We start from the raw sequence: 288,358 nt of genomic DNA, 5'->3' as shown, positions 1-288,358 counted from the left end.
AGGATGGGACTAGGAGGCATACCTCTCCTGTGTGGTAGGGACCAGAGCCATGGAGCGGTTGAGAGCAATCGTCATGCCCCTGGTTCTGCCTTAGAGACAGCAAGAAATTAAGGATTCTTGAAACCAGGCACTCTGTATCTGCTTTCTAATTTCTGGAGACACAGCTCTATTCTGTCACAAAAAAAATGGACCCCAAGTCTCTTAGCTTACATTTAACGAACCAGAGATCCTGAGAAGAAAAGGCCCATCCAATGGTCATCCAGCTATCTGTGGGGCAAACGGCCTTGGGAATTTTAGAAAGCACTGTGAGCACTGAGCCCAGCTGCTCACTGAGCTCTCTGAGAGGCACACGCCCTGCAGCCCGATGTTTGATGTTCCAGAAACTCAGTGGGTAAAGGGACAGCCAGCCAGAGGAGAAAGAAGCCCAGGACTGAGCTGCAAGCAGATTGTCCCCCCAGGACATTCCACTGGGCCTGCTGTTTGCTGCACAGGCTCCAGCTTAGCGATAAGCTCTGACAAGCTTGTTGTGAGACCATGTCCACCCAGGGAGGTGGCCTATGCGGGATGGGGCAAGGCCTATTCAGCTGGGAAGATCTAGTGTAGAGCCCAACAACCCCCTGTAATAACTGTGCGACCTTGAGCAAAGCACCCATTCTGAATTTCAGTTTTCTCATCTATAAAATAGAAATAAGTATATATATTTCATGGGGTTATTAAAGTAATTAAATGCTCTAATGTAAAAATGCTCAGTTTGTAGTAGATGGTCAATATGGTATTCCGTCCCACATTGAAAGGAGGAAAGAGAAGGAGAAGGAGAGAGGGAGGGAAGAAGGAAGGAAGGAAGGAAGGAAGGAAGGAAGGAAGGAAGGAAGGAAGGAAGAGAGGGAGGGAGAGAGGGAGGGAGGAAGGACGGAAGGGAGGGAGGAAACGCCTTCCGTAGTAACCTTGTAAGGTCTGATATTCTATCCCAGTGGCCATAGCCACCCCTGGGCCCCCGAGAGCCCAGACCATGGAGCACCTTTCCAAGTCAGGGCGCAGGGGATTGCGTCTCCCTGCCCCAGCCCCTTGACCTTCAGAATGAGGTGCGAGCTGTTGCTGTGGCAGTGAATGCCCGAGCCCTGGGGCTCCTCCAACCGCCCTTTCTTCTCCTAAGGCAATCTTCTCGGATAAACGAGGTTTTCTCTGACAAAGGCCCAGCTGACCCGCGGAGTGTGACACCCGTCCAGGCACAGCCGCCACCCTCAGGCTCTTGGGCCGACGCCTCCCACCCTCAGGCGCCTCCCTTTGGAACGCGGAGCTGTTTGAACGTTTTCCCCGATTTTTCAGAAAAGCGGTAGGTAGCCACCGGGCGGCAAGTTGCGGAGGTCAGCTTGTGGGAGAGCCACCCCCCACCTCCCGCCCTCGGTATTTGTGGAGAAACGAGAAATCTGAGGGGCAAACGCAGGAAGCGGGTTGGGCCGAGCTGCGGCGGGCAGGGGCGCCGCAGGCGGGAGGGGAGCTTGGACGGTGTGGGGCCAGTAGCTCCGAAGACCCGGGCCTGTGCCGCCGGAGCCTCCGGTTTGCAGGCCCGGTGGCGGCGCTGCAATCGCGGAGCTGCGAGCGCGGAGCGGTCGCTTCCTGGCAGCTCTAAACAAAATTCGGGGTAAACGACTGGGCCGCTGTGAGCCCCGGGTGCTCCCGCCGGCAGGGAGGGCAGAGGAAGCGCGGGAGACCCCCAACGTCCCCAGCGACGCCGAGCGCAGAGGACAGAGGCCGCCCGAGCCCCCGCCACACCGGCAGGCCAACTCCGGTTCTCCAAGTTGGGAGTCCAGCCTGACTGTGTTGGTAATAATACTAACGAGCCGAATCAAACAAAACCTTTCCCCGGATTTTCCTCTACGTACAAAGGAAAATTACTCCTCTAGGCAGGCAAAGAAAAGGAAAGGGCAGGATCCCAGGAAACTTCCATCTCTATGGACGAGGAGGGAAGGCGAATATGCTTTTTGCTTTTTTTGTTTGTTTCTAGGGGGGGGGGGGAAAGGAAATTCGACACATATTTTTAAAAAATCTCCCCCCAACAAACGCTAAAGTCTGTGTGAGCAGAGTCAGGAAACCGAGCCCCAGCCTGCAGTGACACCGGGCCTTTGTCTTCTTTCCTGAAGCCCCCAAGACTGCTGACCGCGCCGAGATAAAGGCCGGGTCAGAGCACTGCGGAATCCCGAGGGAGGGGGCCGCCGAGCCTTCCCACTGGCCACTTCCAACAGGCCGGCCTTGCCGGAACCGGGGCTACCAGGCCGGGCGCTGCTCCCCCGACCCCAGGCCCAGCTCCGGCACCGAGCCGCGCCTCCCGACTTTCCCCGAAAGCCTTCTGCCACTAAATTCCTTCTGCCACTACGTTCCCACCAGCATTACGTTCTGCTCCCTAAAGGCTCTCAGAGGGTGAGCGGCCGTGGCTCCCCGCCGGACCTCGCCCGACTTGGTCTTCGGAGTGGAACCGTGCGCAACTCTTGCGGAGACGCGCGTTCGCGGCGGCTGGGCTCGGTTGGCCAACAGGATCCGAACCCGTTTGGTGTCCGTCGCAGCTAAGCCTCTGTGCCTTCTCGCGGCCCGGGAAGCTCCTCCAGCGCTTGGCCTCAACTTTTCTGCCTCACGCTCTCTCGTCCGCCGAAGGGTCTGCGGGAGATGGCGGGAGAGCGTTTGTGGCCCCATCCTATTGGTGTGTGTGGTTTAGAAACGCGGGTCGCCGAAGGACTCGAGCCTCTGCGGCGTTGCCTCTGCGTGGCGGCGGCCTGGGTTTCCCAGAGTAGAGTACGCATGGACTCCTTTTCTCCGCAGACACATCCAGGTGATGCGAGGGCTGGGCGGCTCGGAATCCTACCCGAGAGAGGGAAAACGAGCCCCGCGACCCGCGGGTGAGGAGGTGGACTGACCTCCCGTAGGCACGCTGCGCGCCTCCCACGCACACCATTTGCGGGCCCGGAGGGCCCCAGTCCGCTGCAGCCGCACATCTTCCTCAACGGGGAGAGAACCCTCGGTTCGCCTGTCTTCCTGATGGTTTGTGAAGGTAGGGGCCCCAGACCGTCTTTCCTGAGCTGAATGGAGGAATCTGGGTCCCTCTTTTGTCTTCCTCGGGACGCAACGTAGGGAGGTAAAGAAAACCCGACAGAGGAGTGAGGACCTGCAGCCTCGCGTGCTTGGAGTGCCCTCCACCTCTTCCTGTTTTTGCCCCTTGCCCCCACCAGCCGATTCGCGGATCTTGGTCCCCAGCGAAACTGGAGCTGCCCACCGGCCTGCAGATGAGAGATGAAGGAGCCGGGCGGCGCCGAGTCGCTGACCGGATCCGGGCTTTCCCGCACCGTGGAGCGGCACGTTTCCCCCGGTGGCACCGACCCAGTTGGAGAGAAACGGGTCAGCTGAGCCGCGCGCACAATCTGCCTCTAGGCACGAACAGTAGTGTTCGAGTGCGGAGTGTGCATGCACACGTCAGCACGAGGGTGTCCCGTATCTATGTGCATGTACAGTAGACGCATACATGTGTGCCTTTGCCATGCATCTAGGGAGACAAGCAAACACATTGTCACACGAGTGACGTGCATGTGCCCACGTTTGTGTGCTGTTCTTGCATGTGTCCTGTTCACACGCTATGAACACAGATGAAGTTGGCTGCTCATGAGTGAATTATGCCTCACATTTACACAAGCCTATTCAATTTTCAATCACGATTTTCACAACTACCCTGGGACATGCTCTCCTGTGGAATTTTAGACAGGGAGACAACAAGCCAAGAGAAGTTCATGGGTGCCCGTTTGCACACCGTCTATAAGAGACCAAGGCCAGGCAAAGACTGCCCGCTGTGGAATGTAGATGTGATGGCCCAGTGTGCTCTTAGGTTGGCCTGTTTAGCGCCCAAGCAACTCAGGCCCCTGGGCCTTTGGCCCTTCGCCAAGCTTGCCGAGACACTCAACGATCCGGTGCTGGGCTTCATTCCATTGGCGGATAAGTGGGCTCTGCCAGAGCTAGTGAACCCGATGCCCAAGACAGGGGAGCTCAGGTTGCCCCGGAGCACGGAGACGGAGCACCCGAAGATTCCAGGGACAAGGCAGTCACGAGCAGCTTGATCCCAAAGCCTGACGGAACTGTGTCTCCAATATAGCCACGTCCTGCAAATGCGGGGTGCCGGGATCTTTTCACTGGAGCAGGAAACGCAGCAGCCCTGTGTTGTGCCAGAGCCGAAGCAGTGATGAAACTTGAATTCATTGAGTTTCTGCTGTCTTGAATCTCTCAAAACCATACAAGACCTGGAGCCCACCATGCCCATTTTACAGAAGTGTTTAGTCTGGGTTGGAATCCCCAATTATCTCTGTCCGGATCCCTCTGTCCCCAGTGCAGATCTCCAGGCTGCGGCTTGAGCCACATCTCCTGCACGCCTCTGGGAGCCTCCCAGCTCCTAGCCTCTGACTTTCCTCCCCAAGGACGTGAATATCCTAGCTCTCACAGCATCATTAAAAAGGTTCCTACACTCTTGGAATCTGTTGTAGGTAGGTAGGTAGGTAGGTAGGTAGGTAGGTAGGTAAGTAGGTATTCCCTGTGTGTGTAGGGTTTTGCTTCTTGCTTCCTCTTCTGGGGCATTTGGTTATTATGGGCCCCAAGCCCTTGGTCTCCCAAACTGAGGTTGCGGGAGGGGTGTAACTGACCACAATTTGCCAGGTGCCCTTGGGCCTCGGCGCCTGACTCCTGAAGAATGAGGTCGCTGGTCGCCACGCTACAAGGCCACCCTCACCCAGCAAAGCCTGGGCGCTGGAAGGGAGCCCACTGTATGGCGAGGTCGCCAGGCGGCCGCGTAGCCTCGAGGCTGCCCTCTGCTGGCACCAAGCGACGTCATCGCCACCTCCCTTAGCGGCCCCGGGAGCTGTACCGACGAGGGGGTCGCGCAGGGCAAGGCGACCCCACAGCGCAGAGCGAGTGGCCCCACTCTCGCTGGATCCTGGGAGTGGCCGCCCCACTTGCAACCACTGCCTGGACGCTCCCGTATTTCTCGATCCCTGGCCCCTGCACCACCCCTCGGGCCCCCCTCCCCCATCCCCCACGCCGGCGCCAGAGATTCCAAGTGCTGGGACTAGGGGGCTGCTTGGAGAGCCAGAGCTCTACATTGGCAATCCAGCTGCTCTGCGGCTTCCGCCGGGATCCCCAGCCGACTGGCCCTCGGGAAGGAGCGGAACAGGGCGTGGGAAGCCGCAAACCCGCAGGCGTCCATCGGGCGTTTCCCTGAAGGCCGCTGGTGGACTCTGGGGACCTCAGGGAGAGCCCCGGGCTGTGCTCAAGCCTCTTTACTCCAGCACCATAGCATTGATCGGTATCCCGTGCGTTACTGCCCACACCAAAAAAACCCTGCCCTTCCGCTCCGATTGACTTCCAATCCCGTTTTAACAGTAGCCTCGGCGCCTGGATGCCTCTAGTTATAGTGCACTTGTCTCCCGAACCAAAAATTAAGAGCCTTCAAGGACTTGCAGGGGCCGATTGCAACCTGCCCCGCACCGAGTCTGTCTCAGGTTCTGCCTAGTGGTGAGGGAACCGATTTAAAACGCCTCTATCCACGCTCTTGAAATAAATGCTAGACGGTGAGTCGGGAAGACATTCTGTGGACTGAAATCCAAGCTGACATACAAATCAACCAATAATCATACCTGTTTACTTCCAGTGCTATATATAGGACTTTTCACATTTTCACTTTTTCCCTCCTTTACAAAGATAATTCAGATTGAAGAAAGGTGGGGAAATAAAACATTAAAATTCAAAAAGAAAACAAAATTACAGGTAATCCCATCCCTCCCCCATGAGGTAACCACAGTTAACATTTTGGTGACTTCCCTCTATTTTGATTTTCCTATTTTATATAATTGTACATGATTAAAGCGATATTTTATATAGAATTTGCAATTTTGTATCCTGCATCTTTTAATCTTTCACCATATCTTGAGACATGATTTTCTTCTTTTCTTTTTTCTTTTTTTTTCTTTTTTTTAGATTTTACTTAAGTAATCTCTACACCCAACGTGGGGCTCAAACTTACAACCCTGAGGTCAAGAGTCATATGCTCTACCAACTGAGCCAGTCAGGTGCCCCTGAAACATGATTTTCAATGAACGTTTAATAATCCATCATATGAGTGAATCATAATTTTTTATATAACAGAACAAATCTCTTTGTTTCAGGCCCAGGAAAGTCTCCTTAGCCTCATTCTCTGGGTCCCTAAATATGTAATCAGTCATTAATCAATACATCTAGAGTCCTTTGTTAGCCCAAAAAAGAGAGTTCATGGTCCCACCCGCAGGGCACAAAGGATCCACCCAAAATTTGTGATTGCCTGGAGCCAGGAAAGGACCTTCCAGTCCCTGCTGACAGCTGTCTCCCTTTGCAGACCAGTGAAGCTGGAGTGCTGGGAGAAAGTTCTTGAAAGAAAGCAAGCAGGGACCAGCAATGTATCAGGAGAGCTGCCCTGGAGTGCTTCTAGGACCAAACCTCCACACCCCCAGCTGGCACACAAGACAGTGTCTGTGCCCTGGGTTTCTGTGTATCTTGTAATAGTTAGGAGACAAACACGCCTGCATTTGAATCCTGAATCATCCCCCTTAGAAGCTGTGTGACCTCAGAAATGCTGCTCAACCTCTCAGAACCCCATTCTTTAAATTGGAATAATAATGCTACCACATTGAGCTTTTAAAGTATTCAAATAAATAATTACATCACTTAGCCCGGTGCCTGTGCAAAGAACTCCTCAATACATGGTAGTTACGGCTCCTACTGCCTCTGCTGTTGCTTCTGGCATTAGCTTTGGTCTTGGGGATCACTGCAATTGCCCTCTCCCTCAACTCCTGACCCCATTGCTACTGTTAAACACAAACCCAAATCCTGGCACCAAGCCGGGTCCAGGTTCTCAGGGCTGAAGGAGTCATTTCCAGCACTCTGGTTGGGCTGCTCAGGACCTTCTGACAATCAGGCCTGGGCTTGGACTGTTTATACTAGAACCGTTAAAACAGGAAAATATGCAAACCCTTCATTCACAGGGATCCGGCTATTGTTGGGTCAGAAATGATATTTTTGTTTCTAAAATAAAAGGTACATTTGTTCCTTTGCACACACACACTTTTTTTTCTTTTTCTTTTTTTTTTTTTTTTTGGTTGTGTCTACAGAGCTAAGAGGGCAAAGCGAATGACCTGGTTCATTTGACGGGCTCAGGCAGTCAATCTGGAAAGGTCCCTTTGGCCTGATTGCTTGTATATATGGGCTCCAACAAGCCTGAACTTTGCTGAGTTCTACTCTGTATGCGCACAGACTAGGCTCTTATCCATCTCCCAAACAAAATGCCATCTCCCAGACTTGACAGGGACACCAGCTCCATCTAGAAATGAGGAATCTCAGAAATCACATTAATTTAGCCAGTCTGATCCCAGGAGACTCAACAGCACAGCAAAATCTCATGGAGAGGGGAGCCTAGGTAGCTCAGTTGGTTAAGTGACTGACTCTTGATTTGGGCTCAGGTCATGATCTTGTGTTTCCTAAGATCAAGCCCATTGTTGGGCTCTGTGCTGGCAGCGGGGAGCCTGCTTGGGATTCTCTATCTCCTCTCTGCCTCTCCCCACCTCCCAAAATAAATAAAGTTAAAAAAAATTTTTTTTAATCTCATGGGGAAAGTTTTTAAGGAGTGGATTTCCAGATCCTCTTCAAACTGTCCAGCTTCTGCCTCTCTGGGGCTGGTGCTTGGCGATCCACGTCGGTGTGTATAAGTCAGTTCCTCCAGATGATTCTGATAAAGACTATGAACCCACATTAGGGAACCACTGCTGTGCCCAATTGAATGGAAACTGAAGTTTCTCCAAGTGGACTCCACAAAAATACAGATTCCAAAGAATCCTCTTTTGGGACCACATGGACTCACAAAGAGCCTGGTTCAAACAGCGGATGTTTGTGTGAGTGTGTGTGTGTGTATGGGGGTGGGGGAATACATGTTTGTTTTCGTGTGCTTTTGTTGTGCTGTTGTCTGTGCACGTGTCAGTCCTCTTTGGCCACAAGTAACATAAATCCACCAGAGCTGGCTTAAACCAAACAGTGGGGGTGAGGAGTTTTTATAAGGACTTGTAAGGGAGCCCTGCAGCCCTGGGAGGGGTGGCAGCCAGACTTTCTGAAGGGCTAGAACAGGGGCTGGGGTGATGGCGGCAGCCCAGGTAGCTTCCTGCCGCAGACTAACTTTTCTTGCTGCCTCTTCAAGCCTCTCCTCTGCTCTGTCCAAGGGAGGACCTCAGGGGGCACCTGGGTGGCTCAGTCAGTTAAGCGTGTGACTTCGGCTCAGGTCATGATCTTGCGGTTTGTGAGTTCAAGCACCATCTGTGCTGACAGCCCAGAGCCTGGAACCTCCTTCAGATTCTGTGTCTCCCCCTCTCTCTGCTCCCCTCCCCAGCTCACACTATCTCTCAAAAATAAAGAAACGTTTAAAAAAATTTTTAAGGGAGGACCTCAATTATAGCTATTATCTCTGAGTCCCAATTCCACTTTCCTGTGAGAGAGAAACTGGCTCACCTGGGTCAGATCTTATCCTGGAGGTCCACCGGTGGTCCTGTCAACTGGAGCCACTGGCAAGGTGGCAGGTCCTGTAGGTATTTCTGAGGGTCTCTTCCTAGCGGGAGAGGGCAGCCACGGCACTCATTGGAGGGTAAGAAGACAACCCCCAAACTCTGCTTTGCTTCAGTCTGGCCCCTCCAACCATGCAATAAGTAGTGAGCTGCGCTCCAAAAGCCACCTGGGAAGTCAGAAAAATATTGCACCCAGGCTCTACATCTGGGGTGAAAACTCCATCAAGAGTTTCAAAGCAACCCAGGTGAATCTAATATACAGCAAGGGTTGAGAATCATAGAAATAACCAAATAGGAAACCTATAGCCAATTTAGCCATTTCTTAAATACACAGCCTCAAAATACAACTAATTAAGAGGATAATTATTAAAACCTAATGGGTTGCATATGGCTGATTTTCATCTAAATTGGAAAGTGACATCTTAATCCAAATTTCAAATGCCATGATTACTAACATTTAACATTTTCTAAACCTCTTGATATAAATGTTCGGTTACATTCCTAAAGAAACGTGCCTTTTCTAGAGATCCTAAACCACTAGAACAAAGGATGCCTCCCCATGGCTTTGGTTGACTGACCCCAGCCCCCCCCCCCCACCATAGACCACCTGCCCCTTCTTTTCCAAGGTCTCCAGCTTGTTGGGGCAATCTGAAAGCTCCCAACGATGAATCGCACTGACCTTGTTTGCTCATGCCCACAGGCCTGTGCTTCAGGATTCCCACCCAGGAGCGTCTGACACAGGAGACCAAAGAGGAGAGGTTGTGCCTCCTTCATCAAGCTAGCTAACAATGATCAAAACTTTGTCCTAGTTCATGGCAAGCTTGAGGAGTGTCTTCATTTTGTTTTGCCTTGTTTTCCCTCCTGGTGAATTCCCAAACAATTTATCAGCCAAACAGCAAATATTTCATAAACAGCTATGATGTGCAAGGCACAGAGTAAAAAGAGAAGTATCATCTCCGAGAGATCCAGTCACTGGCAGAAGTGCAACAGCGACCCCTCTAGGCCTGGCCTTGCGTGGATCCCAACAGCATATGAAAGGGATCCCTTTCTCAGCTTCCTGTTCTTTCCAGCCTGGCCCAGGGCTGGGACTCAAGCAAATGGGAGAGGGAAAGGATGACAGGATGGAAAAGGGAGCTGTCATGCTTGGTTGAATGCAGGAATGGGGGTGGGAGTTGGGGGATGCTGCTCTTCCCAAACTTGAACCACCCTGAGAACTGTTTCCTGGCCCCAGCACCAGGTAGCACAGACGGCAAGACCAAATTGCCTTCAGAAAACTGGGAAAGGCAGTCACACAAAGGCCAGTGGCTGATGCAGGCTGTACAGGCTGGGCATACATACCATGACCACTTTGAGGTACAGAAAGGGCTTGGAGATGCCAAAAACAGCCTAGGGTAGCACTTTTCAAAGTGTGGAGCCCAGACCATCAGTATCACCTGGGATCTTGTTTGAAATACAAACTCTCAGCACCACCTCAGACACACTGAATCAGCAACTCTAGGGGGTGGGGACAGCAACCCAAGGCCTCCAGGTTATTCTGATCCACACTGAAGTTTGAGAGCCATTGGTCCACTCTAGGGAATGCAAGGAGGGAAGGCACTTACTTGTCCCAGATAGCCCACTCCTGAAACACAGAGTAAGTCTAACCTCTTCCAGGCTCTTGGATCTCTAAGCAGGTACCATGACCTCAGATGTCACCCCAGCAAGAATTACTGCCACTGTCCTCCCCACCACCCACCCCCTATAACCCGTCCCCCACCCCACCCCACCCCACCCCCACAGACTCTCCCTGTCAGAGATGACTCACAGCCCAGGCACAATGATACAGAGCCAGGGGCCTCTCTGGAGGCTGGGGATATGGAGAGAAACATCACCCTGCCTGGAGTCCTAGGGCAGTTAGTTACCAGTGTTTTTCTTTTCTTTTTTTTTTTTTTTTTAGTTTTTTTTAATGTTTATTTATTTCTGAGAGAGAGAGGGAGGGAGAGAGAGAGAGCAAGAGCCAGTATGAGCCGGGGGAAGGGCAAAGAGCGAGGGAGACAGAGGATCTGAAGCCCGCTCCATGCTGATGGCAGCAGGGCTTGAACCCACAAACCGTGAGATCATGACCTGAGCTGAAGTTGGTTACTTAAGGGACTGAGCCACCCAGGTGCCCCACCAGTGTTTTTCAAAGGCCTTCAGCACTCGCCCACTTACCTACACATGCTGCTGGGAAATTCCAGCCCCTGAGCTTTGGAGTGGGACTTGCTTGGTACATTGCTGGACAAAGGTGGTCAATCAAAAACAGGCTCCAAAGGAAAGTGAAGCTAGGCATATTCATATCTACCAAGTGATTCTCAAAGTGGTGTCTGTGGACCAGCAGCGTCAGCATTACCTGGAAAACGTAAACTATGAGACCCCACTCCACCTACAGAATCAGAAATTCTGGGGGTGGGGCTCAGCAATCTGGGCTCGTTCTTTTTTTTTTTTTTTTTTTTTTTAATTTTTAACGTTTATTTTCAAGAAAGAGAGAGAGAGTTGAGCCAGGGGACAGGCAGAGAGAGGGAAACACAGAATCCGAAGCAGACTCCAGGCTCTGAGCTGAGAGCACGGGAACCCTACGCGGGGTTCGAACTCAGGAACTGTGAGATCATGGCCTCAGCCGAAGTCGGACACCCAACCGACTGAGCCACCCAGGGGCCCCAGCAATCCGTGCTTTAACCAGCCCTCCAGGAGACTCTGAGGCTCCCTTACCCAAATGTGAGGACCACTGGCGGGGAGCTGATTTCAGCTCATCCAGGAGCCAGCCCAGCAGCGGGGTGCCTAGCTGACTTAAAGGATTAGGACCCCCCCCCCCCCGCGGGCTGTCGGCCCGGAGGCCGGGGACTGCAACGTTCCCACCGTGTAGCCGAGCTGCCCCCCAGTCCGCGGTCCCTGCCAAGTGTCGCGGGGTCTGCAGGCCCGGGGCCGCAGGCAGTGGCCTCGCGGGGAGGAATGACGGCCGTGAGACTCCACTCTGACTTATTTTGTTCCATTCCGGGAGGAATAATTTGTTTCGTATTGGAATCAAAGCGCCTCTCGCGGCGCTTCCGTTTTATCCCGGCCGCCCTGGGGCGGGGCGGGAGGAAGAGGCTCGGCCCCGCGCCGCGGCTGCTTCCCATTAGCGCGGGCATGGTCCCCATTACGCTGCGGAGCCTGTCCCAGCTAACCGGACGCAGCTGACCCGCCCCTGCGCCGCGACACCCAGAGACTCATCCCTCCCCACCCTGATGGCAGATGGCCCCGGTGGCGGGATCCGACCCAGGCCGTCCAAAGAGCTCACCTCCGCGGCTTGGCAGGCACGGTTCCTGCCATCACCCCGTTGGAGGTGCTCCTTGGGGTCAGGCACTGCCCTTCGGAGGGCACTTCCAGGCCTCATCTCTTCAGTGGAAGTTGGTTCAGGGGGCTCCTCCACGCCAAGCGCGGAGCCCAACGTGGGGCTTGAACTCACAACCCCAAGATCAAGATCTGAGCTGAGATCAAGAGGCGGACGGACACTTGGGGGCGCCCAGGTGGCTCCGTCCGTTGAGCCTTAGACTCGATTTCCGCTCAGGTCATGATCTCATGGGTTCGTGAGTTCCAGCCCGGTATCCGCGGCATTTGCTCTGACAACACAGAGCCTGCTTGGAATTTTCTTTCACACTCTTTCTCTGTTCCTCCCCTGCCCGCTCTCTCTCTCTCTCTCTTTCTCTCTCTCAAAAAATAAATAAGCTTAAAAAAAAAAAAGTCAGACACTTAACCAACGAGCCACCCAGGCACCCCCCCCCCCAAAAAAATTTTCACTATTAAGAAAGAACAGGGGCACCTGGGTGGCTCAGTCGGTTGAGCAACCGACTTGATTTTGGCTCAGGTCATGTTCTCATGGTTCCTGGGGGAGTCAAGCTCTGCACTGACAACAAGGAGCCTGCTTGGGATTCTGTCTCCCTCTCTCTCTTCCCTCCCTCTCCCTCTTTCTCTCTCAAAATAAGTAAACATTAAAAAAGAAAGAAAGAAAGAAAGAAAGAAAGAAAGAAAGAAAGAAAGAAAGAAAGAAAGAAAGAAAGAAAGAAAGAAAGAAAGAAAGAAAGAAAGAAAGAAAGAAAGAAAGAACACATTGCAGTGGGGATCTTTTTTTTTTAATTTTTTTTAACATTTATTTATTTTTGAGACAGAGAGAGACACAGCATGAATGGGGGAGGGGCAGAGAGAGAGAGAGGGAGACACAGAATCGGAAGCAGGCTCCAGGCTCCGAGCCATCAGCCCAGAGCCCGAAGCGGGGCTCGAACTCGCGGACCGCGAGATCGTGACCTGGCTGAAGTCGGACGCTTAACCGACTGAGCCACCCAGGCACCCTGGGGATCTTTGATATTTGTCTCTTTCCTTTAAATTGCTGAGGGGTGCCTGGGTGGCTCAGTTGGTCAAGTGTGGGACTCTAGCTCAGGTCATGATCTCACTGTGGGTTCGAGCCCCGTGTCGGGCTCTGTGCTGACAGCTCAGAGCCTGGAGCCTGCTTCCCATTCTGTGTCTCCCTCTCTCTCTGCCCTTCCCCTGCTCATGCTCTGTCTCTTTCTCTCTCAAAAATAAACATTAAAAAATGTTAATTGTTGAGTGTATACTATATTTTAATAACTTTTGTGTGATTATATAGGCAATAGATATTTTTTGCAGGGAATGTGAAAAATCCAGGACATTATAAAAATAAATAAAAATCAACTATCATCCATCCCAACTCCCCTTTTGTTCATCAAGCTTTTCTTACTTCTGAACTCTTAATATCATGCATCCCTAGATTCCTACAACTTCACTCACTTTCATCTTGCTTTGTATTTAATAGCTGCTTGTCTTTTACATACTTCTTCATTATGATATTATTGAAGCAAAGGCCAAACCTTTTTCATCTGGATAATAACCATAACAGCTACTTTTTACTGGGTACCTAGTCTGTAACAGACCTAATACAATGTTATCTCACTGAATTCCCATAAACTATATTATATTTCCTATTATTATATGAGAAAAGTTAGGCTGAACAAACTTAAATAACTTGTGCAAGGTCATGCACGCATCTTGTAAATACCAGCCTTGGAACAGAAGTGACATCACATTCATGCCCTCTCCCTGTGTGAGCTTAGAGTAGAATTGCATTGATAGATGACTGCTAAAATCTCTTCTGATTCAGGACTATATTAATCTAGTTGTGATTAATAACCTGCTGTATCTCTGCATCAATTACAATACTTCCAAATCACTTTAAGAATTTAAACAGTGAGGGCTTTATTATCTCACAAAAGAGAAGACTTTGAGGTTAGTGGCTCCAGGCTCTGGATACAGTCACTCAAAGACTTGAGCAGGAGCCCTGCTACTTGTTAGCTTTTACCTCTGTGGACTATAGCAGGTCCAAGCATCACATTTAGATTTTAAAATGTCCAATGGGAGGGGCTCCCGGATGGCTCAGTCACTTGAATGTCTGACTCTTGATTTCAGCTCAGGTCATGATCCAAGTCATGGGATGGAACCGTATGTCGGTTCAGCATGGAGCCTGCTTCAGATTCATTCTCTCTCTCTCTCTCTCTCTCTCTCTCTCTCTCTCTCTCTCCTTCTGCCCCTCTCCCCCACTCATGCTCTGTCTCCCTCTAAAATAAAATTTTAAAAAATAGGGGTACCTGGGTAGCTCAGTCGGTTAAGCATTAAGTGTCCAACTTCGGCTCAGGTGATGATCTCATGGTTTGTGGGTTTGAGCCCTGCATCTGACTTTCTGCTGTCAGCACAGAGCCTGCTTTGGATCTTCTGTCCCCCTGTCTCTCTGCCCCTCATCCCATGTGCTCTCTCTCTCTCTCTCTCTCCTCAAAAATACATAAACATTTTTTTAATGTTTATTTATTCTTGAGGGGAGAGAGACAGAGTGGGAGTGGGGGAGGGTCAGAGAGAGAGGGAGACATAGAATCTGAAGCAGGCTCCAGGCTCTGAGCTGTCGGCACAGAGCCTGACGCAGGGCTTGAACCCACGGACCATGAGATCATGACCTAAGCCAAAGTCGGACGCTTAACCGACTGAGCCACCCAGGTGCCCCAGTACATAAACATTTTTAAAAAATAAAATAAATAAAAAATAAAATGTCCAATGGGAAAAGGACCCATTTCTTTGAGGCTCTCTCTTAGGAGTCTGGACCACTTTCCCAGAAGCCCTCAGCAGACCTCCCTGCTCATCTCATGGGCCAAGGCTGAGCCACACGTTTGTTCCTATTTGCTGGCAAAAAAATGAGACCACTGTGGCTGGCTCAGACAAATTGGGGTCTGGCCCAGAGTGGAGCCAGGGTCTCTGCAGTATTTGAGTTGCATCCCTAAACCTGCATCCCTGAGCAAAATTAGGGTTCTCTGAAGAAGGAGAGGGGGGAATTGGCTGGGGAGCAGCTAGCACCATAATCTTAAAGGGAAATATACCAATAAAGTAATGAATGTGAGCTAAAGTGAAAGCAATTTGAAATTTTCCTCCCCGCCGCCATGCACACTTGGAATATTATTACTCTTCTTTAAATATGTCTATAGTTTTTTAAGATTTTATTTTTAAGTAATCTCTACATCCAATGTGGGACTCGAACTTACACCCAGAGATCAAGCATCACATGCTCCACTGACTGAGCCAGCCAGGCGCCCCTATGTCTATAGACTTAAGTAAATTAGTTAAATGACAATTGTCAAATGATAGTGTTTTAGTTAGACTCTGAAATTTCTTTGGGGAAAGAAAAAGGGACTCAATTCCGTGGCCTGGAGACCAGACTACCCTCAAGATCAGAGGTTTCTCTGTGGTCTGGCCTTGTCTCTCCTGGACTGCCTGGTCTCCCCCAGGGGCTCCCTGCTTCTCAGCATGTCCCCCTAGTCTCTACTTTCTCAACTGGGTCCCTCCTGGGTTTAGTGGCCACTGAGGCCCCTCCAATTCCCACTTCCTCTGCAAATTGACAACCTCTTTTGAAAATTCCTAATTCCAACCGCCAAGACTAGTGACTCTGTTTGGGGCTGATCATCCTGCCAAGACAAGCCACCTGAGAGGCTGCTGGCCTGGCCAGCATCTGGAGTGGCTGCCCTGGGGAAATGAGCTACCCCAGCTCCAATCGGCTCTGACCAAGAAAGGGAACAGAGTCACTCGCCACAAAACCCGACTGTTGAAATGTGCCCCTTTGGGAAGTCCCAGTGGGGATGGGGCAGGGCACTTCCCATTAGGTCTGACACCTGAAATTCATTTTGCTTTTCTATAACCAAACGTGCACTCCAGGTAAGTCAACCCTATCTAATTCAATTCTGAGCATATAGTCGGTGCTCAGTAAGTACCAACTAGTTAGTCAACTCATCCCAAGGAGTTGCTATAGGCCAGTGTTTATCCAACTTTAACATGCATGCAAACCACCTAGAGCTTATGAAAATGTAGGTGTTAATTCAGAAGATCTAGGGTGGGGCCTGCAGTCCTAAAACACTCACAGGCAATACCCTTGCAGATCCTCTGGAGCACACTTTCAGCAGCAAAGTTGTGGGCAACCTTTGGGCTTCCTTCCAACCCAGGATATATATAGTGTTAAGACTCCATCAGCGTGCACCTTCCCCTGCCGCCAGGCTGCCTGTGACTTGCCCCCATCAACCAGACACTTTCCTCCTTCAGTTCCTTTGCTTGGACATTTCCTCTGCTTCAAAGTCCTCCCTTAGTTCCATGTTCTCCAGATCACCACAGCACTACCGATATTTGGGACCAAATCATTCTTTGTTGTAAAGGGCTGTCCTGTATGCTGGAAGATGTTTAGCAACATTCCTGGTGTTAAAAAGAAAACCATATGACCAAAATGGCATCACTTGGGCCAGGCCAAGTCACCAAACCCGGGGCTTACCTGACCTAACTGCAGTTTCAATCTCCCCCTGAAATGTAAGTCTCCAGGCACCTGGGTGGCTCAGTCAGGTAAGCATCTGACTCTTGCTTTCTGCCGAGGTCATGATCTCACGGTTCCTGAGATCAAGACCCTCCTCCGGTTCTGGCTGACAGCACAGAACCTGCTTGAGACTCTCTCTCTCTCACTCTCTCTCTCTGCTCCTCCCCCTCTCAAAATAAAGAAATAAACTTAAAAAAAAAAAAAAAAACAAGAGGGGAGCCTGGGTGCCTCAGGCAGTTAAGCGTCTGACTTTGGCTCAGGTCATGATGTCATGGTTTGGGAGTTCAAGCTCCGTGTTGGGTTCTGCATTGGCAGCACAGAGCCTGCTTGGGATTCTCTCTCTCTCTCTCTCTCTCTCTCTCTCTCTCTCTCTCTGCCCCTCCCCTGTGCTTTCTGTCATTGTCAAAACAAACAAACAAACAAAAACAACAGCTAAACTTAAAACAGAAAAGAAAGAAATGTCTCAACCAATCAGTCAGGAATTTTCTGAGAAGTACCGATGAGGTAACATGTCACATAGGCCCTCTCCATCCCCCAAAGGAAGATGAAGTAATCCACCTAATAAGACTCCCTCTCTTTCCCTGTAAGGGAAGCTACCCTTGTTGTGAACAATCCTCTTTTCCTTCACTAATAACTTTCTTACCCCACCCTCCTTCCCATAAAAACTCACAATTTTGTGTAACTCCCCCCAGAGCTCCCTTCTTCTTGCTAAATGAAATGCTGCCTGGTTCATGAATCACTTAATAAAGCCAATTAGATCTTCATACTTACTGAGTTGAATTTTTGTTCTTCAACAGTAGTCTCTACCTGTTAGATGCCGGTAGCTCCCTTCCTCAGCTGTGACAACCAAAAATGTCTCCAGCCACTGCCATGTGTCTCCTGGGGGACAAAATCACCCCTGGTTGAGAACCACTGCCCTAAGACTTTGAATCAGAATCTACATTTTAACAAGATCCAAGGCGATTCACACGCATGTTAAAATTTGAGAAGCATCGCTCTACGATACAGCTGTAGTCCCTTCACCCTCTCCTCTGAACTCTCACCCCCTTTGCTACCTGTGCCTCTTACTGGACAAGTCCTCACACCTCTCCTGTACTGGCATTTAGCTGTAGCTGGGAGGACCAGCTTAAGCCCCACGTGTTCTCAATGCAGGAATGCAGGTATGCCTAGAGGAGGTGCACACTGAAATTGTTTCTATCTGGCATCTATTCTCCTTTCTTCTTCTAAGAGAACCTTGACGTCCTTCCTTTTTTTCTTTTAAAGATTTTATTTTTAAGTAATCTCTACACCCAACATGGGGCTCAAACTCACAACCCTGAGATCAAGAGTCGCACTTTCCACCAACTGAGCTAGCCAGGCGCCCTGAGAACCTTGATGTTCTATGGGAGAATGACCTCCCCTCACTCTCATTTCAGTGGTCCAGATGGGGCCACCTCTATTCTCATGGGAGAGGATGTTGATTTCAACCCATCTTCCACACAGATTGCTTTGGTAGCAGGCAAGTGAATTATATGCCAAGGAGACCTAATTCCAGAACTTTTGTGGGGACTAAAGACAAAGGGAAGATCCCTTTCCACCAAGACTGGTGGCTATGAGGAAGATAAAAACCTGGAAGTTTTGGGGTCAGCCAAGTGGAAAAAGTCGGCCTGATTGAAGCCAACACAAAAGAAAGGACTGAGTTCTGACCACATTGTTTGAGCTCATGGCTTCAGCCATACCTGAAGACTTGCCATGAGTTTTCAGCGATATAAAGTAATACATTTCCTTTAAAATTTTTCAATGTTTTTTTTTTTTTTTTTTTTTTTTTTTTTTTTGAGAGAGAGAGAAAGAGAAAGGGAATATGAGCTGGGGAGAGGCAGGGAGAGACAGAGACACAGAATCTGAAGCAGGCTCCAGGCTCCGAGCCATCAGCACAGAGCCTGATGGGGGGCTCGAACTCACAAACTTTGAGATCATGACCTGAGCTGAAGCTGGATGTTTAACCGACTGAGCCACCCAGATGCCCCAATAAATTTCCTTTAAAACAATTTTTTTGAGCAGCTTGAGTTTCCATCACTGCAAACAGCAGACTCCTGGCTAATGTGTGGGGGCTGTCTGAGGAGTCAGGTCATCACGGATATGTGTCGGGATCTTATGCAGCCACAGGCTGAGTTAGAAATCTTCATCAGGAGGGTCCTAAGAGCCCCCAACTACCAGCAGTACCGCATCCGTGCCCAGGTCACCAGATGCAACCCCGATGCGAGAGAGGGAGCATCCTCCTACCCCTGCCAAGGTCACAGCCCGGCTGCAGAGAGACCACAACTGTGCGGTCCCTGTGGATTCTTGAGGACTGCCACTTTGACGGCTTGGCGGATGCCCCCTGGATTGAAAATAGCCTCATAGCCAGGATAGGGAAGAGCCACCACCCTCAAGTGACTTCATAGGCAGCAAAGTTCCACAAGGGGGCGGGGCAGCCCAGAGTAGACCAAGGTGGGAGAAATGTGTTTATGAGTTCTCTGAAAATTCCCCTGGTGAGTCGGGCAGCACTGTCGGGGACTCTGGTCCCCTGGTGAGTCCCCTGGTGAGTCGGGGACAGGACAGCTCTGCAGCAAACTGAGGTCTTGCATGCTGCAGATAGAGACTGAAGTCACTGAAGTCAGGGTTAGAGCTGGGTACCCTTAACACCCACCGGTGGGAAAGGCTCAGCGGACTTTAGTTTAGTAATGTTCCTGAGGATGCCCTGGGGAGGAGGCAGAGACTCAGAGGGAACAGCCACAGGCTACACTGGGGTCCCCACCTTCACCAGCATGGCAGTGAGACAGCAGCGATGCCAGGCCCAAAGGGACAGCAAACAACTCGGCTGTAATGTGTGGGGACCAACGTCACAAGGGCCCTGACATCAAGCAGAATGGGGATTAGTCAGAATCGGTATCATTTGAAGGGGACCACAGCTGCGCTGTTTCTCTCAGCGTATTTGTGGAACGGCATTAGGTCCTCTGTGTGTGGTCTCAGACCTCTCCAGGGCACGCTGGCAGGGAAGGGAAAGTCCGGTGTGCGTGAATAAACTTGGAAGGGAATCCCAGCAGCAGGGACCTATAGGAGCCAGGCTCTTCCACGTCCTGGAGCCTCCTAGCCGCTAGGAGCCTGGGGACAGCTGGGGGTGAGGTCTGAGGCATCCTCTCAAGCCAAGATAGGACATCCACAGTTCAGTCATGTGGCCTCTCCCCTGAGCATAAATATAAGTGCCCCAACCTGCAACAACTTAGGAAGCAGAAACCAAACTCCAGCAGGTAAACAAACTGGTGGGAAATGTGCTTTGCAAGTCGAAGCACCAGAGGAAACTCTAGACTCAGAGGCTCTGCGACCAAAAGCCCCTTACACATCACACAGCCCAAGTCCCTCAGGAAGCCAAAAACCAGAGAAGGCAGGGGATTTGCCCAAGGTCACACAATAAGTTGGTGACAGAGCCAGGAGCCAAAGGCAAGCCTCTCGATCCCCAAGTCTGGGGCTCTGTGCCATATGCTATAGGACTCCCCTCCTGAGGGAAACCTCTATATTTCAGATGAGAAAGACACAAGGATTTTTGTGCCATGTGTTTATCTTTGCATCTGGACTTCACACACTGGAATCTCAGAGTGGAAGCTCATTGCTATCACTTCCTCACAATAATGCCTATCGCCCTGACCTATAAAGCTGCAGCCTTTTTAACCCAAACCAGCCGGAGCCACTGCTGAGTTAGATGATAACAGCAGGAGCCATTATTTATGGAACACCGGTCAAAGTTCTCCAGTGCAAAAGGTGAGAGATTTTAAGGAATTGGCTCATGAGATTTTGGGGGCTGGCCAGTCTGAAATCCTGAATCCTGTAAGGCATACATACCACCAGGCTGGAAATTGCAGCAGGAGTCCATGTTGCAATCTCAAGTCCAAAGGCAGTCTGAAGCAGACTTTCTTCCTCCTGAGGGGACTGCAGTCTTTTCCTCCAATACCTTCATCTGTTTCGAGGCTCTCTCACATTACTGAAAGGTAATCTGCTTTATTCAATGTCAATCACATCTAAAAAATAACCACAGAGCAGCATCTAGACTGGTGTTTGACCAAAGAGCTGGGTATCGTAACCTAGACAAGTGACACCTTAAAAAAAAAAAAGAAAGAAAAGAAAAGAAATCACAGGGGCACCTGGCTGGTTCAGTGGTACAGCATGGGACTCGTTCTCGGGGTTGTGAGTTCAAGCCCCATGCTGGGTGCAGAGCCCACTCAAAAATAAATTAGTTGAGTAAGTAATTAAAATAACCATCACAACCTGTTACTCAGTGCCAGGCACTCAGATAATCCCCAAAACAACCCTATAGGCAGTCATCATCATCCCCACTTTACAAAAGACAAAACCAAGGGCTTAAACCGCAGAAACCACAACAAGTGGGGGACCAGGTCTGAAACCCCAGTCTCCTATCCTTGTCCATAACTTCCTCCTACCTCATCCCTTCCTCTTACTCAGTTGCTAGAGCACCAAAAGATGCATCTAGGCTATGGGTTCTCAGTTACGGATGCACATTAGAATCGCTGGTAAAACTGATTTAAAAAACAAACAAAAACCAACATTCAGACCTCCAGCCCCCACCTTCCTCCCCCCACCCCAAGACCCTGATTCTGTTCATCAGAGGAAGGGCCCTGAGTGTCAATATTTTAACCTCCCACTCTCCTAATGGGCAGTGAGGCCGAGAATCCCTATTCTAAAAAATAAAAAAATAAAATTATGTTTATTTATTTTTGAGGGGTAGGGGGAGAGGCAGAGAGAGAGGGAGACACAGAATCACACAGGCGCTGACAGCACAGAGCCTGACACAGGGCTCAAACCCAGGAACCTCAAGATCATGACTTGAGTCAAAGACACTTAACTAACTGAGCCACCCAGGCACCCCAAGAATCCCTATTCTATAAGGTGGGACAGTGAAAGGCATGAGTACCTCTCTTTTGAGGAGTGTAGATTGCGCAACAGAAAATACACAACTTAAAGGAAATCAAGTGGTTATAAAGTAGCCTGTGGGAAAACTAACAAATTTTTTTCCTCTCTCAGCATGAAATTAGCCATTTCCTCTCTCATTTTAAAGTAGCTTACAGTGAGTACTTCCTTAATTATTTAATTGGAAATACAAAAGGGGGAAAGTGAGTATACTTTATTCCAGCAATAAACATGTTGTAAGCACCTGCTGAGTATCGGCCACTATGCCGGACTGCCAGCAGTCACGTCTATCAAGGTGCCTATCCTTAGCCAGCTAGTCATTGAGTGGGCAGTCAGAACCACAAAACAATGTGGGAAGTAGACAGAGACCTGTCCCGAAGGTCCCAAAGTCCAGAGATGGTGCCCAGCCACAGAGCAGGGACGTGAAACACGGAACTTGATACTGTGAAGCCTGCGTTTTCAGAGACTTCCACTCTGAGTGGATGTCCCTCCCTGATCACCAAGGCCTCAGGGTGCTCACGGCAGCCAGCCCCTGGTGAAGGGAATCATCCAGGGCTCCTAGATGCCCAATAGGACCCATTCTGTCCTTGCCTGTTCCACCAGTCCTTAGTGAAATACGAAAAACTTCCACTTAGAGATTCTTGGTGTTAAAACGCCCCCTTCTTTTCTGAAGTGATCATAGCATTTGTTTTGGCCAATGTCCTGATGTGCCAAAGCAAGTCTGTGTTGTTCCCCAATAACTATAGGGGATACTTCACAGGCTCATGAACTCCAAAAACCTGGGAACCACCACATGAGACAATGGCTCTAAGCCTCATATGAGTGGGAATCTCTGGGAACCTCAGCCTCTGCACCCAGACTTGTCCCCACTCTGTCTACCCACAGGCTTTCTCAATAAACTGCATGACACACCCAGATCGTCAGCTCTTTGAAAGAGAACACTGAAGTTTTGGAGCATGATATTTGCAGAATTGTTGAACTGGCTATTTTTGTGGGCTTATGAGGAACAAACAAATACAGTCACATACTATGTAAGGTAGAAAACAAGGATAGCATAACTAAACCAGGAGAGCGGCCCACAACCTTTGGTTTCTCCCGCCCCAGACCTGGGATCTGGCCCATCAACTGAAAAAGGGAATCACCCACGGTAAGAGTGGCTACCAATAATACATTAAGGTAAATCTACTACAATAAAATAAAATGGTCTTTGAGTAGGCAACAACCTTATAAGGACAAAAAGGACAAAAAATTTAATCAAATTTAATCAAAAAGAGACAGTGAGAAACCTTGGGGGAAGCCCCTTGCCACCCTCTGGCGGGAGGGCTCCACCAGCTATAAAGCTGCCTCTAGCAGGGTTCCAACCTTGGGGTGGATGGGCCAGTCCTGCCAACATCAGGAAGGGTGTGGACTTGACCCTTAACGGAAGGCTCCTGCCAGGATGAGGGAAAGAGAGCTAGCACACCTGCATTCCCAGGGATCACAGGCCTATGTTCAAGGGAAGGGGAGGACTTCCAACGGAAACAATATTTTCTTTTTCCTTTTTTTTTTTTTTTTCACAATGACTATGCATCATTTTTATAATGACAAAGGCCCTTTCAAGATTAGAATAAAAAGAACAATATAGGGAACACCTGGGTAGTTCAGTGGGTTGATTGCGGCCTCTTGATGTCAGCTCAGGTCAGGATCCCAGGGTCGTGGGATGGAGTCCCACAGTAGGCTCAGGGCTGGGCATGGAGCCTGATTGAGATTCTCTCTCAATTTTTCCCCCGCTCCTTTCCCCGGCTCGTCCTCTAACTCGCTCTAAAATAAAAAATTACAAATTAGAAAAATAAAAAAAAATATATAGATGGGGTGAGGAGGGAGACTACAGAGGGCCACTACACCAACCACGAAGGCAAGAAACTTGAGTTCCAACACCAAGAACTATCCTGTTTTGTCATTCCTCAGCTCTTCAAAACCGATCCCCACCTAATCGTGCAAATTTCCAAAGATCCAGGCTCCCAGCCACTAAGTGAAGTAGACGGAGGATCTGCTTTAGGGGCTGGCCTAGAAAGAGACGCCCAAAACCAGGATCCCTCGGGCAAGTGACCCCTAAGGTATGTCTGGTTCGAAGCCTGCGGCCGCCAGGTGTCACCCTAACCTCTGCTCCCACTGCTGCCGGCTTTGCCTTCCCCTAAGGTCTGGGGGCAGGGCGTCCACCCACGCGGCGCACGCCGGGACGCGCCTAGTGCCCGTGAACCCGTAGAACTCGACCCAAATGCATAGGCACCGCTTGCTTTCACCCCCCAAACTCTAGTACCGGGCAGGGACATCAGGTCCCCGGGAGGACACTGGCACAGCCCTCGGCCCCGCCTTCTGACCTCCTTCCGCGCGGAGAAGGGGGGTCAGATGAGACCCGAGGTGGGCCCGGGGAAGAAGCCAGGCCGTCCAAAAATGAGGAGACCTCACGCTTGAAAAGTCACGTTTGCGGATGACAAGGTGGGAGAAGAGGCCAGAACCCCGACCTTCCTCCCTTTTCCCCGCCAGCCTCGCCCTGCCCTCCGCCCTCCCTCTGCCCTCCTTCCTCTTCCCGCCTGGGGCAGAAGCAGAAGTGTCTGAATGCCGGCAGGAAACGGGCCGGGAGCTCCCGGGGTTCCCAGCGCGCCAGGCCAGTGGGGAGGTCCTGCGCGCAGCCGAGCGAGGCGCCGACTCGCGCGGCAGGGACGCCGGGCCAACGAGGCCCGCCAGGGGGAGCTGCGGCGCGGGCCCGCTGCCGGGGGCGTGGCCGGCAGACGCGGAGGGCGTCGCCGCTGGTCACACTTCCTCAGAAAGAAGCAGAGGGACCTTGAGCCCAGAGCAGGGAGAAGCTCTTTGGCTGCTACCCCCAGCAGGATTCGCGTTGGGCCCTGAGGGCAGGTCCTCTGTCTTGCTGGCTGCTGCACCGTCACTTCCTGGAACAGTGCATAATAAATGCCGTATTCACCAAATATTGATTGAAAGCCTGCTAATGCCAGGAAATGTCCTTGGCACTGGGGATAAATGAGTGAACAAAACAAAGCCCCTGCTCTTGTGAGGTTTATATTCCGTTGCGGGTGCAGGGAGGGGAGGCAGGGAAGACGAGCAATAAGATAGAAGTAGTAAAAAGCAGCACATAGATGTCAGAGGGAATAAATGCTATGTAAAGCAGAGTAAGGGGATAAGGAGTTGTAGAGTGGAGTGGGGATTGTTATTTTCTGCAGTGTTGTCAGGGAAGGCCTCTCAGAGGGAGACGCTTTAGCAGATACCTAAAAGAAGGGGCGACAGCACCCAAGCAGCTAGCTGAGGTAAGAGCAGAAAAATAACAAACACTTCACACTTGTGTGAATGAGTTTTCCAAGTAGGGCACCAAACTGGGCAATGGTTCCTCTGAGACACCTAGGCGCCCTCTCTCCAGACTTGTCTGCCCCTCTTCAACCATCCATCCATGCATCCATCCATCCATCTATCCATTCTTTTAGTCAGCAGTCAGGGGAGCACCTGCCTACTTTATGCTGGACTGTATGCTGGGTGTATTTCATTTTCATATCCTCTACAGCCAGGATATGGAAGTAAAAAAGACATACTGCTTGAAAGAAAAAAGGGCCTCCACCTTCACTCTGGTGGGACAGAGACTGTCACAGCCTTCCTGGAGAGTAATTTGATAACTTTTTTTTTTTTTTTTTTAAGATTTTCAAGCAATCTATACTCCCAACGTGGAGCCCAATCTCACAACCCCGAGATCCGGAGTTGCCAGTTCTTCCAACTGAGCCAGTCAGGCGCCCCAACAGCATCTTACTTGTAAATGTACTTACCCTTTGTAGATGGAACTAGAGTGTGTTATGCTAAGCAAAATAAGTCAGTCAGAGAAAGACAAATATCATATGACTTCACTCATATGTGGAATTTAAGAAACAAAACAGATGAACATAGGGGAAGGGAAGCAAAAATAAGATAAAAACAGAGAGGGAGACAAACCATAAGAGACTTTTAAATACAGACAACAAACTGAGGGTTGTTGGCAGGGTGTCGGGTGGGGGGATGGGCTAAATGGGTGATGGGCATTAAGGAGGGCACTTTTTGCGATGAGCACTGGGTATTACATGTGAGTGATGAATCACTAAATTCTATTCCTGAAATCATTATTACACTATATGCTGACTAACTTGGATTTAAATAAAAATAAGTAAATAAACTTACCCATTGAACCAAATGCCTCAATATGGGACTACTGACTGGAGCTAGATTGACTGGGTTTTTGTTTTTGTTTTTTAAAGTTTATTTATTTATTCTGAGAGAAAGAGAGAGCAAGTTGGGTGAGGGGCAGAGGATGGGGGTGGGGGTGGGGGAAAAGTGAGAATCCCAAGCAGCTCCACACCATCAGTACATAGCCCCATGCAGGGATGGAACTCACAAACTGTTAAGATCATGACCTGAGCCAAAGTTGGAGGCTTAACCAACTGAGCCACCCAGGTGCCCCATTGTTTTTGTTTTTTAAGTAAACTCTACACACCCAATGTGGGGCTTGAACTCACAGCCTCAAGAACAAGAGTCATATGTTCTGTTGACTGAGCCAGCCAGGTGCCCCTAGAATGTCTGGAATGACTGGGTTTTAACTCCAGCCCCATCTCTTATCAGGTCTAGGACCCAGGAAATATTGTCTACCTGTATGCCTAAGCCTTCACATGTATAAAATTAAGCTAATAATAATGATACCTAACTCAGGATTTTTGAGAAAATACATCACAATGGTTTAGAGCAGTGCCTGGCTCATAGCAAGTGTTAGCTATCATTATTTGCTTAGGCAAATAATAACTAGTTGACCTGTTCACCAAAATGCTCTCTATAAGGTCATCTGCTTAGCTCCATTTTGTCACAACCTCAATAGGGACATGACTAAGCAGATTGTGATGTATCCCTTCTATAGAATAAAACATAACTTTAGGAAGATCTTGCCAATAGAGACATCTTGAGACCCGTATCAGCAAGTCAGACCAAATGTCAAAAAATGGTGAGTCCTGTGCAATGCTGGAATGTGTGTCATGGGAGGACTGAGGAGGAATTGGCTCTAGGGGCCTCACTTCCTCCCATGAGAGCTAGTTTGACCTGTTATCTGAATAGTCAGTCAACATCAATCAAAATTTTAAAATGCACGTAGTTTTTGACCCAGCAATTCTACCTTTAGGAGCTTATTGTAAACATGTACTAGCACATTTGCACAAAGACTCATGAACGAGATTTGTGGCAGTCTTGTCAAAGATGGAACCAACTTTGGGGCACCAGCGGGCTCAGTCAGTTAACCACCTGGCTCTTGATTTTGGCTCAGGTCATGATCTTATGGTGTGAGGGATCAAGCCCCACATCGAATTCACTCTCTCTCAAAATAAATATAAACAAACGTAAAAAAAAAAAAAAAAAAAAGATGAAAACAACCTAAATGTCTGTCAACAGAGGAATAGTTAAATAAATTATGATGCATTTATCCAATGATTGTGTAGACATTAAAGTTAATGAAGCCAATATGGAAAAATCTCCAAGATGAATGAAGTTAAAAACACAAATTAACTGGGGTACCTGGGTAGCTCAGTTGGTTAAGTGGCTGACTTCGGTTCAGGTCATGATCTCATGGCCTGTGAGTTTGAGCCCTGCATCAGCCTGGAGCCTGCTTCAGATTCTGTATCTCCCTTTCTCTCCTCCCCTCCCCCCCTCAAAAAAATAAATAAACATTGGAAAAAGGGGGGGGGGGAATTGGGTGGCTGGAAAATAGAGGTAGGAGGGAAACATTTCATTGAATATTGTTTTGTGCCTTTTGAACTTTGAACACTGTGAATAATTATTCATTCAAAACAAACAACAATAACAACAACAACAACAAAACAACCAGTCCTAGCAGGCCTCTTGGTATATCCTATAAAATATCCCATTCTAACCAAAGCATTAATATAACAAGAATTAGACAGATAAATAAACTCAGCAATACAGGTTCCTCCTCCAAAAATCTTCCCTATTCTTGTTAAGTTATTGTCTCAGGACATTTTATCTGGGCAAAGATCTGGGGAGGCATTCAGTAACACTAGACGGAAAGTCTGAGGTGCTGGTCTGAGCTTCCTGAGGAATCAGTGAAGCTTCCCAGAGGGGGAAGTCAGGGACCCAGTGGCAGGAGCTTAATGGCACCCTGAGGAGGCAAAACTAATCCAAGTAGGAGACAGAGGAGACAGAACTGAAGAGCTACAAAGAGAGACTGGAGTGCAGATGGCCAAGAGGCAATCGGTCAGCTAAGCTGGGGATGAGGATAAGCTGCAGTGGAACAGAACATCCTCCAGGGTCTGGAAACTAAAGAGGAGAAGAAGGAGTGGCCCATTTACCATCTCTCCCATGACCAAATTTGTGCTTCCCATGCCTGCAACTCTGGACTCTGCAAGGTAGAAGGTTCTGGTCCCCAAACGGGCTACACTCTTGCCAAAGAATACAAGTTCCCACTGAACTACCAGCTACGGCTCCTCACTAGCATCCTGCCGATGACAGAAACAGTCGCCATTGTGGAAAAGGCAACTGACCCTGATCAGCAGAAGGAGGTAGAACTGCTTTTACACAGTGAACAAAGGGGAACACATGTGGAACCACTGACAGTTTGGATTAGATCATTCTTTGCTGGGGAAGACAGTAGTATGCATTGTAGGATATTCAGCAGCATCACCAGCCCCTACCTGCTAATACCAGTAACACTCTCACAGCTATGACAATGAAAAATGTCTCCAGGCATTGCCAGATGTCACCTAGGGAGCAAAATCATTGTCAGCTGAGAACCACTAATATAACTAATAACAGCAAAACTTTTCTTCAAAAAGAGATCAAGTTAAAATGGAATCATACAAAAATCCTCAGTTAAAACCAGAGGAGGCAGAAAAAAGGGGACAGACAAATAAAGAACAAGAATAAAAATAGGAAAAAGTTACAAGTATGGTGAATATTAATCCAGTGATATTAGTAATCACTTTAAATATGAATTGTCTCAAGAGAATCAGAAGACAAGCTACAAATAGGGAGAAAATACCTGAGAACTCTCCTACTTTCTGCTCAATTTTGCTGTAAGCTTAAAACTGCTCTAAAAACGAGAATATTTCGCAAACAGTTTTCAAATGTGAATCATCTAAATACACAGATTAAAAAACAGAGATTGTGGGGCGCCTGGGTGGCTCAGTCGGCATCTGTATTCGGCTCAGGTCATGATCTCATGGCCTGTGAGTTCAAGCCCCATGTCAGGCTCTGTGCTGACAGCTCAGAACCTGCAGCCTTCTTTGAATTCTATGTCTCCCTCTCTCTCTGCCTCTCCCCCACTCATGCTCTGCCTCTCTCTGTCTCTCTCTCTCTCAAAAATAAGTAAACATTAAAAAAAAAACCACAGAGATTGTGAGGACACAAAAAAATGGAAAGATATTCCACACTCATGGATAGGAAGAACAAATATTGTTAAAATGTAGATTCTATCCAAAGCAATCTACACATTCAATGCAATCCCTGTCAAAATACCAAAAGCATTTTTCACAGTACTAGAACAGACAATCTTGAAAATTTTTTGAAGATTTTTTTTTTTAATTTTTTTTTCAACGTTTATTTATTTTTGGGACAGAGAGAGACAGAGCATGAACGGGGGAGGGGCAGAGAGAGAGGGAGACACAGAATCGGAAACAGGCTCCAGGCTCTGAGCCATCAGCCCAGAGCCTGACACAGGGCTCGAACCCACGGGCCGCGAGATCGTGACCTGGCTGAAGTCGGACGCTTAACCGACTGCGCCACCCAGGCGCCCCAGAAGATTTTATTTTTAAGTAATCTCTACACCCAACATGGGGCTCAAACTCACAACCCTGAGATCAAAAGTTGCATGTTCCTCCAGCTGAGCCAGCCAAGCACCCCAACAATCCTAAAATTTGTATGGAGTCACAAAAGACCTTGAATCGCCAAAGTAAACTTGCAAAAGAAAAGCAAAACTGGAGGCATCACAATTCTGGACTTCAAGTTATATTACAAAGCTGTAGTAATGAAAACAGTATAGTACTGGCACAAAAATGGACACATGGATCAAAGAACCGAATAGAAAACCCAGAAATAAACTTACAATTATATAGTCAATTAATCTTTGACAAAACAGGAAAGAATATCCAGTGGGAAAAAGTCTCCTCAACAAATAGTGTCAGGGAAAAAACTGGACAGCAACACGCACAAGAATGAAACTGGACCACTTTCTTACATCATGCATGAAGATAAACTCAAAATGAATTAAACATCTAAATGTGAGACAGGAAACCATTAAAATCCTAGAAGAGAAGAGAACACAGGCAGTAACTTGTCTGACATTGGTCACAGCAACTTTTTTCTAGATAGGTCCCCTGAGGCAAGGGAAATAAAAGCAAAAATAAACTATTGGGACTACATCAAAATAAAAATGTTCTGTACAGCAAAGCAAACAATCAACAAAACTAAAAGGCAACCTATGGAATGGGAGACAATATTTGCAAATGACATATCCAATGAAGGGTTGGTATCCAAAATATATAAAGAACTATGCAACTCAACACCAAAAAAACAAATAATCCAATTTAAAAATGGGCATAAGACATGAACAGACATTTCTTCAAAGAAAGCATACACAGATAGCCAACAAACACATGAAAAGATGCTCAATATCACTTATCATCAGAGAAATGTGAATCAAAACCACAATCAGATATCACCTCACATCTGCCAGAATGGCTAAAATCAACAATATAAGAAACAATAAGTGTTGGGAAGGATGTGGAGAAAAGGAACCCTCATGCACTATTGGTGGGAATGCAAACTGGTGCAGCCACTCTGGAAAACTATATGGAGGGTCCCCCAAAAAGTTAAAAATAGAACTACCCTATGATCTAGCAATAGCACTACTGGCTATTTACCCAAAGAATACAAAAACAGTAATTCAAAAGGATATATGCACCCCTGTGTTTATAGCAGCATTATTTATAATAGCCAAGATATGGCTGCAGACCAAGTGTCCATAGATTGATGAATTGATAAAGAAGATGTGGTATACGTATACAATGGAATATTATTCAGCCATAAAAAGAATGACATCTTGACATTTGCAACAACACAGATGGAGCTAGAGAGTAAAATGCTAAGCAAATAAGTCAGAGAAAGAGAAATACCATATGATTTCATTTATTTGTGGATTTTAAGAAACAAAACAAACTAGCAATAGGAAAAAAAGAGAGGGAGAGAGAGAGAGAGAGAGAAGAAACAGATGCTTAACTGTAGAGAACAGTTACCAGTTACCATACCCCTGATGGTTACCAGCAGGGAGGTGGTGGGGGGGGGATGGGTGAAATAGGTGATGGTGCTTAAGGAGTGCCCTTGCTGTGATGAGCACTGGGTGACCTATGGAATTTTTGAATCACTATATTGTACACTTGAAACTAATATTACACTGTACGTTAACTATACTGAAATTAAAATAAAAACTTAAAAAACAAAAAAAGAGAGATTGTCCAAATGGGCAAAAATCCTTAGAACTAATATCGTACCTAACAGTGAGAAACTGGATGCTTTTCCCCTAAAATTGGGAACAAGTCAAGGATGCCTTCTGTCACCATTCTTTTTTTTTTTTTTTTTTTCCCATTTCATCTGCCTGGGTGGCTCAGTCAGTTAAGTGTCCAACTCCAGTTCAGGTCATGAAATCACGGTTCGTGAGTTCAAGCCCCACATAGGGCTCTCTGCTGTCAGCCCAAAGTCTGCTTCGGATCTTCTGTCCACCTTTCTCACTGACTCCCTCTCTCACTCTCTCTCAAAAATAAATAAATAAGTCATATATATATATAAATATATATATATATATGTTATATACGTATATAAAGTAGTAGGAGAAATATATATAATTTATATAAATAAATAAATAAGCCATATATATATATATATATATATACACATATATATATATAAAGTAGTAGGAGAAATATATATAAATTTATTTATTTATTTATTTGTTTATGATAGTATTAAAGTATTAAAGTCCAAGAGGTATTGGACTGGACTGGACTGGCCCTTATGTGGTCTCTAGTGCTTGGGAGGAGGCAGAACTGAGTCTCCGGGAATGTGAAAACATTATCTCAAAAAGACAGCAGCAGCTACCGTGTCAAGTTTGACAGCCCAAGCCACACCCAGGGCATACACACAGCTGTGTGTGGTCGGGCTTGGGTTCCAGCTCTTGGGGAAGAACAGGGGGTGAAAACAGCTTTGTGACAACTGAGCAAAGAGGAGCCAGCGTAGAAGGGTCTGGTGGGAGGAAAGGGGAAGGTGAAGGAAGGAATCTTGCTCTCCTTTCTCCTCCTACTTAGTGGCTGAGGCGTGTGACCCCAGCAAGGGGCCAAAGTAGGAGGTACCTACTTGGATCCCATTAGGGAGAGGCCACTCCAGGACTGGTTAACTGGCATTGCCAGGCAGTGGAGTACCAGCCATAAGAATAGAGACAAGCTGTTCCAATTTCTGCACAGCTTGTTTCCCGGCCTCTAGTACTTTCCTCGTGATTGTCTCCTGGCTTTCATAATCCAGGATGACTTCCTTAGTGTTGAGGGAGAAGCCAAAGGCTCAAAGTCCATGGCGCTTTGCAACTAGAACTTCTGGTACTGTGCTCATGCCGACAGCATCTGCCCCCACCCTGCTTCTGCAGCAGGTGAGGCCACAGTCTCATAGGTGGGGCCCGCCACCATCACATACGTGCCTTGTTGAAGCTTTCTCTGCCCCCCCATTTGTTTCCAGGCACCGTGAGCCTTCTGCCTCACATCCCGGTCATAGGCCTCAGACATGACAGGGAAACAAGTTCCAAACCTGTCATCATTGGGCCTTCTGAGAGGGCTCGAACCACAGAAACCAGGTAGGTTGATGTGATGACAGATCAGCATGATGTCTCCAACCTCAAACTTGGAGCTGCATCAGTGATCACCAGGGTATCCACACCCGGAAGGCAGAAAACCCTCACTGGGATTGTCACCTTTGAGAGCAGGTCGACTTCATCCCTGTGGAACCCGCCTGCATCATCACTCAGGATCTGCCATTCAGGAATGCAGACACATGGGTGTTTGGCTGGCACTGTGCTTTGGGGAAAGTTTGGAATCTCACTCTAGTGAAGATCTAGGCCCGAGTCAACTGATTGACCAGACCTCCTAACCCAGGACCACAGATCGCTGCCACTTGAGGCCAGTGCTTGGTGTGGCACAGGGGCCATTTTGCAGTGTTCTGATATTCTTCATATGTAAATCCATTCTCCCTGGTCCCACAGACTCCCTCTCCGGGAGCCTGCCCTTCTATAACTCCGATACACTCTGCTGAGCTGTTGTCGCTGGGTAGGGTGAGGCGCATGGTCGTTCTCTCACCCCTCTTTTTTTTTTTTTCCAAATGTTTATTTATTTACTTTTGAGAGACAGCATGAGTGGGGGAGGGGCAGAGAGAGAGGGAGAAAGAGAAACTCAAGCAGGCTCCCCACTGTCAGCGCAGAGGCGGATGTGGGGCTCAAACTCACGAACCATGAGATCACAACCTGAGCCCAAATCAAGAGTCAGTCCCTTAACTGACTGAGCTACCCAGGTGCCCCGTTATCTCACCCCTCTTAATCAACCTTGTGCTAGGAGTCCTAGTTACTACAATAAGACAAGAAAAGGAAATAAAAGATATGCAGACGGGGGCACCTGGTGGCTTAGTCAGTAGTAGGGCATGCCACTCCTGATCCCAGGGTTGTGAGTTCATGTCCCGTAATGGGCTTAGAGCTTACTTAAAAGAAAAAGAATAAAAAAAGATACGCAGATTGGGAAGGAGTTACAGGGGACACGATTATCTATGTAAAAAATCCCAAAATGACTTCTGGAGTTAATAAACAAATATAGCAAAGTGTTAACTCATATTGATGTAAACAAATGATTAAATAAATAAATGAATAGGGGAGAAGTGATAAATCTCCTATGCAGAAGAATTCCAAATAATTTATGTTAAAGCCGTAAACCGCAGTACTTGTGACTGTGACTTTACTTGGAAAGTCTTCGCAGATGGGATCAAGTTGAGATCACTAGGGTGGGCCCCCATCCAATATAATTGGTATTCTTATAACAGAGGGACACAGACAAAGACAACAGGGGAAGAACACCTGGTGCCAGTGGAAGCAGGCACACTGGAGTGTTACATAACAAACCAAGGAAACCCAAGATTTGCCAGCAGCACCAGAAGCTAGGAGGGGGCACAGATGAACTTCTCTAGAAACTTCAGAGAGATGGGGCGCCTAGGTAGCTCAGTTGGTTGGGCATCCGACTTCAGATCAGGTCATGATCTCACAGTTGGTGGGTTTGAGCCCCATGTTGGGCTCTGTACTGACAGCTCAGAGCCTGGAGCCTGCTTCAGATTCTGTGTCTCCCTCTCTCTCTGCCCCTCCCCCACTCACCCAGGCGCGTGTGCTCTCTCTCTCTCTCTCTCAAAAATAAATAAATAAACATTTAGAAACTTCAGAGAGAACATGGCCTTGCTGACACCTTGATTTCAGACTTCCAGCCCCCAGAACTGTGAGAGAATAAATTTCTGTCATTTTAAGCCACCTAGTTTGTGTTAGTTTGTTACTCAACCCTAGAAATTAATACACCCCCTGAAGGAACCTGAACATAACTCCCTACTCCTCCTTTATGTGTATGTTGGACATAGTGACTTCTTTCTAATGAGAACAGTATGGAAAGAGGGAAAAAGAGTACTTTGACCGTGGAGAAACCTGACCACCTCAGCCAGGGGATTAATGTCAGTATCAACAATGATAACTCATACTGATGGTGTGTACCTTGATATGATATAATGAACATGGGTCTTTTTCTCTGTGGTTGTCTTCCCCGAAACCTATAATGTCAAGCTAACCATGAGAGAAACATTGGAGAAATTCCAATAGAAGAGCATGGTACAAAAGGGACTAGTGCTCCTCAAAATTGTCAAGACCATCAAAACCAAGGAAAGTCTGAGAAACTCTCATAGCCAAGAAGAGCCCAAGGAGATAACACACGGCAATATGGTATCTTGAATGGGATCCTGAATCAGAAAAAGGACATTAGGTAAAAATCAAAATCCATTTAAAGTTTCTGAAAAGACAATAAAACACAAATACTGCCAAAATGTCAATATTCTAAAAAAAAAAATTTGTAAAAGTTAACAGCATTTTTTAAAAGGGGATCAAGTTTATTGTGGTATTTGCTCCAGAAAAATTTATCAATGGATCCTTATACCAGCTCTAGTGGTCACTATAATAGGTCAATTGTTTTCCACTGAAGTTTTGTGTTCTTTGTAGCAAGATTGTTCCAAGTGACTCCTTTACTTGGTGATTGTGGATGAAAAATGAGATCCAGAAAGCCAATCTGGCCAGGTGATCCCTTAGAAATATACAGAAAGAATGAAATCCTGACTAACACAGAGCAGTTGTATATAATCATTTTAGTTAAAAAAATCGTCCTTATAGGGGAAATACTATTTTTTCACTACACATTACATTATGGAAACTAAGGCACGGAGAAATTTAATAATCTTCCCAGATCATATAGCAAGTAAGTGGTCTAGCTGAAATTTGAGTCTAAGTTCCAGACTCTGGATCTAGACACTCTAGCATAGCGTGGGAAGCCAAACTGTAATAGAGAATTTCATGATACTTTATGAAATCAGAAGAAGAGGAAGTCTGAAGGGATGTTTTATGCAAGTCATAATAAACTATCCCAACCCCACAACTTAGTACATTTTTAGAGAAAGCATAGCATAGGGATTCAAAATGTGGGCTCTGGAACCAGGCTGCCAGAGCCCAAATCCCAGCTCTGCCACTATCTTGCTGTATGATCAAGGCAAGTTACTTAGCTTCTGTGGTCAGCACAATAATGTTGTCTCTAAAGATGTCCATGTCCTAATCCCCAGAACCTGGGAATATGTTAGGTTACATAGCAAAGGAGAATTAAAGTTGCAGATGGAATTAAAGGGACTAAAGAACTGACCTTAAGATAAGGAGATTGTCCTGGGTTTCCTGGGGTAGGCCCAATGGGATCACAAAGGTCCTTAAAAGTGGATGAAGTCCCCAGAGAAAAAGAGAAGTGACAATAGAAGCAAGATCGAAGTGATAATGTATGAGAACTCAGTCCACCAATGCTGGCTTTAAAGTCGGAAGGGAGAGGGTGCCTGGGTGGCTCAGTCCATTGAACCTCCGGCTCTTGAGTTCAAGCCCTGTATTGGGCTTTACACTGACAATGCACAGCCTGTTTGGAATTCTTTGTCTACCCTCCCCCCATCTCAAAATGGATAAACTTAAAATAATAATAATAATAAGTAAATAAATAAATAACCAAAGCAAAAAAAAGTTGGAAGGGAACCATGAGCCAAGGGATGCAGGCAGCCTCTAAAAACTGCAAGGAAAGGGCGCCTGGGTGGCTCAGTCTGTTAAGTGTCCTACTTTGGCTCAGATCATGATCTCATGGTTCAAGAGTTCAAGCCCTGCATCCGGCTTTGTGCTGACAGTGCACAGAGCCTGCTTGGGATTCTCTCTCTCTCCCTCTCTCTCTGCCCCTCCCTCACTTGCACTTTATTCTCTCTCTCTCTCTCTCTCTCTCTCTCTGATAAATTAACTTTAAAAAATAATAATAAAATAGAAAAATAAAAGCTGCAAGGAAACAGATTTTTCCTTAAAGACTTCCAGAGGAAAGCAGCCTCACTTACACCTTAATTTCAGTCCAGTGAGACCTGTTTCAAACCTCTGACCTCAAGTATTCTAAGATAAATTTCTATTGTTTTAAGTCACATAGCTTGTGGTGTTTTATTATAGTAGCAGTGGAAAGCTAACGCACCTTCTCCATTTCAGTTTCCTCACTTATAAAATAAATTTTTCTCATTATCTCTATTGTGAAATTAGAAAAGAAAATATAGGGGCACCTTACTGGCTCAGTTGGCAGGGCATGCAACTCTTAATCTCAGAGTGGTGAGTTCAAGTCCCACATTGGGTGTAGAGATAGGAAGGAAGGAAGGAAGGAAGGAAGGAAGGAAGGAAGGAAGGAAGGAAGGAGAGGAAGGAAGGAAGGAGAGGAAGGAAGGAAGGAGAGGAAGGAAGGAAAGGAAGGAAGATAGGAAGGAAGGAAGGAGAGGAAGGAAGGAAGGAAGGAAAAAAGAAAGGAAGGAAGGAGAGGAAGGAAGATGGGAAGGAATGCAGGAAGGAGAAAAGGAAGGAAGGAAGGAAGGAAGGAAGGAAGGAAGGAAGGAGAGGAAGGAAGGAAGGAGAGGAAGGAAGGAAAGGAAGGAAGATAGGAAGGAAGGAAGGAGAGGAAGGAAGGAAGGAAAAAAGAAAGGAAGGAAGGAGAGGAAGGAAGATGGGAAGGAATGCAGGAAGGAGAAAAGGAAGGAAGGAAGGAAGGAAGGAAGGAAGGAAGGAAGGAAGGAAGGAAAAAAAGGAAGGAATGAAGGAAGGAGAAAAGAAAGGAAGGAAAAAAAGGAAGGAAGGAAGGAAGGAGAGGAAGGAAGGAAAAAAGAAAGGAAGGAAGGAAGGAGGAAAAAGAAAGAGTGAGAAAGAGATAAAGAAAATACAGATAGAACCATAAAAGAATGCCCAGCACATAGTAAATTGCTGAAAAATGCTAGAAAAATAGTAAATATAAACAACTGAGGGAAGAAACCACAACAGATGCTAAAAAGATTAAATGAAATGTTGTTCAGTAACAGGATGTTAGAATGGTGACCAAGCGTTACCTCATAGTTTACATACTAAATGCAAAAAGGGGAAGTGTCTTTACAATGGAGAAATATAGCAACCACCATCTAAACTCAGTCTTCAAACATAACATCGCCAGAGGTAAAACAACCTAACACTGATGTCCCTCCTGATAGGAGGCAATGTTAAAGTACATTATCTTTGAAATATTTCTTACCAGAAAAGTTAACCTGAATCTAATCAAGCTGTAGAGCTGACTTTCAGTTGGCAGGAAATACAAAGAATAGAGGAAGAAGTTAAATAACAACACGAAGAAACATCGAGATAAATCCGGAATGTGGGGACACCGTAGAACTGCCCTTGTCTCTTCAAAAATGTTGCATCATAAAATAAAAAAAGGCTGTGAGGGAGTGTTTCTCTCCTCCACAAAGTCGTTCAGGAGACCAGGCCTACCCCATCTGTGATGCTGCCATCACTAACACACCTCCTATAAGGAAGAGAAAGGGGACGTGCAGAATCTTGCGTGGTGGCTTTTAATAGGTCACCTGAAAAAGTGGTACCCATCAGCTTCCACTGGCATTTCTTTGACCATAATTTCACTTGACCCCCACCTAACTGCAGGAGGGTTGGGAAAGTGGCTGGAAGCTTGGAGAAAAGAGGAAATGGGTTCAGGGTGCATCTAGCCAGCCTCCCCACACATATAACACCCTTTTACCCTTCCAGAAGTTCAGGTCTCAGCATGGCCTCTGCCAGGGAATCCTGAGCTGTGCACTCCCTCAGTGCTGAGCGCTTTCTCCATCTGACACGGACCGGTAACCCAGTGTCCTCCTTTCTCTCCTCATCCCCCATAGTCAGTCAGTCTCCAAAGACCAACATCTCCAACCTTACATATCTCTAAACAGCCATCACCTCTCTGACCACAACTGCCAGGGCTCAGTGCATCAGCCCCCCATCTGGCCTCCCTTCATGCAAGGCTCTTGCTCTCAAAGGATTTATATTCTTGTGTAAGGCTGAAAGTGAGCAAATAAATAAAAAGACAAAATAATTTAAGATGATGGTAGGTGGTAGGTACGAAGGAAGCACAGGCTGAAGTGATAAAGAATGACTATCTAGGGGTGGGGGAGAAGAGCTAAATTACACAGGGTGGTCAGTGAAAGCCACCCTGAGGACGTAGCTGTGGCAGATAGCGATACCCAGAATCATCCAGAAGAACACTATTTCCATTCTGTGTAAACCCTGACACTCCCTCTTCAACTCCCTCTTCCATGTTCCCTCCACTTGAAGTTGGACAGGTCTTTTGACTTGCTCAACTAATAAAGTACAGCAGAAGTGATGCTATGTGACTTCTGTCATAAAAGACAATACAGCTGGGGCGCCTGGGTGGCTCAGTTGGTTAAGCGTCCAACTCTTCATTTTGCTCAGGTCATGATCTGAGGGTTTGTGAAATCGAGCCCCATGTCAGGCTCTGCACTGACAGTGTGGAGCCTGCTTGGGATTCTCTCTCCCTCCCCCTCTCTCTGCCCCTCCCCCACTCGTGCATGCTGGAGCTCCGTCTCTCTCCCTCTCTCAAAATAAATAAATAAACTTAGAAAAAAAAAAGTGAAAGACAGCACAGCTTCCATCTAAATCTTTTGGGACACTTCTCTAGAAACCAAGCCACAAGAACAACCAAGGCCCCCCGGGCTTCCATGCTACCCACCATGTGGGTAAGCCATCTTAGAAGCAGATCCCCAGTTCTCTGGTGATTTGCCCCAGCTGATGCTGCTTGGAACAAAAATGCATCTTTCCCATCAAGCCAAGCCCAAATTACAGATATATAAGCAAAATAAATGACTTCTGTTTTGAAGCCACTGAGTTTTGGAAGGTTTCATTATACAGCAATAGTACTGGACTGAGGCCTAAATACTAAGGAGCCAGCCATGAGGAAATCCTCACGGAGCATTTTAAGCATTGCCAACAACAAATCCTGTGGTGCTGAGACAGGAACAAGCTTAGTACGCTGAAGGAACAGACACAGCCGTGGGGCTGAGAGAGAGAGCAGCGCACGTGTGACTGGAGAGAACGGCTGAGCCCACATTGCACAGAGCCTCGCTCACCATGGGAAGAAGTTAGAAACGAATCAAAAGTGCAGTGGGAGTCTTTGGAGCGAAGTGAGAGGGGATTTGTCTCCTCCTTGAAAAGACGGCTCTGGCCGCTGTGAGGAGGGCGGTCTGTAGGCAGACAAGCGTGGAAGCAGGGAGACCAGTTAGCAGACCACTGCACTTGTCCACGATGTCCATAGAGGCAGCAGGCCCTACTGATGGAAATGATAAGAAGTGAGGGAGAAGGAAAAATAAACACAAACTTCTAGGTTTTTCTCTCAAGCAGCCGGGTAAATAACAATGCTACTGGCTGGATGGGAAAGGCTTGGGGAAGAGCAGAGAGGGTAGTGGTGGGGGGAGACTTCCCGTTCCCTCAGGATGTTGGATTTCGATGTGGTTAGAGAAAGAATTCAAGCTGGTTAAATAATTCTCACTAAGCAGTTATGGGCAGGCTAGTACAGAGCTTCTGGGTCTGATGGGAGTGGAAATTCTGATAAGTACTTGGCTTTTCTTAAGAATTCCTTTCTGGTTTTCGTTTGCCTATATAGCTTTAAGAACCTCCATGCAGAGTGTGGTTGTTACAATTGCTGTGGCAAACATCCCAGTTGGAAGCTGAAACACACCCAAAGGAGGAAATTGAACTCAACATGGAGGGGACCCAGCCAGGCACTTTCCCAAACCATACTCCATTAGCCAGTCTGGAGAAGAGCTCCTGAGTGTCCAAGAGGAGGGAACTGGGCTTTAGGTGTTCACTGAAAGAATGACTAAAAAAAGAGGGCAAAGAACAATGAGCTTCTGGAAGGACTCTCAAAGCAGGAAAAGACCTAAGCTGCTAGAAGCAGCTGCTGGATCTCCTATGGGGAGAGGGAGAAGGAGGGGTATGGGTGGCCCCAGAGGAGAAGAAGGGATCCTAGGCCAGGCCACAACTATATGTCTTCCTCACCTTTCCTTCCTTGCCTTTTTCCTTACTTCCTCCCCTTTCTTCTCCAGCCACAGTTGGAGGAGCTTGCCCATTCCATTCAACTCTCTCCTTCCACAGGATGCACCACTCCCAGAGCTGAGAAGGAAGGTTACTCTCTTCACCTGGTCTTCAGCAAAGATCATTCATCCATCTTGGGCTTCTTGGAGATCACATCACAGGATCCCATGTTGGACCGGTCAGCAGAGGGAAGCAGGGTGTTCAGCCAGTCTCTATACAGGCAAAGAATGGGCAATCACGACAGCAGGGACGGGTCACTCAGTGACCTGAGTCCCTTTGCCGATTCCCACTCAGAGTCCCAATTCCACTAACTCCTCTTGTCTGTATTTTTCATGTTTGTTTCAATTTTTTCCCAACTGTCTCCTCCGAGGGCTCACAGTACCTGCTGCCCAAATATTACTTCTTCACTCTCTCTCCAAAATATGGCAAGGGGTCTCAAGAGCCAATGATAACACATACCTGGACATTGCTTCATTTATTCATTCAATAAGTCTAGGGATGCCTGGGTGGTTCAGTCAGTTAAGTGACCGGCTTTGGCTAAGGTCATGGTCTCTCAGTTTGTGAGTTCGAGCCCCACATCAGGCTCAGTGCTGACAGCTCAGAGCCTGGAGCCTGCTTTGGATTCTGTGTCTCCCTCTCTCTTTGCCCCTCTCCTGCCCACACTCTGTCTCTCAAAATAATAAATAAACATTAAAAAAATAAGTCTTTATTGAGCTCCTACCACATAGGATTATTAAAAAGGCTTGACAGTGATCCAAGTGAAAGATAATGGAAACTTGGACCAGTATGGAGGTAATGAAAAGTGGTTGGATGGTAGATATATTTTGAATGGTGGAGCAAACAGGATTCCCTAATGGACTGGACATGAGGTGTGAAGGAAGAAGGGAAGGATGCATGGGGTGCCAGGCTGGCTCAGTCTGTGGAGCATACGACTCTTGAGCTCAGGGTCATGAGTTTGAGCCCCACATTGGCCATAGAATTTACTTAAATAAAAAAAAATTTTTTTTAAAGAAGAAGAGGGGCACCTGGGTGGTTCAGTCTGTCAAGTGTCCGACTCTTGATTTCGGCTCAGGTCATGATCTCACAGTTTGTGAGATGGAGCCCCGTGTTGGGCTCTGCACTGTCAGTGCTTGGGATTCTCTCTCTCTGCCCCTCCCCCCCCCCACTAAATAATCATTTTTTTTAAAAAAGAGGAGAAGGATGCCTCCAAGTTTTTGGCTTACACATCTTTAAGAGGCTATGCCTCTGTATTGCCATTTTCTGCCATAGGAGACTGCAAGACAAGTAAATTGAAAGAAATAAATCAATGGGGACATGTTAAGTTTGAGATGCTTATTTAGACATTCCAGTGGTAATATTCTGATAGCAGTCCAAAGTTCCTGAGAAAGGTCCAGACTATGTAAGTAAAAATTTTCAAAACCTTAGCCTGCCTTTCTCTGTTCATAAGTAAAAAGAAATATTGGAATTAGAGGAGCCTACAGAATCTCAACCAGTAAACATCAGGAAGTATAAGATTAAGCAAGATATCTAGAAATGCTGTGACTAGCATTGCCTGACAGAGTTGGAGAGTCACCTCTCCCAGAGACTAAGTGAGATAATGTATTTAAATAGACTTTAGAGCTTCTAAGCTCCTATACACGTGGGCACCATTACTAAATCTGTCTACAGCAGTCTCCTAACCCATAGAGACTAATGTAGGAATAGTCTTACCCCTGCTAAAATGGAAATCCACCAATGGTCTTTCCAGGTCCCTTCCCTCACAAGGGTAATATGACTATTAAAAACCAAACACCCTTTCCTCTCTCAGTAAACTTTTTTCATCCCTTTACCTGGGCCTATCCCTTTTCCTATTTACAAAATAAAAGCTTCATGCATATTAATGAAAACAAACAGAGGGTAGGGGAAAGGGAGTAGGGAAAAGAGCAAGACCTTATATAGCAATAACCAACCTTAAATTTCTTGTTATGTGTTTTTGGGTTTTTTTTTAATTTGTTGTACAGTGCCTGGATGGCTGTCGGAAAAGCAAGCTTTTTTTTTTTTTTTTTAAATATTTATTTATTTTTGAGAGAGAGAAAGACAGAGCATGGGTGGGAGAGGAGCAGAGAGAGACGGACACAGAATCTGAAACAGGCTCCAGGCTCCCAGCTGTCAGCACAGAGTCTGATGCAGGGCTCAAACCCACGAACCGTGAGACCATGACCTGAGCCAAAGTCTCACGCTTAACCAACTGAGCCACCCAGACGCCCCAGAAAGGCATGCGACTCTTAACCTCAGGGTCATGAGTTCAAGCCACATGTTAGGTATAGAGATTACTAAAGAAAATTCAAAGGGGATGCCTGGGTAGCTCAGTCGGATAACGGTCCAACTTCCGCTCAGGTCATGATCTCACAGTTCATGAGTTCGAGCCCCACATCGGGCTCTCTGCTGTCAGTGCAGAGCCCACTTCAGATCCTCTGTCCCCCTCTCTCTCTGCCTTTCCCTTGCTTGTGTATGCACTCTCATAAAAAATTAATAAATAAATAAATAAATAAATAAATTTGTTGCTTTATTTTGAAATGTTTGCTGTCAGTGTAATTATTGTTCTTTTGTTGATTATTTGTTTTCTCTCTCTAGATGTTTGGGTGGGTTTTTTTTTTTTTTCCATTTGGGTTTTTTTTTTTAAATAGACATTTTTTTAAGAGTAGTTTTAGATTCACAGCAAAATTGAGTGGAAAATACAGAAAGCTCCTATTTACCTCGTATGATATAATGATTTATAAGCAATATGTATTTGGCCATATAGTTCTCAGATATATTTGGTCTTCATAATATATATTTCCCAGATGTATGTATTCTTCCACCATAGTTTCTGAAAACGCTTCAGAGACATAAAAGTGAAATGAGTGTCTTATTATTGAAGGTGACTTTTGGACCCCACCCAAGGGTGGGATCTGATTGCCAGATGGACGCACCAGGTGATTAAACGGTTGTAACTTTCAGTCCCACCCTTTCACAGAGGTGAGAGGAGTTAGCGGTTGATTCAGCCAATGACCAATGACTTAGACAATCATGATTATGTAACGAAACCTTCATAAAAACCCAAGAGGAGAGCTTTTTGGTCTTTTTATTCCAGAGAGCTTTCACACTTAGGGAACCGTATGTTTCCACATACCACCAGGTCAGGCCCCAAGCTCCACAGGGACAGAAGCTCCTTTGTTGGGGAACTTGCTGTATGTATCTCTTCATCTGGTCATTGATTCATATCCTTTATCATATCTTTTTCTGTATCATTTCCTTTAATAGAAAACATAAGTGTTTCCCTGAGTTCTGTGAGCCACTTTAGTAAATTAATCCAGCCTAAGGAGGAGGTTGTTGGAATTTCCAGTGTGTAGCTAGTAGGTCAGAAACACAGGTAATAGTGTGGGGCTTGTGACTGGTGTCTGAAGTGGGAGGTGGGGGCAATCTTGTAGAACTAAACCCTTAACCTATGGAACCTGATGCTATCTCTGGGTCGGTAGTGTCAGAGTTGAGTTAAATTTTTGGACACCCTGCTGGTATCCAAGAATTGCCTGGTGTTTTGTGAGGTGAACCCCTACACATTGGGTCTGAGAATTCTAAAAGACCCCCTGACACCTAAACACAGACTGTCAACATCCTATACCAGAGTGCTACATTTGTGGGGTGCCTAGGCGACCCAGTCAGTTGAGCATCTGACTCTTGATTTTGGCTAAGGTCATAAACCCAGGGTCATGTGATGGAGCCCGGTGTTAGTCTCTGGGCTGACCATGCAGCCTGTTTATGATTCTTTCTCTCTAACAAACTGAGCGTTGCTTGGTGGGGCGGCGGGAAGAGGAAGAGGGAAGGAGAAATTTCAAGATGAGCATTGAGGAGGGCACTTGTTGGGATGAGCACTGGGTGTTATATATAAGTGATGAATCATGGGAACCTACTCCCAAAGCCAAGAGCACACTGTATATATAACACTGTATGTTAGCTAACTTGACAATAAATTATGTTAAAAAAAATTATCTCTCTCTAAAAAAAAAGTATTCTTGACCATTGATACCTTTGTTACAACCAATGAACCTATATTAACATTATCACTCAGAGTAGATTCACTCTTGGTGTTGTACATTCTATGAGTTTGGACAAATGTATAATGCTATGCATCCACCATTATAGGATCATACAGAATAGTTTCACTCTCCTAAAAATCCTGTGCTCCACCTGTTCATCTATCTTCCTCAATAACACCTGCCAGCCACTGATCTTTCCACCATCTCCATGGTTTTCAGAATTTTTTTTGCATTTTTACAGACTCTCATATACTTGGAATCAAACAATATGTGTGTAGCCTTTTCAAGATTGGCTTCTTTCGCATAGTAATACACATTTAAGTTTCCTCCATATCTTTTTATGAGTTAATAGCTTATTTCTTTTTAGCTCTGGATAGTCCACGTATTGATGTAAAATGTTTGTTTACCTGTTAACCTACTCAGTCACTGGTTGTTCTCTGGATGCTTTTAACATCATCTCCCTATCTTTGATCTTCTGCAGTTTCCCTAAAAGAGTGTAAGGTGAATTTATTTAAATTTTTTATTTATATTTATTCCTGGGATTCATTCTAATTTCTGAATCAGAGGATTCATATTTTTCATCAGTTCTGGGAAATTTCTCAGGCACTTTATCTTTGAATAGTGTCTGTTCTCTATTTTCTCCATGCTTTTATTCTAGAAGCCAGTTGTCTACATGTTAGACCTTCTCATTGCATCATTCCTTTTTCCTAACATTTCTTTGTTTCTCTGTATTATGTTCTGAATAATTCCTACAGATCTATCTTCTAGTTTATTAACTTCCTCTTTAATTATATCTAATTTGCTTTTTGACCTGTTCACTTAGTGTTTTAAATACTTCACTCTTTTTTTAAATTTATTTATTTATTTTAAGAAATAGAACGCAAGAGAGGCAGAGAGAGAAGGAGAGAGACAGAATCCCAAGCAGGCTCTGCACTGTCAGCGTGGAGCCCGATGCAGGACTTGAACACATGAACTGTGAGATCATAACCTCAGCTGAAATCAAGAGTTGGACGCTTAACCAACTGAGCCATGCAAGCACCTCAATATTTTACTTATTTTTTATTGAAGTATAGTTGAGATACAATGTTATATTAATTTCGGTGTTTTATATATATTTTTTAACGGTAAAAAACACAGAACATAAAAGCTACCATCCTATCCATTTTTAAGTGTACATTTCAGGAGTATTAAGTATATTTACATTATTGTGCAGCCAGAATCCAGAACTTTTTCATCTTACAAAACTGAAACTCTGTACCCACGAAACAGCAAATCCTCATTTTCCCTTCCCCCTGGTAACCACCATTCAACTTTCTGTTTCTATGAATTTGACTACTTTGTGATTTTTTAAAGATTTTATTTCATTTCATTTCATCCCGTTTCATTTCATTTCATGTCATGTCATTTTATATAATCTCTACACCCAACGTGGAGCTCGAACTTACAACTCCAAGGTCAAAAGTCATACACTCCACTGACTGAGCAGCCCTATGCCCCAAATTTGACTATTCTGGATACCTCATATAAGTGGGATTATACAGTGCACTTGGCTGGCTCACTCAGAGGAGCATGTGACTCTTGATCTCAGGGTTCTGAGTTTGAGCTCCATGTTGGGTATAGAGATTACTAAAAAAATAAAATAAACTTTAGAAAAAAGGGAGATCATACAGTATTTATCTTTTTGCAACTATCTTATTTCAGATAGTATAATGTTCCCAAAGTTCATCCATGTTGTAACATGTAACAGAATTTCTTTTTAAGGTTAATAATATTCCATTGTATGTACATACCAGCTTGTTTATCATTCATTCATCAATGGACACTTGGGTTGCTTCTACATTTTATTTATTGGAAATAATGCTGCTATAAACATGAATGTGAAAATATCTCTTTGGGGTATATCCATGGAAGTCAGATTTCTGGATCATATGGTAACTGCCATACTGTTTTCCACAGCACCTGTAATATTTTACATTCCTACCAACAATACACAAAGCTTCCGGTTTCTCCACTTCCTCATCAACACTTGTTATTTTCTGCATGTAGGGTTGCATAATGTTTGTTTGGGGCAGAATAAAGCACAACTGTCTTGGAACAACAAACATAGACTCCTCAATTTTGAAGTTCCTCATTTTTGAGGGAAGTTTCCAACCACCCTACTGTAGTTGATTGTTCTTTGGCCAACCTGAGATACAGACTGAAAGGGGAGTTTCATGGATGTGTGAAAATAAGGTGCAATAGTGTTTCCCCACAGCTTCTGTAGGTCAGTCCTCAGAGAAATTTGAAAATAGACTTCTGGGACACCTGGGTGGCTCAGTCAGTTAAGCATCTGACTCTTGATTTCAGCTCAGGTCGTGATCTCACAGTTTTGAGATTGAGCCCTGAGTCTGGCTCTATGCCCAGGGTGGAGCCTTCTTAAGATTCTCTCTCTCCCTCTCCGTCTGCTCCTCCCACTAATGTGCATGGGCTCTCTCTCTCTCTCCCTCAAAAGAAGAAAGAAAGAAAGAAAGAAAGAAAGAAAGAAAGAAAGAAGAAAGGAAGGAAGGAAGGAAGGAAGGAAGGAAGGAAAAATAAATGACAATTTTATTTTATTTTATTTTTTGGAGCTCAGAACCCTGGGTTTCACTTCTGGTACTTTGGCTCAGAGGATTTGTGATGTTAGGCAAACTTCCTCCAGGAATTTTCTTTTTCAGGGAATACAGCTAACTCATCTCTGGCTCCAAGGCTGGCACAATGGCTGTCACAGTTCTCTGAATGTTTGTTCTTGCTTATCTGTGCATTGTTTTGTTTTATTTTTTAATTGTCTTTATAGAACAGTGAAAAATCCACCTTTATGGGAAGTCTTTGCATTTCTATGTGGTTCTTTGCACTACGGCAAGCTAGACAGAAACATGACTCTGTGATTCCCACTCAGGGAAATATGTGGAAATGAAATGACTCTTGCCATGGCAGCGAGACCACTGGGTGGGAAGAAAGGTGTACATGGCACCAGTGATGAGGTTTTGGGGTGATGGTGGGGTGGTCCGGAGCTGATGCCCAATAAAGAATTCTTGAAGACATCTTTGGTACAAAGAGGTGATTTTAGGGGCGCCTGGGTGGCGCAGTCGGTTAAGCGTCCGACTTCAGCCAGGTCACGATCTCGCGGTCCGTGAGTTCGAGCCCCGCATCGGGCTCTGGGCTGATGGCTCAGAGCCTGGAGCCTGTTTCCGATGCTGTGTCTCCCTCTCTCTCTGCCCCTCCCCCGTTCATGCTCTGTCTCTCTCTGTCCCAAAAATAAATAAACGTTGAAAAAAAAAAATTTAAAAAAAAAAAAACAAAGAGGTGATTTTAGAGTTCCCCAGCTCTGGCTGCTCCCTGGTCCCTGTCGCAACCACAGCTGAAGAACAACCACAGTTCGAATTGTTCACGAAGGCTGGCAGTGATGGGGCCAAGACTGGGAACTGCGCCTTCGCCAGAGACTGTTCAAGGGAGTCCCCTTCAACGTCACCACTGTTGACACGAAAAGGCTGACTGAAACAATACAGAAGATGTCCCAGGAGGGTAGCTCCCAGTCCTGCCATATGGCACCGAAGTGCACACAGACACCAACAAGACTGAGGAGTTTTTGGAGGTGGTGCTGTGCCCTCCCAGGTACCCCAAGCTGGCAGCTCTGAACCCTGGATCCAACACGGCTGGACTGGACATATTTGCCAGATTTTCTGCTTACATCGAGAATTCCAACCCAGCACTCAATGAAAATTTGGAGAAGGGGCTCCTGAAAGCCCTGAAAGAGATATTAGGCAATACCTTGGGGACCTCTAAAGCTAGGACGGTCCTTCAGAACTGTCCCAAATTAAGGCAAAGGGGCATGTGTTTGTACTGCATATTTACTAGTCATTGGATGCCACCTGTCGCCAGGGAGGGGCTTAAAATTGGCAAAGCAGCTACATGCAACTGAAAGCAGCTCTCTGTATAAGCTGTCAGCAGACAACATTCCTGGCAACTGTCTGAAGTGCCTTGTCCTAAAGAAAAGCACGTGGATAACATCCCACAGTATCCAATACACCCTTATACTCCTATTCCCTTCTCCAGAAACAAAAACCATGACCTGTGTGTCTCTCTCCAGATCTATGTTTTTAAAGTCATTTGCATATATATTTTCATATACACGTGTATATGTACAGAGCTTTTCTTTTTTTACTTCAAATGATTCATAAGAGGGGTGCCTGGGTGGCTCAGTCGGTTGAGTGTCCGACTTCGGCTCAGGTCATGATCTCACGGTCCGTGAGTTCAAGCCCCGCGTCGGGCTCTGTGCTGACAGCTCAGAGCCTTGAGATTGTTTCGGATTCTGTGTCTCCCTGTCTCTGACCCTCCCCTGTTCATGCTCTGTCTCTCTCTGTCTCAAAAATAAATAAACGTTACCAAAAAAAATTTTTTTTTAATGATTCATAAGACATGCATCGTTCTATTGCTTTGTTCACTTGTGTTGGAGATCTTTCCATTCAGGTACAAATAACTCTCTCTTTTGTTAACAACTGCATAATATCCCATATTGCGGATGTCCAATTTCATCAAATGCTTTTTTGACATCTATTGGAGTGATCGTATAGTCATCCTCAAGTTTATCTGACTCTCAAGATTGTTTGAATTGAAAATGCATGAGCACAGCAAAGAACATTTCATTTTATTTTATTATTTTTTTCAGTAAACTCTACGCCCAGTGTGAGGCTCAAGCTTACAACACTGAGATCAAGAGTCACATGTTCTACGGACTCAGCCATTCAGGCATTTATTATTTATAAATATTTATTTATTATTTATAAATAAATAACGTTTATTTATTTGTGTGCATGTGTATGTGTGTGTGTATGTGTGTGTGTGTGTGAGAGAGAGAGAGAGAGAGAGAGAATGAGCAAGCAGAGGAGGGGCAGAGAAAGACAGAGAGAGAATCCCAAGCAGGCTATGTGCTGTCAGTGCACAGCCAGAGGCAGGGCTTGAACTCCTGAACAGGGACATCATGACTTGAGCTAAAATCAATAGTCTGAATGCTTAACCAACTGAGCCACCCAGGGGCTCCCAGATTTAAAATTGTGAAATAAAAAAAAAAACCATAAAACTGTTAGAGGAAAATATGAAAATAATACCATAACCTCAGTTTATAATGGCAACATTTCCCAAGCATAAAATGAAACCCAGAAACCATGAAAGAAAAATTTCACTTTTTTTTTTTTTTTTTTTTACGTAGGCTCCACACCCAGCATAGAGCCCAACAAGGGGCTTGAACTCACCACTCTGAGATCAAGACCTGAGCTGAGATCAAGAGTCCGATGCCTAACCTGACTGAGTCACCCAGGCTCATAAAATTTAAAACCTTGTAGGCAACTAAACACTCACACAAAACAAAAAAAGAAGATTGTAAGACAAGTGATAAGTTAGGAAAATATATTTGAAATGCATATAAGCATCTAAATCACTAATACACAAGATATATAATGAATAAAGAAGAGGGGTGGCTAGGTGGCTCATTTGGTTAAGCGTCTGGCTCTTTAGCTCAGGTCCTGACCTCATGGTTAGTGGGTTTGAGCCCCACATCAGGCTCTACACTGGCAGTGAGGAGCCTGCTTGGGATTCTCTCTCTCCCTCTCTCTCTGCCCCTCCCCTGCTCTCCCATGCTCTCTCTCTCTCTCTCTCTCTCAAAATAAATAAATAAACTGAAAAAAAGAAAAAAGGATTTAAACATCAGGGGCACCTGGCTGGTTCAGTCAGTAGAGGATGCAGTGCTTGATCTACGGGTCTTGAGTTCCAGTCCCACATTGGATGTAGAGCTTACTTATAAATAAATAAATAAATAAATAAATAAATAAATAAATATTTTTAAAAAGAATATAAACATCAGTAATATCCATTACTGGCCAAGCTATGGAAGAATGGATGCTCTATTTTATTGGTGAACAGAAAAGAAATTGGTAAAGGCAGCTTAGCAAGTTCTTTCCAGAATTTAAGTAGTCATATCTTTTTTTTTTTCTTTTTTTTTTTTAGGGAGAAAGAGAGAGTGCCTGTGTGTAAGTAGAGGAGAGGGACAGAGGGAGAGAAAGAGAGAGAGACAGAATCTCCACACTCAGCGTGGAGTCCTACGCAGAGCTCAGTCCCACCACTGTGGGATCATGACCTGAGCCAAAATCAAGAGCTGGACATTCAACCAGCTGAGTCACCAAGTCACCCTAAGGGGGCACATTTTGGCCCATAAATTTTACCTCTCTAAATTGATCCTAAAGAAATACACATGTGTACAGGGAAGTAAATGCAATATCTTGAATGCGGTACAGTCTGTTGTTGCAAAAGGTTTGAAGTAACGTAAATATCCATTAATGAGGACATTTAGTTGAATTACAATAGTCATGCTGTAAAATACTAAACAGTAATTTAAAAGAATGAGACAGAGTTGATGTTGAAGTCTTCAATAAACACATAGTATGAAGAAAAAAACCTGATCATATATTTAAATATATATACATACATATATACACATATATATCCTTATTTAAACATATATATGCATACATGTGCACACATACAACAACCTTCATCAGTGGCTATAAACTTGGGAGGGTACAGAATTGATCCTTGGGTAAAGTAACACTTCCACTTCTTATACATATTTTTCAGTGTGATTTGAAAATATTACAAGGAGTCTACATTATTTTTGTGATTTAAAAAACAAATTCAAAAAGGAAAAGTTAATACTGATTGATTAGGTAGTACCAAAGAATATAAAAAACAGCTGTAATCCCATAACTTAAAACAAATTTCTTTCTCAGGGTGACTGGATGCCTCAGTTGGTTGAGTGTCTGGCTTTGTCTCAGGTCATGATCTCACGGTTTGCGGGTTCAAACCCCACGTCGGGATCTGTGCTGACAGCTCATAGCCTGGAGCCTGCTTCGGATTCTGTGTCTCCCTCTCTCTCTGCCCTTTCCCCACTCGTGTTCTGTCTCTGTGTCTATTAAAAATAAATAAACACTAAAAAAATTTTTTTTTAATTTTTTTCTTTTTTAGTTTTTAAAGTAAACTCTACCCCCAATGTGGGGCTCAAACTCAGACTCCGAGATCAAGAATCCAATGCTCTATGGACTGGGCCAGCCAGACGTCCCTGTAATCCCACCATTAAGAGAAAATCTGTCAACATTTTTTCAAAGATTTTATTTATTTAAAAAAATTTTTTTCAGTTTATTTATTTTGAAGGAGAGAGAGCACAAGCAGGGGAGGGGCAGAGAGAGAGGTAGAGAGAGTCTGCACTAGGCTCTGCACTCTCAGCACAAAGCCAGATGTGGGGCTTGAACCCATGAGATCATGAGCTGAGCAGATATCAAGAGTCAGGCACTTAACTGACTGAGCCACCCAGGCGCCCCAAGATTTTTTTTAAGTAATCTGTGCACCCTAAGGAGGGGCTCAAACTCACAACCTGGAGATCAAAAGTCACATGCTCCACAGACTGAGCCAGTCAGGCACCCAAAACTGCCAACGTTTTAATATAAATCTTTTCAGCTCCTTTTCTTTGTATAACTAATTTTTTAACCTAGATACAGACTGAACAGTATTCAAATTCTGTTTTTCTTTCTTCACTTTTTCTCTACAAGCTGTCTACGGTGGAATTCTCCTTCTTTCATTAAAGTTATTATTTTCATTCAGTTTCTCCCTCTGGGTGAAAGTCAAAGCCCTGAGCTCAGGAAGGACACTCCTCTGCTGATCACTAAACCAGAAACTCCAGATCCTAGCCCCAGGGCACAGGAACGGTTTAGGGGGAGCCACTACCACCCGGTACTATGAGCATCAGATTACTTTGGGTCTCATGGTAAGCTGAGGGTACACCAAGATGCTGGGCTGAGGACCAGGGGATCAAACTAGGGGGCCAAGGAGCCCTGAGTATGGCTGACTGGGTTGTTGAAAAGAACTGCTAGAACACAATCAGTAAAGGAAGTATAGCCAAGGTGAGGCTCCGCACTGCTGGGGAATCCCGACTCCACAGAGACTGAACTTTGCCCCCTTCATGTGAGTTGCAGGCTAGCATGAGTTGAAAGCGGGACTTTCCGCGCAACGTGCTTTCTGCAGTAGGAAAACCTTACACTTTAGCCTAGTTCACAAAGGTGAGTGTTTACTTAGACATGAAGGGTAAATCCACACTTGTGGTTTACAAAAGATTCTTGAACAACGCTCCTTTAGACTTAGACAAGGACAAGCAGGAGCAGGTCCAACTTTCGCTTGGTCTTAGCTAGACTGCCCGAAGCATCCTTCAGGCCCCAGCAGCGCCTGCGCAGAACGGCCTAGAGCAGAACCAGCACGTAGGTGAGCAGGTGGAGGCATTATGGAGGATGGAAGGGGAACCACCAGTTGCATTAGCCTCTGAATATAATTTAACTGTAATTCTGCACCGTATGGGATAAGAATCTATGGACAAGTTTATAATAAGAGGAAATAAACATTTAGTTTATAAGAGTCAGGAAGGAGGCAGGAGAACTGATTACAGAACAGAAAAGGAAAGTTACCAAGACTATGAAATGTTTTAAAATCTCTTTCCAGTAACCATTTCGCAATAGATACATATCAAATAGTTATGTTATACACTTTGTTTTTTATGTTGTACACTTTAAACTAATACAATGTTACCTATCAATTACACCTCGATAAAACTTGGAAATTTTTTAAATGCAAACCCGTTCCTTAAAGTAAAATGGTCCTCTGGTCCCTCCCCTCCACCCACCCCCAACCCCCCCACCCAGTCTAGACCCTAAAGATTTTAACTTTTTGTTTCTTTGTAGATTTTAGGACCAGCACGGAGCCCAGCACGGAGCCCAGCATGGGGCTTGAACTCAGGACTCTGAGATCAAGATCTAAGCTGAGATCAAGAGTCAGATGCTTAACTGCCTGAGTCACATAGACTCTAAATGCCCTAGACCCTAAAAGATTTTAGCAGTACCATTAGTAAACATACCTGCTGATTTGTAAATGAACACTATTGCAGTAAGATGGTCTTTGGCATGGCCAAGGTCTTCGTGATTCCCACCACCTCTATATTTTTCCAGCTCTTCTACCAAAGTAAAGAGCTTCATAAATGTTTGTGGTTGATGGCAAAGTTGTTGAGTTTCTGTTGTCAATTCTGATAATTCTCCCCCAAGGAGTAGGGAAAAGTCAGAAATGATGCAAATAATCGACTCCATGAATATATCTATTTTTTATTTTTATTTTTGTAAGTAAGCTGCATGCCCAGCATTCAAGAGTGCCATGCTCTACTGACTGAACCAGCCAGGCACCCCTCCATGAATATATTTGGTTTTGAAGCATATATATATTGTGATAATTTTTTTGGTAAATTAGCCTTTATTGGTAGTCACCCAGCATGTTTAATAGTTAATCCAGGAATGTCCTTCTCACTAAAGACGTTGTAAGTGTGTCTAAAAGATCCTTCTGGTAGAAACTTCCTCTCACTGACCCCGTGATGTATGTGACATAGAGTCCACCAATCAAATCCTTTCTTTTAAGGCTTTGACATTTAAACAAACTGAGAGGAGGGGTATGACCTTTGATCTCAGTGGGCTAAGAAATTGGGTAGAACTCTAAAGCCCAAAGGGAATTTACTTATGGCCCATATGGTAGATTCAAAAAGGGATACTGTGATTCAATTCCTTCATACATTATTCACTTAACAAACATTTCCTGAGCATGCAATATACACCAGACACTGTACGAGACGCTTGCACACACTCATTTCATTTAACAGATGAGGACAAATTCAAAACCTTTCAAGAAATTTGCTCAAGTTCACACAGTCAGTCTAAAAGATCTAGGTTTCGGGAAGCCTGGCTGGCTCATTTGGAAGAGCATGCAACTCTTGATCTCAGTGTCATGAGTTCAATCACCACGTTGGGTGTAAAAATTACTAAATAAGTAAATCAATTAACCTTTAAAAAATAAAAATCAAAAATAAAATAAAAGGGCAATTTTCAAGCCCCTGTGTCCTGACTAGCACTGTCCCCAGTCCTAGTGCTTTATTTACTATTCCACAGTTGATTCTCCAAAACTTGCCCACATCCAGTATTAGGGGTGAATTGGGGAAAAGAAAAAAAGACTCTTGTTAAACAGATGAGGTTGACTTAAAAAGTAGAACTAATTTTATTTCAATAAAGTGAGTACTAAAATTTATTTACAGTCCCTGAGAACACATCGCTGGTAAAAGCAGAGCCTGGAAAGGAAGATTTCTTAGGAGAAAATGGATAAAGACATACACACACCAACACACAGAATTCTCCCTAGATCAGAGGAGATGACGTTCAAATAGCCACTAGAAAGCTGATGGTTGGGGCGCCTGGGTGGCTCGGTCGGTTAAGCGTCTGACTTCGGCTCAGGTCATGATCTCGCGGTCCGTGAGTTCAAGCCCCGCGTCGGGCTCTGTGCTGACAGCTCAGAGCCTGGAGCCTGTTTCAGATTCCGTGTCTCCCTCTCTCTCTGCCCCTCCCCTGTTCATGCTCTGTCTCTGTCTCAAAAATAAATAAACGTTAAAAAAAAAAAAAACAGATTTGAAAGCTGATGGTTGAGGTGTTTGGAATGAATGAAGTAAACAGTGAGACTCCTGGCTGCAGGTGAAAGAAACCCAGCTCAACTAGCTTAGACAACCACAGAAAGAGCCTCAAGGGCAAGTGCATCTAACTAGCTCTCTCTCTTCCTCCTCTTTTTCTTGTCTGTACATCTCTCTGCATGTCAACTCCACTCTCGCTCCGACAAGTTCCTACAAGTGAATTCAAGGATAGCTGTTGGCAGTTTTCAGACCACATCTCCCAACTACCCCACCCGAGAGCTTCACTCCTTCTCTTAGTGCCAATTCAAACATCCTGGTGTAGCATTTGGGGCTTAGAGAGGGGGAAGGGGAAGGCAGCCAGTGGCTTTAATTATCCAGAAGAAATGGGAAGACGTGAGCCTGCAATTAAACAACTAAATATCCTCCACATGGAAGTCTAATTTTCATTGGCCTCTGTTCTTTCTTGTTACAATTACATCACTGTTTCCACAAATTTGGGGAAAATATGGATAAAACAGGAGGTTAATGAGCTCAACTGTATCTTTCATCTATTTTAACAGCATCATTATTTTCATCTATGGGTATATTCTATTGATTAGCTTTTATGCCTATTAGGCCTTGAGGGACTGTGACACATGGAAGTTTGAGAAGGCTGATCATCTCTGCCAGAGATCATCTCTGCTGATCATCTCTGCTGATAACTAACTGCCAGAGATATTTTGGTAGATATTTTTCTTTTTACAATGACTCATCTTCTTTTTTTATTTTTTATTTTTTTTATTATTATTTTTTTTAATGCATTTGCTTACATGAAGCTCACAATTGTACTACTAGAGCTGGTGTTATTTTTAAATTTTTTTTTTAAACGTTTATTTATTTTTGAGACAGAGACAGAGCATGAACGGGGGAGGGGCAGAGAGGGAGACACAGAATCGGAAACAGGCTCCAGGCTCTGAGCCATCAGCCCAGAGCCCGACGCGGGGCTCGAACTCACGGACCGTGAGATCATGACCTGAGCTGAAGTCGGACGCTTAACTGACTGAGCCACCCAGGGGCCCCTCATCTTCTTTTTTTAAAAGACTTTTTTTATGTTTATTTAATTTTGAGAGAAAGAGGGAGAGTGCATGCATGTGCGAGAGCAGGGGCTGGGAAGAGAGAGAGCGGGAGAGAGAGAATCCCAAGCAGGATCCACACTGTCAGCACAAAGCCCAACTGGGTCTTAATCCCATGAACTGTTAGATCATGACCTGAGCTGAAATCAAGACTGGGCCCCTTAACCGACTGAGCAATCCAGGCGCCCCTTGACTAATCTTATATTTCTGTTATGTGGTCTATTAACAAGAATAATTCCAAGGACTTAAATATAACATTTCAAAATTAATAAAGCATTGTATACCCCACCAGATAGATTCAGTGTTTGCTTGCAAAAGAATTCACTAGAGCCTTAGGTTTGCGTTGTTTTTCTCACTTAGCATAGAAAAAAGGAAGAAGGGGGGCCCAAACAGGGGTGGAGGGCCTGATTGACTCCCTGCCTTATCAGACACCCTGTGACCTTCGGTAGGTCCTTTACTCATTTAAGTTTCTGTATCATTCTCTCTGAAATGGATGATATTTCCCATTTGACAGGGGTATTAGGAGGAGTAGAGATAACAGATGTCTAGCACAGGGTATAAGAGGCTTAACAAATGGTGCTTTTTATTGATTTTGGCCAAAACCACATCCTATAGATGCCCTGAAAGATCCTTATCCCAGGTCAGGAGGACTCAGCAATGCTCCAGAACACATTCACCTGCCCCAGTTACACAGAAAGGAATCAATCACCAGTGTATAGGGATCTTTCCTCTCTGAGCCCAAACTGCCCAACACAGCTCATGGTCTGTTTCATCTTCCTATTACTCTGCCATAGGACGTGTCTTACATTGTTAACTCAAACTGTGAACTCCCACATTGTTCACATGTTTCACCATCAGTTGCCAAACTGACCTCATTTCCCACCAAGCTAACTTCATTTCCGTTTTTGATAGGGTTACTAAACTGAATGGGTTCCGAGAATACTGCTGACACAGTATATCTGGATTCTGCAAAGGGGATGATAAGGTCCCGTGGTCTCTCTGTGGCCAGGACAGCCAGAAAAAGTAGTAGAAAGGTTAGATAGCAGAAGTCATAACTGCTACGAAGTCTATCCACTCATCCACATAACAAATATTTATTGAGAGCCTGTGTGGGGCACTGGTAAGGCTCTATGGATAGAAGAGAACGAAACAGACAAAACTTTTGGAGCTTTCATTCTGGTGGTGGGAAATGAGACAATGAACACGCAAATCATCTGGAAATTTCTAAAGCTGATTGATACGTGTTACCAAGAGAATAGCATGACTTGGGGCAAAAGAGGGGTGCTCCTTTAAGTATAGTAGTCTAATGCTCTAAAGAATGAGGATGGGGCACCTGGCTGGTTCAGTTGGGAGAGCATGCGACCCTTGATCTTGGGGTTGTAAGGTCGAGCCCCATGCTGGGTGTAGAGATTATTTAAAAACTAAAATCTTGGGGGGTGCCTGGGTTGAGCATCCGGCATCAAGTTAGTTGAACATCCGACTTCAGCTCAGGTCATGATCCCAAGGTTTGTGGGTTCAAGCCACGCATCGGGCTCTGTGTTGACAGCTCAGAGCTGGAGCCTGCTTTGGGTTCTGTGTCTCCCTGTCTCTCTGCATCTCTCTCCCTCTCTCTCAAAAATAAATAAACATTAAAAAATTTTTTAATAATAAAATAAAATCTTGGGGCACTTGGGTGGCTCAGATGGTTAAGTGTCCAACTCTTGATTTCAGCTCAAATCATGATCTCACAGTTCATGGGACAGAGCCCCACGTGGGGCTTTGTGCTGGCAGCAAGGAGCCTGTTTGGGATTCTCTCTCCCTCTCTCTCCGCCCCTCCTCCTCTTCTCTCTCTCAAAATAAATAAACTTAAAAAAATAAAGAGATAAATAAAAATAAAATCTTAAAAAAAAATGAGGAGCAGGGGAGCCTGGTTGGCTCAGTCAGTGGAGCATGTGACTTCTGATCTCGGAGAAGTGAGTTCAAGCCCCATGTTGTGCATAGAGCTTACCTTAAAAAAAAAAAAAAAAAAAAAGAGAAGCCAACTGTGTGAAATTGTGGAGCTATAGCACTCCAGGCATTGGGAACAGCAAATGCAAAGTCCCTAAAATGAGAATGTGTTTGGTATATTTAAGGTATTGAAAGGAAAAGCAGGTTCTAAAGAAGTGAGAAAGACACAGATGGGCAAGGAATGAAACGGCTTGTGAAGAGCCTCCCAGATGATGTTCCCCAGGGGGGTTTCACATGACCCCAACTATTGATCACCTCAGCCCTGCCCCCTGCAGCAGTAGGACCTAGGAAAACTTGATTCCCTCCCTAGCACCATCACCTTGGACAGAAAAAAGTTCTACTTACCTGTGTTCTGTGTACATATTATAATTTCCTTTGTGTTTCATGACGTGGAAGGTTAGGAAATGCTAATGTAGGTTTTTGTAGATCATGTTAAACACTTTACATTTTAACACCTGTAGAGTTTCAAGGGACAAAAGTAGAACCACTGACTAAAAAATACACAGAAAGATGTGTACTTCAAAACAAGGAGGAACTTTAAAAATTAGCAGAAGTATCTAATGATGGAATAAGTTGCCTCAAAAAACAGTGTGGTAGGAGGTAGAAAATATACATACTAGTTAGGAAGACTCAATATTATAAAGATATCAAGTCACAATAAACTAATCTATACATTTAACATAACCAGGATTAAAATATCAAGTTTTCTTGGTGCCTAGGTGGTTCAGTCGGTTGAGTGTCCGACTCCAGCTCAGATCATGATCTTACGGTTCCTGAGTTCTAGCCCCACATTGGGCTCACTGCTGTCTATGGATAGCACACTTCGGATCCTCTGTCTCCCTCTCTCTCTGCCCCTCTCTCACTCATGCTCTCTCTTTCTCAAAAATAAATAAGATATTTAAAAAGTGCACTTTTAAAAGAATCGAGTTTTCTTAACTAAACAATTATTGTTTTAAGTTTTTATTTATTTATTTATTTATTTATTTATTTATTTATTTTTAGTAGTCTCCACACCCAATGTGGGGCTTGAACTCAGGATGCTGAGATCAACAGTCGCGTGCTCTTCTGACCGAGCCAGCCAGGTGCCCCCCCTAATTAGACAACTTTTTAAAATTAATACTCCAAGAATATCTGAGAAAATTCTGAAAAATAATTCTGAAAAAAAGCAGACTACTTATTTCTAGATATTAAGCATATTAAACATAGAATAATTAGAAGAGTACAGTATAGGAATGTGACTAGTCAGATAGAACCATGAACCAAAATTAAAAGCCCAGAGGTGTGGGGCACCTGGGTTGCTCAGTTAAGCATCTAACTTCACCTCAGGTCATGATCTCTCGGGTTTGTGAGTTCTAGCCCCACGTGGGGCTCTCTGCTGTCATCCTGGCACTTGCTTCAGGTCCTCTGTCCCCCTCTCTCTTGACCCTCCCCTGCTCACTCTCTCTCTCTCAAAAAAATAAGTAATCTTAAAAAAAATAAAATAAACAACCCAGAGGTGCCTGGGTGGATCAGTTGGTTGAGCATCTGACTCTTGATTTTGGCTCAGGTCATGATCCCAGGTCATGATATCAAGCCCCAAGTCAGGCTCCACCATGAGCATGGAGCCTGCTTGGGATTCTTTCTCTCTGCCCCTCTCCCCTGCTCACGCTCTCTCTTTCTCTAAAATAAAAAATAAATAATAAATAAAATTAAGGGTGCCTGGATGGCTCAGGCAGTTAAGTGTCTGATCTTACTTTCTGCTCAGGTCATGATCTCTCAGTTTGTGAGAGAGAGCCCCACATCAGGCTCAGTGCTGACACTGCAGAACCTGCTTGGGATTCTCTCTCTCTCTCTCTCTCTCTCTGCCCCTCCCCTGCTTCCTCTCTCTTTCAATTTTTTTTTTACATTTATTTATTTTTGAGAGACAGAGTACAAGTGGGGGAGGGGCAGAGTGAGAGGGAAACACAGAATCTGAAGCAGGCTCCAGGCTCTGAGCTGTCAGCACAGAGCCGGATGCGGGGCTCAAACTCACGAGCCATGAGATCATGACCTGAGCCGAAGTCGGACGCTTAACCGACTGAGCCACCCAGGCGCCCCCGATGTTTATTTATTTTTGAAAGAGAGAGGCAGAGCGCAAATGAGGGAGGGGCAGAGGGCAAGGGAGACACAGAATCTGAAGCAGGCTCTAGGCTCTGAACTGTCAGCACAGAGTCCAATGTGGGGCTCGAACCCACAAACCTCAAGATCCTGACCTGAGGGGAAGTCGGACACTCAACCGACTGAGCCACCCAGGTGCCCCTCTCTCTTTTTCTTTTTTTTTTTTTTAAATGTTTTTATTTATTTTTGAGACAGAGAGAGACAGAGCATGGGCAGGGGAGGGGCAGAGAGAGAGGGAGACACTGAATCCGAAGCAGGCTCCAGGCTCTGAGCCCGCCGCACAGAGCCCAACAAGGGGCTCGAACTCACAGACTGCGAGATCATGACCTGAGCTGAAGTCGGACACTTAACCAACTGAGCCACCCAGGAGCTACTCCCCTCTCTTTTTCAAATAAATAAACATTTAAATTTGTATGTGTAAAATTATATCTATAATTTTTATATACTGAGTTTATCATAAAAACAGTATTCTTAGACACCTGGCTGCCTCAATCCGTAGAGCATGCCTCTCTTAATCTCAGGGTCATAAATTCAAGCCCCATGTTGGGTGTGGAATCTGCTTTAAAAAACATAGTCTTCTAAATCAATTGGGAAAAGACAGATTATTCAAAAAAAGGTCTTGGAGAAACTGAAGAGCAAAAATAAAATTGGATCATTGCCTCATACTTTATAGCAAAATAAATTCTGGATGGAGCAAAGGCTGAAATGTGAAAACTAAAAGAACAAAGGTACCAGAAGAAAACACCAGAGAATTTATATATGTATATATACGTATATATATATATATATATATATACACACACATATATATAACATCTTGCTGTGGACAAGCCTTCTTCAGTATTGTAAAACAGACACACAAATAAATACATAAAACAAAAAGCTCTAAAAGAAAATACTGGGGGCGCCTGGGTGGCTCAGTCGGTTAAGCATCCAACTTCAGCTCAGGTCATGATCTCACGGTCCGTGAGTTTGAGCCCCATGTCAGGCCTGGGCTGACAGCTCAGAGCCTGAAGCCTGCTTCCAATTCTGTGTCTCCCTCTCTCTCTGCCCCTCCCCCATTCATGCTCTGTCTCCCTCTCTCTGTCTCAAAAATAAATAAACGTTAAAAAAAATTTTTTTTAAAGAAAATACTAATAACCTCCAGCTTTTTTACCCCATCTTTATAAGACTATGATCGAAAATTGAAATTGTGTATATTTAAGATATACATGTTTTGATATACATATACATCGTGATTAGCACAATCAAGCCAATTAACATATTCATCCCCTCATCTAGTTACTCTTTTTTTGGTGCTGGTGAGAACCCTTGAGATCTACTCTCAGCAAATGTCAAGTATACATTATTTTCTTAATGTTTATTTACTTTTGAGAGAGAGAGGGTGGCAGCAAGGGCAGAGAGAGGATGGAAAGAGAATCCCAAGCAGGCTCTGTGATGTCAGTGCATGAACCATGGGATCATGATCTGAGCTGAAATCAAGAGTTGGCCACTGACTGTGCCACCCAGGTGCCCCTCAAGTACATAATATATTATTATGAACTCTAGTCACCATGCTATACATTAAGTTTCCAGAATTTATCTTAGAGCCGAAAATTTGCACCTTTGACCAATATCTTCCCATTTCTCCCACTCTCAATCTCTAGTAATCACCATTCTTTTTTTTCTTTAAGATTTTATTTGTTTAAAATAATCTCTACACCCAACATAAGGCTCAGACACAAAACCCCAAGATCAAGGGTAGCATGCTCTACTCACTGGGCCAGCCAGACGCCCCTCACCACTCTTATCTCTGTTACTATGTGTTATACTTTTACAGATTCCACATATAAGTGAGATCATGTAGTATTTGTCTGTCTCTTATTAAATCAGGCTAATCAAAAATATATACATTATAATATACATTTCAAGTGTAGATATTGACAAGAAAAGCTGCAAAAAGAAAAACAAATAGGTAAAGGATATAAACAGCCCATACATAGAAAAATAAATACAAAAGGCCCTCATATATATGAGAGGATGCTCAACTTCATTCATAATAAAAGGACTACAAATGAAAACAGCTAGGGGTAACTATTTTTGATCTACCAAATTGGCAAAGTTTTTTTTTTAATGTTTATTCATTTATTTTGAGAGAGAGAGTAAACACAGAGACAGAGAGAGAGCAGTGGAAAGGGGGAGAGAAAGAGAGAATCCTAAGCAGGCTCCATGCTGCCATCGAGGAGCCTCACCCAGGGTTCGATCTCACAAACTGTGAAATCATGACCTGAGCCGGAATCAAGAGACAGACACTTAACTAATGGAACCACCCAGGTTTCCTGGCAAAAGTTTTTGGTTTTTTGTTGTTTTGTTGGTTTTTTTTAAGTCATTAATATCCTGGTAACTGCATGGGGAAAAATTACTCTCATAATTGAAGAAAGGAACGCAAATTCATAAAGTCTCTACTGAGAGCAACTGGCTAATGTTTATCAAAATTACAAATGCAGGGCATCTAGGTGGCTCAGTCAGTTGAGTGCCCAACTTGGGCTCAGGTCATGATCTCGTGAGTTGGAGCCCTGCGTCGGGTTCTGTGCTGACAAGCAGAGCCTGGAGCCTGCTTTGGATTCTGTGTCTCTCTCTCTGCCCCTCCCCAATTCATGTTCCGTCCTCTCTCTCAAAAATAAATAAACATTACCAAAAAAATTAAAATTTATATATATATATATATATATATATATATATGCATAAAAGGACACCTGGTTGCCTCAGTTGGTTATACATGAGACTCTTAATCTTGGGGTTATGAGTTCAAGTCCCACATTAAGCATAGAGCTAACTTAAAAAAATTAGCATATGTGCTTGTAAAAAGCATAGACTATCTCTAGAAGGCTACACATGAAAGTGACAGTGGTTGCCCCTGGGGAGGTGAACTGAGGGACTTGAAGGAGACAGATGGGGATGGAAGAGAGACTTTCTCCTCATTATATATATTCTTTAATGCCATTTAATTTTTTAAAAAATTCTATATTGCTCAAATATTATCTAATTTTAAAAATAGATTACAATCAAAAGTATGGGGTAAAATGTTTATATATGTGCCTGTACAAGTATAGAAAATGGCATCCTCACCATCCTGTAACAGTCCTTATCAATGGTAGGAAGGTGGGAGATTCCAGGTGAAGTTTAGCTTTTTACTTTTATACTCTGCCATATTGTTTCAATGTGTTACTTTAAGCATACATTACTTTTCTATTTAAAAACAGGGCACCTGGGTGGCTCAGGCGGGTTAAGCATCCTCTGACTCTTGATTTCATGGTTTCAAGTCCTGAGTCAGGCTCCACACTGACAGCCCAGAGCCTGCTTGGGATTCTCCCTCTCTCTGTGTCCATCCTCTGATCACACATGCAAAATAAGCTCTCTGTCTCACTCTCTCTCAAAATAAATAAATAAACTTAAAAAATTTTTAATGAAAAAAATAAAAACACATAGTAGGTTCTTCACCAGAAAAGTGTTGGTACAAAGCCAAAAAGGCTGGGGCACCTGAGTGGTTCAGTCAGTTAAGCATCCGACTTCAGCTCAGGTTATGATCTCACGGTTCATGGGTTCGAGCCCCACATCTCCCATCGGGCTCTATGCTGACAGCTCCAAGCCTAGAACCTGCTTTGGATTCTATGTCTTCCTCTCTCTGTACCTCCCCCACTCCTGCTCTCTCTCTCTCTCTGTCTCTCAAATAAATATTAAAAAAATTTTTTTAATAAAAAAAAAAAACAAAGCTGAAAAGACTACTTACAACGTACTTTGAAGGAAGAGTTCCATGTTGGTAGGGAATTTCAGACCAGATGGCAGCCTTCAATAAAAAGAAAACACTCTTTAGTTCTATACTCTGTAACCCTGGGTGGACTGGCCTTATTACTCCAACTGGATTATAAACTCCTTAAGGACAGGGAGTCTGAATTTTGCTTTTTAAAAAAATTCCTCACAGTGCCTGGGTAGCTCAGTCACTTAAGTATCCAACTCTTGGTTTCGGCTCAGGTCATGATCTCACAGTTCATGAATCGAGCCCTGCATGGGGCTCCTTGATGTCAGTGCAGAACCTGCTTGGGATTTGCCCTCTCCCTCCCTGTCTTCCCCTCCCCTGCTCATGCTCTCTTTCTCTCAAAATAAGTAAATAAACTTTTAAAAATAAATAAGTAAATAAACAAAAATTCTTAAAAATAGTCCTCAGCTTGCAAAAAGAAAGCATAAAGGTACATCCACTTGCCAAATAAAGGGTGTCACTTGAATGCGGGGACGTGTTTTTTCACAGCTGACATAGTGCAGAATCAGTGCCCAGAGCTGTAAGGTCACATACTGTTGTTCTAACCTTTCCTATCACAAAGAGAAATGTAACACCATTTTCCTGGTAAAGAAAGCTCAGTCAGCACATTTTGGCTTTGGTGTGGTAAAACATGAGTTTATTTGTTCACAGTTAATGGACCAAGAAGGGTTGATCAGTACATTGCCAGGATCTCAGTCTACAGGACACCAACTACTATAGGTCTGGAAGCTACGACCTTTTCCTGGGTGCCCACTTAGTTATCTAATTAATTATCTAATTAGTTATCATTGATCCCTGTGGCATAAACCTTGACCTTAATAAATGTGTACTGACTGAATGAATGCAATCATGTATAAATACATGCCCAAATGAATAGACAAATTATGGGATAAACAGATGCATAAATGCATGCATTAATTAATGAATGAAACATTTTTTCATGGGGCAGACAGACATACATAGGCCAGGGATACTGATCCTGCCCTTACTGACTGACTTAGAGAGTAGAAATAGATACAAATTGCCTGAGACTGGGGACCAAAAGCAGCCCCGCCTCCTGGTCAGTGCCCAAGAGTGTGCCTAGCCAAGCAGAACACATAGCACAGGGTCAGAACCGCACAGACCCAGATGGGCTCCTGCCAAGGAACATTTTATCCCTCTTAAGGGCCAAAATACAACCACTATTCAAAGAAATACCTACCTAAGTCCCCTGATTAAAAATATTTGGTTTCCTCTGTATTTGGCCCTTTATGAGTCCAGATATTCTATCCCCATTTTTTATTCACACCAGGAAACGTGAATATGTCCGGATGTGATCATGCCCACGTTTTTGCATGTGTGTGCACATGTGGGTGTGCCTCTTAGTCTCCTCGACCTCCCCACCCCAGCCAAACCCACCACAGAGCAACAGAAAATAGCAATTATAGCTCAAAAACTAAAAAGTGCAAAAGTTTAAAGTGGTCAAGGGGCATCCAGATGGCTCAGTCGGTTAAGCCTCTGACCCGATTTTGGCTCAGGTTATGATCTCATGGTTCTGAGCTGGAGTCCTGAGTCCTGTTCAGAGCAGACCCAGGAGCCTGCTTGAGATTCTTTCTCTTCCTGCCCCCCTCTCTGCCCCTCCCCCTCTTATTCTCTCTCTCCCTATCTCAAAGTAAATAAATAAGCTTAAAAAAAAAAAGACTGAAGTGGTCAAGATAAAAGACTATTGGGATAGTCAGCAGAGCATGTGACTCTTGATCTCAGGTTGTGAGTTCAATCCCTGCATTGGCTCTAGAGATAACTTCAAAAAAGAAAAGGTAAAGGACTATATAAAATACTGTCTTAAAAGAAGGAAATCCCGGCTTACCTATTAAACTAACAAAGTTTTCTTTTTTAATTAGAATGTTCCATGTTAACTGTGGTCAAAGCAGGGAAACTGGCAAATTCCTGTTGGTGGTGGTATAAATTGGTAAAGCCCTTGGGAGAGCAATTGAGCAATGCATTGTGAAAGTTTTAATATTCCTACCCTATGTCCCACTGATTTCACTTCTTCTTACAACGATATGATGCAAGAGAAGTAATTTCTTATTCTTAGAACATAATTCAAAAACATTTTTTAAAGTTTATTTATTTTGAGAGAAAGGGAGAGCCCATGTGTGCATGGGTGGGGGGGGGGGGGGGAGGTGGTGAGGAGGGGCAGAAAGAAAGAGAATCCCAAATCCCAAGCAGGTTCCTCACTTCTCCATGAGCTGGACTCAGGGCTTGATCCCACAACTGTGAGATCATGACCTGAGCCAAAATCAAGAGTTGGCACTCAACCAACTGAGCCACTCAAGTGCCCCTCAAAAAATGTTTTTAAGGATGGGAGTTACACAGGTATCTTATTTATTTAGTTGTTTGTGGGTTTATTTTATGTATGTATGTATGTATGTATGTGTGTATGTATTTAAATTTTAAGTAGGTTCCAGACCCAGTGTGGTGCTTGAACTCACAACCCTAAAATCAAGTTACAAGCTCTACTGACTAAGCCAGATAGGCACCCCTATTTATTTTTTAAGGCTCCGTTTATTGTTTAAGCCATTTTTTAAAAGTTTACTTATTTTCAGAGAGAGAGAGAGCATAGGAGAGCAGGGAAGGGGCAGAGAGAGAGAGAGAGAGAGAGAGGAAGAGAGAGAATCCCAAGCAGGCTCCAAGCTATCAACTTGGATCTGGATACAGGGCTTGAACTCACAAACTGTGAGATCATGACCCAAGCCAAAACCAAGAATCAAACATTCAACCCACTGAGCCACCCACGTGCCCAATTTAAGCCATTTTTTAAAAGCAATCTCTATCCCTTCATGGAACTCAAACTCATGACCCTGAGATCAAGAGTTAGATGTTCTCCTGACTGAACCAGCCACGTGCCCCCAAAAGCATTTTTTTTAAGGCTCATTTATTTTTGAGAGAGAGAGAAAGAGAGAGTGTGAGCAGGAGAGGGGGAGAGAGAGAGGGAGACACAGAATCCTAAGCAGGCACCAGGCTCTGAGCTGTCAGCACAGAGCCCAACACAAGGCTTGAACTCATGAACTGTGAGAACATGACCTGAGCTAAAGTCAGACCCTTAACCGACTGAGCCACCCAGGTTCCCCTAAATAAACTTTAAATAGCAAGCCTTACCCAACCCAACTTCTCTCCAGGATGTAATCTGCCTTCTCTGCTTTCTCTCCATAGTGCTTTTTATATATTCATGTTTGTCTGAATTTCCCCTGAAAAAAATTTAAGCAAATAGGTATCCTTAGTGTTCTTGAATAAGTCCTTACACATGGTAGACATTCAACAAATATCTATTTAATTACTTTTTTTAAAACAAGAAATTGGGGCGCCTGGGTGGCGCAGTCGGTTAAGCGTCCGACTTCAGCCAGGTCACGATCTCGCGGTCCGTGAGTTCGAGCCCCGCGTCGGGCTCTGGGCTGATGGCTCAGAGCCTGGAGCCTGTTTCCGATTCTGTGTCTCCCTCTCTCTCTGCCCCTCCCCCGTTCATGCTCTGTCTCTCTCTGTCCCAAAAATAAATAAACGTTGAAAAAAAAACAAAAAAACAAAAAAACAAGAAATTTGTTTCAACAACAAGATGCTGACTTGAAGGGAAAAGTATCTAGGATTCATTTCTCTTAGAGTAATTTATCCCTACTTAAAGACAGAGTGCCCTATATCTAACAGCTATGTACAAAAATGTTATAAAATTGCCCTTGGTTTTACAATGATAAATGAAAAACATTAAAATTCTCCAATCACACAAGGTATGCAAGGATTTTTATGTTGCTCATTTTTTGTTAAACAGTGAGAGCAAAATAACTTACTGGAATGTAAAAATAAGAGCTGAATGAGCATGCCACTAATGGAGAAAGGGGCTATTATCACAGAACCAGTATTTTTCCCCATCCCATCTCCATGTGACATGCACCAAACATAACATTGGCCATTTAATTTAAAAAAAAAAAAACAAAAAAAAACCCTGCAATATGCTTGTGCACATCTACAGTACCTTAATGTACGATAAAGGAATGGGGAAGGGGAAAATGAAAGAATAGAGAAAACTATAGTACTCAGGATGTGGTGGAACCAAATTGTGGCTTTCTAATCGAGAATGCCTTCTTGGTCTGGAGGAACAGAGTTCTGGAGTGAAGTGGCAGGTTCCCTTTTCAGGATATGCCTCCCGTCAGCTGCTGGAACACATCAACTGTATCTTCAGCCTCCGTTTCCAACTGTGCAGGCGTGTCTGTTTCATTAATTGGCTGCCCATCAAATCAGAATCTGATGTGCTTCATGGACAAATCCTGCCATTCACAAAAGGCTTTCGTTAGTTTACTAAGCAGTGTGTGCCTCTTAATCTTACGCTGCACCACAGAATCATCCTGCCCTGTCACCGTCAAATTCATACGATCATTGTTCTCAGTCTTGACTCCTTCCTTGGGCTTTTTGCGGGCCTCGCTGAGTGCTGGGGTCTCTTCAGCTGCTGCTTCACAAGAGGTACCAGATCTGCACTTAACTAGCATACTAGCAGCACCAGGAGCGGCAGAAGGAGGTGGCAACAGTGGAGGAGGGAGACCTTAATGACTTCTTTATAACAGTGAAAATGAAAACAAACCACAAAAGAAAAAAAAAAAGCAATAACGATTAGGTACATTTTGGCATAGTCCTTTGATTAACTCTTTTGTCGTCATTACAAATGTAATTATGATAGGGGCACCTGAGTGGCCCTGTCAGTGAAGCCTCCAACTTTGGCTCAGGTCATGATTTCATGGTTCTTGGGTTCAAACCCCGCATCAGGCTCTGTGCTGACAGCTCAGAGCCTGGAGCCTGCTTTGGATTCTGTGTCTCCCTCTCTCTCTGCTCCTCCCCCACTGGCGCTCTGTCTCTCTCTCTCAAATATAAATAAACATTTTAAAAAATGTAATTATTATAATTATATCAACTTGGAAAACAGACACCCTGTTAAGGGGGAACGCAAACTGCAAAATAGTACATAGGTGTGGTAGATTGTTACAGTGATGGCCCCAATGAACCATGCTGTGTGTATCCGTATTTCATGAAGTCCCCTCTCACATAGACTTTGGGTTTGGCCAAGTGACTTGCTTTGGACAATGGGACATTAGCAACGAGCCAGACTGCAGCTTGAAAACTGTTTGCACAGTGGGTCTTTTAACCTTTCTCTCTTCCTGCATCTGGAACCCTACTCCACAGGTAACATGCTGGAGGAAATGTACCACCCATGCCCATAGACAGCACTGGACATACAAATGAGGCCATATCGTACCATCCAGCCCCAGCTGAACCGCCCGAAGATTGCAGTGGCATAAATGACACTAGTTAATGATAACAGAAGAAATGCCCCCAGTTGATTCCTACCCAACTTGATGACTCACAGAATTGTAAGCAAGTAAAAGGGTTGTAGTGTTCAGCACTAAATTTGGGGTCATTTGATATAATTTCCATTTTGTTAAAGTAAGTGTGCATATGGAGAAGGAAAGTAGCAAAACTGTTTACATAAAAAAGAACTCACAGCAACCCTGTGATGAAAGAAACTCAGGTGAAGAAATCTCTTGACTAGGCATAACTTGACCCCACCTACCAGCAGAGACCAACATATTCTAGAGAAGAAGTTATTTAAACAATAACAACAAAAATAAGCACACAAATGAGTACGGAGGTTCTGTTTAGAGTGATGAAAAAGCTTTGTAAATAGTGGTGATGGTTTACAACATTGTGGTTTTAATTAATGTCATTAAATTTATATATTTTTTTAATCTTTATTTACATTTTTTTTTAATTTTTTTTTTCAACGTTTATTTATTTTTGGGACAGAGAGAGACAGAGCATGAATGGGGGAGGGGCAGAGAGAGAGGGAGACACAGAATCGGAAACAGGCTCCAGGCTCTGAGCCATCAGCCCAGAGCCCGACGCGGGGCTCGAACTCACGGACCGCGAGATCGTGACCTGGCTGAAGTCGGACGCTTAACCGACTGCGCCACCCAAGCGTCCAATCTTTATTTACTTTTGAGAGAGAGACAGAGTGTGAGCAGGGGAGGAGCTGAGGGGAGGGAGACACAGATCAGAGGCAGGCTCCAGGCCCTGAGCTGCCAGCACAGAGCCTGACGCGGGGGCCCAAACTCACGGACCTGAGCTGAAGTTGGATGTTTAACCGACTGAGCCACCCAGGCACCCCATAAATTTATATATATTTTTAAATGGATAAGGGGCACCTGGCTGCCTCATTCGGTGGAGCATATGACTCTATCTTGGGGTTGTGAGTTCGAGCCCCACGTTGGGTGTAGAGATCACTTAGAAATAAAAAATCTTTGGGGTGCCTGGGTGGCTCAGTCGGTTGAGTGTCTGACTCTTGATCTCAGAGTTGTGAGTTTGAGCCCCATGTTAGGCACAGAGATTACTTAAAATAAAATCTTAGGAGCACCTCGGTGGCTCAGTTGGTTAAGCATCTGACTTTGGCTCAGGTCATGATCTCAGGGTTCATGGGTTCATGGGTTCGAGCCCCGTGTCAGGCTCTGTGCTGTCAGTTCTGAGCCAGCAGCCTGCTTCAGATTCTGGGTCTCCCTCTCTGTCTGCCCCTCCCCTGCTTGCTCTGTGTCTCTCAAAAATGAATAAACATAGGGGCACCTAGGTGGCTCAGTAGGTTAAGCATCTGACTTCGGCTCAGGTCATCATATCGTGGTTCGTGGGTTCAAGCCCCGCATCTGGCTCTGTGCTGACAGCTCAGAGCCTGTTTCAGATTCTGTGTCTCCCTCTCTCTCTGCCCCTCCCCCACTTGTGCTCTGTCTCCGTCTCAAAAATAAATAAACATTTAAAAATTTTTTTAAATGAATAAACATTAAAAAAAATTTTTTTTAATCATTAAAAGATGGCAAGTTTCATGATGTATATATCGTACCACAAAACCATATAACCAAAGTCGCCTGTCACAAACTTCCTCCCCAAAACAGGAATTTTTCTCTAACATACTGTTTAAGGGACTGCTCACCATGAACTAACAGTGGGCCAGTATGTGCTCCAGGTCATTTTCTTTTTCCACACAGATTTAGGCTGAGTGATGCAATCTGACCCCACCATCCTTTCAACTGCCATGAAGGTCAAGATGGGGGTGCTGGAGCTTACCTTCTGGCCAGATCCCCATACAACTCAAAGCTCTCTCCCATGAGGCATCAGGGTGCAGGATGCATTTACAGCCACACCCATAACCAAGAATTCTTGTTTCAAAACACCCTTCCTTGACTCCTACAGCAAGATGTGGCATTCACAACCATAATCTGGCACTTACCCTTTTGCCTTCTTCTCTAACACAACCCTGGTTTTAGACAACTCTATGAAATCAAACAACGGGTGGCAAATCTGGCAGAACTTTCTGGGTAGAGGAAGGGACATAGTTTAAAACAGCTCTTCACTCTCAGTCCCTATGCGAACGAGCTCTTCCAGGGCCTCCCTGGTGTCCTGTATGGGGCTGGGGATCCCACTTCTAAATGGTCAGTAGCCCTCTCACAGGGAAGGTGTTTGCCGAGTGCTTTCCTGGTTGGCTCTTTTATCCTAAACTTGGATCTGCTGGGACTGACTCATCCCTCCCTCGAGGCACCGATACTCAGTATCAGGGCACAGCAGCTGCTGCAAAATCCCGGCCTGGCTTGGAGCTTTCTCTCCTCCTCCCTGGAATGTACTGTAGCCCAGTCCTTGCTGCCTACCTCAGGTTCTCCAATGCCTGGCCAATTCAGCAAGGAGATTTAGTTTTATTTTTTTATTTTTATTTTTGGTTCCCTGCACAAGCATACATTTGTTACTAATTCCCTTACTCCTCATCCTTGTAGGCTGTCTTTAGCCCTTCTTTCTGGGAGGTACTTTCCCTGTGCTCCACGGTCCTGGTAATTACCCCTTCTAACCGTATTACAGGACCTTATTTTTTCCCCACTGCCTCTTTCCTTCCATTGTTGTGCAGAGGGAGGGGAGGCTGCTGAGTGTGCAAGGAGAATTGGATTAGGTAGTTGAATATCTCAGCAGCTCTCTTCCTGATTCTGCCTCTGCCCTTAAGGTCTCACTTCCAGCCCCACACCCGCTCCACACTGTCATCCACCTGCAAAACAGCGGATGAGCCCCAAGTGTAAGAGAAATCAATTAAGGATGCCTTGGCTGAGGTGATGAAAGGGAGGTTTTGGGACATTGCAAAGGTCATAGCATTGCAGGAGAGAAAAAAGTTTCCCTCAACCCTCGTAGGGAGGGTTGATCAGAAAATTAAATTGACAGATTAACAGGAGAAATAAAAATTTTACATGTACATGGAAGCCTTCCCAAGAAAAGACCCAAAGAAGTGACCAGAGCAAGAAGGTTTTATACCTTTTAGAGCTATAGAAATTTGTGAAGAATTGACAAGGGGTTTGGGCTAGGGGTAGTAAATGGTGAAGAAGTAACTTGGAAGATAAGAGCTAGTTTAACAAGGCTTGTTTACACAGCCTTCTCGGCCCTTAATTCTCTGTCCCGGGTAATTAGAATGTCCTCCTTTCTAATGGTATAGGGAGGGTACCTTTCACAGAGGAGTTTTATAACCTGCTTCGGGGAAGAAGGTGGGAGAGGTCAGAGTGACCCTCTTGTTTTTGTGGCTTCCTTCAGCTAGGGGCACCTGGCTGGCTCAGTCCTTAGAGCCTGCGACTCTTGATCTCAGGATGGTAGGTTTGAGCCCCACATTGGGTGTACAGGTTACTTAAAAATAAAACCTCGGGATGCCTGAGTGGCTCAGTCGGTTAAGCGTCCGACTTTGGCTCAGGTCATGATCTCACGGTTTGTGAGTTCCAGAAGGCTTCAGGCTTTCTGCTGTCAGCAGAGCCCACTTGGGACTTTCTGTCCCCCTCTCCCTCTGCCCCTCCCCCACTCACGTTCTCTCTCTCTCTCTCTCTCTCTCTCTAATAAACATTTTTAAAAATCTTTTTAAAAATGAATTAAATAAAACCTTAAAAAATTCCTTCAGCTTAAAATATTTTTAATAAGTCAAAATGCCGTGTTTTTGGGTAGCGCGTCCTGGCCCCTATCAGCATGTTACTATTTACTAAGGTGAATGTGGATGATTCTGACATTACAAAATGAACTAAAGAGATTATAGACTGGGCGGGGGGCGGCTGGGTGGGCTGGGTGGCTCAGTCGGTTAAGCATCCCGCTTTGGCTGAGGTCATGATCTCACAGTTTGTGGGTTCCAGCTCCCAGTCAGGCTGTGTACTGACAGTTTGGAGCCTGGAACCTGCGTGGGATTCTGTGTCTCCCTCTCGCTATGCTCCTTCCCCATTTGTGTTCTATCTCTCTCTGTCTCTCAAAAATAAATAAACATTAAAAAGAGAGAGAGAGAGATCATACACAGGAAAAAAAACAGTAATGTTGGTAAGAAAAGTAATTTGGTTCAGAGAAATCAATACTGAGAAAACGTACATAAAATTTCCATTCTGGGACTATTTTCTCAATGATTACTTTAATTCTTTTTGGACAATCGCCTCTGAAAATCTGAGAAGTTATGAGAATCTTATCCCCAGGAAAATGCGCATACACTTAGAAACCAAACCTTAGGTATTCACTGCCTCCCCGAGTTCCAGAGCCACACGAATGCCTGGTGAAGTGATGTCAGGAATCCGGAGCAGTGATCAGGCCTTTCCTTCTTTGTAAATCCCATCAAAAGTTCAGAGCAGTTCGGAGAAAGCATTCATTTGTTCATTCATTCAACAAGTAACTCTTTGAGAAACTTCCAAGTGTCAGGCCCCACGCTGGGCCACATTGTGAGGCAGAAAGAGGTGAATCGGACACAGTGCCTGCTCCCGGGAAGCTCACGTCTGGCGGGGGAGACCCACAGAGAACAGACAATACGTGTACAGTGATGGGGGAGGGGCGGTGGGAGCCCCGAGGGGAGGGGCAGAACTATTTCCCACAGCCCCCCCCCCCCCGCCCGCCCGCCTACGGCAGTCAGTTCCTATACCTCTGACTACAATACAAAGCAAAGCGATTTTAAAAGCCCAAGTATTCCCTGAGGGGCTAGCAGAGTAGTCCCGGGCAGAGCTCTCACCTCACCCCTACCCCCACCCTGGCCCCATCCAGCTTCCACACCTCCTCTGGGATGGAGTCGGCTTGCCTATCTCTCCCCACAGGCTACCAGGCTGTCGCCCACCCCCAGGCCCCTGCCCCAACACACACATACCTTCCCCATGGGGGGCTGCTCCCCAGTCCACTGACCAGCTTTTAAATAAGTAACCAAAATGGGGCACCTGGGTGGCTCAGTCGATTGGGCGGCCGATTTTGGCTCAGGTCATGATCTCGCGGTCCGTGGGTTGGAGCCCCGCGTCGGGGTCTGTGCTGACAGCTCAGAGCCTGGAGTCTGCCTTGGATTCTGTGTACCCCCCTCTCTTTGCCCATCCCCCACTCGTGCTCTGTCTCTCAAAAATAAATGTTTAAAAAAAAATTAAGCAAGTAAACAATCCTCTTTGCACCTCCTCCTTTCTTTGTTTAAACCCTGTTCACATTACTAATTGAACTGCCTGGAAACAAGGAGTAACAAAAATAGCTAACTTTAAGGAAGTTACAGATTTGTAAGAAATGGCGAGAGTCCTGGTGTGAGCTGGTCTTTGTTCACAGGACCTAGAGCTGGGCTGGACTGGGCTGGGCTGGACCTGGGCCTGGCCAAGCTTCCTCTCACCTCTTTTCTGAATTCTCCCTTCCTTCAGGGCCTCAGGGAAAAGTCTTCCTGGAAGTTTGGGTGTCAGCAATTCTGCCTGTCTGGGTTGGATTCTGCACCTGCTTATCCAAGGTGCTTGCCTATCACACCTCGGTCCACCTGCCCCTGAACACTCCTTTGCAGGCTCTGGCTGACCCTCTTCCCTTCCTGGGTTCAGCTCCTGACTCCTGAGGGAGAACGTCCCTCTCCTCCTAGGTCTTGGAAGAGTCCTCCCCAGGGCTCTGGGCCCTTTTGTCCTGACAAGCTTTCACCACTCCTAGTTTCTCTGACTTGGATACCTGGAAGTCCTACTGTAATGTGCATTTGCTTTGTAGACCACTCTACTCCAGTTTAGAAGATGAATACATTTATGGTTTGTAAGATAAAAGCAAAACCTTTTATAAATTTGTTCAGGAAAGGGGCGCCTGGGTAGCTCAGTCGGTTAAGCAGCCGACTTCGGCTCATGTCATGATCTCGCGGTCAGTGAGTTCAAGCCCCGCGTCGGGCTCTGTGCTGACAGCTCAGAGCCTGGAGCCTGTTTCAGATTCTGTGTCTCCCTCTCTCTGACCCTCCCCCATTCATGCTCTGTCTCTCTCTGTCTCAAAAATAAATAAACGTTAAAAAAAATTAAAAAAAAAATTTGTTCAGGAAAGATAATGAGTACAACATGTGTGTGTTAAACATGGAAAGGATGGAAGGACTAAGAGACACCTAATATCTTTGAGGTACTAAGTAGTATATGAGACACTGGACCTCTAAATATTCATGATATCCGGGGCGCCTGAATGCTCAGTCAGTTAAGCATCCGACTTCGGCTCAGGTCATGATCTCACAGTCCATGAGTTCGAGCCCCGCATCAGGCTCTGTGCTGACAGCTCGGAGCCTGGAGCCTGCTTCAGATTCTGTGTCTCTCTCTCTCTGACCTTCCCCCGTTCATGCTCTGTCTCAAAAATAAATAAACATTAAATAAATAAATAAATAAATAAATAAATATTCATGATATCCTAAATATGCATAAGACACTGAATATTCATGTGTGAAGTCTTAAAGCAGAAGATGATAACCTGGGATGCCCAGGTGGCTCAGTTGGTTAAACATCCGACTCTTGATTTTCTCACCGTTTGTGAGATAAATCCTCAAGTAGGGCTCTGCGCTGACAGTGTGGAGCCTGCTCAGATTCTCTCTCTCTGCCCCTCCCCTGCTTGCAAGCATGCTCTCTCTGTCTCTCAAAATAAATAAGTAAACAGAAAGAAAGAAAGAAAGAAAGAAAGAAAGAAAGAAAGAAAAGAATATGACAACCAGTCTGGCCCCATCCTCTGACCAGAATAGATGAATAAAACCCATAGCTGCTTGGGGTGCTTGGCTGGCTCAGTTGGTAGAGCATGAGACTCCTGATTTGGGGGTTGTAAGTTTGAACTCCATGTTGGGTGTGGAGTTTACTTTACAGAAAATCAAATCAAATAAAATAATAAAATAAAATGAAATGAAATAATAAAATAAAGTCTTTAAAACCCATAACTGCTCACCTGGCTAATTGATGAGCAACATTGGTGGCCAGGTGTACTGGCCTGTGCATTTCTTTGGTGTCAGTGTGTGTCACTGATCCAGGGAAACTCCCATCTGTTGAGCATACGTTTACTCAAACCTCAACTCTGGTCCTCGTAACTGTACCATTAGCAAGGAAGGCTGATGCGGCCAAGAGACAGAACATACAAACATTGTAATCCATGCCAGGATTCAGGTGGTGTCATGCTTCCACCCCATCGCATCTTATCCTAAATACACCATCCAACCCCTTCCCCTTGCTTCTCCCTATATATTTTTCCTTAATTTAATAACGCACATGATTTGAACATTACCCTGGTTTTAAGACCTTTTCTGTTCCATGCCCTCTGACATAGCTGGCTTGAGTGCACTTGGAAGCTACTATTCCATCACTATGTGACACCTACTCTCACAGCCCTTGTTTCTCCAAATCCTACCTAGCTGGCTATGACATTGAAGCTCAGCATGGGCTCCCATCTTGGATATAGTTTGCCGCCATCATTTCTCCCTTCCTCTCACCCACTGTCCTCTCAATAGCAGTCCTTCCCCTAATCCCCACCACGGTCTGGGGGGCCTAGAGGCTAATTTACAACAGATAACACAAGTCCTGTGTTAGGACAAGGCAAGGCTCAGGCCTCCCACATCTACAAGGAATACAAAGCCCATTCTCTCAACTGTAGGTGAGCCCTTTGCTATTCCTGTATGGTGGTTGTTGTGGTTGTTGTTGTTGTTGTTTTTCTTTTCTCAATGTTAGGACCTCCTCTGCTATCAACTCCTTGAAGTCAGAGACTATTCCTATCTTCATTGTCCCAGCTTTTACCACAGGGTTTAAGACATACCACCTGCTCTGTAACTGCTAAACTCACTGTGTATTAATTATGCATTTTATTCATTCATCTGGAAAGTTCATTTATCTAGTCCATAACCAAGTCACATTTATCTAGCCTATAACCAAGTCCTAGCAGCTCCACCAAAATTGTTCTTAAATCTGGGTGCCTGGGTGGCTCAGTTGGTTAAGTGTCTGCCTTCAGCTCTGGTCATGATCTCACAGTTTGTGAGTTTAAGTCCCGCATCAGGCTCTATGCTGACAGCTCAGATCTTGGAGCCCGTTCAGCTTCTGTGTCTCCATCTCTCTCTGCCCCTCCCTTGCTCATGTCTGTGTGTGTGTGTGTGTGTGTGTGTGTGTGTGTATGCGCTCTCTCTCTCTCTCTCTCTCTCTCTCTGTCAAAAATAAATAAACATTAAAAAATTTTTGTTAATTGTTCTTAAATTTGCTTCTCTTCCTGTCTTTTGCCACCCCATCACATTCTGGTCTAAACTTCTTGAGCTAGGTATTTTTCTACCTAGGAATATATCATAGCTTTCCTGTTTTCTCTATAAACTCCCTTAACCTTTCTCCACACAGCTGATACAGTGATCTTAGAGAGATGAAAGGAAGAGGGAAAGAAGGAAGTAAAGAAGGAAAGTAAACAGCCAGCTTCATACCTCTGGAACCCTTGAAATGTGGCATATTCCAGGCAAATTTCCCAATCATGGAAGAAGTGTGTCTGTGGCCCCACAAATATATTTCTGTTATTTTTGTTTGTTTGTTTGTTTGTTTGTTTGTTTTCAAAGTAAGCTGTACACCCATTGTGGGGCTTGAACTCAAGCGACTCCTGAGATCACAAGTCCCATGCTCTACCAACTGAGCCAGCCAGGCACCCCCCTTTCTGTTCTTTTTCAAAGAAAGAAATTAGGGGGAGAGCCTGACTGGCTCATGGATGGAGCATGTGACTCTTGATCTTGGGGTTGTGAGTTTGAGCCCCACAATGGGTATAGAGATTAGTTAAATAAATAAAACTTAAAAAAATAATAAACTGAAACACTTTCGGGGTGCCTAGGCGGCTCAGTCAGTTGAGCATCTGATTGGGGCTCTGGTCATTATCTCACAATTTGTGAGTTCGAGCCCTGCATGGGGCTCACTGTTGTCAGCTCAGAGCCCTCTTTGGATCCTCTGTCTCCCTCTCTCTCTGCCCGCCCCCACCCCCCACTCATGCTCTTTCTCTGTCTCAAAAATAAATAAACATTAAAAAATAATAATAATAAAATAAAGTGAAGTGCTTTCAAAAAAATAAGAATCTTAAAATAAATAAATCAAGGAAATTAATTGGCTTTCTACCCTTCCTTTCACAGTTACTGTTAGTTGCAAATAACAGAGATCCAACTAAAACCTGCGCTAGGGAAACGTGGAGTCATTAGCTCAAACAGTTGTGAAGTGTTGCCCATCTTCTGGCTTTAGGCCCGTCTAGACCCAGATTTCAAATGATGTTCTTTCTCCTTCTCTTAGCTCTCTTTTACTCTGTATTTCAGTTTCATTTTCTAACCTCTTCTCTTCACATAATGGAAGACAGCTCTAGCTTCCCTTGATCTTCTTCTGTCTGTAGTCCCAGGAGAAAAGAGACCCCTGCCGTTTACGGATGATGATAAAGATGACTTCAGTTGGCTGAGTTGAAGTCACCTGTTCCTCCCTGAACCAATCATATTTATTATATGGTTAGGTCCCCTACTTATGCCTGGGGGTAGGGACAGAGCTCTCCCATAAGGAGTTTACCAAGCCCCTGTGGCATCAGGGATTGGGGCTTCCAAAGGAAAAATGGGGCCAGAAACAACAGAGGTCAAGGCACTTTTTTATAGAGTAGGAGTGGGAAGAGATTTCACATGTGTCCAACTTCTGGTCTCTCTTTATTGATAGTGGGTTGGTGGGTGCTTTTTCCCTTCCTCAAAAGCTGTAAGCTCCACCAGGGCAAGGATCTCTACAGCTTCCGCTCTCAGTTTTGGTCATCCTTGCTCTTCTAGCACATGGTAGACATTCACTTCTTCATTTATTCAGGGGGAAAAAAAGGTGCTAAAGACACAGGTAAAAAAGATATGTGTCCTTGTACTCAAGGAGTAACAACTTATACATCTGCATTGGGCCAGTGTTTTTCAAATCAGAAGACTCATCGGGTGGTAAAATGAACTTGGTGGATTGCAACTGCAATTAAAAAAATTTTTTTTGTTTCATTTTATTTATTTGAGAGGGAGAGAGAGAGAGAGAGAGAGAACAAGTCGGAGGAAGGGCAGGGGGAAAGAGAGAGAATCCCAAGCAGGCTCCATGCTCAGCACAGAGCCTGACACAGGGCTTGATCCCACGATATTGGGATCATGACCTGAGCTGAAACCAAGAGTCAGACGCTTAACCGACTGAGCCACCCAGGTACCCCACAACGACAATTTTTAAAACGTGAAATACAGGGGCAGCTGGGTGGCTCAGTTGGTTGAGCAACTGACCTCAGCACAGGTCATGATCTCACGGTTTGTGAGTTAGAGCCCTGCATTGGTCTCTCTACTGTCAATGCAGAGCCTGCTTCAGATCCTCTGTAACCACGACCCTTGCTGCCCCTCCCCTGTTCATGCTGTCTCTCTCAAAAATAAATAGTAATACAGTTTAAAAAATCAGCTTGTTCTGTTAAAAAAAAAACACCCCATGAAATAGAATAAAATAGAAAATACAAATGGACTAGACAACATCAGAGTGCATCACACACAATAGGGATATTTTTCTATTACATTTTTATTTCATTATAAACATCATAAATACACACACACACACACACACACACACACACACTTACACAATGTACTGACTTGCAGTGTGAAATGCATTTCTTACTGGGAGCTGGTCAAAAGTTTCAAAAGTCTCCCTTAAGGGCTGCCTGTACTGAAGTGTGATAAGATAGTATCCCTCCAGTTGAGAGCAACCCAGAGCTCCAGATATTAAGTCATGTCACTGGAAAATAACACCTGGGAAGCTCATTCAAAGAACCAGAGTGGAAGTGGAGACACAATTTCAGGATGCTGTTGCAGGGTGAACTCTGGATTTCTGTGCTTTGTTTGGCTTGTGCTACATCCTCAAGGCCATTTTATCATATGTACATTCAGGTGTGTGCTTTGTCTTTCTCTCTCTCTTTTTCCCCCGCATAACAAATGACTTAACAGTTTTCAACGTTGAATACAAAATTAAAGACATTTTTTCTGTTAGGTACGGTGGGTACCATTATGTACCATATGTAGGTACCCTAAATTGTATATTCCTAGAAAAAAAACACTGAATTAACTCTTTTTCCTGGAGGACCAGAACTCAGGGAGGCTGGAAGACGGCAGTTAGTATGGCATGGAAGGACCAGGGGCTATTGCCCTGAACAAAATCTCTACTTCAGCAATTGCTGGCTCTGTGGATTCAGAAGAAACCTAATCTCCATTTGCTGAACATGGTCTCAGCAAGGTCCTGTCCTTGGTGAACATGGTCCTCAGCAAGGTCATCTACGGGAGGTATAAAAATAAACACTGTATCTTTGGAGAAAACCACAAGCCCAAAATGGTGTCACTTGGGCCACCCAAGTTACCAAACCCAAGCTAACATGATTGCAGTTGCAACCTTCCCGCAAAATGCATATCTTCACCTGTCAGTTAGCAATTTCCTCATAAGCACCAATGAGATAATCTGTCACCTGGGCCCTCTCCATTCCCCAAAGGAAGATGAGGTAATCTGTATAATAAGACCCTTACCCTTCCACATATGGGAAGGTGATTTTGCCTGAAACAATCCTTTTTTTTTTTTTTTAGGTTTATTTATTTATTTTGAGATTGAGCACAAGCAGGGGAGAAGCAGAGAGGAGGAGACGGAGAATCCCAAGCACATTCCGTACTGTCAGTGCAGAGCCTCACGTGGGGCTCAAACTCATGACCTGAGACGAAATCAAGAGCCACCCAGATGGCCCAACAATCCTATCTTTTTAAAACTTTCTTTCCCTATTCTGCTTTTGATAAAAACCTTCCATTTTGTACAAATCCTCAGAGTTCCCCTCCACTTGCTAGATAGGATACTACCCAATTCACGATTTTTTTTTTTTTAACGTTTATTTATTATTGAGAAACAGAGAGAGCACGAGCATGGGAGGGGCAGAGAGAGGAGGAAACAGAATCTGAAGCAGGCCCCAGGCTCCGAGCTGTCAGCACAGACCACGACACGGGGCTTGAACTCACAAATGCAAGATCATGACCTGAGCTGAAATGAAATCAGACACTTAACAGACTGAGTCACCCAGGTGCCCCATGAACTATTTTTAAAAGCCTGGCTGGCTCAGACGGTAGAGCATGCAACTTTCAATCTCAGGGTTGTAAGTTCAAGCCCCATGTTGGGTGTGGAAATTACATAAAAGCAAAATCTTTAAAAATAAATAAATAAAAATTAGAAAGCCAATTCGTTCATTAAAATTTACTCAGTTGGCTTTTTGGTATTTAACAATAGCCTGTCTCTAAGAGTTTAGCATCCAGTGGAGTTATAAGTACATAAATAAATAGTCAAAATATAACCCCTAGATGTTAATGTAGTTTATCTGTAATAATTTTATTTATTCATTCATTCATTCATTCATGTATTCATTTATTTTACAGTTTCTTTTTTTTAAGTTTATTCATTTAGAGACAGAGAGATAGCATAAGCAGGGGAGGGGCAGAGAGAGAAGGAAAGAGAGGATCCAAGCAGGCTCTGAGCTGTCAGCACAAGGCCTGATGCAGGGCTTGATCCCATGATCCATAACATCACGACCTGAGCTGGGAACAAGAGTTGACACTTAACCAACTGAGGCACTCAGGTGCCCCGATAAATTCATTTATGTTTTTCAGTCATTCAATACTTCCAAAAATATGCTTTGAAGTTATCTAGGTGGCAGACTCTGCTGGGGATGAAAAGACCAAGAAGACATTATCCTCGCCTTGAAGGAGTTCAATCCCACAGTGTTCAGTGCCAAGGTGTACACAATATTCCATAAGAGTTAGGCCCAGTTATTAAGGAGTCAGGCATATCTGAATCCAATATTAGGTACATTGCTTCCCAGGTCTTGTTAAAGCTTTCTGAGCCTCAGTTATCTGAAATAACATATGCATCTGGAAAATGCATACAGTCATAGATCTACATCATTGGCTATTAGGAAGATTAAATGAACAAATTCAGAACTTTAGTCGGCACTAATAGTAGAGAAGCACTTGATAAATGTATTCTATTCAACTTTATAAAACAAAACAAACAAAAAAAACACTCTTCTTCAGTGTTACAACTTTGTATAGAAAATCAGATGCTGAAAATCAGATGTAGTTTTGAAAAACTAAACACTGAAATTCATAAATGAGTGAATAAATGTAAATGCAGATGAGATGTAGATAATAGTTGTAGATACAAAAGATTCTTTGTGTTTAAATTCTGAATTATTGGGGCTTCCCGGTGGCTCAGTTGGTTAAGCACCAACTTCAGCTCAGTCATGATGTTGTGGTTCTTGGGTTCGAGCCCCACATTAGGCTATGTGTTGACAGCTCAGAGCCTGGAGCCTGCTTCGATTCTGTCTCCCTCTCTCTGCCCCTCCCCCTTTGCTCTCTGTCTCTGTCTCTGTCTCTCTGTCTCCCTCTCTCTGCCCCTCCCCCTTTGCTCTCTGTCTCTGTCTCTGTCTGTCTCCCTCTCTCTGCCCCTCCCCCTTTGCTCTCTGTCTCTGTCTCTGTCTCTCTGTCTCTGTCTCTCTCAAAAATAAATAAAAATTTTTTTTAAATTTAAAAATAAATTCTGAACTATTTAGTGGGTTTTTTCCCCCTTTAGGTTATGTGTTTCTCAATGTGAGTCTACATCAGTAGGCTAGGCTGGGTTTGCTGCAATTATAAAGAACTCCTAGGGGCGCCTGGGTGGCTCAGTTGGTTAAGTGGCCAACTTCGGCTCAGGCCATGATTTCACGGTCCGTGAGTTCGAGCCCCGCGTTGGGCTCTGTGCTGACAGCTCAGAGCCTGGAGCCTGTTTCAGATTCTGTGTCTCCCTCTCTCTGACCCTCCCCCGTTCATGCTCTGTCTCTCTCTGTCTCAAAAATAAATAAACGTTAAAAAAAAAAAAAAGAGCTCCTAAACCTCATTGGTTTAACATGGCAAAGGTTTATTTCTAGTTCACACACAGCCTGCATCAGCTCCTGTTGGCTCTCAGGGTAGCTGTCCTTCATGTGTTGGCTCCGAGATCCTGCTCCTTTCTTGTGGTACCTTCATATTAGCTAGTGAGAAAGAGAGAAAAACTCCCACCATTTCTTGAATGCTTCCACAGGGAGGGTGAGGTAACAGATAACATTTCTTCTCACATTTCACTGGCCAAAGGAAGGCTCATGGCTTTACTCAACTTCAAGAGTTCCACATGACTTCAGAGGACCAGGGAAGTACAATCCTCCCAAGTGCTCTGGAGGGTAAGAGAACCAGAAATATTACCTAATGTGGTAATGTCCACCTAGGGCATCCCATGCTTTCTACACCCCACCTGGTCTTTTTTTGGTTTTTAAATGACCATGTTCCCTCCTGCCATAGGACCCCTGACTTGGCTATTTTCTGGACCACTTTTTGCTCCGATTCTTTGCCTGGTCTACCCTTCCTTTAGACCGAGGCAAGTTTTCCCTTCTTTAGGGAAACTTTTGCTTCCTCTCCATTATTATTTACTTTCACAGCATCAGGCACCCCCACGTTATGGCACTTAGTTGTAATTTGCAGTTAATCATGTGATGACTTCATTAATGACTGTTTCTTCCTCTGCAGCATATGCTGTAGGAATCATGTTGTTTTGCTCAGCCCTGTATCTCCACGACTTATTCCAGTGTCTGGGACTGTTGCTGAGTGAATGAAGAAGTGAATATTCTCAAGGGTCTGGGAACATTTTTTACCCTCCAAAATGTCTGTGTATCACAGATTTGAAAAACACAGCCTTGTATGAAATTCTCTTGGCAGCTGTTAAGGAGATACTTGACAAATACTTGCTGATTTCATCCTGAAAGTTGAGTCTGGATGGAACATCCCTAAACCCTCTGAGTGTGTAAGTCTTGATCTTGTAAGAGAAACAGTATTTATCTGCCCTTTGACCAATGTGAGGGTGAGAACTAGGGAAGTCATTTCACATTTCACTCTGGTCCCCACCCTTTCAGATTGAGCAATCCAGATTTTTGTTTTCAAGACCCATCCTACACCTGCAAGCTTCCCCATTCATTTGCATAGGTATTTCAAGACTGCTCTAGACCTGTGAGCTCGGCCTGACTTCAGTATCAAAAGCTGGTGTAAAAAACCAAACTACCTACGTTTGGAAAGAAAGACTTGTTTAAGAAGCAGCAGAAATTAAAGTAATCAACTCTTCATTTTATTGTTGCTTAAGGAAAACAGTTGTGATGGAGCCCATTTTTTTAGCCAAAATAATGCCCTTTGAAGTTAGGGCTTTGTTTTGTAAATACCCTTGTGAGCTGCCTGAGGAGCTGAAAATAAGCTCCTCAATAAAAATTCAGTGATGAATGAATCAGGGTGAAACGCAAATAGGCCACTGGCATTGGAGCTTGAGAAATTTCTGCCTCTGATGCCTTCCTAAGAGGCCAGAAAGTTCTTGATTCGATGTGTTCAGGTAGCAGATTATTTTTGATGTTAATTTAATTACATTACATTATCTTCATTATTTACAAACACAGGTTAAATTGGGGTGCCTGGGGGGGCTCAGTCAGTTAAGCGCCCGACTTCGGCTAGGTCATGATCTCACGGTTCGTGGGTTCGAGCCCCGCATCTGTGCTAACAGCTCAGAGCCTGGAGCCTATTTCAGATTCTGTGTCTCCCTCTCTCTCTGCCCCTTCCCCACTCGCGCTCGGTCTCAAAAATAAATAAACATTAAAAAAAAAAAAAAAAAAAAAAAAAACAGGTTTAAATTGGAGTCCCGGGTAGCTTGTCTGAAACAACAAACAGGGCAGCGCCTTTGTTGATAAATAGTTTTCATTCCAGAAGGCGAGTCCACCCAACCCCCCTGGGAAACCGGGGCGACAATCTTTGATCTGGCTAACTCTGCATACCAGCCCTAACTCGTTTTAAAAGTGCCTGATTTATTGTTTTTCAACATTCAACTTCTATTTCTTCAGTGTATGACACCATTCAAGAGTTGCAAGTTAATAGGATTGAAGACTAATTGCACTTAAAATGCTGTGTGACCAGACTCCCTCATTTTGCAAAGGTGGTCTCTGAACTCACTTCCTGTCCTTCTAGAGCCCTCAATGCCAAGCTGACTCCCTCACTAGGCTCCACCCCTTCCTCTCTTGCTTTTTTCCTCTCCTTTCTCAGGGATAGTTGTATCTCTCACTAAATTACCCCCCTTTTATACATTTTCTTTATATATATATCTTATGTATTAAATATATATTGTATATATAACTGTTCCTTATGATATTTCCTTATGAACTATATATATATGTATATATATACATACATATATATATATGTGATCATGACACCTGAACATGCTAAGAATTTCAACTAGCATAAAGGAGAATAACCATCAAAATTAAGCCTCTAGCTATCTTTCCTCCAGGCTACCCCTGTTAGTTTATGTCCTTCTGATGATAATCTAAGCATAACCAAACACTACCATATTTTACTGTTCTGTTTCTTACATATCTCATTGAATACTGTTTTGGAGACTGGCTCAGATCAGTTCATATAGAAATGCCTCATTCTTTTAAGAGTTGTATAATATCACATAATTCAGCTATAATCTCTGCATGTGTGCATGTCTAAGTGTTTTATTACATTTTCCTTTAAAGCCTTATGTATCTCTTACTTTGCGTTCCAGGAAAATGTAGTGTCTGGTGCCCCTTGAGTAACCTCTGCACCTCATCTGCCTCTCCCTCTCTATCCTCTTCCTCCCATGGTTGGTAGTCCTGGTCTGTGTACGGTTTCAACCTTTTTGTGCTGGTCTTGGAAGGCAGTTGAAGAAGACAAGAGGAGAGAGAGAGGCAGCATTCCCACAGCTGAAGGCAGGGCAGGATGTTTGAAGCTTTGTTGGTTCTCTGATAAGTGAGACCAGCATCCAGGCCTCCTCCTTTAGAATTTAGGAATGATAACCACTTGCTCTATGACTTTGTACAAGTTTTATTGCCTGTAAGGGCTTTAATTTATCTCTGGGTAAGATGAGTAGGCTGTATAATGTGATTTCTAAGTCTCCAGGCTCCAAGTCTAAAATTTTAAGAAATACTTTCTAATAATCCGCTGGTGTGAGTGTTAAGAGTATATTCCCTTTTGAGGCAGCTAGGTGTTCAGTTGGTTAAGCATCCAGCTTCAGGTCATGACCTCACAGTTCATGAGTTGGAGCCCCACATGGGCTCTCTGCTGTCAGCATGGAGCCTGCTTCAAATCGTCTCCCCCTCTTTCTCTGCCCCTCCCCTGCTAATTCTCTCTCTCAAAATCAATAAATAAACTTAAGAAAAAAGAGTATATCCCCTTTTCATTTATTTGGGAGAGAGAGGGGGCAGAAAGAGAGAGAGAGAGAAAGAGAGAGAGAATCCAAGCAGGCTCTGCAGTCAGCACAGAGCTCAATGCAGGGCTCAAATTCATCAACAGTGACATCATGATCTGAGCAGAAATAAACAGTTGGATGCTCAACTGACTGAGTCACCCAGGCACCCCTAGATATTTATAATTTTGAAGGATATTGACCAATTACCATCTTAAGGGATATACTCTTTTTAAAAAAAATTTTTTTTAAGGGATATACTCTTGGGCCGTTTGGGTGGCTTAGTTAAGCAACTGACTCTTGGTTTCATCTCAGATCATGATCTCACAGTTCGTGGGATTGAGCCCACATCGGGCTCTGCACTGACAGCATGGAGACTGCCTGGGATTCTCTGCCTCTCTCTCTCTCTCTCTCTCTCTGAAATAAATAAACAAACATTAAAAAATTTACAGATATCTATGCCTGTTGATCTAGTGATTTATTTTTAGGCACTTATTCTTCAGGTACACTTGCATATGCACAAAATAATATAAATTCAAAGTTGTTCATTGTAGCATTGTTTGTATAGGAAAAGATTGGAAACAGTCTATCCATTAACAAGTGACTAGATGATTATAGTATATCCTTACAATGGAACACTATATAGTAAAAAAAAAAAAGAATGCAGATACAATGAAATACTATTTAGCAATGAGAATGAAACAAAGTACTGTTACATTCAGTAGAGTATAAATATCAAACAATGTAGGGGAAAGGTAGAGCAAAAGGAAGCTAAACATAAAAAAAACACCAGGGGGTGTCTGTCCTGGCTGGCTCAGTGGTGAAGCATGACACTCTTGATCTTGGGTTTGCAAGTTAGAGCCCCATATCAGGTACAGAGAATACTTAAAAAATAAAAAAGTCCTGAGGTGCCTGGGTGGCTCAGTCAGTTAAGCATCCAAATCTCGATTTTGGCTCAGGTCATGATCTCATGGTTTATGAGTTTGAGCCCACATTGAGCTCTCTGCTGTCAGCACAGAGCCCCCTTTGGATCTTCTGTCCCCGTCTCTCTTTGCCTCTCCCCAGCTTGCGTGCACATGCTCTCTCTCAAAAATAAATTTTTTTTTTTTAAATTTTTTTTTTTTTTTTAACGTTTATTTTTGAGACAGAGAGAGACAAGACAGATGAACGGGGGAGGGGCAGAGAGAGAGGGAGACACAGAATCAAAGCAGGCTCCAGGCTCTGAGCCATCACCCAGAGCCCGACGCGGGGCTCGAACCCACAGACCGTGGAGATCGTGACCTGAGCTGAAGTCGGACGCTTAACCGACTGAGCCACCCAGGCGCCCCAAAAATAAATTTTAAAAATTACAAGAAATAAATAAATAACATTAAAAAAAACTTTAAGAAAGCAGATTAAATACACTCCATGAGCAAAAGGAGAAGAAAGAAAGAAGAAATAAAGAAAGAAAGAAAGAAAGAAAGAAAAAGAAAGAAGAAGAAAGAAAGAAAGAAAGAACAGAAAGAAGAAAGAAAGGGGCGTCTGGGGTGGCTCAGTCGGTTGAGCGGCCGACTTCTGCTCGGGTCATGATCTCGCAGTCTGTGAGTTCGAGCCCCGCGTTGGGCTTTGTGCTGACAGCTCAGAGCCTGGAGCCTGTTTGGATTCTGTGTCTCCCTCTCTCTGACCCTCCCCCATTCATGCTCTGTCTCTCTCTGTCTCAAAAATAAATAAACGTTAAAAAAATTTTTTAAAGAAAGAAAAGAAAGAAAGAAAGAAAGAAAGAAAGAAAGAAAGAAAGAAGCAGGCTCTGCACTGTGATTGCAGAGTCCAATTTGGGGCTCGAACTCAGGAGCCATGACATGGTGACCTGAGCTGAAGTCTGACATTTAACTGACTCAGCCACCCAGGCACCCCTAATGAATCTATTTAATTAAACGTTCAAAACCAATAACACCACCAACAGTGAAAGTTCAAAAACAGAAAAAGGAAATGTCCAGCGTTAGAAGCTGGGATAATAGTTGTCTCTGGGGACAGGGCAGTGAGTAGAAGGGGTTCAGAGAAGGGGGTTTTAAGATATTCTTCACGGGGTGCCTGGATGACTCTGTGGATAGAGCATATAACTCTTGATCTTGGGGTTATAAGTTTGAGCCCCTTCCAAACTGGGTGTAGAGATTACTTCAAAAAATTAAAAAAAAAAAAAAAAAAGATGTTCCTCATGTTCTCTTTATTGATTTGGGAACTAGTTACACAGGTGTGTTCAGTTTGTGAAAATTTATGATGTATGTGTAGTACAATTCTACACATCCATAAAAGTTTAAAAAGAATACAGTTATTGTATATGCTCTGATATAAGACACCCTGATATATATTACATGAAAAAAGCAAGTATGAATCAAATACTTCCATTTGTGTAAAAAAAATAAATAAAAGGAGGGAAATAGGGGTGCCTGGGTGGCTCAGTCAGTTAAGTGTCTGACTTTTTTTTAATATTATTTATTTCTTTCTTTTTTATTAATAATTTATCTTTTAATTTACATCCAAGTTAGTTAGCATATGGTGCAACAATGATTTCTGGAGTAGATTCCTTAATGCCCTTTGCCCATTTAGCCCATCCCCCCTCCCACAACCCCTCCAGTAACCCTCTGTTCTCCATATTTAAGAGTCTCTTATGTTTTGTCCCCCTGCTTGTGTTTATATTATTTTTGCTTCCCTTATCTTATGTTCATCTGTTTTGTATCTTTTTTTTTTAACATGTATTTATTATTGAGAGACAGACACAGAGTGTGAGCAGGGGAGGGGTAGAGAGAGGAGGAGACACAGAATCTGAAGCAGGCTCCAGGCTCTGAGATGTCAGCACAGAGCCCAACGCAGGACTTGAGCTCACAAACTGCGAGATCATAACCTGAGCCGAAGTCGGTCGCCCAACCAACTAAACCACCCAGGTGCCCCTGTTTTGTCTCTTAAAGTCTTCATATGAGTGAAGTCATATGATATTTGTCTTTCTCTGACTGACTAATTTCGCTTAGCATAATCCCCTCCAGTTCCATCCACGTACTTGCAAATGGCAAGATTGCATTCTTTTTGATTGCCGAGTAGTATTCCATCTTGTATATATACCACATCTTCTTTATCCATTCATCCATCGATGGACATTTGGGCTCTTTCCATACTTTGGCTATTGTTGATAGTGCTGCTATAAACATTGGGGTGCATGTGCCCTTTCGAAACAGCATACCTGTACCCCTTGGATAAATACCTAGTAGTGCAATTGCTGGGTCTTAGGGTAGTTCTATTTTTAATTTTTTGAGAAACCTCCATGCTGTTTTCCAGAGTGGCTGCACCAGTTTGGATTCCCACCAGCAGTGCAAAAGAGAACCTCTTTCTCTGCATCCTCACCAACATCTGTTGTTGCCTGAGTTGTTAATGTTAGCCATTCTGAGTGTCTAACTGTTGGTTTTGGTCCAGGTCATAATTGCGGTTCATGGGTTCTAGCCCCAAGTCCGGGCTCCATGCTGACAGTGTGGAGCTTGTTTGGGATTCTCTCTCTCCTTCTCTCTCTGCCCCTCCCCTGCTCTTTCTCTCTCAATAAATAAACTTAAAAAAAGTAGGGAACTATATCTGTACTTGCTTATATGTGCATACAATACCTCTGAAGGATGCTCAAGAAACTGACAACATTGGCTTTGTGAAGAGAGTTTCATAGCTGAGAGAATTTTACTGCCGTTAGGTTGTACATTTTGAATTTCAAATCATGTGAATATATTACTTATACAATGAAAAGAAAACACTCAAATTCTAAAACACTCATAAAAAAGTTCTGTGATCTTAGGAAATACTCAGAAGTACTTGGAAAGAAAGAAAATAGGGGGAATAAAACCACCAAAAGACTATATGTTGAAGGTATAACACAGAAATCAGATGGGAAAGTGGGGGACATGGAGAACACTTGAGTCTTCTAAAATTGGATAGGGGTGCTAGGGTGGCTCAGTTGGTTAAGCACCTAATCTTGGCTCAGGTCATGATCTTGCGGTTTGTGGGTTCCAGCCCCAAGTCCCGCTCTGTGCTGACAGCTCAGAGCCTGGAGCCTGCTTCAGATTCTGTGTCTCCCTCTCTCTCTGCTCCTCCTCCACTCCTGCTCTGTGTTTGTCTCTCAAAAACGAATAAAAATGTTTAAAAAATTAAAAAAATAAAATTGGACAGATAGAACCTTCTCTTTGTGTTCACAACTTTACTTATTTATTTTTAGAGTTTATTTACCTGTTTTGGGCCGTCTGGGTGGCTCAGTTGGTTAAGCATCCCACTTCAGCTCAGGTCATGATCTCACAGTTCGTGGGTTCAAGCCCTGCATGGGGCTCTGTGCTGACAGCTCAGAGCCTGGAGCCTGCTTCACATTCTGTGTCTCCCTCTCTCTCTGCCCCTCCCCTTCTTGTTCTCTGTCTCTCTTAAAAAAGTAAACAAACATTAAAAAAATTTACGAAAATGTAAAAAAAAATTAAAAAAAAAAAAGGGGGGCCGTCTGGGTGGCTCAGTCGGTTGAACATCTGACTTCAACTCAGGTCATGATCTCACAGTCTGTGGGTTCAAGCCCCGCATCAGGCTCTGTGCTGACAGCCCAGAGCCTGGAACCTGCTGATCCTGTGTCTCCTCTCTCTCTGCCTCTCCCCCATTCTCACTTTGTCTCACTCTGTGTCTCAAAAATAAAAAATGTAAAAAAAAAAATTAAAAAAAATTTATGAAAAGTTTATTTATCTTTTTAGTAATTCTACACCCAGTATGGGGCTTGAACTCACACCCAAGATCAAGAGTCGCATGCTCTTCTGACTGAAACAGCCAGGCACGCCTGTGTTTACAACTTTAACTACGATTTAAGAACTAGTCACAAATTGTTTTTTCTTTTAAAACTGTGTTTACTAGAGGTGCCTGGCTGGTTCAATTAGTAGAGCATGTGACTCTTGACCTTGGGGTCATGAGTTCATGTCCCATGTTTGGCATAGAGCTTATTTAAAAAAATAAAGTAAAACTATTTATTGGATTAAAAGAATAAGTTAATGCATACACTGGTTATAACAAGTAAGACAATTTGGGACACCTGGGTGGCTCAGTTGGTTGAGCAACTGATTCTTGGTTTTGGCTCAGGTCATGATCTTGAAGTTCATGAATTCCAGCCCTGCGTGGGGCTCTGTATTGACAGTGCAGAGCCTGCTTGGGATAGTCTCTTTCTCCCTGTTTCTCTGCCCTCCCCTGCTTGTGCATGCACTCTCTCTCTCTCTCTCAAAATAACTAAATCAAGTTAAAAAAAATGAGTAAGATAATTCAAAGATCTACACATATTAAAAAAGATAACTCCCTCCCACCCAAGTCTTCCTCTTTCAGCCCTCTGAGTCATCCAATGTGATCAGCCTACCGTAATTCCTTCCACCCCTTTCTCTATATTCATATAAACATATATAAATGGTCAACAATAAACTAAAAAGATCATACCACTCTTATCACTCTATAATTTGCATTTTTGACTTTAATAATATATCTGGACATCCCTCTGGGTCAATACAAATAGTTCTAACTCATTTTCATCATCGAATAATATTCCATAGTATGGAGGCAGGGCAACTGATTCATGGATCCCATTATCTATGGACGATCAGCTTGTTCCCAGTTTGTTTGTGTTTGTTTCACACCACAAACAATAGGATAAGCATCTGTCTTAGGTTCCTGTGGTTACTTTAACAAATTATCACAAACTGGGGGACTTAAAACAGAAAGTTATTCTCTCATAATTCCTAAGTCTACAAGGCTGAAATAAAGGAATTGGCAGGGCTGTTTCCTTCTAGACACTCTGAAGGAGAATTTGTTCTATGCCCCTCTTCCATCTTCTGGTAGCTGCCAGTGATCCTTGGCGTTCTTTGGCTTGTAGATGCATCATTCCCATCTCTGCCTCGTTGTTTTTTGTTTTTTTTTTTTTTGTCCCTGCCTCATCGTTCACATCACCTTTGTCTCTGTGTCTCTGTATCTCAAATCTCCTTCGGCCTTTCCCTTACAAGGACACTTGTCACTGGATACAGGGCCCGTCCTAATTCTAACATGATCTCATTTCAAGATCCTTAACTTAATTACATGTATAAGATCCTTTTCCAAATAAGGCTATGTTCACAGGTTTTGGGTGGACATATTTGTAGAAGGGTCAACATTCAACCCACTGCAGCATTCTTGTGTATATCCTTATGGATATTTTCTTTAGCTTTTCCATAGGGCAGAGTTAATGTATTTTTTGGTCAATTGGCAAGTGTGTGTATTTTAAAGGCTAATAAATATTCCCAGGTTACTTCTAGAAAGTTTGCAGCTATTATACTTCTATCAGAGGTGTACCAGGGCTCCTTTCCCCAGGTATCATTGATTGCTTTTGTTAATGTTTGCCAGTCTAATGAGGGAAAATGGATTATTGTTTTAATGTTTTTCCATAACTATTAGTGAAATAAGCGTCTTTTTAATGGACCACTCGGATTTTCTCTTCCATTAATTGCCTGCTTGTATACCTTGCCTATATTTTATAACATTGATCCAGCTGGCTTTAAAAAAAAATCCATTTATAGGGGCATGTGGCTGGCTCATTTGGTAGAGTATGTGACTGCTGCTTTCTGGGTTGTGAGTTCAAGCCCCATCTTGGGCAGGAGAGCTTACTTAAAAAAAATCCATTTTTAGAAACTCTTACGCTTCTGGTACATAGAGATATGTATGTTAGAGATACAATGTGTTTCCCATTTTTTTAAAAGTTATTGTTTTAAGTTTATTTATTTTGAAAGCAAGGGCGGGGGGTGGGGTGCAGAGTGAGAGAGAAGGAGAGAGAGAATCCCAAACAGGCTCTGTACTGTCAGCAAAGAGCTGGATATAGGGCTCAACATAACAAACTGTGAGATCATGACCTGAGCTGAAACCAAGAGATAGACATTTAACCAACTGAGCCATCAAGGTGCCCCTGTCTGCCATACATTTTGTTGTTTTATTCCATTTTTCTTTAATTTGTCTTGTCATTGTGATGTCATGCAAAACTTTCACAATACTTATGTAGACAATTTTTTTAATGATTCTGGGCTTCCTGTCTGGCTTAAAATTTCCCCCTCACGAAATAAATGTCATATCACTATTCTTTAAAAATTCCCTCTAAGTGTTTGTTTCACATATATATACATATATATGTAAAATATTTATTTAAGTAATCTCTACCCCCAAAGTGGGGCTCTAACTCATGACCCCCAGATCAAGAGTTGCATGCTCTTCCAGCTGAACCAGCCAGGCGCCCGTTTCGTATATTTTTATATCTTTAATTCTTCTGGAATTTTTGAATGTGGTATGGTTCTAACTTTGATGTATAAATATTCAATTAAACTAGGATAATTTATCAAACTACTGTTTTACCACTGGCCTGTTTGCCATCTTTGCTTTATAGTAGGTTCTACTTCTAGATTCCATCGTCGGTTACTCAAATATTTGCTTGAGCTATTATAGCAGCGAAAGTTAAAATAACTCTGCAATATAGTAGCTTTACAATAAGTTAAGATTTTAGCTTTTCAGTAAGTGAAATTGAAGTGTGCCTCTAAGAAAGTCTATAAAATTTCCTGGTAGAGGTCCAAAGATAACAGGAGATAAGGTATGCAAAGGGGGCTGTGTAAACTATAAGGCACTACATACAAATGTTAGCTGTTACTGTCGCAAAAATGAACACACAGAAAAATAATCTTGGGCTTGGAAGGCTGTACTTCTGCTTTTATGACCATTAATACAGCAGGACTTGAAGAACCAGCTGTGAAGCAGCCAATCTAGCAACTCCATCTCCAGAAGTGGAGTGACAGAAGAAGGGGGAAAAGCGATGGGCTGCGCCCAGTCAAGGAGGAGTCAGTTCAAAGTTCCAGAACGGAATTCGGGAGAGGGACTGGGAAGCGAAGGCCAACAAGGAAATCTAGAACAGAGGGGTGTCTCGGGAGGGGGCTACGAAAGCCGGGGCAGGTGGCGGTTCTCTGCTGAAGGCGGCCTGTTGGAGATCCCCAATCCCACTGTCTTCCAGAAGCCACAAAGAGGAGCCGAAACGGCGAGCAGTAGCGTCCCGGGAGGGCAGGGAGCCCGAGAGAACTAGGCGGCAGCACGGCCTCTGTCTCTGCCCTGCCGGGCCAGTCCCGCAGGTCTGGCGGCGGCCGCTGCGGGGCCGGGGATTGGTCCGAGCAGCGCGCGGGGCGGGGCGAAGCCTGCTGGAAGGCCTGCCGGGGAGGTGGGCGCGCGCGCGGGCACGGCGGCGGCGCGCGCGTGCTCCGTCGGTCGGTGCGGCGGCGGCGGCGGCGGCGGCGGCGGCAGAGCGGGCCATGGCTGTGGGTGGCGGGCCAGTGTAACGCCGCGCGGGGCAGGCGGGAGGCGACGGGAGAGGCAGGGATGGGGGTGCCTCAGCGGGACGGTCGCGGTGGCCTGGGCTGCTGACCGCGTAACCGGAGCTAGGAGTCTGCGGCGGCGGAACACCGGGCAGGTGAGAGCAGCGGCGCGGGACCCGGATGCGGCGCAGCCGAGTGGCAGCGCGGTCGCGGCGGCGGGTGAGGTGCCCCCGCGCGGGCGGGCGGCGCGCTCTAGCCCGCCACAGCCTGCGGCGCCGGCGAGTTGTGTACCCTCGGCGCGCTTCCTGCCGTCGCGGAGGACACCCGCCCGCCGGCCTGCGGGGGCGCTTCGCTCGACTGCGGCCCTCCCGGGGCTCTCTTAGGTGAGCGGCGCTTCCTGGCCACCGGGCGGCCGAGACGCGACCGGTAGCCCCCGGCTGCTGGCGCTTTTGGTGGCGTTCCTGAAGGGCCCTCTCTGGAGAGGCGGCGCCTTCGCCCTGTCTCTCTCCGCCTTTGCGGACGTCCCCGCGGCTTCTCCACCTCAGGTGCCTTTTTGTGTAGAAGTGCATTTTAGGGGCGGGGATCCTGGGCTGTTGGGGTACGGTCGTGTTTTCAAATTCCACCGCCTCCACTGACCAGCCCTGGGACCTTGGGCCCAAGTGTCCCGATTTGTTAATGGGAATAATAATACGTACTTCACAGGGTTGTTTTGAGGATAGGACCGGATGATGTGCATGACCGATCAGCCAGAGCTCGGTAAGTGGTAAGCTATTAGGAGCAACCCTGGTGCAGCATCTTTTCTCGTTAGCCATTGCTGGTTCCAGGCTGCGGGTGTACGTTTGGGGGCACATTTATTTACAGACTGCTCTGGTGTTGCAGTAACCTTCACTGAAATTGCCTAATATTGGAGACTGTTCTCTTACAGTGGCCAAAATAGAATCGTCTATTTCCCATACTAGAATCTTGTAGTCTCTTTCTTGCTAAGGCTTACTTGGGCTACCTGTCTCAGGTGCTGAGTGGCAATTGTTGAAATAAGACCGAAAGAATTTTAGGATTCGCTTAGGATGGAAAATGGTGGGACACACAAACTGGAAGTGCTTTGCAGTTTAAATAATCTTAAATCACACTTAACTGTCACTTGTTACAGAGTATAAACACACGAGGAATATGGAAACAGACTCATTTTTCTGCGTTGCTACATCCGAAGGGAGTGACAAGTGCTTTTGTAAACATCATTGTGGGTAGTGTTAGTGTCTGGTGAAGTCATCATAATTAAATTAGATGAGTACTTACTTTGAAGCACTGAGTGAATGTTTGGAAATGTGATTCCTAATAAAATCATCTCCGAGTCAGTATTCTCAGCAGTTCATTAATCATTTGGGGATTTTTATGCAACGCTGTAAGGTTTTTATGGTAAAAGCAGAACTGTTTAAGTCATGATAATGTAGCATAAGACAGTGGTCAGGATAAAGATCTTAGTTTCAGAAGGCAAGTGTAGAAACAAGTAATAATCATAAGCTTTAAAAATGAAAATTGTATTCACTAAAGCAAAAATGACTAACAAAAAAAAACTTGTTTTACACCCCCTGATTCATACTCTGATGAGGATCTTTGACCTTCAGGGTGTTTTTAGAAGTGTAGAAAATTGAGTTGTTTTAATTTATTGCCATTTTGCACCTCTTGACTGGGTTTTCTACTTTGAAAGAGACTCATCCACAGAGACTTTGATTCAACTTATTTTGAATGTGAACAAAATACACAAAAAAAAAATTAAAATTAGACCTTGTAATCTAAGATACGTTCTTCCTAAATTGTGATTTTTCCTCTTGTCTCACTTCAGATTGGTGAACCTGACAGTAGAAGCACTACTGTGCTAGCTGCTGAAAAGGCTAGAGGTCAGAAGTCCCATCTTGCTTCGTTCTAGGTCTGGACTTGGGTCCCTAATAGCTGGGGCTTTGGGGATGTCACTCAGTCTTTTTGGTTTTGCCTTAGTCTTTTATTTTTTTTATAGAGTTTGAGGGGTGGTGTCACAAGGTTTGGGAGGGTGGTGATGGACTAGTGAATCACATTATATAGAAGAACCTTCCAGGATACTGCACTTTTATGGTTTCCTTCTCTTCACTCCCTTTCTCTCCTTTTGTTGATTTTTCCTTCTCCCTGAATTCAAAACATCCTAATGCCTTAGCGCTTCCAAGCCATTCCCTCAACTTAAAAAAAAAAACTTTTTTTAAAGTAAGATCTGTGCCCAATGTAGGGTTTGAACTCACAACCCCAACATCAGGAGTCACACGCTGTGCTGCCTAAGCCAGCCCAGTGCCCCTATCCCCTCTACTTTTTTCTTTTCTTAAAAAAATTTTTTGAGTGTAGTTAACACACGGTGTTACATTAATTTCAGGTATACCACACAGTGATTCAACAAGTGTATACATTACATAATGCTGTGCTCACCACAGTGTGGCTACCATCTGTTGCCATACAATACTATTACAATTATCACTATGCCCTCTACTGTTTTTCTACCTGTGCTCTCTCCAGGTGATCTCATCATGTCCACTGTCCATGTGCTGTTGACGTTCAGATTTTTTAAAAGGTTTATTTATTTTGAGACAGCGAGCAAGAGTGTGGTGAGGGGAGTGGGAGAGACAGAATCCCAAGCAGGCTCCGTGCTATCAGAGCAGAGCCTGATGTGGGGTTCGATCTCACAAACTGTGAGATCGTGATCTGAGCTGAAATCAAGAGTTGGACTCTCAACTGACTAGCCACCCAGGTGCCTGACGCTCAGATTTTTATCTCCAGTCCTGAACTTTAGATTTCTTTTACTGCCTTTGTGGTATCTTCACTCCATTTGCCTTTAGGCATCCAAAACTGAACATGTTCAGAGTGGAGCTCTTGATTTGTTTCTCAGCCTTTTCCTTCCTCAGCACCCCTCTGCCCTCCTCCTCCACCCCCGTTAAGTGAAAAATCTGGTGGTCATTCTTAATTCATCCCTTTGCCTCACTGCGCCTCCATTCCCACATAATCAGTCCTTCAGCAAACCCTGTCAATTTTACCTCCAAAATACATTTCAGGTATATTTACTTCTTTGTTTTTACTGCCACCAACCCATTTCTTCTTGGGCAGTAGCTTCTTACCTGGTCTCTTGCCTCTGGTCTTGCTTTCCTGTTTCAAATAGTGATCAGAGTGATCTTTACTCACTTTCCTGCTTCAGTGGCTTATTACACTAAGAAGTAAATCCATACTCTTTACTTGCATTTTCTGCTATTATCTTGCTTATTTACTTATTTATTTGTTATGGCTTTTTTCCCCTTCGGCATACTCTAAACTCTCTGAGGGCCAGGATCTTGTCTGTCTTCTATATTGGTATTCTTGGTAACCAGAACAGTGCCTAAAACATTTTTAATGTTGAATGAATGAATGTGTGAATGAAATAAGTCAGTCTTTTGATTATAAGTTCAACATGTGTTGAACAAACTTATTCTTTTTGGTCCCAGATTTGTGCAAATAAGGAAGTAATCAGAGGGCCTAGAGGTATTCTGTTAGTCATCCTTATTCCTCAGTCTTGGTTAAGGGGTGCTGTACCTCCTGAAGAGGCTAGACATTAAGCCACTAATAACAACAAATGTGATTTTTATTCATTGTGTACTGGTTCATTAGTATTTTTGTAAATAAGGAACTAAACAGGTTTTCCAGGCTTGTGTTGTTCTTTTGAGACATTGAATTTTGGTCTTGACTGGAGGGGATTGGTTCTAGAATGTGGTACTTTCATTTAGTATTGCATACCAAATCCGATAGGGTAGCAGTTGGAATGTTTGCAGAGAGCAGGTGTGTTTATTTCAGTTACACTATTTAAAAAACAAAAACAAAACCGGAGACCCCTGCTCCTCTGTGTGTGTGTGTGTGTGTGTGTGTGTGTGTGTGTGTGTATGTATGTGTATGTGTGTATCCATCCTCTCAACCATTTGATTTGGAATTATCATGTCTTGGGGATAAATTCTTACCATTTGGTTTCTTTCTTTCTTTTTTTTAGGATTTTATTTTTGAAGCATGGGATTCTGTCTCTCCCTCTCTCTCTGCCTTTCCCCCACTTGAACTCTCTTATTCAAAAGAAATAAAATATTAAAAAAGAGTGTATAATTCCATTGTCAAAGTAGAAATAGAGAAAAAAATATGTTGGAGGAGAAAAGCTTAGATTAGAAGAATAATGCTGACTTAACATTTAGTGAAAGAGAAGAAGAAAAGGAAGATAGGTGAGAATATCATCAGTTTTTTTGGCTGGCGTGAGACAACTTCCCTTATCACTCCTCTTACCTCTCACTGCCCTCCCCAGATTTTGTCACCTGGATTTTTTTCCCTCTCCTTACTCTCCATTCCCTGATTGGTATGGCCTCTTTTTCTAAGGAGTACTTGTGAGCCTTCAGTAGTTTAGTGTCTGCTTGTAATGCTTTGTGAGAGGAAACTATCCTTTTCTTGAAGAGGCCTTTCTTCTCCTAGTCAAGGTCTATCTGCCTACATTTTCTAGCCATTGGGTCCAGCTTTCTCTTTAGACTGGCTCCAAACTGGTGCACTTCCTTTTTAAGTTGTTGTTCTACCATAGATTCCATAGTAGCCTTTATGTTATCTCCAGGTTAAATAGTTCTGAGTCACAAGCTTCTAGTTGAGAGAGAGAAAAATGAAAGGGATTAGATGTGTGGTTGTGTGTGTATAGTGTGTTTGTTCTAGTTGCTCTGATAATGCAGATTGTGTCTCTAATTTAGACCTTTCTTTTTCAATAGGCTTGTTTGTTATTATTAAATAAAAACTTTTTATATAAATTTCATATAAATATATAATTTTTGTATAATATATGATGTACAGTAAATATAATACACTTTTAGATAAATATTTTTAAATATTAAAATTAATTATTATTATATTATCCACAATCAGCATGGAGGCAGACATGGGGCTGGATCCCAGGACCCTAGGATCATGACCTGAGCCAAAATCAAGAGTCGGACACTCAACTGACTGAGCCACTCAGGTGCCCCTTTTTTTAGATGACCAAAGAGATTTTGATAAAAAGACATTTCTAAAAGAGGATGACATTGAATTTAAAAAATTTTATATCAGTAAAACTCTAATTTTTAAAATTAATTGAAAATGTTTTCAGTACAGTTAATGTACAGTGTATTAGTTTTAGGTGTACGGTGTAAATGATTCAACAATTGTATTCATTACTCAGTGCTCATTGTGATAAGTATAATCTTCATTGCCTATCACCTAATTTCACCCATCTCCCACCCACCGCTCCTCTGGCGACCATCACTTTGTTCTCTGTAGTTAAGTCTGTTTCTTTGGTTTGTCAAAACTTAATTTTTTTCATATACAGTCCTGAGGGTTTTTTTTTTTTATTATTAAATGTTTATTTATTTATTTTGAGGGAGAGAGAGTATGAGCCAGGGAGGAGCAGGGAGAGAGGGAGAGAGAGAATCCCAAGCAGGCTCCATGTTGTCAGCCCAGAGCTTAACATGGGGTTCAAATCTCACAAACCCTGAAATCGTGACCTGAGCCAAAATCAAGAGTCAGATGCTTAACCGACTGAGCCACTCAGGCGCTCCCCTCCTGAGTTTTAACACATGCATAGATTTTTGTAATTATAGCCACCACTAACAGTATACAGAACAATTCTAACACCTCAAAGAATTCCCTTGTGTTACTCCTTTGTAGTCCTCTCTCTTCTCATTCTGAGCACTTGGATTCATTTTATTTATTTATAAAAATATTTATTCATTTTTGAGAGAGAGCGAGACAGAGGGTGAGTTGGGGAGAGGCAGAAAGAGAGGGAAACACAGAATTCGAAGTAGGCTCTGAAGCAGGCTCCAGGCTCTGAGCTGTCAGCATGAAGCCTGACCCAGGTCTCAAACCCATGAACCATGAGATCATGACCTGAGCCGAAGTCAGATGCTTAACTGAGCCACCCAGGGCCCTTATTTGTGTTTTAAAGAGAAAATTTTTCATGGCTAGAATATGTTAGAACTAGAATGAGTGGATAACTGATCACCCTAATTGTTGGTTTTCTTTTGGAAATATAAATGAGATAATTCCAGTCTTCAACATGCAATAAACTAATTATCCTTGTAGATGAAGGAATGTTTATAAAGGCTTTAAATTAAAAAATACTGTATAACTTCTGAAAACTGTCAAGTGAGGTGAATCCCATAATGTCAGCTTATATAAAGGACCATCTAAGAGAATTTGGAGGCTAAGTCTGTGATAATAATGGATTCATCTCTCTGGTAAATCTAGACTTCCCATTTACTGCTCTTGGCAGGGTTAGCTAGAGATTAATTTTGCCAAGGATTATGTTATGAAGTCTCAGTTTTTCTTCCTAACTTCTCTCTAGCATTGTCACTTTCTGCTAGCCTATTTTTTCCTAGCACTTAAAGTTGTTTTTAGCCATTCAACTTTCCTAGGGATTGAAGGGAGGGTGTGCTATCTGTATAACTATGGTGTGTTGCAAATGTAGCTTTCATTTATCTTATATATATTAGTTTCAACCTAAAGCAGTTAATAATGTAGAAACTTCATCATTTCCTTACAAAATTCACAAATCCTTACCCTGAATCCTGGCTTCAGGATCTGTTTTCCCCCACCTCTTCGCCAAGAATGCATACCTCCTTATTTCCTGCAGTATTTAAAGCAGTTCGCTTGAGGTTATTATCATTGCCCTTTTAACTGGGTGTATTTACTGCTGGACCATCCCCTCTGTTGTGGTATTGCTAGAGCCAGGTCTGCAACTCACAGTCCTCTGGTGCAAGCTAGGAAGAACTGACATGCTTGTTCCTGACTCTAGCCTGTCCTCCCCTGGTGCTGGAATCACTTGGGAGACCACCAGGCAAATGCTTACTTGTCTTCAGGGGAAATGCGATCCTGATTATCCATGCCTTCAGGAGAAGGATTATGTGGATTAAAAGAAATCCATGAGTAATCCAGAAGCTTTATTTAAACTGCAGTTTAACCACATTCCTGATGATAGTTTTTCCTTGCATTTCTAATAACTGTAATATTTACTAATTTCGTATCTATCTCCTACCATATAGAAGTATTGGCAATTGTGAAGTAGGGAAAGGATGGGAGGGGTCAAAGGAATTAGATAATGAACAGGCTTTGCCCTACATAATTTGGTGTTGACTGGGTGGTTTAACCACAGTGCTTACTAGACCTCAAAGACCTGAATTCCATGAATTCCTTACCTGCTGAGCCACTGGAAGAAATTTGAGGTGACTGTCAACAAAAGGGCAAACTCCATTTTGAGACATTTGCTCCTTACTAGTTTAAATGATTGCGCTTTCATGATTTAAATAATGAGTACTTCAGACCATCAGAATTATAAGTTTAATGCAATTTGAAGTTTTCTTTAATGTTTATTTAAAAATTCAACTTTTCAACAATTTTCAGAGGAATTAAACTGAAAAACTGCAGTTTGAAATAGAGATTGTCTCTCTCTCTCTTTTTTTTTTTTTTTTTTTGGAGTTTATTTTGAGGAGAGAGAGGAGAGAGCTCGGGCAAGAGCAGGGGAGGGGCAGAGAGAGAGAGAAAGAGAATTCCAAGCAGGCTCCCCACAGTCAGTGCGGAGCCTGATACAGGGCTTAGAGTCAACAACCATGAGATCATGACTTGAGCCGAAACTAAGAGTGGGATGCTTAACGGACTGAGCCATCCAGGCACCCGAGATGCTCAGGTTTTGTAGCCAGACCACTTACTACTACCTCTGACAAGTTACTTACACAGTAATTAATTTCTATTAAAAAAAAATTTTTTTTAACATTTATTTATTTTTGAGACAGAGAGACAGAGCATGAACGGGGGAGGGTCAGAGAGAGGGAGACACAGAATCTGAAACAGGCTCCAGGCTCTGAGCTGTCAGCACAGAGCCCGACGCGGGGCTCGAACTCACGGAGTGCGAGATCATGACCTGAGGTTGAAGTCGGCCGCTTAACCAACTGAGCCACCCAGGCGCCCCTAATTTCTATTAAACCGTTGAAATATGGTCAGTTAAAATTGTGTATTTTTTTTTTTTGGTGCAAAAATGTGTTATTAAAGCATGAGGACAGGGCCCATGGGCAGATAATAGCTGCCTAAAATTTTGTACTCTTGAACTACCAATTTAGTGTAGGTCTTGTATTTATATACTAATAAAAGCAGTGTTTATAAATCATTACAAATTGCTGCTGTTATGTTATCTGAACAAAAATGATAATTTGTTAGCTAAAACTTACCTCTCCAGTTGTATATTTTAAAAAAGTTAGGTTTCTGACCCTCTTGTAGTTCATAAGCGTGATGATTGGGTGTTCATGTTGTTGTGTGATATGTGCCTCCCTTAAACCTTGTTACGACCTTGGCACATTGCCTGTCTGACATAGGGAAAAAAAAAAGGTTCCATATTTATCAGCTAGATACATATATATGTGTGTGTGTATATATAGTGTGGTGTGTGTGTATATATATATATATATATAATATATATATATATTATTCCCCTTAATTGAGATTCATTATGGGGAGTTTTTGGGGGGAGGGGTGTCCTGGGGGACAACCATCTGGGATTCTCTTAATATGTTTATTTTTTGCTAGAGAGCCTAAGGAAACATCCATAGGAGTAGATAGATGATAGTTAGTTTTGACAAGGTGGTGATCAATTGAAATTATTTTGGGGTTTTTTTTTTTTTTTGGTGGTTAGGAAACTTTCACATTTTCATTGAAAATCATTGGTTGTCTTAAGTCTTAGTATACTTTACCCACCATTTCATTATTAATATTTTCCTAAGTAGTTGGTATTGTTCTGGGTTTTAGGTCCTGATTCTACCTACAAGAAATGTCTACTGTGTGGTGTGTATGGTAGCTATGTATGCCATATCAACCAGCAGCAATGATTTCATCCTTAACTTGTGAAGAATTTATGATTTCTTTAATTCTGTATATTGTCACCTATTTCCTTTCTTTTTCTCTTTCTTTCTTTTTTTCTCCTCTTTTCTTTCTTTCTTTCTTTTTTTTAAAGTAATCTCAAGCTCAACGTGAGGCTCGATTTACAACCTGGAAATCATGTGTCACATGCTTCACCAATTGCTCCAGCCAGGTGCCCCTCCTTTTATTTTATATCATTTTTGTCATTTAAAGTTGTGGCTGTCAATATAGCCCATTAGAAAAACCGCTCTTTTGCCTCTGAAGGAAGGTTGGCCCAAAGAATGGAAAGAACCTTCTATTTGAATATGTTCAAGTATGTAATACCTTTTGTACCATATGAAATTCAGAAAATAAGGGGAGAAGAAAAAAAAAAGAACTTGCTCTTTGTGCTTACTATATGGGATTAGACTATATAGTAGTTAACATTTATTGGATGCTTACTTACATGCCATGTTATGCTTAGTGGCCTTCCTAGATTTTATCTTCATAAACTTGTAATGAAGGTAGTGATGATATCCTTGCTTAAGAGATAAGGAAACTGAAGCTTTGGGGGATGTTAACATGCCAAGCATCACATAGTTGAGGAAAAGTCAGGTTTCAAACTCAGATCTGACTCTAGAATTTACGTGTATTTTTCTTTCTTTTTTCTTTCTTCTTTCTTTCTTTCTTCCTTTCTTCTTTCTTCCTTCTTCCTTTCTTCCTTTCTTCCTTTTCCTTTCTTTCTTTCTTCCTTCTTCTTTCTTCCTTTCTTCCTTTCCTCCTTTCCTCCTTTCCTCCTTTCTTTCTTTCTTTTTAAAATTTATTTTTAAGTACTCTCTACACCCAACATGAAGCTTGAACTTACAACCCTGAGCAGAGTGTTTTGCTCCACCGGCTGAGCCAGCCAGGTGCCCCTAGAATTTATATTTTTAACTGATTGCATCATAACAGTTTCTTTATTTTTAGGTCCTTCAGAGGAAGGTTAAAAGATACTATATAAGTTTAAAGTGTTGTGGTTTTTTAGTATAATAATCACCACCTTCATCTTACACTACCTGTGTAGTATTTGGAAAACAGGATGCAATTTTCTGTTCATTGAACCTTTAACCTTTTTTTTTTACTTGAAGTATTAGTTTCAGGTGTGTGTGTGTGTGTATATATATATATATATTCAACAATTTAATACATTACTCATTGCTCACCATGATAAGTATAGTCTCCATCTGTCACCAAGCAATGTTATTACAGTATTATTGATTGTATTCCATATGCCGTTTTTTCACCCTTGATTTATAACTAGAAGTTTGTGTCTTTTAATCCATTTATTTTACTTATCCCCCCACTCACCTCTCAACCATTAACTTTCTTTTTCTAACTACTCTTAAATAACTTGATATAGATATAGCCTAGTTTTATTGTACGAGTTATGAGTTAAAAAATTGGGGCTCCTGGATAGCTCAGTTGGTTAAGCGTCAGACTCTTGATTTCAGCTCAGGTCATGATTGAGCCCTGTGTTGGACTCCCCAGCTGGCAGTGCAGAATCTGCCTAGGATTCTCTCCCTGTTTCTCTGCTCCTCTCCTATTCTTGCTCTCTTGTTTATCTCTCTGAAAATAAATAAATAAACGTTAAAAAAATAAAGTTTGATGTAGTATGCCTTTGTTTGAATGTGTAAAAAGCTTTGCTTTTGCCTTGGCTTTATAGTTAGAAAGTATGTGGTTTTAGGGGTGCTTAGATGGCTCATTCGGTTGAGCATTGACTCTTGGTTTTGGCTCAGGTCTTGATCCCAAGGTTGTGGGATCCAGCCCTGCATTGTGCTCCGTGCTGAGCATAGAGCCTGTGTAAGATTCTCTCTCTCTCTTTGCCCTCTCCCCGACTTTTCCCCCTCCTCATGATATCTTTCTTTCTCTTAAAAAAAAAGAAGAGAAAAAAAAAGAAACCTGTGGTTTTATGCTTTGTATATATGTAGCTAACAAAAATGCTTAATGTATGATCTGGTATTATTAGATGTTCTAGTAAGCGGGTGTAGATCATCTTTACAGAATTTTCAAATACGAAAACTCTGAAGTTTTTTCCTCTCCTGCCTAGGTAATTTGTTGGGTGCTATATTGAAACATCTTGCTAAACTTGATCCTAAAGTGTTGGGAATAGAGGAAGGTAGACATAAATTTACTTTTGTTTCATGAATTTACTTTTGAATAAATGAACCGATAGATTACAGTTATTAATCCTTTAATTAAAAAAATGAATAGATAAGCATTACATTTGTGCTGTTTGTCCTCCCCCCTCCCCCACATTCACATGAGAAAAGAATGTGAGCATGAACATTATATCTATCATTAATAGTATTCAGACACATAGAAGGGGATGCTCAGTTTGTGAGTTGGAGTCCCTCTTGTTGGCATGGAGCCCACTTTGGATGCTCTGTCCCTCACCTCTCCCTCCCCCACTCAGTTGCGTGTTCTGTCTCAAAAAGGAGTAAACATTTATTAAAAAAAGTTTAAAATTCTGTCACATGGTTGTAATGCAATTTAATAACAAAAGTATTCAACAAAAGCTTAATTAGATAAGATTAAACTTACTTTGCTGTTATGAATAACCTTATAGTGAACATCTTTGAATCTTTGGATACAATCATTATTTCTTAGGTATGACACATGAAGACTTGGAATTGCGTTTGAATATCACATTTCCTCTTTTTTTTATTATTTTTTAATTTCCTTTTTTTAAATTATATAAATTGCAGAGGTTGGAATTATATAGGGAAAGGGAAACTAATGTACATTGCATCGTGAATGGTAGATAGTCCTAATCTACACAGTGTGCATAGCTCTTTAGCGATCTGCACAGAAGTATTCTAAAACCAATCATTTTCCTTCCATCTATTTCTGTACTCAGTGGACTTGTTCGGTTTTTATTCGGTGTCTCAGCCATTAGGTGTATATGAAAAAGTTCTTTACTTTTTTCTATATAAGCATTTTATCTGTTCTCATTTAATTTTGCTATTTATTTTTTAAAGATGTCATTTTTTAATGTAATCTCTACACTCAGTGTGGGGCTTGAACTCATGACCCCTAGATCAAGTGTTGCATGCTCTTCCAACTGAGTCAGCCAGGTCCCCCTCTAAATTTATTTAATTTTAATTGAAGTACAGTTGGACATAGTAGTTTCGTGTGTACAACATAGTAATTCAACAATTATATACATTATGAAATGCTCACCAAGATAAGTGTAGTTACCATATAACACTGTACAGAGTTATTACAACATTAATTTTAACTCCAGTGTGGTTATCATACAGTATCGTACTAGCTCCAGGTATAGAGCTATTACAGTATTAATGACTGTATTCCCTATGCTGTGCTTTTCATCCTGTGACTTTTTTTTTTTTTTATAACTGGAGGTTTGTATCAACTTCCTTAACCTATTTTGCCAATCCCCTTACCTATCTCACTATCCCCAACCTCTACCCTCTGGCAATCCTAGTTCTGTGTATTATGAGGAGTCTGGTGCTTTTCTTTTGTTGTTGTTTTGTTTTTTAGACTTCACATATAAATGAAACCATACGGTATTTGTCTTCCTCTGACTTATTTCACTTAACATAACAACCTCTAGGTCAATCCACATTGTCATGAATGGCAAAATTTCATTCTTTTTAATGGTTGAGTAATCTTCCATTTTGTATAATACTATATCTTTATCCATTCATCTATATCAGTGGGCATTTAGGTTGCTTCCATACCTTTGCTATTATAAATAATGCTGTAGTAAACATGGGGTGCATATAGCAGTTTTGTTTTCTTTGGGTAAATACTCAGAAGTGGATTGTATGGTATTTCTAGTTTTAGTCTTTGGAGGACCCTCCATGGTGTTTTCTGCAGTGGCTGTACTAATTTACATTCCCACTGACAGTGCACGAGGGTTCCCTTTTCTTCACATCCTTACCAACACTTACTATTTTTTATGTTTTTGATACTAGCCATTCTGATTAGTGAGATTGTGGTTTTGATTTGCATTTCCAGATGATTAGTGATGTTGAGCATCTTTTCATAATGTTTGTTGGCTGTCTGTATGTCTTTGGAAGCATGTCTATTCAGGTTCTCTGCCCAATTTTTAGAAAATTTTATTTATTAACTGAACATTTAAGATTTTATTTATTTTTATTTTTTTAAGACATTTTTTATTTTTGACAGAGAGATAGAGTGTGCGTGGGGGAGGGGCAGAGAGACAGGGAGACACAGAATCTGAAGCAGGCTTCAGGCTCTGAGCTGTCAGCAAAGAGTGATGTGGGGCTCGAACTCATTAGCCTCAAGATCATGACCTGAGCTGAAGTTGGACACTTAACCAACTGAGCTACCCAGGCGCCCCAAGATTTAAGTAATCTCTACACCTAAAAAGTGGAACTTGAACTCACAACCCCAAGACTAAGAGTCACATGCTCTACCAACTGAGTCAGCCAACTACCTCTCTCTGCTCATTCTTTAATCAGATTGTTTTTTGGTGTTGAGTTGTAAAAGTTCTTTATATATACATATTTTTAAATTTTTAGTTTTCAAAAAAAATTTTTTTTTTTTAATGTTTATTTATTTTGAGAGAGAGAATGAGACAGAGCAAGAGCAGGGGAGGGTCAGAGAGAGGGGAGACACAGAACCCAAAGCAGGCTCCAGGCTCTGGGCTGTCAGCACAGAGCCTGACGTGGGGCTCGAACTCACGAACTGTGAGATCATGACCTGAGCTGAAGTCGGATGTTCAACCGACTGAGCCATCCAGGTGCCCCTCAAAAATTTTTTTAAGTAAGCTCTACACCCAACGTGGGGTTTGAACTCATGACCCAAGATCAAGAGTCACATGCTTCACTGACTGAGCCAGTCAGGAGCCCCATGTTCTTTATATATTTTGGCTATTAACCCCTTATCAGATATATCATTTGCAGGTATCTTCTCCCATTCTTTAGGTTGCCCTTTTTGTTTTGTTGATGGTTTCTTTTGCTGTGCAAAAGCTTTTTAGTTTGATGTAGTCCTAATGGTTTATTTTTGCTTTTGTTTTCCTTGCCTGGGGAGACAGATCCAGAAAAATATTGCCAAGGTTGATGTCCAAGAGATTACTACTTAAGTTTAGTTTTATGGTTTCAGGTCACACATTTAGCTCCTTAATCCATTTTGAGTTTATTTTTTGTGTATGGTGTAAGAAAGTGGTTTGGTTTCATTCTTTTGCATGTAGCTGTCCAGTTTTCCCAGCACCATTCATTGAAGAGACTGTCTTTTCCCCATTGTATATTTTGCCTTCTTTGATGTAGATTAATTAATTGAGCAGGTAAGTATGGGTTCATTTCTGGCTTTCTGTTTTATTCCATTGATGTATATATGTCTGTTTTTGTGCCAGTACCATTCTGTTTTGATTACTGTAACTTTGTAGTATAGTTTGAAAACTGGGATTGTGATACCTCCAGCTTTGTTCTTTGTCAAGATTGTCTTTGCTATTTGGGTTTTTGTTTTACTTTATAAATGTTAGGATTATTCGTTAGAGTTCTTCAAAAAATACTATTGGTATTTTGATAGGGATTGTGTTGAATCTGTAGAGTGCTGTGGGTAGTATGGACATTTTAACAATATTTTTTCCAGTCTTTGAGCAGGTGTATCTTTCCATTTATTTGTGTCAACTTTGAATTTTTTTCTCAGTGTCTTATAGTTTTTAGAATATAGTTCTTTCACCTCTTTGGTTAAATTTATTCCTATTTATTTATTTAAATTCCAGTTGGTTAACTTAATAGTGTAGTATTGGTTTCAGGAGAGAATTTAGTGATTCTTATTCCTAGTTATTTTATTCTTTTTGATGCACTTGTAAATGGGATTGTTTCCTGAGTTTTCCTTCTTCTATTTCGTTGGTAGTGTATAAAATGCAGCAGATTTTTATATCTTGATTTGTATCTTGCAACTTCACTGAATTTATCAGTTCTAATAGTTTTTTTTGGTGAAGTCTTTAGGGTTTTCTAAATATCCTATCATGTAATCTGCAAATAATGACAGTTTTACTTCTTCCTTCCCAATTTGGATACCTTTTATTTCTTTTTTCTTGTCTGATTGCGGTTACTAGAACTTCATTCAGTACAATGTTGATTAAAAGTGGCGAGGGGTGCCTAGGTGGCTCAGTCAGTTAGGTGTCTGACTCGGTTTTGGCTCAGATCATGATCTCATGGTTCATGGGGTTGAGCCCCATGTTGGGTTCTACATTGACAGCATGGAGTCAGCTTGGGATTCTCTCCCTCTGTCTCCCTCCCTCTTTCCCTCTCCCTCCGTCTCCCTCCCTCTTTCTCTCCTTCCCTCTCTCTCTTACTTTCTCCCACTTGAGTACATGCCTGTGTGTGTGCATACACCCTGGCTGAAAATAAACATTTTTTTGTAAAGTGGTGAGAGTTTTTCTCAATTTTTTTTTGACAATAGGTTTATTGATTATACATATATATGTGTGTGTGTGTATGTGTGTATAGTAATTGCATACCATACAATTCATCCATTGAAAGTGTATAATTCAGTAGTTTTTAGTATATTCCAATACATACAAAAATCAATTTTAGAACATTTTTTATCAGTGTAAGAAGAAATCTTTTAGCTATCATTGTTCAATCCCATCCATGCCCCATCTCTAAGCAATGGCTAATCTACTTTATCTCTGTAGATTTGCCTATTACACAGTCTTCTGTGATTGGCTTCTTGTACTTGGCATAATATTTTTAAGGTTCATCCATACTGTAACATATATCAGTACTTTCTTTTTGCTGAATAATTCTATTTTCTTTTTAAATTTCATTAATAAATGTGATTTGCTAAGTATTATGGTTGTTAATCAGGAGATTATTCATGCCCTAGGTTTTCTTTCTGTATATCATCTGCTTGTTAACATTTTGCTACATATTCATTAAACTGTAAAAGTATTGTTAGAGAGAGGGAAATGATGTAAATTTTAAAGTGAGTTTAGTGGTACCTGGGTGGCTCAGTTAGTTAACGTCCGACTCTTGATTTTGGCTCAGGTCATGATCTCACAGTTTGTGAGACAGAGTTCTGTGTCAGACTCTGCTCTGACAGTGTGGCGCCTGCTTGGGATTCTCTCTCCCTCTCTCTCTTTGCCCCTCCCTCACTGACGTGTGTACGTGCACGTGCTCTTTCTCTCTCTCTCTCAAAATAAATAAACAAACATACATAAAAAAAAAAGTTACCTATTAATGTCCTTGGCAAGAATTTTAAAAGGGGCTTGAAACTATGGGGTAAATGAAGCAAAATTTGGAAATTACACCTAGATTTTACTTTTCATGTTTTTTCTCAGTCCCCTATTGTGTCTTACATTCCTTTGAGCTAATACTGTGTATACTATCTACACTTGAATCTAAATTAAGGACAAAGGTAATTAGCTGTAGAATTGGAGTGTTGGAGAAGACATAGTGTCATATTCAGAGCACTTCTATCCTGAAACCCAGTCCAGACTAGTTTCCTGCAGAGTTTCACAGAACACCTTGAGTTGCTTTACTGTAATCTCAGGTATTTTGCCGTGTGTGTATTTTGAAGAATGGTTTCTCAGTTAACCTATGAGGCTTAAACAGACATTTAACTCTCATGTGTTGTCTTTTAGAAAGAGGTTCGTTCCTGAAGTGTTTTGTTTTTTGTCTCCAATTGGCTTCTTTTTTTGGATTGTTTAGATTGGATTTGGATTGTTTTCAGTTTTGGGCTGTTATAAATAAAGCAAGTATGAACATTTATTTTTTGTGTGAACAAAATATTTCCCTTTTCTGTGATAAATGCCAAAGAGTGCAATTACTGAGTTGTCGGGTAATTACATGTTTAGTTTTATAAGAAACTGCCATAGTACCTTTTATCATACGAGGAGTAACACAGAATCCTTATATAAACAGATGCCAGTTGCAGTATATAAACAAATCCTAGCTGAGCTGCTGTTCTGTTTGAAGTAAGCTTGGAGTTGCACCTGCTTGATCACCACCCAGTGACTGTGCCAGCCGTGTGTGCACTCTTCTTCCAGCCTGGAACTTTATCCAAGGCTGTATAGTTGAAGTGACATTAAAAAATTAAAAAAAAAAAAAAAGGTGGGGGTGGGGAGTGCCTGGCCGGATCAGTCAGAAGAACACGTGACTCTTGATCTCGAGGTCCTGAGTTCCAGCCCCACACTGGGTATAGAGATCACTTAAATAAAAATTTGGGGGGGGGGAAGACTTAGGAGTGATTTTAGGCTTATTACTGGCAGAGCTGTTATTGGCACTCAGGTTTCTTGATTTTGAGTTTTTTGTTGTTTTTATAAATCAGGATTATACTTTCATATGTACATTTTGAATGGTCAAATAGTCCCCACAAAGTTTGTGATGAAAAACATAGTATTATGCTGCTCTGTTCTCTTCTAATAAAATTATACCAGGGTATTTGGTATTTGTGTGCCCACATATATGTAAATGTATTTTTTAAAGTTTATTTACTTTTGCGCATGAGGGCATGTGAGCGAGCAGGGGAGGGGCAGAGAGAGAGGGAGAAAGAGAATACCAAGTAGGCTCCACGTGCAGACAGTGTGGATCCCATTGCCGGGCTCGAACTCACAAGAACCATGAGCTCAAGACCTGAGCCAAAATCAAGAGCCTGATGCTTAACGAACTGAGCCATTCAGGTGCCCCTAGCATATGTGTTATTTTGTACTAAATTATATTCTTTTTATTTCTCCTTTATTTTTTATTAAAAAATTTTTTTAACGTTTTATTTATTTTTGAGACAGGGAGAGACAGAGCATGAACAGGGGAGGGTCAGAGAGGGAGACACAGAATCTAAAACAGGCTCCAGGCTCTGAGCTGTCAGCACAGAGCCTGATACGGGGCTTGAACTCAAGGACCGCGAGATCATGACCTGAGCTGAAGTCGGTCGCTTAACTGACTGAGCCTCTCAGGCGCCCCTATTTCTCCTTTATAAGACAGTATGCTATGTTAAAAGATATATATGTAATTACTTAAAATTATGTTTCCTTTGTATTATCTATAAATTTTATTGCAGTGTGGTAAGAGGATGTTATGAAATATTTGTTATTTTACAAAAGGGAGCATTGGGTCTGACATGACTGAGCACCCCTAGAATAGATGGGATATGGTGGTGCAGTGCATGGGAAGACTCCAGTGGGAGGGAGGCTGGCATCTTGGAGTAATTGAAAGGAGACTGTATATAACTTTAGAAGAGAGAGTGAGGGGGACAGATGTGTAGGATGAGTCCAACAGGGAGGCAAGGGCCATGTGGGACCTTGTAGGAGGAAGCTTGGAGAGTTTTGTTTGAGAGACAAAAGCTGAGGAGTTTCGAGGTATGAGTGACTCAGTCAAGTGCAATTTATAGCTGAAATGGACTTAAAGATCATATAGCTTAATCATCCTGCTTTACAAATAAAAATGGAAATTGAGGGAATTTTCCCAAGGTGAGACAAATCATGAATGAGCTGGAGCTAGAACTTGACCTTGGTAATTCATTGTTTACACTTGACTGCCAGGCAGAGGGATTACTTTTTTTTTTTTTTAATTAATTTAAAATTTTATTTTTAAGTAATCTCTGCACCCAGTTTGGGACTTGAACTCATAACCACAAGATTACGAGTCGCATGTTCCCCTGACTGAGCCAGCCAGGTGCTCCCATAGGGATTACATTTTAGACCGTTGGGAGCATTTCAGATTTCACCAAGAGAATTCCAGGATAGAGATGGCTGTGTGCAGGCTGGAGGCAATGGGTAATAGGAAGCCACAAAGTCAGGGCCCCTAAGATTTTACCCTCTGATCAAAGTGAATCACTAAATATGAGTTCAGATCTTGACTTATGATGTTATTTAATAGTTTTTTGTGTTAGTGTGCTTGGTTTGTCTTCTAGTAAGTATGCCCGTGACTTTTTACTTCCTATATATTTTGGCTCAAATACTTTGTAAGTTATGAGTTGTACTTGTAAGTTGCCCCAGCATGAGATTTGAATTAAGCTGCCAGCTTACTAGAATCTATTACATTTATTTAATATACCCCCAAACCGTCCACCCTCACAAAAAGTAGTATAGCATACTCATTGTTCTTTGTGTCTTTTGTTTGTCAGTTACCAATATATTTGATAGTTTTTAGGTATTGAACTGTTTTATTCCTTTTCATGGCTTCTAATTATTTTGTTGTCAATATTTTTCTCTATTTGTGTATGAATGGACATTTAAATTTTATCTATAATCTTTCTGCTACAGTTTTGTCTAGTTTTATAGTGGCCAGGTATGATACAGTTTGTGCAGGATATGTGTGGAGACAGAGAAAGAGAAAGGCTATGATGCTGACAGAGCAGGGAAGGAAGATGAACAGGAGAAAATCTGGGAAAAGCTAGAAGAATGATTGGAGGAAAAAAAGGGAGAGAGGAGTAAGGATAGGAGTGAAATAGCCCTGGTCTTCCCAAGGCAGTACTGAAACCCAAGACTCAACCTTTCTGTTACTGTCTTGGGACCAGACTGAGTTCATAGTTGTTTTTTTTTGTTGTTTGTTTGTTTTTTAAAAAAATTTTAATGTTTATTTATTTTTGAAAGAGAGAGAGATAGAGCACCAGCAGGGGAGGGGCAGAGAGAGAGAGAGCTGTCAGCACAGAGCCTGACGCGGGGCTTGAACCCCCCCAACGGTGAGATTGTGACCTGAGCCCAAGTCAGAGGCTCAACTGACTGAGCCACCTAGGCGCCCCGTTTTTGTTTTGTTTTTGTTTTCTTTTTTAAAGAAAGCTTGACTTTTTTTTTTTGAGAGCACAAGTTGGGAGAGGAGAAGGGGCGGTGGAAGAAAGAATCTCAAGCAGGCTCCATGCTCAACCTGGAGCCTGATATGGGGCTCAGTCCCACGCCCCTGGGATCATGACCTGAGCCAGATCAAGAGTTGAACATTCCACCAACTGAGCCACCTAGGTGCCCCCTGAAATCATCTTTATTAGCATGTTATCTTGGGCAAGTTATCTGTCCTCTGTATGCCTCCGTTTCCTCATCTGTAAAATGGGATAAATGGGATAATACCTCATCATGTGTTAATTCATACAGAGCTGTTAGTGTAGCATCCATCCACATTGAGAAAGCTTTCTGCTCCCTTTTACCTCCAAACTTTGCTCTTATTCATTTTCATCTCAGGTGTACTTTTCCCCAAAACTGTCTAGGTTGCACTAAGAGCCCCACTTTTATATCCTGTACCTTTGTCTTAGCTTTCACCCCAGTCTTTTGAAATTCCCATAGCTAATTATTTACCCCTTAGGGTGGAGAACCATCTCTTGTAATGTCTTTTACAATTTAGTTTCACCCTGCATCCACCACTAAAATACTTAGCACAGTGCCTGGCGTACAGTGGGCACTTGATAATGTTTGAATTAAACTGAAGAAAGCCTTGGGCCTTAGGAACATTGAACCTAGAGAAATACTTACCTTTCCACCCATTCCCCAGCCATCCACTTTCATTCCCTGAGGCAAGCAAGCAGTTGGTAGACTTTTAGGTTTACAGTTTTTAGACATTACAAGCAATCCTGTAATGAATAAATAACATTTAGATTTTATTCTGAAAAATCTTTATTCGTATCCTAGGGCTGCCTGGGTAGCTCATTCGGTTAAGTGTCTTGACTCTTGATTTTAACTCCGGTCATGATCTCACATTTTGTGAGATCGAGCCCTATTGGGCTCTGCACTGATAGCATGGAGCCTGATTGGGATTCTCTGTTTCCCTGTCTTTCTGTCTTTCCCCCATTCATGCTCTCCCTCTCTTTCAAAAAAAAAAATATTAAAAAGTGTGTACTCTAAATATTGTACATTGTTCTGTACATTGTAGTCACCCCACGAAGAGGATGAATAAAGAGTTCTAATAAAGTCAATTGAAATACCATGTCATGGTATTTGGTATTTATAAATCCATTTTTTCCCAGCCCTTAATTTGATTTAGGGTACAAGACATAATAAAATAACCAGCACTGTAAGACAACCTACAGTATAATGCTAAATTGTGTTTTAAAAATCCTTAAGATTCTGAGGAGACCAAGGTCAATGTGAGCTGGACTGGTAAAAGAAGACATCCTGGAAACCAGACTTGAATTTGGTCTTGAAGGACTTGATGGTGAAACTTTCTCAGTGGAGGGATGGGACAAAATCTAGACTACAGGCATTAAGGGAGCTAGTAGGGAGAGACTAATGGAGATGATGTTGGCTGTTAAGGAAGGAAAAGGAAAAGGATGGGAAGAAGGGAAAGAGGACAAGTGAGGTATGTATGTTTCTGGAGTCAGAGGGAAAGATCTGATTGGTAGGAGGGGATTGAAAATGCTAGCAAGTGAGGTAAGTACAGGAATTAGATACCTCAAGATGCTGGGTTTAGTTTTAATTTTTTAATTATTGATTATTGAACAGGTAATACACTTCTATGATTCAAAATTCAAAAGGAAACAAAGCATACAGTGGAAAGTCTTTTTTTAAGTTTATTAATTTTGAGAGAAAGTGAGAAGAGAGAGAGAGAGAGCTAGAAGGCACATGCATGTGTGAGGGAGGGACAGAGAGAGAGGAGAAGTGTCAAGCAGGCTTCCATGCTGTCAGTGCAGAGCTGGATGTGGGGTCAAACCCATGAACCATGAGGTCATGACCCAGCTGGAAATAAGAGTCAGAAGCTCAACCGACTGAGCTACCCTGAAAAGTCTCCCTTCTATCTGTTGTCCAGCCACCCAATTTTCATTACTTGAGGCAGCCAGTGGTTACAAACGCATTTTTCCTGAGTGCTTATATAAGCAAATACATATGTTTTTATATCTCCTAACTTTTTTAAAAAAGAAAAATGATAGTGTACTCCAAACATTGTTCTGAGTGTTGCTGTTTTTTTTTTTTTTTTTCATTTAGAGACTTTGTTTTTTTAATAGTTGCATGCATAGCATTCTCTTACGTGGATATACCATTATGTACCTAACCAGCTCCCTATTGGTAGACTTTTAGGTTTACAGTTTTTAGACATTACAAGCAATCCTGTAATGAATAAATAACATTTAGATTTTATTCTGAAACATTTCGTTCAGATTCTCTATGATCTAAGATCTGGATTATGACCATTGAAAGAAAGAAGGCAAATTGACATACTGTAATAAATGGCTCAAATTCAGAGTGGTGATTAACAAATCTATGTGTATGGATATAATTTATGTGTTTGTGGGCATTTCCACAAAGAGCTATAGGAGCCATGGAATGATTGCGTATAGTATAAAGCTTAAAAGTACAAAAATTTATTGTAAAAAGTAAGCCTCTTTTCCCCTGCATAGGGATCCCTGTAATGTCCCAGTTTCTTGTATTTTGATGATCGTGTTTTTCAACATCCAGCCATGGGCAGCATCACCACTGGCCAGTCTACTTGTTTTCCTGTGTAACTCCAGAAATTGCCCATCCTCTCACTACATAAATGTTAGCTTTTTTTTCTGTTGGTCTTTCTAGCTCTTTTTTTTTTTTTTTTTTTTTTTAATTTTTTTTTTTCAACATTTATTTATTTTTGGGACAGAGAGAGACAGAGCATGAACGGGGGAGGGGCAGAGAGAGAGGGACACAGAATCGGAAACAGGCTCCAGGCTCTGAGCAGTCAGGACAGAGCCCGACGCGGGGCTCGAACTCACGGACCGCGAGATCGTGACCTGGCTGAAGTCGGACGCTTAACCGACTGCGCCACCCAGGCGCCCCGGTCTTTCTAGCTCTTTATCTCCTATTGGTCTCTTTTCAAGTCTAACTTACTCCAGAATAATTTTGAATAAATAGGTGCCAGATACCCTGAGATTCAGAGCCTTCTGTCTTCAGTCCCAGCCTTGACCAAATAGGATGATGCCAATTTAGTCATTCCTGGGGTTCCTCTGTCTGCTGAGCATGTTTAGTTATCATGTGGCTGGATGAATACACTGGTGGTACTCCGTAATGTTTCTTTTCAAGTCTGAAAAACCACTTAAGATTTTATAAACAAAGCACCGATGTGTTTATGATAGTATGTTAACCCATCTTTCTCTTAGTCTATATAAAACCTGTTGCTCTTCTGATGTAAGTAAGGAAATTCTGATACTTTTCGTAAGGGGAAGGACAAATCCTTTTAAAATGGGAAGTGGATTTTCTAATGCTGATTTTTTTATTCCTTTTTTTTTAAGTTTTTGTTTGTTTATTTATTTATTTATTTATTATTTATTTATTTTATTTAGAGTGAGCAGCAGGAGCAGGGGAGGAGCAGAGAGGGGGGTGGGGAAGAGAAAGTCCCAAGCAGGTTCTGTACTGTCAGAGCAGAATCTGACACAGGTCTCAAACTCACAAACTGTGGGATCATGACCTGAGCTGAAACTAAGAGTTGGATGCTTAACCAGCTGAGACACCCAGGTGCCCCTGATTTTTTATTCTTAATGAGTTTGTTAAAGGCTACTCTCAGTATACCTAGGAAAGAAAAAGAATTCCTAAGGAATTGTGTATCTTGCATTTAATGACCAGATTACAGCTTATTTTGTAGAGCTGGGTTTTTTTTTTTTTAATGTTTATTTTGAGAGACAGAGAGCTGGTGCACACATGCACAAGTGGCGGAGAGGCAGATAGAGAGGGAGAGAGAATCCCAAACAGGCTTCATGCTCAGTGCCAAGCCAGACGAGGGGCTTGATCTCATGACCGTGACGGCATGACCTGAACTAATATCAAGAGTCAGATGCTTAACTGAGCCACCCGGGCACCTCTTGTAGAGCTATTCTTAATTGTTGATGAGATTATCAAATGAGAATAATGTTATATCCACTTAAAGGCCATAGAAGGCTTTTTGATTAGGTAATATAAAAATAAATAAAATTTAGAATATAGTGAAATTTTAGTGAACATAATGGATATTAGTTTCCTGTGACAAGAAAACTAGAAGAAACACTTATTTTCTAAACCATGATATTATGGTTCTATAAACAGTGTTCTAAGGTTATGCCAAAGTGAATGTCTTTGTACTGGTTCTGTATTTACGGTGTGTTGCTAATGCAAAAACATTCTGTGATTTTAACTACTAAAAGTTTAATAAGAGTTCTGCTTTTATTAAATTTTATAATAGGAGCTAGGAAATTATTTTGATGACTGTTATTTTCTAAAATACTCACATGGCTTTTTCTCCAGAAGAGGTCAAATAATTTGTCAGGTTACTTGTGTTCCTATTTCCTTATCTAGAAAAAGTAGTAACATTTCTAATCTGTTTGTTGTAAGTGATTTAACAGTAAATGAGTGCTTTGCCAATATATGGAATACTAGTGAGCTGACTCCAGTCAAAATTCAGACCTTTGGAATGTCAGATTTGTTCTGCCAAGGGTTGGGGCTTTCTTGGGCATGCAAGCTACCAAGACTTCCTGAAAAGGGTGGCCAAGAGCCTCTGCATTTTAGAGCTTATTTTACAGTGTAGAGTACAGACCTAGGGAAGGAGGCCAGCTGCATTTTAGAACTTCATTTTACAGTTTAGAGTACAGACCTAGGGAAGGAGGCCATTTCTCTAGGGTGTGCAGGCTGCTCCCCTAGAGCCCCAGGCTCTTTTAGCTCTGCATTGAATTTCCCCATCACTCCTGATAATTGTTCAAAGAGCTTTTCTCTTCATCTTGGTTAGTGTGACATCCCATCCCAACCCATCCTAAGTCTTACTGGAAAGGGATCTCTTTTTCCTTGGTGCAAGTACTTCATATATCCAATTAATGGACAAACCTAAACTATTGGTTGAGCATCAAGGTACTGGGCTAGGTGTAAGTGAGAGATGCACGTATGTGTCCTATCTTCAATAATGTTATGATGTTGGTATTTAATTTGATTGGGAGGATGATATTTATTATTATTATTATTTTAGAGAGTGAGAGAGAGTTCAAGCCAGGGAGAGGGGCAGAAGGAGTGGAGAGGGAGAGAGAGAGAGAGAGAGAGAGAGAGAGAGAGAGAGAGAGAGAGAAAGAACCTTAAGCAGACTCCACGTTCAGCATGGAGCTCAACACAGGGCTTGATCCAGTGATCCTGGGATCATGACCTGAGCCAAAATCAAGAGTCACTTGGCCGATCAACTGACTGAGCCACCCAGTCGCTCTGGGAGGATGATGTTCATTTATAAAAATGCAAGGTGGCATTGATTTGAAAATCAATGCAAATAAAGACAGGAAAATACATTTTTTCACATTCTAATTTGATTGACAAAATTTCAGGAAATTCATGAGCTGGGAATACCTGTTTGAGTCTTAGTCATCAGTCACTGGCACTCTCCCTACCTTAACACCAACACTCCTCCCCACCCATTTTTTTTAAACAGTGGGTAAATTGTCTTGTTACAGAGGTGGATACTTTTATTTAGTCAGAAGACTGGAGCAGTGGGTGTTTGTTTACAGTCTAAGATACTTTTTAGGATCTGCTTTCCTTGTTCCCTCAGGGCTGAACTTTGAAAAGGTCTAATCTAGTGTGGTCAGACCAAGTCTGAATGGTATCCTTTATTCTAACTTCTGGAATTGTTATAAATGCAAGATTTTCTTTTGTGCATTTCTGTTAGCTAAAGAACTGGCCATGGAAAAATCTGCTTTGTTCACATATACCTTTTGATATTAAGGTGTATGACTATTTTCTTGTTTACTATATATTTCCTATATAGTAATACTTATTTGTGGAGTGTTTATTGAGAGGATATAGGGTATATGCTGTATGAGGCACTTGGGGATGCAAAGTTGAAGGCTTTGGCATTCATGGCTTTAAGGAATTTTAAGAAAGACAAATGATGAACAGATAATTCTGATGTTGTGTGGTGAGTGCAAGTGATAGAGCCAATCCAGAGTATTGTGGGAGCCCAGAATGGAGCGGTGGTTCTCACAGTATGGGGGCCCTAGTGATCCCTGAGCTCATAAGGATCTGTAAGATCAAATCTGTTTTCATAACTTAAGACATTATTTGCTTTTTTGATGTCATTTGCTTACAAATATATGATGGAGTTTTCCAGAGGCAATATAATTTGTGATATGCCAATACATTGGATACAGAAGCAGAGAAGAGAATCTAGCTGTCTTCTATTAAGCCAGACATTTAAGTAGATTTGCAGAAATATAAAGCAGTATTACTCTTTTCACTAAAAGTTTTGTTTTGAAAATTATGGTTTTTAAAGTTAAAATATGTTTAAAATGTTTTAAATAAACACTTAATAGATCTATTAATTTTTACATGGTAAATATTTTATTTTATTTTTTAATTTTTTTTAATGTTTTTATTCATTTTTGAGACAGAGACAGAGCATGAATTGTTTTTAATATGCTAGTTATGGTTTAGCTAATAGTGATAGAGATCTTCTGAACCAGGTGGTTAAGTTGATAGGAAAACTCAGATCCTCATTCAAATAGATGGCCAGTGAGAAAATAGTAGCAAAGGATATATCTGATAAGGAATATATATAAAGAACACTTTTACAATTCAGTAATACAAACTTAAATAATCTAATTTAAAAGTTGGCAAAAAGTTTGAGTAAACATTTTTCCAAGGAGGTTATACAAATGGCTAATAAGCACATGAGCAATTGCTCAATGTCATTAGTCATTAAGGAAATGCAAATCAAAACATAAGAGATACCACTTTTTACACCACTAGGGTGGCTATAATGAAAACACGGACAATAACAAGTATTACATGTAGAGTTGGAACCCTCATACGTTGCTGGTTGGATTGTGAAATAGTGCAGCCACTTTGGAAAAATAGTTGTCAATTCCTCAAAAAGTTAAATATAGAATTACCGTGTGACCCAGCAATTCTACTTGTGGGTATATACTCAAAAGAATTGAAACACATGCCCGTACAAAGACTTGTACATGAATGTTCAAAACAGCATTATTCACGATAGCCAAAAAGTAGAAACAACCCAGATGTCCTTCAGCTGATGAATGCATAATGACACGTAGTTCATCCATACAGTGGAGTAGTATTCAGCCTTAAAGAGGAGTGCAGTTACGTTTATACGTGCTCCAACATGGATGAACCTTGAAAAAATGCTAAGCATTGGGGCGCCTGGGTGGCGCAGTCGGTTAAGCGTCCGACATCAGCCAGGTCACGATCTCGCGGTCCGTGAGTTCGAGCCCCGCGTCAGGCTGGGCTGATGGCTCAGAGCCTGGAGCCTGTTTCCGATTCTGTGTCTCCCTCTCTCTCTGCCCCTCCCCCGTTCATGCTCTGTCTCTCTCTGTCCCAAAAATAAATAAACGTTGAAAAAAAAAATTAAAAAAAAAAAAAAAAAAACAATGCTAAGCAAAAGAGACCATTCACAAAAGTATTTAATGATTCCATTTATATAAAATGTCCAGAATAGGCAATTCCATGGAGAATTATTTGAAATAATTTCAGACTTAGAGAAAGTTTAAAAAACAACAAAGTTAAAGTTGTATGGATTAAAAGTTATCTTTCCTGGGTGTCTGCCTGGCTCAGTCGGTAGAACGTGGCAACTCTTGATCTCTGGGTCGTGAGTTTGAGCCCCACCTTGGGTGTGAGATTACTTAAAATCTTAGGGGTACACTGGGTTAAGTGTATGACTCTTGATTTTGGCTCAGGTCATGATCTCAGGGTTTTGTGAGTTTGGGCCTCATGTTGGCCTCTTCACTGACCCTGTGGAGCCTGCTTGGGACTCCCCTCCGACCCCCCTCCCTGTCATTTCTCTCTGTCTCTCTCAAAATAGATAAATAAACCTTAAAAAAATCTTAAAGAAAATCTATCTTTCCTCCTTTTCCAGTGGAAGAAACAAACATGTAAATAATAAATGAGAATTATAAGCACTAACAAGAATTATGAAGGTAATAAAGTGGTATAAAATGACCCAGGTTATAGCTTAACTGTGGCAGTCCACAGAAAGCCTCTTAGAAGAGGTAACTTTTGGTTAAGACATGAATGTTAGAAGGTCGCCGATAACCAGGGGCAGAACATTTGAAGCTGAAAGCACAGCAAGTATAAAAGCACAAAGTAATGAACAAATTATGGGAGGAACAGAAAGCAAACCAGTGTGATTAAAGAGTAGTGAATGAGGAAGAGAGTGGAAGCTGAGGTCAGAGATTGGCAGATATCAGATCATATAGGGTCTCTGCAGGTTATAGGTGCAACTCAGGTAGGGTTACAATGGGATGTTTTTGAAAGGTTTTAAACAAGGAATTGGAGTTACCTGATTCATGGTCTATGAAGTACATTTTGGGTTGCTTTGGCACAGATGAACTGTAGAGAGGCTAGAGTAGAGGCAGAGAGACTGATTAGGAGGGTGTTGGAGCAAAACAGCCAAGAAGTATTGATGAGGACTTAGACAGGGACTGTGTCGGGAACAATGGAAGTGTTGAATTTGGTGTTTTTAGAGGTAGAGCCAGTTTTTTTGATTGTTTCTGTTTGTGTCTGAGATGGTGGATGCAGAACAGGAGGATGTCATTAGTTTACATTTTTGCATTGTGAAAATATTGAAAACAATATAAATACCCATAAACAGTGGTATATCCACACAGTGGAGTGCAGTGCACTTGTAAGAAAAGAGTGAGGAAGAGCCCTGTGAACTGATACAAAGTTATTTCCAGGGCCTACTGTTAATGGAAAAAAAGTGCAAAAGCATAACTACAATGTGTTAGCCTTTTATGTAAGAAAAGAAGGAAACAGGAATATAAATATGTATTTGCACATAGGCGCCAAAATAAATGCAAGAAGGATAAGCCAGAAACTACTGAGATTGGTTTCTTACAGGATTTGGGTGGAAACGGTGTAGAAGGGATGAAGGGGAAGAGAATGGAAGTAGTAGGGATAGAGGGAGGGATGCTTTTGTGAGAGTATCTTTTTGTGTTAAGTCTGAGTTTTAGAACTATATGAATGTTTAACATAATGAAAAACAAATACATAAAATCTATCTGGGTGGAAAGAAAACAGCCCAAGTGAAATAAAGACACAAACAAATGAACCTAACTGGATTTCTAGTAAATAACAACCACATTGAAAGGGAAAAAGAATAAAAACTAAACCAGTTAACTACACAGAATTTTGACTATACACCGCAAGCTCAAAACAAAAAAATTTCTAAACAACAAATACTGAACTGTTGTCAGAATTGTTTTTCACAGTGGTTTGAATTAAGAATTCTGTAACTACTTTACATATTTTAGGATTGAATGTGTTTACCAATACGTTGAAGATAAAGAGATTTATCACTGTGGTAAAGGGAATTGTAGGGGCACCTGGATGGCTCAGTCGGTTAAGTGCCTGACTTTGGCCCAGGTCATGATCTCACATTTTGTGGGTTCAAGACCCTCATCAGGCTCTGTACTGACCTGGACCCTGCATCCGATTCTGTGTCTCCCTCTCTCTCCCCCCCCTCTCTCTCTCTCTGTCTCAAGAATAAATATTAAAAAAAATTAAAGGGGTGCCTGGATGGCTCAGCTGGTTAAGCATCCAACGGCTTAGGTCACGATCTCATGGTTTGTGGGTTCGAGCCCCGCATCAGGCTCTGGGCTGTCAGTTCAGAGCCTGGAGGTTGGTTTGGATTCTGTGTTTTCCTCTCTGCCCTTCCCCCATTCACGCTCTCTCAAAAAAATGAATAAACATTAAAAAAATAAAAAAATTAAAAAGGGAATTGTAAATATGGATTGAATGATGTTGTGTTAGATTGGAATTTGAGATATCAGTATAAAATTACTAGTCTTTTTAGATAGAGACAGAGACAAATAGAAATGTGTGTATCCATGGTTCAGTATACATCCATGTATTTCCTAGTTATGTTTACTGTTCCTTAACATTCTCTGACAGAAAATAGAAAGCTTTACTGAATTCCTGGATTTGGAAGACAGTTTCATGGTTAACTAGGAAGTTTTTAACAGGCATCCTTAAAATTTGTTTTTCTCTGGTTCCTAGTTTTTACCATTATTTGATAAAATTTGGAAACCCATTTTGAATTATAGGCACCTGCCATACAGTTCTTGGTTATATATGAATAGTTGATTATTTTGTTCTCTGCTTTCTTTTCATCAGGCCACTTGGGACAGCCCATATGGGAAAGCTCATACAAGTCATTGTTTAAGACACAATGTGGTGCTTGCTTCAGCAGCACATATACTAAGATTAGCATGGCCCCTGCACAAGGATGACACGCAAATTCGTGAAGGGTTCCATATTAAAAACAAAAAACAAAAAAGACAATGTGGAGGAATACTTGATCCCTATAATCCTATCTACCTTCTTAGAAGATACTATATATCCTTGTTTTTTGTCATTATATCATTTCTTAAAAACAAAACATGAACAAAAGGTCTTAAAAATTTAGCACTTCATCAACTATTTATTATCCTTTAATAGACACACATTTTTAACATAGTTTAATGCAACATTCTTGAAGTGATTGAGATAATGTTTTCAGTTGTTTTATATTAACCTAGAATATTAATAGATATCAGTAAGGGAAAGTGTTATTGGAGTTGCTGTTTCTTTCATAGCAGGGACTGAATTAAGTAAAATGCCTTTGGGGCTAAGAGAACATTAAGTGGAATTTCCTCCATGCTCACAATTTGTCTACATGTGTAGTTTCTTTAATTCAGTCACTGAACATTTTTGATTACCTGCCGTTTGTAAAGGCACTTTGCTGAGTACTTGGGTTATAATATGAGTATGACTGTCTCCTTTTCCTGAGGGATCCATAGTCCAGAAGGGAAGATAAGCAAACTCATATTTGCAGTGCACTATGATAAATGAGATACACACAGGTCACAGCAGGATCCCATGGATGGAAGTGAGTCTTGGGGGATTAGGAAAGGCTCTAGAGAAGAAGTCACCTCAACTGACGTAGGTACATAGGAGTTGGCCTAATGGACAGGGTGCTGGAATGAGCAGCATTTGCATAGATACCATACTATTTGCATTTTAGGTAAATGAGAGGTGGATGATAAACTCATTAGGGAGGATAATCCAGGATATGGGTTATCTCATTGTTTTAGTTTGAGGAGGAGATATTATTGGTTGGCAAACTCTGGATGCCTTCATTTTGTAGGTTCCCTTATTTATTAGACCATGACTTGGTTGTTAGGGTGAATTGCTGGTGAATAGAAAAGTCTAACCTGTGGACTCATAGACAAGAAGGAGAATCCTTAGGTGAGGCTTTTGTTATGAAGTGACTGGAGAAATAATACACACACACACACACACACACACACACACACATCAAAACTACTAAGGGAGAAGAGGTTGACCCTGAACCCGAGAGAAGGAAAACAGAATTACAGAGAAAATATCTTTTCTCTAGAAGACTAGTGTTAGAGATCTTGGGCTGATGGCTTAAGCCAAATGGACGTGGTCACACTACAGACTTCAGTGAGATAGATGGGCATTGCTGGGATCTTGGTTATAGAGATGGTAAAAAAAAAAACAAGCATAGTTCCTGTCACCATGTGTGTATATTGATAGTATTTGGACCCTTTTTGGCTTATTAATTTACTGATCTATTTAGTAGTAATGGATTCCCATGGGATTGAAAACTTTTTAAACATAAAAAAGTTAAACAATGTAAACCTTCCCACCCCTAGCCCTCAGCCACCCTGTTCCTGTTCACCCATTCCTCCAGCATGCTTATCCCACCCAGGGAACTATTTATTAGTTTACGTATCCTTCTAGAGTTTCTTTATATTAATAAAAACACAGATTCTTATTTCTTTCCCCTTCAAAACCCTTATTTCTTTACCCTCCAAAACCCACCAATTCCAAAGCCAGCATATTATACCTATTGTTTTACAAATTGGTCTTCCCACCCTTCCCTTTACACTAAACAATGGAAATCTTCATAGAAGATCTTTCCAAAGAGTATGTACAGTTTTGTTTTTTAATTTGTATGGTTTCCTTTTGGATCATTTATTTAGCCAGTTCTCTCTTGGTAGACATTTTAGTTCTAGTTTTTTTTATTGTAACAGTGTTGCAGTGAATTACCTTGTACATGTCATTTTGCCCATGAGCAAGTATATAATTATGAAATAAAATTCAGATGTGATATTACTAATCAAGGGCCATATATCTTTGTAATTTTGATAGATATTGCCAAAATGCCCTTATGTTTGGACCCAGACTCTCCCACTGATTATAAGGGATTATGAGAAATGTGTATTTCTCTCCACCAAGCTTTCTTGACATTTGTTTGACATATAACTTTATATAAGTTTAAGGTGTACAGTGTGATGATTTGACATGTGTATATATTGCAGAATATTCACTATAATGCTAGTTATACACCTTTCACATAATTCACATAATTACCATTTGGTTGTTGTTATGGCGGATAATGTACATTTCTTCACAGCCTTGCCAGGAAAGTACCTTAAAACAGGGAGTTTTGCTAAACTGATAGATGGAAAATGGTGTCTCAGGGTAGTTTTGTTTTATTTCTCTCTTTCTCTACTTATTTGTAAGTAAGCTCTGTGCCCAACGTGGGACGCAAAGTTAGGATCCTGAAATCAAGAGTCATGGGCTCTACAGACTTAGCCAGCCAGATGCCCTTCAGTGTAGTTTTAATTTGCATTTTTAAAATGTTTATTTGTGTGTGTGTGTTTGAGAGAGAGAGAGAGAGAGAGAGAGAGAGGAGAGAGAGAGAGACCCAAGCAGGTTCCATGCTTAGCGCAGAGCCGGATGTGGGGCTCGAACTCATGAACCCATGAGATCATGACTTGAGCCAAAACCAAGAGTCAGACACTTAACCAACTGAGCCAGTCAGGCGCCCCTGCTATTAAGACTTAAAAAAAAATTTTTTTTTTCTGTGAGCTTTCCTTAACTATTTCATGATTTTTTTTATTTTTTTGTATTTATTTTTTTTGTTTTTTATTTATTTATTATTTTTTTATATATTTAATAATATATGAAATTTATTGTCAAATTGGTTTCCATACAACACCCAGTGCTCATCCCAAAATATGCCCTCTTCAATACCCATTACCCACCCTCCCATCCGTCCCACCCCCCATCAGCCCTCAGTTTGTTCTCAGTTTTTAAGAGTCTCTTATGCTTTGGCTCTCTCCCACTCTAACCTCTTCTTTTTTTCCCCCCCTTCCCCTCCCCCATGGGTTTCTGTTAAGTTTCTCAGGATCCACATAAGAGTGAAAACATGGTATCTCTCTTTCTCTGTATGGCTTATTTCACTTAGCATAACACTCTCCAGTTCCATTCATGTTGCTACAAAGGGCCATATTTCATTCTTTCTCATTGCCATGTACTACTCCATTGTGTATATAAACCACAATTTCTTTATCCATTCATCAGTTGATGGACATTTAGGCTCTTTCCATAATTTGGCTATTGTTGAGAGTGCTGCTATAAACATTGGGGTACAAGTGCCCCTATGCATCAGTACTCCTGAATCTCTTGGGTAAATTCCTAGCAGTGCTACTGCTGGGTCATAGGGTAGGTCTATTTTTAATTTTTTGAGGAACCTCCACACTGTTTCCCAGAGTGGCTACACCCAGTTTGCATTCCCACCAACAGTACAAGAGGGTTCCCGTTTCTCTACATCCTCTTCAGCATCTATAGTCTCCTGATTTGTTCATTTTGGCCACTCTGACTGGCGTGAGGTGATGTCTGAGTGTGGTTTTGATTTGTATTTCCCTGATGAGGAGCGACGTTGGGCATCTTTTCATGTGCCTGTTGGCCATCCGGATGTCTTCTTTAGAGAAGTGTCTATTCGTGTTTTCTGCCCATTTCTTCACTGGATTATTTGTTTTTCGGGTGTGGAGTTTGGTGAGCTCTTTATAGATTTTGGATACTAGCCCTTTGTCCGATATGTCATTTGCAAATATCTTTTCCCATTCCGTTGGTTGCCTTTTAGTTTTGTTGATTGTTTCCTTTGCTGTGCAGAAGCTTTATCTTCATGAGGTCCCAATAATTCATTTTTGCTTTTACTTCCCTTGCCTTTGGGATGTGTCAAGTAAGAAATTGCTGTGGCTGAGGTCAGAGAGGTCTTTTCCTGCTTTCTCCTCTAGGGTTTTGATGGTTTCCTGTCTCACATTCAGGTCCTTTATCCATTTTGAGTTTATTTTTGTGAATGGTGTGAGAAAGTGGTCTAGTTCCATTCTTCTGCATGTTGCTGTCCGGTTCTCCCAGCACCATTTATTAAAGAGACTGTCTTTTTTCCATTGGATATTCTTTTCTGCTTTGTCAAAGATTAGTTGGCCATACTTTTGTGGGTCTAGTTCTGGGGTTTCTGTTCTATTCCATTGGTCTATGTGTCTGTTTTTGTGCCAATACCGTGCTGTCTTGATGATGACAGCTTTGTAGTAAAGGCTAAAGTCTGGGATTGTGATGCCTCCTGCTTTGGTCTTTTTCTTCAAAATTACTTTGGCTATTCAGGGCCTATTGTGGTTCCATACAAATTTTAGGATTGCTTGCTCTAGCTTTGAGAAGAATGCTGGTGCAATTTTGATTGGGATTGCATTGAATGTGTAGATAGCTTTGGGTAGCGTTGACATTTTAACAATATTTATTCTTCCAACCAATGAGCACGGAATGTTTTTCCATTTCTTTATATCTTCTTCAGTTTCCTTCATAAGCTTTCTATAGTTTTCAGCATACAGGTCTTTTACATCTTTGGTTAGATTTATTCCTAGGTATTTCATGCTTCTTGGTGCAATTGTGAATGGGATCAGTTTCTTTATTTGTCTTTCTGTTGCTTCATTATTAGTGTATAAGAATGCAACTGATTTCTGTACATTGATTTTATATCCTGCGACTTTGCTGAATTCATGTATCAGTTCTAGCAGACTTTTGGTGGAGTCTATCCGATTTTCCGTGTATAATATCATGTCATCTGCAAAAAGTGAAAGCTTAACTTCATCTTTGCCAATTTTGATGCCTTTGATTTCCTTTTGTTGTCTGATTGCTGATGCTAGAACTTCCAACACTATGTTAAACAACAGTGGTGAGAGTGGACATCCCTGTCGTGTTCCTGATCTCAGGGGGAAAGCTCTCAGTTTTTCCCCACTGGGGATGATATTAGCTGTGGGCTTTTCATAAATGGCTTTTATGATGTTTAAGTATGTTTGTATTTTTTTTTTAAACATTTATTTAGTTTTGAGAGACAGAGAGAGAATGTGTGGTGGGACAGTGTGTGTGTGCCCACAGTGTGTGGGGCAGAGAAAAGGAAACGCAAAATCTGAAGCAGGTTCCAGGCTCTGAGCAAGCTGTCAGCACAGAGCCAGAAGCGGGGCTTGAACCCATGAACCATGAGATCATGACCTGAGCCACCCAGGTGCCCCTCATGAATTTTTTTTTTTTTTTTTTTTTTAAAGTAGGCTTCACAGCCAGCATGGAGTCCAAGGCAGCGTTTGAACTCATGACCCTTGAAATCAAGACGGGAGCTGAGATCAAGAGTCAGATGTTAACTGCCTGAGCCACTTAAGCACCCCTTTCATGGAGTTTTGAAGCAGAAATGACATTATCTTCATTTATACTTTTTTTTCTTTCCTAGTTCAAGTATAACATGTACAACAATCCTAAGGGTATAGTGAGACAGATTTTTATAAGCTTCTGACACTCATTCTGAGGGTTTTGGTTATTATTATTATTTTTTTTAAGTTTTCTTTATTTAAGTAATCTCTGCATCTACCGTGGGGCTTGAACTCATGACCCCGAGCTTAAGAGTGGCATGCTTTTTCGACTGAGGCAGCAAGGCACCCTGGTTTTGGTGATCTTTTACCAGAAGGTATCAACAGAGATTTCAGACCACAGCCAGGATTATTTATTTTTCTTCAGATGGTCCTTACATGGTTTGTATACTAATATATTAAAGTTGTAATTGTCTCATTAGGCTGTCAGGAAAAAGACTCAAGTTCACATGAACTGACAATGACCTATAGATGAAACCTGCTGCCTGATAGTGCCTGTAATGTGTATTTTGATATCAGAGGAGTTACAAAGTGGAAAAAAAACTTTACTTCATCTGAAAATGATGAAATGTGTTAGATGGTGGCAGATTGTTTTCCTAAGAGGTTATATTAATTTATACTGTCACTAGGAAAGTAAAATATTTTGGCTGTTCTGTATTTTCATAAGCAGTTGATACTGTCAGACCTTTTTGTCAGTCTGGCACATGTGAAATAGTGGTACACTGTGCTTTTTTTTCTCCTTTTAACTTTTTCCAATGAAGTATAACACATAAAAGGCAAAAAAATCATTATGACTTTCACAAAGTAAAAACAGATCCTTGTGACCATCACCGAGAAGTATAGCATTGCCAGCAATCCAGAAACTCTCCTTATGCACACCGATCCTGTCACCATCCCCCACCAACCATAACTAGTGCTTACTTCTTTCCCAGAGGTAATTGCTGTTCTGACAGCTAACACCATAGATTAGTTCTGCTTGTTTTTGAACGTTGTATACCTGGAATCATGCAGTGGAGTGCCTTTGTGTCTGGTCTTCTTTTCAGCAATATGCTTATTACATTTATCCATGTTATCTGTAGCTAAGTGTAGCTTAATAATAAGATGGACAAAGCTATATATTTCTCATTCTTAGTATGTGTAAAACAGTGGTTCCTATTATTTGTGTGTGTTAGAGGCACACTTCTGTTTTTTATTGAGGGATTTGCAAATTATATTTGTTGCTGAAATATCTTTTTGTAATTCAGATATTCACATCTAAATTAATTAAAAAATATATGTAGGTCTGGTATTTGAATCTTTTTTCTGAATTATTTATTTTTATGGTATGTGATAGATTTCTGTGGTTCAGAAATAAAAAGTATGAAAAGGTAAAGTCTCCCACCTCTATTCCCAACTGTATGTGAGTAGTTCATATCCACCCCTAACATCTCACTCTGCCTAGGAAACTGGTATTACTACTTTCTTGTGTGATCTTTCGGCGTGTCTTAATGAATATAGATTTTTTTTAAGTTTATTTATTTATTTTGAGAGACAGAGCAAGCAGGGGAGGGGCAAAGAGACCAGGAGAGAGAGAATCCCAAGCAGCTTTGTGCTGCCAGCATGGAGCTAAATGTGGGGTTCAAACTCATGAACCATGGTATCATGACCTGAACTGAAACCAAGAGTTGGATGCTTAACCGACTGAGCCACCCAGGTGCCCCTGAATATAGATTTTTATTTCTTTCTGTTTTTATTCCTCTACCAAAAGCACATTATAGTAACTGCCCTGTACTTTATTGTTAATTTTTTGCTTAACATCTTGCATATTTGTATTTAAAAAAATTTTTAAGTTTATTTATTTTGAGAGAGAGAGTGAGTGGGAAAGGGGCAGAGAGAGAGGGAGAGAGAGACAATCCTAAGCAGGTTCTGCACTGTCAGCACAGAGCCTGACATGGGACTCAAACCCACGAACTATGAGATTATGACCTGAGCCAAAACCAAGAGTCAGATGCTTAACTTACTGAGCCACTCAGAAGCCCGGAACATCTTGTATATTTTTATATCAGTCCTTTTTTATAAAGCTCTCGAGTGTTTGTTTTCCTTGCAATATAGTGTTCCATTGTGAAAATATATTATAGTTTATTCATTCTCTTTTGGGTTTATAGTTTTTGGCTATTTTTAGAGGTTTTTTTTTTTAATGTTTATTTTTGAGACAGACACACACACACACACACACACACACACACACACAGTGCAAGTGGGGAGGGGCAGAGAGAGGGAGACACAGAATCCAAAGCAGGCTCTGAGCTGTCAGCACAGACAGCTGATGTGGGGCTCAAACCCATGAACCCAGGCACCCCAGTTTTTGGCTATTTTGAATAATAATCCTGTGAACATTCTAGTAAATATCTTTTGGTGAAATGTGTGCACATTTCTTTTTGATGTATGTCTAGGGTGGAACCCCCTGTCATAGGTATGTGAATTTCCTTTGCTCCACATCCTCAGCCTCCAGTTTAGGTAGGCTTAGTTTCTTTAAATTTTACCTATTTTGGTGGGTTCACAGTGTTATTTTATTGTGGTTTTAATTTTTATTCTCTAATGAGAATGTCCATTTTTTCCCTATGCTTATTGGCTATATTGTTTTTTTGAAAAACTTTATTTAAAAAATACCCAGAAAAAAAATATATATAATCTCCATTTGTTAAACAGAAAGAAAGAAAAACAGACAAACTCCTGTACTAGCAGTCTTAATCTGGTCCTTTCTTGGGTAGTAGGTATCAAAGAATTGACCGTTCTAATTGTGTTTTGTAAAACAAAAACAAAAATAGAGGAAATTCACGTTCCTTTGATGTAGGGCTAGGACTTTGTGGTAGTATATGAGGAATACTCTGAATTCAGTAGGAAGAGGAGGAAGAGGAGAGAGATGAATGTATATCATGAAGTGATTTTGAATTTACATGGCTTTGCTTGCTTATTTGTGGGTGGAGACTGGAAGGTTGAAATCATTGTTAAGTAGTTTAGCTGGCTCCTAAATTATAATATAACTAGCATGATTGAAGCATAGTGTTGATTTTGTTTTTGTAGAAAAGTACTTACTAACATTTTTTAAGGGGCGCCTGGGTGGCTCAGTTGGTTGGGCATCCGGCTTCGGCTCTTGTGATCTTGAGGTTCATGAGTTCAAGCCCCATGCCAGGCTCTGTGCTGACAGCTTGGGCCTAGAGCTTACTTTGGATTCTGTGTCTCCCTCTGTCTGCCCCTCCCCTGCTTGCCCTCTGTCTCTCGCTCTGTCTCAAAAATAAATAAACATTAAAATTTTTCTTTTATTTGTTATGAGAGAGTGCGCACACATGACCATGAATGGGGAGGGGCAGAGAGAGAAAGAGAGAATTCCAGGCACACTCTGCATGGACAGTGCAGAGCCCCACTTGGGGCTTGGACCCATGAACCATGAGATCATGACCTGAGCTGGAGTCATGAGTCAGCCACTTAACTGCCTGAGCCACCCAGGCACCCCAAAAAGTATTTTTACTTGAACAAGACTAGAGATAGAATGTGTATAGGGGTTTTGGTTTGGCCAAAACCAAAGAATGGCCACATAGGCCATTCTTAGTGCTTAGTAAGCTTTTGAAATCCACCCCTCCCACCTATGGGACATAATGGCTGAGAGTAGAGGGTTGTGAGCTCACTGATCATTGGAAAGCACCCATGGTTTTGGACTCATGGGAAGGCAAAGCCATAAAACTTTGTGAAGAGTATAGGATTTTCTCAATGAGACAGAAGCATCAACTTAAAAAAGATTGATAGTTGTAAACACATTAAAATTAATGTTCACCTAAAGACACCATAAAGAAAAGGAAAAGATAAACTAAGAAAACAATTATTGCAAACTTGGGAGAAAATAGTTGTCATGTATATAATAGAAAATTAGTGTCCTAAACAGGGCTACCTTCATGGGTATACAACCTGTTCAGTCACACAGGGCCTCACACTTATTTTAATACTAAACTATCACTGTTTTATAATTCATAATTTTTTAATAATGGCCCTGCTTTTTAATTTTGGAATGGGCCCTGCAAATTATGTAACTAATCCTGGTCCTGAATATGAAGCCTACTAACTAATAAGAAAAAGACAACCCAATAAAAATGGCCAAAAACTGTGAACAAAGGAATGCAGAAAGGAACATACTTAATAACATTTTGAAGGGTGCCTGGATGACTCAGTCAAACATCTGACTCTTGATTTCGGCTTAGGTCATGCATGATCTCATGTCTTCATGTGTTCGAGCCCCACTTCGGGCACTGTGCTGACAGCACAGAGCCTGCTTGGGAATCTCTCTCCTCTCTCTGCCTCTCCCCTCCTCATGCTGTTTGTCTCTCTCTCTCAAAGATAAAACAAAAAACAAAAAAACATTGAAACTTGTGAAAAGGTCTTACATCTCATCAAGTAATAACAAAAAAAGAAACTCACCGTGAAAAACATTACTCTTCGCATCAAGTCATCGTCAGTAAGGTTGTGTATGTTCTGTACTGCCACCAATTAAGAAATCTCACTTTACCAGGTATTGGCAAGGATTGTGTCATCAATTTACATGCTGCTGGTGAGTTGGTAGAGTGAGTTGGAAGACAACTTGGTGTTTTGGTAAAGTTGGGAATTTGCATATCCTTTAACCCATCAATTCTACTTCTAGGTTTGAAGCATACCCTAAAGAAATTCTTGTTCATTTGCCCCTGGAGACCTGTGTAATAATGTTAATAAGAGCAAAAAAACTGTAAACCATTTAAATGCCTGAAAACAGAATGGATAAATATACTATAGCTATTTATGTAGTGGAATACTATAGAGCAATTAAAAAGTAACATGGATAAAGCTTAGAAAAATTTGAGTGACAAAATTCAAGTCCCTGAAAATTCCATACAGTATAGAATTTATCAAGCTGAAAAAGGGAGCCAGGGACACAAACCTAAACAAAACATTGTTTAGGGATATATGCATATGGGACAAAGTTATTTTTTAAAGCGTAATGGAATAATTATTCAAGATAAAGGTGGGGATGAGAGGAGTATGTACATAGATGTGATGTTATTGCTCTTCTGTGGGATGGTGATTTACGGTGTTCATCTTATGTTTGCTTGCATGCATCTTTCCATTATTTTGTGTATGTCAGATATTAAAGGAGAAGGGGAGAAATGAAATAAGCTATCTATAGTTGGCAGCTTATGGTGTAGACAGAGGGATAGGTTGAGAAGTAGAAAGAAAATTAGCATGTTACAGAAATAAGGTTTCAAGAAAGAGGTGATCTAAATGAGAAAACTTAGTTGTATAGGATGTCCACTTAAGTCCCTTCTGTCTCTAATAGGATTTCATGTGTTTTTATATTTTTTCTTATAAAAATACAGAGTTATAAGCAATCAAATGTCATATAAGATTTATTTTATTGTTTTTCTAAGTTTATCCATTTTATTTTGAGAGAGAGAGAGAGCATGCATGCAGGCATGTGTAAGTGGGGGAGGAACAGAGAGAGAGAGAGAGAGAGAGAGGCGGGGAGAGAGAATCCCAAGCAGTCTTTGCACTGTCAGCACAAAGCCCATCTCAGGGCTCGAGCTCATGAACCTGGGGATCATAACCAGAGCTGAGCCACCCTGGCTCCCCTATTTTATCAATTCATTTTATTTTTTCATTTAAAAAATGAATGAATTAATTTTTTTTAATGTTTCTTTATTTTTGAGAGAGAGAAAGTGCGAGCAGGGCAGGGGCAGAGAGAGGGGACAGAGGATCTGAAGCAGGCTATGTGCTGACAGCAGAAAGCCCGACTTGGGGCCCGAACCCATAAGCCATGAGATCATAACCTGAGCTGAAGTTGGACGCTTAACCAACTGAGCCACCCAGGTGCCCCATCTTCACTTTTTTTTTTTTAAGTGGGCGGATTTCTTTTTGTTTGTTTTTTTTATGTTTATTTATTTATTAATTATTTTTTTAATGTTTGTTTTTGAGAGAGAGAGACAGCATGTGCAGGGAAAGGGCAGAAAGACAGAGAGAATCCCGAGCAGGCTCTGCATTAACAGCGCAGTTCGGGGTTACATCTCACAAACCGTGGAGTTAAGACCTGAGCCTAAGTCAGGAGTCAGACACTTAACTGACTGAGCCACCCAGGTGCCCCCAGATTTATTTTATTTTTAATTTAGCTAATTTAGGTGTTAATACCTTTTTTCTTCCCCCTTTTTTTGTAGCGTATCGTCTAATTTGAAAGTCTTCCATGAAAACTTCACTTTAAAAAAATAAGTAATGCCATCATCTGTTATCCTAAAAGACTGAAATGGGGGCTGTCAATTTGAGGTAAGTGTCTAAATTTGTATCTTTACTTACATTAGTTTTCCGAAAGTTAAATATAGAAGGAAAATATAAATATTGTTTAGATTCTAAATCTTTTTTTTTTTTAATTTTTTTTTTCAACGTTTTTATTTTATTTTTGGGACAGAGAGAGACAGAGCATGAACGGGGGAGGGGCAGAGAGAGAGGGAGACACAGAATCGGAAACAGGCTCCAGGCTCTGAGCCATCAGCCCAGAGCCCGACGCGGGGCTCGAACTCACGGACCGCGAGATCATGACCTGGCTGAAGTCGGACGCTTATCCGACTGCGCCACCCAGGCGCCCCAGATTCTAAATCTTTTAGTTAATCTCTGTATTGGGGGTGTGGGTAGAAATCCTAGACTTTGTGCTTTTTTTTCCCCTTAGTCTTTCTTTTAAAATGATATTTAGGATTATGTTTACCCCATAGTTAATGGAGCTTCATGAAGGAGACAGGTGGGATCAGTGTTGTTGAAAGCTTTTCTAGAGAGGCTCATTGAAAACTGAAGTTTTTTTGGAGTTGGCATTTAGGTAACACTGCTGGACAGTAGGGACCATTTCAGGACAGTGTTTGTGGCTGAAAATAAGCTTGCAGTAGAATAAAGAGTGAGGAGGCGATGAAGTGAATATTTCAGCTCTAACTCATTTATTAAGTCAACATGTAGTGTGTATTTAGGATGTGGTGGTCATTTTCCTAAGTACTGGAATTATAGTTAGTGTGACCATATATTCTGATGTAAGCCTCTTGTAGATCAATTAATACCTGTATTTTTTATCTCCATGACTTATTTATTTGAGAGAGAAAGAGAACATGCGAGTGGGGGAGGGGGCAGAAGGAGAGAGGAAGAATCTTAAGCAGGCTCTACACCCAGTATGGAGGCTGAAGCAGGGCTTAGTCCCACGACCCTGGGATCATGACCTGAGCTGAAATCAAGTTGGATGCTCTGGGAGCCTGTGTGGCTCAGTCAGTTAAGCATCCAACTTTGGCTCAGGTCATGATCTCGCAGTTCATGAGTTCAAGCCCCACGTTGGGCTCTCTGCTGTCAGTGTGGAGCCTGCTTTGGATCATCTGTCTCCCTCTCTTTCTGCCCCTCCCCTGCTCTCTCTGTCTCTCAAAAATAAAATAAACATTAAAAAAAAAGGGGCGCCTGGGTGGCTCAGTCAGTTAATCATTCGACTCTTGGTTTTGGCTCAGGTCATGGTCTCACGGTTTGTGGGTTCGGACTCTGCATTGGGCTCTGCTCTGGCATTTTGGAGCCTGCTGGGGATTCTCTCTCCCTTTCTCTCTACCTCTCCCCCTTGCATGAGCACGTGCACTTGGAATGTGTCCGCGTTCTCTCTCCCTCTCTCAAAATGAATAAACATTAAAAGAAAGAGAAGGTTTAATGTTTATTTATTTATTTTGAGAGAGAGAGAGAAAATCCCAACCAGGCTCCGCACTGTCAGTGCAGTCATGTCCTGAACTGAAATCAAGAGTTAGATGCTTAACAGACTGAGCTAGACAGGTGCCCCAAGAGATTTGTATTCTAGTTAAATTTTAGTGAGAGAGCCTCACAGGAATTAAAATTTTGGAGGCTTAAAAAGAATGTGTTAGGGGCACCTGGGTGGCTCAGTCAGTTAAGCGACCGACTTCAGCTCAGGTCCTGATCTCGCGGTTTGTGAATTCAAGACCCGCGTCGGGCTCTGTGCTGACAGCTCAGAGCCTGGAGCCTGTTTCAGATTCTGTGTCTCCCTCTCTCTGCGCCTCCCTCTCTCTCTCCTCTCTGGCTCTCTCTCTCTCTCTGTCTCTCTCAAAAATAAACAAAGAAACAAACAACAAAAAAGAATGTGTTGCCAGAAACTTATGGTTACTGTGTCTGTATAACTTGCTTACGATAACAAATGTACTAAGTACTTTTGCTTGGCTCAGGAGAAAGCTATGTGCTTTGATTAGTAGGCAGGAATAACTATGATTTCCCAGGATAGGACAAGATGATTAAATGAGCTAGAATGATTTTTTTATTTAATGTTTATTTTTTTTGAGAGAGAGAGAGAGGGAGAGACAGCACAAACAGAGATAGGGACACAGAGAGAGGGGGACAGAGGATTTGAAGCAGGCTCTGTGCTGAGAGCAGAGAACCTGATGCAGGGCTCCAACTCACAAACTGTGAGGCCATGACCTGAGCCAAAGTCAGACGCTTAACTCACTGATCCACCCAGGCGCCCCTAGAATGATTTTTACCCCCCAAAGAGTATACTTGTTAACCTTTGAGATTGGAAATTTTGTAAGGATGTAGAGAAGTTTTCATCTTGCTGTTGACTAACACATTGTCTGTGTAACAGTTCAGAAAAGATATTCTGTGTTCAGATGCATAAATAGACCAATAAGAATTATTAAGGGCAAAAAATATCGATGGGATTATAGCTCCTGCAGAGGTTTTTGAAACTTTGCACCTTGATTGTAATTGTCATTAAGATTTGAATTTTTTTTTAATATTTAATTTATTGTCAAATTGGTTTCCATACAACACCCAGTGCTCATCCCAACAGGTGCCCTCCTCGGTGCCCATCACCCACTTTCCCCCCCCTCCCACCTTGCCCCCCCCATCAGCTCTCAGTTTATTCTCAGTCTTTAAGAGTCTCTTATGGTTTGGCTCTCTCCCTCTCTAACTTTTTTTTTTCCTTCCCCTCCCCCATGGTCTTTGTTTAGTTTCTCAGGATCCACATAAGAGTGAAAACATATGGTATCTTTCTCTGTATGACTTATTTCACTTAGCGTAACACACTCCAGTTCCATCCATGTTGCTAAGATTTGAAAATTTTGAAATAGATCATATCCGTCGTCTTCACTATTATAATTATGCCTTTTGTTGGTAAATGATATGTTTTAATTTCAAAAAGCTTACTTTAGAAGGTTCTTACCATGTTACATGAACACTGAATAAACTGAGTGGTTTAAACTTGTGTTCTGGTCTTTACTAGGTCCCCTTCTCCAGTTCTTGTCTTTGCCTCAGGGTTCTTTTTCTTCTATGTGTATTGAGTGTTTACGCAGTTAGAAAAAATGTTCATAAAGATCATATTGTTGAGTGCCTACTGTTTCTGGTCCTTTGATAACATGGTTTTTGCTTTTACTCAGAGAATAACTGTGGTCAGATTGTCATATAGTCTACCATAGACAGTAAGGATATTGTGAAGGAAATTCTGGCTATCTGTGTAGCATGACCTTTCAAAACTGTTTTCTTTGCTGCAAGCATCTCACTTAGCCTTTTGACTGCCACATGACAGAGGAAGTAGTATATAAGGGCAGAATAAATGGCTGCCTTGTTGATCTGAATACAGTTTTCCAATATAAGAGCATGCTAAATAGTCACATATGTTATTAAATAACATTGTTTCATTTATGTGGAAGATTAACAAGTCTTATGCATAATACATAGGGTACATTTTAAGTATAATTTTGTAAAAATTTGTAAGTTAAAGTTGAAATAGAAAATAAATTTATGTTACTTTATTTATTTATTTTTTTTTTTAAATTTTTTTTTTTTCAACGTTTATTTATTTTTGGGACAGAGAGAGACAGAGCATGAACGGGGGAGGGGCAGAGAGAGAGGGAGACACAGAATCGGAAACAGGCTCCAGGCTCTGAGCCATCAGCCCAGAGCCCGACGCAGGGCTCGAACTCACGGACTGCGAGATCGCGACCTGGCTGAAGTCGGACGCCCAACCGACTGCGCCACCCAGGCGCCCCTTATGTTACTTTTAAAAAGAATGTTACTTTGGGGTACATAGGTGGTGGCTCAGTTGGTTAAGCATCCAACTTCGGCTCAGGTCATGATCTCATGATTTGTGAGTTTGAGCCCCACATCGGGCTCTGTGCTGACAGCTCAGAGCCCAAGAACCTGCTTCCGATTCTGTGCCTCCCTCTCTTTTCTCTGTCTCTCCCTGCTTACATGCTTGCGCTCTCTCTCAAAAATAAACATAAAAACATTAAAAAAAAGGGTGTTAATTTTTTATTCAAAGTTTTAAGAATTATTAATGATTTGAAATCATTATATATAGCCCATGATGAAAAATTCACTATTTTAGTGGGCAGATATTTATTTTTAAACTTAAAAAAAATTTTTTTTAGTGTTTATTTTGGGAGAGAGAGTACAAGCAGGGGAGGGGCAGAGAGAGACACACAGAATCCAAAGCAGGCTCCAGGCTCTGAACCAGTAGCATAGAGCCCAATGTGGGGCTTGAACTCAGGAACTGTGAGATCATGATCTGAGCCGAAGTCAGTTGCTTAACTGACTGAGCCACTCTAGCGCTCCAGTGGGCAGATATTTTTAAAGCAACTTTGGAGGTACTTTTCTGCTGTTCTTGAGTAGTCAGGAGAGTCTTCTTTAAAACTGTGAAGTGGCTGGGGCACCTGGGTGGTTCAGTTGGTTAAGCGTGCAACTTTGGCTCAGGTCATGATCTCATGATTCATGGGTTTGAGCCCTGCATCAGGTGCTCTGCTGTCAGCACAGAGCCCGCTTCAGATGCTGTCTCTCTCTCTGCCTCTCATTCATTCCCTCTCAAAAATAAACATTAAAAAAGAAAAAAACTGTAATGGGGCTATAAAATTGTTGAATTACTGTATTGAATATCTGAAACTAATATAACATTGTATGCAACTATGTTCTTTTTTATTTCAATTTTTTTTTTTTTTTTTTTAGTGTTTGTTTATTTTTGAGAGAACGAGAGAGAGAGAAAGCATGAGCGGGAAGGGGCAGAGAGAGAGGGAGACACAGAATCTGAAGCAGGCTTTAGGCTCTGAGGTGTCAGCATAGGGCCTGATGCGGGGCTCGAACTCACAAACCACAAGATCATGACCTTAGCCGAAGCCAGACGCTTAACCGACTGAGCCACCCAGTGCTCCAGTGTCAACTTATTTCAATTTAAAACAAAGAAGGGCTCCTGGGTGGCTCAGTCAGTTAAGCTTCCGACTTCAGTTCAGGTCATGACCTCATGGTTTGTGGGTTCAAGTCCAGCATCAGGCTCTGTGCTGATAGCTCAGTCTGGAACCTGCTCTGGTTTCTGTGTCTCCCTCTCTCTCTGCGTCTCCCCTGCTCAGGCTCTGTCTCTGTCTCTCTCAAAAATAAATAAACATTAAAACAAAACAGAATGCTGTGAAAGGGCCTAGGGGACGTGAATAAGCACCAGCCTGATTTTAAACTTTAATTTTATTTTCAGCTAGTAGCTGAGCTTTGTAATGTTTGTATTTATTTATTCATCATTGAGCAGATAGTTACTGATGTCTTGTATCAGTCACTGTACAGAACCTGAAAGATAAAAGATCCTGTCCCTTTTGTACAGGAACTCACTATCTAGATATTAACAAGGGTAATAGGAATAAACTTTAGCAGGATCAAAACTCCTTGCCCTAGCTGCTAATTTCAGTTCCCTCCCAGAATCTAGACAAAGGTTATAAGGGGAAGCAGTAAGGACATGAGGATGGTCAGGATTCTTTGGTTGGAGCAGTGCTGGCGGACAGGCAACTGCAGGTGAGAGGAAAAATGTGGAACTTGACATGAAGGTCACAGAGCAGAATGGGAAATGGGTTCCCATCAAATGGACTCTTCATGCCTGGTGCTGCCTAGGAGGTTACTTATGTTATTGCTCTTAATCCATTAAAAAAAAAAAGTGTGGGGCGCCTGGGTGGCGCAGTCGGTTAAGCGTCCGACTTCAACCAGGTCACGATCTCGCGGTCCGTGAGTTCGAGCCCCGCGTCAGGCTCAGGGCTGACGGCTCGGAGCCTGGAGCTGTTTCCGATTCTGTGTCTCCCTCTCTCTCTGCCCCTCCCCCGTTCATGCTCTGTCTCTCTCTGTCCCAAAAATAAATAAACGTTGAAAAAAAAAAATTAAAAAAAAAAAAAGTGTGAAATTTAGCATATATACAGAAGAGCACATAAAACCTTAAGTTTAGAATTTAAAGAACAATAGAAAAATAAAACCTCTGCATGATAGGCAGGCCAGTTCTATGTGTGTTAGTTACTCTATTGTTTTTTTTCTTCCTCTCCCTAAACTACTCTTAGCTGAATTTTTTGTTGCTTCCTTGTTTTTCTCTGTGGCTGTACCATCTACATTTATATCTCTGACCAATGCTTTGGTATTTATACTTGAGTAAATGAAATCATATTGTGCATATCTTTTTTTTCCTAACATTGTTTACAGGGTCCATTCATAGTTATGGTGTATAGCTATATTTTCTTATTTTCCATTTTGTTAAAATATTCAGTACAACTTACTGATCCATTCTATTAATGTACATTTAGGTTGTGTCTAGTTTTCAGATAGTATGAAAATTCGACATTTAACATTCAGGTACATGTGACATCATAGATTAAGAGTTTTTTCAAGGCTGTATACCTAGTAATGGAATTTTGGTGCCAGACTCTTTGGAAGAGGTTGATTCAATTTATTCTCCCACCAGCAGTGATCTGTGAAATGGTATCTCCTTGTGGTTTTGTTTTTTTTAAATTGAAATGACTTTTGTTTAAGTTTATTTATTTTTGAGAGAGAGAGAGAGAGAGATACACAATGCACAAGCAGAGGAAGTGGCAGAGAGAGAGGAGGAAAGAATCCCAAGCAGGCTCTGTGCTCTCAGCAAGAGCCCACATGGGGCTTGATCTCACAAACTGTGAGATCATGACCTGAGCCAAAATCCGGAGTCAGAGGGCTAACTAACTGAGCCACCCAGGCGCCCCCCTTGTGATTTTAATTTATGTTGCCTGGTGACTAATGGGGTTGAATATTTTTTCCACCATGTGTTTATGGATTTTTTCTGGCTGCTGTGAAATTTGTATTTAATTATTTTTGCCCATTTTTCTATGATTTTTGATTTATATAATTTTTGTATATTTATTTTCACACTAAATTTTATAAAAATTGTTTATTTGATCTTTTTTTTTTTTTAATTTTTTTTCCAACGTTTATTTATTTTTGGGACAGAGAGAGACAGAGCATGAACGGGGGAGGGGCAGAGAGAGAGGGAGACATAGAATCGGAAACAGGCCCCAGGGTCTGAGCCGTCAGCACAGAGCCCAACGCGGGGCTCGAACTCACGGACCGCGAGATCGTGACCTGGCTGAAGTCGGACGCTTAACCGACTGCGCCACCCAGGCGCCCCTATTTTGATCATTTTAAAATTTTAATTCCAGTATAATTTTTATATAATGTTATACTAGTTTCAAGTGTACAATATAGTGATTGAACAGTTCTGTACAATATCTAGTGATCATTATAGTAAATATACTATTAATGCCCTTCACCTATTTTATCCACATCCCACCCACCTATTTTTTTACAGTTTATTTTGAGAAAGAGCGAGAGACAGCTCAAGAATGGGAGGGTCAGAGAAAGAGGGGGAGAGAGAGAATCCTAAGCAGGCTCTGCACTGCTAGCCTGAGCCTGAGGCGGGGCTTGAACTCATGAACTGTGAGATCATGACCTGAGCCAAAATCAAGAGTTGGATGCTTAACTGACTGAGCTACCCAGGTGCCCTCACCCCACCTATTTTATTCACTTGTTCAACATTCTTCATTGAATCTTTTTCTGTTTTTTTTTTTTATTAATGTTTATTTTTATTTTTGAGAGAGAGAGAGACACAGAATCTGAACAGGCTCCAGGCCCTGAGCTGTCAGCACAGACCCCGGCATGGGGCTCGAACCCACGAACTGCAAGATCATGACCTGACCTGAAGTTGGACACTTAACTGATTGAGCCACCTAGGCACCCCTGTTATTTTATTTTTATTATTTATTTATTTATATATCAAGAACACCTTAACATGGCCTACCTCTCTAGTATCATCCTGCTTCTGTTTTCTGCTTCTCTGTGTCCCTCATAGCTGTCTTTGAACTCCTCAGATGATTAAGGCTTCTTAGGTCTTTGCATATGTTCTTTCTCAACTTTGCTTAGCTAACTTCCTCTCTTTCTTCTAGCATGTGTTAAAAAATCCTCTTCCCTTTGCACTCTTTTGTATATATGCCTCAAATTCACATACTTTGTGTGTCTAAACTTATTAAAAATATAGTAATTCTAGTCAGATGACTAGTCAGGAGGAGAAAGAAGGCTGTCAATATGTTCATTTCTATCAGGGAATAAAAATGCATTGTGCAGGGGCACCTGGGTGGCTCAGTCGGTTAAGCGTCCCACTTCAGCTCGGGTCATGATCTTACATTCCATGAGTTCGAGCCCTGTGTTGAGAGCTTGGAGCCTGGAGCCTGCTTCGGATTCTTTAAAAAAAAAAAAATTTTTTTTTAAAGTTTATTTATTTTTGACAGAGACAGTGCGAGCATGACCTGGGGAGGGGCAGAGAGAGGGAGACACAGAATCTGAAGCAGGCTCCAGGCTCCAGGCTGTCAGCACAGACCCTGCCGCGGGGCTTGAACTCACGAACTGTGAGATCACGACCTGGACGCTTAACCCACTGAGCCACCCAGCCGCCCCTGCTTTGGATTCTTAAAGCTTTCTTTAATTTCAGTGTTTTAGCCCATGTATTTTAAATTCTTTGAGAGTATCTCCTCAGTTTCCAGATGGTGTCATTTTGGAAGCTGGGAAACAAATGAACCTCTAATAGTAGCTTTTACTTGAAAAAATGATCAAGAGGAAAAGTATAGGTTGGTTTTAAGAGCTGCATTCAGTGAGGAAACATTTTTGTTTAGCTTTTGTGTTAGTGGTATGAAATTGATAATAATGACATTTTTCTAGTTTATTTCTTCTCTTAGTAAGTCATTTGTGACAGTAAATGATGTGGGTGGTATGAATGAATAAAATTGAAAATCACATTCCACAACAAAGCAGTATTTTAAATGGTGTATTAAGAAGATGAGAGACAAAAATAATGCTGTTTTAACACCAACAAATTGGACAACCCAGAAGAAATGGATCAGTTCTTAGAAACATATTTGATCAAATCTGAATCATGAAGTAGAAAATCTGGACAGATTACTGATAAGGAAATTGAATCAGTAACTGAAAATTTTGCAACAAACAACAGTCCAGGACCAGATGGCTTCAGTGGTGAATTCTACCAGACATTTAAAGAAGAATTAATACCAACCTTCTCAAACTTCTTTCAAAAAACAGAGGAAGAGCAAATTCTTCTAAACTCATTTTATGAGGCCAGCATTACACTGATAGCAAAACCAGACAAGGACCCACAAGAAAAGAAAATTATAGACCAATATTCCTGATGAATAATAGATGCAAAAATCCTCAACAAAATATTAGTAAACTGAATTCAGCAATACATTAAAAGAATCATATACTGTGATCAATTAGAATTTATTCTGGGAATGCAAAGATGGTTCAAGATCCATAAATCAGTGATATATGTCACATTAACAAAATAAAGGTTTAGAAACCATGTTATCATCTCAATAGATACAGAAAAAGCATTTGACAAAATTTGACATCCATTTATGATAAAAATTCTCAACAGAGTACAGAGAAAAACATAAGTCAACTAATAAAGGCCATGTATGACAAGCCACAGCTAACATCATACTCAGTAGTGAAAATGTGAAGAATTTTCCTGTAAGATCAAAGAACAAGAAAAGGATGCCTGCTCTCACCCCTTTTATTGAACATATTATTGGAAGACCTAGCCAGAGCAGTTAGGCAAGGACAAGAAATAAAAGACCTGCAAATCGGAAAGGAATTAAAATTGTCACTCTTAGCAGATGAAGAAATGAAGATAAGATGTAGAAAACCCTAAAGACTTCATCAAAAAGCTGTTAGAAGTAATACATTTAGTAAAGTTGGCAAATACAAAAATCAATCTACAAAAATCTGCAAAATTCTATATTCTACTGACAAACTATTAGAGAAATTAAAACAGTCCCATTTACAATTGCAACGAAAAGAATAAGATATCTAGGAATAAATATGACAAAGGAGATGAAAGACCTACACACATAAAACTACAGGACATTGATGAAATAAAGAAGACATAGTGAACAGAATAATAGCTTGTGTTCCTGGATTGGAAAAAATAATATTGTAAAAATGTCCATACAACTCAAAGCAACCTACAGATTCAGTGCAATCCCTATTATAATTCTAGTGGCTTTTGTTTTTGTTTTTTACAGAAATAGAATAAACAATCCTAAATATGGAACCACAGAAGATCCTGAGTAGTCAAAGTAATCATGAGAAAGAACAAGGCTAGAGACATCCCACTTACTCATTTCAAAATATATTACAAAGTTATAGTAATCAAAACAGTGTGATACTGTTATAAAACAGACATGTAGATCAATGGAACAGAATAGAGACCCCAGGAATAAAGCCATGCATACATGTTTAATTAATTTATGACAAAGGAGCCAAGAAAATGCAGTGGAGGTAAGGACGATCCCTTCAATAAAAGGTTCTGGAAAAGCTGGACACCCACGTACAAAGGAATGGCACTGAATCCATCTTGCACCACACACAAAAATTAATACAGATTAAAGATGTGAACTTAAGATCTGAACCCATAAGTTCCTAGATGAAAACATATGCAGTTAGTTTTCCTGTTTTGATTCTGGCAATGATATTTTGGATTTGATACCAAAAGCGAAGGCGATAGAAGCAAAAATAAATGGGACTACATCAAACTAAAAAACGTCTGCACAGCAAAGGAAACCATCAATAAAATGAAAAGGCAACCTATCGAATGGGAGAAAATACTTGCAAATCATATACCTGATGAAGGGTTAGTATCCAAAAGGTATAAGGAACCCATACAAGTTAGATGTGCCCTGCCCTCACCCAAATTAGATATCTGAATAGACATTTTTCCAAAGAAGACTTGCAAATGTCCAACAGGTACATGAAAAGGTGTTCAACATCACTAGTCATCAGGGAAATTACCATAAAAAAAACCTCAACAAGATCATTACCTTGCCCTATTAGAATGGCTAATATCAAAAAGAGAGGCAATATAAGTATTGGTGAGAATGTATAGAAAAGGGATCCCTTGTGCACTGCTGGTGGAAATGTAAATTGGTGGAGCCAAAATGGAAAGTAGTATGGAGATTCCTCACAAAACTACCGTATGATCCAGCAGTCCCACTTCTGGGTATTTATCTGAAAGAAATGAAAACACTAACTGAAAAAGATGTCTCTATGTTCATTGCAGCATTATGTGCAGTAATCAAGATGAGGAAGCAACCTAAGTGTCCATTGATGAATGAATGGATAAAGAAGTTGTGGTACACACACACACACACACACACACACACACACACAAATACTATTTAGGTATAAAAAGAAGGAAATCTTTTGTGACAACACGGGTGGATCTTGAGGGCGTTATTCTAAGAAATAATTCAGAGAAAGACAAGTATATGATGTCACTTATGTGTGGAATTTAAAAAAAGAAATAAAACCCAAAACAACTAATTAATACAGAGAACAAACTGGTGATTGCCAGAGGCAGGGGTGGGGTGTGGGCAAAATGAGTAAAGGGGGTCAAAAAGGTACAAATTTCCAGTTATAAATAAGTCATGGGGGTGTAATGTAGAGCATGGTGACTATAGTTAATACTGCATTATGTATTTGAAAGTTGCTAAGAGAGTAGATCTTTAAAGTTCTCGTGGCAAGTAGAAAAGTAATTGTCTTAAAAATAATGCTGTATTTGAATCTACTCCTGAAATCATTGTTTCACTATATGCTAAGTAATTTGGATGTAAATTTAAAAAAATAAAATTATAAAAAGTGAAAGTCTAGGTTGGTAAAAACTAAAAAAAAAAATGAGCATCTGTAAGGTCTGGTTATGAAATAAAGTGATTCAAAGAAAAAAAATAATGCTGTATTTGAGGTTTTTGAAATAAAATGTGATTTATTAGATTAACTGTAGAGCCTTGTTATAAATTAAATACAGAACAATAGCCAAAAGCAGAGTTTGAAGCATAAATAGATGAAGATTTCAGATTTTTTGAGAACCTAGACCTAGTGACCTATGATGAATTACTATACTCCATACCGTGGAACTCCCAGCACTTGTTCTGTGGTGCACATGTCATAGGCAGAGTAGTGTGTGGCAGTGGTGGTGGGGTTTCATGACAGTGATACTGTGGTACTGCCTCAGCTTTTCAGGTGAGGTCTGATCCCCAGACACTACCTTCCAACTTCCTTTGTGAAGTTCAGGCAGGTATTTTATACTTCCCTTTTCCAATCAATAGTCCATCATCATCTCTTGTGATTGAGGTTCTGTAAGGGTTGAGGTGGAAAATATTACAGTCAGTAATATGAGCCTTTACTATCTCTCTCTGTTTTATTACTTCCAGCAGTCTAAGAAGGTGCATCATCTGAATGAAACAAAACAGACAAATCTCCCATTCATGTCTCTCAGCTGACCTAGGTGCTCTGGTACAGGCTGGGTTGCAGACTGCTTCATGTTTTATTTTTGTAAGCCCTTCTTCCCCCAGTCACGTGTGTGTTACAGTATCTTGAAAACTATAAGTAGCTAATAAATATTTATTAACTTGAATTCCTTTTTTTTTTTTTTCTTTTTCTCTTGGTCAAGCCTAGCACTGAAATGACACTCAGCCTGCCTCTACTGACTTACCGTGTCCTCCAGATAGAATAGACAGTGAAAGAGAGTGTTGGTACCAAGGGAAATATCTCTTTGATTTTTCTAGCTTTTTTTATTTTTTCGAATTCTCTGTTTACTGTCAGTAGTGAAGGAGAAATGAAAGCTACACACAGAAGCATTTTGTCATTCATGGCTGGATGGCTTAGGAGGATAATTGGTCTCCGAAGAAAAGCATTTAAATAGACAAAGAAATACTTGCATACACCAAAGTTAAACTAGTGTCTAAAGTAGTAATCCTGAAGTGGTTTGGGAGAAATGCCAGCTTTTTAGGATGCTGCTTTAATTTTTATGTATTACAACTTATTTTCAAAATGACAGCAGACAGAGCTAAAAGGTTCAGAGCCTGGAATAGTTCTTTTTTCTACAGCTGTAAAGCTATTTAAAATTCTTCTCATGTTACTGTTTGCCATCCAGATGGCTTTCTGGCACTGATTCAGTTCCTAGATGTGAGGGCTGTTGGTTAGTTACTCACCAGCATCACCACACACTTGTACAATTTGGCTCATGACTCACCCTCACAGCACTTACATGTGGGTATCCTTTACTAGATAGTCATTTCTTATTGTCATGATGTCACTTGTTATAAATAGGTACTAGAATTGATTGGATAATGTTTCTGGGATGAAGATGCGTGACATACTCACCCCCCACCCCCCAAAACCCCAAAGGACAGAAACACCCAGTAAGTCTGTTGGACCCATTGCCACTGTAATGAGAAACAGAAACAATTGTCTGGATGATGAAACTTTTGCCTAAAATATATGTATCTGTATAGTAGATGTCAGAGTATATCCAATAAACGCGAATTATTTGCTTCACTCCTCTACTATTAGCCACAGTGATTAAAAAACAGAAAAGAACTTGTTTCAGAAGTCAGAGTTGTGGTGAGAGGTTAGGGAGAAGAAGGGGTTTGCTATCTTAAAGGGACACCCAAGGAGGCTCTGAGTGCTTGCAGTGTTCTGTTTCTGGGTTTGGACTGTGGTTTGCTTTACAGTACGTGTTTGCTTTATAGTAACTCATTGCATACTTTTGGTGTACTTTTTTATTACTTTAAACAATAAAAATGTTTAAAAATAGGGAATACTTGCCAATCATGTAGGAGAATTCCCTCAGCTGTGTCTTCAAAGGCTAAAGAATAAAGTCACCATGTTTTGAACTAGATATTGGTAGTAAGTTTTTGTCTTACTAATTTTATCTATTTAGTAAAATAATCCTTTTACCTGGGGCGTCTGGGTGGCTCAGTTGGTTAAGCGTCCGACTTCGGCTTAGGTCATGGTCTCGCAGTCTGTGGGTTTGAGCCCCATGTCAGGCTCTGCGCTGACAGCTCATAGCCTGGAGCCTGCTTCGGATTCTGTGTCTCCCTCTCTCTTTGCCCCTCCCCTGCTCACCTTCTGTCTCTCTCTCTCTCTCTCTCTCTCTCTCTCTCTCTCTCTTTTTTTTTTTTAATTGTTTTTTTTTAACGTTTATTTATTTTTGAGACAGAGGCAGAGCATGAACGGGGGAGGGTCAGAGAGAGAGGGAGACACAGAATCGGAAGCAGGCTCCAGGCTCTGGGCCATCATCAGCCCAGAGCCTGACGCGGGGCTCGAACTCACGGACCGTGAGATCGTGACCTGAGCTGAAGTCGGACGCTTAACCGACTGAGCCACCCAGGCGCCCCCCTCTCTCTCTTAAAAAAATAAGTAAACATTAAAAAAAAAAATGTTTTTAACTTAAAACATGATTATGGTCAACAGTGATTTAAATAGGCTTAACAATTAGTTCCCGTGCCCAGAAGTACCATCCATTTAGTAGTGGAACAGAAGGGATAGGGTGAGGGGAGAATATTGTGGGGATGAAATAAAACTACTTGGAAATATGTATCCAATTTGAATTATTTATTATCTTGTTGATAAGCATGATCGAATATTTAGGTTAGAAGAAGGGAGGGCAGACTAAAAAATAGAACAATGAAGAACTTAATTAGCATTACTTAATAAAAAATTAATATTTGAAGGGCGCCTGGGTGGCTCAGTCAGTTAAGTGTCTGACTTTGGCACAGGTCATGATCTCACTGTTCGTCAGTTTGAGCCCTGCATCAGGGTCTGTGCTCACAGCTTAGCGCCTGGAGCCTGCTTCAGATTCTATGTCTCTATCTCTTTCTGTCCCTAACCCTTTCTCTCCTGCACCCTCTCTCTCTCTCAAATATAAATAAACATCAAAAATATATTTAAAAATCAATGTTTGAATCAAGACCATTTATTACAAAAAATTTTTATTAACATTTATTCATTTTTGAGAGTGAGAGAGACAGAGTGTGAGCAGGGGAGGGGCACAGAGAGAGGGAGGCACAGAATCGGTAGCAGGCTCCAGAATCAAACTCACAGACTGCGAGATCATGACCTGAGCTGAAATCGGATGCTCAACCGACCAAGCCACCCAGGTGCCCCAAGACATTATTTTGTTTTGTTTTGTTTTATTTTAATTTTTTATTTAAAATTTTTTTTGTATTTTATTTTATTAAAAATTTTTTTTAATGTCTGTTTTTGAGAGAGAGAGAGAGAGAGAGCGCGAGAGCGAGCATGAGTGGGGGAGGGGCAGACAGAGAGGGAGACACAGAATCTGAAGCAGGCTCTGAGCTGTCAGCACAGAGCCTGATGCGGGGCTCAAACTCACAAACCATTAGATCATGACCTGAGCCAAAGTCAGTTGCTTACCCGACTGAGTCACCCAGGCACCCCAAGACCATTTATTTTTTTTTTTATAAATTTTTTTTTTTCAACGTTTATTTTTATTTTTGGGACAGAGAGAGACAGAGCATGAACGGGGGAGGGTCAGTGAGAGAGGGAGACACAGAATCGGAAACAGGCTCCAGGCTCTGAGACATCAGCCCAGAGCCCGACGCGGGGCTCGAACTCACGGACCGCGAGATCGTGACCTGGCTGAAGTCGGACGCTTAACCGACTGCGCCACCCAGGCGCCCCAAGACCATTTATTTTAAATGGAACATCTTAAACAGGTTAGCAGTATATATTTTTTTAATTTTTAAATTTTTTTAAATTTTGAAAAAAAACTTTATTTTTTATTTTTATTTTTTTATATATTAAATATAATTATTGTCAAATTGGTTTCCATACAATACCCAGTGCTCATCCCAACAGGTGCCCTCCTCAGTGCCCATCACTCACTTTCCCCTCTCCCCCAACCCCCATCAACCCTCAGTTTGTTCTCAGTGTTTAAGAGTCTCTTATGGTTTGCCTCCCTCCCTCTCTGTAATTTTTTTCCCCCTTCCTCTCCCCCATGGTCTTCTGTTAAGTTTCTCAGGATCCAAATATGAGTGAAAACATATGTATCTGTCTTTCTCTGCCTGAATTATTTCACTTAGCCTAATACCCTCCAGTTCCATCCACATTGCTTCAAATGGCCAGATTTCGTTCTTTCTCATTGCCGAGTAGTATTCCATTGTATATATAAACCACATCTTTATTCATTCATCAGTGGATGGACATTTAGGCTCTTTCCATAATTTGGCTATTGTTGAAAGTGCTGCTATAAACATTGGGGTACAAGTGCCCCTATGCATCAGCACTCCTGTATCCCTTGGGTAAATTCCTAGCAGTGCTATTGCTAGGCCATAGAGTAGATCTATTTTTTTTTTTTTTTCCAACGTTTTTATTTATTTTTGGGACAGACAGAGACAGAGCACGAACGGGGGAGGGGCAGAGAGAGAGGGAGACACAGAATCGGAAACAGGCTCCAGGCTCTGAGCCATCAGCCCAGAGCCTGACGCGGGGCTCGAACTCACAGACCGTGAGATCGTGACCTGGCTGAAGTCGGACGCTTAACCAACTGCGCCACCCAGGCGCCCCGAGTAGATCTATTTTTAATTTTCTGAGGAACCTCCACACTGTTTTCCAGAGCAGCTGCATCAGTTTGCCTTCCCACCAACAGTGCAAGAGGGTTCCCGTTTTTCCACATCCTTTCCAGCATCTATAGTCTCCTGATTTGTTCATTTTAGCCGCTCTGACTGGTGTGAGGTGGTATCTCAGTGTGGTTTTGATTTGTATTTCCCTGAGGAGTGCCGTTGAGCATCTTTTCATGTGCCAGTTGGCTATCTGGATGTCTTTAGAAAAGTCTCTATGTTTGTCTTCTGCCCATTTCTTCACTGGATTATTTGTTTTGTGTGTGTGAAGTTGGGTTCTTTATAGATTTTGAATACTAATCCTTTATCCAATATGTCATTTGCAAATATCTTTTCCCATTCCTTGGGTTGCCTTTTCGTTTTGTTGATTGTTTCCTTTGCAGTGCAGAAGCTTTTTATCTTGATGAGGTCCCAGTAGTTCATTTTTGCTTTTAATTTCTTTTCCTTTGGAGATGTGTGAAGTAAGAAATTGCTGTGGCTGAGGTCAAAGAGGTATTTTCCTGCTTTCTCCTCTAGGGTTTTGATGGTTTCCTGTCTCACATTCAGGTCTTTTATCCATTTTGAGTGTATTTTTGTGAATGGTGTAAGAAAGTGGTTTAGTTTCATTCTACCCAGGTGCCCCAAGACCATTTATTTTAAATGGAACATCTTAAACAGGTTCGCAGTATATATATTTTTTAATTTTTAATTTTTTTTAAATTTTGAAAAAAAAATTTTAACATTTACTTTTGAGAGACAGAGAGACACAGAGCATGAGCGGGAGAGGGTCAGAGAGACAGGGAGACACAGAATCTGATGCAGGCTCCAGGCCCTGAGCTGTCAGCATAGAGCCCAACGATGGGCTCGAATCCATGAACCATGAGATCATGACTGGAGCCAAAGTCAGATGTTTAACTGACTGAGCCACCCAGGTGCCCCTATTTTAAAACATTTTTTAAATGTTCTAAATGTTTCAAATTTTTTTAATTAAATAACTATTTATTTTGAGAAAGAGCTAGATAGAGAGTGAGCAGGGAGGGGCAGAGAGAGAGGGAGACAGAGAATCCCAAGCAGGCTCTGCACTGTCAGCTCAGAGCCTGATGTGGGGCTTGAACCTACAAACTGTGAGATCATGACCTCAGCCGAAGTCGGACGCATAACCAACTGAGCCACCCAGGCACCCCAGCAGTGTATTTTTGAATAATGGGGTGATACAACTTTAAGAAAAATAATCTTTATAGGAAATTACCAACATTCTTTAGATTTAGGAATCTGGTGAATTAAAAATTTTTCATCAGCCCATTTGGTCTGAAGAAATAATGCCAACAATGTTTCATCTCCCCATTGGAATACCATTGTTGTATCTAAATTTGTTTATACTTTTACCTGATAATTATGACTTTTAAAAAGTTGTTTGGAATGTGTATGTTATTTAAAATTTTCTAATGCCTTTTAAATAAACATAGCTAATTTATGTAGCTTATTTCAAACATTTGTTCAGTGATTATCAGTGGGAGGTGTAAAAAACAAAGTAGGGTAAATGTTTTGAATTGTAGAATACCCTATAATTTGATGTTCCCTACGCATTTTGAGATTCACTGCATTAAAAAAATTAATTTAGTTTTAATTCCATGTAGTTAACATACAGTGTTATATTAGTTTCACATGTACAAAATAGTGATTGAACAATTCCATACATCACCCAGTGCACATCTTGACAAGTGCACTCATTAATTCCCATTGCCTATTTCACCCATAGCCCCACCCACTTCCCCTTTGGTAACCATCAGTTCTGTATAATTGAGTGTCTGTTTCTTGGTGTTTCTCTCTCTCTCTCTCTCTCTCTCTCTCTCTCTATTTCCTGTGCTCATTTGTTTTGTTTCTTAAATTTCACATATGAGGGAAATCATGTGCTTTTTGTCTTTCTCTGCCTTATTTTGCTTAGCATTATACTCTCTAGCTGTATCCATGTTGTTGCAAATGGCAAGATATCATTCTTTTTAATTTTTTTTTTTCAACGTTTATTTATTTTTGGGACAGAGAGAGAGACAGAGCATGAACGGGGGAGGGGCAGAGAGAGAGGGAGACACAGAATCGGAAACAGGCTCCAGGCTCTGAGCCATCAGCCCAGAGCCCGACGCGGGGCTCGAACTCACGGACCGCGAGATCGTGACCTGGCTGAAGTCGGATGCTTAACCGACTGCGCCACCCAGGCGCCCCAAGATATCATTCTTTTTATTGCTAATAACGTTCCATTGCATATGTATACCACATCTTTTTTATCCATTCATCTATCACTGGACACTTGGGCTGCTGCTGTATCTTGGCTATTGTAAATTATGCTGCTATAAACATTGGGGTGCATGTATTCCTTTGATTTAGTGTTTTTGTATTATTTGGGTGAATACCCAGTAATGCAGTTATTGGATCATAGGGTAGTTCTATTTTTAATTTTTGAGGAACCTCCATACTGTTCCAGAGTGGCTGCACCAGTTTACATTCCCATCAGCAGTGCAAGAGGGTTCCTTTTTCTCTACATCTTTGCCAACACTTGTTTCTTATGTTGATTTTAGCCATTCTGACAAATGTGAGGTGATATTTCATTGTAGTTTTGATTTGCATTTCCCTGATGATGAGTGATGCCTAGCATCTTCTCATATGCCTGTTGGCCATCTGTATGTCTTCTTTGAGAAATGTTCATGTTTTTTGTTCATTTTATAATTGGATTATTTGTTTTTTGGATGTTGAGCTGGGTAAGTTCTTTGTATATTTTGGATATTAACCCTTTATCTGATATGTCATTTGTAAATATCTTCTCCCATTTTGTAGGGTGCTTTTTAGTTTTGTTGATTGTTGTCTTTGCTTTGCATATTTTGATGTAGCCCCAATAGTTTATTTTTGCTTTTATTTCCCTTGCCCTCACAAGACATATCTAGAAAAATGTTGCTATAGCCAATGTCAGAGAAATTACTGCCTGTGTTCTCTTCAAGAATTTTTAGGGTTTTAGGCCTCACATTTAGGTCCTTTATCTATTTTGAGTTTGTTTTTGTGTGTGGTATAAGAAAGTGGTCCAGTTTCATTCTTTGGCATGTAGCTGTCCAGCTTTAGCAACACCATTTATTGAAGAGACTCTTTCCCATTGTGTATTCTTGCTTTCTTTGTTGGAGATTAATTGACCATATAATTGTGGGTTTATTTCTGAGTTTTCTATTCTATTCCATTGATCTATGTGTAATATTTCCCAACAAAACCCCGAATATCTTTCGAATGCTGAATTCTGTTAGTACCCAGAGTGTGCTGAGGATGGAATTTTTTTTAAGGAAAAAATAATGGCAGTGGTACAATTAAAATTGAAAAAATACAGTTTCTAACATAACGTGTCAAATACATACGTTAGCATTCTGTGAAGTCTACTTAGGGCATTCCATTAACTGATAAACTGTAGTTAATTTAAACTTATTTCAGAGGAGTATTTGAAATTTGCATGTATTTGAAACTTTTTTTTCTTAGTAGGATTATATTATGAGGTGTCTTAGAAATTTAAGTGCTCTATTTTTTTAAGATTTTATTTATTCTGAAACTAATATTACACTAAATGCTAACTAACTGGAATTTATCTATTTATTTATTCATTTATTTAGAGATTGTGCTTTGTACACATGCAGGTGAGGGACGGAGAGAGAATCCCAAGTAGGCTCCATGCTTAGAGCAGAACAGTGCAGAGCACAATGTGGGGCCCGATTTCACAACCTTGAGATCATGACCTGAGCCAAAATCAAGAGTCAGACGCTTAACCGACTGAACCACCCAGGCACCCCTTGAACCATTTATCTTATAAAGAGTGATACAACGTGATAGTAAGAAGTATTTAACAAAAATAAATGCTGTAACAAGGAAGTAAAAATACATTTGCTAAGACTCGAAGCATCATGTCAACTGTTACCCAAGAGGAATTAGTACAGCTCAGCTAACCCAGAACTGTTTTGTGGGATTTCTGTATAAATTGTAATTTTGGGAAATGCACAAGAGCAAACCACCTGGTAGGTCACTAGAGACCACCTTTTGAGGAGCTCTAATTCCTTTCATACCAGGCAGTCAAGGCTGATGGTTGTATGCTGTGAATAGGAGTCATGGCTGTTCCTTTTATTGGAAAGAAACAAGTATTATTATAAATTAATATTAGTCATTGGTTATTGGAGTGCTTTTTGTCATGTGCTATGCAAGGTGCTTTTGTGTATGCACCATTTTATTTAATTCTTACACTAACGCTGCAAGGTGGAAATTGCTTATTCTTATTGATAAATTAGGAAACTGAAAGTCAGAGAAGTTAGGTAAGTTACCATGGTTGTACCAGCCAAATTGTACAACAAAGCATGTAGATGAAACTAGATTATGAAAAGGACTTCTTAGTGTTTAAATAATAAAATCTCTGTGGGTCTAGTTCATTATTGATGAGCTATATGCTAGACTAAAGAGAATGATAAAATTCAAAGTTAAATACTTGATGACTCTTTCTTAACTATGAACAGTTACTCTGAACTCTGTTCAGAGTTAAGAAAAGTAACATTTATATACTGGATAATTTTATCTGAGATGATTCCTTTATTGAGTTTGAATGTATTTTGGAGTTTGTCTTTTTTTTTTTTTTTCCATGTTTATTTATTTTTGGGACAGAGAGAGACAGAGCATGAACGGGGGAGGGGCAGAGAGAGAGGGAGACACAGAATCGGAAACAGGCTCCAGGCTCTGAGCCATCAGCCCAGAGCCTGACGCGGGGCTCGAACTCACGGACCGTGAGATCGTGACCTGGCTGAAGTTGGACGCTTAACCGACTGCGCCACCCAGGCGCCCCTGGAGTTTGTCTTTTAAGACATAAAGACAGTAATCTATTTTTTTGAGGGTGGGAAAACTTTAGTAACAATATTTTATTTAAATTTGTACTGTTTTAGCTATGTTTTCCTTTTCAGGATAGGTAGTGTGATGGGAACTATTTGTGCATTGTAGATTATTTGTTGGGAAGTTTTAAAAGAGAAGAATTCCTTAAGACTGAAGTTTTGTCTGTGCCTGGGTTATCCACAGAAGTCATTTCTGTATGTAAAGTATGTGTTGTCATTTTATTTTATTTAAAAAAATTTTTTTTTTTAACGTTTTATTTATTTTTGAGACAGGGAGAGACAGAGCATGAACAGGGGAGGGTCAGAGAGAGGGAGACACAGAATCTGAAACAGGCTCCAGGCTCCGAGCTGTCAGCACAGAGCCCGACGCGGGGCTCGAACTCACGGACTGCGAGATCATGACCTGAGCCGAAGTCGGCCGCTTAACCGACTGAGCCACCCAGGCGCCCCTGTGTTGTCATTTTAAATATTTGTTCTGCTTTCATGGACGTTGAAATAAATCTGGCTTATAAAATAAACTTGTTTTACAGAGGCACACTATTTATAAATGTATTCTGTCTATATTAAGGTTAAGTAGTAAGAATATAAATCTGTGGTTTATTATATTCAGTTATTACTCTTATTATTTTTTAAATGTTTATTTTTGTGTGAGAGAGAGAGTGAGGGAGAGGGAGAGCATGAGCGGAGAAGGGGCAGAGAGAGAGGGGGACAGAGGATCCCAAGCGGGCTCTGTGCTGACAGCAGAGACCTTGGTGTGGGGCTCGAACTCAAAATCTGTGAGATCATGAACTGAGCCTGAGTCAGACGCTTAAGTGACTGAGCTACCTAGGCGTCCCCAACTTAATTTAGTTTTTATTTAAGTAGGTTCCATGCCCAACATGGGAATCATACTCACCACCCTGAGCTTAAGAGTAGAATGCTCTACTGACTGAGCCAGCTTGGAGCTCCATCTTTGGAGATATCTTTTATGTAGTCTTGTGATGATTCAGATAAAATAACCATCTTTAAAAAATGAAGTGCTACTCTCTTCAGATTTTTAGTGCTTAGTATAATGCATACTTTACTGTAAACAAATCAGTTGAGGCTGATTTGTTGTTTTTGAACAATATGGATGTGAGGACTCAAGCCCACATGAATCAAGATCCCATCACTTAATGGTCTGTGATTGAAACCTGAAGGTTTGAGATCTTAAATGTGATACTCTTTAAAAGTGTTCTGCCCTTTTCAGTGTTAATGTACTTGTATGAACATTCACTTTTCTTCTAGCTCTATCATATAATAGGAAAGAAGTAAATACTAGGTAAATGCTATTGTATTTAGTTTTTAAAAATTCTTTTTCAGGGGCGCCTGGGTGGCGCAGTCGGTTAAGCGTCCGACTTCAGCCAGGTCACGATCTCGCGGTCCGTGAGTTCGAGCCCCGCGTCAGGCTCCGGGCTGATGGCTCGGAGCCTGGAGCCTGTTTCCGATTCTGTGTCTCCCTCTCACTCTGCCCCTCCCCCGTTCATGCTCTGTCTCTCTCTGTCCCAAAAATAAATAAACATTGAAAAAAAAAATTAAAAAAAAAAATTCTTTTTCAAAGGGTATCTGGGTGGCTCCGTTGATTGAGTAACTCTTGGTTATGGGTCAGGTCATGATCCCAGGGTCATGATCCATGTTGAGCATGGAGCCTGCTTAAGATATTCATTCTCTCTCTCTCTTTCTCTCTCTCGCTCTCGCTCTCTCTCCCACCCCCCTCCCCGCTTGAACTCTCTTTCTCTAAAATTAAAAAAAAAAAAAAATTCTCTTTCAATTTCAGAGTTTCTTCCATGATTTTCCAGAGTAGGTTTTGGTTAAATCTGTTCAACTGTATAACAAGTTTATGTTTGTTTCTGCTATCATTTGATTTAAAAAAGTAAAATCTGATGGCTCTGATGGCATATTGCTAGGGAAGCTGAGAACATTTAAACCCTTTCCTCTCTTTCTGCCAGTGAACAATTGACAGGATATAGGTTTGTAATTATAGTCTAAGGGTTTAGTTGAGCTCATTGTCACTGCTAAAGTTCCTCTGTCCTCTGATAGCTTCCTGGAAGAGTTGTTTTCATAGTTGTTTCATACTTGTCCTCAGGGTTCAAACAGAAGAAGGATGGGAGACTGAGGATTCTGCTGGGCTAGGTAACCCTGTGAAGAACATTTTTTTTAAAGAGAAATAAGGGGGGGAAATTTTAAATAATGCTAACTGCTTGGGAAAAAAAAATCTGACTTTGGTCCTGGCTCTGTTTCTGTGTCATCCTTGATAATGAATTTCTCTGGGACTTAGTATTTATTTATTTATTTATTTATTTATTTATTTAGTTAGTTAGTTAGTTAGTTAGTTAGTTAGTTAGCTTGTTTTCTTTAAAATGAGAAGGGTATGTAATTTTTTTTTTTTATTTATTTTGAGAGAGAGAGTGTGTGTGTGCACACACGAGTGGGTGGGGTGGAGGTGGGAGGGGAGAGAGAGAGAGAGAGAGAGAGAGAGAGAGAGAAAGGGAGAGAATCCCAAGTAGGTTCCCTGCACTGTCACCCTGAGCCTGACTCGGGGCCCAGACTTACGAACCGTGAAATCCTGACCTAAGCTCAAATCAAGAGAGGGACGGACGCCTAACCAACTGACCCCCCCAGGTGCCCCGGGTCTGTAACTTTTAAGACCTCTGCCAACCTGAAACTCCTGGGTGAATTCTCAGGCTGAACTCTCGAGTGTGGCGCTCTCTGTGAAATCAGGTTGACTAAGGGAAATAGGAACCAGAATATATTTTGTGTTTAAATGTGTAGCAGTAATTTTTCTTCAGAATATCTCTACAAAAGATCACCTATCGGTTAGCACTTGATTTGTTACCTTGTTTGTTTAGCAACCATGCCACAGTTTTAGTCTGACAAAGGACATGCTGTTTCAGCAACAGCACAGTATATTTTGTGAGTATGCCCCCTCTCTCAGTAGTACTGAAGAGCTGCAAGTTACTTAGGCCACTGCACCTGTAAGTTTGTTTACTAAGGGTCTAGAAAATTAAGAGCCAGTCGTACTGGCCTTACATTCTTCTGACTGGTTAAGGGGCTGGTTTTCTTTACTTGACCTTCTTTTACCCTTCAAGAATTAACCAAAGACAACATAGCCAAATACAAGAAACACCATTGTTTGCCAGTAGAAATGTATGATAAATTGGGTTCATTACTATTTTAAATACAAGAGTACAATTAGGTCTAGATAAAAACATTTCTAGGTAATTACTACTTTGATAAATAGTAGGAATTGTCCTAGAGCAGTGGTTCTCAAAAAGTGGACAGTGTGAACTCGCTCCTCTACAATGTTTTTGAAATTCATAAAGGAGTGATTTTGTTGATATAATGATTTGGGGGAAGTGCTCCTTACTGTTAGATAATAGATAATTAGGTGTCCCGCAATGCATAGGACAGTCTTTTACAACAAAAGTCTCAGATACAACACAGTTTTTTAATTTTTCTTCCAGATATTCATGCAGGTGAAAAGTGTATTTATTATTTTCTGAGCCGAGATCTTAACTTTTTATTACACAAAAGCATAATACAAAATATTTTTTACATGACTTCAAAATATTGATTTTAAAAGATATAAATTTGGGAAATCTGTGCCCCCGTTGAGTGGCATTTGTAGTATTTAATCATCAGTACAACACATTTGGACTAGTCTGCATTTGTGTTTGTCATATCCGTGGTGATTCTGTGCTTAGAGGCAAACCTGACTGCTTCATTAGGCAGTAAGTTTGGTCATGTGTAAGTATTCACATACTGAGAGAAACTTTATTAATTTATTATCTTATTTCTCCTTTATGTTACGGTTAGGACATTATATGGGTTTATTTTGAAATTAGGTATATATATGTTATATTGTTGCTGATTTATAAAGTTTGTAAAATGTTTGTTTAAAACGAGTATGGAAAATGAGAGGATTGAAAACCATTCTTCTGGGGTGCCTGGGTGGTTCTGTGGGTTAAGCTTCTGACTCCTGATTTTGGCTCAAGTCATGATCTCATGGTTTCTGAGACTGAACCCCACACATTAGGCTCTGTGCTGACAGTGCAGAGACTGCTTGGGATTCTCTCTCTCTTTCTGCCCTGTTCCTTCTCTCCTCTCTCTCCTGTTCCTTCTCTCCTCTCTCTCTCAAAGTAAGTAAAAAGCATTAAAAAGAAAAAATTCTTCTAAGTAGTATTTAGCTTAAAATACTTGAAAACCTTGAGAATTGTTCTAATAAAGAGTGCTTTTATTAAAATTTTTTTTGTTTATTTTTGAGAGGGAGAGAGAGACAGTGTGAATGGGGGAGGAGCAGAGAGAGAGAGACCTAGAATCTGAAGCAGGCTCCAGGCTCCGAGCTGCCAGCACAGAGCCTGATGTGGGGCTCGAGCTCACAGACTATGAGCTCATGACCCGAGCCAAAGTTAGACACTTAACCGACCGAGCCACCCAGGCGCCCCAGTGCTTTTATTAAAATGACACACAAGTACAACCTATATGTTATATACTGTATATCTGTAATTATATACTATATGTCTACCTGAGTGGTCTAAGGTTTGTTTTGTTTTTTAATAGGCTCTACGCCCATCGTGGTGCAGCTTGAACTCACAACCTTGAGATCTAGTAAGTCACTTGTTCAGTGACTTGGCTGGCTCGGTTGGTAGACTGACTATGCAACTATTGTTTTTGGGATTGTGAGTTCAAGTCCCACATTGGGCACAGAGCCTACTTTTAAAAAAAGAAAAAAGTGGGGTGCCTGGGAGGCTCAGTCGGTTGAGCCTCCGACTTCAGCTCAGGTCATAATCTCATAGTTCGTGAGTTTGAGCTCCACGTTGGGCTCTATGCTGACAGCGTAGAGCCCAGAGCCTGCTTTGAGTTGTCTCCCTCTCTTTCTGCCCTTCCCCTGCTCATGCTCTTTCTCTCTCTCTCTCTCTCTCAAAAATAAATAAACTTTAAAAAAAAAGAGGGACACCTGGGTGGCTCAGTCAGTTAAGCATCTGCCTTTGGCTTGGGTATGATCTCAGGGTTCGGTTCGTGAGTTCAAGTCCCACATGGGGCTCTCTGCTGTCGCCTCCAAGGCCACTTCCAATCTTCTGTTTCCCTCTCTCTCTCTGCCCCTCCCCAGCTCATGCTCCCTCTATCTCTCAAAATAAATAAACTGAAAAAAAGAGTCAGGCTCCCTTCTACCTGAGTGTTTATAAAGTTTGACAACAGTCTCAGTTATTAGTAAAATATTATTAATATGACACTGTTGTGGTAGAAAGTAGTATAACCTTGCAATATTATTTCCTTTGATAATTTACTCCTGGTTGAGAGTAACATTTCCAAGTCTCTATTTAAAAACAGTACTGCTTAACAAGCATCTTTATTATCTTGCTGAATCATTGGATTTTTTGAATTAGTTGACATTTTGAAAGTAAGGATTTTTCCCCTGAAATTGAAGATCAAGTAATTGATTTTGGAAACTGGTACGATGTTCCTTTAGTAAGCAAAGAGCTTGATTAACTTTAAAGCTAAATGATTAAACTTCCCTTTTGGTTGCATTTTGAGATGACATGAGAAAAATACTTTGCAGCTTATTTTGCTAGTTTAAAATTTTTAATTTATTTAAATGTTTCTAAAGATTTCTATTGTGAAATACATCATAGATACAGAAAAATACAAAAACATAAATGTGGAGCTTAGTGAATTTTTCTGAAGTGAAATTCTGTATTCTTTTTCCTTATATTGAAATTCATGGTTATCCTTTGAAATTATGGGAGTTCTCCAGTCTGTGTAAATTTAATAGATGCCAATTTTATGGGAGTAGCAGTTACGTAAACAGTACAGTTCTGTAGTTTAAAATACATCATTTATGGAAGAAAATGCCTATACTGTTACTGTTACACAGTGAGGGTGAAGTGCTTAGGTAATAGGTGAGATTTTCATGTTCCTTTTCATACGACAGGAATTTATGGATTGGAGACAAAGTGGTATTAGGCAAAGCTTGATTCATTGCATGTGATGATGCAGTAAGAATTCTGTATGTTTCTTAATATTTTTCTGCTTTAGTCTTATAGAAAGATACATCTGCTATAAAATATAGACTGAAATTTTGTAAAGCCATAGGCAAATAGGCTTAACTGAGTTAAGTAGACTTATATGAGTTCAATCCTTTCAGTTTTTTAATTTTAATGAGTTCTAAGAGACCTATATGTGTATGGCATTTTATCTGTATATTGGTAAATATTACCCTGACTTCATGTAAAGATGTCACCTTTGTGTGCTTTTTATGGATTTAGACTGTTCACTGAAAGACCACATTGAAGGCCGTGTAAATTTTTCCTGTTAAGCATGATTTAAATCACATTTTCAATTTTCCAGTATATTTGTTCTACTAAGTGACTTCCATAGAATTTGTTTCTCTCATTCATTAATTCATTTACTCATATGTAAATATTTACTGAGACATAATGTGTTTCAAAACTGCACATAAAGAGCTGGAAATAATAGGACGTTGGGAGCTATTTGTAAGTAGTGAGCTTCAATGTAGTATGCTCCTGATTTGACATAGATCTGCCCTATGCTTGGGTGCACAGAGGAGTATTAGGGAAGGATTCCAAGAGTCTAGAAGAGTAAGAGTTGATCAGGAGGTTATGTAGATGAGGACATTTTAGGGAGAGGGAATGATACATTTAAGGTAGGAGGCAGAAGAGAGTATGGGATATGCTGGCAAGTATCAGTGGTTCATCATGGCGAGGTTAAGGACAGAATGTGTGAGAACAACAACGAGAAAGGAAGGAAGGTAGGAGTCTATGAATTCATTCCTGTAGTTCATATTAGTTATAACTACTTCATCAAGAAATTCTTAAATCTACCATAGTGCATTTTCCTCCAGTGCCCCAGAAATTCAGAATTTTATATCTGGAGAGTTAATGCTGTAGGGTGGTAAGGTGCAGTCTCTTTGAAAAGAATGCTATTCTGGGTTTCAGGCCTTAGGAAACCTCAGCGTTTCCAGCTGTCTGGTAAGGGTGAGATCTTAGAGGTTCTGTTTTTATAGTTTCATGCTCCTTTATTCCTATTGTTATACATTAGGTGATTTGGTTTCAGTTATGAGAGTCTTGGCCAAAAATCCATGCTGAAGAGTAGGGGTGTGTAAGGTTTATTATTATTGTAATTGTGTGACAGATGGCTGATGTCTCATAAACGTTTCTCAATTTTAAATGCTAACTTTTGTTTTTCCTCACCTTTTTTTTTTTTTTAACTCCTGATTCGTTTGTCATAAATGCTGTGACTTGGTGTTCAGGAGTTGGCTTTTCCCCATGTTTGCATCATGGTAGATGAATATAGGCAAAGCATGGTCTTTATAATTTGGGGTAGCATGTTTTCTTGAACACCTGATATTTGCAAGGTTGAAAAGCTCCTCAACTAAAGACAGTCTCCACAGGCTGTTTTGCAGTGATATACCTAAAGCAATTCCAGGACCAGTAACTGTTAATGACACCTGTAGTAACTTCGTGTAGTTTTGTTCATGTTTATAAAAATATCAGTTCAGGGTGCCTAAGTATGATGACTTCTCCTTACACTGTGGTCAGAGATGTACTTTCAAAAGCACTGGGGCAAGCCCTCAAGGAGCTTATAGTTAACATAATGTGGTTTATTATGGTTAAATGTCTCAGACTTTTTTTCTGGTTTTTAATAGTTATTATGTAGAGGGTGGTGTGAGGCTCACCCTGCAGTTAGACTCAAGTTCAGATCCCAGGACTGCCACTTGGTAGCCATGGGATCTCAACCTCTTTAAGTTCCTCAAGGAGGAACCACCACCATAGGGTGGTAGTAAGAGTAAAATATAGAAATGCACATAAAGAACTTGCTGGAATGCTGGCACAGAGTAAGTACTCACCTTCAGCTATTTTATTTTATGGTTTATTTATTTATTTTGAGAGATAGAGAGCATGCGATCAGGGACAGAAAGAGAGAGGACGGAAAGAATCGCAAGCAGGCTCCACGTTGTCAGCATGAGCCTGATGCAGGGCTTGATATAGTGAAATTGTGAGATCATGACCTGAGCCGGAGTCAAGAGTCAGACACTTTACTGAGCTACTCAGGCGTCCCTAAACATTTTTTTTAGATTTTATTATCCTGTGAGCTTTTTTTTTCTTTTTAATTGTAGGAGTAGATATAATAATGTTTTGTCTTAAAGAATTACTAAATGGCTACTATGTGCTAATCACTTTTAGGGAAACAAAAGTTGAAAATATATAATTGACAGTTCAAAAGAACTTAGGGCTTTTGAATAAAAATAAAAAATAGTAATTAGCAGCAAACATTTATATTGGACTTACTAGGTTCCAGGTGTTCTTTCTTCAGTTTTTATAACTATGCTATAAGGTAGTTACTGTTGATGTCACCATTTCACAGGTGAGGGAGCTTAAGCAGGGGGAAGATAGGGGTGCCTGGGTGGATCAGCCTGTTGAGCTTCCTACTCTTAATTTTGGTTCAGGTCACAATCTCACGGTTCATGAGTTTGAGCCCCTCTTCAGGTACCACGCTGTCAGCGCTTATTGGGGTTCTCTGTCTCCCTTTGTCTCTGCCCCCTCTCCTGCTTGCATTCTCTCTCTCTCTCTCTCTCTCTCTCCCTCTGAAAATAAATAAATAAAAAGTTAAATAGTAGGGAGAAGGTGTGTATTTGCCCAAGATCTTTCAGCCAGTGAGGGATGGAACCAGCTCTCACAATGAAGCTGTTGGACTGCTCTGCCCACAGAAACAAGACTGGCACATCAGAAAGGCTCAGGGCCTGCACGAGTGTCAGTGTGATGGGTTCAGTCTATGAGCTGTAACAGTTAGCAGGGAGAAATTAGTAAAGGCTAGATGTTCAGGGAGGGAAGAGAGCTGTCATTGACTAGAATCTACTGTGTCTGGCTATAACACATTAGCTGCTTCAGTCTTCATGGTGATCCCAGGAGGCACATTTTATTATTTTCCCTTTTTTTAGTTATTGGACGCTCAGAAGTTTAAGTGACTTACTAAAATTCACATAGCTGGTAAGTGGTATAGATGGGATTTAATAAGACCTTTTTTCTTTTTAAAATAAGCTCTGTACCCAGTGTGGGGCTTGAACTCATGACCTTGAGATTAAAAGTCACATACTCTGCTTACTGACTGAGCCAGCTAGATGCCCTAACAAAATCTTTTTGTTATTAAAAATTGCAAGTATACACAAAAAGAGAGGAGTAATGTAATGTACTTATCACCCAGCTTCAATAAGTATCAACATTTTGCTTTCTTGTTTAATCTGTTCTCAATTAAAAAAAAAAAAGCTTTATTGAAGTATAATTGCCATAAACTGCAGGTATTTAAAGTGTACAGTTGGATACATTTTGACATATGTACATACCCTTGAATCATCACCAAAGTCAAGGCAATGAACAACACATCCATCACTCCCAAGAGTTTCCTTATGTCCCTTTATAATCTCTCTTCCTATTTCTCCCACCCACCCTTCCTCCTCGTCACTATAGACTGGTTTACATTTTCTAGAGTTTTATGTAAGTGGAATTATATAGCATGTACTCTTATTGTCAGGCTTTTTGCACTCAGCATAATTATGTTGAGATTCATTTGTATTGTTGAATGTTTCAGTAATGCTCCCCCCTTTCCGCTGTATAGTATTCCACTGCATGAGTATCACAGTTTTTTATATCCATTTACCTGTTGATGGACATTTGAATCATTTCTAGTTTTTTGCCAATATAAATAAGGCTGCTATGAATAATTGTGTACAAGTTTTCGTGTGTTTATATGCCTTCATTTCTTTTTGCATAGCTTTAGAAGTAGGATGACTGGGTCATATGGTAGGTATATGTTGAGAAACTGCCAAACTGTTTTCCAAAGTAGTCATACTATCTAACATTCCCACCAGCAGTTTATGAGAGTTAGAACTCTCCTTTGTATCCTTGCCAACACTTGGTGTGATTGGGGTTTTTATTTTTACCTATTTATTTATTTGTTTGTTTGTTTGTTGTTTATTTTAGCCCTTGCATTAGGTATGTGGTAGTGTCACATTCTGGTTTTAATTTGTATTGACAAATAATATTGAACCCTTTGCCCTCCATACATATTTTTCTCTTTTAAAGTAAGCTTCTATGCCCAAAGTAGGGCTTGGACTCATAACCCTGAGATCAAGAGTTGCATGCTCTTCTGGCTGAGCCAGCCAGGCAGCCCTACCATCCATACATATTTGATGAAGTGTCTGTTCAGATCTTTTGCCAATTAAAAAATCCGAGTTTTATTTTCTTATTATTGTATGTTGAGAGTTCTTTATGTTTTCAGGATATAATCCTTCATTGACATGAAAACATTTTTTCCTACTCTGGGGCTTGCCTTTTTGTGTTGTAGACAGTATCTGGGTAAAGGCAGAAGTTTTGAGTTTTGATGATGCTTGATAGCTTTTTATTTCATGAATTGTGCTTATAGTATTATATCTAAGAAGTATGCAAAATCCAAGGTAAAGATTTTCTCCTATTTCTTTTTTTTTTTTTAATTTAATGTTTATTTTTGAGAGACCAGAGACAGAGTGCAAGTGGGGGAGGGGCAGGGGGAGAGGGAGACACAGAATCCAAAGCAGGCTCCAGGCTCCTAGCTGTCAGCACAGAGCCCGGTGAGGGGCTTGTACTCACAAACTGCAAGATGGTGACCTGAGCTGAAGTTAGATGCTTAACTGAGCTACCCAGGCGCCCCTCTCCTATATTTTCTTCTAGAAGTTTTAAAGTTTTGAGTTTACATTTAGGCCTATGATCCATTTTGAGCTAATTTTTACTTTTGGTAAGAGATAAGAATTAAGATTCACTTTCTTAGTATATGGATATCTGGATTTCAGCACTATTTGTTGAACAGACTGTCCTTTTTCTCATTGACTTACCTTCACACCTCTGTTGAAATCAGCTGTCCGTTCACTTATTTAAAAAATGAAATTTAAAGCAGATGCCGAACATAATGTCATTTTACTCTTGCATATACTTTGTTATGCATCTCTATCTGGCTCATTATCAGACTGATTATTAGAAACATGATCACCGTGCCATTATTACTATTTTTTGAGGTGAGGGATTTTTTTTTTTTTAAGATTCCATTTTTAAGTAATCTCTGTGTCCAGTGTGGGGCTTGAACTCACAACCCCAAGATCAGGAGTCACATGCTCCACTGACTCAGCCAGCCAGGTGCCTTACCAACATGTCACTATTACACCTCGCAAAAGTAACAGTATTTCTTTAAAATATAATCTAATATTTAATTCATATTTAAATTTCCCAGTTTGTTTCAGAGATAGGTTTTTATAGATGATTTGGTGAAATTAGTGTTCGATTTGGCTGTCTCATAAATGTTTTTTTATTCTTTAGCAGTCCTTGCACCATTCTCTTTCCTTTTTTTTTTGTTATTGATTAGCTTGTTTTGTTATTTTTTATTGCTTATATTATTGGTGATTCATTCTGTACTTGACTGATGCTTCCTTGAAGTCTTTAACTCCTTTCTCTATTTCCCCTATTTCTTGTAAACTGGTAAATAGATCAGATCTAGAGACTTGATTAAATTCAGGTTCAGTTTTTTTGTTACAATTTTTTTTAATGTTTATCCATTTTTGAGAGAGAGAGAGAGAGAGAGAGCACGTGCAGGGAGTGGCAGAGAGAGAGGGAGACACAGAATCCGAAGCAGGCTCTAGGCTCCAAGCTGTCAGCACAGAGCCTGACGAGGGGCCTGAACTCACAAACCGTGAGATCATGACCTGAGCCGAAGTCAGAAGCTCATCTAACTGAGCCACTGGGGCACTTCTGTTTTTTGTTTTTTTAAATCAAGTATATCCTATGGGTAGTGGTTAATCCTGTTCCATTCAAGAGGAGACCTATGTCTGGATTATTCTTAGGATTTAGATGGTGTCAACCTGATATGTTCATTGTAAATTTCCTCATCATCCTTTCACTTTAGTTTGTAAATTTGTTTTAGCATCCATTAATTATGCATTATTGCCTCAGTTTGTTGTTTGATTAGAAGTTGGAAGGTGGTGTTTTTCTAATTCTATCATTCTTTTTGTGTTTATGAGCTAAAGTTGTAATAATTAAGAAAAAAAATTACCCTCATCAATTATTTGGTTACCCTGACATAATTTAGCACAAGCTGGTTAAATGTTTGATTTATTTCCCCACTATTTTATTTTATTAATTTCTTTTTTAACTTTTATTTATTTTTGAGAGAGACAGAGTGCGAGCAAGCGCGCTAGCTGGGGAGGGGCAGAGAGAGAGTAGACACAGAATCTGAAGCAGGCTTCAGGCTCTGAGCTGTCAGCACAGAACCTGACCCGGGACTTGAACTCCAAAACTGTGAGATCTTGACCTGAGCTGAAGTCGGCCACTTAAACAACTGAGCCACCCAGGTGCACTCAGGTTCTTTATCAGTTTTCAGAATAGTGTGAGTTGGTCTTAGCAGTCTCTGGTGGTGATCAGTGAAGCATTTGTTTCTTCTTATTAAGTCACCCATTTATATATATTTGATGTGTTTCAACTCATGGATGTCATGATTGCTTTTGATGCTGAAAAATGGCTTTGAGTTAGCAATTGTCTCTTTTGGTATAACAATTTCATTCTTTGAATAAATGGGATTTGAATCTTGGTTTAATTAACTTCAGTGCCATGTTCTTCCCACTGTTATTGTTGTGCTTCCTTGCAGGAAGCCCTCAAGGAAGTCCTCAGGGTGCAGTTGAGGGGTGCATTTATTGGAATAGGGGCTTGATGCCAGGAGTGTCAACATTTGTATGAACATAGTTCTAACAGCAGGAGGGCAGAAGATACTTGTGGTACAAAGGCCTGGGCTGTTCATTAGTAGGACAAGTATGACAAGTAAAGAAAAATAGGCTAGAGACATAGCACAAAGGACCTTGCCAGCTGGGTTAAGGGAATTGGTCTTTTTAATACTTAGGTGGTGGGTCATGACAAGTTCATGACATTTTCTTACATGAGGTTGATAGAAAATTATTTTTGAAAGAAGGCCCTCTTGATTACTATTTTCATTGAAGTTTGCAGAGAAGAACTCAGCCAAAGAAGCCAATATTATCTAAGTAAAACCTGGCAAGAATCACTTGTTGAATGGTTCTTAACTTAATTTCTTAGAAACCTGTAATCTTTAAACCTTTCATTTTTCACATGTGATATGTTGAATTTATGTTGAGTCAGTATGGTGTGTGTATATAATGTATGTAGTGATAACTGAAAGTGTTTTTAAATAATTTATTTCTGGTGGCTTACTCTTTAATTGACCTCCTGTTATGTAATTGGCTATATTGAAATCCAAAGAGTAATTATGGATTAGTGGGCTTTATCATATTTTAATATAAGATTTGGCTAATTTTCTGTTTCACCACATTTTACTTAATAATTTCTAGGGCCTCATGGTTATGAATGTGCTTCAATTTCATAATGCCTCCTGCTATGGCAGACATCCTTGACATCTGGGCAGTGGATTCACAGTTAGCATCTGATGGCTCCATACCTGTGGATTTCCTTTTGCCCACTGGGATTTATATTCAGTTGGAGGTTCCTCGGGAAGCTACCATTTCCTATATTAAACAGGTATGTTAATAGGTAAAATTTTTATCAGTGTAGCTTACTTACTATATTATAGGAAATGTTACTTGTGTAAATCATATGGTCAGTTTGAGAGAAGATTAAGCTTTGGGTCACTACATATTAAAGATTTTGATATTTGCCTTGTATTTTGTGGACATATAAAACAGTCATTCTTACCGTCACTTTTAATCCATATGTGATACCTGATTTAAGAAAAATCAACTTACGTTGATTTTAAGTGTTAGTTTAAAACGTTTAAACATTAGTTTGAAACGTTCGTTTTAAATGCTCATTCAGGTTATTAAAAGGAATTTGACATTGTTGAAGAAAGTTTTGTGTTAAAATCTTTTTAACTGTCTCTTCCTTCCTCTTCCCTCCGTACCCCACTACTTTTCATGGTGACTATGGGGAGGAAAAAGTTTTCCCTCACTAGTGACTGGCGTGTCCTCCTTTGGAAGCAAAGTCTTTTTTTTTTTTTTTTTTTTTTTTAACGTTTATTTGTTTTTGAGAGAGAGACAGAGTGCGAGCAGGGGAGGAACAGAGAGAGAGGGAGACACAGAATCTGAAACAAGCTCCAGCACAAAGCCCTAATGCGGGCCTCAAACTCACCAACTGCAGAGATCGCGACCTGAGCCGAAGTCGGATGTTTAACTGACTGAGCCACCCAGGCGCCACCCCCACCTTTTTAAGTTTTTATTTAAATTGCAGGTGGTTAACATACAGTGTATGTTAGGTAGTTTCAGGTGTGCAATATGGTGATTCAACACATATACAACACCCTGTGCTCCTCACAATAAGTGCACTCCTTAAGCCCCATCACCTGTTTCACCCATCCCCCCACCCACCTCCCTTCTGGTGAGCCTCAGTTTGGAAGCAAATTCTTTTACATAACAAGGGTTGCTTGTTTTGTTGGATTATTTTTTGAAGTGAATTGATGAATGCTATTGATTTGTGAAGACTACGAAATGTAAATGAAATTATTTTCTAAACTTTCTCTTTAATGTTTTCCAAATAGCTGAACCCAATATGAAAATCAGGGGTTATATTTTTAAGAAAAAGTTTTTATGACATATGTTTATGTTTTTATTTTTTTTTTAAGTTTATTTATTTTGAGAGAGAGGAAGAGTATATGAATCCCAAGTAGGCTCTGAAATGCCAGCACAGAGCCTGACGTGGGACTCAATCTCATGAAGTGAGATCTTGACCTGAGCTGAAATGAAAAATCAGATGCTTAACTGAGCCACCCGGGACCCCTACCTAGCATAATATTTTCAAGTTCATCCATATATAATAATGAATCGAAATTTCATTCCTTTCTAAGACTTAGTAATGTTCCATTGTATGGATATACCACTTTTTTATCTGTTCATCTTTTGATGGGCATTTTGGTTGTTTATCTTTTAGCTATTGTGAATAATGCTACTATGTACATTGGTATACATATCTTTTTGAGTCCCTGCTTTCATTTTTTTGGGGTATATGTCTGGAAGTGGAATTTTTATATCATATGGTAATTCTTTTTTAACTTGAAAAAGTTTTTTTAATGTTTATTTATATTTGAGAGAGAGAGAGAGAGAGACAGAGCGCAAGCAGGGGAGGGGCAGAGAGAGATGGACACAGAATCTGAAGCAGAATCCAGGCTCTGAGCTGTTAGCACTGAGCCTGACGTGGGGCTCAAACCCATGAGCCATGAGATCATGACCTGAGTTGAAGTTGGACACTTAACGAACCAAGCCACCCAGGCGCCCCTGTTTTAACTTTGTAAAGAACTGCCAAAGAGCTTTCTACATCAGTGATACCATTTTTCATCCCCACTAGCAGTACACAAATGTTCTGGTTTCTCCACATTCTGGCCAACAGTTGTAATTTTTGTTTTTGTTTTTGTTTTTTTAATTTTTAATTTTTTATGTTTAGTCTTGAGAGAGAGAGAGAGAGAGAGAATACGAGCAGGGGAGGGTCAGAGAGAGAGAAGGAGACATAAAATCTGAAGCAGGCTCAAGGCTCTGAGCTGTTAGCATAGAGTCCAACATGGGGCTTGAACTCATGAATTGTGAGATCATGACCTGAGCCAAAGTGGGACGCTTAAACCAACTGAGCCAGCCTGGTGCCCCTATTTTTTTTTTTTAATGTTTATTTGTTTTTGAGTGAGAGAGACAGAATGCGAGCAGGGGAGGGGCAGAGAGCCAGGGAGACACAGAATCTGAAGCAGGCTCCAGGCTCTGAGCTGTCAGCACAGAGCCTCACGTGGGGCTCTAACTCATGAATCACATGATCATGACCTGAGCCGAAGTTGGATGCTTAACTGACTGAGCCATCCTGGTGCCCCTGTTTGTTTTTGATAATAACCATTTTTATGCCTGTGAAGTGGTATCTTTCTGCAGCTTTTCTTTGCATTTACCTCATGACTAACGATGTCAAGCATCTTTTCTTCTTCTTAATGGCCATTTGTAGAATTGTCTATTCAAGACTATTGCACATTTTTTCACTTGTCTTTTTTTTTGTTACTGAGCCATAAGTGTTCTTCAATTATCCTGAATATTAATCGCTTATCAAATATATAATTTGCAAACATCTTCTCCCATTCTTTGGTTTGCCTTTTCACTATCACATTAGTGTCTATTCATATATGAATTTTGTAAAATTTTGATGAAAATCCAGTTTCCCTATTTTTTCTTTTGTTGTCCATCACTCCTTTTTCATATATAAAACTGAATCTGAGAATTAGCTGTGAGTTTTATCCCCAGTTTGTTATTTTCAGCTTTTGGCTTTTGTACTGGCTGCAGTTAAAATTTATCATCCACCTTGTCATTTATATAGTGATCTTTTACATGATCTCATCCAGGAGACTTGGGGGAAGTGATATGAGATTCTGCTTATTTATACTGATAGAGCAATGCTAATTAATGAAGATAACCCTGATGAATAGAAAATAATGCAGGAAAAATAATACAAATTTTGTATGGGAGTGATGATACATACGTTAAAATTTTTTCTATTTTCTGATTAGATGTTATTTATATTCATAAGAATGTTAAATATGGATGTCTTCATTGATTCTTAGCCTTCAGAGATATTCACTTAAAAAAATTTGAAGTATAGTGGTACCTGGGTGGCTCAGTCAGTTAAGCATCCGATTTCAGCTCAGGTCATGATCTCATGGTTTGTGAGTGTGAGCCCCACATCAGGCTCTGTGCCGACAGCTCAGAGCCTGAAGCCTGCTTCAGATTCTGTGTCTCCTTCTCTCTCTGCCCCTCCCTTGCTCACACTCTGTCTCTCTCTCTCAAAAATAAACAAACATTAAAAAAATAAAAAAAAAAATTGAAGTCTAGTTGACATATTATATTACTTTTAAGTGTACAACCTAGTGATTCAATAGTTAAGTACATTTTGAAATGCTCACCATGATAAGTGTAGTTACCTTCTGTCACCATACAAAGTTATTGCAATTTTATTGACTATGTTTTTTCTTCTGTGCTTTTCATCTCGTTGGGTTACTTATTTTATAAATGGTATTTTTGTACCTTGTATTCCCCTTCACCTATTTCACCTGTCCCTTCTGCTCCTCCCCTTTGACAGCCACCAGTTTGCTCTATGTATTTATGAGCCTCCTGTTTTTGTTTTTTAGATTCTATGTATATATGAAATCATACGGTATTTATCTTTCTCTGACTTATTTCACTTAGCATAAGACTAGGTTTTTTTTTTTTGATGTACTTATAAATGGCATTGTTTTTAAATTTCTCTGCAAGTGTACAGAAACGACAGGTTTCTGTATATTAATTTTGTATTCTGCAACTTTATGGAATTCATTTATTATTTCTAATCATTTTTTGTGGAATCTTTAGAGTTTTCTATATGTAGTATCATGTCTTCTATAAATAGTGACAACTTCACTTCTTCCTTAACAATTTGAATGTTTTTTCTTTATGTCTGATTGCTGTGACTGGGACTTGTAGTATGGTGTGTTGAGTTAAGGTGGTGAGAGTAGATATTTTTATGTTGTTTCTGATCTTAGAGGAAAAGCTGTCAGCTTTTCACAATTAAGTATGATGTTAGCCATGGGTTTGTCATATATGACTTTATTATGTTGAAGTATATTTTCTCTCTTCCCACTTGTTTTTATCATGCAGGATCATGAAATTTTGTCAAATGCTTTTTCTGCATCTACTGAGATGATTAGATGGTTTTTATCTTCCATTTTGTAAATGTGGTATGTCATATTGATTGATTTGTGGATAATGAACCATCTTTGCATCCTTGGAATGCAGGGATTGTGGTGAATAAACCTTTAAATGTCTTGCTGAATTTGCACTGCTAATATTTTGTTGAGGATTTTTGCAGCTATGGTCATTGGGGATATTGGTATGTGGTTTTCTTTTTTTGTAGTGTCTTTGTCTGGTTTTGGTATCAGGGTAATACTGGCCTTGTAGAATGAATTTGGAAGCATTCCTTCTTTTTTAGATGAGTTTGAGAAGGATTGATAGTAAATCTTTTATGAATGGTGGAATTCACTGGTGAAGCCGTCTGGTTCTGGATTTTGTTTGTTGGGAGTTTTTTTTCTTTTGATTTTTTTTTTAAAGGGTTTTTTTTTTTTTTTTTAAGTTTATGTATTTATTTTGAGAGAGAGCAAGCATGAGCAGAGTAGGGGCAGAGAGAGAATAGAAGCAGGTGCTGCGCTGCCAGCACAGAGCCTAACATGGGGCTCTCACGAACTGTGAGATCATGAGCTGAGCAGAAATCCAGAGTTAGACACTTAACTGATTGAGCCATGTAGGTGCCCCTTTTGGGAGGTTTTTTTTTTTTTTTAATTACTGATTCCATTTTGTTACTGGCAATCAGTCTGTTTAGAGTATCTGCTTCTTTCTGATTCAATGTTGGAAGATTGTTTCTAGGAATTTATCCATTTCTAGGTTTTCAAATTTGTTGGCACATGATTTTTTGTAGTGGTCTCTTATAATCCTTTATATTTCTGTGGTGTCAGTTGTAACTTCTCTTTCATTTCTGATTTTGAGTTCTCACTCTCTTTCTTGATGAGTCTGGCAGATACTCACTTAATGATTTTGCTTATGTATGTGCATTTTATGTGCATTATACTATTACATTAACTACAAAAATGGGTTAATAGTATACATATTCTACAAGTTGGTATTTCAAAAAAAACAACCTTAATATATCTTGGACAGTTTCCTATGTTACCTTTTATTTTTATTTTCACAAATGTATAGTACTTTATTATTGATTTAGTCAATCCTTTATTGCTAAACACTTGGCTTGTTCTGTGTTTTTGAGTTTTACAAAGAGTGCTGTAGTATCTTTGTAGATGTATTTTTATACACTTGAGCAAGTTTTTCTGTTCCAGAAAGTGTCTAATTTTTTCCTGCAGATGTTATGGAAGCAAGTTCACAATTACCCAATGTTTAACCTCCTTATGGAAATTGACTCCTATATGTTTGCATGTGTGAATCAAACTGCTGTATATGAGGAGCTTGAAGATGAAACAAGAAGGCTCTGTGATGTCAGACCTTTTCTTCCAGTTCTCAAATTAGTGACAAGAAGTTGTGACCCAGGGGAAAAATTAGACTCAAAAATTGGAGTCCTTATAGGAAAAGGTAATTTAAGTACTTCCTAGTATGAATTCTTACCATGTTTGTTGCTATATGTATAAACATGTAGTAAGTATAATCTAAGACATTGTAGAGTATGGCCCAAGGACCAATGCTTGTCTGTAAATTGTTAACCAGTCTGAGATCAGGTAAGTATAAAAATTGAGAGTAAATGTTTATAAATTCCTGTAGCCATGTGATATTGCCACAGTATCCCAGGGGTTATATTTTTTGAATCCTTTTCTAGTGACTTATTTTTATTTGCAAAATAATGTTTCTTGGCATATTGGAAAGGAAAAAGTTGTTCCTTTGTCTCATGTAGTTTGAGAAGAGATACCTTTTCTGAGAGATACATTCTCTGTTTCTTTTAAATGCCTCTACGGTATAAACACAATTTATATACAACTCTCTATACCAACCAAGATTTTAAGCTGATTGATAAATTCCAATATTATTGACAAATTTTACTCCTTAATTTTTCTTTAAGTAGAGTTATTTTTGTAGTGAGTGAAGATAAATTATGTCCATGTTCTTCTTTGCAAATTAATTCCAGGGAGAATTGTGAATAACAAAGAAAATATGGTACAGTCTTGCTGTAATAATCATAGCTGTCTCAGGGGCAATGGGATATCAGTATCCTGCTTTAGACAAGATACTAACTTGAGTTAAGTACTATAAGAGGTTAACTCTGGAAGAGACTTGAAGTTTGTTTGTTTGTTTATTTTTGAGTAGCAGTTTTTGGTTGTTTTCATTATTTTATTTTATTTTATTTTATTTTACTTTATTTTATTTTATTTCATTATTTTATGTTATGGTATTTTATGTTATTTTATGTTATGTTAATTTATTTTATTTTATTTTATTTTATTTTATTTTATTTATTTATTTTTTTAAACATTTTTTTTTAACGTTTTATTTATTTTTGAGACAGGGAGAGACAGAGCATGAACGGGGGAGGGTCAGAGAGAGAGGGAGACACAGAATCCGAAACAGGCTCCAGGCTCTGAGCTGTCAGCACAGAGCCCGACGTGGGGCTCGAACTCACGGACAGTGAGATCGTGACCTGAGCCGAAGTCGGACGCTTAACCGACGGAGCCACCCAGGCGCCCCTGTTTTATTTTAATTTAGAGACTTGAAGTTTAAATACAAAACCAAAATATCGACTGGTGGTTGTTGGATTTGGATTGGCCTCTGTATTGATTAAATTCACTATTACAGGATAATATAGTACCATCCCATTTAGGATTATACGTATTTTCAAGATAATCTAGTGCCATCTCCTCTAAGAACCATGCCCTGTGAGATTGCATTCTTTGATGGTGACCTATAGCAATTCAGGCTAACTAATGATTACAAATGTGGGACTACACTCTTCCCTCTGAGTACATAGAACAGAACCTTGTTGATTTACTGAATGACAGCCTGGTATTCAAAAGTGGTTTGTTTGTTTTTTTTGTAATATTTTTTTTAAGTTTATTTATTTATTTTGAGAGAGAGAGCACAAACACATGTGAGCAGGGGGAAGGGCAGAGAGGAAGGGAAAGAGAATTCCAAGAGGCTGCATGCTCTTAGGGTAGAGCCCGACTTGGGGCATGAACCCACGAACCTTGAGATCACGACCTGAGCTAAAATCAAAAGTCAGATGCTTAATAGACTCAGCCACTCAGGCACCCCTTAAAAAGGTTAATTACTTCAGAGGATAACTAGTTTGCTTTAGGCAATATTTTTTCCCCCTTAAATAGGTTTGTAATTATTTACCATACAAAATTTTATTTTTTCCCTAAGATTTTATTTATTTATTGTTAAATAATTTTCATACTCAACATGGGTCTTGAACGCACAGCCCCAAGATCAAGAGTCATACACTCCACCAAGTGAGCCAACCAGGTACCACCCAAATTTTCTTATATATTAATGACCTCAGTAGAGAGCATTCCTTTCTATTTGCCAGAGCTCCAAACATCTTTTTGATAAATTTTAAATTCTCCATTACAAAAAATCTCCCCTTTGAATTGAAGAATATATGGAAAAGTAAAAAGAATAAACACAGTCTTATCCAAGACAAGAATATTCACTGGCAATATTGAGATATATAGTTTTTTCCAAATGGCTGTGTGTGTGTGTATGAAGATATATAACTTTTGTATATTTCTATACTGATGAAAGGAAGTAGATCATAACCACACTGATTGTTAAGGAAGCTAAAATATTTGATAACCCAAAAGGTTAGCACCAGAGAGAGAGTTAATTTTTGTCAGGATATAGTTATCTTTTGAGATGTAACATGTTTTCAAAACTGAAATCTCTGCACTCTCTTCTAGTCATGATCTCCAAAATATATGAGCTCATTAGCCACTATTAACCTCTACATAAGCTTGCCAGACTTAGCAAATAAAAATATAGTAGATTGAGATATTAAATGGGATATACTTCCTGATAAGAATCATTCATTGTTTATCTAAAATTCAAATAGAATTGAGCATGCTGGTTTTTTATTTGGCAACACTGACTTTGCCCTGCCACAATGCAGGGATTATATAGATGTAGGTATAGGTGTAGGTATAGGTACAGGTATGGGTAGATGTATGTCTTGAATTTCTCTTTCTATAAGTAATGTGACCATATTTCCTTCTGTATCATAAAGCTTATTATATAAAAAATTTCAATGCAGTGTGCCCTGCAATTTGATTGATCAAGATGCAAAGAGTGTTTTATATTAACTTGAACAGTTTTTAAATTCTTAACTATTTATAAATTGTATTTTAGATTTTCAGTGCATGTAGGAAACCTGATGTTAATGATCATATACACAAATTCAAGTGTTAACATTAATTTAGGAGTTTGAGTAATTCTGTTTATTATTTTACAATGAATTTTTACTTTCATTACCTAACAAGTCAGTTTTTGCCATTGCTAATTTGTATGTGGTGACTACAACCGGGACTTGGTGAGGTCATGCCTCCTGGGAAAACAATAAACAATTATTTCAATTTAACTTCAGGAACAAGTTTGCTGCCTCCTCCTCCCCAAAGAAAACAATAGATATAATTGCCGTGATGGGTCTAAAAATACCTTTTCCTGAGTGATAATATATTTGATCATTTTATTTTTTATGTTTATTCTAAGTAATTATTTACAGAGCTGCTCTTTGGATTCTGATTATCCTCTGTAGTGAAGGTACCTGTCACCCCTGCATTCATTTCTCCAAATACGCATTAGGAAATCTTGATTGGAGGATTTTGTCAGCATCCTGAAAAACATGTTTGAATACTCCCTTATTTTCCCCGACCTGTAAAGTTGTGGTATAGTTTAAAGTGAAGGGTATCTAGAGTCTGGAGGACTTTAACAATGTCGTTAATGTGAAGAAATTATTCACTCAATACTTCTTTTATATTAAAAAATTATATTTGATTCTAAGCTAAATAATATTCTTATCTTAAAATTTAAGGTTTGTTGGGGTGCCTGGGTGGCTCATTTGGGCTTTCAGCTCAGGTCATGATCTCGTGGTTTGTGGGTTTGAGCCCCATGTCTCTCTCTCTCTCTCTCTCTGCCCCTCCCCCACTTGCTCTGTCTCAAAAAAATAAATAAATACATAAACCTAAAAAGAATAAAAATTTGAGATGTATTCCTAGGAGCAGTTGGGAAACTATTGAAGGGATTTAAATAGGGGAGTAACATCAGATTTGCATTTTTGTTTTTTTGAGAGAGCAAGAGAGTGAGTGCATGAGTAGGGGAGGGGGAGAGAGGGGCAGGAGGAGAGAGTGATAATCCCAAGCAGGCTCTACACTCAGCATGGAGCCCAATGAGGAGCTCCATCCCATGACCTTGGGATCATGACCTGAGCCAAAATCAAGAGCTGGACATTCAACCACTTAACCAACTGAGCCACCTAGGTGTCCCCATTATATTTGCATTTTATAAAGAATTATTCATACTGGAAAATGGAGCATGGGTTGGAGAGATTAAGACTGGGAGTAGAGAAATTAGTGAAAAACTGATGTAGTAATCCATGGGAGGGACAATGATGGACTGGGAATAAATTAATGGCTGCAGGAACTAGGAGAAGTAGACAGGGTTGAGAGACATTTAGGAAGTGGTTTAGACGTGATTTTTAGTAGATAAAGGGAGATAAAGAGTTTGATTTTTGTTAAATGTAGTAGGTACACATTTCCCTTTCCTCACCTGTAATACCTGTGTCTGTGAGTAGAAAGAGCTTCAGCTGTGCTGGCAAACAAGCTCCAAAATCCCTCAGCTAGTCTGCATAAATTACACTTCTTTCATGGCTGAATAAGAGTGTATATTTCCATTCCAGATCCAAAACTATCCAGGAAATTATAATGTACTCTCAAGATTTTACCTTTGCTGCATTCATTATGCAGCTTAACCATTTTTATGTTTTTATATTTAATACCACAGATTGATTCTAATATTTATTTTTGAAATAATAATTGTTTTAATACGTAAAAGAAAATAGACAATGGAGATAAGTCCACTGTCTAACCCTGATTGACATGCATATATTCAGATAGTATAGATTTAAATGATAGGATATTAAATGGCCTTATGGAACAAATACTAGCAGACTGCTTCCCTGTACTTCTGTCCTCAGCACTGTGAAATACTGTCATCATCTCAGGTATCTTTTCAGAACAAAAATGTATACATATTCTATACTCTTTCTTTTGAATTTGCATAAAAGGAATCTTGTGAGACTCATTTTGTCCCTGCTTTTTACATTTAACTTACCTGGAGCTTTTAATGTAACAATACCAATCTAATCTATCCATTGATCACTTCTACTACCATATAATGGTATATGGATGTATCTCAATTTTAAAACTAGGTCTTAATGATTAACTTTATTTCCAGTTTTTAAATTATTATAAACAAAACTACAGTGAACATTCTTGTACTGTTAACAGTACGTTGTACAAATAATGTACTTCTCTAGGTTTGTGGAAATAAAGACCACCCAATGAGAACAGACTATTTACTCAGAGCTTGCGATTATAGTAAAGGAGCTTTTTGTTTGTCAGTGACCCAAAGGCAGGCAGGGGAGTGAAAAAGTGTTATGCTAAAGAAGGGGGAATGCCTCTTGTATGGCTGATTGGAAGTTTTTGGCCAGAAGCTGGAGGTGGGGGGTCACTAGAAGTTGGGCATCTTATGTGCATGATTTGGGGGTGCATATTTGGCACTTACTGGCTAGTACTGGGTCTCTCAGGCTAAAATTCCTGTTGGCAGAATTTTGAGGTCAAAGTGTATGTGTATGTTTATAATTTCTAATATTAAATAAATACGCCTTCCAGTACAGGGTGTTGTTAAACTTTAAAATGTTTGCCATCTTACAAGTAAAAGTTTATGTATACAAATTTCTGCATGTTTATTTGTTGTAAATTTCTAGCATTGTTTATTAGGATAATGATAAGTTTATGAAAAGGTTGCTGTATTTAGTTGTCTGCATGGTAGAAGTGGTTCATAATTAAGTACAGTGAAGAATAATTTTATATTCATGAGATTTTTGACTGATATAACCATTGTTGAAAAATCACAGTGAAACCTAAGTTTAATCTATAAAATTTAAATTTACTGAGTCTTAAGTAAAAATGTGAGTTTTAAACTGATTAATTTAAAAGTTTTCAGATTCTTAGGCTTTCTCAGATATGATAAACGTGATTTTTACTTGGTTTGTAAAGAAAAACTGGATAGTTTATAGGTGGTTTTATCTAATTATTGAGTTTATTTCTTATTTTGAGAGGGAGAGAGAAAGCATACGAGCATGTGTGTATAAGTGGGGAGGGACAGAAAGGAGAGAGAGAGAATCCCAAGTAGGCTGCATGCTGTCAGCAGGGAGCCCCATTTGGGGCTCGATCTCATAAACCTTGAGATCATGACCTGAGCCAACCCTTAACCAGCTGAGCCACCCAGGCACCCCTTATATGTGGTTTTAAAATGTGTATACTATTTCTGTGATTATCTTTATCAAACTGGTACCTAACTACATTTCTTTGAAAGATTTCAAGTTTGTGTGTCTGTTGGCCACCTTTCTTTAGAAAGCTGATTGTGTGTTCACCTTCTATATATGAAATGTGTTATTTTATCTGGATATTCTTTTGATCCTTGTGTAATATTTTCCTACCCAGTTTTGTTTTCTTGATAAAAATTGAACGTCCAGTATATTTGGTTGGATATATTTTGTATTTCTTGTATTATTATTAGCTACTCAAAATGACACTGTAAAAAAATTTGTTTAGGTCTACATGAATTTGATGCACTGAAGGATCCTGAAGTGAATGAATTCCGAATAAAAATGCGCAAATTCAGTGAAGAAAAGATTCAGTCACTTGTGGGATTGTCTTGGATGGATTGGCTAAAACAGACGTATCCACCAGAACATGAACCATCCATCCTTGAAAACTTAGAAGATAAACTTTATGGAGGAAAGCTCATTGTGGCTGTTCATTTTGAAAATTGTCAGGTAGTGTTGTATTATTTTAAGAAATATTTTGTAATAAATCTGTGATTTTACCTGAATGCAGCACCAATCTTAGAAGAGGTTCTTGCTCACTTGGTAAATGCTGTTACAAAGAGCATTTTTAGATTTAAGATGGAAATTTTAGCATTAGGTGTGATAATGCTTTGCATGTGTATGATTTTTTTTTTTTTTTAAATTTTTTTTTTCAACATTTATTTATTTTTGGGACAGAGAGAGACAGAGCATGAACGGGGGAGGGGCAGAGAGAGAGGGAGACACAGAATCGGAAACAGGCTCCAGGCTCTGAGCCATCAGCCCAGAGCCTGACGCGGGGCTCGAACTCACGGACCTCGAGATCGTGACCTGGCTGAAGTCGGACGCTTAACCGACTGCGCCACCCAGGCGCCCCGCATGTGTATGATTTTTGATGCAATGTTATATTAGTCTAGATTGGGTTTGGAAAATTGCAGTTTTTGAATGGTTTTTATACTTAAAAGGGATGTAAAAAAAACTCAAGGAATTTTTAAGAGATGTTAAAGAAAGAGAAAAAGAATGAAAAGAATATTGACAAAGACTCATAGGTTGTCAGCAAAACCTGGGTCTTTACAGAAAAAGATTGCCAACCCCAGTCTAGACAGTGTTTTTTAGTTACTGGGTTTTCTCATGTGATTTTGCTCTTGTCTATAAAATGAAAGCTTTGATCAAATGATCTCTTTTTTCCATATTCTTATATTTGCATTCTTTAAATATGTAATTAAGTGCTGATATGGAATTGGGCATTATAATGGAGTGTGTATATACAGTTAATCCGTATCTGAATAGTCACAGTTATTTTAGAAGCCAGATTATGGTACTACCTTTGTATATAGTATGGTCATTTTATCATCTAGGATCTGGCTTCGAATTAGGGTAGGAGTTCAAGAATATTTTGTGCTGTTCTTTCTTCAATTACTCTGATAACAACAATGATATAAACCCATTTTAGTAAACATTCTATATTAAGCACTTCACCATGCTAAGAGCAATGAAAGGTATTTTTGTTATAGTCTCCACTTTTAAATATTAATTTTTTATTTTTTTAGAGAGAGTGCGAGTGGGAGAGAGGGACAGAGGGAGGAGAGAGAGAGAGAGAGAGAGAAAGAGAGAAGCTTAAGCAGTCTTCACACTCAGCGTGGTGCCTAATGCAAGTCTCGATCCCACGACCCCAGATCATGACCTGAGCCAAAATCAAGATTCAGACACTCAACTGAATGAGCCACCCAGGCACCCCTTTATTCTCCACTTTCAAAAACAACTCTATAAAGTGTTATCATCCTCGTTTTATAGGGAAGAAACTGAAAGGGAGAGAAGTTTTTTGTATGTGTGCCAAGGCCTTATAGCTGGTCTGTGGTATAGTCAGGATTTTCTCCAGATGTTTCTGGTTTTATTCAGTTCTGCCTCCTTCCCAACAATATGTATCTAAATATTTGTAGGAACAAATGCAAAAGCAGGAGCCTGCCTTCTGGCCTTTTACAAAGGAAGTTTATATAGGTTAAAAAAAAAACACAACAACAACAAAAACATTTGATGCTGTATCCTGAGATATGTTCAGACAGAAGTTCAATTAAACCAAGATTTGGATATTATAAAATCTCAAGATCAAATTTAAAATACTGTTTAGGGAATTCTGCCCTCTTGAAAGAGCTGGAATGGGGAATTTTATTTACTGCTGTTAGGTGACTAGAAGTCAACTTGAAAACACTGGCTCAGGGCAATTTGCCCATCTAGGTCAGTCTGCATTTCATTACTTATGGGTCAGATCTCTACTGGCTGTACATATCTTAATGTAATCATCATTGTAAAAAAGTATGTGTGAAAATAAATGTTTTGAAATTAAAAGAGAAATGGAGATACTGTAAAATCTTAGTGGATTCCAAAAATAGAATACTTTTTCAATTTTATATACATATATATATATATATGGAGAGGTTTTTTGTTTAAGTTTTTAATAATTCATTGCTCATCAGGACAAGTGCTCTCTTTAATCCCCATCACCTGTTTCACCCATCCCCCCACCTACCTCCTTTCTGGTAACCATCAGTTTGTTTTCTACAGTTAAGAGACCCTTTCTTGGTTTCTCTCTCTTTCTCTCTTTTTATGCCTCCTTGCTTGTTTGTTTTGTTTCTTAAATTCCACATGAGTGAAACCATGTGGTGTTTGTATTTCTCTTACTGACTTACTTTGCTTATCATTATACTCCCTAGCTCCAACTGTGTTGTTGCAAATGGCAAGATTTCATTCTTTTTTTTATGGCTAAATAATATTCTCTTGTGCATATCCCATCTTCTTTATCCATTCACCTATCAGTAGACACTTGGGCTATTTCCATAATTTGACTATTGTAAACAATGCTGTTATAAACATGGGGGTGCATATATCTCTTTGAATTAGTGTTTTTCAATTTTTTTGGTGAATACCCAGTAGTGTGATTACTGTGTGTAGAGTAGTTTTACTTTTAACTTTTTTTTTTTTAATTAAAAAATTGAAAGCATTTTTTTCTATCTTTAAATTTTTGAGGAACCCTCATACTGTTTTCCACAGCTGCTGGACTGGTATAATTTCTCACCAACAGTGCAAGAGAGTTCCTTTTCTCCACATCCTTGCCAAAGATTGTTGTTTCTTGTGTTTTTGATTTTAGCCATTTGACAGGTGTGAGGTGGTATCTCATTGTGGTTTTGATTTGAATTTCCCTGATGATGAGTGATATTAAGCATTGTTTTGTGTGTCTGTTGGCCACCTGTATGTCTTCTTTAGAAAAATGTCTATTCATGTCTTCTGCCAATTTTTTCATTGGATTATTGGTTTTTTAGGTGTTAACTTGTAGAAATTCTTTTTTTTTTTTATAATTTATTTATTTTGAGAGAGGGAGAGAGCATGAGCAGGGGAGGGGCAGAGAGAGAGAGAGAGAGAGAGAGAGAGAGAGAGAGAGAGAGAGAATATGAATCTCAAGCAGGCTCCGTTCTTTCAGCCTATAGCCCAATGTGGGGCTCCATCTCATGAACTGTGAGATGATGACCTTAGCCGAAAGTAAGAGTCAAGATGCTCAACTGACTGACTCACCCAATTTGTATAAATTCTTTATATATTTTGGATACTAACCCTTTATTGGATATGTCATTTGGAATATCTTCTCCCATTCTTTATGTTGCCTTTTAGTTTCATTGATTGCCTCCTACACTGTGCAGAAGTTTTTTATTTTGGTATAATCCCAATAGTTTAGTTTTGCTTTTGTTTCCTTTGTCTCAGGGGACCAAAAAGTTGCTATAGCTGATGTCTGAGTAATTACTGCCTGTGCTCTCTTCTAGGATTTTTATGGTTTCCTTTCTGACATTTAGGTCTTTAATACATTTAGAATTTATTTTTGTGTATGGTATAAGAAAGTGGTCCAGTGTCATTCTTTTGAAAGAAGCTGTCCAGTTTTCCCAACATCATTTGTTAAAGAGACTGTCATTTTCTCTTTGTATATTATTTTCTGCTTTGTTGAAGATTAATTGACTATGTAATTGTGGGTTTATTTCTGTTTTTTTTCTTTTTTATTTTGTTCTGTTGATCTGTGTGTCTGTTTTTGTGCCAGTACCATCCTGTTTTGTTTTTTTTTTTAATTTTTTTTTAACGTTTATTTATTTTTGAGACAGAGAGAGACAGAGCATGAATGGGGGAGGGTCAGAGAGAGGAAGACACAGAATCTGAAACAGGCTCCAGGCTCTGAGCTGTCAGCACAGAGCCCGACGCGGGGCTCGAACTCACGGACTGTGAGATCATGACCTGAGCCGAAGTCGGCCACTTAACCGACTGAGCCACCCAGGTGCCCCAGTACCATCCTGTTTTAATTACTACAACTTAGTAATATATCTTGCAGTCCAGATTTGAGATGCCTTCAGCTTTGCTGTTCTTTGTCACGTTTGCTTTGGCTATTTGGAGTGTTTTGTGGTTCCATACTAATTTTATGATTGTCTGTTCTAATTGTGTGAAAAATGCCATTGGTATTTTGATAGGGATTGCATTAAATCTGTAGATTGCTTTGGATAGTAGAGACATGTTAACAGTATTTGTTCTTCCGGTCCATGATCATGGAATGTCTTTTCATTTCAATGTATCATCCTCAATTTCTTTCATCAGTGTCTTATAGTTTTCAGAGTATAGGTCTTTCACCTCTTTGGTTAGGTTTATTTCTACATATCCTATTATTTTTGGTGCAATTTTACTTTTTTTTTTTTTTTTTTTTTTTTAGTGTTTATTTGTTCTTGAGAGAGAGAGAGAGAGAGAACATGAGCAGGGGAGGGGCAGAGTGAGAGAGGGATGCAGAATCTGAAGGAGGCTCCAGGCTCTGAGTTGTCAGCACAGAGCCTGATGCGGGGCTCGAACCCACAAGCTGTGAGATCATGACCTGAGCTGAAGTCAGATGTTTAACTGACCGAGCCACCCAGGCACCCCTTTTTGGTGCAATTTTAAATGGGATTGTTGTCTTAATTTCTTTTCTGCTGCTTTATTATTAGTGTATAGAAATGTGTATAGAAACAGATTTCTGCATATTGATTTTGTATCCTGTAACATTACTGAGTTCATTTATCAGTTCTAGTAGTTTTTTGGTGGAGTCTGTAGGGTTTCTATATATAGTATGTCATCTGCGAATAGTGAAAATATTACTTATTCTTTACCACTTTGGATGCCTTTTATTTCTTTTTTCTTGTCTGATTGCTGTGGTTAGGACTTGTAGTACTACAGTGAATAAACGTGATGAGAGTGGACATCCTTTTCATGTTCCTGGTCTTTTTTTTATTTTTTAAATTTTTTTTTTTTTTCAACGTTTATTTATTTTTGGGACAGAGAGAGACAGAGCATGAACGGGGGAGGGGCAGAGAGAGAAGGAGACACAGAATCGGAAACAGGCTCCAGGCTCCGAGCCATCAGCCCAGAGCCTGACGCGGGGCTCGAACTCACGGACCGCGAGATCGTGACCTGGCTGAAGTCGGACGCTTAACCGACTGCGCCACCCAGGCGCCCCTCATGTTCCTGGTCTTAAGGGAAAAGCTCTCAGTTTTTCACCTTTAAGTATGATCTTAACTGTGGGTTTTCCGTATATGACCTTTATTGTGTTGAAGTATGTTCTATCTACTCCTAATTTGTTGAGGGTTTTAATAATGAATGGAGGTTGTACTTTGTCAAATGTTCTTTAAGCATCTGTTGATCTTGTGGTTCTTATCCTTTCTCTTATTGAATTGTTGTATCATATTGATCAATTTGTGAATATGGAACCGCCCTTGCATCCCTGGAATAAATTCCACTTGGTTATGTGAATCATTTAAAAAAACTTTTTTTTATATTTATTTATTTCAAGAGAGAGAGAGCTAGTGAACGAGCACTAGCAGGGTAGGGGCAGAGAGGAGAGACAGAATCCCAAGCAGGCTCTGCACCATTACTGCATAGCTCATTGTGGGGCTTGCACTCACAAACAGTGAGATCATGACCTTAGCCAAGATCAAGAGTCAGATGCTTAATCAACTACGCCATGGGGTACCCCATCGTCATTACTGCTAATGACCAACATTAGGAAGCAGCATGTGGGAATATTAAACTAAGCATGAGATGAAATGTAACAAAGCATACATATAGGTTAAAAAATGATTTTCATAGGATTGTTAGGGAGAACTACAGACAGCAGTTTCTTTGAAAAACGTGAAATTTTAGATCACCACATAGTCACTATCAGCCAGCATAGAACAGGGCTCTTAATAAGCAAGATAAATATAATCATGGAATTATCATGTTTCAGATTTAAAGAACATTAGTCCCAACAGCCAAACCACAAAGGCATTATTTTTAATTCCAGGAGTCATAATTTATTAAAGATATCAATAAACCTGAGCATCGTTTTCAAACCCGTGTTGTTTTCTTTTTTAACCTCACTCAGCATAAGTTAAATGAAATTATTCTCTCAATTAAGGGATGGGGGCAGATGGCATTTGAAATTGTCTCCTGTGTGTTAGGGAACAGGGCAGGTTGTACAGAGGGTAAAAGGAGGTGGTGACTATACTTTCTGGGAATTTTTGAGAATATATCAGAAGCATGGGCAGAAATGTGAGAACAGTGAAGCATATACGGTAAAACTATGAAGAAGTATTTCTTCACCCATCTAGACATTATCTGAATTAGCCCAGTTGTCATGATATATATGTCATCACTAATTAATTGTATCCCTTCCTGCGAAGCAGAAATATGTATCCCACTCATACGCCCAGTGTCTTTGTTGCATAGTCTCTCATATATAGTTGTTTGTAATCATTGAGCAATAGAATGCAAGCCAGTTCCTCAGGAAAATTACAAGTCTTTTAAAGGTGCAATATTTTGTGAAGTATTTCAAAGAGATGTTGGAAAACTGCTTGAAATACAAGAAAAACCAGTTGACTTCTGACCAGTCTAATTAACATTTATGTGAAAAATATTAACAAGGGTGGTGAGACACTGGTAGTAATTTAGAAGACATGAATTTTATCATCAAGAGATTAATATTGGTTTTTGAAGGAAAGTTTTGAGCTGTTGGTACTATATATAATTCCATTATATAAATGTAAGTTGAGCTTTAAATAATGCGAGGGTTACTGGTGCTAATCCCTTTGCATTCAAAAAACCAGGTATGGGGGTGCATGGGTGGCTCCATTGGTAAATGTCCAACTCTTGATTTCAGCTCAGGCTGTGGCCTCATGATTTGTGAGATCAAACCCTGCATTGAGGCTCTGTGCTGACAGTGTGGAGCCTGCTTGGGATTCTCTCTCTTCCTCTCTCTTTGTCCATACCTTGGCTTGTGTGTGTGTGCTTTCTCCCCTGCCCTCTCAAAAAAAAAAGAAAATCCATGTATAACTTTTGACCCACATAAAACTTAGCTACTAATAGATTCCTGTTGACTGAAAGTCATATTTGGTTTACACATATCTAATATATGTATTATATACTATATTTTTACAATAAAGTAAGCTAGAGAGAAGAAAATGTTATTAAGACATAAGGAAGAAAAAACACATTTACAGTATTGTACTGGATTTATATTAAAAAAAACATAATTAGGTGGACCCACACAATTCAAACCCATGTTATTCAAGTGTCAACTGTATATCCATTGTCTCAGTTGTATCTTTCATAACTGATTATGAAACATTCATATTTCTGTTATTTGTTTTTTGTCTATTTTTTGAAGTTTATTTATTTATTTTGAGAGAGAGAGAGAGAGAGAGAAGAAAGGGCAGAGAGAGAGTGAGAGAGAGAATCCCAAGCAGGCTCTGAGCACTGTCAGCACAGAGCCCAATGTGGGGCTTGAACTTACAAATCATGAGATCATGACCTGAGCCAAAATCATGAGTTGGTCACTTAACTGACTGAATCACCCAGGCACCCCTGTTTGTTTGTTTGTTTGTTTGTTTGTTTTAATCTATTTTTAAATTATGTAGTGTATGTCTTACTGATTTGTACAAGTTCTTGGTATTTGGGGGGGGTAGTGAATTTTTGTCATTCATAGGTGTTGGGTGTGTATTTTCTCGAAGTGTGGCTTATCTTTGTTATTCTTTTTGTTTTGTTAGTTTTGTTTTGCTTGGTTTTTATCCTCAAGTTCCAGTCAGTGTTCATGTTTCCTCAATTGTCATGTCTCTCTCACACACACACACACACACACACACACACACACACAGACACAGCATATCAACTTCATTATTGCTGTTATATGAAATAATGTTGATTTACGTATTTCTATTGGATGTATGCCTAGAAACAGAACTGGTAAGTCATAGGTGTATGTGTGTAATCAGTTTTTAATAGATACTGCAAAATAATTTTCCATATTTATATTCCTACCAGTAATATTTTGAGAGTTTAGTGTCTCCACATCTTTGCTAATACTTGATATTGTCACATTTAAAAACTCTTTTAAAATTTGTCATGTTCTTTTTCATTGAGTTTCAAATTTCACTTAATTATGTTTTATTTCTTGGAGTTCTGTTTGATTCTTCTTCAGATATATTTGCTCTTTATTCATTTTCAAACCGTCTTTAATTCTTGAAACATACCAACCATATTTATTTTATTTTCTGAGTATTACTTCCAGTATCTGCAGTTTTTCAAGCCCAGTTCTCATTTCTGGTCTTTTCTGTAGCTTCTTGCTATCTGATAATGAGAGTGTTCTCCAGTTTTGTGTTTCTCAGTGTATGAAATAGAGGGTAAATGGGAATCATAGAATAATTTTATGATGTATTAAGCTGCTTAGGCATTATCCAGATGTGTGCTATATAATACAGTAATCAGTAGCCACATATGTATATTTAATTTTAAATTTAAGTTAATCAAGTAAAATTAAAATTCATTTCTTTTCATAGCCATATATCAAGTTCTCAAGAGCCACTGTGGCTAGTGACTTTTATTGTATAGCACAGAATAGAATATATCTATTATTAGAGTTTTTTTGGGTAGCACTGCTTTAGACAGTTCTGACGATTTGTAGTATGTTAAAAAAGAGTATCATATCTCTTTGTGACTCTCTTTTTAAAGTTTTTAAAACAATTTTATTTTTGAGAGAGAGAGAGAGAGAGAAAGAGAGAGAGAGAGAGAGAGACCCAGAATCCAAAGCAGGCTCCAGGCTCTGAGCTGTCAGCACAGAGCCTGATGTGACTCTTTTTTTTTTAAAGATAGATTGCTTTTAAGCTAGATGAAGGTTAGTTTTAAGGTAGATAGTGCAAGGGGATTAAATAAGAAGTTATATTTCTCTTTAGGATAAACATGAAGCTTTGCTGAAGTAGAAGAGTATTACTGGAAATGGAGAGGTGAACAGTTGGCAACCCATTAGAATGTAAGATCATTGGTATCTTAGTGGAAAGTCAGGTGAGGGAGGAAAGTGGAATCATTAGTCCTCATATGACTCTGAGGATCCTAGCTCATATGCTTTGATGCCTATAGTAACAACTCATATAGAGAATTCAGGAGAAAAGGGGTAAAAATACTAGAGAAAATAGATTGGAATACCCAGTAAGTTCATATTTAAAAAGTTGGAATTTTAGGTACCTTGTGGAAAAAGGAGATGACTTAACTTGTTAGAAATATTGTAGAATCCATCTCCGGTCAGTACTGGGAATTCTCTAACAATCACATTTGTCCAGAGTAGCAGTTAGCTGCCTTTGGAGATGGTGAATTTTCTTATACCCTTTGGTATGTGATCATGTGGTGTGAAATTATTTTGCTAGCTTTTGAGAAGTTCCAGGTGTTATTAGATCATCTTTACTGTCTGTACCTTTGGGATTTATGATGAGCAGTTTTGATAATATCCAGTCCCTACTGTATCTTCATTTTTCATTAATTAAAATTTCTTTTGTTTCTTTTTGTATGTTATAAAATTGGACAGAATTGTTCATTTAAGTTTAATTATTGTAAAGTGTACATCTCTTGTTACCAGTGACAACATAAAATTCTCAGTTTAACTAAATTTGAACAACTGCAGGTTTTTGGTGTAAAATTTTTAAAGAAAGATATTTGGGAAATGCGTTTGATAAACTTTCTAATGATAAACTTTAGTTAAATATTAGTGTGACCTGTGGGATCTGTGGTACTTTGTGTAGTGTAAGACGACTTGCAGACCATCAAATCTTAACAAATTTGACGGGACACGTTTTAAAAATTATTTATTTATTTTTTAATTTTTTTTTTTTTTTAATTTTTAAGTAATCTCTGCATCCAACGTAAGGCTTGAACTCAGAACCCCAAAATCAAGAGTCGCATGCTGTGCTGATTGAACCAGCCAGGTGCCCCTGTGGACACATTATATTTAGAAAACAGGAGGGGCGCCTGGTTGGCCCAGTTGGTTAAGCATCTGACTTTGGCTCAGGTCATGATCTTGCAGTTTGGAAGTTTGCCCCTACTTTGGGCTCTGTGCTGACTGCTCAGAGTCTGGAGCCTGCTTCAGATTCTGTGTCTCCCCCTCTGCCCCTCCCCTGCTCATATTCTCTCTCGCTCTCTCTCTCTCTCTCTCTCTCTCTCTCAAAAATAAATAAACATTTAAAAAATCCTTATAGAAAACATGAGGGGTGCCTTGATGTCTCAGTTGGTTAAGGCCAACTTTGGCTCAGGTCATGGTCTCGTGGTTCGTGGGTTCAAACCCTGCGTTGGGCTCTGTGCTGAGTGCTCAGAGCCCGGAGCCTGCTTCGGATTCTGTGTGTGTCTCTGCCTCTCTCCCGCTCGCACTGTCTCTCTGTCTCTCACTGTCTCTGTCTCTCTCTCAAAAATAAACAAACATTAAAAAAATTTAAAAGAAAATAGGAAGATGTACTGGAATGTTAAATGTGAAGGATATACTTATGTAACGTATTATATATATACATATGTGGATATTATGTATGGCTATATCCAATGTAGTAATAAGTACAAATGTGAAGAGTGATTTTTTTCAGCACAAGTATAAAATTGTTCCTTTTTTCTACTCCCCTTTTTAGGATGTGTTTAGCTTTCAAATATCTCCTAATATGAATCCTATCAAAATAAATGAACTGGCAATCCAAAAACGTTTGACTATTCATGGGAAAGAAGATGAAGTTAGCCCGTATGACTATGTGTTACAAGTCAGTGGGCGAGTAGAATATGTGTTTGGTGATCACCCACTAATTCAGTTCCAGGTATGTGTATTCACCGTCAGTTTACCAGAGATATGTGTGTGTGTGTGTGTGTGTGTGTGTGTGTGTGTGTGTGTGTGCGCATTTAATAATTTAAATTTCTGATAAAAATGTGTTGTCACATTTAGAGTATTTAGAACCTATAGAAAATTATACAGAATTAAATAATAGATATTCATAATCCTACCTACCTCTGAGATAACCATTGTTAACATTTTGGCATGTTTTTGTCATTTTACTTAAGGTTATATATATTTTTGGTATAATGATTGTATGTTTAATGTTTGTTTCTAAATGTTTGCTTTCTACTTTTTTGGTTGTTTCAGTGTTATATCATAGTTTCCTGTAGCATTATGAATTCTTAATAAAATTTGCTATAGCTGCCTACTTTTTTATCATGTAAACATAATGATTTATTATTTTTTTAAGAGAAAGGCTTAAAACATTTTTTTAATGTTTATTTTTGAGAGAGAGAGAGAGAGACAAAGTGTGAGTGGGGGAGGGGCAGAGAGAGAGGGAGACAGAGAATCTGAAGCAGGCTCTCAGCTCTGAGCTGTCAGCAGAGAGCCTGATGTGAGGCTCGAACTCACGAACTTTGAGATAATGACTTGAGCTAAAGTCAGAAGCTTAGCTGACTGAGCCACCCAGAAACCCCAACATGATGATTTAGATAGAAAATATTCTGCGGGAAGTAAAAAACAAGATATTTTGATTAAATGGTCACTAAATAAATTGTATAAAAACTTATAAATTTTCATTGTGAATAGAAAACTTTTCAGTTTCTTTTATAGGTTATATATATATTTATATATATAATTATTATATGTTTAATATGTAAAATTGCCCTCCCCTCCCTTATTTGTTTCTTCCACATATGGTAGGAATTTTGTAAGGGTTAGGTCTGGACATCCTCAAAAGACTTCCTCTGTGTTTGACATTCCTATTTCCATGCAATCATGAATTGACTTATAGTGCCTCAGATTGTTTGTCGAATAAAATGAAGTTTAAATAAGATAAAAGTGCAGTACTCCTCCCCCACCACTGTCCTTTTAAAGGATAGAATCATGGCTTTGACTTCAAGGAACTTGAAGATATTTTTGTTGCAATTGAATTTGGAGACTAAAAAATGGTCATTACATAAAGAATAATGCTAAATGCCAAGTTAGGGGTAAATAGTAACAGGATTTTATAAAGATATGTGTTTATTCTTATTTGTGATTTTTATTGTTTTGTTTTAAGCAAGAGGGATAGAGACATGCTAAACATTAAGTGATGTCTGTTTGAGAATAAGGAGCTTTGATATATTAGCGGCTAATAGAGGATTTTACACGTTTCTTTTCACATTTTTAGCATGGCCCTGAATTCTTGTGGTTTAGTAGGTAGAAGGTCTAGAAGCAGTTATAACTTCTCTGCTTTGAGAGCTATGGCATTCTAACAGTCAACACTTGAACTCTAGCCCATGAGACGAAGAAGGAAGATGAAAAGTATTTGGTGGTAGCATAGGAGTGTTGACTTCTTTATGTTTTGCCATCCTTTAAGTAGCCTTCTGCTTCTTTAACACTTTTTTTTAAACTTTAATTAGTGGAGGGTATATTGTTCTATTCAAACTAGGATTTGTTATAAAGAGAAACAAAGGCTTGTATACGTTTTTGTACAGGGTCATAGTGAAAGAGAAAATATACCATGTACTCAAAGGAATGTGAAGGAGTGCAATGATACATATTTCATAGTGAAAAATTTTTTATTGAATATATTTAGCATAATATCATCTAACTGCCAATTACAGACAATTCTGGAATTTTTTTAATTTCAAAAAATTGTATTTCTTGGTTCTGAATTGAATACAATATGTTGAATCATACTTTGTATATGAAATTTATTCTTCTGAGAAATACATTAGGTTTCTTTCTTCTCAGCTTGTTAGGAATCTTGGTAATGTGAATAACCACTCCTTTTCTTTCTTTTTTTTTTTTTCTTTTATTAAAACAAAAAATTTTTTAAATGTTTATTTATTTTTGAGAGAGACAAAGCGTGAGCCGGGGAGGGGCAGAGAGAAGGGAAACACAGAAATCCAAAGCAGGCTGCACGCTCCCAGCTGCCAGCACAGAGCCTGGTGCAGAACTTGAACCCACGAACCGTGAGATCATGACTTGAGCTGAAGTCGGACGCTTAACTGACTGAGCCACCTAGGCGCCCCTCCTTTTCTTTTCTTTTCTTTTTTTTTTTTTTAATTTTTTTTTCCCAACGTTTATTTATTTTTGGGACAGAGAGAGACAGAGCATGGACGGGGGAGGGACAGAGAGAGAGGGAGACACAGAATCGGAAAGAGGATCCAGGCTCCGAGCCATCAGCCCAGAGCCTGACGCGGGGCTCGAACTCACGGACCGCGAGATCGTGACCTGGCTGAAGTCGGACGCTTAACCGACTGCGCCACCCAGGCGCCCCATCTCCTTTTCTTATATGCCTTTGGAGAGTCATCCTGGTCTCATTGAAATAAAACAAAGCATCAAGCTCAGATGACCAGTATGTTTTTAAAAGGAAGATAGTAATGGTTGTCTGGAGCCCTGTGCTGTAAAGGTACCAGGCTTCCCTCAGGGATCCATTGGAAAGTCTAAGTTGACTCCCTCAGGATGTGAAGAAATGGCCACATGTGTACTACATGTTCACTTGTCCTGACTGATTGGTCAAAGCTTGCACTGTGATATCACAGTCTCTCCTGATCAAGTCCCACCCCTAGAAAGGTGAGCCGATAGGTCAAACTGTCCTGTATTAAGCACAAAGAAAAGGCAAAACATCTACACTGAGGTACATGTTTCTTCAGGGTTTAGCAAACAAACAAACAAACAAACAAACAAACAAAAAAGATAGATTTAAAGATGCCAGGAATGTAACTCAGCTCTTCTGATTTTCCTTTCATGTATTAAAAAGAGGAAAATATCTCTTATAGGGTTGTTAGGAAAATTAGCTATAAATAATCTTATGTTCTTAGGTGTTCAATTAATGGTAGCTATTTTATGTTGTGATTTTAATTTCTCATATTCTTGATGTTAAGATATATTTTTACAGTACATTTGATATAGTGGTGTTCATCTTAATTTTGTTCTTCTGTCAATTTACGTTTTTGTTTGTTTTTGTTAAGTAAGTTCCACACTGGGTGATGGGTGGGTGTGGCAGGGCTTGAACTCACATCCCTGAAATCAAGGCCTGAGCAGAGATCAAGATTTGGACTGTTAACCGACTGAGCCACCCAGGTACCCCTTGATTTAAGTATTTGCTTGAAAATCCTTACCTTATTCTTTCCTTGCCACTGTAGTATATCCGGAACTGTGTAATGAATAGGACCTTGCCTCATTTTATGCTTGTGGAATGTTGCAAGATCAAGAAGATGTATGAACAGGAAATGATTGCCATAGAAGCTGCCATAAATAGAAATTCATCAAACCTTCCTCTTCCTTTACCACCAAAGAAAATGCGAATTATTTCTGTAAGTTTCATGTGTGAACTTTTGGTAACCCCAAAAGCATGTGATTTTGTTTTAGGTTATGTGCTTCAGCCTCACACATATTTTCTCTGTTGATTTTTCCTTCTGTGAAAACCAATGCAGATTTGCCAAAGATCAATTACCATTATTGGTAATTTTCTTTTTCTTTCTTTCTCTTTCTCTTCTTTCTTTCTTTCTTTCTTTCTTTCTTTCTTTCTTTCTTTCTTTCTTTTTCTTTTTCTTTCTTTCTCTTTCTTTCTTTCTTTCTTTCTTTCTTTCTTTCTTTCTTTCTTTGTAATTATCTTTCTAACTACTATCCTTTTTCCTCAGCGCAAGCTGCATATAAATATAAATATGTTATTTCTAGTTTTGGTGTTCTTTTGGTGCCACAGAAAAATGTCACCAAATTAAAAATTTCTTGAGATTACAGCTAAACATAGACTTCAGGGAGCAATTTGAGACTTTCTAGTAGAAAAGTTAGACGTGCAGAAATAGTTGGTTTACTGGTATAGTTCATTTCTATCAGCTTAGCTATGAGAGTGTTTTTGGTATAACTTGCCTTCTTCTTACTGAATACTTTTAGAATTTAAATATATCAAAAATACCATCTTTTCCAGAATGTAATATATTTATATAAAGCAAATCTTAAATTTCTGTTTATCAATTGGAACAGTTAACATTTTTCAATAGTTATTCAGTTTTAACAGATTGTATATTTAATCTCTCTTGTTGAGGATTAAGGTATTAACTGTATATTTAAATGGTCAATTTTTTTTAATTTTTTTTTTTAACGTTTATTTATTTTTGAGAGAGAGAGAGCATGAAGAGGAGAGGCAGACACAGAATCTGAAGCAGGCTCCAGGCTCTGAGCTGTCAGCACAGAGCCCGATGCGGGGCTTGAACTCACAAATTGCGAGATCATGACCGGAGCCAGAGTCCGTCACCCAACTGACTGAGCCATCCGGGTGCCCCAAATGATCAATTCTTAAATTGTTTTTAATGTTGATTTTTGAGAGAGGGAGAGAGACTGAGAGTGGGGGAGGGGCAGAGAGAGAGGGATACAGAGGATCCAAAGTGGGCTCTGTCCTGACAACAGAGCCTGATGTGGGGCTAAGACCCACGAACTGTGAGCCGAAGTTGGACAGGCACCCCTAAGTGGTCAATTCTTAATTCATCCAAAGCTTTAATATTATTTGTTTATGGTGCTTAATATAGTCACTTTCTTAACAGTATTGAAATGCTGCCACTGTTTTGCCTAAGAACAAAGTGCTTAGGCACTTTGGTTGTGGTGCTTATTTTAGTACATGTGACTTTCAGTTGTTAGTTCAGAGGTCTATTTTTGTTATTTTGTCAATGGACATGAGAACAGATAAGATGATTTCATTGCTAGCATAGAATATTTATTTCCTTAATTAAAATACTCTATTTCATTCTTTTGCAGCATGTTTGGGAAAATAACAACCCTTTCCAAATTGTCTTGGTTAAGGGAAATAAACTTAACACAGAAGAAAGTGTAAAAGTGAGTACTTGTTAAGATTTGAGTGTTTTTTTAATCTGCTGCATTATTTGAATAACTTACTGATACACATAAGGAATGTCACATTGGAGATTAAATTTTAGGTATATCGGTCAATTGCGCAGGATAAAATATGGCGACTTAATGTAAGACAATTAAGAATTTTTGTCTTAAAGTATTCTTTGAATAGTTGGAGATGTACTGGATAAAGTGACATTTTCTCCTGGTGTATTATGTAAAAGAACTTGCTTTAGATCAGGAATTCACCAGGTACAGTTTAAGACAAAACTATAGGTCACAGGTTCCTATGCAAGCTTAACTCTGCTTTGTCAGCCTTGTTAGAGCTGCACCCAGCCTCCTTTTTCAGCCCCCTTTTTTTTTCTTTTAAACTTGCTGAACATAGAGAAAATGTAATACCATTTCCTGGAAGAAAATAGATGACTACATTGTGGACCACAAGTTGTTAACACATGGAGATTTATTGCATAACCCCATACAATTAAGTAAAGACTTAACAAGGCATTTTGTCTTAAAGTGTAAAGCATGCATTTTCCCCTATTTTGCTTGGCAGGAAATTAAGTGAATAGTTTTGTGATCCAAGAAAGAGATTCACTTAGTTTGAGATGTTTGCTGGCATGAGGACATATTCAGGAGCATCTTGCCAAAGATTACCAGTGACTTGCTTTTATAAATGGACTTTAAAGATCCTTTAGTTAGCTGTCATTAAAATAGGGCTGTTTTTTGCTTTTACATTCTCAGCTAGGTTTTAATTTTTAATGAGTGTGTTTATGACCAGTTGGCCTTTGTTTTCTGTTTTAGTGGTAATTGTTTTTTCTTTTATTTAAACTTTCCTTATTAATTTGTGTCCAGTTGCAAAAGTAGAACATGATTGTTGCAATAGGTAAAAAAATTTAAATGCCAGTCATGAAAACAGTTATTGATCTTTTTTCCCCCAAATTGACTTGAGAAGCCTTCCTCCTATTAATTTTCTGAATAAGTTTATATAGAATTGGTATTATTTTTTCTTTAAATGTTTGGTAAGATTTACTCCAAGCCATCTGACCGTAGAGTTTTCTTTGTGGGAAGGTCTTTAATTAGGAATTTAATATCTTTAATGGATATATAGTCATATTTTTATTTCTTTTGTGTCAGTTTTGATAATTGTTTTCTGAAGTATTTGTTTTAAGTGTTAAATTATTACGTTCATAATAGCCCCTTAAATTAGTTTTCTATTGCTGTTTAGCAAATTACCACAAACCTAGCAGCTTGAATACATATTTATTAGCTTGTATATCTGTCAGTCAGAAGTCTAGGTGTGGTGTGACTGGGTTTTCTGCTTATGGTTTTACAAGGTTGAAATCCAGGTGTTAGGTCGTATTTCTTCTGAAGACTCTGGAGAAGAATTTGCTTCCAGCGTGATTCAAGTTATTGGTCAAATTCAGTTCCTGGAAGTTGTAGAACTGAGGTCCTCATTGCCTTGCTGGGTCTTGGCAGGGGATTGACTGGGGATTGCTCTTAGTTACTAGAGGCATCTTTCAAGCCTGGCTCTGTGGCTCTATTTTTAACTCTATAGAAATGGAGAATTTGTCAAGCATCACATTCTTGAATCTCTTGCGGGGAAGAGCCTGGTCCCTTTTTGATGGCTCACCAATATCTCCCTTCTTCAAAGTTAGCTATGTCAAATAGTATAACCTAATCACAGGAGCGAATCCATTATATTCACAGACCCAGAGATCCTATGGGGCACATGATTCTCTACAGTTTGTAGTGAAAATCCTAGGTGTTCAGTGAAGATTCACTATTCTCCCTGGCTGGCACTTGAATATCTTTTGACCTTTTTTTTTTTTAATTTTATTTTTTTATTTGTTAAAATTTACATCCAAATTAGTTAGCATATAGTGAAGCAATGATTTCAGGACTAGATTCCTTAATGCCCCTTACCCATTTAGCCCATCCCCTCTCCCACAATCCCTCCCATAACCCTCAGTTTGTTCTCCATATTTATGAGTCTCTTCTGTTTTGTTCCCCTCCATGTTTTTATATTATTTTTGTTTCCCTTCCCTTACGTTCATCTGTTTTGTCTCTTAAAGTCCTCATGTGAGTGAAGTCTGTCTTTTGACCTTTTAAGTGTGCTTAGAATTCTGTAGCATAAAGCTTTCTGATCAGTCTTTTCCTAGCCTTGTGGTGTTTCACTTTTCAGGTATGCATATTTATATTCAGTGCTGTCCCAAATCTAGAAGATGACACTAGTGCACGCAGAGCTCAAGAAGCCCTCTGGTTATAGCTCTAGCGGGAAAGAGGTCTTCTAACTCTGAGAGAGAGTGAGGATCTCCCCACTTTTCCCCTCTATTATTTGTTTCTTGTTGTTTTCTCTGTTCTCATTTGCCCCAGTTTCTAAGAAGTTCTGTGGCATTAGTAGCAGTGGTGGCAGTGGTAGTGGCAGCAGCAACAGCAGTGGGGACAGGACTAAAATGCAGAGAGTTGAACCTTCCTCTATGTTTAGAAGAGTTGTAGTATCAGGAGAATGGGGCAGATCCTCACTGGCTTTTTTGTTTTCCTTTCTCCTTTTCTCTTGTGCTATTTGGCATAGTTCTAGGAAGTGTGGGTGAATAAAGCCTCAGCTTTCTGGCTGGGTGATTAAAAAAAGGGGAGCCCCAGGCAACCAAAAAGTACTTGGATGATTGGAGAGTGGGAGGAGCTTAGGAGAGCAACCCCTTTAAGCTATTTATGCTTACAGGTTTATTCCTAAACTGTACATATGTGGATCTGAGTCTTAACTGCCAACACAGTTTAAGAAATTAACTGTAGCATAAACTACCACCCAGGTCTCAGTCTGGTCACTGTATGCTGCACACATAGGACAGATCCAATAGCTCTGTAAATAATTTGACTGAATTGGTATTAGAACCATAGCTTCAAGGGGCTTGTTGCACCATGGAGTCTTAACCTAATCATTGTCTGCTAAAATATATTAACATTTTCTGTAGGATATAAACAAAACCTGGAGTCCCGTAACATAGTGGTCAGAATGGTCTGGGATGCAATTTAAAATTAATTGGCATATGAAGAACTAGGATGATATCAAGTTGTATGCATGATGATAATCAACAGGTGTCAGTGCTGAGATGACATAGATGTTAAGTCACTTATAAAAATGCTGCAAGTAAGGGCAAACACAATTGAATGGAATGGAAAAGTGGAAAATCTCAGCCAAGAAATAGAAGATAAAATAGGTACCGTTTGGAAAATTTAGAACTGAAAAATACAGTAACTTATAATTTATAAAGTCATTGAATGGACTCAGTGGTAGAAATGTAATGAGAAGGGAAAGTCAGTGATTTGAAGATTAATAAAAATAATTTTCATTTTGAACAAAATAGAGAAAAATGATTGAGGGAGAAAAAACTCTTTACAGCCTCATATACCGTGCAGCAATATCAGAAAGTCAAACAGTATCAGAAGGTTGAACATGAGAAGGTAATCTGAATTTTAGAAAGAAAAAGAATATAGTTCAGAAAAACTTTTTAAAGAAATTCTCACTGGGAGCTTTCCAAAGTTGGTAAAAGACATAACAGATTCAAGAAACTCAAATGAACCAGAAATTGGATAAACACAGAGAATTTTAAGTTTAGGTACATCTGATATCACACTTATTAGTCTAATATCCTAACACTGCCCGGACTAGTTATATGGTTCTCAGCACTCTTATATTTAAACTATTAAAATATATGACCAGAGGCACCTGGGTGGCTCAGTTGGTTACGCGTCCTATTTCGGCTCAGGTCATGATCTCACAGTTCGTGGATTCAAGCCCTGCATTGGGCTCTGTGCTGACAGCTCAGAGCCTGGAGCCTGCTGTGAATTCTGTGTTTCCCTCTCTCTCTGCCCTTACCCCATTCTCACTCTGTCTCTACCTCTCAAAAATAAGTAAACATTAAAAAAAATTTTTAAATAGGGGCACGTGGGTGGCTCAGCTGGTTAAGCATCCAACTTAAACTCTGGTCATGATCTCACAGTTTGTGAGTTTGAGCCCCGTGTCGGGCTCTGTGCCGACAGCTCAGAGCCTGGAGCCTGCTTCTGATTCTGTGTCTCCCTCTTTCTCTGCCCTTCCCCCACTCACGCTCTCAAAAATGAATAAACATTTAAAAAAAATTTTTTTTTAAAACCATAAAATATATATAACCTGAAGAAAGAAACTACCTTAACGTTTTTCTCTTTTCATTTCAGTGCCAGGAACACTAAATACTTGTGCTATGAATTTATACATTTTAATGTAACGATCTCTAACATCTTTATTTTCTTAGTTAAAGGTAGCATAACATTCCTTCCAAAAGCCAGAACAGATCTGCTTTACAAAGTGATGCACTCCATGAAATTATGGGAATTTCAGACTATTCATATCACTGACATTTTTTTGTGACTAGTATGTACAGGCAGAAAGTAGTAGATTTTGGCCATTATTACAGAACAAGAAGGAAATTAGGTGCAGTGTTGGGAAAAGTTTCATGTCTTGCCCAACACAGAAACATGTTTAATTGTTGAGTTCAGGAATGTAGTCTATCCTCCTTGCTGTAGCAGAGTGGGGAAGTTCTCTGCATGCTAAAGCCTACCTTCTGTTGCTCTCTGCATGTTTTGGGGCTTGTGCAAAAAGGGTTTCCTTGGAAGTTTCCTGAAGTTGGACAATAAAACATGGCTGTATTAAGCATGATGGTGCTCCAAAATTCTTTACTTTTCAAACCTTGAAGATGATTCAGACCAAGCATCAGGAAATGGGACAATTTTGACAAATTTCCATTTGATACAAGTTCAGAGTATAGTTTTTCATGTCTGCTATCATGGGAGATTCTAAGTTCAGAAAACATGTGGGTTTTTTTTGTTTTGTTTAATTTTAAGTGTAGGTCATTTTTAGTACTCTTGTTTGTTGTTTTTAATTTTTTTCTTTTTTAACATTTATTCATTTTTGAGAGACAGGGAGAGAGAGAGCATGAACAGGGTAGGGGCACAGAGAGAGGGAGACTCTGAGCTGTCAGCACAGAGCCCGATACAGGGCTCGAACCCATGAACCGTGAGATCGTGACCTGAGCCACACAGGCGTCCCTCTTGTTCGTTTTTAACCAGGTATCAACTTGAATCATTTTAGTGAATTACTAGATTTCTCAATTAGACTTGATCTTAAATCACACTTTGACTAATTATAATTAGATAATGAGTAATATTTCAACACTTTTTCAGAATATGCAGGGTCTCTTTTTTTATTGTTACCATATCTTGGTTAGAGTCTTTATTATTATTTTTTTCTAGATCATACCCTTTGCTATTCTTGTTTATAGTTAGTACAGAACTTTTCAAGTTCATTATACTTGCATTTTTTTACCTTTATATCCAGCTGATCCATAGTTTAACTTCATTCCTTATATCTCAATTCTGTTAGAAGTTGGTTGATGGAATTATAACTAGCAGTTTTTGTTTTGGTTCTTTCAATACTAGCTAACATTTATTGAGTAATTATGTAGTGGACTCCTATATGTTTTTATTCTCAAAAATTGTCAAAACCAGGAGATGCTAACATTTTTCCAGTTCAGCAATTTATTGTAAGTAGCTTGTTTTTATCACAAAAACATTGAGAAACATTTATTTCTTTATAGTCTACTTGTTATTTTTTGAATAAACTGTTTCATATGTAAAAGGTAATAGAATTCATAAGACTTATAACTGTTCAGGGTCACCGAAAGTAAGAACTGAATGTCACTTTTATCCTGAAATTCCTACCTTACATCCTATCATACAAAAGATACAGAATGTGTTTTTTGTTTTTTTGTTTTTGTTTTTGTTTTTTAACGTTTATTTATTTATTTTTCAACGTTTTTTTTTATTTATTTTTGGGACAGAGAGAGACAGCGCATGAACAGGGGAGGGACAGAGAGAGAGGGAGACACAGAATCGGAAACAGGCTCCAGGCTCTGAGCCATCAGCCCAGAGCCTGATGCGGGGCTCGAACTCACGGACCGCGAGATTGTGACCTGGCTGAAGTCGGACGCTTAACCGACTGCGCCACCCAGGCGCCCCAACGTTTATTTATTTTTGAGACAGAGAGAGACAGAGCATGAACAGGGGAGAGGCAGAGAGAGAGGGAGACACAGAATCCAAAGCAGGCTCCAGGCTCTGAGCGGTTGGCACAGAGCCCAACGCGGGGCTCGAACTCATGGACCGTGAGATCATGACCTGAGCCGAAGTCGGACGCTTAACCGACTGAGCCACCCAGGCGCCCCCAGAATGTGTTTTTTATATGTTTTGTTTTACTTATGATTTATTGAATCTTCACAAATGTAAGAGCTAAGTGTACATGTACTTGATCTGTCTCCATTTCTCTTTCTCTCAGCATGCGCGCGCACACACACGCACGCACACAGACCCTATACAAAATTTTGACATTTTAAAAAATAATTGAGAATATTTAATAGTCAAAAAAGTCAGGAGCAAGATTCACGGTAAGTATGTATTATAGTAAGATCCTCTGTAACTGCTTGATGTTGGATTACATATTTTGCTTTCTTGTAGTATACCTCATGGTCAAAGCAAAGAAAACATGATCAGTTATAATATTCAGAATCTCTTAAAATAAACTAGTCATTCATGTGTTTGTAGCTCATCCTGATACTGTTGTAAATTCTTTATGAAGGAAACACAGTGGGAAGTAAAGTGGGCATCAACACTCATGCCAGCATGTTTACAGTAGGTAAAATAACGTTTCACGTATCTTTCTTCTATAGAATCTTTCACTGGGTAGATTTAAAATATAATATTAAGTACAATTGAGGAAAAGTTATTCTGTAAGAGACAAAAGTAATTCACTCTCAGTTTTATACTCAACCATGTGATGGTTTATGTTTAATTGAATGGTAATATTTGAACTTCTCAAAGAAATAAATGTACTGTGTGTCTTTCAGGAAATTCTGAATGCATATTTTTTCCCCAGATTGGGTTTTGGATAAGGTTTAGGCAGCAGATACTTTGTTGTGCCTATGTAAGGTCAGATATAGATATGAAATCCAAGCATAAATACTTTGATCATCAGGTGAGCCTATAGTGGAATTAAAGTAGTCTTAGGGACATGATGTTCATAAGCAGGGTTCATGTGTGAATAGATGAAAACCCCCACCCTACCCCCACCTACATCTTTACATGGAGATTTGTGGAGGATCTGGTGCAAATGAAATAACCTGCATTTTTCTGGAAGAAAAATACTCTTTAACCCCTTTACTTCATCCCAGCATATTTGCCATCTTCAATCTTCCCCACCCACATGACTTCATAATTTAGTAACAGTGATCTGACTTCATAATTTATTAACAGTGATTTATCTATATTTGGTGAGTATTGGATTCCTTTTTTTATTAGCTACATAATTTGATCTTCCTCATTACTTGCTTTCCTTATCTTATAAATAATAATGGACTAGTATTTCATTGTTCTAATGTTCTATAACTTCTCAATAGAATAGGTTGACCAACAGGAGGTATCCATCACAGCACGTCGTCTTTAGGTAGCAGAAAACCTGGTAAAAAAGGGAGCTTAAATAAGGGCTTTAAAATTTTTAATATTTTTATTGAATGTGAGGAAGCCTCATCTTATAGAAGAGTAAATGGCTATGCAAGTTTTCAGCAGTTAAGTAATGGTAAGAAATGTTCTTGCAGTGATGAAACAATAATTTTACATTTGAGACTGGTTAATCATGGTGCTGGTTGGCCCAAAAACATGTAGTATGGAGAGGAGACAAGTGATTAGGTTTATTCAGGGTATGGACCTCAGTTGTGTGTGACAGAGGGAGAGACCGGCATTGGCAGAGAGTTTTAGGGAAGGCAAAGGCGGACAAAGCTGATGGGGAAAGAAGGGAAGGTGTTGGTCATTGAAATGAGGCTAAAAATGGGCAAGGGGATTTTTCTGTGGGAGTGTCAGAGTGAGTTAGAAGAAGAAGTGGCTAGAAAGTGAGATGTAGCAATTAGTGATTTGGAGTTGCTACGGTGTGGCAAAGTCAGATTCTGCATATGATTGGGTTTGTGGGGCCGAGGGGAAGGAGAGGAAGTACTGTGGAGATTTTGAGGTCAGGAAACTCTGAGGTCAGATGGATTGATTGCTTTAGGCATGTGGGCCCTGCCTCAACACCTCTTAGTTTTTTTCCCCTCTCATTTGGATTTTTCACATCTTGGAAAACAATTACTGATATGCTCTTTGTAAGAAAATTAAAAAACTGTACCTCCTTTGCTTATTATTCTTAAGCCTTTGCCTGTAGCCCAGATACTTCTTCAATTCCAGACTCCTGTTATGATAGGCGTCAGTACACATTTCTTTGTGTGTGTGTGTGTGTGTGTGTGTGTGTGTGTGTGTGTGTGTGTTTTCTTATTTATTTTTGAGAGAGAGAAAGAGAGAGACGGTGAGTGTGAGGGAGGGGCAGAGAGAGAGAGAGAGAGCAAGAGAGAGAGAGAGGGAGAATCCCAAGCAGGCTCTACCTTGCTTGGTTGGGATTCTCTCTTTTCTTCTCTTTCGGCCCGTCCCATGCATGCAGGTGAGCATGCTCTCCCTCAAAATAAATAAACATTAAAACAACAAAAAAAAGAGGGACATCTGGGTGGCTCAGTTGGTTAAGCATCTGACTTCGGTTCAGGTCATGATCTCATGGTTTGTGAGTTTGAGCCCCTCATCAGGCTCTGTGCTGACAGTTCAGAGCCTGGAACCTGCTTTGGATTCTGTGTCTCCCTCTCTCTCTGCCCCCTCTCACTCACACTCTGTCTCTCTTTTTCTCAAAAATAAATAAACATGATTTGCACTTTCCTGATAAAAAAAAAGAAAAAGATAATGACTAGTGCATAGTGATGGAACCTTTCCTAACCTCCTGATAAACTAAAATTACCATTCATTGTGTGTTCATTAATTGATGCTCAGTTTTCCTGAGGTATCTCAGGGAGGAAAAGAAAACTTCATAATCTTGAGTTTTGTGCTCTTCCTATCTTCCATACAATTTTACTAACACTAAATTCCATCTTTTGAGCATTTCATGATAGGGCCATTTCTTAGTTGCTTAGGAGAAAATAATTATGGTTCTTATAGGCAATTGCAGTTTTCTTTACAGAATAAAGTAATTATTATTCCTATTTTGTCTTGGCCTTTAAAAATACTAATATTGTAAGTGTCTCATAGTTTAGATACTTTGAGTATAGTATAAAGGTAAATACAAAGATTTCCTAAAAGTGCTGTTGTATAAATCTTTCTTCATAATTATTATCGTATAATTTACAGAGTAAAAAAAGAATCTCCAGACTTTTTGCCTTATTTCAGGGAACACAGGGGAATATCATTTAAAGTACTGTAGACATAGACTTAAAAGTTGCTTAAGGCTGTGACTACTCAGTCTTGACAGTGTCTGTTTATTTTATTTATGTAAAAAAATTTGTTTAATGTTTGTTTAGTTTTGAGAGAGAGACAGCGCATGAGCAGGGGAGGAGGGGCAGAGAGAGAGAGAGAGAGAGAGAGAGAGAGAGACACAGAATCCGAAGCAGGCTCCAGGCTCCGAGCTGTCAGCACAGAGCCCAACGCGGGGTTCGAACTCACGGACTGCGAGATCATGACCTGAGCCAAAGTCGGACGCTCAATCCACTGAGCCACCCAGGCACCCCATGTCTGTTTATTTTTTATTTATTTGTTTATTCTTTTGACACTGTTTAAAAACAGATAACCTCGAATGTTTTTTTAAAAAGTAATACAAAAAATGATTTCCATTTTCATTCATATTTGCATTAAATTTTATGAGTTTTAGATTGATTGTGAGCATTTGGTGTTACGCTTGTATTTAGGATCTTAAATTTAGATCATCCAGCTATTTTGTTTGGTGCTTTCTAGAATAATATTTTTGAAGTATTTTATTTTGTGTCATTTCTTTGTTTGTTTGTTTGTTTTTTGAGAGAAAGAGAGTTCGAGCAGAGGAGGGCAGAAGGAGAGAGAGAAAATCTCAAGCAGGCTCCATGCTGGGCACGGCGCCTGACACAGGGCTTGATCTCATAACAGAGATCATGATCTGAGACCAAGTCAAGAGTTGGACCCTTACCCAACTGAGCCACCCAGGCACCCCAATTTTAAAGTATTTTAACGATAACATTTTAAAATATAATTGAAAATAAGAGAAGGATAAGTCACCAATGTTCTTACTATCATAGTACAACTAGTTTTATTTGTATTCATTTCTTTGTACTGTCAAAATGTGAATACGCTTTTAGTGAGTATATATTGTATTTTGTTATTTTATTTTTTATTTAAGCTTATACAGTATAGGCTTGTACGCAGTGTAGGCTTGATGATGGTTTCAAAGTAAGAAAATAAGGGCGCCTGATGGTTCAGTTGGTTAAACCTCTGACTCTTGATTTCCACTCAGGTCATGATTGCAGAGTTGTGGGAGCAAGCACCATGTCAGGCTCCATGCTGAGCCTGCTTAAGATTGAATCCTGCTTAAGATTCTCTCTCTCTCTCTCTCTCTCTCTCTCTCTCTCTCTCTCCCCCTCCCTCCCTCCCTCCCTCCCTCCCTCCCTCCCTCCCTCCCTCTCTCTCCCTCTCTCTCCCTCTCTCTCCCTCTCTCTCCTCCCTCCCACCATCTCTCTCTCCCTCCCTCCCTCTTTCCCTTTGCCCCTCTAAAATAAAAATTTTTTAAATGTAGGAAGAGACTTGGGAGACATTCCATCCATCACTTCCTTTCCAGTTTTGCAGAAGAGTAAGACAAGATCCTGAGTAAATGAAGTCAGTGGGAGTGAGCATATGATAGTAATAGTTTTTATATTTATGGTCTTGGTTTCTGTAGATCTGTTTATACATACATTGAGACCTCTTGGATTAAGTGAAAAATAGGTTAAAATAACAGTTTAGTGAAGTATCTACTGATTAATTATATAGCCTGATGGTTCTGTGGACAAAAGGTTTTTCCTAGAGTTGGTATGCTCCTTCTCCCAATATACGATTTTTCTTCAAAATAGAGGTGTTCATTAGTACAGTGTTCATAAATCTGTGTTTGTTTTTGTCTCCTTCATTATAGGTTCATGTCAGGGCTGGCCTTTTTCATGGTACCGAACTCCTGTGTAAAACCATCGTAAGCTCAGAGATATCAGGGAAAAATGATCACATTTGGAATGAACCACTGGAATTTGATATAAATATTTGTGACCTGCCACGAATGGCTCGATTATGTTTTGCTATTTATGCAGTTTTGGATAAAGTGAAAACGAAAAAATCGACTAAAACTATTAATCCCTCTAAATATCAGACCATCCGGAAATCTGGGAAAGTGGTAATTATGCACTACTGAAAAATTTTTATAATGGAATGATTTTAAGACTCTTTGAAATAATTGAGTAATATAAGTGAAATTTTATCATACAACTTTGGTCCATAAGAAGTGATTTTAAAAAGACAATAAATATCCATTTTTATATTCTGTTTATTTATTTTCTCTTCTGGCAGATTTGTTTTAGCAAATGTCCTACTGTAAGTGTTCTATTATAAATATTATACTTTTAAGAAGAGAGAGGTGAGGGGTGCCTGGGTGGCTCAGTCACTTAAGCGTCCGACTTCGGCTCAGGTCATGATCTCACAGTTAGTGAGTTTGAGCCCTGGGTCGGGCTCTGTGCTCACAGCACAGAACTTGCTTTAGATTCTCTGTCCCCCTCTCTCTGCCCCTCCCTCACTCATTCCCCCCCTTTCAAAATAAATAAACTTAAAAAGATACAGATAAAAATGAATGAAAAGATCTAAAAAATTATATGTCCACAGTCCCTTAACTAAAATTCTAGGTGCCACATATACTTGAACACTCAGAATTTTTTGAATTTTAGAAAGATTACACAACACACTTCACTCAACACACCCTGTGGGATCTGGAGCACAAATCTGTAATCAAACACATCAGTATCCAACAGTGAAATCTGTGACTGTTCATACTGAATGAGACAAATGAAGAGTATCAGTTAAGTTCATGCCATTTCTGACCATGTTTTACTGTCAAATGAATTTTTTTTTTTTAAGGTTTATTTTTGAGAGAGAGCGCTTGCGTGCGTGCATGAGTGGGGAGGGGCAGCAAGAGGGGACAGAGGATCCAAAGCAGGCTACACACTGACATCAGCAAGCTTGATGTGGGGCTGGAACTCATGAACCTCGAGATCATGCCCTGAGCCGAAGTCAGATGGATGCTCAACCGACTGAGCCACCGAGGTGCCCTGCACTGTCAAATGAGTTATGGACAAACCTTTAGTTTTTGGAGTTTGTTAGATTTTGAGGTTGTGGAAAAGGGATGGTGTACCTGTTCTGATACTCTCATCTTCCATTTGCTGTTTTTAGTCAGGTCTTTTTCATTTTCTTACAAGTTTAGAAGGCATAGAGGCATGAATTGTATACTTTTTTTAAAAAACTGGTTACTATATTTATGTATGTGTATTTGTATCCTTTATTTTTACTGTGAGAATGCAAGGCTTTTCTTGTGGCTATTACCATATAGTTAAAAAAAATAAATTTTAGGATGTAAAAGTCACAGAAGAGTTATTTCCTCAGTGTTTTTTCTTCCACTGATACAGAATTTTACTAAAAGCTTTTGACTATTTATGAGTATTTTTGATAAATTGTGACCAAGTTAATTGGTCTAGATACCTGTGTAAGTCTGAGCTTGGCACTTCCTTTTTAGAAATATTAATAAATTCTACAATACCAGAATACATTGCCTTCTCCTACGTAAGATTTACTTAGGCTTAAAGCTCTTAAAACATACAGCCTGACATTATATCATGCATATTTTCTTGAATCATTAAAAATTCCTTATCACTTGCAATGTTTATACATTAAATACTGTTTTTTGGATATATTATTTTATCATGAGACATTAATTGGCTTTCAGAGTTTTCTTGAACCACTGTAAAGATCTTGAACATTTTTCCATGTATATCTTGTTTTATTTTGGATGATTTTTTGGAAATCATTGGGAACTCTAGCAATTTCTAGAACTAAATTTTTGAAACAAAGGGCATGTACACATTTACATGCTAAAGTTCATTTTCAGCATATTTATGCAATGGTATCTTTTTCAACAGCATTATCCTGTAGCATGGGTAAATACAATGGTTTTTGACTTTAAAGGACAGTTGAGATCTGGAGACATAATACTGCACAGCTGGTCTTCATTTCCTGGTAAGATTTATATCCTAATCCTTAAAGAGTAACTTTTGGCATGTGGACTAGTTACTGTTTCTTTATGACTCACTATTCTTTTAGTTTAGTAAAGAAACCTTCATTTCATATCTTTATTATTCTTTCTAAAACGGATTCCCACAGATTGTTTTAATATGTTTAAAAAGTGATTTATATCTGAATATATTTGTTATCTTAATGAATATGTTGTTGTTTTAAACATTTTATTTTTGCAGGTTTTGGAGAAATTGTCCTAAAAAACAATGTCTTATAACAACCTTTGTTGTGCCTAGTCGTACTAAATTTACTGCACTAATAGAAGGCACATCCACTAATATGGGAGGAATAGTAAAAATACAATAAGTGTTTAGTTGGCTTTAACGCGAAATTTGAGCTATAATTTGTCTGTATTTCTTAAATATTATGCAGAGCACCCCAATAAGGTAGATAGTTTTACCTCCATTTTACAGATGAGAAAAGTGAACCTCAGAGATGATAAGTTGGTCAGTCGTACATAATTGGCTCAAAACCAGGGTTTATACAAAAGATAGCTTGACTCTTTCCATTATTCCATATTGCTTTTTTTGAATGTTGGAAGTTTTTAGTGTAAGCTTTGCATTGTAATAGTGTTTTTCTTTTTTCCCCTGCCTTCATAGCTCATTAATACAGTTAATAAAATTGTGAACTTACGTGCATTTTAAAATTATTTTGTGGGTGACAGACGTTTGAAAATATTCATTTATTAGTAGTTGCCATCTGAGAAACTGGTTTTGGATAATCAGTTCCTCACAGACGTATTTAAAACTCCTCATATTCTAATATTTTATGTGTATATATATTCTTTAATTTCTGCTCTTTCCTACATATACTTGTAATAGTTTTTATTAATCATGTTATTCCCAAAATATAGAATAGTATGCATTTATGCATTTCTTAAGAGAAACTGTGAGTGTCATAACAGTAAAAGTTATGCATTTCAGCAGTTATACTTCTTTCAAAACCTTAATTTAGATTCACACATGTTCTCCAGAATCTCCAAGCAACTTGACTCGTATTTTTGGTAGAATTGATGATTTTGGACAGTATTAACTTGGCATAACATGAACCTGACTTCATCTCTAACAAAATATAACATGAAAAATAATAAATGAATACATTTTCTCTGCATGTATCAACTCTAGAATTGTCACTTTATCCCTGTAGGAGTGAGGCTGAAATACAAATAGTCTTTTTTTTTTTTTTTTCAAATAATCTATTATCTAGAGTCCCTAGGTCATCACTAAAGGGTATATAATCACATTTCTGGTTGCTTTTATATCTTTCCCGATTTCTTCATGTATACACTAGGAAATATTCTATTTTTTTTCCATTCTGAAAGAAAGTAGCATTTTCTGTGCAGTGTTCTGCTCTTGCCCTTTTAACCTTATGTATCTATCTAGAGTGCTGCTGATGCTTTTTAAAGTAGACTTATCTTTTGATAATTTAAGCAAGTGTTACAATGAATAACCTTGCTTATGTGTAGGTATTTGTGTAAGATTTCCTAGAGATGGGTTTATTGTGTTAAAGAATATATACATTTGTTATTGTACACCTGAAACTGATAAATCACTCTATGTTAACTAACTCGAATTAAAATAAAAACTTAAAAAAAAAAATAAAAACTTGGAATTTTAAAATAAAAAAGAGTAAATACATTTGTAATTTTGATGAATAATCACAAATTGCTCTCCAGTAGAGACTGTACCAATTCATACTCTCTATAATGTATTAGAGTGCCTTTTTGTAACCCCTTGTAAGCAAGGTTACCTCTATGTGTTTGGGACTGATAATACTAAAATGGTACATTTTAGTTTAGATAGATTGCACGTTATAGGACAAGGAAGTATAATGCTACCATAAGTATAAGATTTTAATTTGCTGAGAAATCTGATTTAGAAGTGTATAAATGATGAGAATTGCTTCCTTCTATGAAATTTGACGATATTAAACATGAGCAAAGAATTGATCAGGACCTGAAACTTGCAAATACTTTGTGAAGATTTTCTAGCATTGGTAAATAATTCGAGTGTGCATAGTATCTGGATATTAGGCCTGGACACAATGGATTTTTATCTTTTGTTTCCTTAGGAGAGAACAACTGCTAAAAATCAGTGTAAGGAAGGACATACTAGTTTGCAGATGGGAGACTTGAGGATGTACTGCTAATTCTGTTTTCTTATCTTGAGTTTAATGTCTTTTTAATAGTTTATCTGTGAAATGAAAGTTACACTCCGGGGTTTTATGAGAGCACTGAAATGTAAGATGCCTATGCACAAGTCTGTGAATGGACCATTTTAGAGTGTGGGAGCAGTGCCTTGAAGAAAGACGCAGTTGATAGCAGTACCACTTGAATGGAGTATTGCAGAGACTACTGGAGAGGTGTTTAACTGTATCAGCAGTTATGGAATGGTCTAGGAACATAAATAGCATTAGGTTTGTTCAAAAGAATGTCATTGATGACCCTCAGAAATAACAGTTTGGGTACTGTGGTGACCACAGAAAATAAGAAATCCCTATATGTGATGAAGTTAGGAAAATTTTTTGGGTCACGTTATTTTGATGGGAAGCAATTCCAATGAAGTCTTTTTCAAGATTGAGAATTCTTACCAAATTTGAAGGAAGATGTGAGTGAGGTAAGTATTAATTTTTGTAAACTTTCTCATTTTAGAGATGTATGTAAATGCATTCAACTCTTGTGTCAAGTATTAACAGAAAATTAGAGGCTTACTGATAAAATTATTTGACAAATTCCTTAGGTAACATACTTTAAAAATAATTTTCATGGTTGAAATCTATTAAGAATTTTAGTTTAGTTTCAAAAACATTTTTTAAGAATCAAAATTATTTGCATATTTTAGATGAACTTGAAGAAATGTTGAATCCAATGGGAACTGTTCAGACAAATCCATATACGGAAAATGCAACAGCTTTGCATATCAAATTCCCAGAGAATAAAAAACAACCTTATTATTATCCTCCCTTTGATAAGGTAAGCTAATTATTTTAAAGGCCACTATGTATGAAAATCATTGAATTGTTAGTTCTTGGCTCTACATGTTTATAATGAAACTCTACAAAAACTTTTTCTTTCCAAACGTCACATATGTTGTCAGCTTGATTCAGTGGAAAGACCACTGAGCGTGGAGCCAGCTAACTCTTACTTAGTCTTGGCTTCATCACTGACCAGGTAGAACATAGTATCTCTGGAAGTCAGGTTTCTCATTTATAAAATGAGGAAATTATAATGGTTCTCTTGAGGTTCTTTTCAATTGAAAACGGCTGTAAATGCATTCATATGTAAATCTGAGCATGTGAACCGTCCTTAAAGCTTGCCCAGCATATTCAGGGATTAAAGACATAGTCACAGCTGTGGTTAGAATTGGTATTCAAAGAACAGATAATTTATGTTGAATATTACTATTAGGAAGACTTCCTAAGGTACTGTTATTATGTAGAATCTATACCAAGGACTTCCATTTCTAAACACATTTCCTTAGTATACAAACTGCTTATCTTGGCAATCTGTAGGGTATCTCGTGGATTTGAAAATGGGGCTTTGCTAATTTATATTCTAAGAGAGCTAAGTTGTCATATGTTTTATCTTCAGGCTTGGCATCATTGCTTCACGTGTGATTGATGCTGATTTTTATGAGAAAATCTTGAAGCAAATTCTCAGAGAATAGCTAATTTATTTTATTTCCTTAATCTATGTGAGAATAAACTTCCCTTAAAAATTGATAATATACCGGTCAGCTAAGCATTCGACTCATGATTTTGGCTCAGGTCATGATCTCACGGTTTATGAGTTAGAGCCTCACATCGGTCTCTGGGCTGACAGTGAAGAGCCTGCTTGGGATCCTCTCTGTCTCTCCCTCTCTCTGCCCCTCCCCTGCTCATGTTCTCTCTCTCTCTGTTTTTCAAAAGAAATAATTCTAAATTAATAAATTTGATATCACACTAAATAATATTCAAATCAATTGTATTTTAAAATCCAGCACTACCAGACCTGTATAGAATAGATTTCTAAAGTAGTATGTAAATTAAACTTGTTACCTAATGTTTCTTCTTTACTCTCATTTTAATTGAACTTAATCGACATAAGAAGCAACTTTTCGGGGCACCGAGGTAGCTCAGTTGGTTAAGCATCTGACTGTTGGTTTCAGCTCAGGTCATGATCTCATGGTCCATTCAGGCCCCACATCTGTCAGTGTGGAGCCGGCTTGGGATTCTCTCACTCCATCTCTCTCTACCCCTCACCCACTTATGCTGTTTCTCTCTCAAAATAAATAAATAAATAAATGTAAAAAAATAAAAAAATAAGCCTTTTTATTTCAAATTCTTCTAAAGTATTTTTCTGATTAGTAATAATAGGGGTTATTACAGCAGAAATCTCAAATCTCAGATATGTCAAGAACCATAGACCTTAGTGTTCATTGAGTAGAAAAAGGTATTTTGACTCCTCTTTGCATTCATGCCTTGGCTTTATTCCTTAGAATAGCAATTTAACCAGAAGGCATAGCTACTTGTGATACATTTAATAGTATAAGCTGCAACTATTTTTGTGTTGTTATAGTGTGAGTTCAACAATTATAGTTTCTTTTGGATGAAATGGGGGGAGAAGCAAAGTAGGAGGAGAGAATCCCAAGCAGACTCTGAGCTCTCAGCGCTCAGCTGGGTGCAGGACTCGATCCAACAAACCATGAGATCATCACCTGAGCCGAAATTAAGAGCCAGATACTGAACCGACTGAGCCACCTAGGTGCTCCAAAATGGGGTGCATTTTATTATTATTTTTTAAAGTAATTAATTTTTTAAATTTACATCCAAGTTAGTTAGCATATAGTGCAACAATGATTTCAGGAGTAGATTCCTTAGTGCCCTTACCCATTTAGCCCGTCCCCCCTCCCACAATCTCTCCAGTAACCCTCTGTTTGTTCTCCATATTTAAGAGTCTCTTCTGTTTTGTCCCCCTCCCTGTTTTTATATTATTTGTGCTTCCCTTCCCTTATGTTCATCTGTTTTGTCTATTCACGTCCTCATATGAGTGAAGTCATATGATATTTGTCTTTCTCTAATTTCGCTTAGCATAATACTCTCTAATTCCATCCATGTAGTTGCAAATGGCAAGATTACATTCTTTTTGATTGCCGAGTAATACTCCATTGTGTGTGTGTGTGTGTGTGTGTGTGTGTGTGTGTGTGTGTGTATAAAATGTGCATTTTGGAGCATTTTTACAAATAGAACATCCTCTGCAAATTTAAATAGTTTTCACCTGCTATTTCAAGAGAGGTCCAATTTTTAAAAAACAAAAATATTGCTTACGTCACTAAACTTTTTGCTTTTGTAATCTCTTAGTCTGTCTTTGAAGATGAATTTGAGATAGAGGGTTTTTCTTTAAATTTGTATAAATATGTTTATAATTACTGGGTTTTTTTAATTGTACAATTTATATGCGATCATTTAAAATATCAGTTAATACAGATAGAAAAGGTGAAGGTTCCCTGTGTTCTTTTAATTTAATAGTTTTTGTTGTGATCACTTGTGTACCTTTTGCTTTTCAAGTCAATTTTATGGTTATTGATTAATGACTGTAATCTCATTTTGTTTTTATAACAACCCTATGAAATAGGATAAGAGTTATCACTGCACTTTACATTTGAGGATACAGTTAAATTATTCATTTAGGATTATATAACTCAGTATCAGGATATAAATCTTCAGATTCTTTAACCACTGATTTTTCCTGTCTTTTCAAGAAGCAGAGTCTCTAAAGGGCATCTGGGTGGCTCAGTTGGTTAACCATCAGACTCTTGATTTTGGCTCAGGTCATGATCTCACAGTTCATGGGTTTGAGCTCTGTGCTGACAGTGCAGAGCCTGCTTGGCATTTTACCTCTTTTTCTCTCTGCCCCTACCTCATTCTCTCTCTCTCTCTCTCTCTCTCTCTCTCTCTCTCTCAAAATAAATAAACTTAAAAAAAAGAATCAGAGCCCATTTAGAACTTAATGAATTCAAACGGGTGTCTCTTGATACTCTACTTTTGTTATGTTAAGTCAGAAAAACAGTGACAAAACCTTACTATTTATTTAGTAACTCTTGTATACCTTTGCATTTTCTTAAGCAGAAAATATTTACCTGTATTTAAAATTCTTTCATATGCATATGCAAGCCATTGCTTATTTTGTCTAGAGACAATGCTAGTGCACCCTAGGAGTCACAGTCCCTTATAATAATACCCTTGATACCCAGTTGTCAAGAGTTTAAAGATTAGGGGGGCGCCTGGGTGGCGCAGTCGGTTAAGCGTCCGACTTCAGCCAGGTCACGATCTCGCGGTCCGTGAGTTCGAGCCCCGCGTCAGGCTCTGGGCTGATGGCTCGGAGCCTGGATCCTGTTTCCGATTCTGTGTCTCCCTCTCTCTCTGCCCCTCCCCCGTTCATGCTCTGTCTCTCTCTGTCCCAAAAATAAATAAACGTTGAAAAAAAAAAATTTAAAAAAATAAAAAAGAGTTTAAAGATTGGGATTGGGGGGGGGCGCCTGGGTGGCTCAGTCAGTTGAGTGTCCAACTTAGGCTCAGGTCATGATCTAATGGTTGGTGAGTTCCAGCCCTGTATCGGGCTCGCCACTGTCAGTGTGCAGCCTGCTTTTGATCCTCTGTCCCCCTCTCTCTCTACCCCTCCCTGCTCGCATTCTGTCTCTCAAAAATAAATAAAAATATTTTCTAAAAAGATTTAAAAAAAAGTTCGAAGATTGGGAATCACTGTATAATACCATTTTGCGTTTAAAATTCATGTTTACATTATAAAGCATAGAAATGCCAGACCATATGTTGTTTCTTTTAGTCTAAGTACAATTATAATCATTTACAATTAAAATTTTCCAAATACAAGAGCCAAAATTTAATTTTAAAAGTTTTTTTTTAACAGATAATCGAGAAGGCAGCTGAGATTGCAAGCAGTGACAGTGCTAATGTATCAGTAAGTATCAAGGTTTTAAAAGGACCCTTTCTCTTTATTAGTTACTTTCATCTCATTTATGGTAATGAGCTTATAGATGACCATACTCTTATGGAAGAATAGCCTGAGAGTGTATGTGAGTATGTACATACTATGTTTTTTGTTGAATGGCAGCTGTTTGTAGGTGGTCTGTGTTCAGTGGTAAACCTTTTTCTGATATAAGCACAGGTTTAGCAGCTCGTCTTTTTTATTGTATTGTATTGTATATACTATATATATATATATATAGGCTCCATGCTCAACATGGGGCTTGAACTCACCAGTGTGAGATCAAGAGTTGCATGCACTACTGACTGAACCAGCCAAGCACCCCCAGCAGCTAGTCTTTAAGGGATGTTATGCCACCTGATAGATTGACAATACTGTCTTTTTGAATAGTATTCAGTTGAATGAAGAGGCTGTAATTTTATTTATCTCATGTAACAGCATATATAATCAGGCCAGGATTTACAGTGCTGGGGAACCAGTTTCTTCCATCTTGGTGCTCTATCATGTTAGTGTGTACTTTTTGTCTCAAGTTTAATACTAGTGCTTCAGTTTCTTGTGTATTATGGTGCAGCCAGCAAGGAATATGGAAAGCAAGAGTAGAGGCCGTACCCATTCTTTTTGAGGATATCATTTATATGCCTCATTGCTGCTCATATCTCATTAATCAGGACTTCCTCACATGGCCATACCTAACCACAAGTGAGGCTGGGAAATGTAGTCGTAGGCTGGGCAGTCATGTGCTTGGCCAGAAAAAGATTCTAGTTAATAAAGGATGAAGAGCAGAATGCATACTGAGGAATAAACAGTAATTTCTGCCACACATACCCATTGTTTGTACCCAAAAACTACAAAGTAGATTACTTTGTTTAGTTTACACCATATGCAATTTTTCTACCACCTATACTTTTTAGTTTAATTTTTTTACTCTTAAGATCATTTAAGACTTTGCTGAGTCTGACCTAATGTTCTCTTACCATGTTGTCTGTTTACAGTTTTTATGTGTCTTCAGTATAAGGCCATTCTACATAGAACGGTTAATTATATAGAAGCCAGAAGGCAAAATGGAGAGAGTGTATGTTTTTTTCATTTACACAGAATCAAAGCTCTATTTAATGTTGGCTAGTTGGAGAAATGTCTGGCTCAGGGTGTCTTCTGCTTTGCCATTAAGAGTTTTCAAAAATATCCATAGTCCTGCAGTACAAGTCATCTACTACCATAAATACTTTGAGAGCACTTCTTTTTAATGACACAAAAGAAGTGCAAGTATACGCTTATCAGCTTGCCATGCAATTATAGGCAGACCTTGGGGATACTGTGGGTTCTGTTCCAGACCACTTCAATAAAGGGAATATCACAATAAAGTGAGTCATGAATTTTTTGGCTTCCTACTGCATATAAAAGTTATGTTTACACTGTACTGTAATCTTACATGTGCTACAGCATTACACGTAAAACACAATATCCATACCTTAATTTAAAAACACTTTTTGTTAAAAAGTGCTAATCATTACCTGAGCTTTCAGCAAGTTGTAATCTGTTTGGTGGTGGAAGTTCTTGCCTTGATGTTGATGACTTGTGACTGATCAGGGTGGAAGTTGCTGAAGGTGGGGGTAACTGTGGCAGTTCTTAAAATAAGACCACAATGAAGTTTGCTGCATTAATTGACTCTTCTTCCTTTCAGGAACGATTTCTCTGCAGCATGCAATCTGCTTAATAGCATTTTACCCACAGTAGAACTTGTTTCAAAATTAGAGTCCATCCTTTCAATCCCTGTTGCTGCTTTATCAACCAAGTTTATGTCATATTCTAAATCCTTTGTTGTCATTTCAACAGACTTCACAGCATCTTTACCAGCGGTAGATTCTATCTCAAGAAACCACTTTCTTTGGGGCACCTGGGTGGTTCAGTTGGCTAAGCATCCGACTTTGGCTCAGGTCATGATCTCACAGTCGTGAGTCTGAGCCCCGCGTCGGGCTCTGTGCTCACGGCTCAGAGCCTCGAGCCTGCTTCGGATTCTGTGTCTCTCGCTGCCCCCCCCACCTCAAAAATGAATAAACTTAAAAAACACTTTCTTTGCTGATCCATAAGAAACAAGTCCTCATCTGTTCATGTTTTATCATGAGATTGCATCATGTCTGTCACATATTCAGGCTTCACTTCTGGTTCTCTTGCTGTTTTTACCACATCTGCAGTTACTTCCTCCCCTGAAGTCTTGAAACACTCAGAGTCATCCATGAGGGTTGGAATCAACTTCTTCCAAACTCCTTGTTAATGTTGATATTTTGACCTCTTTCATGAATGATGAGTGTTCTTAATGGCATCTAGAATGGTGAATCCTTTCCAGAATGTTTTCAATTTACTTTGTCCACATCCATCAGAGGAATCACTGTGGCAACTTTGACCTCACAAAATGTATTTCCTAGATAATAAGGCTTGAAAGTTGAAATTACTCCTTAATCTATGGATTGCAGGGTGGATATTGTGTTGGCTGGCATGAAACAACATCAGTCTAATTGTACATCTCCATCAGAGCCCTTAGATGACCAGGTGCATTGTCAGTACTAAAGTTTTGAAAAGAATCTTTTTTTCTGACCAGTAGGTCTCAACAGTGAGCATAATATATTCAGTAAACCATGTTGTAAACAGATGTGCTGTCATCAGGCTTTGTTGTTCCATTTATTATAGAGCACAGGCAGAGTAGATTTAGCATAATTCTTAAGGGCCATCGGATTTTGGAATGGTCATTTAGCACTGGCTTCAACTTAAAGTCACCGGTTGTGTGAGCCCTAACAAGAGAGTCTGCCTGTCCTTTGAAGCTTTGAAGCCAGACATTGACTTCTCCTCTGTAGCTGTGAAAGTCTTAGATGGCATTTCCTTCTAATATAAATATGTTTTGTGCACATTAAAAAGCTGTTGTTTAGTGTAGCCACCTTCATTAATTATGTTAGCTAGATCTCTGGACAACTTCCTGTGGCTTCTGTATCAACACTTGTTTCTCCTTGAACCTTTATGTTATAGCGATGGCTTCTTCCTTTCATGCCCCTTCATACCCATATCCCCCCCATTGGGAAGGGGGGGAAAGCCACACTCATTTTTTTGATGTGCTTATAGCAAAGTGTGTTTGCTTTGATTTATTCTAGTCAGTAATCACTGTTATATCATAATATGTATATGGTTTTTGAAAAATCCACATGTAAAGAAAAATAGAGAATATGAATGTTAATTGCTTTCCACCATTATCTTACTTTAGTTCAAACATTTGAACAGGTGTATAAGATCACCATTTACCCTATACAGTGTAAGTTTTCATTACTGATTATTTTGGGTTTTGCAAAAGAATGTAAGATTCTGTGTTTTCTTTGGGCTTCCTGCCACATTTCTGGTAGTTGTTTATTTTTACCTTGGCTTTATTCAGTGCTGTGCTTTTCATAGCTCGGTAAACAATCACAGTACAATTATAGAGCCAATCCCCTTGCTTTTCCCTCTTAGTTTACTCGTAGGTCTTCAGGATATTTACTTATAGTAGGTCTGTAGAGTCTAATTTTGATTCACAAAATTACAGTAGATTTGCTAGCTTTTTGCAGTATTTAACAGCAGTCTGCGTTTCGCTGACATGAACAATTTATACTGTGTTGTTTGCAGCAGCAGGTTTCATTTTGAGATGTGTAAGTAAGTGTAGGAGTTTGATTTTCAGATTCTGATGACTTGTCATGATAATTTTTTGGAGAAACCCTGTTAAGCCTGTAAAAGAGAGCATACCATTTTTAGGTTGAAGGTCTGAATATAAACCCATTGTAATTGTACATTGTGTGTGTGTGTGTGTGTGTGTGTGTGTGTGTGTGTGTAAAATAATTTTTTAAAGAACGGTTTTAGGATCACAACAAAATCAGCAGGAAGGTACAGAGATTTCTCATATACCCCTATCCCTTCACATGCATCTCCCTTTCCCATTAGCGACATCACTCACCAAAGTGGTATATTTGTTACCAAGAATGCACCTATATTGACAAATCATAATCACCCAAAGTCCATAGTTTGTTTACCTTGGGTTTCATTCTTGGTGTTGTGTATTTTGTGAGTTTGGACAATGTGTGATGTGTTTTTATCACTATCATATTATGCAGAATATTTTTACTGTCCCATGAATCCTCTGTGCTCTGCTTATTCATTTCCCCACCCTACCCCTGGCAACCACTGATCTTTTTATTCTCTCCATAGTTTGGTCTTTTCTACATGTTATATAAGTTGGAATCATAGAGTATGCAGTCTTTTCAAACTGGCTTCTTTCCCTTAGTGCTATGTACTTAAGGGTCCTCCATGTCTTTTTGTGGCATGAAAGCTCTTTTCCTTTTAGTGTTAAATAATACTCCGTTGTCTGTATGTATTACAGTTTATCCATTCGCCCACTGAAGGACATCTTGGTTGCTTCTAAATTTTGACAATTTTGAATAAAGATGCTATAAACATCCATGTGCGGGGTTTTTGGTGGGCATAAATTTTCAACTCCTTTTGGTAAATACGAAGGGGCATGATTACTGGATTGTATGGTAAGAGTATGTTTAGTTTTGTAAGACACTGCCACACTGTCTTTCTAAGCAGTTGCAGTGTTTTGCATTCCCACCAGCAGTGAATAAGAGTTGCTCCATATCCTCAACAGCATTTGGTGATGTCAGTGTTCTGGATTTTGGCCATTCTAATAGCTGTGTAGTCTTATCTCTTATTTGTTTAATTTGCCTTTCCCTGATGACATATGATGTTAAGCATCGTTTTATATGCTCTTGTTACGTCTGTACCTTGTTTGGTGAGCTGTCTGTTCAGGACTTATATTTTAGTCTGATGGTTTATTTTCTAATTGTTGAGTTTTTAAGGGCTGTTTGTGTAATTGGGTAATGGCCCTTTATCAGGTAAGTCTTTTTGCAGGTATTTTCTCCCAATCTGTAGCTTCTCTCTTCGTTCCCTTGACAGTGTCTTTCACAGAGGAGATAATTTTAAATTTACTGAAATCCAGATTAATGGTTCTTTAATTGATGGATCATGCCTTTGGTATTATATGTAAAAAACCATTGCCAAACTCCAGGTCATCTAGGTTTTCTCTTATATTATCTGCTAGGAGTTTTATAGTTTTGTGTTTCACATTTATTTTTACTAAGTTGGGTAGTGTCAATCCTTCAACTTAATTGCTTCTTCATTATTGTGTTGGCTGTTCTGGGTCTTTTGTCTCTCCATATAACTTTAGAATCGCTTTATTGACATGTACAGAATTTTGATTGGGTTTGCATTAAATCTGTTGATTACATTGGGAAGAGCTGACATTCTGACAGTACTGAATCTTACTATTCATGAACATGGAATATCTTTCTGTTTATTTAGTTCTTTGATTTCTTTCACCAGAGTTCAGTAGTTTTCCTCATATAGATTTTGTACATATTTTGTTAGTTTTATACCTAAGTTTTCATATTTTTGGGTGCTAACGTAAGTGGTATTAGGTTTTTAATTTCAAATAGCACTTACGTTGCTGATATATAGGAAAGTAATTTACTTTTGTATACTAACCTGTGTTCTACAATCTTGCTTTAATTATGTTCCGGTAATATTTTTGTTGATTCTTTCAGATTTTTTACATAGACAGTTCTGTCTGTGTAGAGAATTATAATCCCCATTCTTTTGTGCATGTGCATATATTATTTTTAATCTCATTACTTTAGAAAATAATATAACTAGTTTAATGCTTATATGAAATATCAGTTAAAAATTCCTATTCTGGAAAGGGTTTTTTTTTTTTTTTTAATGTATTTTGGCCTAAATGATAAAGTTTTTCTTTAAGTATGGGAAATGAATCTCTTTCTTTTTTCATGTTACTATAATTCAGAGTCTAGATCCAAAAAATAGCATGGGCCATCTTCATTATTTTAGTTTATTCTTACAAGGATTGGGAAAGAAAATGAGATAACTGTATTTGTTTCATGTTTAGTTTTATCCAAGATTTATTGCTTAATCCAGTGGTTTTTATGCCTCTGAGCTAACAAGACACTTACACTTTTTTAAAAACTTCATATGTTTGGTTTGTCTTTGTTGTTTTATTTGTTTATAGAAATTAAAAATTAAAATGGAAAGATAGGAAATTCAGTTCAAATAATAAATGACTTTTTAATCCAAATTGCAATTCTGCCACCTAGTGTTTGCACATGGACTTTTAAAGAATCTGTATTTCCCCCCCTTTTTAAGAACTGTTTAAAAATAATTCTTTCCTTCATCCTTAGCTTACAAATTTAATATTCTATCAATAAAACATATAAAAAGGGCATCCATCCTTAATAATCTTTTTAAGGAATTCGATTTTTAGTATCTTACATGTTAAAGCTCATAAATTGTTTATAAATTTCTTGTATATAGATTTGCTAAGTGTTTGCCAGTGCTGTTCACAGAATTAAATTATGTGATGAATGAGTATTTTACTTTCTTAGAGTCGAGGTGGAAAAAAGTTTCTTGCTGTACTGAAAGAAATCTTGGACAGGGATCCCTTGTCTCAACTGTGTGAGAACGAAATGGATCTTATTTGGACTTTGCGACAAGATTGCAGAGAGAATTTCCCACAGTCACTGCCAAAATTACTGCTGTCAATCAAGTGGAATAAACTTGAAGATGTTGCTCAGGTAAGAGTAAAAGATAATTTTTATAATTCTTTTTGGGAATATATATTACTTTGTTGATTTCATGTACATTGTCCTTTCTAACATAGGTATATCTCCATAGATTGGATAATTTTCCATAGGAGAAATTTTCATGTTTTAAACCTTTACATATACTGTAAATGATAGACTAGAAAGTTTAAGATTTTAAAATTCCAGATTTTAGGTAGGTTTTCTATATCTTTCACTAAGAACAATTAAAACATTGCTTTTGGTGTAATCATTGTAATTACTACCTGCGCGTAGTAAGTAGGTTCTGGATTATTTCTAACAGTTTCATTCAATGAGCTCCAATGTTTTAATATTAAAATGACTAATTTTTGCGATGACTGTTCTAAAATGAACATGTATTGTTTGAAAATTACCTCTTTCTAGAAGCTGATGTTTTAGATCACTTTTAACATTCATTTTAATTGGGCAGTATTGATGAATGTTTGCCTTGAGGCAGAATAAAGAAAGGAAAAAAATTGTTCCAAAGAGCCAAACAAATTTTAGTTTCTTGATTTAATTTTCAGAATGCTGGAAAAAGCACTGTCATTTATTAAATGCAGTGGTTATCAGTGCTCTATAGAAAGATCCTTGAAATGGTTTTTTAATCAGAATGAATACATTTGGTATGTTTAAAATAACCATATTTGTTTACCTTACTTGTTTGAATTCAACTGATCTTTTTAAAAGTTTTCTGGTCTTAGTAAATCTATAGCAACTTAAAAATTTTTTTTAATTTAATTCTAGTTATATTAGTGTTATATTCGTTTCAGGTGTAAAATCTATAATGACTTTAAAAAAATTTTTTTAACGTTTATTCTTGAGAGAGACAGCAAGAGAGCGAGAATGAGTGGGGGAGGGGCAGAGCGAGAGAGGGACACAGAATCTGAGCAGGCTGAGGTGTCAGGTCAGAGCCTGATGTGGGGCTCAAACTCATGAGCTGTGAGAATCATGACCTGAGCTGATGTCGATGCCTAACAGACTGAGCTACCCAGGTGCCCCATAAAATGACTTTTAAAGATTTTCAAGAAATGCATATTTATTTTAATCATATGTATTTAAAATTTATTTTATTTTATTTTATTATTTTACTTCTCTAAGTTTAGAGTTTAGAAAGGACTTCTCTTGAGTTTATTTCTAGTATTTAACAATTTTTTGAATCATGTTACCTAATTGTATTATAATGTACCTCAATTTAAACTATTTATACAGTTAGATCATATGAACACTGTTTACTCTGAAAAGGAACTATTTTTGTCATTTAGATAGGTTTTGATTGTTTTGACATAGTTATCTTCTGACTACTTACTTATTTACATTCAAGGTTAGTTTTCTATGAAACCCCTGTAACGGTGGAACATAAGATATAAGCATTTTTTATTTGACACATTTGCCTGCTTCTAATGTATCCATTAGTGTTCAGTTCTAACTGCTTATCCAAGAAATCCATCATATTATTATTTTGTATAACATTAAAATAGAAGAAATTTTTGGCTGTACTCTTAAGGATATCTGAGAGAGAGGTTTCTTAGGTCAACTGTCAGAAAATGGAATGAGCCAGTTTATGCATAATATTTCTTTATTTGAACCCTGGGGACAGAAATTTTTTTTACATTTGGGAATTTAGCATACTTGTCTCATTTCCATGAGGTAATCTAAAGCATTGTTTTCAGATATAACCTAATGTCCTCCATTTCAATAGAAGAAAGCCAATCCTAATCCTCTTTTTTAGTAGTTTTGAGAAAAAAAGTTGATGGAATAAATAGTAATGTGCTTGGGGCTCCTGGGTGGCTCAGTGTCCGACTTCGGCTCAGGTCATGATCTCGCGGTTTGTGAGTTTGAGCCCCACGTCGGGCTCTGTGCTTTCAGCTCAGAGCCTGGAACCTGCTTCGGATTCTGTGTTTCCCCAACTCTCTGTCCCTCCCATGCTCATGCTTTGTCTCTCTCTGTCTCTCAATAATAAATAAACGTTAAAAAAGTTAAAAAAAAAAAAAGTAACATGCTTGCTTTCACAACTTTGTCCCATTGCCAGTTACAGTGAATGAGTGCAAAAAATATATAAACTGAATTTTTAATAAATTGTCTTAAGAAGTAGAGAGCCAGAGCCTGGTGCAAAGTTTGTATCCCAATAAATACTAAAGGCAAAAGCCGTGGGTGAAAATTCTGTAGAAGAGCAGCTTCTCCACTGCCCCAAGATTTAAAAAAGAGTAGCCTTCCATTAATCCGCAGGAAAATATTCTGTTGACATATTGTGGAAGGGGTTTCGATAGTCTTTGCAAAAGGCTGGTAGTTAATTGGCACTGCATTCATTATTTATATGGCTGAGTCACATTTTCCCTATTCACTCTCATAGCTTTCCTCAAACTAAAGTAGTGAGTTTTGCAAATTTTTTTAGTTTACATTTATATAATTAATTCTTTAATAATTGTAAGTAATCTTACCAAAGGTAACTTCTTTCCAATAGTAGTGCTCTTTTTAATTCCCAGCATAGTTTAACCATCTAGTATTACAGAATGTTATCTGCCCTGTATTGTTTTTGTGTGTAGTGTTGTAGTCCATGTGTTAACTGGGGATGCTAGTTTTTTTTTAACTACTGTTTCAGACCCTCAGGAAATGGTCCCCCTTGATCCTCTTTCCATAATGAGGACTGTTGGTCTATTAGAACTTCGGGCAAAGTGGGGAGGGTGGTCTCATCAGTGATAAAAAGTGGTCTGAGGTAGGTGTTTCATATCTTTAAACCAGTATGTGTCAAACTTGTTTTCATTATTACACTGGTTAGGAGCATTTTTAGACATTTTTTCTCTAATAGCCCTGTCCCCATAATTCAAAAGTGTTATTTTTTTCTGTAAATGTAAAATAATAGAAAAATTAAGTTAATTTTTTTAAAGTTTATTTATTTTGAGAGGTGGTAGGACAGAGAGAGGAAGAGAGAGAATCTCAAGCAGTCTCTGTGCTGTCAGCGCAGAGCCCATCACAGGGCTCTATCTCAGGAACTGTGAGATCATGACCTGAGCTGAATCAAGAGTTGGATGCTCAACGGACTCAGTCACCCATGCACCCCAGAAAAATTAATTTCTTAAAAAGTATCTTTAATGAGGTTAAATTTGCTTGATCTGAGAAAATACCTTTTAACTTAGCTGCTAGGTATTCATTCAAATATTATTGACCTATTTTGGGCACTTGACATAGTTAATGAGAGCAGTTGAATAATTAGTAGAATTAAAATAATAAACTAATTAGAACCACCCTACAACTCAGCAATTGCACTACTAGGCATTTATCCAAGGGATACAGGTGTGCTGTTTCGAAGGGACACATGCACCCCCGTGTTTATAGCAGCACTATCAACATTAGCCAAAGTATGGAAAGAGCCCAGATGTCCATTGATGAATGAATGGATAAAGAAGATATGGTATATATATACAATGGAGTATTACTCGGCAATCAAAAAGAATGAAATCTTGCCATTTGCAACTATGTGCATGGAACTGGAGGGTATTATGCTAAGTGAAATTAGTCAGAGAAAGACAAAAATCATATGACTTCACTCATATGAGGAGTTTAAGAGACAAAACAGATGAACATAAGGGAGGGGAAACAAAAATAATATGAAAACAGGGAGGGGGACAAAACAAAAGAGACTCATAAACATGAAGAACAAACTGAGGGTTGCTGGAGGGGTTGTGGGAGGGGGGATGGGCTAAGTGGGTAAGGGGCATTAAGGAATCTACTGAAATCACTGCTTCACTATATACTAACTAATTCGGATGTAAATTTTAAAAAATAAAAAATAAAGTTAAATAAAAAAAATAATGATAATACACTAAAAACTGTTTAGTTCTCAAAAGTCCAAGTTTCATGCACAAGGTCAAATGACAAATGACAAATGACAAGGTGGCTAGCTGGCAGATAGATACTCACTGGCTACCTCTTGCAATATGACTGTGAGATTGAGCAGTCAAGTGAGAGAAGTCCTCTGGTCATTTCCATCTGTTTGCCATGTTTTTGTAGCTCTAATCTTGCATACATTTTGTGTGTATTCTTTGGAAACTCAAGAAAACCCATTGAAATCTATCAAATATTAAGTAATAAGATTTTTGTCCAACAGGGGTGAGCTTTGAAGGACCACGAATCATAATTATCAGTTTTTTATTTTTTTTTTTAATTTTTTTTTCTTCAACATTTATTTATTTTTGGGACAGAGAGACAGAGCATGAATGGGGGAGGGGCAGAGAGAGAGGGAGACACAGAATCGGAAACAGGCTCCAGGCTCTGAGCCATCAGCCCAGAGCCTGACGCGGGGCTCGAACTCAGGGACCGCGAGATCGTGACCTGGCTGAAGTCGGACGCTTAACCGACTGCGCCACCCAGGCGCCCCGTTATCAGTTTTTTAAAAAAATGTTTACTTAGGGGCGCCTGGGTGGCTCAGTCAGTTAAGCCTCCGACTTCGGCTCAGGTCATGATCTCATGGTTCGTGAGTTCAAGCCCTGCATCGGGCTCTGTGCTGACAGCTCAGAGCCTGGAGCCTGCTTTAGATTCTGTCTCTCTCTCTCACTTCCCCTCCCCCGCTTTTAGATTTAAATGTTTAAATGTTTATTTTTGAGAGAGAGAGAGAGAGTACAGGAGTGTGTGCTTGCCTGTGCATGCAAATGAGCAGGGGAGGGGCAGAGAGGGAGGGAGAAAGAAGATCTCAATTAGGCTCCACGCTATCAGCACAGATCCCGAAGCAGGGTTCACTCTCACCAACTGTGAGATCATAACCTAACTTTAAATCAAGAGTCTGATGCTTAACTGACTGAGCCACCCAGACTCTCCTACCTTTATTCCTTGACCATTTCTTTCTCTCTCTTTCCTTTACAAAATTACAAAATTATTTAATGGCTAATGATTGTAGAATCGCATATTCAATGTATCATTCTATTACTTGCTTATCTATAGAGTATTTCAGTAAAGACATTATTAATTTATGTAAACAGCAGTGGATTTTTGAGTCCTATGTAATTGTAAGTATGCTTTTTCTTTCTTTTGACCCATCTCTGCTCCTGTGTGCTAAGGAAAAATAGATTATTTCCCCCCCCTATAATTTCTGAACCAGTTTCAATTTTTCAACAGCTTCAAGCCCTACTTCAGATTTGGCCTAAACTGCCCCCCCGGGAGGCCTTGGAGCTTCTAGATTTCAACTATCCAGATCAGTACGTGCGAGAATATGCTGTGGGCTGCCTGCGACAGATGAGGTATACTACAGGTGGCTTTCTTTGAGGAAAGGAATAACTTGGGTGTAGATAGTGAAGGTGATGTATGTTGAATGTCTCATAAGAAAGGAAAGAGCTAGGAATTACTCAGTTTAAAGCATATTTTTCATCTATTCTTCCCTATTCCCTTCTCTACCTCCCTCTCTCTCAAAGACTCCTTTGTCTTTCATGTTTAGCCTATATTATAAAAGAAAACCCAAAAACATACTGGGTCAGAAGGTCCCCAAGATCACCCTTGGTTTCCACAATTCATTAGGACTTACAGGACGCAGCGCATACTCATACTTTTGGCTCTGATTTATGAGACGAAAGGAGACAATGTAGAATTGGCAAAGGAAAAAGATTCATGGAGCAAAGTCTGGAGGAAACCATCAGAAGCTTCTAAGAGTTCTTTACCAGTGGAGTCTCAGTGAATACACTTAATTCTTCCCAGCAGTGAGTTGTGACAACGTGTCTGAAATATTGTCTACCAGGGGGGCTTGTTAGAGACTTGGTGGCCAGGGTTTTTTTTTTTTTTTTTTTTTTTTTTTAATTTTTTTTTTTCAACGTTTATTTATTTTTGGGACAGAGAGAGACAGAGCATGAATGGGGGAGGGGCAGAGAGAGAGGGAGACACAGAATCGGAAACAGGCTCCAGGCTCCGAGCCATCAGCCCAGAGCCTGACGCGGGGCTCGAACTCACGGACCGCGAGATCGTGACCCGGGCTGAAGTCGGACGCTTAACCGACTGCGCCACCCAGGCGCCCCAGGTGGCCAGGGTTTTTATTGGGGGCTGGTCACATAAACACCCTCTGCCAAACACAAAGCAAAATCCTAGACTCCTAGAAGGAAAATGGGTGTTGGGGCATCAACCGTTGGGTAAGAACAGTTTACACACACGAAGCCATTCTTATCTGTTAGGTGGTGGGAAGCCTTCTAAAAGCTATGTTTCCAGATGCCAGCCAAAAGGCCGGTGTAGTTAACAGCCTTTCTAAAAGGATAGCAGTCAGGCCTGCTGCTATGTTAACTCTTTTCTGTCCACCACTCAGAATTAAGAAGTGTTAATATTTTGGCTTTTTAAAAAATTTTATACTTTTAAGCAAATAACATTACAGCTAAAGGTGAAATCCTCATAGTTTTGTTACCTAGTCCTGATTACTTTCACTTCCCAAAGACAACCATGATTATGAATTTGGTCTGTATCCTTTTATACCACATTTTTCTGTTGATGCTGCATTTTTATATCTATAAAAATATGTAGAATAATATTGTACATTACAAAATTACACCAATATGTTTTGCCATATGTATTATTTTAAATCTTGATTTCAAAAAATTCATTGTTGGGTTTTTGAGGTCATTCTTTACCATTACATATAAATACAGTCTTTTTCTTTCACTACTGTGTAATATTCTATCATAGGGATATATCTTATTTGCTGCATTTCCCTATTGAAGAGCATTTTGTTTTCCCCAGACTTCCCTGTTCCCCAGTGCTTCAGTGAACATGTTTGGACAGTCCTGTTTGGCTAGTACATGTATGAAAATCTATTAGATTTATTTGAAGAAATGTCATTATTGAGACCATCTCAGACAATGGGCATATTCAGGTTTATCCATTTCTCGTTTCAAAAATGAGGTTTATACTGTATGGCTATTTGAAAAAATAGAAGTTCTGAGAAAATTATGGATACTGTTACACTTTTTCTTCTTTTTAAAGTCATATATGTTTCAAGCCACATGATATCCAAAAGAAATTACACAAACTTTTCAATAATTGTTATTTTAAGTGAGTGAAGTTAGAAGTATAAGGAAAGATGGGGCGCCTGGGTGGCTCAGTCGGTTAAGCGTCCGACTTCAGCTCAGGTCACGATCTCGCGGTCCGCGAGTTCGAGCCCCGCGTTGGGCTCTGGGCTGACGGCTCAGAGCCTGGAGCCTGCTTCCGATTCTGTGTCTCCCTCTCTCTCTGACCCTCCCCCGTTCATGCTGTGTCTCTCTCTGTCTCAAAAATAAATAAACGTCAAAAAAAAAATTAAAAAAAAAAAGTATAAGGAAAGAGGAAGCCTTCCCAATTTCCGTACTTCCTTTCTATCTTTTACACCATTTATAGGTTGGTTGGGTTTTTTTTTTTTTTTTTAACGTTTATTTATTTTTGAGACAGAGAGAGACAGAGCATGAACGGGGGAAGGTCAGAGAGAGGGAGACACAGAATCTGAAACAGGCTCCAGGCTCTGAGCTGTCAGCACAGAGCCCGACGCGGGGCTCGAACTCACGGACTGCGAGATCGTGACCTGAGCCGAAGTCGGCCGCTTAACCGACTGAGCCACCCAGGTGCCCCTGTTTTTGTTTTTTGAGAGAGGGTGCCCACGCACGGGCAATAGGTGACTAGGGGGGTGGGGGCACAGAGGGAGAAAGAGAGACTCTTAAGCAGGCTCCATACTCAGCGTGGAGCCTGATGCAAGGCTTGATCCCATGATCCTGGGATTGTGACCTGAGCTGAAATCAAGAGTCTGACATTCAACTGACTGAGTCATCCAGGCACCTCCCTTTTGTAGGTTTTATAAAAGGCACAGATTTTACAATAAACTTAAGATTGGTGAATAGTTTTAAAAAATGAGGCTGCAAGTTGGACTTTAGTCTCATCTCCCTAAGTTTGCATTGGAGATCTGAGGGAAAGGGGCTACCTGGCTCCCTTTATACTGAGCCAGGTGTTTCCTTTTCTTTTCTTTTCTTTTCTTTTCTTTTCTTTTCTTTTCTTTTCTTTTCTTTTTCTTTTTCTTTTTCTTTTTCTTTTTCTTTTCTTTTCTGTTCTTCTCTTTTTTTTTCTTCTCTTTTCTTCTCTTTTCTTTTTTTATGTTTACTTATTTTTGAGAGAGAGAGAGAGAGAGAGTGCGAGTTGGGGAGGGGCAGAAAGAGAGGGAGACACAGAATCCGAAGGAGGCTCCAGGCTCTGAGCTATCAGCACAGAGCCCAGTGTGGGGCTTGGAACTCACAAACCATGAGATCATGACCTGAGCCAAAGTTGGATGCTTAACCAACTGAGCCCTCCAGGAGCCCCCCAGGTGTTTCTCTTAAATAAACTTATATACAGGAAGAGATTGCTGTGATCTCCATGTTCTATATTGGTATTTCTGATGCATTTTCCTATGATAAATTTTTGGCTAATGAGGTTTTTTTTTTAATATAGTGCACTGGGTTTCAGTCCCAGATCTGCATTAGACTACTATCCTAACCATTTATTGCCCAAGACTATAGTTAGTAAGTAGAGGACTTGGAATTCATCTTACCTGACCACTGGAATTGCCTCTGATAAGAGTGTGTTTATAAGTGTATGATTTAGAAATTGACACAAAATAGAGAACTTCTTAACCTTAATTAATTCAGCTCATTTAATTACAATATTATGTTGTATTAATTCAGTGAATCAATTCTCAGTTACACTCAGTTCCTTATCCTTTAAATTATTTAAAGTTAATATTTTAACACACTGATAATCTGGGAAAAGGAATTAACCCTAATGATTAGAAAGGAAAATAAATTACTAAAAAGTACTGATGGAATTTTTTTATTTAAAAAAACTGGTTGCCTGGGAGACCTGGGTGGCACAGTCAGTTAAGCCTCCAACTCTTTCTTGGTCTTGGCTCAGGTCATGATCTTAGTTTGTGAGTGCAATCCCCGTGTCAGGCTCTGTGCTAACAGTGTGGAGCCTGCTTGGGATTCTCTGTCTCCATCTCTCTCTGCCCCTACCCCACTTGCACTGTCTCTCTCTCAAAATAAACTTAGAAACAAACAAACAAACAAACAAACAAACAAACGTGTTGACTGAGTATATAACTTTTCCTGCATGATCAGAAATCAGTATTAAAGTACCCGATTTTATTGTAACTCTGAGCTGATGTTGGATGCTTAACTGACTTAGCCACTCAGGCCACCCCTCTTGGGTTATTTTAATAGTGGGACAGTGAATGTAAGCATACATAACAAGCCTGACCCAAAAGAACCATTGCGTTTCAGTAAGTTAGTGTTTGATAGTTTGATGGGATGGGATCTCTTTCTGGCATTGGTTGTTGAGTGACTTATTTTGTCTTTTGTTTCTTTTAGTGATGAAGAACTCTCTCAATATCTTTTACAACTGGTGCAAGTTTTGAAATATGAGCCTTTTCTTGATTGTGCCCTCTCTAGATTCCTATTAGAAAGAGCACTTGCTAACCGCAGGATAGGGCAGTTTCTATTTTGGCACCTTAGGTAAGTCTTTTATATTTTTAGATTTGAGTCTACCTGGTGCTTTTGTAAATATAAATCAGCATAATACGGGACATTTACTGTAATAGTTGGCTGGTTTACTTGTTTCTGAGCCATTTATAACATTCATACTCTTCTTGGTGTCTTTTATTTCTTGATACCCAACTCTTAATTTTCAGGATTTGGCAAAGTAATTCAGATAAGTGTCCCACCAAGCCTCCTTGATTTTTAACTGAAACTAAAAATTAATGTATTGCTATTTTCTAGTAAAGTGCACTTACTTTGTTAATATTCTTGGGCTAAAACCACACTTACTCCTTCTGAAAGGCTTTGGGTACCAATAGATAAAGATTTTCAAGTTTTCCTATAACAAGAGCAACATTATTTTCAGCTTCTTTATTAGGTCAATTTTAGAAATATGTGAACCTTATTTCACCAAGTTGATATAGGAGTAAAATCAGAAAGGATAAATGAAGTCCTTTTTTCCTAGGAAAATTGTTGGTTCCTGATTTCTGAGTCTGTACTCAGACATTTTTGTTTTTTTCATCTGGACTTGAGAATACTGAAACTAATGACTGTCATAAAAATAGGACTTTCCCCCATTTTAGCTAAACTTTTTAAGGAAAATGAGCTCTATATTATTTTGATAATGATTTTGGAAGCTACATTTCTGAATCTTGATTTCCTTTATTACTCATAGAGGTTTTTCCTTTCTTATTTTTAACTTGTCATCTTTTTCATCCAGTTCAACCTTCCTATTTTTAAGCCCTTCCGGGAGTAACAGAATATGTTGTTCCTTCCTTTTTCAAATGGGTACACCATTCTTTAAGTGAGAAAAAATTGAATTGAAGCTAATTGAGGGATTAGTCACTTGTGTGATGTGAATCAGATCTTTGCGTTTCACTTTATTGTCTTAATTGGCAACGTTTTGTTTCAACTACAGAAAGCAAACAAGGTGAGATGTGAAAATTTTGGATTTTTGGAATAAAAAATTAATTATATAATCGCACATGTTTTTGATCTGTGGTGTTTAAAGAATTGGGAAGTTGCCCATCCCACTCATATTTGTGGACAAGATGATGTATTCTTCTGTGTTTTGATTGGCATCATACATTTATTTCATAATATGAAGTCAGTATTTTTATTTGGTGATCTGAAGTGTTTTATACGCAAATTATCTTAATATTATTAACTTATTTGTAGGTCAGAAGTGCATATTCCTGCTGTCTCAGTACAGTTTGGTGTCATCCTTGAAGCATACTGCCGGGGAAGTGTAGGGCATATGAAAGTGCTTTCTAAGCAGGTATCTGGTTTTTGTTTTTATTTTTTTAATTTTTTTTTTTATTTTCATGTTTAGTTTGCCACATGGTATTTGATAAATTGTATCATATGCTATTTCTCCCATTATTCCATGGAACTTTCAGTAACTGAACCTAATTAATACATTAAAAAATTTTTTTTAATGTTTATTTATTTTTGAGAGAGAGACAGAGTGCAAGTGGGGGAGGGGCAGAGAGGGAGGGAGACACAGAATCCAAAGCATGCTCCAGGCTCTGAGCTGTCAGCACAGAGCCCCACGTGAGGCTTGAACTCATGAACCCCAAGATCATGACCTGAGCTGAAGTTCACGCTTAACTGACTGAGCCACCCAGGCATCCCATTAATACATTTTTAAATAAAAATTTAAGTCAAGAAATGAAGTGTTAAATTTAGCCGAACATTAGTTGAATGCTCCCTCAAAAATGAAGGATTCTTCCTAGTATCTATATTAATAATATGCCTTAAGTTTTAATGGGAAATACCCATGTAGACATGCTTAACAATGGGTTTGATGGTGATGGTGACAAAGGTCATGAAATTTTTAGACCCTGTTTTTCATATCCCTGAGTTACTGTTTCCAGTTAGTATAGTATTTATGATTCATATATTCTGCCATTTGTTTTAATTTGAGATAGTTTGACACTTAAATTGATAGTTGTTATAACATCTAGAATTCAGAATCCTCAAGCTGCTTTTTCAAAATATATATACAGGCCTATAGTCCCTTATCTTCTTTCCAGGACTTCATTTTCTCATCATTGCTGATGATGAGATATTAGTGAGATTAATCAGTCAGATATTAAATGCTTATATGCCAGGAACCATATTAAATGTTATAAGCATGTTATTTTACTGTCCTTATTATGTGCCACAGTAGTTGCTAATACTGTCGGGATTAGACAAGGGAGAAAACAGAGGCTCCAGGAGATTAACTAGCTTGCCTAAAAACCCAACTATGAAGTGACAGAAAGAATTTTTAAAATTAGGGCTGTCCAGCTAGAAAACTGTTATACTGGGAGTTTTCAAACCTTCGTGGCACCACAACTCTCTTTTTAAAATCAGAACTTAAACATAAATCCAGTATATAAAATAGTGTCATTTTATGAGTATAAATGTATTTTGAAGCTAAAATAAAATATAAGCCATTAAACAGAACCATGAAGCTATTTTACTGAATACAGAATTTCAAAATCGGGGGCTATTGATAGTTGTAGTCTCAAGATCCATTTATTTCTTTTGGAGATAATCCTGATTTATATAGGTAGTAATTGCAAGTAGTAATGGTCTTTTGATCGCTTGCTTGCAAGTGAGAAGCATAACCATGGCCCAGGCTTGATATGGCCCAGGTAGGTCCTTCATCCCCTGAAGGATGTGATGAGAGCATTTCTGCCATCAAAATAAAGCAGCCCTTTATTCTAGCTTCTTCATGCCAGAATTCTTATTGACAGGTAGCAACAATATGCTCTTGTTCTTTAGCATTGATTTTTCTTGCAATGAGTATCATCCAAATAAACACAAGAAGGTTTTCTTAATGGTTTAATATGCATTTACTCAGAATTTACTATATGCCAGGGTTACTGTTAGGTATTGGTAATATGAAGTGAAAATAGTTATGTAATTTTTTTTTAAACTATGTTATCTGAGTTTGAGAGAGAGAGAGAGGGAGAAAGACACACTGCATGAATGAAGGAGGGACAGAGAGAGAAGGAGAGAGTCCTAAGCCAGCTCCACACTGTCAGTGCAGAGCCCAATGTGGGCTTGAAGTCATGAACTGGACCTGAAATCGAGAGTCAGATGCTTAATCGACTGAGCCACCAGGATGCCCCAGTTATGTTATTGTTATCAAGGAATTTATATTTCCATAGAGGAGGTGTACAAATCAATAATTAAGAAATATATGATTAAGCATTATGGGAACATTATGGAAGCACAAAAGAGAGGCATGTAACCAAGCTTAGGATATTAGGAAAGAGTTCATAGTGGAGGTGACATTTATAGGTTTTGCTGGTCTAGTTGGTGTGAGTTCAGTGAAGAGTATGTTAATGTTTTACAGAGAAGCAACCAATAAGAGTGTATGTATGCACTTGACCCTTGAACAACATGAATTTGAACAACATGAGTTCACTTATACACTGATTTTTTTGACACAGTACAGTACTATAAATGTATTTTCCCATGATTTTCTTAATATTTTCTTTCTTCTAGCTAATACAGTATATAATACATATAACACACAAAATACATGTTAATCTACAGTTTATGTCACTGGTAAGGCTTCCCATCAGCATAGGCTATTAGTAGTTAAGTTTTTGGGGAATCAAAAATTATACCCAGATTTTCGACTGTGTGGGTCTGGAGGTGGAGTTGGTACCTCTAACCCTTTATTCAAGGGTCAGCTGTATAGAGAGAATGAAGCAGAGGAGGATGGTGAGATTGTATTACAAAGAGTTGTCTCATGTGATTATGGAGGCTAAGAAATCCCAAGATCTTCAGTTAAGGAAGCTAGAAACCCAGAAGAGCTGATGGTGAAGTTCCAGTCTGAGTCCAAAGACCTAAGAACCAGGAGAGTCAGTAGAAAGTGTCAGTCTGAAAGCAGACAAGTTTAACACGCAAGGAGTTTTAGGAAAAGACCTATGTCCCAGCTTAAGACAGCTGGGCTGGCAGAGTTCCTTCTTACTTACTGGAAGGTCTGCCTTTTTCTTCTATTCAGAACTTCACAGGTTCTGATAATACCCATTAGTATTAGGAAGGCCAGTCTTCTTTACTCAGTCTACCCATTCAAATGTTAATTTCATCCAAAAATACCCTCACAGACACACCCAAAATGATGTTGGACCAAATATCTGGGCACCCTATGGCCCAGTCAAGTTGATACATAAAATTAACCATCACAGATCAACTCAGCATGTATACACAGCTTTGTAAACCATGTTTAATCTCCAAATAAAGACTGTGTAGCAAGTTGAGAATTACTTCTAACATAATACAAATACCTTCAGTACAAGCAAAAATGCACTAACTTTTTCCCCAGAATAGGAGGTAATACCCTTGAGTGGTGTTTCCTGTTCTTGCTACACTATAAATTAAATACTGCGATGTAACATTAACACTTAAATACTATGATATAAAATCAATACATCTAGGTTACATGATAAAGGAAAAGAGCCGGAAGGAAACAGACTGTGTATGTAAATATAGCATATACATATATGTTTATGTATATATACACACACATATAAAAACACATTCATATCAAAACGAGGAGGAGATACTCATGACAATTAATCTTAATTTCTGTAACTCGTCATGTGGTTATAGCTGGTATTTATTATTACCTTCTTCCAACTCATTCTATATTCCCTCTGCCTTTAATTAGCATTTCACTTTTGGTTCTTGACTTGTTGGGTTGACCCAAACCTTCATTCTTAAAGGGTCCAGACCATTAGTAGTCCTACCTAAGTTAGCTTGTAATTGTCCAATTGTAATTGTCCATTGATCTTAATCACAGGACATGGTAATGCTAAGAAGAGATCTCCTATATTTTAGGCTTACTCTTCCTTACCTCTGTGGAACAGTAGGCCAATTTCTCCTTGACAGTCAGTATCAGTCACTCCAGCCAGCATCATAATGCCTTTTTTTGCCTGTTGATCCAGAGGCTTGAGGTGCCCAAAGTGGCTGGGCTGGAGTCTTAACTTCCAATTCAATACAGTCATTGCCATGTCCCCCATTGGAATCATTCTTCCCTCTATAACTAAGACCTCTTTGCCAGTAGAGCATAAGGTTGCAGGAAAAGAAGCAAAAATTTTGCTAGTGGGTCCCTGGAGGGAGTAGTAAGTGGTACAACTTTGACTTTTAAACCTCGATTTCTGGACCCTTGAGTCCTGGCTATGGGAGAAGGCTTGTCATATATTGGATGCTGACTCAGAGCATATACAGCTTTCTGGAGTGCCTTGCCTAAGTCCTGCAAGGTATTGCCACCTAGCTGCTACTGTAAGTTAGTCTTCAAAAGGCCATTCCATTCTTTTGTCAAGCCAGCTACTTCAGATTAGTAGAGAACATGTTAAGACTAGTGAATTTCATGAGCAGGAGTCCATTGTTACACTTTATTTGCTGTGAAATGAGTTTCTTGATTGAAGCAATGCTGTGTAGAACACCACAATGGTGAATAAGGTGTTCACAAATGGTAGTTTGACAGAAATGCATTGTATTCAGGGAAGGCAGATCCATATCCAGAGTTAAGTTTCTATTCCAGTAAGAACAAAATATTGCCTCTTCCATAGTGGAAGCCGTCTGTTGTAATCAGTCTGTCACCAGATAGCTGGCTGTCCATCCGGGAGAAATGGTGCTATATCAGGAACTCATCAGCAGCTGGTCTCAGCTGCTGGCATAGCAGGCACACAGTGGTGGTCATAGCCAGGTAGGCTTTGGTGAGTGGAGGTCCATATTGCTGAACATATGCATAACATCCATCCCTGCCATCTTGGCCACCTTGTTCATGAACCCACTGGGTGATGACAGGGGTGTTTGGGAAAAAGGCAGACTGGTATCCACAGAATGGTTTTTCCTATCCACTTGATTATAAAAATCCTCTTCCAAAGACACCCTTTGGTGAGTATCCAATGCGACACTTTTTTTTTTTTTTTTGCCTCTTCAGAAAAGTCTATCCTATATCTCTTCCCCGTATTTCTTACTAATTTTCCAGTCATGTTCCTTCTACGTCCTTGGCCATAAGCCAAGCTTTGGTCACAGCTCATGAATTGGTATATAATTGCATGTATTGCTGTTTCTCCTTTCAGGCAAAGTGAAACAGTAAGGTGCATTTTCCAAATGCACCACAGCAAGGATTTCACTTCACCGTTGTCCTTCAGAATTGTTTCCGAAAGGGGCTGTAGTTCCATAGTTGTCTGCTTTCCTGTGGTGTTTAGATACTGTGTAAAGCCATTTATAAACCGTGCTTGAGTCTTCTCTTCCTGTGTTAACTGGTTGAAGGGAACTCCCTGTGACGACATAGGTGCAGGGTAGGAAAGAGAAGGTAGTGTAGCAAGAAGAGGAAACCGTGGACATTTGAGTCACTTCTTCATATAACTTACTGTGCCTTCAGGGCCTGCTCAGGCCCAGTCTTATATATACACTTCATTTGATGATGGAGTACTGTTTTGCTTACCCATCTTTATGGCTTGGTGGATCAGACAACACCCAGTTCATAATGGGCAGTTCAGGTCACATGCTTGCTTGGTAGCCAGTGGTTAAGCAGTCAATCTTACTAAATCCCGATAGTAAGCTAAGAGTGGTTTCTCTAAAGGAGAGTACTTCTCTACAGGAGCTGGCAAGTGTCGTTTCCAAAATTCTGAGGACCTGTGCTATGATTTATCTATAGGACCTGCCAAGGGCTCCAGATAGCATCTCTGTCTGCCACTGACAGTTCAAGCACCATTAGACCTGCTGGATCATATGGACCAAGTAGCACACCAGCTTGCACAGCAATCAGGACCCATTGCAGAGCTTTCTTTTGTTTGGGATCTCACTCAAAACTAGCACCCTTTTAGGTCACTCAGTAAATAGGCTGTAGTACATGACCCACATGAGCAGTATGTTGCCTTTACAATCCAAAGAGGCCCACTAGCCATTGTGCCTCATTTTTGGTCGTAGGAGGGGTCAGAGCAACAAATTATTCTTTACCTTAGAAGGGATATCTTGATATGCCCCATGCAAGTTGAACCCTAGGAGTTTCATTGAGATAAAAGGTCCCAAATTTTTATTGGATTTATTTCCCACCTTCGGACATACAAATTTCTTCAGATCTAAAGTAGTTGCTATTTCTTACTCACTAAGTTCGATCAGCGTAATGTTATCAATGTAAAGGTGCCAGAGTGGTGTCTTGTTAAAGGGAGAGGCAGTCAAGAGTCAAGTCAAGAGGCAGTCAAGTCAAGTTGTAAATTACTTTACAATTTGCAAAGTAAATTATGATAAAGGGCGGGAGAGTTGCTATACTTCTGAGATGGGGCATTGAAAGTATATTGTTGGCCTTGACAGCTTAAGCAAACTTCTTGTGGTTCCTTATTGACAGATATGGAGGAAAAAGCAATTGTTAGTAGGTGTATACCACGTACCAGGAGATGTGTTACTTTGTTCAAGCAACGAAACCATATTTGGTACACCACTAGTTAATGTTAGGATGATCCACTGTAATTTTCCAAGCCCCATCTGTCATCTGTACAGGCCAAATAGGCAAGACGAGTGGGGCTGTGAATCTACACCCCTGTATCTCTCAAGTCCTTGATGATGGCACTCAACTGTGCAGTCACTGCAGGAATGGGTTACTGCTTTTGGTTTACTGTTTTCTGAGGTAGAGGAGCTTATAATAACTTCCGCTTCCCATCAAAATAGCCAGGGAGCCAATATGGGGATTCTGCCAGCTGTTGAGTATATCCATTCCAATTATGCATTCCAGTATGGAAGAAATAACCAGAAGATGGATCTGAAACAGGCTCCATGCTGACGGTAGAGAGCCCGATGCAGGGCTTGATCCCACGAACTGTGAGATCATGACCTGAGCCGAAGTCAGACACTTAACCAACTGAGCCACCCAGGTGCCCCTAGTCCCCTTAATTTTATAGTCCTCTTAAATATATCTCATGCCTATCAATGTCTTTTGTGTTCATGGCTATTGTCCTAGTCCAATTCATAATCTTCTCTCACCTGCATGTCTTCATTAACCTCTTAAATTGCTCCCCTTGTTTCCGTTCTTGCACATGCAGACCCTTCTCTGCACAGCAGCTAAAGTGACATTTTAAAAATGCAGATGGATTATGTCATTTCCATTTTTTAAATCCCTAAAGTAATTCTCATTGCATGGAGAATAAAACCCATTTGGTTTTTTTTTTTTTTTTTTACCATTTAATTGGCTTTATTAATTGATTCATGAATTGGGCAGTGTCCCATCTAGCTAATCTAGTAGAGGGGACTTGGGGGAGCCATGCAAAAAAGGGTTTTACAGGCAGAAATGTGGTGGAACAATAAGCAGATGAAAAGAAATGATTGTTTTAGGAAAGTCACTTTCCCGTATTAGGTGGATTTCCTCATTTTCTTTTGGGGGTTGAGAGGGCCCATGTGACAGATTACCTCATGGTGCTGACCAGGAAATTCCTGACTGACTGTTAAGACTGCACTTCTGAGGGAGGTTGAAAGTGCAGTTAGGTTAGGTACTGAGCCCCAGTTTGATGACGTGGCCTAGCATTTTGGGCCTGTCCTTTTCTTTTACATTTCCCCTTTGATCATGCTCTAAGCTCAACAGAGATGTGATCAAGATTTAAAGCATTAGCACCACTATCAGATACTATTCTGAAGTTCTCACAGTTTTGATTGTTCTTTTGTATGGTATACATTATCCATAGGTTATGATGTTTTTGCTTAATTCCTACATATTCGTAGGTTATGGAAGTCAGTCATTCTCCTTGTTCTTTGACATTCCAGTCTTAAGGAATTCATTTGTTTGATGGTTAGTGGCTGCAAACATGCATTTAAAACTTATGAGAGAATATAGTGTGCCAGAGAGATTGTTATGGTAAGTATAAGCAGGATAATTCCCAGTGTTTGGAGTGCACGTTAGACTCATGGTCCCCAAGACACAAACTGAGCAAAGAAAGACCGTGTTGAAGGAGTCACCTTTTTAAGCCAAGTGGCTTGCTCTTGTGATCTTATGTAATTGAGTTTCAGCTTCCTGAGAAATGTTAATCCAGATACAGCAGGTGGTGTTGGCCACAGCAGAGATACCTTCTTGCTCAGCTAAAAGATAATTGAAGGCCATCCTATTATTAAGAACAGTTTTGATACTTAATCAAAAGAGCCTAAAGATGGTTGTTGGGCCTCTTTTGTTTTAGCAGCAGATTCTGCAATAATTTTAAGAATTGTGGAAAAGTACCTGATCACAGGCTCATTTACATTTATCCCTAATCAGAGGAGTGAGTCCTGAATCATGAAAGCCTCCAGGCAGGTACTTTCTAACTCAACTATGTAACTTCAGGGAAGCCAACCAATGAGATGTCTTATTTTGCTTGTGAAAAGTTAGGGGAGGGGCTTAGATTTTCTTAGCAGAACTTAGCTCTTTTAATATTCGAGAAGACTCAGTTTTCCTAAGTAATCAAAGACCTGATAAAGACAGCAACCACAAGAAATTATTTTGATAAAACACAGTATCTTTGTTTTCTAGGCAGATCACTTAAAGATAAAAAAAAAAAAACTTCCATAATCTGCTATCAAAAGTAGACTTAAAGTAAAAACCAGAACAAAACCTTTGTCATTTTAACAAAAAGAAAGTCAAATTCTAATTTTGCACCAGCTTGCTTTTTATATTAAAACTTATTCCAGTCTTAGTCCTGATCACACATAAAATTCCTTTCCAAAGATTTCTTCTTTCACAAACTTTCTACGATTTTTTTCCTCAAAAATGTATCTTCGTTTCTCAAACTTTTTACCAAAAACACACATTTTGATTTCTTTGCATATGGAGATGTTTTCCTTATTTCTGTAGTTTTAATTGCATATATTAATTAGAATTCTTAACCTTTAGGGGTGCCTGGGTGGCTTAGTCAGTTAAGAATCCGACTCTTGATTTTGGCTCAGGTCATGATCTAACAGTTCGTGAATTTAAGCCCCACATAGGACTCTGTGCTGACAGTGTGGAGCCTGCTTGGGATTCTCTCTCTCCCTCTCTCTTTCTACCCCTCCCCTGCTTGTGCATGCCTTCTCTCTCAAAACATTTAAAAAAAAATTCTTTTTTATTTTAATGTTTATTTTTGAGAGAGAGCACACACACAAGGTTGGGGGGGGTGCAGAGAGAGGGAGACAGAGGATTGCAAGTGGGGCTCCTTGCTGACAGCAGAGATTGTGACCTGAGCTGAAGTTGGTTGCTTAACCGACTAAGCCACTCAAGCGCACCCCCCAAAAAAAGAATTCTTAACCCTTAGAAACCTTAGTTCCTAGTGAAAACTAAGAAGTTAAGGAATTATATAAACTGTTATACCAGCATTTTTTAGATTTGCAAATTCATGAATACTTTTCATAATTTCTAGAAGCATAGACCTTCTTCAGTTTTCCAGTGCACTAACACATCCAAATATCTTTTGGTTTCTCTGTAGGAAGCCAAAAGTAGATAAACCTGTGTTTAATAATTAATGGTTTGGTATTTTCTTATTTGGAAATCTAAATATTCAACAGATTTCTGTTATATTTATTTTAACTTAGGAGAGTTCTACAGTTTCAAGTTACCAGAGATTTGGAAGCTATTTTTAAGTACACATAGAATAAAATATAATTCTTGCTAAAAACTTTATTACCTCTTATTCCACTTATATCTGTTTAAATCATTTGTTCTCAACAATTATGTTTATTTTACCCATGAAAACTTCATGAGTCATTAGACAAAATCACCCATCATTCTAAGTTATTTTTTGCTGACAGACTAGAACAGAAATGAATTTAGCTGATAAATTCAGGTAGAATAAAAGTTGTTTATCTACATTATATTCAATCTTGATAATTCTAAAGATATGCCTGTTTCCAGTCAACCAATGAACTTATTAAACTTGCTTTAATTTACCAAAAGTTATTCCAGAGCACGTGAACTTGAAAAACATTTGGGATAGTTTCTATTATATTTCTGAGAATTTTATGAAGACTAAGTTTATGCAAATGCTTGTTTTTTTTAAAAGCCGTTTAAAGAGAGCTCTTTTACAGATTAATTTTGGCAGTACCATTTGGAGGTAGAAAGTACCACACATGCAAAACGTATGTCTGGACACACACACCAACACAGATGGAAGCAAACAGAGACCTTATAGCTTATAGCTTTAAATTACTACCATGGATTAGATACAATAATACAAAAATAGCTGGCTCTAAATTATTTTTCTAACCGATAGAATAAGATCGGGTTACCTGCTTAGGTGAATACAACTTTTTCTAATACTTGTGGAGAAGAGTCTTGTCCTTAACAAGTCAAGTTCCAGATGACCTTTTTTCCCTTCTGATAAGAATTGGGGCATCTGGGTGGCTCGGTTAAGTGCCCAACTTCGGCTCAGGTCATGGATCTTGTGGCTCACAGGTTCCAGCCCCACGTTGGGCTCTGTGCTGACAGCTCAGAGCCTGGAGCCTGCTTTGGACCCAGAAGGGTCTTCCTTTCTTTCTGCCCCTCCCCCGCTGGCACTCGGTCTCTCTCGCTCATAAATAAATAAGCATTAAAAAAAAAAATTAAAGAGTTACCTCCCTGAAGTTTGTATGTCAAAGAGATGGTCTAGATAAGAATTATGGAGAATACTCTGGTAGAACATTTATATCTTAAAGGCACAGGGGGAAAAAAAGTAAGCTCTTCCTATAACTTTTGTTCTCTTAAGACCAGAATTTATAATACTTCCAAGCCTACTGAGATAATTAGGGGAGATTTGGGGTTTGGGAAAAAGTATTGGTGGATTTTGAGTTGTTTTTGGAGCTACATCTCTGGTCCTGTAAAGACTAGGTTTGTAAAACAAGGGCAGCTGTTTTTAATTCCTCAAAGAATTGGGTTGCTGCCTAAATTATATCGAAGGGCCGACACACCTATCCACCTATGTTAGAGTGTTTTTCTTTCCCTGTGGGTAAGTGTAGGAGAGAAAGCCTAAAAAATTCCTATCAGGCTCTGAATATCAGCTTCCAATTTAGCTTAGGGGAGAAGGCCTAAAAAAATTCCTGTCAGGCTCTGAATATTATCTTCCAGTTTGGCCAAATTTCTGATCATAAAGTTATTCAGTCCTTTAAAATATCTTGTAAGATTTCAGCCTTGACAGTTAACTGTCTCTGGCTGTATTAAACAGTCCCATAGACCTAAGAGGCATCTTCAAAGTGGATGCAAAAGAGGTTGTCTTCACAAGATCTAGAGTCACTCCCAAAGATAGCCAAAAGAACAACTTGCGTATCTCAGGTGACCAGAAAGCCAAGCCAAGTTCCTAGGATAAGAAACAAGACCAGCAAGAAGGAAATAGCCTTCCCTGGGAGAGAAAGGATCAATAACCAATTGGTCAGGAACTGGAAAGGAAGGGACAGTGTGAAATTTTACTTCCCTCTCTTGGCTGGGCTCCAGAGGTAATCTCTTTACAAAAAATTTCAGGGTCCTCCCTGGTTTAAGAAATTCTTTGACTGTGGCCCTCAGTTCAGCCTTTGAGCAAGATGTGAAAGATAACCTGCAGAGAATGGCCTGTAGCCTCAAGTGGCCTTATTTTATAAGTTAACTGTTTAATAGTGTCTTTAGAGTGGAAAAGCAGTTCAGATAGAGGGTTATGGATACTCAAAGGATAGAGGAGAGCAGTAGGAATTACATCATTTTTATGCCTCAGTCTGTTACAGTCTTTTGTTTTAAATACCTTTTCTCTTTAATTTTTCATTAGCTTTTGCAATGAATCTTTCAATGAAACTATTTTGGAATTTTGAAACCTTCTGGAGATTTCTGCATACTAATAAGTGGATATCCCATTTTGTTTGTTTAATTTGGGAATGCTTGCTTTCAAGTGCATTTCCTAAATGTCGTATCTAATTGGAAATTTCCACATAATGAACGTTACCTTTCTAGGTTTTCATTAGTAAGATTTTGCCATTTTACTAGCTATCTGAAATTTCCTGGACTGTAATGTGTTTTTCCTGATTGGATGAGGGCCCCAAATGTGGAGCGATGATTGGGTGAATAGTTCAGGGTGGTGAAAGGATTCACCCCAGGCAGACAGAACAAAGGAGATAGAAGTTTATTGAGTACACTGCAAGAGAGGCTGGCAGGACAGCAAAGGAGAGACTCTCTGCAATGTGGCAGTAGATTAGGGCTGTTTTTTAGAGGGGGAAGGTGAGGAGGTATGGGGACCTATGGAATTTTCTCTTTTTTGGTAACTGTGCCTCTTTGTCAGTAGCCCGTTGGTCTCTTCGGGCTTATGGATGTTTTGAGGTGGGTCACCTGATGGGTCTGTCTGTATTCAGCCAAGTGGCTCCTGTGGGTCTTTTTTTTGCCTTGCTTTACATTCCATTGCTCAAGCCTGTTGTCTAAAAGTGGCCTCTACGTGTAAATCTTTTTTTTTTTTTTAATAATTTTTTTTGGGGCGCCTGGGTGGCGCAGTCGGTTAAGCGTCCGACTTCAGCCAGGTCACGATCTCGCGGTCCGTGAGTTCGAGCCCCGCGTCGGGCTCTGGGCTGATGGCTCAGAGCCTGGAGCCTGTTTCCGATTCTGTGTCTCCCTCTCTCTCTGCCCCTCCCCCGTTCATGCTCTGTCTCTCGCTGTCCCAAAAATAAATAAACGTTGAAAAAAAAAATAATTTTTTTTAATTTAATTTTTTTTGAGAGAGAGAGAGAGACAGAGTGAGCAGGGGAGGAGCAGAGAGAAAGGGAGACAGTGAATCTCAAGCAGGCTGTCAGCATGGAGCTTGATGTGGTGCTCGAACTCACGAACTGTGAGATCATGACCTGAGCCAAAACCAAGAGTCGGATGCTTACCCAACTGAGTCACCCAGGCTCCCCTACATGTAATTCTTAGACATAAAATAAGCAGTTGGGCTGGAAGGTAGTGTGTTCAACTCTTTAGATTTAAGGGATCCTGTTTGTTTTAGCTAGACCTTTGGGTTTCTTAGAGTTAAAGTAATACCTAAGAGAGACGTGGTAGGGTTGGGAATTATGGCATGTTTACAGTGTCCCTTTTCGCACAGAAATTTTCTTGATGTTGGCAGGTGATCTAGTGTCAGTCTAACCCATTTCATGAACAATTTACCCTGTTACAGGAGTCTTCTTAAAGTGGCAGATGCTCTAACAGCCTTTGACTGCATGGCCCATTTTTTGCAGCTTTTTGACCTCTGAGATCTCTGTTAGGAGTAGTCTTTATTTCTACAAAACAAGACCAAAAAATATGTGCATTTTATTATACCACAGTAACTGAGAGATGTTACTGTGTCTTGGCCAAGAAAGGGCTTGTATGCACCACCAATTCCCATGGAACCTTGGACTTTGGAAGGGATAAACCAGCAAATGCCAAGGAATATGGAGGATGGACTCATTCCAAATAAAATGGAGAACCACAGCTGCCTCCAGCAGTTCCCAACAGGGAAAGATTTCAAACAAATGGAGAATTGCAGACTAAACTGTCAGCAGTTTCCAATGTGGAATTCAGGGACAGAACTAAGACTTGGGGTTTTCCACCTGGGAAATTGTGTTCTGAAAGGCTAGGGGCTTAGTTCTGGGCAGATACGTCTGCCAACTCAATCTGACCTGCTCTGTAAAGGAAAACCAGTTAGATCAGGAGCTTGATGCAAAGAGAGCGGAGCTCAGAACCGAGGGGGAAATGGTGAGAAAGACAGTAAATTCAAAAGGGTTCATGGTACCACACCTGTGTTTCTCATTCCTGAATGCCACTGGAAGTTTGCATCAGATCCTGAAGCTGCCACAAAATTTTCAGCAGTGAATTTTAAGATCTAATTGGCTTCATTGATTGATTAATGAATCCAGCAGCATCTCACCTAGCATGTGGAAAGGATCTCCCCTGAACTTTTACCAAAGCTTGTAAAGCCCTGCTTGATGAGGTCCTACATCATGAATTGACCTCACTCATGATCAAACCACATTGTACATTTTCTTGGTTCTCTGGGAACCTTAGCTTGACTTTTTTTTTTTTTTTAATGTTTATTTATTTATTTATTTTGAGTGAGAGAGAGTGATCAGGGGAAGGACAAGAGGGAGAGGGAGAATCCCAAGCTGACTCTGTGCTATCAGCAAAGAGCCCCGTGCAGGGCTCAGTCTCACAAACTGTGAGATCATGACCTGCACCAAAATGAAGAGTGTGATGCTTAACTGACTGAGCCACCCAGGTGCCCCAACCTCAGCTTGACTTTTATAACAGTGTACATATGACATATGTATGATTACATTTTTACTCTTGACTGATGAGTAGCAAGAGGGAGGCGGTACACTTTACATAGCAGTTCTTGTTATTACTGTAAACCTATGAAAAGATAGGGTGTTGAAACACTTAAAGTTTTTGACTTATGGCCATGTGGGTATTCAGGACACTATTCCAGGAAATGGATATCAATACAGTTAGTGATGGGGCCTGAAATTCGCAACTGTACAAACATAGAAGAAATTCAAATTTGAAATACTTCAAAAAGTTCCTGTTTGCACAGTCTGTTTTTCAACTGGTTCCCTTTTCACCAGTGTTTGTACAGCTCCTGAAACTGTTGAGAAATGGAGTGTCTGTGGCTAACTTGGCAAGCTTCAGCCATCTCGATTTTCATCAAGCTACATAGAACCTTCCAGTTTCCTGTGAGCAAGCCCTCAGTCTGTCTATAAAAACTGCATGACTGAATTCACATTCCTACAGAGTCTTAGTGGTTTCTTTTCATAGAAGCAAAGTTCAAAAACGAAAACATTATGTAAAATAAATCTGTTCATGGAAGTTCAAGCCAAGGTGTTCATGTTTGTTGTATAGATGTTTTATATGCTTGTTATATATAATTTACATGTTAATATAAATGTGTTTATATTAACAAGCTGTTTCAGTTTTAATGACATAATAACAAAATAAAATACCCTTTCTTATGACTTATGGTTGGCCAAGGCTGTTTCTAATGGATTTTTGCATAACATGACACGGAAAGACCTCAGTTATTAAACAATGAAGTTGACTTTTAAACACAATGGTTTTGATTCAGTTGGGCACTGTTGATTGATCTTGTACTAATTGCATAAAGTTTTTTTATTTGCATAAGTTTTGATAGCCGAAGTTACTTCATACAAATACTATAGACTTAGACAACAACTACTATTATCTATATTCATATTTATTTTATTACTCTATAATTCATTTAACTATGCTATTCGTGGCAAGAGAATATATTGAGAAGATATCACACAAGAGTGACAAAAACTAGATGTTAAGGTTGAATGACGGGATCCCCAGGATTACTTGTACAAGGATTTTCCTCTTCTACTATGGAATTGAACAAACGAAGTGGTTCAGATTGTGTTTCAAATTCTACTGCTCAGTGAGCTGCAAAGTTCTGAGTACTTTAAGTGTCATCTTCTTACCCACAATTTATGTCCTTTTACTTTTCTCTGATTTTTAAGACTTTATTTAAGAAAAGGATTGAAGAACATTTGAAAAATAGTACTTTAAGTCACAAGTGATAAAAATAAGTTTTTTAGTCTTGTTATATTTAATATGTTTGTCATAAGCTAAGCACTGATTTTACTTTGGCTGGTTGTTGAGGGCTTGTGTTGGGGAGAGGAAAGGATTAGTTATTAATTAATATGATCACATGATACTATAATATTTTATATTATTTTTAACCATAAATAAATTTTGTTTGTGGGGAAACTTATTTTTCAGGTTGAGGCACTCAATAAATTAAAAACTTTAAATAGTTTAATCAAACTGAATGCAATGAAGCTAAACAGAGCCAAAGGGAAGGAGGCCATGCATACTTGTTTAAAACAGAATGCTTACCGGGAAGCCCTCTCTGACCTGCAGTCACCTCTGAATCCGTGTGTCATCCTCTCAGAACTCTAGTAAGTGACCATCTTTGCTGTGCTCAGTGATTTTTCCATAAAAATAGCAATGCAGAAAGAATTTCTGAGTGACTGCCTTGCAGGAGCAATAAGGCTAGCTGCTAGCTCCAGTAAGTACTGTATATTTAAAGAAGGAAACTCTTAAATTTCTCAGAGGTTATTTTTGTGTGTACTGGGACATATGCCTACTAGCTAAACTTACCTGTGGGATCCATGGAAGTTATTACAAGGTATTTTCCTTTCAGTTGTATGTGATTACATTTGTTTTCTATGTTACTGGTTTCTAAGGGTTGAACATCCTATGTATGCAAAATGTTGGCAACCATCATAGATTATTAACTAAGTTATTTTCCTATTTCAAAATTAGATCTTAAATTGATTTGGAAAATTATTTCTCACTTTTTCATTCCCTTCAAAAGTAATAATAGAAAAGGAATGATGTGTATCCCCTTGTGTTAGGATTCAAAGAAGTAATGAAGTTATAATATTCCTAATTTTAATCTAATGCTATGATCTGGTTATTATTGACTATCTGTAATAACATGGAGTTAAGGAAGAATAGTAAAGAAAGAAAGGAAGAATTTTTTTTTTATCTTTTTTTTTTTAATTTTTTTTTCAACGTTTATTTATTTTTGGGACAGAGAGAGACAGAGCATGAACGGGGGAGGGGCAGAGAGAGAGGGAGACACAGAATCAGAAACAGGCTCCAAGCTCTGAGCCATCAGCCCAGAGCCTGACGCGGGGCTCGAACTCACGGACCGTGAGATCGTGACCTGGCTGAAGTCGGACGCTTAACTGACTGCACCACCCAGGCGACCCAAGAAAGGAAGAATTTTAAAGAAAGAAAGAAAGGAAAGAAGAAAGAAAAGGAAGAATTTTAAACGTAGGTAGTGAGAAGGGCAAATCTGGGTTTTCAGTCTAGCCCATCTGGCATCACTACAGGCCAACCAAAGCTGTCACCCCAGTTGCTTTTTTACCAAGAGGAAATATTCTAGTTTTGACTTCTGCAGACCTGATTGGAACAGGTGAGGGTTTTCCCCAAGTCTAATACATCATGGCAAAATTTACAGTCTTGCCATTTCTTTAAATTGAAGTGGACTAATTTCCCCCTTGTTTGATTTCAGTGTTGAAAAATGTAAATACATGGATTCCAAAATGAAGCCTTTGTGGCTCGTGTACAACAACAAAGTTTTTGGTGAGGATTCAGTTGGAGTGATTTTTAAAAATGGTGATGGTATGTACTGAGATTTTTACGGTACCAAATTCCTTAGTATTTTTCATTTGTTGTCAGTTTGCTTTATCTGAAAAATGATGTGTAAACGTGTAACAGATGCAAGCCCAGAGGTAGCTATCAATGGTCATAAGGTTGAATTTGGCGTGTCCTGTGAATCCCTTTTTTTTCCTCTTAGAAAATATCTTTACAGCTTACTTACATACACTGTTCTAATAAATCTTTTTTTCCTACAAAATACAAAGTCTGTCTAATTCTTTGGTAAGAAGCTTGTGAAGTACAGTATTTTCAGTAGTATATTCATACATTCTGTTTCAGTGACAGCAATTTTGATATCGCTGCCATAATTTTATATTTTAATTAAAATGTCTTAATGACTCATATTTTTTGACAGGAAATGCCTCTGAGGTGATTACACCAACCAGACAGCCACCACTCATTAGTTGTTATGATTACAGATAAGTCACGTAAAATTCATTGCACTTCAGGTTCTTCATGGTCATAAGGATTATAGTATTTGTATGTTGGGTTTATTAAAAAGAATAAAAGGTACATTAGTAAATATGCTTACCATAATATGTGTGCTTACAACTATTTTAAAAAGAACTTGTAGTGTTTTGCTAGACATCTAATCCCACTTGATGATATGAATGTTACTATGTAAAGCAATACTTTCAAAGCCCTCTGTTACCTCAAAATTATCCTTGGATATGATAACAAATAAAATCAACTGTTACAATTCTGTAATCTATCATACCATACAATTCCTTATGTGATCTTTAAGAACTTCTGTGCATCCCTAAACGCAACCAGGAAAGAAAAAAATCAGCAGTGTGAATTGTATAGATGTTGTAGATAGCCATTACTGTGTTATACAGTATTACGCCATCCATACGATCAGTATTGTAGCTTACACATGGTAAACAATTGAAAATTATTTTGTTTAAAGTAATCTCTACACTCAATGTGAGTTTGTGGGGCTCAAACTCATCACCCTGAGATCCAGAATCACATGTTCAACTGCCCGTGCCAGCCAGACACCCCTATTAAAAATATTACTTACCTTGGGGCACCTGGGTGGCTCAGTAAGTTGAACGTCTGACTCTTGGTTTTAGCTCACGTCATGGTCCCAGGGTTGTGGGATCCAGCCCTGCATCACGCTTCACACTGAGGGTGTAGCCTGCTTGGGATTCTCTCTCTCCCTCTGCCCTGTTTGTGCGAGCGTGCATGTTCTCTCCCTCTCTCTCTCTCAAAAAAAAATTTACCTTAATTTCTGAAATAGTGTTACAGGCACATGCTAGCCAGCAAACCTAATATTTAACAAAATAAGTATACTCAACATTAAAGTTTCGGGAAAATATTAACACTATTGGTCATTGATTTTAGTTCTATCTGAATTAGTAGTCTTGAATTAATGTTATTAGACATAACGTGGAAAGCATTTATAATAAAGCAGAGTATTCCCCCCTTAGATTTACGACAAGATATGTTGACACTCCAGATGTTGCGCTTGATGGATTTACTTTGGAAAGAAGCTGGTCTGGATCTTCGGTGAGATTTCTAGTGAATTTATTTTTGTCTCATGTTGTATTCTTTCCATAGTAAAATTGTAAAAATTTTTATTCCTTCCCTCCTGCTATTATTAACTGGTGTTCATGGTAATATTTATAGAACATTTTATAGTTCTATGATACACTGTCAACTGCATTGTCTTACTGAAACCTCATCAGATACAAAACTGTGTATGTTACAGAGACTCCAGAAAGAAAGGTTTGCACTTTCAGTAAAGCCTAGACAGGCAGCAAAAGTCACACTCTAACCTATGGTTCTTAGGGTACTCTCAGGGAGGATGCACTGGTGGTCATGAGAATGACAAGGCCAGAGAATGGCCTGCCCCTCTTCTTAGCCTGGTAACACTGATTCCTCTACCTTCCCTAAAGGGAAGTGTTCAAGGGTGCTCCAGAGTTTTTAGCTTGTCACCATTATTAGAGGTAGACAGCAGAACAGGTTTATGGCAACAGAAAAAAGAAAACATAATGGATTTTAAAAGTTTAATCAGGAGCCTGGGTGGCTCAGTTAAGTGTCTGACTTCGGCCTGGGTCATGATCTCATGGTTTGTGGGTTCAAGCCCCGTGTTGGGCTCTGTGCTGACAACTCAGAGCCTGGAGCCTGCTTCGGATTCTGTGTCTCCCTCTCTCTGTGCCCCTGCCCTCCTCATGCTTTGTCTCTCTCTGTCTCTCAAAAATAAATAAACGTTGAAAAAAAATTTTTTAAGTTTAATCAATGTCAGATCTTCTAAGGTCAGGAGCAAATGAAGAGAATCACAAACAAAATGTTGATCATTTACCTAACAGTATAAGATTTGAATCTTGCAAACCTACAAAATTAAAAGTCAAGCCTCACATTGGGCCTAATATTCATAGTGAACAGAACAGAGGGATAATGATCCTAAATATTTAAAGAGCTCATAGAAATAAATATGGAGAGGGGCACCTGTCTGGCTCAGTTAGAAGAGAGTGTGACTTTTGATCTTGGGATCTTGAGTTTGAGCCCCAATGTTGGGTGTAGAGATTACGTAAATAAATAAAACTTAAAAAAAAAAAGAAATATGGAGAAAAAATGTGAAAAGGCTATTCATACAAGATATAAAATAAATATTAGTCATAATTATGTGAACACATCAATTCCAACATATAGGTACAAATACAACATACAATTCCAACATACAAGAACAGTTGGATACCACTGGTTTCCTAGCCAAGATTTTGTTAAACGATAAAATAGCTTAAGATACGATTGAAGCAACAAAAACACGAGTATTCACATGTCTTTGTAAATTAATACTAACCTCTCTGTATCAAGTTTATTTATACCTCTAGTATTCCCAGGATTTACTTTAAAATTAGAAATTGGAATGAGGGGCACATGTGTGGCTCAGTTAGTTAAGCATCTGACTCTTGATTTCCTGTCCTGCCTTCCCACATCTCAGAATTTACCTTTTCCTCTTTTACCTAATTCTTTATATTTTATTTTTCTAAATTGTGCACTCTTTCATACATGAAAGTATAGAAAATAATTTAAAATTTTTATGTGTTTTACTTTGGGATTTAATACATGTACATATTTAGCAATTAAATGACAGATGTTAGTATGTCTCCAACTGACTTTTTTTTTTCAATATATGAAATTTATTGTTAAATTGGTTTCCATACAACACCCAATGCTCATCCCAAAAGGTGCCCTCCTCAATACCCATCACCCACCCTCCCCTCCCTCCCACCCCCATCAACCCTCAGTTTGTTCTCAGTTTTTTTTCTTTTTTTTTTTTTGTTTGTTTTTTTTTTAACATTTATTTATTTTTTGAGACAGGGAGACAGAGCATGAACGGGGGAGGGTCAGAGAGAGGGAGACACAGAATCTGAAACAGGCTCCAGGCTCTGAGCTGTCAGCAGAGCCCGACTTGGGGCTCGAACTCACGGACCGCGAGATCATGACCTGAGCCGAAGTCGGCCGCTTAACCGACTGAGCCACCCAGGCGCCCCTGTTCCCAGTTTTTAAGAGTCTCTTATGCTTTGGCTCTCTCCCACTCTAACCTCTTTTTTTTTTTCTTCCCCTCCCCCATGGGTTTCTGTTAAGTTTCTCAGGATCCACATAAGAGTGAAAACATATGGTATCTGTCTTTCTCTGTTGGCTTATTTCACTTAGCACCACACTCTCCAGTTCCATCCATGTTGCTACAAAAGGCCATTTTTCATTCTTTCTCATTGCCATGTAGTACTCCATTGTGTATATAAACCACAATTTCTTTATCCATTCATCAGTTGATGGACATTTAGGCTCTTTCCATAATTTGGCTATTGTTGAGAGTGCTGCTATAAACATTGGGGTACAAGTGCCCCTATGCATCAGTACTCCTGTATCCCTTGGGTAAATTCCTAGCAGTGCTACTGCTGGGTCATAAGGTAGGTCTATTTTTAATTTTTTGTGGAACCTCCACACTGTTTTCCAGAGTGGCTATACCAGTTTGCATTCCCACCAACAGTGCAAGAGGGTTCCCGTTTCTCCACATCCTCTCCAGCATCTATAGTCTCCTGATTTGTTCATTTTGGTCACTTTGACCAAACCACACTCTGAGGTGTGGTTTTGATTTGTATTTCCCTGATAAGGAGAGACGTTGAGCATCTTTTCATGTGCCTGTTGGCCATCTGGATGTCTTCTTTAGAGAAGTGTCTATTCATGTTTTCTGCCCATTTCTTCACTGGATTATTTGTTTTTCGGGTGTGGAGTTTGGTGAGCTCTTTATAGATTTTGGATACTAGCCCTTTGTCCGATATGTCATTTGCAAATATCTTTTCCCATTCCGTCCAACTGACTTTTTTAAAAAAGGAATTAAACACGCAGATAAAATTTTAATGCATTCTCATTCTATCCTACTTTCTCACATCTCAGAATTAACCACTATTCTAAAGCTATAATATATAGATTTTTGTGCTTTACTTATACATTTTGTATCCATTGTATGTTTTGAACTTTAAATGCTATCATACCACATGCAACTTTTACTTTTTTCTCACAACATTTTTCGGGATTTAATAATATTAATATGTGATGTTCTAATTTGTTATTTTCACTTCTTTATTAATGTTTTGAATAAATATAAAAGTTTATCCATTCTTTTGTTAATAGCTATTTACATTCATTGTTTTTTCCAACAATAACAAAAAATTTGTTGGAGTTTGAACACTTCTAAATAGCTCACCATTCACATATGGAAGATGTCTTTAGTTTATAATAGCTGGAAGTGGAATTGCTTACTCATAAATGAGACATATGTATTTTCTTTTTTTATTTTTATTTTTATTTTATTTTTTTAATGTTTATTTATTTTTGAGACAGAGACAGAGCATGAACGGGGGAGGGTCAGAGAGAGAGGGAGACACAGAATCCGAAGCAGGCTCCAGGCTCTGAGCTGTCAGCACAGAGCCCGACGCGGGGCTCGAACTCACGGACCACGAGATCATGACCTGCGCCGAAGTCAGACGCTTAACTGACTGAGCCACCCCGGCGCCCCGAGACATATGTATTTTCAACTTTACCACCATTGTCCAAATGGTTGTACCAGTGTTGTTTCCACCCAGAAGTATCTCCTTGCCAGTTAACTTGTTGATTTTTTGCAAATCTAATGGATATAACATGGTATCTCCATAGAACTTTAATTTGCATTTCTTTTATTAATATTTTGGTTCAGTATTGTTTTCATTGTTGAAAAGTACTGTGTTTTCCATTGCTATAAATTACCTAGGTTCCTTAGGGGTTTATACTTTTTAGTACATTATTTAAAAAAATATTTTTCTCTGTGCAATTATTTTCAAGGATATTCTTCTATAGTTTATTTTGCAAATTTTATTTGCAAAGTTAGTGTGCTTTCTCCTCTTCCCTTTCTGCAAAGATTTGGTTCTGGTGTTGATTTTGGAGTCTAGGTCTTTTTGACTACTGGTTTTTCTTATTGATTATTGGACTTACCAGATTTTTTTCCCCTCTTGAGTCAGTCTAGAGGTTAAGAATTGTCTAGTTGATCAGTATTTTCCATTTACTGTCATACATTTTTTAGAATAGCCTTTTCTTTCTTTCTTTCTTTCTTTCTTTCTTTCTTTCTTTCTTTCTTTCTTTCTTTCATGTTTATTTTGAGAGAGAGAGAGAGAGAGTGCACACACAAGCATGGGAGTAGTGGGGAGACAGAGAATCTCCAGCAAGCTCTGTGCTGTCAGTGCAGAGCCTGGTGGGGAACTTTATCCTATGAACTGTGCATTCGTGACCTGAGCCGAAATCAAGAGTCAGACGTTTAACTGACTGAGCCACCAAGGTACCCCAAGACTATTCTTTCTTCAGTAAGTTGTCTTGGCACTCTTGTCATGCATCAACTGACTATAAATGTGAGGGTTTTTACCTAAACTCTAAATTCTTTTTCATTGCTTTACATGTTTGTTTTTATGCACATTCTTGATTCCTGTGCTTTGTATTAAGTTTTGAAATTCAGAAGTGAGTCCTCCAACTTCTGTTCATTCTCTTTATTTATCTGGGAAATCTTAATTTCTCCTTTGTTTTTGAAGAATACTTTTACTGGAATTTGAATTCTCTGTTTTCAGTCTTTCACCACATTTTAACATGTCCTCCCACTGCTTTCATGCCTCCAAGATTTCTGATGAGAAATTATTTAATTTGGCAGGGGGTGAGGGGAATCCCTATAAGGGATTGGTCACATCTCTCTTATTGTTTTCAAGATACTGGCCTTTTTTTTTTTTTTTCCTTAATGTTTATTTTTGAGAGAGAGAGAGAGAGCATGAACAGGGGAGGGGCAGAGAGAGAAGGAGACACAGAATCTGAAGCAGGCTCCAGGTTCTGAGCTGTCAGCACAGAGCCCAACATGGGGCTTGAACTCACAAACTGTGAAATCATGACCCTGAGCCGAAGTTGGACACTTAACCGACTGAGCCACCAAGGTGCCCCAGTGTTTTTGGGTTTTTTTTTTAATGTTTATTTATTTTATTTTGACAGAGAGAGAACACACACATGTGAACTGTGGGAGGGCAGAGAGAGGGAGAAGGAGAGAGAAAATCCTAAGCAGGCTCCGTGCTGTCAGCACAGAGCCCGATGTGGGGCTTAATCTCACAAACCATGAGATCATGACCTGAGCCGAAATCATGAGTTGGACGCTTAAGCGAATGAGCCACTCAAGTACCCCTCAAGATTCTGTTATTTGAATCTTGACAGTTTGGTTATAATATATTTAGTCCTTCTTGGAGTTTATTTGACTTTGAATTCATTGAGCCTCTTGGATATGTAGATTATTGTTTTTCATTAAATTTCAGAAGTTTTTAGCTTTTTTCATACACCTTTTTGCCTTTTTTCTCTCTGTACAACCATTATGTACTTGCTGGTTGTGTTAATTTTTCATTATTTTCCTTTTGTTCCTCTGATTGGATACTTGATCTATCTTAAAGTTTGCGGATTTTTTCTCACTGCTGCTCAAATCTGGTATTGTGTCTGTCTAGTGAATTTTATATTTCAGTTCTCCTTTTCAACTCCAGAATTTTTATTTGGGTAATTTAAATTTGTTTCATTTGTTTCTTTTTTAAAAAACTTAAAAAAATATTTATTTATTTTTGAGAGGCAGAGCGGGGGAGGGGCAGAGAGAAAGGAGACAGAGATTCTGAAGCAGGCTCCAGGCTCTGAGCTGTCGGCACAGAGCCCGACGCAGGGCTGGAACTGAGGAACCATGAGATCATGACCTGAGCTGAAGTTGGATGCTTAACTGACTAAGCCACCCAAGCACCCCTAAATAATTTGTTTCTTAATAATAGAGACTATATGATCATAATTCATCATTCTCAGGCTTTCCTTTCCTTTAGTTCTTTAGACATGATTTCTTTTAGTTCTTTGAATATACTTAAAATAAGTGTTCTTACATTTTTGTCTAGGGGCACCTGGTATTCTGACCTGTTACTTTTTACAAATCTGCTGTCAGTCTGAATGGTATTTTTTTACCCCAATGTAGAAAACAAATTTCTCTTAGCCTTTGGTTTCTGCAGTTTTACTATAGTTTGTTAGTGTATGGATTTCTTTTTATCTTTTCTCCCCTATTCTCAGTGTATCTCTACAATTAGCGAAAATACAGCTTGTTTTAGTTCCTATAAAACTCTCACAGTCTTCTGCAGCTTTAATAGAGGTGTGTTGGATTTTCCTGTTTTGTCCTGCATGTCTCTTGACCTGTCTTACCTATTTCCCACTTTTATGTGCCATTCTTTGTAGTTTCTTGTTTACTGTCTTTCCAGTTCACTAAATTTCTCTTCTGCATTGTCCAGTTTCATTTCCTTGCGTAGTTAATAATGTTTGGTTTTGAATTCGTTGTTAGTGTCGACTGTGTTTTCTCTGAGGGGTCCTTTGCTCCCTAGGGTATGAAAGTACCCTCCCAAAATGAGTTTGTGCTTAATTTCTACTGTTCCCCAAGGTCTTTACACACAATCAGTCGGTTTTTATTTTAACTCTTAGCCTTCATGCTCTCACATTTCATAGATAGTTTATACTTGGATCTCATGAGAATGTAGGAAGGCTTGAGTTTCTGCATTTTCATGAAAGTTCCCCTCCTCCCCCCATCTAGTGCGCAAGGTAGATGGCAGACTTTCATGCCACATCTTCTGGTCATGAGCAGACATTTTCTAGTTCCCTTTTCATACACTTGACAGCGCTAGCGCTTTCAGATCCCCAGCTTTGTTTAGGATCACAGGTCTAGATCCTGTCTCTTATGGGCCCAAGGCCATAGCTCTCTTCTCATGGACATTAAATTGTCAACCAAGTTAGTAGTTTGCTCAGCCAGTGCTATGAATAGTTTCTGGGACCCAGAGTTCTCCTTTTCTTTCTTTATTTACCATAACTACTTATAAAACCTTTTTTACTTTATCTGTAATTTTTATGTGTTTTAGAATCTACAGCAACTTAGGCCACAAGTTTGTTGGAAATAGTTATACTTGACATTGACTTTATTCTTATAAGTATTTCCTGATTAAGTTTTGAAATTTGAATTGTTTTCTTCATAACTAAATATATTTTAGGGTTTTTAAACTTAAGACACTTGTGGGGCGCCTGCATGGCTCAGTTGGTTGGGCATCTGACTCTTGGTTTTGGCTCAGATCAGGATCTCACAGTTCCTGGGTTCGAGTCCCACATCAGGCTCTGTGCTGACAGCATGGAGCCTGCTTGGGATTCTCTCTCTCTCTCTCTCTCTCTCTCTCTCTCTCTCTCTCTCTCTCCCCCTCCCTCCCTCCCTCCCTCCCTCCCTCCCTCCTCTCTTCTCTCTACCCTCCCCCACTCATGCTGTCTCTCTCTCCAAATAAATAAATAAATTTTAAAAATTTAAAAAAAAAATCCTTCCTAAACCAGGCATAGTATTAGGTTCTTCACCTATGTAATGTCATGTAAGTTAAAAATACTCTATGAGGTGGTATTATTCTTTTTTAGCAGATGAGGAAAATTAAGACTAAAGGGATTTTTTAAATTTAATTTTATTTTTTTATTTTTTTAAGAGAGGGCACAAGTGGGGGAGAGGGGCAGAGGGGCAGAGGGAGAGAGAGAATCTTAAGCAGGCTCCACCCTTAGGTCTCTATCCCACAACTCTGGGATCATGACCTGAGCTGAAATCAAGAGTCAGTCCCTCAATCACTTGAGCCACCAGGTGCCCCAAGGCTCAAGGGATATTAAACAATTTGTCAAATGTTACAAAAATATTAATTGAAGGAGCCAAGTTCATATCCAGGTCTATCAGACTGTACACTTGATGTTATTTCTTCATTTTACCAGTCTAAGCAAGAAAACAGTCATGGGAAGACATGTTTAGTAGTAACCCTTTGTTTATCACAGTGTTATGGTGCCCCAAATAGTAATTTTCCATTGATTTGAGGTTTTATTTCTTTAAAGAAAGCAAGAGTTTTCTAGTCTTGGATCCTTGCAGGATAAACTTTTTAGTGCTGTTGAAGTAGAAAGAGCAATTTGCTGTTGGTGTTTTTCCTTTTATGGGACTTACAGATATGATTGGAATAAGGGAGTGAGATTATAATGTATCTAAAAAGGACCGTTTGAGCACTATAAGTGACAGACTTTTGCTTTTATTTTTTTTTTAATTTTTTTTTTAACATTTATTTATTTTTGAGACAGAGAGAGACAGAGCATGAACGGGGGAGGGGCAGAGAGAGAGGGAGACACAGAATCGGAAGCAGGCTCCAGGCTCTGAGCTGTCAGCCCAGAGCCTGACGTGGGGCTCGAACTCACGGACCGCGAGATCGTGACCTGAGCTGAAGTCGGACGCTCAACCGACTGAGCCACCCAGTCGCCCCAGACTTTTGCTTTTAAATTAGGAGGAATTTATAATATAATGGTGTAAAAAAATAGAATTAGTTTTGCATAGGTATCAAGTTTTTTAGTCAACCACATACATGTAAGAAATGCTGGATGGATAAGAGGAATGGGTGGTTGTGAATTCTGCCTAAGGAAGATAAACCCAGAGGGTCTGGTCTACACTGTCCCCCAGCGCACCCCCTACTTTTTGTATATAAAGTTGTATTGGCACAGCCACAGCCCATTTGTTTACATACCGTCTTGTGGCTGCTTTTAATTTTTTTTTCAACGTTTATTTTTTATTTTTGGGACAGAGAGAGACAGAGCATGAACGGGGGAGGGGCAGAGAGAGAGGGAGACACAGAATCGGAAACAGGCTCCAGGCTCCGAGCCATCAGCCCAGAGCCTGACGCGGGGCTCGAACTCACGGACCGCGAGATCGTGACCTGGCTGAAGTCGGACGCTTAACCGACTGCGCCGCCCAGGCGCCCCTTGTGGCTGCTTTTATACTGTAACTGCAGAATTGAGTAGTGACCTGATAGTCTGTAATATTTACTCTCCGGCTTAATCTCCAAAAGATTGCTGACCCTTCCTGTAAAGTAAACTGCCGCAAAAATGATTTTATCATTTTATCAAATGATTTGATGCCAGGCCATATCCAAGGACTCAGAGAAGGTCCTGCAGGAACAGCCAAGAGGGTCCCTGGTTTCACACAGGATAGAAATTATTTGGGAGCCAGCAGGAGGTGGAAGAATTTTTTGAAGATAAAGGGAGAGCAGATACAAATGAACCGTCTAGAACACTGGGAAAGGAAAGGAGCATGAGTATGGTTTTATCTGAGGTGTGGGGGTTTTTACTGGGGACAGTCGTGTGGTGTACATGTCCTCTCAGGCGTCCAGGAACCAGGTAGAACAAGGACAGAGGCCAGGTGTCTATCAGAGTCACTTGTTTCTTGAAACCAGTGGTCTTGGCATTGAGATGCCTAGCGCCAGTGGTTTCGATATTACCAATTTTGCTGGAAGACTCCAAAGATACCATTCTTTGTCCCTTATGAGGAGGACACGCATTAAGGCATATGTAGGGCCGGGGTGCAGGTCCTAGTAAGAAGAGAAGCAGGAAAAAAAGCAAAGGGAACAAAAGAGCTTTTTCTTTCGTGAGTCCCTTTGGTTTCCCTGTCTCCCTTCCATTGCCTTAATTAAAAATTCCCAACCACGTTCTTTTCTCTTTGCTGTTTTATTTTACCCATTCTATTCAACTGTAAAATACATATAGCACCAAATGAAATTCATTGTGTGACCTCAGGCCAAGGGAGGAAACCACATGTGGGAGTGCTAGAAATAAACCTAGTGTCTCTCTTATGGGAAGCAACAAGTATCTAACAAGAAAAAGGAACTTGTCTGTCCAGGGAGATCTCTGCTGACTTTTTGTACTCTGACCCCATGTTTTTAAAATATGTGGAACTTTAATTCTTTAGGGTTCATTTCCAAATGAATACCATTTTCTCACCAAACTTTTTTTACTCTTTCTATAAATATGCGTGCTTCACTGTTCCTATTGTTTGTTTTCTTTTGGCCAGCTGTTCAGGTTAAGCTGGGTCACATAGCACACACTCTTGTAAATTCAATCTCAAATCTTCAGGTACCTTCTATGCTGTATTACTTTGACCAGAATAGTTTAGTATTTGTAACAGTGCCATGTTAGCATGAAATAAAGTGCCTATTTCTCATTTTCATTTTTCTCTGATGTCCCAAAGATACTCTTGATATTTTTCATACTAAATTAGAACATCTGTAAGCCTACCAGTATGTTAGAACACTCTGACCTCCTCAGTCACCAAATAATAGGTATTCAGCCTCTTCTGTCAAGTCTCCTAGGTTGTCTGTATGTAAATCTATTTGGCCTTCGGTAGATTTCATAGTCTTCTACCACCCCCTGAATTTTGGACAGTTGTCTTCATTGTGACTTTACATCTGAGTTACATTAATAGGATTTACTTCCTTTTTAAGAGTGCTAATCAACACTTCTGTAATGACACTGGTAATAGCAGTCTTGGAAGGATTAGGGAAGAATATGGAAACAATGCAAACATTAGGTAAAGGAATTACACTTTCCTCTTTTGGAGGCAAGGGGCTAAGTTACCACTCAGATTGGGTCAATATGTCAGAGTCAAGGCCCGAGGAAACTTTCTACATACTCATTAAGAGTAGGGTTATAGGGCTGCCATCCCCTCAGCTGTAGAATTTATATTTTAATTCTTGATTAGTGGAAAGATAACAAAGTGCTCCTTGGATCAGAGAGTCTGAGAAAGGAAGGGAAACATTACCAGTTGTTCTTATGGCCTTTATAAAGTTGAGTGCAAAACAGGCCCATGTAAGATGATCAGGGCTCTAAGAGTTTGTCCCCAGCCTGACTTCTGTCAAACTGTCTGTCTGACAAGGATGTTTTTTCCTTCCCATTGTGAGAGTTTCATCCTCAAGACACTGAATGCTTTTATCATTGCACGCTTTTGAAGAGGAAGTTGTTGGATTTTTGCCCAGTTTGGCTGCAAGTGAGGTGGGAGGAGAAGCAGGAAAGTGAGCCAAAGTGCAGTTAAACCACGCAGTGTTTGCCTCACATGTGTTGTGTCATGATAAGAATAGGGGTGTTGGGAAAGCTTCCATGCTCCAAGCTACTTTGCTTATTGAAAGGTAACTTTTTAAAGAAAACAAAAACAAAAACAAAACAAAACAAAACAAAACAAAAACAGATGAAAAGCAGTCTGTTGGTATATCACACTGCCAGCATGTAGTTTTGTGATTCTGTTCCCGACCTTACTTTGTTAGTACTAAGAAAGTGCTTAGAAGAGGCATAAAATAATTGAATTCTTGGTTGTATCGAAATTTAGGGACTGTTTATTAAAATCGGCTCTTTTATCTGATTATTAGACACAGTAACACATTCATACATTCTCTGACACACACACACACACACACACACACACACACACACACACACACACACACACCTCTTTCATAAAGTCCTTCAAAGCTTTCTGAGTGTCTTTAGCAGAATGACAGAAGTTCTTACATGGCCTATAGGGCCCTGCATAGTCTTTCCAACACTGATGGTTTCTGGTCCTCACCTTGCCTTTGCACTCCTCCTTGTATTTTCCTCTAGCTGTGCTGTCCTTCCTACTCATCAAGATGCTGCTTAACTCTCGACATGTTCTCACAGCAATTCTCATTCAGAGATCACATGCACATTGTGCATTTGTGCCTTGTCTGCTCAGTGAGCGCAAGGACTGCTTTTTTTTTTTTTTTTGCTCCTTTTTGTGTCACCAGCAGCAAACAATGCTTGGCACTTAGCTGTACCCATATATTAATTGAGTCCATGAATTTCACCATTGCATTTTCTCTAGTCACCTTTTATTTGAACTTCCCAAGGTATCACATTCCATTTTGGAGTCGCTGTAATGGTAATACAGTTTTTACAAAACTGGAGAAGATGTTTACAGCCAAAAGAAGAAAAGGATAATGTTAATATGTAAAGATGTCTTATGTATCACTAATGAAAATATTTAAAACCCTAATAAATAGGGAAAGAGTGTAAATACTCAGTTCACAAAAGAAATTATTTTTAAATGACTAAAAGAGGTGCACCTGGGTCGTTCCGTTGGTTAAGTGTCTGACTCTTGATTTCCGCTCAGGTCATGATCTCACAGTTCACGAGATTGAGCCCTGCATAGGGCTCTGCGCTGGCAATGCAGAACCTGCTTGAGATTCTCTCTCTCCCTCTCTCTGTCTCTCCCCCACTCGTGCACGTGCTCACTCTCTTAAAATAAATAAACAAACATTTTTTAAACAATGGCTAAAAGAGACCTGAGAAAATGTTTATTTTCATTAGGGATCGTATAAATGAAATTCAAAGCAAAGTGCTACCTATCGATTTAGCAAAAATTATTTTAACAAGAACAGCTCGAGAGGGCTATTATACGGTCAGTGATTCTAGAGACTGTGTTAAGTTATAAAGAGAGTTTTAGAGCCACACAGACTTGTTTTAGATCTTAGACTTAGTTAAATATGTGACCTTTTCCAAGTTACTTTTGTTTCTCATTTGTAAAATTGAGATCTTACCTTACAAGGATTTTTATTATTAAATTTGTCTATTCATTCAAAAATATTTAGGGGCGCCTGGGTGACTCATTCTGTTGAGTGTCTGATTTCGGCTCAGGTCATGATCTCACAGCTTGTGAGTTCAAGGCCCACAATGGGCTCTGTGCTGACAGCTCAGGGCCTGGAGCCTGCTTCAGATTCTGTGTCTCCCTCTCTCTCTCTCTCTGCCCCTCCCCTGCTTCTCTCTCTCAAAAATAAACATTAAAAATTTTTTTTTAAATTTATTGAGTGTCTACTTTGTGCTAGGCACATTCTCAGGCACTGGGGATATAGCAGGGAACAAAACATCCCTGCCTGGTAGAACTTTCATCCTAGTGGTAGAGAGAGAGACTGTAAGCAAACACATAAATAAAATGTGCAAGATGTTTGGATTGTGTTGAAGGCTAAAGAGGAAATAAAGTGGGGAAGAGATAGTAAGTATTATGTCACAGACAGTGTCACAATTTCAGATAGGATGATCAGGAATTTCTCACTGAGACAGTAACATTTCAGCAAAGGTGTCAAAGAGGGTCATGTAGATGTCTTGGGTAAAGATGTAAATCATGTAGAAGTCTTAAGGAAAGATGTGCTAGGCAGAGAAAATAACACATGTAAAGGAATGAGGGAATATTATGCCTGATCTGCTTGAGGAATAGCAAGGAAGCTGGTGTAGTAGGGATAAAGTGAGCAAGAGGGAGGATACTAGGAGAGGTGAAGTGGGACCAGATTGAAGGCTGGCTTTGTGAACTAGGCAAACATGTCGGCTTTCACCCTAAGGTGGGAAGCCTTTGCAGAAATTGACATGGAGTGACATAATATGCATACTTTTAAAATGGATTAGTGATGGGTATTGAAGAGGGCATCTTTTGGGATGAGCACTGGGTGTTGTATGGAAACCAATTTGACAATAAATTTCATATATTGAAAAATAGATAAAATAAAATGGATTATATTGCTGTTGCATTTTTTTTTTTTAATGTTCATTCATTTTTGAGAGACAGAAAGTGAGAGAGTGCACTAGTTGGGGAGTGCCTGAGAGAGAGGGAGATGCAGAATTTGAGGCAGGCTCCATGCTCTGAGCTGTCAGCATAGAGCCTGATGCAGGGCTGGAACTCATAAACGAGATCATGACCTGAGCTGATGTCAGACTGACTCAGACTTAACCGACTGAGCCACCCAGGCACCCTGTATTGCTGTTGCATTTAAAACAGACTATGATGTGGAAGCAGACTAATAAGGAAACTTGAATAATTGAGTAAGGGTTGATAGTGGCTTGGTCTATGGTAGAAGCAGAAGGAAGAGTGGAGGCAGAGAAGTACTTTACACATTTTCAAGACAGGTAAATGCTGGGCATGAGATGAAGAGTCAAAGTTGACCTTAAGGTTGTGGGCTTGAACAACTAGAAGGATGGAGTTGCCATTCATTAAGCAAGGTAATGGGTAAAGTGCCTAGACCACTGCGTGGCACCTGTTTGTTACGTGCTCCATAAAGGGTGATTCCTTTCACCAAAAGTTAGAGTAAAAACGAAAGACTTTTTTTTTAAGGTTTAAAAAATTTATGTAAATAATCTCTACACCCCACATGGAACTAGAACTCATGACCCTGAGAGATCAAGAGTTGCACTCTTAGGACTGAGTCAGCCAGGTGCCCCAAAAACCTTTTTCTGATATGCTTCTGTCCATCTACATAAAAAAGTAGAATATTTCACCAGAATAACTAGATAACAAATTATACATTTAGCTAGTACATTGGCATTCTAGTAAATTACTCCATTTGTTGGCCGAGATTTACTCCCTAACAGAAAATAGAACTTGTATTTTTCCATATGACAATAATAGAAAAATGGCAAAGGTATCAATAGTAATAAAACTTTTAAAAACATCAAAGAAGAAACTTCCTCTATTAATGTTTCGTTTTATGGATAACATACACATGTGACTATGCCCATTTTTTTCCCTTTCAGGATGCTGCCTTATGGCTGTTTAGCAACAGGAGACCGCTCTGGCCTCATCGAAGTTGTGAGCACCTCTGAAACAATTGCTGACATTCAGCTGAACAGTAGCAATGTGGCTGCAGCAGCGGCCTTCAACAAAGATGCCCTTCTGAACTGGCTTAAAGAATATAACTCTGGGTCAGTTTGTTGATCATTCTTCTGAACAAACAAACAGCCAAACAAATCACTATTCTTCCAAGTAGAATCAGCAGTGTCCTAGAGGAAATGGTAGTGTTATTTATTGCTTTATTTCAGGTTAGATCAGTGACAAATAGGCCTTCCTAAAGTCTTCCTAAAGATGGTTAGCATTAAATTCTACTTTATCTAGATCACATTTCAAAGCCTTGTAGTAGTTACAATCTAAGAATTTACCATTTTTAAAAATAATTTTTTTAAATGTGTCAACTTTTGTAATTACGTGAATGTATGTATGAACTTAGGTAAGTTTTCAGAGGATTTTTACAATAGAAGTAAATGAGTTTGTAGACCGTGATCTCTCCAAATTAAAAAATACAATGCTAGGAATTGTGTTATTAATGGTTACTGTGTTGGAAAAGTCCTGATCATAGGCAATTAAGGAATTTCACAGTGACGGAAAACACTATAAATATTTTTGGCTAAAGACGTCAAAGGTGGACTTACATTTCATCATTGGCAAAATCCAAGGACTGGTATCTGAGAATTAGTTTTCAGATTTTGATCTTAAAACCTTGTCTCTAAAGGATCCGTATTACTAACTTCTAATTTGAGTCAGTGACTTGAACTGTTGAAAATTTAATAGTTAACTTTTCAATATGGAATTCTAGTGTTAGGTCAAACTGACCAAAAAAGGTTCAAATGCCCAGCATCATTGAGCAAAGCTGATGGTGACCTTGTATAATTACAGATATGAAGCTACTCCCAAGCCCAGGGAAACACAGCAGTTTGAATGGCTTAGGTCCATTATCTGGTTCCTGCTAATTCTTCTCTGCCCTGCTCCTGCAGTGATCACCCTCCCTCTCTTGGCTGATCCAGCATGTTTGGCTCATAGGGTTTTGGCAGCTCTGTGTTGCCTTTCTATTCACAATTAAAAAGGAAACAGAAGTGTGAATCGGGTCTCATCTCACACTTTTAGAGACTGAAAACCTTTGTTGCTTCTTTTTTTTTTTTTCTCTCTCTCTCTCTCTCTTGTATTCAGGGATGACCTAGACCGAGCCATTGAAGAGTTTACCTTGTCCTGTGCCGGCTACTGTGTAGCTTCTTATGTCCTTGGGATTGGTGATAGACATAGTGACAACATCATGGTCAAGAAAACCGGCCAGGTGAGCTGCTCCCCAGAGTCTGCCAGGGGCCTTGGTGATGCTGTTACATACAGCACAGTCTCTTGTGAAATTCAGGCAGGTTCTTTAGTGATTCTGGGAGTCATGTCTTTGTGCTTTCCTTTATTTCTCCATCCTTTATTTCACATACCATCTGCTTCATGTATTCATTGGTGTATTTGCTCAAAGTTAGGTGATAAGCCTTTAATGTTTGAAAAGTCAATTGCAGTTATTCAGAATGACCGTATTCTTTCAATATAAGATCTGGGGAAGAATTAGTGATAAGGACATAGGACACTAAGCCCCTCCCCCCCCCCAAAAAAAAAACTTTGCCAAGGAAAAATATGGGCAAAAAAGAAAATGTAGTCATAGTACATACCATTGCCACATGCCTTAGCTTCAAAATGTATTTATATAGCCTGAAACTGTGATATAATATGCCTCATTGTATAGCATTGCATCAGCACAGAGTACTAAATCTTTACCTTCCATCGTAAAAATAGTAATTCAAAATTAGGAAGTAAAAAATAAGAGTAAACATACCATTTTTGAAAATGGAAGAAAATCACATGAAAGATTGGGGAGAAGTTACCTCCAAGTGGTAGCACTCAAGGTGTTGAGGGGTTGGTGGGGCAAGAATGTACTCTCTTTTTTGTTTTTGTATGTAGAAATATTGACTGAAATAGTTTAATATGTGGAACTATTTGACTTTTTAAAATCAGACATGTTTATTATTTGGGTGTATTTTCCTTTTTAAAGATTTGTGTTTCCCACTGAGTAAATGTAGTTTAATATTAGGTCCAGGTTGTTATTAAGAATAAAAGATCTATGCATGTTAGAAACACTCTTCCCATATGACCTCTTGCTTTTGAAAAGAGAGAAGGGCTCGTGAACATTTTATAATAATTGTTAAATTACTGTTGTATACCTGAAACTAATACAGTACTATTTATCAACTATATGTCAATGAAAAGAGAGAGAAAAGAGAGGGAAACTATACATCAAGAAAAGTTGAGGATCAGTGTAGTATTGGGGGTCTAGGACTGCTGAGATCTTGCCTTTCTATTTGGAACCAGAGAAATTAAATCCTATTTGTTTCCCAGCTCTTCCACATTGACTTTGGACATATTCTTGGAAATTTCAAGTCTAAATTTGGCATTAAAAGGGAACGAGTGCCTTTTATTCTTACCTATGATTTCATTCATGTGATTCAACAAGGAAAAACAGGAAACACAGAAAAATTTGGCCGGTGAGTATTGCCCTCATGTCATGGATAAACATCTGACATTTTCTCATCTGACTAGCTAGACTAGCATTTCTTAGCTGAGATATATTTAGTTCAGGGAAACAGACTGCTACCTGGGAGGCTTTGGGGGAATTTGCCTGTCAGATCCATGTTCTGGTGTAGAGAGGGGAAATAGAATCTAGAAATTTGAAATAAGCTACTATGTTTTATTCTAAGAGTATACCACTTTTTACCTGTCTTAGAGAATTTTCTGAAACTGTTAAGACATTTCATAATAAGATGCTGAGAGAGGCAGCCATTTTGCTCTCATTCTAAGGGAGCCCGGGCTCAGGACTTTGTAATCTCTGGTCTAGTCCTCACTACTTGTATGTTTCTTCTTGTCTTCGTTTCTCCACCTTAAGATAGGGACATAGGGCGCCTGGGTGGCTTAGTCAGTTAAATGTCCAACTCTTGATTTTGGCTCAGGTCATGATCTCACAGTCATGAGATTGAGCCCCACGTCGGGCTCCATGCTGTCAGCGGATTCTCTCTCCCGCTCTGCACCTCTCTCTCTCTCTCTGTCTCTCACTCACAAAAATATAAATAAATAAAATAGAGACAAAAATAAATTTTAGGGCTATTATGATAATTAAAGTTATATGATATGACCAACTCATACTATATGCTTGCCAAATGATTGCTATTATTTCTATTTCTGCCTGATTTTCTGCATAATATATATCTGGGTTCATTTTTCTTTTTGGCAAAATTAGGGAGATAGCATCGGATGATTCTCTTGAATAATTGTCTTTAAAAGGAGAGGGGGGAAAGGCAAGATGATAGGGAGGTGTAGTGCAAAAGCATTGATACTCACTTGGGGAAAATCAAACTAGTCTCTGGAGTTAGACTACAAATCTGGAGTCTAGAAATATGTTCAGAAATCCTCACAGGTTATAATTACCATTTGTTTTGTAACAGCTTTTAGGTCTCATAGAATTAAAAAGCACAGAGTAAATGTTATATAGCCTTTTATTAGAATTTCAATTTAGTTGGGTTTTTGAAAAGATACGTGTGATTTTAGACATTCTATGTAAATTTTATTCTTGGGCCAATTTTCAAAGAGTTTTAAAAATCAGAAATGAACCTTTAGTTCAGTAGAAAACTTCTAGCTGTTATGGAAAGTCTAGATATGTCTGTCTTGTTTTCCTTTGTGAAATTTGCTCTCTCTCCTCTAACATCATGTTCTTGTGATTTGTTGTATCAACTCAAGTTTCCGCCAGTGTTGTGAGGATGCATATCTGATTTTACGACGTCACGGGAATCTCTTCATCACTCTTTTTGCACTGATGTTGACTGCAGGGCTTCCTGAGCTCACATCAGTCAAGGATATACAGTATCTTAAGGTACAAAACCCTTTTCTTTGTATATTGGAGTTTGTAGGCATGAAGCTCAGCTGTACCTGCCTATTTCATTCACATGTTCAAAGGGAATGGAACAGAGCCATTTCCTGTGAAACTGTTCCTGCCCAGGAGTGGTAGTGACAAGAAGCTGAGTAATTCTCTTGTGAGAACATGAAGCACACAGCTTCGTGATGGCTGGGGAGGCATGGCCGAGATTTCAACATTTGCATGTCACTATGGAGGATGTATACGATCAGATTTTTTCCTTTCATTTTTAGGACTCTCTTGCCTTAGGAAAGAGTGAAGAAGAAGCGCTTAAGCAATTTAAGCAAAAATTTGATGAGGCACTCAGGGAAAGCTGGACTACTAAAGTGAACTGGATGGCCCACACAGTTCGGAAAGACTACAGATCTTAATGATCAGCCTTTGCTCCTAATGTATTTGTTGGTTTTGTTTAGTTTTCATTTTGCACTTGCACTAAATTGAACATGACCCTGCCGGAGATGTTTTAAAGGGAATGAAATCCTAGAACTCATTTAAATTAAGAACAAGGCATCCCACAGAACCTAATCTGCACAGTTCCTGATGACCACCCTCTGCTTCATTGAATGCTTCCAAGATTCATCATGAAAACTCTCAACATTATGGATAATCATTTCCTGCTGACTTTGCACGCCGAGGAATGCTACTAGAGATTGTTTTCTGTCGTCGTCGTCTTCTTCTTCTTCTTCTTCTTCTTCTTCTTTTTTTTTTTTAAGTATTTGGTACTTTTCCAGAAAGGTGTAAATACTTCTTTTTGTATTGTGACCAAGTGTTATCACTCAGCCGACTTATCCACTCCTGGGCACTGGTAGTTGTTCTTATTTTCCAAATGACGCTTAAAAGAAAGGTATCTTTCTTCCCCTTTTAAATTGTGTAAACTACAAATTATAACATAATTTGAAATTATTTTTTTTTTTTCAAAAGAAATCTCTAAATCTATGGAAACATTAATTCTTTTGTTGATATTTATCTACCAGGACAGCATCATTTCTAGCAGGCTTGCTGAAGACCTGCTGGTGAGGCAAATATAATATATATGTTGCATATATATTTATAAAATTTCTAGTGGGAGTTCTATATAAAAAGACATTTCTTTGGTTTTTTTTTTTCAGTCTGTGTTTTAAAGTTTTACAAAAAGAAGAGCTTTTTCCTAAGTTACTTTTTTTAGTTAACTATGTGATCCAGTTCTTCCAGTTGCTTCTGTAATGAGGCACATAGTACTTGTCAGTTTTTACATGGTATCTATGAAAGAGTTCATTTCATAGAGCCTAATACTTGAGCAAATGCATCCAATACAGAAAGCAAATGAAAAGGAAACTATTTATGGAATCATCTCCACACCTAAAATTCAGTATTTTAGTAAAATGCCAGCTGTTCTTACTGTATTTATTAAAACTTGTAATAATGTGATTTTTTCAAGGATATTAGCTCAAATTGAAATGGTTTCATGCCACATGGAATTCTTTAATTTATTTTATTTGTTGAGGTACCATATCTTTAGGGTGCTAGATGGCAAATAATGTTAATATGTGCAATAAGAACTACTGGTTTGAATGTGTAAATGGATGCTCTTTCTGAGTACTGGCAATATCCATCAAAACTACTGCTTTTTCTCCAAAGACTTTTGGGAGCTCTCAGTCCTCAGTGACATGAGAAAGAGAACTGATTATTTGCCCTGTGACTGAGTTTTCTATAGGAATTTTATTAAAGATTGTTTAATTTTGTTGTCCTCCTTCATGTTCTCAGTCAAATAAATGGGTGAGCTGGTTTCAGCTGCTCTTGGGATTTGTGGGCTGCTTCTTTATGGACAGCACAGGCCTTTAGATCTTGGCACTGGGACTCTAAGAAATGGCCAAGTTAAGGGACAAATCAATCTGAGGAATAGGCTGAGGCTCATGGTCTCTTCTCTGACTTCTACCTCTGCTTCCCAGCCCCAACAGGCAGTGTGGGAAGCCGCTTGGACCGTAGTTGGTGCCTGAGGCTCATCAAGTTTCCATACCTTTGTGTGAGGTACCCTGAGGTTGGGGAGAATGCCTGTTCAGTTACTCAGTACCCAAGCCAAGGCCAGACTGTGGCCACTTTGTAGCTCTCTTCCATGGGGCAGATGTTCAGGGGAAGTCATAGTTTCTTAGAAATAAGTCAGCCGAGGATGGAGATTGACCTCTAAACTGACCATTCAGGGCTGGTCCAAACTCAGTGAGAGTTCCAGGAATAGGACTGTGAAGGATAGATTTGTTCAAGGCTCTTTGTCCGGTAGCAGTCTACCATTACATGCACTAGGTCGCAGGTCAGGAGTTTGGAGACTGGTGAATGTTGCCAGCTGGAAGTGGGCCCCACTGCTTTCAGAGGGGTCTCCTCACCCTACACGGAACCTTGGTTTAAAAAATACATATATTCACAATGAATGTGAATGTCAAGAGTAAGAAAGAGAAATAAACAGTCCTGGGTGTGGGCCCAGGATGACTCTGTACTCCCCCTCCACCATCTCTGCCATAAGCCCCTCAAAGATAGCCAGGACACTATGACACAGTAGCCCTCTGTAGCTGCCAACCACTCGTAACAGGTGCTCCCCACATACTTCCTGAATTGCATATTTCTGATTCTCAGGGGCTCTGTCAGAGCCAGAGAGGGGAGATGGAAGGCAGAGGATAGCTAACCAAGAAGTCTGGGCTGCAGGGTCAGCTTGTTGCATGGGGTCTCGTTACCCATTACCTTGCCTGTTTAGTGCTCTGGTCAACAATAAATCTTAGCCCAAAACTTTTGGCTCCTTGTCTTTTGGTCCTTCCCCAAGTTTATCCAAGACATTGCTTTACCCTATACATTTCCATACTTGAGGGCAGCATCTGTGTCTGCCTGGGTCTGGGAAGACAAAGGATGGCTTTGTTGAACAGGTAATTTCGGAGTATTAACCTAGTATATCTATAGGCAGACTCTGGGCTGTAGAGACCAATACTTGCAATCCAGCTCTGCCTCTGTGACCCTTGAGTAAGGTATTTTATTTCTCAGGGTCTGAGCTTCCTAGTGTGTAAAATGGGACTGATAATAACTGCCCTACTCACTTCTGTATGGTGGTGAGAGGCTAGGTTAAGACGGTGAATGGGAACGTATGCTGAGTCCCAATTTAGAGGCAAACTCATTTCTTTCCCTGCTTCTACTACTTGAAGGCCACTAAAGGGAGGAATCTCAGAGAAGGAAAGCCCCTTCCAGAGCTCTATCCCTGTCTCCTGACTGAGGAAGTCCTTCAGTGTATTCTCAGTTCTGCCTTGTCCAGCCCATGGCCCTGACTCTCAGCACCAGACCTGCCAGGCAGCCTGTAATGCAGAGGTCACTTGTCTGTAGAAGGAGAAAGACTGTGGGAAGGAGAGCAGGGAGGTACCTGCCATGTGACCCTGACTGTGGGGGGTGGGCAGCTTTTAAAAAGAAGGGGGCAAGGGCTGAGGTCTCTTGGGTCAGAGGGCGTCTGAGCTGAGTCTTCAAGGACAGACAGAAGCTAGGTGAAGGGGCGATAGGTGAGACTAAGCAAGAAGGTACAGCATGTTGTAAAGTCCTGGGTGGGTGGAAAAACAGGATGCACTAACAGGCTCAGTAGTTGTTTCTTTGCCCCTGCCTCTTCTCCTTCCTCCGCTCCAGAATGCTGCACTTGTCCAGCTCCAGCTGGGATCTAAACAACGGTCGTGTCATCCTGGAGCCTCTTCCTCTTCAGTATCTGTGGCAGTTTTATCCCCTTGTCTGATGATTGGAAAAGTATCCGATATCACCGTCTGGGTTATTCCTGCTCTAAAATGTGTAACTAATGGATTTTTGGAACTCACTTTTGACCCACTTTTAATAAAGCCCAGGTTTACCACTCAGAAAAGTCTGCCCTTTGAAACTCCCTACTTTTCTGTATCCTTTTTTAGTGTGAGAAATGGCACATAAAGTATATAAAGCAATAAGGCATATAAATAGCATTAGCATATTCTAGAGCAGACACCCAGATAGCCATCAGATAGGTCAAGAAGGAACACTACCAACACTTCAGAATCCCTACCAGTTCCCCTTCTTGGTCAGGACCCCCTCCTCTCTGCCAAGGTAATCACTGTCTCTTCTTTGAGGGCAATCATCTTATTTCCTTGCTTTACAGTCATGCAGCCTACTTAGTGGGTTGGGCTTCTTTTGCTCAACATTATGTTTTGAAGATTCAGCCAAGTGGTTGCATAATTCATTATCACTGCACAACATTCCATCTTCGAGGTATCCTATAATTTATAAATCTTTTCTACTGTTGGGACACATACAGGTGGTTTCTAGTTTGAGGCTATTACAATTAAATAATGCTGCTATGATAATTACAGTTTATCTGCTGATTCATGGATGTATATATTTCAATGTATATACTTAAGATTAAAATTAATTGGTCATAGGATTATGCCTATCTTTATTTTGACTAATGCTAAATAAGTGGTGTTCCAACTTTATTCTTCCTCCAGTACTTAATTCTTATTGTTCCATATTCTCACCAGTACCCAGTTAGCCAATATTTTAAAAATTTTAGCCATTCTAATGTGTGAGGTGAAGTAATTTGCATTCCTTGATTGGTAATGAGATTAAATTGCTTTTTCATATTTTTGTTCATTGGGTTTTCTCCTTTGTGAAGTACCATTTATTAATTTTAGATACCTACCATTTGAGTTCTTGTTTGTTTTAATGAGGTTTTTTTTTAATTTTGCTTTTTGTTTTTTGTTATGTGAAATTCTGTGTGTGTTTCATATGCAAGCCTCTTGTCGGTCACATGTTGAAAATTTCTTTGCCACTCAGCATGTGACTTTCTCATTCTCAATGTTTCTTCTCATAGCTATGATCTTAATTTTAATGTAAAATTTATTTCCCCTTATGATTGATATCCTTTCTACAGGTTTTTCCCTCCTGTAAGGCCATGAAGATATTCTCCTGGATTATCCTCTAAAAACTTTTTTAAAACCTATTCCATTCAGGTCTATAATGTATCTGAGATTGCTTTTTGTATATAGCGTGAAGTGTTTTTCTTATATGGGCACCAAATTGCCCTAGTTTCTTTTATTGGGATCCTTTCCCCACTGTTCTATAGATCCACTTTTGTCATAACCCAAGTGTCCATATATGCAGGAGATATTACTGGACTCTAGAAGACACCCAGTAGATTTCATCTCCCTCTTTTTATTTTTTTAAACTTATTTATCATATTCATACATAGCATGTGGTGTGAGCTAGGCATGCATCTAAACTGTATGTTTAATCTTTGTAACAACCTCCATATGGGTACACGTGTTCTTCCCTGCTTTACAGATGAGAAAACTGAGGCACAGAAAATTAGGTGATTTCACCATAGTCACAAAGTAGGAGCCAGTATTCAAACTCAGAGACTCTTTCTTAAGTATCCATGCTTTTTCCTCACAGTTATCAATGATGCCTCAATTCATATTTCAGAATCTGCTTGAGATCTATCTACAAAAGAAACCTGTGGAAATTTTGAATGGCATTGCATTAAATTGTAGATTAGCTTGAGGCAAATTCACATCTTTCAGAATATTGACTCTTCCAATCTATGACAATGGAGTATCCTTCATTTAGATCCTCTTTAAATTATGTCCACGATGATTTATACTTTTCTATGTAGTCTTATATATCTTTTGTTAGATTTCTGGGTAAGTGATTTTAAGTTTCATTGTTGCTAATCTATAGCAGTGGTTTTCCACATGGGGTCCCCTGACTAGAAGTATTCACATTGCCTGGGAGCTGCTTACAACTACAAATTCTTGAGGACTTCCCTTCCCTCCACAAGACCTGCTGAATCAGAACCTCTGGAGACTGGAGATGGAATCCAGCAACCCGTATTATATTTATTGAGACAGAGAGAGAGTGGAGGGGCAAAAAGGTGAGAGAGAATCCCAAGCAGATTCCACACTGTTAGCACAGAGCCCATCCCAGGGCTCGGTCTCACAAATTGTGGGACCATGACCTGAGCTGAAATCAAGAGTCTGATGCTTAACCAACTGAGCCACCCACGCACCACCAAGCAACCTGTATTTCAGTAAAGCTTTAACAAGTTTCGGAGCAATCAGTAGACATACAATTGATGTTTGCATTTAGCAGACATACTAAACATTCTTATTCTATTTGTAGAACTTACTTTGAGTTTGCATATATGTTCTGCAAATAAAGTTTTATTTCTTCCTTTCAGTTCCCTTCAACATTTTTTCTTTTTCTTGACCTTCTGCACTGTTTAGAAATTGCCATAAAATGTTGAACAGAAGCAATATTCACTCTTTTTACTGATCTCAAAGGGAAAGTTTTTTTTTTTTAATTTTTTTTTTTACATTTATTTATTTTTCAGAGACAGAGACAGAGCACAAGTGGGGGAGGGGCAGAGAGAGAGGGAGACACAGAATCCGAAGCAGGCTCCAGGCTCTGAGCTGTCAGCACAGAGCCTGATGCGGGACTTGAACTCACTGACTTGAGAGATCATGACCTGAGCCGAAGTCAGATGCTCAACTGACTGAGCGACCCAGGCGCCCCAAAGGGAAAGATTTCAATATTCAGTATGGTTTATGCTCTGGAATCTGGATCTTTTACCAGATTAATGAAGTGTGCTTCAATTCCCAAGGGATTTTTTTTTTTTTTTAAATCATGAAAGGATGCTGAGTTTAATTATTTTCCTGCATTTTGCTAAGGTTTTTCTCATTTGGTAAGTTATATCAATTGATTTCCACATTAAAAAAAATTTTTTTAATTTTTATTAATTTTTGAGACAGAGAGAGACAGAGCATGAACAGGGGAGGGTCAGAGAGAGAGGAAGACACAGAATCTGAAGCAGGCTTCAGGCTCTAAGCTGTCAGCACAGAGCCTAACGCGGGGCTCGAACTCACGGACCGTGAGATCATGACCTGAGCTGAAGTTGGACGCCCAACCGACTGAGCCAGGCACCCCGATTTCCACATTTTAAACTAAAGTTTACATTCCTAGAATGAGCCCAATTTGATTATGATGTATTTTAATATATTGCAGGATTTCATTTACCAATATTTCATTTGGATTTTTACATCTATTTTATCAATGGGATTGGCCCATAAATTTCTTTTAAGGTCTGTATCAGGCTTTGTTACCAAGATTCTCTGACCTTATAACACAGGTAAGATTGTCATTATTGTCATTATTCTTACTTAAAATTTGATAAGAATTTGGGCAGTGACATATATCAGATATTTTCTTTGAGGTATGGATTTCATTAACAGCTAGAGTAATATTCAGATTTTTATTGTATTGTCTCCATTTTAAAGAGTTGTAATTTCTAGGAATATGTCCATCTGCATTTTAAATGTTATTTCTATAAAGTAATTGATGTGTTAGGAGTTTATTAATGTTGCAGGATTTGTATTGATGCCCTCTTTCCATTCTTGGTATTAGTCAATGCCTCCTCTGCTTTCTTAATTAGTCTCACAGAGGTTTTTCAATTGTATTGATCTTTACAAAGAATTAGTTTTTGGCTTTTTTGATTCTCCAATGTGTCTTTGTGTTCTGCATTTCCTTCCATCCCTATTATTAGCTTCCTTCTACTTTATTTGGTCTTATTTTCCCCTTCCAATTTTGTGATGGTTGCTTAGCTGTCAACTTTAGCCCTTATAAGAACAATATTTATCTGCATCCCATAATTCAGAGATGAAGTCTTTTCATTACCTTTCAGTAAAAAGTATTTTCTAATCTCCATTTTTCTTTTTGTGTGACTTGCTGATTATTTAGAAGTATATTCATTTTCCAAATACATGTGGATTTTCTTGTTGATTTCTAGACTGCATGGCATTCAGAGAACATAACTATATGATTTCAGTTGTTTCAAATTTGTGAGGCTTGTTTTTATGACACAATATGGTCAAGTGTTATAAATATTCAGTGTGCATATGAAAAAAATCCATATTATGCAGTTAACATAGTGTTCTATATATGTTCATTAGATCAATTCTGTTGAGTTGTTTAAATTTATATATTTTTACTGAGTTTTTGCCGAGTATTTATGAGAGAGATCAGTTAAAATATCTCACTATGATTTTGTGTTTGCTTATTCTAGTTATATCAGTATTTATAGAGTTTGAGGAAATATTAGGTGCTTGCAAATTTAGAGTTCATTTATATCCCTGGTGAATTGAACCATTTGAAAAATTGCTTTAAAGTATTCTCTGTGTTTCTGATAATGCTTTTTTGCCTTAATGTCTACTTTAATTGATATTAATATAGTTGTGGCAGCTTTCATCTGGTTAGTGATTGCATGATGTGCTTTTTCTTTAATCTGTTTATAATCCTTATAAATGTTTCTCCTCTCTCTCTCTCTCTCTTTTTTTTTTTTTAAATTTTTTTTCAACATTTTTATTTATTTTTGGGACAGAGAGAGACAGAGCATGAACAGGGGAGGGGCAGGGAGAGAGGGAGACACAGAATCGGAAACAGGCTCCAGGCTCCGAGCCATCAGCCCAGAGCCTGACGCGGGGCTCGAACTCACGGACCGTGAGATCGTGACCTGGCTGAAGTCGGACGCTTAACCGACTGCGCCACCCAGGCACCCCTCTCTCTTTTTTTTTTAAGAGAGAGAATGTGAGCACAGCAGGAGAGGGGCAAAGAGAGAGGGAAAGAGCGAGAATCCCAAGCAGGCTCCACACTATCAGCGCAGAGCCCGATATGGTGCTTGAACTCACAAACCTATGAGATCATGACCCGAGCCAAAAATGAAGAGTTGGATGCTTAACCGACTGAGCCACCCAGGCGCCCCTTCAGTGTTTCTGTTAAATCTGTTAAACAGTCACATTTACATTTAATGTAATTGCAAATATATTTGGAGTCAAGTGAACCATCTTACTATGTAGTTTTATTTTTTTCTAGCTTTTCTTTGTGTTCCTTTTTCCATTATTTTCTCCCCAGTTTCTTTTTCTAATTTTTTATTTATTTTTTTAAAGTCTATTTATTTTTGACAGAGAGCAAGCAAGCAGGGGAGGGGCAGAGAGAGAAGGACAGGGAGAGAGAATTCTATATGGGGCTTGAACACATGAACCATGAGATCATGACCTGAGCTGAAATCAAGAGCTGGATGCTTAACTGACTGAACCACATAGGTTCCCTCCAGTTTTTGTTTTGTTTTGTTTTTTAATGTTTATTTATTTATTTTGAGAGAGAGAAAGCGCTGGAACAGGGGAGGGGCCGAGAGAGGGAGAGAGAATTCCAAGCAAGCTCCATGCTGTCAGCAAGGAGCCTGACACGGGGGCTCCACCAACCATACGATCATGATCTGAGCCAGAATCAAGAATCGGACACTTAACCAACTGAGTCACCCAGGCACCCCAATTTTCTTTCCAGTTTTAATGGAATTCTAAAATATTTTTTCTGTTAATTTGGAAATCACACTCTTTTGCCATTCTTTTATTGATTAAACTGGGTTACAACTTGCATAATAGACTTATCCTTGTCCAATGTTACTTGGTACTTTTATCATCTTCCCAGAAAATGCTAGTGAATCTATTTACTTCTCTCCAAATCTATATGGTATTGTTGTTGGATTTCAATTGTATATCATTGTTAAATCCCACAGAACGTATTGTTTTATATAGCTACTGTTCATTTAGATATATAGATGGTCTCCAATTTAACAATGGTTTGACTTAAAATTTTTCAATTTTACGATGGTGTGAAAGTACTCATTTCAAATTTTGAATTTTGCTCTTTTCCTGGACTAGTGATAATGTAGTATGATACACTATTGTGATTCTGGGCAGTGGTAGTAAACCACAGCTCCTATTCAGGCATGCCATCATGGGGGTAAATGAAAAACTTAAAACCATTCCACACCCATGCAACCTTTCTGTATTTCACTTTCAGTGCAATGTTGAATAAATTATATGAAACATTCAACACTTTATTATAAAATAGGCTTTGTGTTTAATGATTTTGCCCAGCTGTAGGCTAACGTAAGTGTTCTGAACATGTTGAAGGCAGGCTAAGCTCAGGTATGATGTTCGGTCAGTTTTAAACGCATTTTTGACTTACGCTCTTTTCAAATTACAATGGCTTTATTGGGACATAACCCCATCATAACTCAAGGAAGATTTATACATACATTTTTACCATCATCATTGCTTTTCATCTTTTTTCTTGCATTTTTTTAAAAATATTATTCTTGAAAGAGAGACAGAGCATGAGCGAGGGAGGGGCAGAGCAAGAGAGGGACACAGAATCTGAAACAGGCTCCAGGCTATGAGTTGTCAGCACAGAGCCCGATGCAGGGCTGGAACCCATAAGCCATGAGATCATGACCTGAGCCAAAGTCAGACACTTAACCGACTGAGCCGCTCAGGCACCCCATTCTTGCATTTTTAAGTTTTCACCTGGGATCATCTTTTTTCTTAGACCAAAGAAAACCCTTTCATATTTCTTTTCATTGTTCTACTCTTAATTTCATCAAACTTTTATTTGCCTGATTATAAATGTTAGTTTTCTTGGGTGTAAAGATTTAGGTTGGTAATTACTTATTTCCTTTGAAGATCCTTTGAAGGGATCTTTCCTTTGCCATCTTGCTTATATCTTTTCTACAGAAAAAGGCAACATTTTATTTATTTATTTATTTTTGAGTTTATCTATTTTGAGAGAGAGACAGAGCAAGCAGGGGAAGGGCAGAGAGACAGGGAGAAAGAATTACTAGCAGGCTCTGCACAGAGTGGAGCCCAATGTGGGGCTTGAACTCATGAACTGTGAGCTCATGACCTGAGCCAGAAACCAAGAGTCAGATGCTTGACTAATGGAGCCACCCAGGCACCCCAAAATGTAACATTTTAAAGGGACCTGGGTGGCTCCGTCAGTTAAGCGTCTGACTCTTGATTTCAGCTCAGGTCATGAGCTCATGATTCGTGAGACTGAGCCCCACATCAGGCTCCACACTGACAGCACAGATCCTGCATGGGATTCTCTCTGTCCCTCTCTCTCTGCCCCTCTCCTACTCATACATGCTTGCTCTCTCAAATTAAATAAACATTTTTTAAAAAGGTAACATTTTAATATTTTTTTCTACTCAGTACTTTTATTATTTTTTAATATGAAATTTATTGTCAAATTGGTTTCCATACAACACCCAGTGCTCACCCCAACAGGTGTCCTCCTCAATGTCCATAACCCACTTTCCCCTCCCTCCCACCCCCCATCAACCCTCAGTTTATTTTCAGTTTTTAAGAGTCTCTTATGGTTTGGCTCCCTCCCTCTCTTTTTTTTTTTTTTCCTTCCCCTCCCCCATGGTCTTCTGTTAAGTTTCTCAGGATCCCCATAAGAGTGAAAACATATGGTATCTGTCTTTCTCTGTATGACTTATTTCACTTAGCATAACACTCTCCAGTTCCATCCACGTTGCTACAAAGGGCCATATTTCATTCTTTTTCATTGCCATGTACTACTCCATTGTGTATATAAACCACAATTTCTTTATCCATTCATTAGTTGATGGAATTTTAGGCTCTTTCCATAATTTGGCTATAACCAGGGAGATAACAAAACAAAGCAACAAAAGAAAACAAAACAACCACCCCAGGTATATCATAGTAAGTTTTAAGTTTTAATTTTTACTATGATATACCTGGGTGGTTGTTTTGTTTTCTTTTGTTGCTTTGTTTTGTTTTTGTATTCTCCCTGGTTATAGTCTGCAGAACTTCTTGAATCTATAGCTTGCTACCTTACATCATTTGGAAATTTCTCTTCTAATCTGCTTCTGCATACTTCTCTCCTTTTGCAACTCCATTTATATTTATTTGACCTTTAACTGTGCAGTCTGTATTTATTACTCTCTTCTCTGTAATCTCTTTGTATTTTTCTTCTAGATATTTTCTTCTTACATCTCTTCCAGTTTTGTATTTTTCTGATTTTGAGTTACTAATTTCATTGTATATTTTTCAATTCTACAATTTCTATTTGGTTCTATTTAAATTTTGCATAGTATCTTGGTTTTTTTTTTCCTGTTCCCTTTGAAATTCTCAGAGTTGTCTTTTGTTATCTTGAACATTTTAAACATAGTTATGTTAAGTTCTACATCTTTAATGAACTCTTAAACCGCAGCCCCTATGGGTCTGTTTCTATTGCTGCATTATTTTTGCTAACACCAATTCATGTCCTGTCTCATTTGCTGTGTATTTATTTATGCTGGATACTCACATCCAAGGTAACTAATTTCAAGAAAAAATCAAGTCTTTATTACTTCTTAAGTTATGCTCTTTGGGGCTCCAGCGCAAAATGTGGGAGTTTTGCTAGAGTTGCCCCCCAACATTGGCATTCCTGGACCCCAAGTTTTGTCCCCCCAGCCCTGCTGAACTATAAAAAATGCTATTTAGTCTCTTGGACTCTGGTAGAATCAGTCAACATTCCCAGGGTTAAATGGTGAGCATTATATGGACTTCTAAAAGTTTTTGACCTTTATGTAAATGGAATTTTAATTTTTTTAATGTTTATTTATTTTGAGGGGCAGTTGGGTGGCTCAGTCAGTTAAGCTGCTGACTCTTGATTTCGGCTCAGGTCATGATCTTGCAGTTTCGTGAGTTGGAGCCCTGTGCTGGGCTCTGCACGAGGACCATAGGTGGAACCTTCTTGGGATTTTTCTGTCTCTTCCCCTCCCCCGCTTGTGTGCGCTCTCTCTCTCTCTCTCAAATAAACTTAAAAATATATTTATTTTGAGAGACAGCAAGCGCACACACAAGTGGGGCAGGGGCAGAGAGAGAGGGGAAAGAGAATCCCAAGCAATCTCCATGCTCAGTGTGGAGCCCAACACAGGGCTCGATCTCATGAACTGTGAGATCATGACCTGAGGCGATATAAAGAGTTGGTTGCTTAACTGAACCACCTAGGTTCACCTGTAAATTGAATTTTTAAATTTAGTAAATGTCAGATTGTTTTACTAAGAACTTAAAATACTTATTTCACCCTCATAGTATAAAGGGGTACCCTTCCACATCTCAGACAGCAATATGTCATTGTTTTGTGGGGCTTTTTTTTTGTTGCTGTTTTCATTGTTAAAATAATTTCCCTAACTATAAATTAATTTGAGCATTTATTTTTATTTAAAAAATTTTTAATGTTTATTTTTGAGAGAGAGGGTAGCGGGGAGAGAGAGAGAGAGAGAGAGAGAGAGAGAGAGAAAATGCAAGTGGGAGAGGGGCAGAGAGGGAGACACAGAATCTAAAGCAGGCTCTAGGCTCTGAGCTGTCCGCAGTGCAGGGCTTGAACTCACCAATTGTGAGATCATGACCTGAGCCCAAGTCAGATGCTTAACCGACTAAGCCACCCAGGTGCCCCATATTGTTTATTACCTTTTTTTATGGTACTTTTTTACCTTGCAACTTTAAAATTTCTACATAGTCAAATATGTCTGTATTTTATTTTATAGCTTTGTGATTTCCTTACTTAAGATCTTCTTTGCCCTTAGCCAGTCTCAGATGCTATAGTTCTTCAGGATTTAATCTTAGACTCCCTTCTTTTTTTTTTTTTTTTTTGGTCTACACACTTGTTCATTGATGCCATTCATTCCCATTGCTGCCCACATGTATAGCTGCAGGCCAGACCTGTGAACCGCAGTAACATGAATCTGTCTATCGTCAGTGGTGAGTGTGCTAGCTCCTGGGGGATCCAGCAGTATGTGGTCCCTGCACTCCAAGCTTGTTAGACGAAGCAGATAACTGTGTTAGTTTAGAGGGATGACTGGGAGACTTGTTGATATCTTGCACATTTTGTACTGCTGTAAAAGAAAGGCTACAGCTAAAAGATTAGCTCCAGAATATATGTAGAACTATTACAAACCTATTAGAAAATGTCAACTCAGTAGAAAAACATGCAAAAGAAATGAAAAGGTAATTCTTGGAAGAGAAAACCTGAGTGTCCAATAAACACGTAGGAGACTCGACTTCACTGGTAATCAGAGAAAAATTAAAATAAGATACCATTTTTAGGGGGGCACCTGGTTGGCTCAGTCAGAAGAGCATGCGGCTCTTGATCTCAGGGACATGATTTTGAGTTCCATGTTGGGTGTAGAGGTTACTTAAATGAATAAATAAAAACGTTAGAAATAATAAAAATAAAATGAGGCACCACTTAAAAAAAAAAACATTGGATTGGCAAAATTTTAAAATCTTGACAACTTCCAGTTGAAGATATGAAGAAAAGAACTTCTGGTCAAAATTTATAATGGCACAACCACCTATGAGAACAATTTGGCAAATATCTAGTGATACTGAAGATACACCTACCTTTGATTTAGCAATCCCACTTCTGAGTGTATTAAGGGCAGTGCTTCTCAATCTTTGACGTACATATAAATCACCACGGGGGCTTATTAAAACACAGACTCTGAGTATGCCTGGGGAAGGACGGGAGATTCTTAACTCCTAACAAGCTCCTAGATGATGTCGTTGCTGCTAGTTCAATGACACACTTTAAATAGCAAGGCCCAAGAGAAACTCTTAAGCATATCCTCAAGGGACATACACAGAGATGTTCATTAGAGCACTGATGGTATTACTGATCATCTGAAAACTACTGAGGTGAGTGGATGACTAAATTCGTATGGTTGAATGCAAGAGTGAAAAGAAACTTGAGTTGCACATGTCAACTTAGATAAATCTCAAAAACAATGTTGAGTGGGAAAAAAAGCATGTTGCAAGAAGGATACATGAAGAGGATATTTAAAATTTTAAATAGTATTGTGTACTGTTTAG

At 40.0% G+C, this 288,358-nt stretch overlaps 1 protein-coding gene, 1 non-coding gene and 4 pseudogenes across 4 annotated transcripts; 4 read left to right on the top strand and 2 right to left on the bottom strand.

The window, feature by feature from the left end:
• Window positions 1-31,899: 31,899 nt before the first annotated feature.
• Window positions 31,900-32,835, bottom strand: LOC116738292 (annotated as a pseudogene).
• Window positions 32,836-39,442: 6,607 nt separating this feature from the next.
• LOC116738291 lies at window positions 39,443-48,223 on the top strand (annotated as a pseudogene).
• Window positions 48,224-67,471: 19,248 nt separating this feature from the next.
• Window positions 67,472-68,423, bottom strand: LOC115523670 (annotated as a pseudogene).
• Window positions 68,424-94,860: 26,437 nt separating this feature from the next.
• On the top strand, window positions 94,861-276,377 carry PIK3CB (phosphatidylinositol-4,5-bisphosphate 3-kinase catalytic subunit beta). 3 transcript variants are annotated; one of them, XM_030328605.1, is made up of 24 exons: window positions 94,861-94,945; window positions 136,298-136,403; window positions 171,194-171,380; window positions 176,761-176,986; window positions 183,232-183,455; window positions 193,955-194,134; window positions 197,445-197,615; window positions 199,054-199,131; window positions 210,203-210,454; window positions 212,244-212,340; window positions 215,238-215,368; window positions 219,302-219,352; window positions 225,844-226,032; window positions 231,169-231,290; window positions 235,389-235,532; window positions 236,733-236,832; window positions 252,235-252,413; window positions 253,538-253,647; window positions 255,117-255,195; window positions 269,626-269,793; window positions 270,833-270,956; window positions 272,057-272,202; window positions 273,449-273,581; window positions 273,857-275,405. In XM_030328605.1, the coding sequence occupies exons 3-24, from the start codon at window positions 171,210-171,212 to the stop codon at window positions 273,992-273,994; spliced, it is 3,213 nt and encodes a 1,070-aa protein (XP_030184465.1). In that variant the 5' UTR covers window positions 94,861-94,945; window positions 136,298-136,403; window positions 171,194-171,209; the 3' UTR covers window positions 273,995-275,405. The 3 variants fall into 3 exon arrangements, with proteins under 3 accessions (XP_030184465.1, XP_030184467.1, XP_030184466.1); XM_030328607.1 differs by lacking the exon at window positions 94,861-94,945 and adding an exon at window positions 95,151-95,173 and having other exon boundaries at window positions 273,857-276,377; XM_030328606.1 differs by lacking the exon at window positions 94,861-94,945 and adding an exon at window positions 130,054-130,202 and having other exon boundaries at window positions 273,857-276,377.
• Window positions 103,086-103,189, top strand: LOC115524379. Its single transcript, XR_003972081.1, has one exon. It is a non-coding gene; the product is annotated as a small nucleolar RNA U13 (small nucleolar RNA).
• On the top strand, window positions 124,771-124,857 carry LOC115524334 (annotated as a pseudogene).
• Window positions 276,378-288,358: the final 11,981 nt, after the last annotated feature.

Source organism: Lynx canadensis, chromosome C2, assembly GCF_007474595.2.
Source record: "Lynx canadensis isolate LIC74 chromosome C2, mLynCan4.pri.v2, whole genome shotgun sequence".
Lineage (NCBI taxonomy): Eukaryota > Metazoa > Chordata > Mammalia > Carnivora > Felidae > Lynx > Lynx canadensis.
This window is presented reverse-complemented; position numbering and strand designations above follow the sequence as displayed.

Excerpts from the sequence above, each read along its gene's own strand:
- PIK3CB (XM_030328607.1), top strand. The coding sequence starts at position 171,210 with ATGTGCTTCAATTTCATAATGCCTCCTGCTATGGCAGACATCCTTGAC. Across the intron at positions 215,369-219,301 it reads ATTATCCTCCCTTTGATAAG|ATAATCGAGAAGGCAGCTGA; the intron begins GTAAGCTAATTA and ends TTTTTTTAACAG. Across the intron at positions 226,033-231,168 it reads AACTTGAAGATGTTGCTCAG|CTTCAAGCCCTACTTCAGAT; the intron begins GTAAGAGTAAAA and ends ATTTTTCAACAG.